Source organism: Hemiscyllium ocellatum, chromosome 1 (assembly GCF_020745735.1).
Source record: "Hemiscyllium ocellatum isolate sHemOce1 chromosome 1, sHemOce1.pat.X.cur, whole genome shotgun sequence".
NCBI lineage: Eukaryota > Metazoa > Chordata > Chondrichthyes > Orectolobiformes > Hemiscylliidae > Hemiscyllium > Hemiscyllium ocellatum.
In genome coordinates this window covers 146,214,938-146,503,295 of record NC_083401.1, presented here as the reverse complement: position 1 = coordinate 146,503,295, position 288,358 = coordinate 146,214,938, and the positions used below count along the sequence as shown (strand labels likewise).

General features: G+C 41.6%; 3 protein-coding genes across 4 annotated transcripts; 1 reads left to right on the top strand and 2 right to left on the bottom strand.

Moving 5' to 3' along the window:
* Positions 1-15,056: 15,056 nt before the first annotated feature.
* LOC132820469 (lecithin retinol acyltransferase-like) lies at positions 15,057-44,677 on the bottom strand. The gene is made up of 2 exons (XM_060832646.1): positions 44,166-44,677; positions 15,057-15,399 (listed from the first exon to the last, which is right to left on the bottom strand). Exons 1-2 carry the CDS (start codon positions 44,619-44,621, stop codon positions 15,247-15,249), a joined length of 609 nt encoding a protein of 202 aa, XP_060688629.1. The 5' UTR covers positions 44,622-44,677; the 3' UTR covers positions 15,057-15,246.
* Positions 44,678-58,629: 13,952 nt separating this feature from the next.
* Positions 58,630-215,363, bottom strand: lratb.1 (lecithin retinol acyltransferase b, tandem duplicate 1). Of its 2 annotated transcripts, XM_060832632.1 has the most exons (21): positions 215,170-215,363; positions 214,617-214,676; positions 210,966-211,066; positions 209,063-209,132; positions 204,278-204,408; positions 193,553-193,641; positions 184,348-184,447; positions 166,985-167,028; positions 161,548-161,625; positions 158,600-158,796; positions 153,346-153,410; positions 151,961-152,067; positions 142,419-142,527; positions 142,103-142,202; positions 96,964-97,003; positions 92,680-92,731; positions 90,295-90,406; positions 71,618-71,701; positions 66,491-66,614; positions 62,748-62,838; positions 58,630-59,437 (listed from the first exon to the last, which is right to left on the bottom strand). In XM_060832632.1, exons 1-21 carry the CDS (start codon positions 215,225-215,227, stop codon positions 59,360-59,362), a joined length of 1,890 nt encoding a protein of 629 aa, XP_060688615.1. In that variant the 5' UTR covers positions 215,228-215,363; the 3' UTR covers positions 58,630-59,359. The 2 variants fall into 2 exon arrangements, with proteins under 2 accessions (XP_060688615.1, XP_060688605.1); XM_060832622.1 differs by having other exon boundaries at positions 214,617-215,363.
* Positions 215,364-223,359: 7,996 nt separating this feature from the next.
* On the top strand, positions 223,360-281,582 carry LOC132818141 (fibrinogen gamma chain-like). Its single transcript, XM_060828933.1, has 6 exons — positions 223,360-223,478; positions 271,148-271,317; positions 271,924-272,057; positions 272,150-272,331; positions 276,215-276,492; positions 281,395-281,582. Exons 1-6 carry the CDS (start codon positions 223,360-223,362, stop codon positions 281,580-281,582), a joined length of 1,071 nt encoding a protein of 356 aa, XP_060684916.1.
* The last annotated feature ends 6,776 nt before the right edge of the window (positions 281,583-288,358 follow it).

Sequence of the window (288,358 nt, the reverse complement as noted above, 5' to 3'; positions counted from 1 at the left end):
CTCAACTCTCTTATTTATTAGTTAAAAATTTAAAGTTTTCCTTCAAAAAAGCGGTAGCAGACCAGGAAGGCGTGCTAGGTTACCTGGGTAAGGTTTTTTTTTTCTCTCCCCTTATTTAAACGCGTAGGCGAGTCACCCGAGGCACTACACGAGTAGTGCCTCCCACCCTTCCACCTCCTCTAACCTAATAATAAGACCAATTGTGACTAGCGGGTAAGTGCTGCATTTTCCTTGTTTGTTTCTTTAGATTTAGTTGGTTTTTGTTGTTTTTTTTTTAAGGAAAGCTTACTTTTAGAGGGATGGCAGTGCAGAGAGGGCAATGTTCCTCTTGCAACATGTATGAGGTGAGGGAAGCCATTAGCGTCCCTGCTGAGTACACTTGCAAGAAGTGCACCCATCTCCAGCTCCTCCAAACCCGTGTTAGGGAACTGGAGCTGGAGTTGGATGAACTGCGGATCATTCGGGAGGCAGAGGAGGTCATAGATCGGAGCTATAGGCAAGTAGTTACTCCGAAAGTTCAAGATAGATGGGTGACAGTGAGGGGGAGTGGGAGGAGGAAGCCAGTGCAGGGACCCCCTGCAGTCATTCCCCTCAAGAACAAGTATACCGTTTTGGATACTTGTGGGGGGGATGACTTACCAGGGGCAAGCAACGAGGTTCAGGCCTCTGGCACGGAGCCTGGCCCCGTTGCTCAGAAGGGTAGGGTGGAGAAAGGTAGAGCAATAGTTCTTGGGGACTCGATAGTGAGGGGTACAGACAGACGGTTTTGTGGGGGCGACAGGGACTCACGTTTGGTATGTTGCCTCCCAGGTGCAAGGGTACGTGATGTCGCTGATCGTGTTTTCCGGGTCCTTAAGGGGGAGGGGGAGCAGCCCCAGATCGTGGTCCACGTTGGCACCAACGATATAGGTAGGAAGAAGGGTGAGGATGTCAGACAGGCTTTCAGGGAGCTAGGTTGGAAGCTCAGAGTTAGAACAAACAGAGTTGTAGTCTCTGGTTTGTTACCCGTGCCACGTGATAGAGAGTCGAGGAACAGGGAGAGAGAGCAGTTAAATGCGTGGCTACAGGGATGGTGCAGGAGGGAGGGATTCCGGTTTCTGGACAACTGGGGTCCTTTCTGGGGAAGGTGGGACCTCTATAAAAAGGATGGTCTACACTTGAACCTGAGGGGCACCAGTATCCTTGGGGGGAGGTTTGCTAGTGCTCTTTGGGAGGGTTTAAACTAACTCCGCGGGGGCATGGGAACCAGGACTGTAGCTTTAGGGTACAGGACCTTGAGTGTAGGGAGGTTAGGAATAATGCAGCGATCTCTAAGGAGGGTGCCTGTAACCAGAAAGGTGGATTGAAGTGTGTATACTTCAATGCCAGAAGTATAAGGAATAAGGTAGGTGAACTTGCAGCGTGGGTTGGTACCTGGGACTTCGATGTTGTGGCCATTACAGAGACGTGGGTAGAACAGGGACAAGAATGGCTGTTGCACGTTCCAGGGTTCAAATGTTTTAGTAGGATCAGACATGGGGGTAAAAAAGGGGGAGGCGTGGCATTACTTGTCAAAGACAGTATCACAGCAGTTGAATGGACGATGGAAGAGGACTTGCCATCTGAGGTAGTTTGGGCTGAGGTTAGAAATAGGAAAGGTGAGGTCACCCTGTTAGGTGTTTTCTACAGGCCTCCTAATAGTCCTAGAGAAGTAGAGGATAATATTGCGAGGATGATTCAGGAAAAGAGTGAAGGTAGCAGGGTGGTTGTTATGGGGGACTTTAACTTCCCAGATATTGACTGGGAGAGCTATAGCTCGAGTTCATTAGATGGGTCGGTGTTTGTACAATGTGTGCAGGATGGTTTCCTGACACAATATGTCGACAGGCCAACAAGAGGGGAGGCTATATTGGATTTGGTTCTAGGTAATGAACCAGGCCAGGTGTTAGACTTGGAGGTAGGTGAGCACTTCGGGGACAGTGACCACAACTCGGTGACTTTTACTTTAGTGATGGAGAGGGATAATCGTGCGCCGCAGGGCAAGAGCTATAGCTGGGGGCAGGGAAATTATGATGCAGTGAGGCATGACTTAGGATGTGTGGATTGGAAAAACAGGCTTCAAGAGAAGAACACTAATGAGATGTGGGGATTGTTCAAGGAGCAGCTACTGCGTGTCCTCGATAGGTATGTACCAGTCAGGCATGGTGTAAAGGGCCTTGTGAGGCAGCCGTGGTTTAGTAAGGAATTGGAGTCCCTTGTGAAAGGGAAGAAGGCGGCATATGTAAAGATGAGGCGTGAAGGTTCAGTAGGGGCGATTGAGAGTTATAAGGTAGCCAGGAAGGAGCTAAAGAGGGAGCTAAGAGAAGCGAGAAGGGGACATGAAAAGTCTTTAGCTGGTAGGATTAGGGAAAACCCAAAGGCTTTCTATAGGTATGTCAAGAATAAAAGGATGACTAGGGTAGGTATCGGTCCAGTCAAGGATAGTAGTGGGAAGTTGTGTGTGGAGGCGGAGGAGATTGGAGAGACATTAAATCAGTACTTTTCATCAGTATTCACTCAGGAACAGGACACTGTTGCTGATGTGAATATGGAATCACAAATAATTAGAATGGATGCCCTGGAAATATGCAGGGAAGAGGTTTTGGGAATATTGGAAAGGATGAATATAGATAAGTCTCCTGGGCCTGATGGCATTTACCCCAGGATCCTATGGGAAGCTAGGGAGGAGATAGCAGAGCCATTGGCCTGGATTTTTATGTCGTCGTTGTCAACGGGAATAGTACCAGAGGACTGGAGGATAGCGAATGTGGTCCCATTGTTCAAGAAAGGGAGTAGGGATAGCCCTAGTAACTATAGGCCAGTGAGTCTGACTTCAGTGGTGGGCAAAGTCTTAGAGAGAATGGTAAGGGATAAGATTTATGAACATCTGGGTAGGAATAACGTGATCAGGGATAGCCAGCATGGTTTTGTGAAGGGCAGGTCGTGCCTCACAAACCTTATTGAGTTCTTTGAGAAGGTGACCAAGGAAGTGGATGAGGGTAAAGCAGTAGATGTTGTGTATATGGATTTTAGTAAGGCGTTCGATAAGGTTCCCCATGGTAGGCTAATGCTAAAACTTCGGAGGTATGGCATTGAGGATACATTAGAGGTTTGGATTAGGAATTGGCTGGCTGGAAGGAGACAGAGGGTAGTAGTTGATGGATTATGTTCATCTTGGAGCGCAGTTACTAGCGGTGTACCACAAGGATCTGTTTTGGGACCATTGCTTTTTGTTATCTTTATAAATGATCTAGAGGAAGGACTTGAAAGCTGGGTAAGCAAGTTTGCGGATGACACAAAAGTCGGTGGAGTTGTGGATAGTGAGGAAGGAAGTGGTAGGTTACAGCGGGATATAGATAAGTTGCAGAGCTGGGCGGAAATGTGGCAAATGGAATTCAATGTAGCTAAGTGCGAAGTCGTTCACTTTGGTAGGAATAACAAGATGATGGATTACTGGGCTAATGGTAGGCTACTTGGTAGTGTGGATGAGCAGAGGGATCTTGGTGTCCATGTACACAGATCTCTGAAAGTTGCCACCCAGGTAAATAGTGCTGTGAGGAAGGCATATGGTGTACTGGGCTTTATTGGTAGAGGAATTGAGTTCCGGAGTCCTGAGGTCATGTTGCAGTTATATAAGACTCTGGTGCGGCCTCATCTGGAGTATTGTGTGCAGTTTTGGTCGCCATACTATAGGAAGGATGTGGAAGCTTTAGAACGAGTGCAGAGGAGGTTTACCAGGATGTTGCCTGGAATGGTAGGAAAATCTTATGAGGAAAGGCTGAGGCACTTGGGGCTGTTCTCATTGGAGAAGAGAAGGTTTAGGGGAGATCTGATAGAAGTGTATAAGATGATTAGGGGTTTAGATAGGGTAGATACTAAGAACCTTTTACCGCTAATGGAGTCAGGTGTTACTAGGGGACATAGCTTTAAATTAAGGGGTGGTAGGTATAGGGCAGATGTTAGGGGTAGATTCTTCACACAGCGGGTTGTGAGTTCATGGAATGCCCTGCCCGTATCAGTGGTGAACTCTCCTTCTTTATGGTCATTTAAGCGGGCATTGGATAGGCATTTGGAAGTTATTGGGCTAGTATAGGTTAGGTAGGATTCGGTCGGCGCAACATCGAGGGCCGAAGGGCCTGTACTGCGCTGTATCCTTCTATGTTCTCATGTCCTACTTTAACCGCACAACCTATGATTCCCTCACTGATTTTAAAAAAACTATCTCAGCCTTATATTTACCTAATGACCCAGCCTCTAAGGTAAAGAATTCCACGGATTCACTCTCCCTGAGAGAAGAAATTCCTCCTCATCTCTGTCTTAAACATGCAACCCCTTATTCTGAGATTACGCCCCCCCCCCCCCCCCCCCCACAGTGCTATACTATCCCACAAGGGGAAACAAGCTTTCTGTATTTCCTCCTCCACCCATACTCACTGAATTCAATCACTGTCTTTTGTCTGACTGCAAGAAACATTGTACCCCCAACGCCCCACTGATGTTTGCACAGCCCCTGACTGATGTCCCAATAGTCTCCAGATCACCTGTCTGTGAAGTACAATCCTGACCATCACCCCATCCCCAAGCTGCAAAGACATGGATTTCCTGAATCTGGTAGCAACAAACATCATAGCCAGCCCCAGACTGTAACCAAACAAGCCTCTTTACTGTGACAGTACCCTCTCACTCACAATAGTATCTCTTGTGCACCCCACTAAGAAGTGGTCCCCTTTGATTTTCATACATGTCATTTTCTTAAAGCACATGCAGTGTGTTTGTCACATAAGCTACAAATGTGACATTGACATGGTGTCATACGTTAACATGTTCGATCTTTTGATTCATGACCGTGAATAAATGCCTGCTTCTTCCCCTGTCGTTACAATGCAAAGCAAGCAAAAAGGTCGGCAGTCTCCAATTAAGTGCAAAATGAGTGAGTGTGACAAAAGCAAACTGTGAGCCATTATCTTCATCCTGTCCAGATTGTAGGCATAAGGCCCTATAAGGTGACCAAGGAGAAAAATGCACATTATAGGTCTCCCTGACCTCCAAAGTCAAGAGTTTAAGAGCTGAACTAGTGTGACAATTGGTCTAAGATTCAGCATGGTGATGTGTATGACTGGTGGTTTGCTGATGCTGACTTGTATTGACGTTTCGAGGAGTGTGGTGCCCCTGGACTGAGCATGTAGTGAACTTTAACTACCAAGTACCTGCTCTGAATTTCATGTCAGCAGTTGGCATCACCATGTTTCTCACAAAAGGAGAGGAGAATTGGAGGTGGAGTAGAAATAAGATAAGTTGGGCTAATAATGGTACCCAATGCATGAAAAATAAATTATTCCCCACTGAATATCAAGAGTCTGAAGTATTCAGAGGAAAATGCTTCAGAGGAAAAATGACAAAACTGTTGTTTGATGTGGAGATTCTGATGCTTTCAATCTCACTATATTTTCCTAACTTTCTCACCATTTCCCATGCCGCATCAACAAGGGGAGAAGTTATCACTTGCTGTCTGTCTGACTCTTTGTCTTGGCTTGTCATGTTGGTCTCTAAGATTTCTAGATCTTATAAACAGAATGGATTCTGTTGCTCTCCTATGAAGTTGTCCTACACCCCTTAGGGTTCTTCTATGGTTCGTCTGACTTTGTGTTTCAAGTAAAATATGTGTACTTTTTCTCCAAAGTCAAATGTTCTTTTGACTGTAATAAACCTAAAAAAGTGGCAGCATGGTGGCTCTGTGATTAGCATTGCTGTCTCACAGCACCAGGGAGCCAGGTCAGATTCTAGCCTTTGGCCGTATGGAGTTTGCACATTCTCCCTTTGTCTGTATAAGTTTCCTTCAGGTACTCTGGTTTCCTCCCAGGGCAAAGATGTGCAGGTGAGGTGGATTCGCCATGCTAAATTGCCCATGGTTTCCAGGTATGTGCAGGGTGGGTGGGTTAGCCATGGGAAATGTAGGGTTACAAGGTAGGGGGAATGGGTCTGGGTAGGATACTTTTTGGAGGGTCAGTGAAGACTTGATGGGCTGAATGTAGGATATCTATGACTTTATGAACGCCTCATCAATTACTCCCAACAACAATCTGTCACTTATAAATACAGAGTTAAAAGTTCCATGTCACAGTTTCTAATAATATATAGAAATCATTAACAAATTTTATCTGAAGATTTCCTTGAAAGTTTATGTTGCTTTGTTCTTTCAAGAATTCTAATTGTTTTCCAATTAGAGTAGTTGTCAAAAAATGTTTGAACTCTTTCAAATGTATTTATGCCCTCTTTTAGTCCTTGATGGGCAAGAATATCTTCAGCTGTAAACATATACTTGGCTTCTAGTTAAAGGCAGAGAATGGGGAAAAACATTTGTAGCTGAAAGATTAGATTACTTACAGTGTGGAAACAGGCCCTTCAGCCCTAACCAACCCAGACTCAATCCCCTTCACCTAATACTATGGGCAATTTAGTACGGCCAATTCACCTAACCTGCACGTTTTTGGACTGTGGGAGGAAATCAGAGCAAACACTGGTAGAATGTGCACACTCCACACAGACAGTTGCCTGAGGTGGGAATTGAACCTAGGTCTGCATTGCTGTGAGGCAGCAGTGCTAACCACAGTGCCACCCCAATCCTTTTCTTTAATGTATTTTCAGTGGTGGAGCTGATTTCCTCAAATTCTAAGAACAGTAATTACTGTTTTATAAGCGGTAGCATTATTTTGAAACTTTGGGGGAAAGAAAGGTCAAAATGACGACACTTTAAAAAGGTGGATGGTCAGTGAATCAAATGGATAAAGAAATCTACACTGCTGTGTGACTCAGCAGTAACCTGCGCAGCTGCTGCTTTTTCTATCTAGTTTCAAGCCTCTTTGAAATTCAGAGTTTGTTCTAAGAAAAATAAACAAACAGTGAAATACACAGCTGACCTTGGAGAAGCCTGTCTGTGGTACTCCACAGTATGGGGAGCCGCTAAGTAGTTTTTAAAAGTTTAACCTTACTGTTTTACTTTTGCAAATCTACAATAATAAGTAGTGTGGGTTTTTTTAAAATTATGTGTTGTTTTTCAGATATGTCCCTTGATTAAACTTTAAAAATATAAAAGCATTGGTACTAAGCTAGCTCGGAGTAGTGTATTTAGAGGAGGAAGATGGTGCTATTTTCTAAGTATCTAGATTGTTAAAGTGCAAAGGTGGCCTTCAGTGGAGTGATGTGCTCTTCCTGTTGGATATGGGTTTTAAGGGAGAGTTTTCATATTATTGAAAATTATGTCTGCAGTGTGTTTGGTTGCGAATCCTATCGGATTGTGTAGATTGGTTGAACAGCAGTTAGAGACAATAAGAAATTTACAGGAGCAATGGGGTATAATGGGTAGCAGTTGCAGGGAGGGAGATAAACCGAAGATACAGTCAGGTAGATGGGCTACCTCCAAGAAAAGTAGGAGGGTGTGGTCAGGTAGTGCAGGAGACCCCTGTGGCTAACCCCATCTCAAACATGTATGCTGTCTTAGCAAATGTAGGGGAATGTAGCACAAACAGCCAGTTTTTTGGTACTGAGCCTGGCTCTATTGTAATGAGGGATATTCCAGACTTTGTTAGGGCACTGTCTAGTCAGAGGCACAAACAAACAAATCTGCAGTCGACAGCGAGAAATCAGAATGATGGGTTGCCTGTCTGGAGCCAGGATCAAAAATATCTCTGAAAGATGAATATTCTCACAGGGGAATGGGACCAGCAGGAGGTTGTTGTACATATTGGAACTAACAATATAGGAAGGGAAAAGGATGAGATTCTGAAGAGAGAATGTAGGAAGTTAGCTAGGAATTTAAAAAGTAGATCCTTGAAGGTAGTAATATCTGGATTACTCCCAATACCATGGGCTATTGAGGATAGGAATAGGAGGATAGAGCAGATGAATGTATGACTGAGAAGCTCATGCAGGGGAAAAGGATTCACATTTCTGGACCATTGAAGTTTCTTTTGGAGTAGAAGTGACCTGTACAAGAAGGACAAATTGCACCGGAATTGGAAGGGATGAATATATTGGCAGGGAAATTTACTAGAGCTGTTGGGGAGGATTTAAACTAGTACAGTTGGGGTGGGGGAAAGGAAGGTAGAGGAGGGGTTGGAGGTGGTGCGCCTAGTGATAAAGGGGATCAGTCTGAGGCTGCTTCACTTGGGAAAAGGAGTAAGTCAAACAGACAGGGCAGGCAGGGACAAAGCAGAGAACAAGGTAAGACTGATAAATTAAACTGCATTCGTTTCAATGCAAGAGGCCTAACAGGTAAGGCAGATGAACTCAGGACATGGTTAGGAACATGGGACTGGGATATTGTAGCAATTACAAAAATATGGCTGTGGGATGGATAGGACTGCAGCTTAATGTTCCAGGGGTGGGCAAGTGAGAAGGAGGAGTGGTGACTTTTATTATAGATAATTTAATGGCTGTATTTACAGAAGACATTCATGGGAATAAGTCCAGGGAAGTTACTTGGGTGGAACTGAAAAATAAGAAAGGGATGATCACCTTATTGGAATTGTACTATGGACCTCCTGATAGTCAGTGGGAAATTGAGAAACAAATTTATGAGGAGATCTCAGTTATCTGTAAGAATAATAGGGTGGTTATGGTTGGGGATTTTAACTTTCCAAACACAAGCTGGGACTGCCATAGCATCAAGGGTTTGGATGGAGAGAAATTTGTTAAGAATGTACAAGAAAATTTTCTGATTCAGTATGTGAGTGTACCACCTTGAGAAGTTGCAAAACCTTATCTACTCTTGAGAAATAAGTCAGGGCAGGTGACTGAGGTGTCAGTGGGGGAGCACTTTGGGGCCAGCAACCATAATTCTATTAATTTTAAAGTAGTGATGGAAAGAACTGAAAGTTGTAGTTCTAAATTGGAGGGGGCCAAGTTTGATGATATTAGACAAGACCTTTCAAAAGTTGACTGGAGCGTGAATATTCACAGGTAAAGGGACGGGCTGGAAAATGGAAGCCTTCAAAAATGAGATAACAGGAGTCCAGTATATTTCTGTTAGGGTGACAGGCAAGGTTGGTAGGTGTATGGAATGCTGTGATGACTGCAGAAATTGAGGTTTTTGTCAAGAATAAGAAGGAAGCATATGTCAGGTATAGACAGCAGAAATTGAGTGAAATCTTAGAAGAGTTTAAAGGCAGGAGGAGTATATTTAAGCAGGAAATCAGACGGGCAAAAAGCGACATGAGATAGCTTTGGCAAATTGGGTTAAGGAGAATCCAAAGGGATTCTACAAACACATTAAGGACAAAAGGGTAATTAGGGAAAGAATAGGGTCCCTTAAAAATCAGCAAGGCTGCCTATGTATGGAACCTCAGGAGAAGGGGGAGATAGAATTAATATTTTGCATCAGTGTTTACTGCAGAGAAGGACAAGAGACATAAATAGTGACCTCTTGAAAAATGTCCATATCACAGATGAGGAAGTGCTGGATGTCTTAAGATGCATAAAAGTGGATAAATCCCCAGGAACTGATCAGGTGTACCCTAGAATTCAGTGGGAAGCTAAGAGAATGATTACTGGGCCCCTTGCTGAGATATTTGTATCATTGATAGTCACAGGTGAAATGCCGGAAGACAGGAGGTTGGCTAACGTGGTGCCACTGTTTAAGAAAGGTGGTAAGGACAAGCCAGGGAACTATATAGTGGTGAGCCTAACATCGATAGTGGGCAAGTTGTTGGAGGCAATCCTGAGGGACAGGATTTACATGTATTTGGAAAAGAAAAGACTGATTAGTCAACATGGCTTTGTGGGAAATCGTGTCTCACAAACTTGATTGAGTTTTGTGAAAAAGTATCAAAGAAAATTGATGAGAGCAGAGCGGTGGACATGATCTATATGGACTTCAGTAAGGCGATCGACAAAGTTCCCCATGTTGGACTCCATGTGAGATCACGTGGAATACAGGGAGAACTAGCCATTTAGACACAGAACTGGCTCGAAGGTAGAACACAGAGGGTGGTGGCGGAGGGTTGCATTTCAGACTGGAGGCCTGTGACCAATAATGTGCCACAAGGATCGGTGCTGGGCCCACTGCTTTTTGTCATTTACATAAATGATTTGAATGTAAACATAGGAGGTATGGTTAGTAAGTTTGCAAATGACACCAAAGTTGGAGGTGTAGTAGACACCCAAGATTATCTCAGAGTACAATAGGATCTTGATCAGATGGGCCAGTGGGCTGAGGAGTGGCAGATGGAGTTTAATTTAGATAAATGTGAGGTGCTAATATAGTCTTAATGGTAAGGTTCGGAGGACTGTTGCTGAACTAAGAGACCTTGGAGTGTAGGTTCATAGTTCTTTGAAAGTGGTGTGCCACCAGTGAAGAAGGCATTTGATGTGCTTGCCTTTAATTGTTAGTGCATATAGGTGTCTGGAGGTCATATTACAGCTGTACAGGACATTAGTTTGGTCATATTGCATGCAATTCTAATTTCCCTACTATAAGAAGAATGTTGTGAAACTTGAAATCGAGTTCAGAAAAGATTTACAAGGATGTTGCCAGGGTTGGAGGGTTTGAGAAATAGGGAGAGGCTGAATAAGCAGGGGCTGTTTTACTTAGAGCATTGGAGGCTGAGGGGTGACCTTACAGAAGTTTATAAAATCATGAGGGACCTGGATAGAGTAAATACCCAAGTTCTTTTCCCTGGGGTGGGGGAGTCCAAAACCAGAGGGCACAGGTTTAAAATGAGAGGGGAAAGATTTACAAGGGTGGTGCGTGTGTGGAATGAGCTGCCAGAGGAAGTGGTGGAGGCTTGTACAATTACAACATTTAAAAGGCATCTGGATGGGTATATGAATAGGAAGAATTTAGAGGGCTATGGGTCAAATGGGCCCAGATTTATAGATCTGTTCCCATGCTGTATATCTCCTTGTCTCTAAGTCCTATTGAATACAATAGTGTATTTATTTGTTGAGCTTGTGATTTAGGTTGTGATTTAGTGTCTAGTTTAGAATCAATCCTGTAACTTAATAGCTGTTTTCTCCAAGGTAACCAAATCTGTACTCTCTTTGACCCAAAAGAATCAGCCTGTTTCTGCCCCATTGAGCTCATTTCATCCTACCTTGATTCCATCCTCTCTCCACTTGTTCAGACCCTGGCTATGCACATTTGCGATTCCTCTGATGCCCTCTTCCATACTGGCAATTTCCTGTTCCCTGGCCCTCACTGCCTCCGCTTCACCGTGATGTCCAATTCTTCTATGTATCCATTTCTCACCAAGATGGTGTGAGAGCTGTTGGCTTCTTCCTCAATCAGAGGCCTGAAGAATCTCCATCCATCATCACTTCTTCTCCACTTGGCTGAACTTGTTCTCTCATGGAACAATTTCTCCTTGAATCCACCTCAGTTCTGCCAAGCCAAAGTTTGGCTGTGGGCACCCGCATAGGATCTAGCTATGCCTGTCTCTGTACTGGTTATGTAGAACAACCCTCATTCCAGTCCTCAACCGGTTCCTCCCACAACTCTATTTCTCAATACATTGATGGCTGCTTCAGTACCGCTTCATGCTCCCGCCTGAAACTTGTTCATTTTGCCTTGAGTGTCCACCCCTCTATAACTTTCACATGGTCCATCTCCGACATTTCCCTTCCTTTCCCTGACATCTCCATCTCCATTTCAGGACACAAATTTTCCACTGCCATCCACTACATATCCACTGACTCCCATTGCTAACTTCACTACAGCTGTTCACACTCCATGTCGTGCAAGGACTCCATCTCAGTCTCCCAGTTCCTTCATCTATGTCACATCTGTTTGGATGATGCCATCTTCCAACACAGTGCTGCTGACATGGCTTGCTTCTTCCATGACCGTGGTTTCCCAGCCATTGTGGGTGTCAGGGCCCTTAACCACATCTGACCTATCACCCATGCTTCCGCCCTTGCCCCTTCCCATCACTCTCACCAGCATGATCCCCTTGTCCCCACTTTTCAACCCACCAGCGTCCACATTCAAAGGGTCATTCTCTGCCATTTCAGGCAACTCCAGCAGAACGCCACCACCAAACACATCTTCCCCTCACTCCCCAGCTTTCACAGAGACCGTTCCCTCCTGGACAACCTAGTCCATCCTCAACCACCAACACCTCCCCCATTTCCATCAGCACCTTCCCATAAGCCACAGAAGGTGCAGCATCTGCCCCTTCATCCTCTCCCTGCTCACCATCCAAGGGCCTAAATAATCTTTCCAAGTGAAGAAGCATTTCACCTGTATGTGTTCCTCCTCCAACCTTGTGTATTGCATTCACTGCATCCAATGTGACTTACTCTACATTGGGGAAACCAAACGCAGCTGGGTGACTGCTTTGCAGAACATCTCTGATCTCTACTCAAGCAGGACTCCAACCTTCCTGTAGCCGGTCATTTCAACACAGCGTTTTGCTTGCATGACCACTTGTCTGTCTTCAGCATGCTGCAATGCTCCAGTGAATCAAAGCGCAAACTGGAGAAACATGTCCTCCTCAAACTAGACACTTTATAACCTTCTGCACTTAATATTGAGTTCAGCACCTTCAGATTGCGAACCCACTCCCATTCCTTCCCCTTCTTTTAGCTTTACTTGTTCTCTGTCATGATGCCCTCTCTCCTTCCGTACCCCTCTACCCTCCTTCCAGTCTGCTCTTTTCAGTCTGACAGTTAGACACACTATTATTCTTCCAATCATTTTATCTGCACTGTCAACACCTTGTCTCACCCAGCATGCCAACCCTCCCCACTACTGCATAAATGCTGTCCCCTCCACACTTCACATCAGCTCTGATGAAGAGTCATCAGGACTCAAAACATTAGCTAGCTTTCTCTCTACGGATGCTGACTGACCTGCTGTGATTTCTCACATTTTTTTTTGTTTTCAGCATAGATCACAGCATCTGCAGAATTTGCTCCTTCTATTTGGCCCAACTCTGAACTCAAGACTGCCAGAAATGATGATTTCCTCTGCCCGTTGTTTCTAATTCTATTCTTTATTCTCCATACTTGAAAATGTTAAAAATTCTGCAGAATTTCTGCTGCTTTTACTCTCTTCCCCAAATAGATTCTTACTCTTCAGCATATCATTACTGTTTTATTTTCCTGCTATTCAAGCATAAAATTCTGTAATATTGCAAGACTGTATTTCTTTACTGCTTACTGGGGAAGGGGGAGTTCTATAATTTGTAGTGAAAATGGAGGATTTGCCTCTTTCAGGTAAAAATTGAGATTTCCTGCCATTCATAAACAATGTCCACATTCCCAAATATATCTGGTACTTGTGACCTTAATAAATTCTTCATGCTTCATAATTTAAATTATGGATCGCTGACTCTTATCATGGTACATTCTTTTTCTGAGAGACTATGTCTGCTCAAGTTTTTTAGTTGCCCTATTATCATGTAAATTCTGTTTTTTTTGTAACTTGTTGTACCCTCAGTTTAATTTACATCCAAAGCCCTTGATTTCCATTCTTTGACCATGTCTTGTAGCATCCACTTGCTTTGGGTACAAAGCTCATAAGCTGCACGTACTCCTTTTTAACACCAGTCTGTTCATTTAAAGATTTTTCCTTGCCCAACAGGGATTCTTAACTTTACACTCAGAGCTCCATTGTCAGTTATCGTCCAAGCTGAATCTCTAATCAGGAGTCCTACAGATCATTGCTTCCTGATAGGAACTTGTCACACATGGCAGATTCTATCTCACATTTGCTTTTGTGCAACTCTTTACCATGTCTTGAGTGAAAGACTTTCTCATTAAATGCTGTAACTCTTTTGATCTTTTCATGTATTTGTCTGTGGGCTCTTTTATTCTTAAACTGCCAACTGTCTGTATGAGTAATTCTTATAAGTGTAAGGTCTTATCATGCTATAAAAGTCCAACACTCGTTTTCCAAGCTTTGTATCTATTGGAATTCTCACATTGTTCCCTTGTGATTTTAACCAATGGTGGCCGATGCTGCTGCCATGTTGTATGTGTGGTGCTATCAACCACAACCACCTTGTGATTGGCGTAATTTTCTTCCACCATTTTTCTTTGACTGTGTCTGAAGTCCTACTTGGTTGCAGTGGTAGAGAAAACAACTCAAGAGAAATCTTAATGAGAAAAGGCTCTTCTTGTCTTAAACAAAATGTGATTTATTGCATAGTGGCAATCAAGTACAAGTAACATTAGTTATATTAATAATATTACTATTGAAAGGCCTGTGGATATAGTCTTCACTCTAAAAGATCTTAATATGTTCAGTCTTTCCCCATCCTATTCACTAAGACATGATAAAATTCAATGGATTAGAATTGTTATATAATAAAGTTACCTGCAATAAATCAAACCAGACAAGGCATAAGATTCTAAGCTGTTTCAGTGCACCTATTCCAATTAATTTTCGGGCACACATATTAAAATTCTAATTGTTTTAGTAATTGCAGGAGCCAGAGTGTGATTTATAGATTCCCAGAAATTTACAAGTAATGTCTGGGGGTGGGGAGTTGAAAAGACAGTACACTTGCCACTTTGAGTAAAATGTTGATGAATAAGAGTCCAGTTCTAATTAGGATAATCTCTCCATCGTTGGTTATCAAGATTTCCTTTCCCAACAAAATTGTCACTCTCTTTAAAAACATGATTTTTTTAATGATGAATTGAAGCTTGCTTCAGGTGTAAATTGACTGTACAGACATTGTGGTGTTTAAAATAGGTAATGCTTGTATGTGCTGACAAAATAAAAGATAAACGGAGTAAATTTTAAAAACCATTTTGTTTTTTCAATCTGAAAATCATGTAACCTACTGTCCACAGTACTTATAGTGCCATTTTTAAAAAATAAAACTGTTAATGTTCTCTGACCAAGTATACATTCAGTCAATGGTGTATGATGTCCATGTGGTCAAAGCTGATCCATTAGTATAAGTAAGTAAAACAGAGGAATAATCAAAATATAAAATTGTTCTTTAAAAAATTCAAGATTTCAAACATAGCATATCGTTAATGTTACGAAGCAAGAAATTCACATTAAAATATTTCATTTTAGGAGTCTATTCAGTACAAAAATTTCTAATCAAGGTTAGACAGTAAGCCAAATACAATTTTATTTTCTGTAATAATGGAGCTACAGGGACAAATTAATTTTTACTGAAATGGGTGAATATTTATAAATCATATTGCTTTTCTTTGTACATAATTTGACTGCTATAACACATATTTACATTGCTTTGGAAGTCACTGCATAAATTAGCCAGCCATCCATAGAAAGAATGGTATGAGGACTGTAGGGAGAGTGGTGGAGGGCCCAAAACCCAGCCAGAAAATTCCAGCCAGTCCTAAAGCAGCGGTGACAAAAACACTCCTCTGGTCCCGAATTATAGTCTTCACTGCTTCACAAAACTGCAAAATAAAACATTGCAAGTTACTTAAAATTCAACTGTGGCAGCACAACCAGTCCAGGATTATTACTGAGCAAGTATTATTTACAATATACAGAAAATTGTAGTCAATAAATGATCCCCAAAGAAATCCTTAAAATATTGCAATACTGGATCCAAGGTTGAATGCCATGAATTTAAGATTTGTTGCAAGTTTGAACCTAGAATTATCTGGGGAATCTTAAAATACACTTAGTACAAATTAATCTACAATACACAAATCTACTGTAAATATAAGATGTAAGATGATACTGAATATCCAATAATACTACTTGTGGCCTTTATAAGAAATTAAGCAAAGCAAAATAAAAACAAAATCCAACACAATTTTCTTACATTAATTGGAATTTTTTTATGGCTGACAATTCAGACTGGAGTCCTGTGACCAGTGGTGTGCCACAAGGATCGGTGCTGGGTCCATTGCTTTTTGACACTTAGATAAATTATTTGGATGTGAAAATAGGAGGTATAGTTAGAATTTGCAGATGACACGAAAGTTGGAGTTATAGTGAACAGTGAAGAAGGTTACCTCAGAGTATAACGGAATCTTGATCAGATGGGCTAGGGGACTGAGGCCAATGGCAGATGCAGTTTAATTTAGATAATTGCGAGGTGCTGCATTTTGGAAAAACAAATCAGAGCAGGACTTGTACACTTAATGTAAGGTCCTGTGAAATGTTGATGAACAAAGATACCTTGGAATGCAGGTTCATAGTTCCTTGCATGCAGAGTCACAGATATAGAAGATAGTGAAGTCGACATTTGGAATGCTTTCCTTTCTTGGTTAGAATATTGAGTACAGGAGTTGGGAGGTCATGTTGCAGCTGTACAGGACATTGGTTAGGCCACTTTTGGAATATTGTGTGCACTTCTGAACCCCTTCCTATCGGAAGGCTGTTGCGAGACTTCAAAGTGTTTAGAAGAGATTTACAAAGATGTTGTCAGGGTTAGAGGATTTGAGCTATAGGAAGAGGCTGAATAGGCTGTTTTCCCTGGAGTGTCGGAGACTGAGAGGTCACCTTACAGAGGTTTATAAAATCGTGATGGGCATAGATAGAATAAATGGAGAAGGTCTTTTCCCTGGGGTGGGGGAGTCCAGAAGTAGAGGGCATAGGTTTAGGGTGAGAGGGGAAAGATATAAAATGGACCTAAAGGGCTAATTTTTCACACAGAGCAGTGCGTGTATGGAATGAGCTGCCAGAGGAAGTGTTGGAGGCTGGTACAATTGTAACATTTAAAAGGCATTTGGATGGGTATGTGAATAGGAAGAGTTCAGAGGGATATGGGTCAAATGCTGGCAAATGTGACTAGATTAGTTTAGGATATCTGGTCAGCCTGGACGAGTTGGACGAAAAGGTCTGTTTCTGTGCTGTGCATCTCTATGACTCTAATTGTGAGGATGTTGTCTAAACTTTTCAGACATTTATTCATTGTCTGCTGTGGATGGTGGCTGGTTGGCCTTCATTCCATTATTCAGTTGCTGTATCAAACCAGAGAAAACAAAGGAAGTTCTGACTACCATCCAAAACTAATATCTTTCATTTTAATTAAATGGCAAAGCAACATTGATTTTATATCTGTGAATAAGGTCTTAAATCACAACTGCATACAAATTCTGTCACATTTGTTGTGAAGAAAATCTCTCTATTAATCACAGCAAAACAGGCAAATAAAATTCTCAATGAAGTTCACTGATCACCACGGTCAAAGGGCAATAAAACGAAAAAGGGACTGAAATTTCTAAATTGTGCACATCGGACTCTCTCCTGAAACATTACACCCATAAAAGAGAGAGGAGCTGAATACACTTGAAATCCTCAGGAATACGGACCAGTTCTAAAGTTGAAACAGAATAGGGGAAAATTGATATCTAAAAGAGTTTGGAATAGTGTTGTTTTAGAAAGCTGAGGAGTGAGTAGGTATTAAATAAAATTAACATGCAACCTTGCAGATAAGCAATGTAATGTTTCTAAAGAGATTTAAAATAAGGAAAAGAAAAACAAATTATATATACAAATATCATTCAGTTTCTTCTTATTTTGTGATTTTAAAACTTTTGGAAGAAATTTAACATCAGTTGAAATTTGAAATATAAAACTTTCCATTCGAGGTGATTGGATGGAATATTATGTAGTTAATAGTGCCTGTACAAAAAATTAAATTCGATTAGATTTCCTAGTGTGGAAAAAGGCCCTTCGGCCCAACAAGTCCATACCAACCCTCCAAAGAGTAACCCACCCAGACTAATTTCCTCACATTTACCCCTAACTAATGCACCTAACACTCCGGGCAATTTAGTATGGCCAACTCACCTGACCTGCACATCTTTGGAGTGTGGGAGGAAACCGGAACACCCGGAGGAAACCCACGCACAGGGAGAATGTACAAACTGCACACAGATAGTCGCCTGAAGCTGGAATCGAATCTGGGTTCCTGGTACTGTGGGGCAGCAGGTGCTAACCACTGAGTCACCATGCCATCCTCATAATCATAATCAAAATTAGATACTATCCTTACCTTTCAATGAAGATGCTTTATTTATGCATTATAACATAAGCCCCAGAACAAAAAATACTTGTTCACATTACCCACTCATTCCAACAATCCTACCCCTACCTCCCCCACACATCACTCCAAAATACCTGTCTTCCCCAGCTCCAAAGGCCTGAACAAGTTTAAGTGTGACCTTGGGATGTCACTCATGCAATCTCTCAATTTAGCCCAGTGTAGAAGCATAAAAGTTAGTACATTATCCAAGCATGCAACTATTAAATATTTATCAGCCACTTCTTTGAATGACCACGCTCCCTATTTGCAACTGTCACATCTTACAAGTTCTAGAGACAGTGGTCAAATGATATTTGAAATTATGCTGATTTTTTTTAGACTTCTAGTTAATATTTTCCATATGTAGATTCTTAAATTAATTGATCAAGTTGCAGCTTTATATTAATAGAACTCATCCATCTTAATTTAGGTTCTGAAATGGTTAAAAACTTGTTTGAAGACAATTTTTAGGTCTGTTTCTAAGTCCACACACGAAGACTTAGCCTCAAACTACAAAGCTGAAAGCAATCCTAAATGAACTCACTTAAATAAACAAAAACTGAAAGCTTGAAACAACTTCATTTGGGAAATAACTTTCAATATTCCAGACACAGTACTGAATAGTGGTTTCAGTAATGGATGGAAATAGAACAAAGAGTGGAGCACAGGAAGAGTTCATTTCATTTAACAGCAAAACAATTGGATAAATGCAAGTAGCTGCTATGGAAGCTATGGAACAGTACGGAAGAGTCCATTCACAGAAATCCAGTGGACTCCCTGGCACCCATTGCTCGCATTTATCTGCTCATGTTTCCTGGGCAACAGAATGCCAAATCCATGGACAAAGCTACCTCTGTCCATTGGATGAGATCAATCAATTGTACCCACATTGCAAAACTAGGATTAGCTGGTCTTGAATTCATTCTTTGTTAGGTTGTTTTTTATAATGGCTGGTGATAGATTGGGAAAGGGGGAGGCGTAATGAGTCTTGTGCGTCTTTCTACACCAGCCGCTGGAACTAAGCTTGCAGGTGCAGCAGATGGTGAAAACGTAATGGTATGTTCACATTCGTAGAGTCATAGAGTCCTATAGCACAGAGACAGGCCCTTTGGCCCAAACTTGTCCATGTTAACCCCATTTGGCCCATATCCTTCTCAACCTTTCCTATCCATGTATTTGCCCAAATGCCTTTTAAATATTGTTAATGTACCCACCTCAACCATTTCCGCTGGCAGCTCTTTCCATATGCATACCACCCTTGTGTAAACAAGTTGCCCCTCAAGTTCCCCTTTATGCTTTCCCCTCTAATCTTAAACTGATGTGTTCTAGTCCTCAATTCTCCCCAAACCCTGAGAAAAAGTGCATTCACCTTATCTATGCCTCTCATGATCTTATACACTTCTATAAGATACCCCTCAGTCCCCTACGCTGTAAAGAAAAATATCCTAGCTTTTCCAACCTCTTCCTATAACTCAGACCTTTAAGTCCTGGCAACATCCTTGTAAATTTCTTCTGCACTCTATCCAGTTTAATCACATCCTTCCTATAGCAAGGTGACCAAAGCTAAACACAATAAATATGGCCTCACCAACTTCCTGTACAACAGCAAAACAACTTCCCAACTTCCAGCGTGCCAAAAGCTTTCTTCACTGTCCTGTCTACCTGTGACTCCACTTTCAGAGAACTGTGTACCTGAACTCCAAGGTTCCTCTGTAGTACCACACTACCTAAGGCCCTGCCATTCACCATGAAACTCCTACCTTGATTTGACTTTCCAAAATGCAACACATCACACTTATTTATATTAAACTCCATTTACCATTTCTCGGCCCACTTCCCCAGCTGATCAAGGTCCTGCTGCAATTTCTGATAACCTTCTTCATGGTCCACAATACGCCTATTTTAGTGTCATCTGCAAACTTAATAATCATGCCTTTTACATTCTCATTCAAATCATTGATATAGATAACAAACAGTAATGGGCCAGCACCAACCCCTGAGGCACTCCACTCATCATAAGCCTCCAGTCCAACAAGCATCCTTCCACTATTACCCTCTGTTTCCTACCTTCTAGCAATTTGCCTAGTTCCCCTGGATTCCATGTGATGTAACCTTCCAGAGCAGCCTACCATGTGGTACCATATCAAAGGCCTTATAGAAATCCATGTAGATGACGTCTACTGCCCTGCCCTCATTAACCTTCCTGGTCACTTCATCAAAGAACGCTGAGAGATTTGTGAGGTATGATTTCACATGCACAAAACATGCTGACTACTTCTAATCAAACCTTGTCTTTCCAAATGTATGTGTATTTTATCCCTCAGAATCTTCTCAAGTAACTTACCCACCACAGATGTTAGGCTTACTGGTTTATAGTTTCCAGGTTTTTCTTTGCAGCTCTTCTTGAATAATGGCACAGCATTCGCTACACTTCAGTCTTCTGGGATATCACCTGTGGTAACTGATGATGCAAATACATCAGCCAGGGCCCCCGCAATTGCTTCGCCCGCCTCTTGCAGGGTTCTTGGATATATCTGGTCAGGACCAGAAGAATTATCTACCTTCATACATTTTATCACACCCAATACCAGCTCTACTGTGATATGGATTATCTCTAAAATATGACCACGAACTTGCCCAAGTTCCCAAGGCTTCATGTCTTTCTCCATGGTAAACACAGAGGAGAAATATTCGTTGAGGACCTCACCCATCTCCTGTGGTCCTACACATAAATGTGCACTTTGGCCCTTGAGGGGTCCTATTCTCTCTCTCTAGTCATTCTTTTCCCTTTTAATATACTTAAAAAACCTCTTTAGATTCACCCTAATCTTCTCAGCCAAGGCTATCTCGTACCCCCTTGTTGCCCTCCTGATTTCCGTCTTCAGTAAACACCTGTATCCCCTATATACATCCAGGGATCCACTTGACAGCAGTTGCCTGTACCTGAGCCATGCCTCCTTTTTTCTGGTCAAAGCTTCAATATTTCTTGTCATCCAAAGTTCCCTATTTCTGTCAACCTTGCCTTTCACCCTCATAGGAACATACATTGAACTCTAGTTATCTCACTTTTAGAGGCCTCCCACTTGCTGCAAGTCCCTTTGCCTGTAAACAAACTAATCAAATCAACCGCAGCAAGCTCCTGTCAAATTCCATGAAAATTCGCCTTGCTCCAGTTTAGAACGTGAACCTGTGGACAAGTTTTGTCTTTCTCCATAATTCTCCAGTTTAAAATTAATAGAACGATGATCACTGGTCCCCCACTGTCACCTCAATCACCTATCCTGCCCTATTTCCCAAGAGTAGGTTCAGTTTTGTGCCTTCCGAAGTAAGACCGTCCATATACTGCTTGAGGAAACTTTCCTGAACGCACTTAACAAATTCCACCCCATCTAAGTCCTTAACTCAATGGCAGTCTCAGTCAATTAAAATCCTCTACTATAATCAACTCTATTGCTCCTGCGAGTCTCCCCATTCTCCCTGCATATTTGTCCCTCTAATTCCCGTTGACTAGTTCAATCCCAATAGTGTCACCATCTCCTTCTTATTTCTTTGCTCCACCCACAAAGCCTCACTGGATTATCCTTCAGTTATTTCATCTGATTACTGCTGTGATACTCCCCTTAAATCAAAAATACAACTCACCCTCCCCTCTTTCCACCACCTCTGTCCCGCCTAAAGCACCTGCACCCTGGTACATTAAGCTGCCAGTCCTGTCCTTCCTTTAGCCATGTTTCTGTAATGGCTATAATATCCCAGTCCCACGTACCTATCCACTCCCTGAGTTCATCAGCCTTACTGATCAGCCCTCTTGCAATGAAATTGATACAATTTAATTCGCCAGACATTCCTTGCTCCCTGTCATACTCCAACTTGATCTGTGTCTTTACTGGTTCAAATTACTGTATTTACATCCAGCCTTGCACTTGCCTCCCTGCTGTTAGGAATCCCATCACCTAGCCAATCTCGTTTAAACCTTCCCTTGTAGCACTAGCAAACCTGGCCACTAAGATACTAGTCCCCTTCCAGTTCAGATGCAATCCGCCCCTCTTGAACAAACTAAAGAACTGGTGCAAGGGGAAGGGGTTCAGATTTTTAGATCATTGGGATTTTTTTCTGGGGCAGAGGATTCAATGCCTTTCTGCAATTGCGCAGTGCCTTGGTGAAACCACATGTGGGGGAAAATGAGCACTGGAGATGCTGGAGATCAGAGTCGAGAGTGTGGTGTTGGAAAAGCACAGCAGGTCAGGCAGCATCCGAGGAGCAGGAGAATCAACGTTTCAGGCATAAGCCCTTCATCAGGAATGCACCAAGCAGTTTATCCCATTGAGAGAATGAACATACAAGCCAAATCATCAGAAAACCTCAAACTTGTACATTTAGAGATGTACAGAAGAATAATTCTGTTGAAAAGGATTCAAAAAACTTAAAACTGCTGAATACACTTCATCTCATTTTAAAGATGATATCAATTTTAAATTCAGTCTAGTTTTGAATAGTTAAACCTAGCAAGGTAGCCTTTGTGTGGAACCACAGGAGATGGGGGAGATACTAAACAAGAATTTTGCATCAGTGTTTACTGTGGAGAAGGACATGGAAGAAATAAGATGTAGGTAAATAGATGGTGACATCTTGAAAAAATGTCCACATGACAGAGGAGGAAGTACTGGAAGTCTTGAAACGGATAAAAATGGATAAATCACTAGGACCTGATCAGGTGTACTCGAGAACTCTGTGGGAAGCTAGAGAAGTGATTGCTGAGCCTCTTGCTGAGATAGTTGTATTATCAATAGTCACAAGGTGAGGTGCCAGAAGACTAGAGGTTGGCAAACGTGGTGCCACTGTTTAAGAAGGACAGTAAGGACAGGCCAGTGAACTATAGACCAGTGAGCCTAACCTCGATGGTGGGCAAGTTGTTGGAGGGAATCCTGAGAGTCAGGATTTACATGTATTTGAAAAGGCAAGGACTGATTAAGGATAGTCAACATGGCTTTGTATGAGGGAAATCATGTCTCACAAACACGACTGAGTTTTTTGAAAAAGTAACAAAGAGGATAATGAGGGCAGAGCAGTAGATATGCACTTCATTAAGGCGTTTGACAAGGTTCCCCATGGGAGATTGGTTAGCAAGGTTAGATCGCATGGAGTATACGGCTAATAGAGTCATAGAGATGTACAGCATGGAAACAGACCCATCGGTCCAACCCATCCATGCCGACCAGATATCCCAACCCAATCTAGTCCCGCCAGCACCCGGCCTATATCCCTCCAAACCCTTCCTATTCATATATCCATCCAAATGCCTCTTAAATGTTGCAATTGTACCAGCATCCACCACTTCCTCCGGCAGCTCATTCCATACACGTACCACCCTCTGCGTGAAAAAGTTGCACCTTAGGTCTCTTTATGTCTTTCCCCTATCACCCTAAACCTATGCCCTCTCGTTCTGGACTCCCCAACCCCAGGGAAAAGACTTTGTCTATTGATCCTATCCATGCCCTTCATAATTTTGTAAACCTTTATAAGGTCACCCCTCAGCCTCCGACACTCCAGGGAAAACAACCCCAGCCTATTCAGCCTCTACCTATAGCTAAAATCCTCCAACCCTGGCAACATCCTTGTAAATCTTTTCTTAACCCTTTCAAGTTTCACAACATCATTCCGATAGGAAGGAGACCAGAATTGCTCACAATATTCCAACAGTGGCCGAACCAATCTCCTGTACAGCTGCAACATTACCTCTCGACTTCTGTACTCAAGACTCTGACCAATAATGGAAAGCATACCAAATGCCTTCTTCACTATCCTATCTAGCTGCGACTCCACTTTCAAGGAGCTATGAACCTGCACTCCAAGGTCTCTTTGTTCAGCAACACTCCCTCGGACCTGACCATTAAGTGTATAAGTCCTGCTACGATATGCTTTCCCAAAATGCAGCACCTCACATTTATCTGAATTAAACTCCATCTGCCACTTCTCAGCCCATTGGCCTGTTGTAATCTGAGGTAGCCCTCTTCACTGTCCACTACACCTCCAATTTTGGTGTCATCTGCAAACTTACTAACTGTACCTCTTATGTCTCATCCAAATCATTTAAAATGACAAAAAGTAGAGGGCCCAGCACCGATTCTTGTGGCACTCCACTGGTCACAGGCCTCCAGTCTGAAAAACAACCCTCCACCACCACCCTCTGTCTTCTACCTTTGAGCCAGTTCTGTATCCAAATGGCTATTTCTCCCTGTATTCCATGACATCTAACCTTGCTAATCAGTCTCCCGTGGGGAACCTTGTCGAACGCCTTATTGAAGTCCATATAGATCATATCTACTGCTCTGCCCTCATCAATCCTCTTTGTTACTTCTTCAAAAAACTCAATCAAGTTTATGAGACATGATTTCCCATGCACAAAGCCATGTTGACTATCCCGAATCAGTCCTTGCCTTTCCAAATACATGTACATCCTGTCCCTCAGGATTCCCTCCAACAACTTGCTCACCACCGAGGTCAGGCTCACCGGTCTATAGTTCCCTGGCTTGTCCTTACCACCCTTCTTAAACAGTGGCACCACGTTTGCCAACCTCCAGTCTTCTGACAACTCACCTGTGACTATCGATGATACAAATATCTCAGCAAGAGGCCCAGCAATCACTTCTCTGGCTTCCCACAGAGTTCTCGGGTACATCTGATCAGGTCCTGGAGATTTATCCATCTTTACCCGTTTCAAGACATCCAGCACTTCCTCCTCTGTAATCTGGACATTTTGCAAGATTTCACCATCTATTTCCCTGCAGTCTATATCTTCCATATCCTTTTCCACAGTAAATACTGATGCAAAATATTCATTTAATATCTCCCCTGTTTTCTGTGGCTCCACACAAAGGCTGCCTTGCTGATCTTTGAGGGCCCTATTCTTTCCCTAGTTACCCTTTTGATCTTAATATATTTGTAAAAACCCTTTGGATTCTCCTTAATTCTATTTGCCAAAGCTATCTCATGTCCTCTTTTTACCCTCTGGATTTCTCTCTTCAGTATATTCCTAATTCCTTTATACTCTTCTAAAGATTCACTTGATCTATCCTGTCTATACGACGGGCGGCACGGTGGAACAGTGGTTAGCACTGCTGCCTCACAGCGCCAGGGACCTGGGTTCATTTCCCGCCTCAGGCGACTGACTGTGTGGAGTTTGCACGTTCTCCCCATGTCTGCGTGGGTTTCTTCCGGGTGTTCCGGTTTCCTCCCACAGTCCAAAGATGTGCGGGTCAGGTGAATTGGCCATGCTAAATTGCCCGTAGTGTTAGGTAAGGGGTATATGTAGGGGTATGGGTGGGTTGCGCTTTGGCGGGTCGGTGTGGACTTGTTGGGCCGAAGGGCCTGTTTCCACACTGTAAGTAATCTAATCTAATCTATACCTGACATATATTTCCTTCGTTTTCTTAACCAAACCCTCAATTTCTTTAGTCATCCAGCATTCCCAATACATACCAGTCTTTCCTTTTACTCTGACAGGAATATACTTTCTCTGGATTCTCGTTATCTCATTTCTGAAGGCTTCCCATTTTCTAGCCATCCCGTTACCTGCGAACATCTGTCTCCAATCAGCTTTCAAAGGTTCTTGCCTGATACCGTCAAAATTGGCCTTTCTCCAATTTAGAACTTCAACTTTTAGATCTGGCCTATCCTTTTCCATCATTATTTTAAAACTAAGAATTATGGTCGCTGGCCCCAAATTGCTTCTGCACTGACACCGGAGTCACCTGCCCTGCCTTATTTCCCAAGAGTAGGTCAAGTTTTGCATCTTCTCTACTAGATACATCCACATACTGAATCAAAAAATTGTCTTGTACGCACTTAAGAAATTCCTCTCCATCTAAACCTTTAACACTATGGCAGTCCCAGTCTATGTTTGGAAAGTTAAAATCTCCTACCCTATTATTCTTACAGATAGCTGAGATCTTCTTACAAGTTTATTTCTCAATTTCCCTCTGACTATTAGGGGGTCTATAATATAACCCCAACAAGGTGATCATCCCTTTCTTATTTCTCCATTCCACCCAAATACCTTTCCTGGATGTATTTCCGGGAATATCCTCCCTCAGCACAGCTGTAATGCTATCCCTTACCAAAAATGCCACACCCCCTCCTCTCTTGCCTACCTTTCTATCCTTCCTGTAGCATTTGTATCCTGGAACATTCAGCTGCCAGTCCTGCCCATTCCTAAGCCATGTTTCTGTAGTTGCTATGATATCCCAGTCCCATGTTCCTAACCATGCCCTGAGTTCATCTGCCTTCCCTGTTAGGCCCCTTGCATTGAAATAAATGCAGTTTAATTTATTAGTCCTACCTTGTCCCTGTCTGCCCTGACTGTTTGACTCACTTCTGTTCTCAACTGTACCAGTGTCAGATTGATCTCTTTCCTCAATATCTTTCTGGGTTCCCCCCCCCCCCCACCACCTTACTAGTTTAAATCCTCTCAAGCAGTTCTAGCAAATTTCCCTACCAGTATATTAGCCCCCTTCCAATTTAGGTGCAATCCGTCCTTCTACAGGTCACTTCTACCCCAAAAGAGATTCCAATGATCCAAAAATGTGAATCCATCTCCCATACACCAGCTTCTCAGCCACACTAGCTCGTAGCACTGGGAGTAATCCAGATATTACTCCCCTTGAGGACCTCCTTTTTAAATTTATACCTAACTCTCTGTAATCTCCCTTCAGAATCTCAACCTTTTCCCTTCCTATATCGTTGGTTCCAATGTGGACAATGACTTCTTGCTCGCCCCTCTCCCCATGAGAACATTCTGCACCCTCTCTGAGGCATCCTTGATCCTGGCACCAGGGAAACAACACACCATTCTGCTTTTCCTCTTCTGGCCACAGAAACATCTGTCTGTTCCTTGGACTACAGAATCCCCTAACACAATTGATTTCTTGGAAGCCAACGTACCCCTCGTTGCATCAGAGCCAGTCTCAATACCAGAAACTTGGCTGTTCGTGCCATGTTCCCCTGAGAATCCATCACCCCCTACATTTTCCAAAACAGCATACCTGTTTGAAATGCGTATATCCACAAAAGACTCCTGCACTAGCTGCCTACCTCTCTTACCCTTCCTGGAGTTAACCCATCTATGCGACTGTATATGAGACTTTCCCCCCTTCCTATAACTGCCATCCATCACATACTGTTGCTGTTGCAAATTCCTCATTGCTTCTAGATGCCTCTCCAACCGATCCATTAGATCTGATAAGATTCGCATCCAACAGAATTTATGGCAGATATAATCCGCAGTAACCCTTAAACTCTCTTTAAACTCCCACATCTGACAAGTACATCTTACTACAATGGGCATTTTTGCTCCTTCACAATCTACAGACCCAGAAAATAACACCATCTTATTCCTCTACAAAACACTGCCCCAGGTTAAATTAATAGTTATGGAATATATTTTATGTTTAATCAAAAAATATGTCCAAAAACTTATAATCAAGAAATAACCCACTGTACTCACTACTGCAGCCTTTCTCTTGGACAGACTTAAAACAACAATTAACTTATCTGATTCTGTGCTGTGAACTTCGCCCAAACCGGTTCCTCCAATATTAGTTGTGAAATTCACTGTTTGTTAATTTTCCCAGATGCACTCCGATGTCCAGTGATACATGAATTCAAAAACAGCAAAGGCAGTAACTGAGCAGGTTCTCTCTCTCTTTTGCATTATCCTCACCATGTGCTTCCTCTGTCTGTTCTTCTTCCTTTTAAAACTGCTGTTGTTTAGACTTTTATTTCCCCAAAGTCCCAAAACAATGCAAAAGCATATAAAAGAGTAATTGCTGCTCCTGGAAATCGAGGAAATTACCTCAGCACCTAAAATACCTCAATAAAAGGAGCAGCTCTTACAGACAGAAATTTCTCTCGTCCTCCATCTTGGATTTCAGAATGAACCATTTGGATACAGAACTGGCTCAAAGGTAGACGACAGAGGGTGGTGGTGGAGGGTTGCTTTTCAGACTGGAGCCTGTGACCAGTGGAGTGCCACAAGGATTGGAGCTGGGTCCACTACTTTTCATCATTTGTATAATTAATTTGGATGTGAGCATAAGAGGTATAGCTAGTAGGTTTGCTGATGACACCAAAATTGGAGGACATTGTGGACAGTGAAGAAGGTTACCTCAGATTACAACGGGATCTTGTTCAGATAGGCCAATGGGCTGAGAAGTGGCAAATGGAGCTTAACTTAGATAATTGCAAGATGCTGCATTTTGGGAAAGCAAATCTTAGCAGAACGTGTACACTTAATGGTAAAAGTCCTAGGGAGTGTTGCTGAATAAAGAGACTTTGGAGTGCAGGTTCATAGCTCCTCGAAATTAGAGTCGTAGGTATATAAGATAGTGAAGAAAGCATTCGGTATGCTTTCCTTTATTGGTCAGAGTATTGAGTACAGGAGTTGGGAGGTCATGTTGCAGCTGTACAGGACATTGGTTAGTCCACTTTTGAATTATTGCGTGCAATTCTGGTCTCCTTCCATTCGGCAGGATATTGTGAAATTTGAAAGGGTTCAGAAAAGATTTACAAGGATGTTGCCAGGGTTGGAGGATTTGAGCTATAGGTAGAGGCTGAACAGGCTGGAGCTGTGTTACTTGGAGTGTTGGAGGCTGAGGTGCGACCTTATAGAGATTTATAAAATCACAAGTGGCATGGATAGGATAAATAGACAAGGTATTTTCCCTGGGGTGGGGGAGTCCTAAACTAGAGGGTATAGGTTCAGGGTGAGAGGGGAAAGATACGAAAGAGACTTTTTCACACAGAGGGTGGTATATGTATATATGGAAATGAGCTGCCAGAGGATTGTACAATTGCAATGTTTAAAAGACATCTAGATGGGTACATGAATAGGAAGGGTTTGGAGGGATATGGGCCGGGTGCTGGCATGTGAATTAGAGTGGGTTGAGATATCTGGTCGGCATGGATGAGTTGGACCAAAGGGTCTGTTTCCATGCTGTACATCTCTATGACTCTATGATTCTAAGTGGTAGATAATGATGAAGTTATTTATAAACTTCACGAGGACACACATGATGGGCACAGCATGGCAGATAGAGTTCTGTGCATAGAACTGTTGAATGATACACTTTTGGAGGATTAATAATAGGAGGCACTATACAATTAATTACAAGAGTTTGAAGAGTGTAGCTGAGAAAAGAAGTGAAGATGAGAACATGTGACTCCCCGTATGCAAATCAATTGTGATGAAACATGTGCTGAATACATTACAATGTTTGGAATTTGGGTTGTTTCAAATATGACAGACGTACAGACGTGGGTAGGTGCTGACTGGAACAGTGACCTAGATGTGCAATTTCAAGAAAACATGTGATTGCAACCAAGGGTTTGAGAGAAATCCTGCAATGTCAACGGAATAAGATATTTATACTTTTCAGTTTAAGACAGGCGAAATAAACACATTAAACCATTAGTTTTGTTTTGAGCGAAGAGCGTTACCTCAGATAACTACAGGATCTGGACCAGATGGGCCAATGGGCTGAGAAGTGGCAGATGGAGTTTAATTCAGATAAATGCGAGGTGCTGCATTTTGGGAGAGCAAATCTTAGCAGGACTTATACACTTAATGGTCAGGTCCTAGGGAGTGTTGCTGAACAAAGAGACCTCGGAGTGCAGGTTCATAGCTCCTTGAAAGTGGAGTCGCAGGTAGATAGGATAGTGAAGGCGGCGTTTGGTATGCTTTCCTTTATTGATCAGAGTATTGAGTACAGGAGTCAGGAGGTCATGTTGCGGCTGTACAGGACATTGGTTAGGCCACTGTTGGAATATTGCGTGCAATTCTGGTCTCCTTCCTATCGGAAAGATGTTGCGAAACTTGAAAGGGTTCAGAAAAGATTTACAAGGATGATGCCAGGGTTGGAGGATCTGAGCTACAGGGAGAGGCTGAACAGGCTGGGGCTGTTATCCCTGGAGCATCAGAGGCTAAGGAGTGACCTTATAGAGGTTTACAAAATTATGAGGGGCATGGATACGATAAATAGGCAAAGTCTTTTCCCTGGGATCAGGGAGTCCAGAACTAGAGGGCATAGGTTTAGGGTGAGAGGGGAAAGATATAAAAGAGACCTAAGGGGCAACTTTTTCACGCAGAGGGTGGTATGTGTATAGAATGAGCTGCCAGAGGATGTGGTGAAGGCTGGTACAATTGCAACATTTAAGAGGCATTTGTATGGGTATATGAATATAGGTTTGGAGGGATATGGGCCGGGTGCTAGCAGGTGGGACTAGATTTAGTTGGGATATCTGGTCGGCATGGACGGGTTGGACCGAAGGGTCTGTTTCCATGCTGTACATCTCTATGACTCTATGACTGTATAGCATAGAATTCAGACTTCAGTTACATAGAATCAGGAGTTGACCTCCACAGCAAGCTTTAGTTTCTGTCCTCGAAGAGTTAGCTAACATTCAAACCAGGCAAATTTTAAAACAGAAAAGGTTTGAGAAGTTTAAGTTATCAGAACTGTGAGGGTCCACAATATCAGAAAGGAATTGTAATACTGATTCTACAGTTTAAGAAAGAGATACTGAAAAGAGTCAGTTAAAGAAGAAACTTAAGATTGAGATTTGAGTAATCATTTCTGCATTTTCTGTAACTATTACTATGTTAGGAAACAGGTTTGAACTTTGTTTTAATATTTATGTTAAGATCTTTGTAACTGCAATGTATATATACAGCTAGGCTTGTTTTTCTTTCTAATGTGTATGTGTGAATATATTTCAGTGACTATGTTAGCTAAAATAAATGACCTATCAAGCCAAGCTTTTTCAGACTCTGACTTGTCTAGCATCACCATCAACTGGGATAACAACATCTTAAAAAGATGGCATACCGTGTTGACAAGGTGGGTAAAAAATTTAAGTTACTAAATTTCTAAGTACGGGAATGAAAGGAAGGAGATCATGCTACAACTTTTAAATGTCTGACTAAGTCTCAAATGGATAATTAAGAACAATTCCAGGTAACACAGAAGAAAAAAATCATCAATGTTTAGATAGGAACAGAAGAAGTTTATGAGAATGTTGTTATCAAAGATCAAGAGCTTCAGCTTGTAATGGGGAAAAGTTGGAAAAGTTAACTAAATGAAAATTCTAGGTAACGAGAGATTTTAAGTGAACAATTCTGGAGAAAATATTCCCTCTGAAATGTGGATTAATATCTAGAGATCATGGATTCAAAGTAGTTATGAAGGATACTGAGAGGAGAGATGGTTAGTCAATTGCTAGGATTTGGAATGCTCTTCCCAAAAGAATGATGAAACCTGTTCTCTTCGGGGTATGGCACTGCTGCCTCATAGCACCAAGGTCCCAGGTTCAATTCTAACCTTGGGCGACTGTCTGTGTAGAGTTTGCATATTTTCCCTGTGTCTGCGTGGATTTCCTCTGGGTGCTCTGGTTTTCTCCCACAGTCCAAAGATGTGCAGGTCAGGTGAATTGGCCACACTAAATTGCCCATGGTGTTAGGTGCATTAGTCAGAGATGGGTGGGTTGCTTTTCGGAGGGTCGGTGTGGACTTGTTGGGCTAAAGGACCTGTTTCCGCACTATAGGGAATCTAATCTAATGGGAATTGGGAGGAGTCTAATGAATATGCATGCTTCATACTTCAAAACAAACAGATTTCAAAGAGTCAAACTCCATACAAGTTTTTTGCAAGGTTTGTGAAGGTTTGTAGCTCAGGTTGAGGCAGACCAAACACAGCCAGAAACCCTAACCACCTTTCCATACATCAAAGAAGTTTCAGAAATGACAGCCAGACTCCTAAGACCCCTCGGAATCCCAGCAGCACATAAACCCACCAACACTCTCAAATGAAAACTAACAAACTTAAAAGACCCAGTACATCCCATGGACAAAACCAACGTCATCTACAAAATTCCATGCAAGGACAAACATATAAATAGAAAACAGGAGACAACAGCTTCGCTTCACCCTTGGAGGTCACCATTGACGATGTTACCTAGCCAGGTAATGAAACATCTGGATATCAAACCTACAGCTCAGCGAGCAAACCTACACCCTAAACCCATGCAAGTGATGGGTTGTATTGTAAGAATCTATGATAAAATATTTGTCATTTCACTCAATGGACAAAATCTTCCATTGGAGCTTAATTGATCTTTCTGACCCAGATCAGATAAATGTTGCACGGTTACATCTGCGATATTTTGGAGTCAGAATTCTAATAGAGTCATAGAGATGTTCAGCATGGAAACAGACCTTCGGTCCAACCCTTCCATGCCGACTAGATATCCCAACCCAATCTAGTCCCACCTGCCAGCACCTGGCCCATATCCCTCCAAACCCTTCCTATTCATATACCCATACTCTTAAATGTTGCAGTTGTACCAGCCTCCACCATATCCTCTGGCAGTTCATTCCATACACGTACCACCCTCTGCGTGAAAAAGTTGCCCCTTAGGTTTCTTTTATAGCTTTCCCCTCTCACCCTAAACCTATGCCCTCTAGTTCTGGACTCACCGATCCCAGGGAAAAGACTTTGTCTATTTATCCTATCCATGCCCCTCATAATTTTGTAAACCACTATAAGGTCACCCCTAGCCTCCGACGCTCCAGGGAAAACAGCCCCAGCCTGTTCAGACTCTCCCTGTAGCTCAGATCCTCCAACCCTGGCAACATTCTTGTAAATCTTTTTTGAACTCTTTCAAGTTTCACAACATCTTTCCGATAGGAAGGAGACCAGAATTGCTCAACAGTGGCCTGACCAATGTCCTGTACAGCTGCAACATGACATCCCAACTCAGGTACTCAATACTCTGACCAATAAAGGAAAGCATACTAAACGCCTTCTTCACTATCCTATTTACCTGTGACTCCACTTTCAAGGAGCTATGAACCTGCACTCCGAGGTCTCTTTGTTCAGCAACACTCCCTTGGATCGTACCATTAAGTGTATAAGTTCTGCTAAGATTTGCTTTCCCAAAATACATCACCTCGCATTTATCTGAATTAAACTCCATCTGCCACTTCTCAGCCCATTGGCCCATCTGGTCAAGATCCTGTTGTAATCTGAGGTAACCCTCTTCGCTGTCCACTACAACTCCAATTGTGGTGTCATCTGCTAACTTACTAACTGTACCTCTTATGCTTGCATCCAAATCATTTATGTAAATGACAAAAAGTAGAGGGCCCAGCACTGATCCTTGTGGCACTCCACTGGTCACAGGCCTCCAGTCTGAAAAACACCCCTCCACCACCACCCTCTGTCTTCTACCTTTGAGCCAATTCTGTATCCAAATGGCTATTTCTCCCTGTATTCCACAAGATCTAACCTTGCTAATCAGTCTCCCATGGGGAACCTTGCTGAACGCCTTACTGAAGTCTATATCGATCACATCTACTGCTCTGCCCTCAATCTTCTTCGCTACTTCTTCAAAAAACTCAATCAAGTTTGTGAGACATGATTTCCCATGCACAAAGCCATGTTCACTATCCCGAATCAGTCCTTGCCTTTCCAAATACATGTACATCCTGTCCCTCAGGATTCCAACAACTTGCCCACCACTGCTCACTGGTCTATAGTTCCCAGGTTTGTCGTTACCACCCTTCTTAAACAGTGGCACCACATTTGCCACCCTCCAGTCTTCCAGCACCTCACCTGTGACCATCGATGATACAAATATCTCAGCAAGAGGCCCAGCAATCACTTCTCTAGCTTCCCACAGAGTTCTCGGGTACACCTGATCAGGTCCTGGGGATTTATCCATCTTAACTGTTTCAAGACATCCAGCGCTTCCTCATCGTAATCTGAACATTTTGCAAGATGTTACCATCTATTTCCTTACAGTCTATATCTTCCATATCCTTTTCCACAGTAAATACTGATGCAAAATATTCATTTAGGTATCTCCCCTATTTTCTGTGGCTCCACATAAAGGCCGCCTTGCTGATCTTTGAGGGCCCTATTCTCTCCCTAGTTACCCTTTTGTCCTTAATATATTTGTAAAACCCCATTGGATTCTCTTTATTTCTATTTGCCAAAGCTATCTCATGTCTCCGTTTTGCCCTCCTGATTTCCCTCTTAAGTATACTCCTACTTTCTTTATACTCTTGTAAGGATTCACTCGATCTATCCTGCCTATACCTGACATATGCTTCCTTCTTTTTCTTAACCAATCCCTCAATTTCTTTAGTCATCCAGCATTCCTTATACCTACCAGCCTTCCCTTTCACCCTGACAGGAATATATTTTCTCTGGATTCTTGTTATCTCATTTCTGAAGGCTTCCCATTTTCTGGCTGTCCCTTTACCTGCGAACATCTGTCCCCAATCAGCTTTTGAAAGTTCTTGCCTAATACTGTCAAAATTGGCCTTTCTCCAATTTAGAACATCAACTTTTAGATGTGGTTAATCCTTTTCCATCACTGTTTTAAAACTAATAGAACTATGGTTGCTGGCCCCAAAGTACTCCCCCACTGACACCTCAGTCACCTGCCCTGCCTTATTTCCCAAGAGGAGGTCAAGTTTTACACCTTCTCTAGTAGGTACATCCACATACTGAATCAGAAAATTGTCTTGTACACACTTAAGAAATTCCTCTCCATCTAAACCTTTAACACTATGGCAGTCCCAGTCGATGTTTGGAAAGTTAAAATCCCTTACCATAACCACCATATTATTCTTACAGATAGCTGAGATCTCCTTACAAGTTTGTTTCTCAATTTCCCTCTGACTATTGGGGGGTCTATAATTCAATCCCAATAAGGTGATCATCCCTTTCTTAATTCACAGTTCCACCCAAATAACTTCCCTTGATGTATTTCCAGGAATATCCTCTCTTAGCACAGCTGTAATGCTATCTCTTATCAAAAATGCCACTCCCCTCCTCTTTTGCCTCCCTTTCTATCCTTCCTGTAGCATTTGTATCCTGGAACATTAAGCTGCCAGTCCTGCCCATCCCTGAGCTATGTTTCCATAATTGCTATGATATCCCAGTCCCATGTTCCTAACCATACCCCAAGTTCATCTGCCTTTCCTGTTAGGCCCCTTGCATTGAAATAAATGCAGTTTAATTTATTAGTCCTACCTTGTCCCTGCCTGCCGTGACTGTTTGACTCACGTCTGTTCTCAACTGTACGAGTCTCAAATCGATCTCTTTCCTCACTATCTCCCTGGGTCCCACCCCCCCCCCATCTTTCTAGTTTAAATCCTCCCAAGCAGTTCTAGCAAATTTCCCTGCCAGTATATTAGTCCCCTTCCAATTTTGGTACAATCCGTCCTTCTTGTACAGGTCACTTCTACCCCAAAAGAGATTCCAATGATCCAAAAACGTGAATCCTTCTCCCATACACCAGCTCCTCAGCCATGCATTCATCTGCTCTATCCTCCTATTCCTGCCCTCACTGGCTCGTAGCATTGGGAGTAATCCAGATATTACTCCCCTTGAGGACCTCCTTTTTAAAGTTCTACCTAACTCTCTGTAATCTCTCTTCAGAGTCTCAACCTTTTCCCTTCCAATGTCATTGGTTCCAATGTGGACAATGACCTCCTGCTGGCCCCTCTCCCCCATGTGAACATTTTGCACCCTCTCTATGACATCCTTGATCCTGGCACCAGGGAAACAACACACAATTCTGCTTTTTCTCTGCTGGCCACAGAAACATATGTCTGTGGTGGAATTTATCCAATGGAATTTATCAAAGACAGGAATCCTTGGAGGAAAGGGCACAGGAAATTTTGATGGAAGCCACAGCCTCTTCTTCCAACAGTCGCTGCCATATTCTAGTATCTAAAAAGTTGAAAGGTCCACAGCTTCTTTGAAAAGCTGTAAGAGAAAGCAAGCTTGTAATGTATGTTGGTAAGCAGGTGAGTGAGGGGATAAGTCAATTGTAGAGTTACCGAAGAAAAGGTTTTAATAGCTCTAAACTTTTCTTGATAACTATCCAGGTAAGTGTGACACAACCCTCTGACTTCCACATCTCTAAGTCGCAATCTTGGGGGATTCAGGAAAACTTGGGAAATTGTCATGAAGTTAATGTATCAGGACTTTCAAGGCATCCCAGCATGCATCTTGAAGACTTGGATTTCCTGAATTTTGACATTACAAAAACAATGTTCTAAAGACTTCATTCAAACAAAAGAAAAACTAATGTAGATTTGTTCCCAGAGGCATGTGTGCATAAACCAAATCCACTAAAAGGATTTTTTTTGAACTGAAGACAAAAATGCAAACAAGGTTATAAACACGTCAAATTAGAAACAAATATTGCAGACTGAAAGCTTCAATAAATGTAAAAGCATAGAAGATAGGAACAGGAGTAAGCCATTCGGGCCTTTGAACCTGCTCCACCATTTAATACAATCAAGACTGATCATTCAACTCTGTTGTTTTAGCCTCAACTGATTTCTGTGGCTGAGAATTCCATAGGCTCACCACTCCCAGGTGAAGAAATGTCTTCTTACTTCAGTCCTAAGTGGCCCATCTCACATCCTTAGCCTGTAACACTGGGCTCTGGATTCCCTGGTCATCAGGAACGATAACCATGTCTAGTCCTGTTAAGAATTTATAGGTTTCTATGAAATTCCCTCCTCGCTCTTCTAAACTCCAGTGAATAAAACCCTAATTGATCCAATCTCTCTCTTTATGCATCAGTCCTGCCATTCCAGGAATCATCTTGTTAGCATGAGATATGATACTTGTGTGAGTCAGTAAACACAAGCAAAACCCCATGTACTCACATCTGCATAATGTCAGCGCGCACTCATTCTCAGACTAGCTGTGAAGCACACAAAGCCCACAAATTGAATGCCACATATTGAAACATTTAGTACATGAAATTGACCCAGTTAAAAGATTGGGTTCAGCTTTACTGCTGCCCTATATACAAAAGAACAGTCTACTGTTCTCTGAATCCAACCCATTTGTGAAAAAAAAAGTCCTTTAGCGACTGCTTCAACTAAACCACAGTTGAGATTTTTAATTAAACTGATGCCAAGGAGTTAATGTACCTCCTGCAGGACATGGTTAAGATTTCTAGAGTGGCTGTGCCTGCTCATTTGTCTCTGCCACTTCCACTGTTTACTGCCTGAAATGACAAAAGGCTCATACAGTATCCTGTCTTAAAGGACATAAAGAACACTCAGTCATGAGGCAGAATGTTAAAATTTAAGCTTCACATCTCAGAAAGGAAAGAAAAATAAAATGATCATAATGTTGGAGTTGTGGTAAATATCAATAATTTTAATCGTACTTTAAATGGGAGATCTGGGGAAGGAGCAGAGGAATTTGCATGGTAAGGGTTTACAGAATCTTAAAAGCGGCATCAAAATTGCATGCAAGCTTTCCAAAGCTCATAGAGTTAAGCGTTTTAAAAGGTGTGAAATTAGAAAATTGAGAAAAATTACTATAATTTTTCAAGAACTCCATAGCAAAATCAAAGTGCTGCTTGTATTTACAATCTATGGATCTAATGTGGAAGCTAAAATAATGGATGCAGCATTGATTCACCAATGTGCTACCTGGTGCAGAAACTCAGCTATAAAATGAGAGGACAGTTGAGACAATGTAGTGTTTAAAATTGTGGACTGAGAGTACAATCAGTTTTCAGTGATTAAGAAGTCAGGAATATAGACGTGGCTTTGGAGAAAAGGTTTCCTGACTTGGATCACAAATGAATGCAACCATTGTGACTTGGACACAAAAGACTCCCTATTCTCCTTCATCTAGGAGGCCTTGTGGCAATGTCCCTCCAACCTGCATGGGGGTGAGTACAGTCGTGTGGCAATCTGGAATGTACTGTTGACAAAACAGTAGGCATTCCCTATAAAGTGCAGCATGCAGGGCAACAAATAGACAATGAAGAAGGGCTCATGCCCGAATCTTCAACTCTCCTGCTCCTTGGATGCTGCCTGACCTGCTGCGCTTTTCCAGCAACACATTTTCAACAAACAGACAATGCAGTGAAGAAAATGGGTGGCAGTTTTGTGCATGCCTTCTCCTGAAAAATCCCTGGGGCCACTTAAGCACAATGAGTGGTCAAAGGGTTAACCAGTTTAATTACAATTAGACTCCCCAATCCATGTCACTGGACAGAACAGATTTGAAAACTGTCTCACACCCTGTCTCCCACCTCCCCCGCCATCCCCCACCCACCCCCCACCCCCACCCCCACCCACCCATCTTAGCATTTAAGAATGAGTACTGTGTGTCTGTAGAGTAAAGGGAGGCAAAAGACATCTCTAGGGTCTGGAGTCTGGGATTGCTGCAGGCAATAGTGCTCAGGAGCCTGGTGTCAAGTCAGGTAAGGAGCACAGAACTATCATTTCACAAAACTAACAGAATTTGGTGGGGGGGTTCTAATCAGAGACCAGAGAGAAGTTAGTTAATATGCAGGAAGTGGTACAGTCTGCATACTACACTCTGCTATTGGTTCATTCCCCTGCATTAAGTTTATGCTGTAAAACTAGGTATCATTCCAAGATTCCCACTTTGTGCTGGCTCGACAGACAGAAATTGAATAGTTGATTTGCTGTATCTTGCTTGATCTATTTATGGGAGCATGACTAAGCTGACCATCAATGTTTTGAAATTTTTGGGAATTCTTACTCTTCCATTACTGCTCAGTTTGAGACTGAAATACAAGTCGTGCAGATCTCGCTGTCTGGTAGTCCCTCCCTAAACTCTTTCCGTATCCTATTGCTCTTTCTTCCTTCAAACCATCTTTGAAACTTACCTCCCTAACTAAACTTCCTGATTAAGTTACTCCACCTAACTGCTTCTTTTCCTTTTATCTATGGTATCTGAACACACTAAAAATTGTTTTTAATACCCCAAGCAAAGGCTTTAATTCTCCAATAACATTGTGCCATGTCTGCTGAAGTGTGATGGCACAACTGCATCAAACGTTTTACCACCTCGGTGGTTGAGAGATTTTCAGTCTGTCACTATATCAACCACAATGTCGGAGCAAATTACTGCAGGTGCTGGAATATATACTGAAAACAAAAGATACTGGAGATCACAGCAGTCAGGCAGCATCCGTGGAGAGAGTGCAAGCAAACGTTTCGAGACTGGATGACTCTTCGTCAGAGCTTAGCTGGTTTTCTCTCCATGGATGCTGCCAGGCCTGCTGTAATCTCCATCTCTGTTTTCGCTAGATCACATCACAGTCACTCAGGAGAAATTCTGAAAAGTTTCCAGTGACTGTGAAGCTGAACCTGCACAACAGAAGGAGTTAGAGAAAACGTTACTTCAGTTGTTAACATTTGAATAGTCAAGTTGTCAGAGTATTTCATTAGAAGATACTATACAACAAAAAGTGGGCCTCTTAGTCTGAATTCTTCTGTGGTCTGGTTATTTGCACTGCTAGAAGTACTGCATACTACTGTAATACAAACCAGCTCCTTTGATGTTAACAGCATTCAAAAATGCAGTCATAAATATTTTAAATCTGGAGGAGCCCTCATAATGCATCTAGCCACGAGGTGACTGGTCAAAGTTTAACAATGCACAATGACAATAGAGAATTGTCAGCATTGCAACAACTAATCCCTCTTGCCCAGTCAATATCTCCAATCTCCAGAACATCTCAGAAACCCTGGACCAGGACTGATCCCAGACCAGGACTGATCCCAAGAATCCTATCCCCTAATTTTGAAACTATGCAATTCTTTTCTGTGAATCTTGTTAAAATTAAATTATTGCATGCAGTACTGCAAAAAAGATTTGAGAACACATACATGTATTTCATAAAGAATTTCAAAATTAATTAATTGATTCTTTTTCTTAAAAGAAGTGCCCATTTTGAATTCAACCTTTTGAGTTTTGTAGAAATTAATCTAAAAAATGCTTTTACATTAGTTTAGAACAGAAAAGGGAATGATGAACAAAGTTTCCATTATTTTGATGAAAATTAGTTAAGACCTAACTAAAAAAATCAGGTGTAGCTGCTGCTGATTAGGTCCTGACCTCATGTTACATAGCGTTTAATTTAAATAATGTTCATTAACCTTTTCACATGTTGTTAAAATGCATGCTTCCTTTAAAGTAGCGACTGAAAACATGTCTTTCAGCGTTATAGTAGAAGCAAAATTAATTGGTAAACAAGTAATTTGTTCAAGTAACTAAACATACAAACAAATAACAATTTCTATTTATGTCTTGCCCTTAACATTGTAAAATGTCCCAGCCCACTTCACAGGAACAGTTGTGAACTTTGATGAAAAGCCATATATGGAGACTTTAGCCAGATGAATTCAGGTTTGGTCAAAGAGATACATTTCCAGAAACTTTTAAAAGGAAGAATGTGAAGTCAAGAGCCAAAGAAATGTAGAGAGGAACTCCAAAGATTAAGGCTTATACACCCTCATTTCCCCTCCCCCCCCACCTTGTCTCAAGCAAATCCCTCAAACTCAGCACTGCATTCCTAACCTGCAATCTTCTTCCTGACCTCTCTGCCCCCACCCCCACTCTGGCCTATCACCCTCACCTTAACTTCCTTCCACCTATCGCATTTCCAACTCCCCTCCCCCAAGTCCCTCCTCCCTACCTTTTATCTTAGCCTGCTGGACACACTTTCCTCATTCCTGAAAAAGGGCTCATGCCCGAAACGTCGACTCTCCTGCTCCTTGGATGCTGCCTGGCCTGCTGCGCTTTTCCAGCAACACATTTTCAGCCAATATAACATAGTCATCAAGAATTGCAGTCACCCAAAGAGTGATGAGAATGTGGATCTCACTATCACAGAGAGCGTTTGAAGTGAATAGTACTGCGCACTTCAGAAAGGTGTTTGATAATTTTCCATGCAGTTAGCTATTGCACAAAATAAGGGATATTGGGATTGAAGGTGATTTAGCAGTTTAGATCAGAAATTAGCTAGCTGAAAGAAGACAGAGGGTGGCAGTTGATGGGAAATATTCATCCTGGAGCTCAGTTACCAGTGTGTGTTGCAAGGCTCTGTTTTGGGGCCACTGCTGTTTGTCATGTATATAAATGATCTGGACGTGGGCATAGAAAGATGGGTTAGTAAATTTGCAGATGACACTAAGGTAGGCAGAGTTGTAGACAGTGCCAAAGGGTATTGTGGGTTACAGAGGGACGTAGATAAGATGCAGAGCTGGGCTGAGAAGTGGCAAATGGAGTTTAATGCAGAAACGTGTGAGGTTTCGGAAGAAGTAACAGGAATGCAGAATACTCGGCTAATGGTAAAATTATTGACAGTGTGGATGAACAGAGATATCTCAGTGTCCAGGTGCATAAATCCCTGAAAGCTGCCACCCAGGTTGATAGGATTGTTAAGAAGACATATGGTGTGTTGGTGTTTATTGGGAGGGGGGTTGAGATTCGGAGCCACGAGATCATGCTTCAGCTGGACAAGACATTGGTAAGGCCACACCTGGAGTATTGTGTGCAGTTCTGATCACCGCATTATAGGAGGATGTGGAAGTTTTGGAAAATGTTCAGAGGAGATTTACTAGGATGTTGCCTATGGAAGGAAGGTCTTATGAGGAAAGGTTGAGGCTGTTTTCGTTGGAGAGAAGAAGGTTGAGAAGTGACTTAATCGAGATGTACAAGATAATCAGAGGGTTATATAGGGTGGACAGTGAGAGCCTTTTTCCCTCGGATGGTGAAGGGACATAGTTTTAAATTGAGGGGTGATAGATTTAGGATAGATATCAGGGGTAGTTTCTTTACTCAGAGAGTATGTTGGTGTGGAGCGGCCTGCCTGCAACTATAGTAGACTTGCTGACGTTAAGGGCATTTAAATGGGCATTGGAAATACATATGAATAATAATAGAATGGTGTAGGTTAGTTGGGTATCAGATTAATTTTGCAGGCTGGTGCAACATCGAGGGCCAAAGGGCCTGTACTGCACTGTATCGTTCTATGTTCTATGTAAGGAGACTTTAGACAAGCACATTGAAGCTACAATAAAGCTTGGGGCAGCTGCTGCAATTGGGAAGAATCACCATCTATAGTCTTTCTGCCAAAATACAACAAGGGTCTGTTAAGCTCTGAGACCCCCTTGTTACCTTAATGGGAATGTAAATAGCTTCCTTGCATAACTAGAAAATGCCTTTGTTTGCAACAGGATGAGGAATGTCAAATTCTACAGTACATTTTTCTGCAAAGTTTCTGCTTTGAACCTTTGGACGTACTTACTGATAATTTAAGAATGAAGTATATTTTTGCAATAAAAGAGTTGAAGTTGCAATAATTGATTTAGATGAAGAACAATAGAGAAGGCTGAAACAGAGCATAAATACCTCCATAGAGTGAGTGGTTGGACCAGGTGCTTGTATTGTATGCTGCATATATGTATCTCCTAGGTAATAGTTGTTGAATTCAGAGCCTGTGATTGTGCTGCTTCAGCATAATGCTTGGTTTCAATAAAGTGAGCTCCAGATTATTACTAGATCAGAGGGTGGCTGGAGGCATTGCATTGATATCAATATCCTGTTCTGGTGATGGTCACATTACAAAACTGTACTTTATTCAAACTGGATAAATGCATGGTATTGCATGTTGGTTAAAAAAAGGCAGGATTTATACAATTAAGGTCAGCCTTTGGGCAGTGTTGTAGAACAGAGGAACCTAAGGGTTCAGGTACATAATTCTTTGTAGTTTGTGTCACATACAGACAAAGTGGTTAAAAAGATGGTTCGCACACTTACCTTCATTGCTCAGTCCTTTGAATATAGGAATTGGAAACTTATGTTGAGATTTTACAGGAACCTCTTGTGAAGTATTGTGTACAGTTCTAGTCGCCCAGTTATAGGAAGGATATTATCAATCTGGAGAAGGGTCAGAAGAGATTTACCAGGATGTTGCTGGGTATGGAAGGATTGAGTTATAAAGAAAGGCTGGATAGGCTGGAAGATATTTCACTGGCGCATAGGAGATTGACAGGTGACCTTAAAGAGGTTTATAAAAACGAGGGTATAGATAATATTAGTGGTAGGTATCTTTTCCCTAGGATTTCAAGACGAAGGGCACATTAGGGTAAGGAAGAGAGATTTTAAAAAAGGCATGAGGGACTTTTTGTTTTACAGAAGGTGTTTGCAATGAACTTCCTCAGGAAGTGGTGGATGTGTATAAATAAGTTCACAAATAGGAAAAGTTTGGAGGGATATGGGTCAGGAGCAGACAGGTGGGACTAGTTTAGTTTGGGATTGTGGTTGGCATGGACTGGTTGGACCGAAGGGTCTGTTTCCGTGCCGTGTGACTCTTTATTCCTCTGAGGTTATGAGAAAATGGAGCAGACCCATTCCACAGACGCTTTTATTCAACAGAAGAGCAGAGTTAAAACTTGACGGAGGGGTCAGGTAACACAAAAACGTGGAAAACGAGGGCAGGAGAATCGCGTTCATTGTGGTTTCAGCTCAATACCGCTTTCTCCCAATATCCTTTAATCGGATACAATCTCCACCAGAATCCCACGGCATGCTGTGTAGTTAAAGGTCGAATAGATTATTTTTATTTCTTTCTATTTCCCTACCATGACCGATTACGAATAATTCAAGTCTTGTTTCTGAAGGATCAACAGCGATCACCAACACTGGCGCTTAACGCAGCTAATCGCTGGAAGTTATTTTGCTGGGCTCAATTGTCTGCTCTGGCTGCTGACAAGTTGTGGAGGGGAACCCTACGCCCTGCTTTGCTGGAAAACAACGTGTACTCACGTGAGAGGACTGCAGACCCGCCGCTGATGTTGTTACTCGCCTTCTGCAATGCCTTTGCTAGTTCCTGTTGCAGGGTCTAGTGTCCAAAGCCAGCCCGAGACCATGTGCTTGCACTGGCCTGAGTTCCTGCTGCTGGTCTTTCAGGGAAAAGATAGAAGACCGGGCAATTCTGGTCTGTTACTAATCAGGAGAGCATCCCAGGGTACTTTCAGAAGCCATATATTTTAAGAGTTTGGATTTAGATCCAAAGCATTTGCAAATCATTAATCCGGAGTTAACTGCAGAGAGAATACGCCTCCCATTGAATCCCTAAACCACAAACTCTGAATAGGCGAACCATCTGAATTGATGTTAAAAACAAAACGACAGATGCAGATGAAAATAAAGTAGAGTGAAGGGGTTAGTAAGATTGCAGAAAATGAAAATGCATTTTATATTAAAAAGAGGCTCCGTAAAGGCTGACGCCTCAGGCAGGGTGTGCTGGAAACTGTACCTTGTCGGTCTGGATGCTGACTGCAGTGCCGTATCTACAGTGAGTGACAAAATGTTCACAGTTGTTCCACAGCAGGCTGTACTCTGTGCTTCCCACCAGTTTCTCTGCTCTCCTCGCCACCTCTTCCCCGGGAAGCACGGGCTTCTTGCACACTGAGTCCATATGGTTCACTAGGACACAGGCTCCATAAGCAAAATCCTCCACCGAGTCCACCCGGATACTCGCCATCCTGCAGATAACGCCCAGGACCAGGCGCTGGTTGGTCACCACCTCCCGGATCAGCTTCTGGTCATCGGTTAACAAGGGCAGGATGTCGGGCATCAGGTGAGCCACCTTCTCTCCTCCCAGATAAATCCCATAGTGCGTGAAGAGAGTGCGGGATACCTCCAGCAAGTCACCCCGCTTCAGGGAGGAGGGCTCGCACCAGTTAGCGTAACTGTCCCGGTCAGAGGCCATTCCCCTCTCTCTCTCTGTCCCCTCAGTCTCTGGTCTGAGTGCTCACACGCTGGGTACTCACCCAGCCCCCCACCCACCCAGTCCCTGACCGCGCAAACACAACTCCCTAACAGTCTCTGCTCTCGCTCTCTCAGTTCCATCCTCCCGTATCATTTATACCCATCGCCTCTGACATGGTACTCACCAAACCACAGAAGCTGATTGGTTAAGGCCGGGATATTAGTCCTCCTCACAGAGAAGGAGAACGACAGGAAGAAACGATTTGGAGATGCCGGTGTTGGATTGGGATGTACAAAGTTAAAAATCACACAACACCAGGTTATAGTCCAACAGCACACTAGCTCTTGGAGCCACGCTCCTTCATCAGGTGATAGTGGAGGGCTCGATCGTAACACAGAAAGAAAATCCATCTCCAAACACACACACTTTCTCCCTTTCACACACACAAAGACACACACACAATCCATACACACGCGCGCTCTCACACACAAAACACGCACATACATTCATACACACACTCACTCACTCTTCGTCTCTCTCTCACACACACAGGATCCATACACACACTCTCTCACACAACACATACTCTCACACACAAACACAATCCACACACGTACAGAATCCATAAACACACACACTCCCTCACACATACACACACTCTCTCTCACACATAATCTACACAGTCTCTCATACACGCACAGAATCCACGCATGCACAGGATCCACACACACAATCAACACATGATCCACAGACATATACACTCAACACATAATCCACACACACGTATACACACATCACATAATCCACAAGCACTAAATACAATCCACACACACAGGGACAGTAAATCGAGAGAGGTGTCAGACAATGTATCCACAGAAAGGAAGGAGAGAAAGAGAATCCACATTGAGAGAGTTGCCCCATACAGAGAGAGAATGTGAGAGGGAATCCAACCAGAGAGCAACAGAGGATCAGTTTATTCACAGGCACAGTGTGAAAGTGAAAGATGGAGAGTATCCACTGAGAGAGTGTGGAGAGAGGGAGAGAGAGAAATCCACCTACAGTGGGAGAAAGACAGAGAAATTCCACTACAGAGATAGTGAGAGAAACAAAAAGAGATGCCACCCATGTAGAGGAGGTGATGGCCTAGTGGTATTGTCACTGGACTCATAATCCAGGGAAAGGTCTGGCACACCTGGGTTTGGACTCCAGCAGAGCAGGTGGTGGAATTTTAATTCAACTAATACATCTGGAAATAAAAGTCCAGTGATCATGAAACCATTATTGATTGTTTGAAAACCACATCCCTTTAGGGAAGGAAATCTGCCATTCTTCTTGATCTGGCCCATGTGTAAATCCTGACCCACAACAATATGGTTGACTCTTAACTGCCTTTGAAGTAACCCAGCAGGCAGCACAGTGGAAACAATCACTGGGAAGTCTCAAAAAAGGAATGACACCACGCAAGCCACTTGACACTGACCTAGGCACCAGAAAGGCCAAAGACAGAAATAGCCCCTTTGACCAGGGGCACAGTGGTTAGCACTACTACCTCACAGCAACAGGGTTCAATTCCAGCCTAGAAGAATCAAATCCAATATGAGAGGTCTGTTCATACATCTGATAACAGCAGGGAAGAAGCTGTGCTTGAATCTGTTGGCACATGTTTTCAAACTTCTGTATCTTCTGCCCGATGGAAGAGAGGTCAGTTCAGCTATAAAGCGTGTTCCTTCAATGCAAATTGGATTTAACACAATTGCAGGATGTAGACCATTATTTACAGAATACGAACTTTCTTTACCTGTATTGGTTATAACACCATTCCAGCTCCATTATTTAAACTGTACAGTTATTACGTAATTTTCTTATAAGACAAGATTGCACAAGCACAGAACTATTGCATTATATCAGAATTGACTGTATAACCGGGGTGGGAGGTGTCTTTGATTATGTTGGCTGTTTTCCTGAGGCAGTGAGTCATGTAGACAAAGTCAATGGATACAAGGCTGGTTTGTGATTCTCTGTAATTTCTTGCAGTCTAGGTCAGAGCAGCTGCCATACAAATCTGCGTGGGTTTCCTTCAGGCACTCCAGTTTCTTCCCACAGTCCAAACATGTGCAACTTAGGTGGGTTAGCCTATCAGTACTCCTCTATGTTGAACAACAGTTGGAGGAAGCACTGAGGGTGGCAAGGGTGAAGAAAGTACTTTGATTGGGTGAATTCAATGTCTACCACCAACAGTGTCTCAGCAGCAGTGCTACTGATCAAGCTAGTCCAAAAAAACATAGCTGCTAGACTGGATCTGCAGCAGGTAGTGACGGAACCAATAAGAGAGAAAAACAAAGTTGACCACATCCTCACCAATCTGCCTACCACACACGTATAGGCATAATAGTATTGGTAAAAGCGTGTATGTGGAATGGGCTGTCAGAGGAAGCGGTGGAGGCTGGTACAATTATAACATTTAAAATGCATCTGGATGGATATATGAATAGGAAGGGTTTGTAGGGATAAGGACCAGGTGCTGGCAGGTGGGACTAGGTTGGGTTGGGATATCTGGTCAGCATGGATGAGTTGGACCAAAGGGTTTGTTTCCATGCTGTACATCTCTATGACTCTAGGTGACCACTGCACAGTCGTTGCCGAGATGAAGTCCTGCCTTCACTATAAGAATATCTTACATCGTATTGTGTGGCACTATTACTGTGCTAAAAGGAATAGACGTCAAATAGACCTAGCAACTCAGGATTGGACATCCAGGAGACTCTGTGGATCAACAACAGCAGCAGAATTCTATTCCGACACAATTTGAAACCTCACAGCACAGTTTATCCCCCACACAACCAGTACCATCAAGCCAGGAGATCAACCCTGGTTCAATGGAGAGTGCAAGAGGGCATAACAGCAGCAGCATCAGGCATACCTGAAAATAACATGTCAATCTGATGAATCAACAAAACAGGACTACTTGTGTGTCAAACAACATCAAGTGATAAGTGATTCCACAACCAATGGATCAGATCTAAGCTTTGCGGTCCTGCAACCTGAATGATGGTGACAATTAAACAACTCACTGGAAGAGAAGGAGGCTCCACAAATATCCCCATCCTCAATAAGTGGGAAGAGTAGTACTTTAGTGCAAATGATAAGGTTGAAGCATTTGAACTTGCTGCTTCCTATCAAAGCTATTTCAGTATATGTACAACATTAGCTGACAATGTGGAAAATTGATGAGGTATGTCTGGTACACAAAAATGGTGGACAAATCCAACCTGGCCAATTCCAGTTCTGTCAGCCTACTCTCAAATTATCAGTGAAATGATGGAAGATGTCACCAATAATGCTGTTAAACAGCTCCTGTTCAGCAATAGCCTGCTCAGTGGTGCCCAGGTTGGGTTCCACCAGGGCCACTCAGCTCCTGACCTCATTACAGCCTTGGACAAAAAAGCTGAATTCCAGAGGTGAGGTGAGAGTGACTGCCCTTGACATCAAGGACACATTTGACTGAGTCTGACATTGAAGAGCCCTAACAAAACTGGAATCAATTACAATCAGGGTGGAGTCTTGCTGGTGGTTGGAGTCATATCTGTCACACATGAAGATGGTTGTGGTTGTTGGAGGTCAGTCATCTCAGCTCCAGAACATCTGCAGAAATTCCTCAGGGCAATGTCCTAGATTCAACTACCTTCAGTAGCCTCATTTGGTCAGAAGAGGGAATGTTCATAGATGACTGCACAATGATAAGCATCATTTCAACCCATGGTCACTTTATCCAGGGCAGCAAATATATGGGAATACCTCTGCCTGCAAGTTCCCATCCAGATGACTCCTCACCCTGACTTAGAAATATATCGCCATTCCTTCAATGGCTCTGGTCAAAATGCTATAGCTCCCTCCCTAATGATATTGCGGGTCTACTTACTGCACGTGGACTGTAGAGGTTCAAGAAGGCAGCCCACCATAACCTTCTCAAGGGCAACTAAGGACAGTCAATAAATGCTGGTCTATCCAGTGACACGCATATCCCATACATGAATTAAAAGAAGTAAAAGGATAGATGTGAAGGCAATGCTGTTGTAATATTATTGCTGGATTAGAAATTCAGAGACCCAAGTAATGTTCTGGGTTCACTTCCTACCATGGCAGATGGTGTAATTTTAATTCAGTCATAATCTGAAATTAAAAGTGTAATGAGGTGCAAATTGAATTTGGTTCACTGAAGTTCTTTAGGAAATGATATCTGCCATTTTTCCTGTCTCATCTATGTGAGACTCACAGCAAAGGCTCATAGCCGTCCTCTGAAATATTTGAGCAAGCTGCTCAGTTGTAGCAATTGTTGGGTGGTCTTAAAATGAACATGAAGCCATGCAGACTGCCTGGCATCGACGAGGCACTGGAAAGGACAATGACAAAAACAGCCCTTTTGACTCTGTAAAATCTTCCGTACTAATTGCTGGGGGCTAGTGCTGAACTTGGGAGAGTGGTCTCATGGACTAGTTAAGCAACAGCCTAGACATAGTAATATTCACAGAATCACAGATCACATCCCTCAATATGTCCTGTCCCACTTGCAGGACAGAGTCAGCAGAGTTGGTGACATGATGGTATACACTTGAGAGGGAATTGCCCTGGACATCCTCAACATTGACTCTGATCCATGAAATCTCATATCATTAGGCCAAATATGGGCAAGGAAACCTCATGATGATTATTACATACACCCCATACCAGCTCAGCTGATGTATCAGTGTTGTTTCATGTTGAACAACACTTGGAGGATGCACTGAGGGTAGGAAGGGTGCAGGGTATGCCCCAATTGGGTGACTTCAGTCCCTTGGGGCAACAAATGCCACCTTCATATTGTAGAAACCTTCCATCATGTTGTAAGATACTATCATTGTGCTAAGTGGGATTAGACCCGTCTGCTTTTCTTCCACATTTCGATCAGCTCTAAACGAGTGCCTTTGATTGGAATAAAGTACAAACGAGATATTTCTAAGCAATCTGTCCAGACATGTAGGGCAAGTAGGGCTTGAGTCAGGGGCTTCTGGTGCAGAGGTGGGTATATTCCCATTGCATCACAAGGCCCTCGAATATAAACTGGACCGATCTGCCAAACTGCTAACATTTACATGTTTTAATTTTGCAGTGTTAAGTTGCTCCTTTTTTTAAACACACACGATTTTGAAGTCCAATGTTTACTCGGGGGTGAAGTATTTTAGTGACGCGGGTGTCCCGATAATGTCTTATTGTTCCACCGTGGAAACGATCTGTTTCGTTTAACTTGAGAAATGTGTGCTTTTTGAGGATTTCGTGGATAAGAACGAGAGTAAATCGCAGTTAATAACAAACCCGGCTTTGTGTTGCCCACTGCGCGGTCAATAGGGAATATTTTGCATATTTTCCGAGTATTGCACATTACACTTTTCAAATCAATCCGGCAAAGAATAAATTATTTCCACAGAGAGCTCGCGGATGTTTATTTCACTTTAAACTCAGACTCGACTGAGATTCGTTTCCTCCACAGTCCCAGGTGGAATCAGTAAGACCTGGTATGTATCTGTTTCATCTCTCTCGCTATGATTATTCCTTCAAACAAAGAGGTCATTTTCGAAATACACTTCACAACGTTTCGTTTTTGACACTACTAATTTAAAAGTGAGTTAAAATAATACTTCAAGACATTTGGATAAGTACATGAATAGAAAAGGGATATGGAGGGATATGGGCCAGGAGTAGGCAGATGGGACTAGTTTAGTTTGGCATGGACTGGCTGGACCGAAGGATCTGTTTCAGTGCTGTATTACTCTAATTAACTAAAAGTATTTAATCTTTCAGTTTAAAATACATAGGGAGAAATGTGTTTTTTTTTAAATGTGACCAGTGAGGCCTTCAACACAAGAGATCGGTTTAAGGACCCAGTGTATTAACTGTAAAGGTTAAGTTCATCACAACTTTTCCAGCACTTCTTAACATAAGATGTTTTAATGCATCAAAAAAAGAGCAGGCGCTGAAGGTCTGAAACAAAATCAGAAAGCGTGGAGAAGCTCAGCAAGTCTGATAACATCTGTGGAGAGAAATCAGAGTTAACGTTGCCAAGAATCACTGGAACCCAAAGATTCACTCTGTCTCTCTCCACAGATGCTGCCAGATCTGCCGAATTTCTCCAGCCCTTTCTGCAAAGATGTTTTAATAGTATAAATTAGTTGCAAGTACAACTGTCCGTAAAATTAACATTTTTTTAATAACAGTCACTGTATGGACTACTCTCAAAACGTTATTTAGCTGTGAAAGTGTACACTTTGTCGGGAGCAAATTAATGCATAGCCAGATTTATTCACGCCATGAGACTTTGCTATTCAGAAGTATGGGAACATTTGTTTGATTCAAGTGATTAATCTCGTTCCTATATTTAACTCGCTGTTGTTCGTCCAGCTTCTGTTAAATTCAGAGTCCGGTCGTGCCTTTGTGCTGTAACAAACCACACTATGCAGCTCATCCGCTGATAGAAGCTGCTCCTTACGTTGGGCAGCTACAAGCAGATTTACCACGAGGAAAGACTTTCTATTTTGGTGTTGTGTCCTGCGCTAATCCATCATGCGAAAGGGGAAATTTGGAAGAATGTTCTCAAAGGGAAAGGGCACATTTAATTCGACAATGACTCTCAGCTTGTAACCAAACATCTTTCAGTAATGCGGCTAATTGACTTGTGACCCACTGCGGCCCTGGATCTCCTGCTTCCACTGTTTAGTCTAATGATGGATGGCACGGCATTAATCTTACGTCAAGAAAAATGATGGAGCCGTGCTTTTCTCATCGCTTCCAGCCTTTGCCGGAGCTGTGCAGAATAAAAGCCGTTGCCAGGAATTTGTACTATTCACTATTGTCCCACTCGTTCCCACCGCTGTGCTCCTTCAGAGGCTTTGGAACAAACGTCAGTGAGGTGCCTGGGGTTCGGAAATCGGGCTAGTGGGACTGGGGGGTGGGTAGAATACAAGCAATTTATTTACAGTTTGGGGAAACCTCAGGGAGCAATTTCACAAGAAGGATCGGGGAAAGTTCATTTGAATTTGCAGTGCAGTGCAGTGTGAATATGGCCTTGGTCACACCTCCCTTGTAAACCCAAAGGTAATCTTGCTTCTAATGTTATTTGCGAGCAATAAACATCGATCCCTGGCATCGCCTTATCCGTTGATAACAAAACGTCCCGATCAGCTTGATGGCATAGTCTGACCCACTGAAGAACTGGGAGTTAGAGTGTAATCCAACAAGAGGTCTGAAGTCCCTTTGGAATTATAACTTTCATGCTGTAACTTTGTTACACTTCCGGTAAACAATGTAGATGTTGCAAACAAGTTTTGCAAAGATTGTATGAAATCCAGGAGTTTTTCTACGTCGAAACCTCACGTAACTGACAAAAGTAATCTTTGATACCGACCACATTCCAGTGAAATAAAAGGATTGTGTTACCAGAATTGGAAAATTATTACCAGCTTTACAAATGAGCGAACAGGCAGGACTCTACATTTCACTTAAACAAAAAAATGTTAGCAAATTTATATAAAAACTTGAGAGAGGGCGGAAACAAATGTAATTGACCAAGAGGGAATTTTTTTTAATCCAATGAAGTCTCTCAAAGTATTTCACTGTCAGAACAATCGAATACAGTAAATGATGAGAAATCGGGTTTGAGCCAAACACGGTCACTGAACCGGTGATTGTGATCGGTTTCATGACGAATATACCGAGACCGAATTTTCCGTCACTGTAAACGATCACTTTTGAACTCAGATGCACCCGCATTAAGAATTTATGTCAATGGTACACGGCTTATGTCTGATCTATGGTGTACTATGTTCAATTTCGCCCGGAGAGTTGCCTATGCGTGTTTTTTTGGAGGTTGGGAGAAGAGACAGGAAATGGGAATTGATGGGTGCAGATGGAAACACACCGGAATAATCCCTACCCCCACGTCCTTTTCACATGGTGGATTCATTCGAAGGATCCAGACTGGTTAATTGGTACGTTACTGGGAAGGAATTTGAGTGCACCTTTGAAAATAAAAAAGGTCCAAATGTAAGCATCTGCATGACCAAAATCCTGTCAAGCAGCTGACCTGGTTTAGCTGAGAATTAGTTTGTCGCAGTTGGTCAGAGAAAATCTCGGAAGAAAAGCGCCTTTTCTGAATTAAGACGAGAAATCTGATTATCTCAGTCACGCCGTCTTACAATAAGCAGTGAGGGGCACTTATTGAGCAGTGATAGTGACACTACCTCCCGGCCAGAAGGTTTACCATCCAGGTGTTGCACGTGCTGCCGCTTTGAAACACTTTGCTTTATTTTTTAAAAACTTTTTTTTAGTTGAGGAAACGAATTCACTACTATTTCCCCTATCAATTACTCCAACCAGTCTCTGTAATGTCATGGGTGGTGGAGGGCTCAAGAGTGAAAGACCAATGCACATTGCAAGCTCTGTCTCTGAGGCTTGATATTAGAAACATAGAAACTATCAGAAGTAAGCCATTCAGTTCAAGTGCTCCAACATTCAATATGATCATGGTTGATCATCCAACTTAGTACCTTGCTCCCACTTCCTTCCCATTTTCTTTGATACCTTAAGCCCTAATAACTATATCTAACTTCTTGAAAACGTATGTTTTTAGCTTCAACTGCTTTCTGGGTGAAGAAATTTCTCCTCAGCTCGGTCTTAAATAGCCTACCCCGTATCCTCAGACTGTGGCCCGTGGTTCTGAATTCCCTAGGTATCGGGAACACTCTTGCTGTATTTACACAATCTAGTCCTGTTAGAATTTAATAGGTTTCTGTGAAATTCCCTCTCATCCTTGTAAACTCCAGTGAATATAGTCCTAACCTATTCAATCTTACCTTATCCTACTATCCAGTTCTGCCACCCCAGGAATCAGTCTGGTAAATCTTTGTTACACTCCTTCTACAGCCAGAATATACTTTGTCAGAGAAGGAGGTCAAAACTGCACATGTTAGGTGATAGAAAGATGAAATTTGTTCGAACATTTTTCACGTTTGGCTCATAATCAATTGTTATGTTTCAATTCCTTGACCATGAATATTAAATTATATCTTTAGCATAGATCATAATGTCACTCAGCAGAGATATTTTTAATATTTACATCAAATTTGTAATTCAAAGTAGCATTACTGCACGCTAATGGATCCTCAAACATATAGCTACAACATACTGCTTTCTAAAAATGCCTACACACATTAACTATTTGTTACTTTTTTGCCATTATACATTTCTATATCTGCATTTGTAACACAGACCTTTATAAGAAAGGGAATTCATTCATTGCAGTTAGTAAGGAACATAGACTAAGATGGAGTGAGTTTCTTATGTTGTTGGAAATCGAGGTCATAGTGGAAACAGTTTTCATGAAGGGTCACGGGACTCGAAATGTTAACACCGCAATCTCTCCATTGATGCTGCCATACCTGCTGAGCGTATCCAGTACTTTCCGTTTTTGTCCTAGAACAATATGTTATGGATCCAACCAGGAATCAGGCTGGGAGCAAATTACTGCAGATGCTGGTATTTGTACTGCAGATGCTGGTCATTCAAGTAAATAGCACTTGTTTCCATCCACACACATTCACTTCCCACCTCCCTTCTCCTCAGGCCATTTGGATCTGATGTGTAATGAGGTAGATTTAATAAACAATGTCAGAATAAAAGATTCCCTCAGAAATAATGACCAAAACGTGGCAAAATTAAACATTCAGTTTAAGAGCAGAGAACTTGGGTTAGAAACAACTGTGCTAAACTCAAACGACCGCAATTACAAAGGAATAAGGGCTGATCTGATGCTGAAGTGAACTTGAAAAGGAGTTAAGCAGCAAAGATGGTTGAGCAACTACAAAGATATACTCGAGTGAGGATGAAGGATTCTGGGAAGGGGGTAAGCCAACCATGGTTAAGCTGGGAAGTTAAAGATAGCATTGAATTGAAAGAAAAATATATGTAGTGTATAAAGTTTAGTTGTAAACCAGAGAATTGGATAAGTTTTAAAAATCAAAAGTAAATAACCAAGTAAGAAAGAGGGTGGAAATAAACTTTGAGGGTGCACTTGCAAGCAGTACCAAGAAGGACAGCAAGAGCTTCTTTCAATCTATGAAAAGGAAGTGAGGATCCAAAGTGGAGAATGTGTCTGGAGAAATAATAATGACAGCCAGGAAATCGAGGAGGAGTTGAATAAATACTTTGCCTAAGTCTTCATTGTAGAAGATAGTTGATGAATAGCATTTCAAAATGACTAAACAATCAAGGGATAAAAAGAGACAAGGGAACAATATAATAACTATCACCAGAGAAAATGTTAGGAAAACTAAAGGAGCTAAAGACTAATAAGTCCTTAAGACCTGATTGGTTGCATGATAGAGTATTAAAGGACAAAGCTACAGAGAGCATTGGCAGTAATCTTCAAAGAACCCCTAGATTCTTGGAATAGTCCAATAGGATTGGTAAGATCTTCAGTTTAAAAGAGGAGGCAATAAATATGTAATTATAGGTCACTTACTTCAACTGTTATTGGAAAATGTTAAGAGTCAATTATAAAGGATGAAATAGCACAGCATTTAGAAATAAGACATAGGAGTGGAAGTAAGGCCATTCGGCCCATCGAGTCCACTCCGCTGCTCAATCATGGCTGATGGGCATTTTCACTCCACTTACCTGCACTCTCCCTGTAGCCCTTAATTCTTTGCGAGATCAAGAATTTATCAATTTCTGCCTTGAAGACATTTAATGTCCCAGCCTCCATTGCGCTCCGTGCAATGAACTGCATAATAAGATCAAGCAGAGTCAGCATGGCTTCATGAGGCAAAACTCATGCCTGACAAATTCACTAGGATCTTTTGAGACGGTAACAAGCAGGATAGATAAAGAAGATGCAGTGGATGCAAATCCAAATAGTTGGATTTTTCAGAAGATCTTTCATAAGGTATCACACATTAGCATACTTAATAAGAACTAGTATATTAGCAGAGAGAGAGGATTGACTAACTAATTGAAGATGGGGAGTTGGGTCAGGGAGGTGGGGTGTATTTTCAAGATGGCAACCCATAACCAGTGGAGTATCAAAGGGATCAGTGATTGGGCCACAATTAGTTCCAATATATGTTAATAAATTGGATGATAAAAGTGAATGTAATATAGCCAACATTGATGACATGAAGATTCTGCAGAAGGTTATAGGCAGATTAAGGGAGTGGGCTAACAATTGGGTGACTGATTATAAAGTAGGAAAATATGAGGTTATGCACTGTGTCAGGAAGAATGGAGGAGCTGGATATTATTAAAGTGGAGATGGAATGCAGAAAGCTAAGAAGAGGGTTTAGAAAGAATGAATGATGGAAAGCTAACATCCAAGTTCAGTAGGTAATTGAAAAGGCAAATGGAATGCCTTTATTTCAAAGGGAATGGAGTATAAATATAGGGAGGTTTCACGAAAACTATATTAGGCTCCAGTCAGACCACAGCTGAATATTGTGAACCATTTTGGTTCTCTTTTCTCAGGAAAGATATACTGGCATTGGTGGAGGTGCAGAGAAGGCTCAGTGGGCTGATACCAGATATGGAGGGACTGAATGTTATGAGTGTTTGGACAGGTTGGGCCTGTACTCATTGGAATTTATTTGATTTTTGCTTTGATTTATTTATCATTACATGTATTTTGTTACAAAATAGTGAAATGTATTGTATCGTGTCTTCACTCTCTGGTGCCATCTTAATACACAGAAAAATAAACCAAAATATAGAATATAAAGGCAGAAGAATAAAGAAAGAAAGAAATACTGATTAACTTTACAGTCCTTCTTACAGTTCTCCTCAATGGGCCATGGATCTGGTAGCCATGCACGAAATCCCTTTGCCGCACTACCGGAACAAAATTCACCAGTCTTTGGCACCATCTCACCCCACCGATGACTTATGTGGCAAGGGCATCGCTGGACCTCACCAATACAGATGCTGCTGATGCCACGTACCACAGCAGCCCAATCTCACCTCCGCCACCATCTCCACGAATCTGTGCTGGATGCAAACACTATCGGCAACCCAAACTCACCACAGTAGCCATGAATCGACATTAGGACCATCGCGTCAAATCACCCAAACTCTCTCTGACGTCACCATTACCACCACTTGTCCGCTCTGGGCCTACTTTTCATCACAAGCTCCCAAGCTCTTCAACAAAGAGGTAAACAAAATAGAAGAGAGTAAAAAACAACAAAAAAAAGTAAAAACAGAAGAAACAAAAAGAAAAGTGGATGGAGTGGCTGAGCCCTAGGCTCAGAGGCCCTACTCCCCGGTCATCTTATTGGAAAATACTTAGAAGAGCAAGAGGTGACCTTATTTAAACACACAAGTCTGAGCGGATTTGACAGGATAGATGCAGAAAGATTGTTTCCCCTGTGGGAGAGTCGAGAACAAGAGGTTATATTCTCAGAATAAGGGGTTGCACATTTAAGATGTAAATGAGGAAGAATTGCTTCTCTCAAAAGGTAGTAATTCTGCAGAATTCTTAACTGCAGAGGGGTGTTGAGGCTTATTATAAATCTTCAAGGCTGAGATAGACATATTTATAATCAGTAGGGAAATTAATGTTAGAGGGAAAAGGTAGGAAAGTGGAGTTGAAGATGATCAAATCAGCCAAGATCTCATTGAATGGTACAGCAGACTCAATGGGCTGAAAGGCCTATTGCTGCTCCTACACCTTGTGTTCTTACAGAGGAAATGATCCACATAAATTCGGTATGCTTTGGGCAGGAAGCACAGTACTATTTCTTGACCACACAGCAATCAAAAAAAGCATGGCTTGGGCTTGATGGCACAGAGACCTGAACTCCTGTGGAATTTCAATCTTTAACATGCAAAAGATTCATCATCCCCCAGAATTTATCAGTGCTGCTAATGAAATAGGAACACAGGAAGAGGAGATCATTTAATCCCTAAATCTTGTTCTGCCATTCACTGGGATTATGCCTGATCTGTGGCCTAATCCTATCAGATTGCTGCTGCCCATATCCCTTAATAACTCAGACCAACAGACATGATCAATCATTCTTTGATTTATAATTGACTTGGCACCATCTAATGTTTGTGGAAGACTGTTTATATCTCTACCGTTCATTCTGTGAAGAAATGTTTTCTACCTTCACTTTTGGAAAGCTTAGATGTACACAATGGAATAATGAAGTAAACTAATGATCTTGGCTGTTTTTCTGAGTTAGAGTGGATGTAATATTTTAATTTCTGACCCGTGAGACTGTTTTCTAATTACTAACACACAAAAATATTACAGACTGCCAGTCAACTAGACTGGGTGGTTTGCTTTATTTGCTGTAAATGGACTGGTAATATGATAGTTAATCTGAACACCCCAGTGAAAGAAGCATCCTCTGGCCAACGAGACCCTGGGAAAGTATGTGTCACGACACCAGAATCTCTGTACTCCTGATTACTAACAGACCTCAACATTGCAAAAGAGCTGCTGGAAAGTGGATCAGTGAATATGAAGCTGATGGGTTCCTAACTCTGGCAAAATTCAACTCAAAATATTCACTGGGTTGTCATTTGGAGGATTACATGGGTTTGAAGAGGTAAATGTAAATTTTATTAAATTGGTAAGTCAACACTGAAAGTAGCCAAACCATAGCCCATTCATGTAGACCAGGCTTATAGCCTGAAAACATGAACTGGATTCAGTTCAATTAAACAGAAGCAGTTGTTGTTTATCTGTGTGTATGAACTTGGGTTAAATTGATTTCTGTTACCATTTTTCTGACCAATGCTTTCACTGAAGATTACAAAGTGTAATTGCTACCAGTTACAGACGATGGGCATCCCTCTCGAATATTTATCTTGAACGGAAGATTGTATTTTCAACACTGTCTTTTACCTCAACCTCCCATTCCTTTGTCCTAAATGCAGCCACACAGATTCTGTAAACATTAAAATAGTTAATGACTTCATCTGGTGCAATTAAAATCACTTTTATTGAATAAACCTATTTACAGTGCAATGAATCTAAATTCAAATGTGACATTATTAAGATAGAAATGGTCTTATGTGCGTGCAGTCCCAAAGCAAAGTGATGCACTGTGAACATGTGCCGTCTGGGCCATTTGGAATGGTACTACATTGCTGGTACCTGAGCAATTTGCCTGATTAAAAAAATTATCAAATTGATTCCGTGTTCTATGGAACCCGTCTTTTCAACTGACCAATTACAATTACATAGCTACCAACAGCATCTTGTCCATAACAGGCTTTTGTACTTTACTTTAGGCATTTTGCAGCTTTCGATCTGTTTTTTAAATTCATTAATTTGCAAATGTTAAGGTCGATTACAGAAAATAAAAAGGCATGCTTGCCTTGTTCAATCGGCTCAACAGTGGCATTGCTAACGTTCTGATCTGCAAACTTGATTTAATTAAATACAGGATGCAAATCCCATATAAAGAAATTGATTCGTTATTTAATTAGTAATTATTAATATACAAAGATTTAATTAATGTTGGGTAAAGTGTCAAATAGTGAAAGAAAGTTTAAAAGTGACAAAATTGATACTTAAAAAAAATCTCGTTATTCTCTCTATATGCAGAGAAAATAAAAGTGAGGCACAGTTTCTGTATCTTTGTACGGGTGCACCATCAAGTAGGACTGAGGCAAGAAGTCCTGCAATCTCTCGATATCCTAGATCTTGACTATTCGTCTATTAGAGTCTTCAGATCAGGAACGTGTTTCAATTGAAAGTCCAGTAGCATCTGTCCATATGCTTTGCCCTGGAAACATCAAATATGTGTCATGAACATACAAGAACATAAGGAATAGGAACAGGAGTAGGCCATTTGGAGCCAAATGGATAATTTGTGGACTCAGCTCCACTTACCCACCCATTCACTATAACACCTAATTCCTTTACTGGTCAAAAATCTCTTTGCCTTAAAATCATTCAATGAGGTAGCCTCAACTGTTTCATCAGGGAGGGAATTCCAGTTTCTTAATGCTTTGGGTGAAGAAGTTCTTCAACTCAGTCCTAAATCTGCTCTCCCTTATTTTGAGGCTCTGTCCCCCCAGTTCAAACTATACACACCAGTGAAAACAATAGAGCAGACATTACGCCACTTGGCCCGTCGATCATGGCTGATGGGTTTCTCAACCCCATTTTCTTGCTTTCTCCCCATTAATTTTGATTCCCTTATCTATCTCTGCTTTAAATATACTCAACGACCTGGCCTCCACAGCCTTCTGTGGCAATGAATTCTACAGATTCATCAGTCTCTGGCTAAAGGTGTTTCTCCTTATCTCCATTCCAAAGGATCTTCTCTTTACTCTAAGGCTGTGCCCTCAGGTGTTTCCATTGTCAGGTCTCTCCTGCCAAGGGAAACACTTTCCCAATGTCCACTCTGTACAGGCTGCACAGTATTTTGTAAGTTTCAATCAGATCCCCCCTCATTCTTCTAAACCCCATTGATTATAGTCCCAGAGTGCTCAAACGTTCCTCATATGTTAAGTCTCTCATTCCTGGATCATTCTCATGAACCTCCTCTGGACCTGCTCCAGAGCCAATACATCTTTGTTTACGATACTCTAAATGTGGCCTGATAAAAGCTTTATTATGCATCAGAACTGCATCCCTACTTTTATATTCTAGTCCTCTCGAGACAAATGAAAACATTGTATTTACCTTTGTAACTACCAATTCAACTTGCAACTTTACCTTAAGAGAAACCTGGACTAGGATTCTTAAGCCCTTTGCATTTCAGATGTATGAATTTTCTCCCCATTTAGAAAATAGACCATGCCTCTACTTTTCCTACCAATGTGCATTACCTCACACTTTCTCACATTGTATTTCATCTGCTACTTCTTTGCCCACTTTCGTAACCTGTCTAAATCTTTTTGCAGCTTGCCGCCTCCTCAATACCATGTGCCCCTCCACCTATCTTTGTATCATCTGCAAACTTATCCAGAATGCCCTCAATTGCTTCATCCAGATCATTAATGTATAAAGTGGAAGATGTGGTCCCAACACTGATCCTTCTGAAACATCACTGCCATCCTGTCAATGGCTGCCACTCTGAGAAAGACCCTTTTATCCCCACTCTCTGCCTTATGTCATTCAGCCAATCTTCTATCAATGATAGTACTTTGCTTCTAACACCATAACCCTTATCTTACTCAGCAGCCTCCTGTGCGACACCTTATTATGGGCCTTCTGGAATTCCAGGTAGATAACATCCATTGGCTCTCCATGGTCTAACCTGCTCATTACCTCTTCAAAGAATTCTAGCAGATTTGTCAGACATGACCTGCCTTGATGAAACCATGCTGACTTAGCCCTATTTCACCATTCACTTCCAAGTATTCAGAAATCTCATCCTTCACAATGGACTCCAAAATCTTACCAATGACTGAGGTCAATATAGGCTAATTGTCCTATATTTCCTGTCTTTTGCCTTACTCCTTCTGAAACAGAGGGCTTACATTAGCAATTTTCCAGCCCTCTGGGACTCTCTCTGACTCCAGTGATTTCTGAAAGATGACTACTAAAGCCTCCACCATCTCTTCACCTATCTCCTTCAGAACTCTATGCTGTAGTCCATCTGGTCCAGATGATTTATCCACTTTCAGATCTTTCAGTTTTTCCAGCACCCTCTCCTTACTCATTTCTGTCCCTCCAACTCTGTTGAATTTTTGGAATATTATTCATGTCTACCACCAAGAAGACTGATGTGAAGTACTTAATCAGTTCCTCAGCCATTTCTTTGTTCCCCATTACTACTTCTCCAGCATCATTTCCCAGCAGCCCAATGTCTACTTCTTGCCTCTCCTTTGCCCTTTATATATCTAAAGAAACTCTTGTACTATTTCCTAATATTACCGACAGCTGACACTCATATTTAATCTTCTCCTTCCTTACTTCTTTCTTCGTTGTCCTCCGTTGGTCTTTGTAGTCTTCCCAATCCTCTGGTTTCCCACTGCCTTTCGCCACATTATATGTTTTGTCTTTTGCTTTAACGCTGTCGCTAACTTCCCTAGTCAGCCACGGTTGCCTCATCCTCCCTGTATCATGCTTCTTTTTCCCCGGGATGAATCTTTGCTGTATCCCTTGGACTATTCCCAGAAACTCCTGCCATTGCTGTTCCACTGTCTTTCCTGTTAGGCTCCTCATCCAGTCAATTCTGGTCAACACCTCACTCGTGCCTCTGTAGTTGCCTTTATTCAACTGCAATACTGTTACATCTGATGCCATCTTTCCTCTCTCAAATTGCAGAGTAAATTCACTCATATTATGGTTACTGCCTCCTAAGGGTTCCTTAATCTTAAGCCCCCTTATCAAGTTTGCCTCCCTGCTTCTACCTTATCTATTCCCTTCATAATTTTATACATTTATTGAAGATCTCCATTCATTCTTCTAAATTAAAGTCTGCTTCAGAATAGTGTTCAATTAAAATTGTTTAAGAAGGAATATTTTGGGTGTCAGGGCTCCAGGATGAGACTATACTGCAGAGAGGACAGTAATACTCACAGAGCTTGTACAGATCATGGGAGGGATGGCTGACATTGCATCATTAGGAAGGGTATATGTTTACCACATCAGGTGTTGTCCTTTTAAAAAGGTCATGGCTCTTGTATTCCTAACTCTGTCACTACCAACATGTGGGAAGTTCATACCTTTTATACTTTCTAGCAAGTAATTTTGCCAAAATAATTGAAATTGAAACAGGGAATAAAAAGTATTTTAACATCTCGGGTAGGAAAGAAATTGCTTTACAAATTCTGGACAGCAGTTGGAAATGTGTAAATACCAAGAGTTACTGTGCAAAATCACATTACAGACGTACCTAGCTCTTAGCAAATCCTACAAACATAGTTTTAGGAAAACCTGTTCAATGTTTAGCTGGTTTTTGGGCAGCTTTCCACATGCCTTCTCTGCAGTTAGTAATTCATTTAAAAGATCATCTAGCAACACGGTAATGAAAAAGAAGTTTAGTTGTGTGCAAGAGCACTTCTGGACATAATAAAAATCATCGAGGGACACATTGTGAAAGCAGGAGAGACAGCCTGATGTGTAATCCGGTTACATACCTGTGGGTCACTCCTTAAAGATGCTATGCCCCCTCCACCTAAAGAATTTCTCAGCACGAAATTTAATCCCTGGATTCCCGGAAGGTCAAATCTGAGAACGAAACAAAACAAAACTCAAAACATATTGAAATCCACCAGTGCTCATGTTCAAAATATTTCCTGTAAGGCTATTGCACCAGAGCTTATCACCAAACTGGAAGCTCAACTCTACTCATTCAAAGTCATAGAGTGTAGAGAGTATTGTGAACGCATTAGCGTCTGACTCAGCTGTAGCTGGCAGATTTCAAGTCTAACAATATAATTCAGATCTCTATCTTCACCAATATCCTCTTCCCCCCCCTCTGATAAATGAGTGTGATTTTATTTTCAGCAGTTTGTGTCTAAGGCACCGAATCTGAACTGACTTTGCAACTAATAGTCTAAGAGGACTGGGAGAACTACAATGTACAGCCAGCAGTATTCCTACACAGCTAACAACAGATCACTGTGCTCAGCTCAAATTGCAATGGATGATTTTAAATTATGCAATCACACACATTCATGAAGACACAGTGAAAATGATAATGAGCTAAACTTTCTTCATTTCTCAAAAAAAGGGAGGTTGTATGTATACTTTGCATACAGAATGTGCTGGAGAAACTCAAAAGGTCTGGCAACATCTGTGCAAACAGAAACAGAACTTGCGTCCAGTATGACTTTTCTTCAAACTGAGAACTTTCTGTCTTTACATTTGCTGCCAGACCTGCTAGGTTTGTCCAGCATTTTGTTTTTACTTATCTGGTATCTTCCAAAATCTCAGAACACCACAGAGCTCTTTACATGCAATGAAGTACTGTGATGTAGTTGCTATTGTAACACAGGCGTTTACAACAACAATTAATTTTCTTATTGCAAAGCGATTGATAAATCGGCCTCGTCGTGATATTTGACAGGGAACATTTTCCTTGACTTCTTGCTGCAGGGTATGAATGCAGTAAATGGAAAGACAGGGGAGAAAGCTGACTGTGGATTCAGAAGGAGAATTTGGAAGGATAATCAAACAGCCTACAGATGTGGAGAAACATCATGTTTATATTCTGTGAAAACAAGTTTGTAATGACTGAATTTCAAGATGATTAACAAAGCACCCACAACCACTTGAAAAAAATAATCTGGTTCCAACGGGAAGTGAAGGATCGTCACACCACCGTAAAGGTAAACATTGAGTAATGTTCTAAAGAAAGTTCCGAATAAGGGAAACTGCACCCAAAATGGTAATGCTACTTTCTCTCCACAGGCGCTACCAGAGCTGCTGAGTTTTCCCAGCAATTTGGAAACACTAGCTTTCGGAGCACTGCTCCTTCATCAGTTGGATGTGGAGATTTTAATGAAAGAGCAAGATATTGCAATTAATTTCTGAATGGAGGAAAAAAAAATGAATTAGTGAACATTACCACGACAATAGAACACCCAGCATAGTTCTTTGTTGTCTAAAGCAGGTTTCTGTTCAGGGAGAAAATTATTCAAAATGCTTTTCATCTTGCTGAAGCTTGATAAAACTAAGTTGTTCTTTCGCCAAACATTTCAGACAGTGATAATAATCTAACTATAATTTGAGTGTAGTCTAATACATGCTTGAATTTCAGGCAAAAATCTGCAGGTTAATTGTTTATGATGAGTTGGAAAATATTTTTTACATTACCAAAAACATTGACAAAAATGTTTGTGGCCGATTGTTCGTTGTGTCAGAGTCTTGTGTATGCTGACTTAAGTTATAAAATGAAGAGGAGCTCTAATCCAAAAAAATCCACAAAATCTTCACTCTTAAGCTTGAATACAGCAGGTAAAGAATGTGATTCTTTTACCAGCTGTATTATTTCAAATCATTTCTATGGAATAGTATTCTGCATTTTCTTGATGTGATGAGGAAGTTTTCAGCGTGACAAATGCATGCAATTTGTTAAACTACTTTTCCAATAAATCCATGTAGGTCTTATAAAATATTGTTGAAGGTTTTAATAAAGTAGGTTGTTACGCACAAATCTTCGAGGAGAAAGTGAGGTCTGCAGATGCTGGAGATCAGAGCTGAAAATGTGTTGCTGGAATATTGTACTTAGTACAAATGTAACATTTGGCTTAAAAGCCAAGAAATTACATTTTCTGCTGGACTTATTGTTCAAAATCAGTTTGAGGGTGGAAGATGGCTGCAGTAGAAAGCCTTTCACCAAGGACATCAAGATTAGTCTGCACATTGTTACCTGGCATTTAGAACCATTCAGAATAGTTGATGTTAGGATGTCTGAGGTTCAGATCTGGAATCTTCAGTAGGAATCCAGCTTTAATTCAAGCTTGTTAAGCTATAGTTTTCCTTGTGAGGATAACAAATTTTGTGTCCATCACTTCTATGCCTTTTTCTCACCCACATAAATCTCTCTCTGCCAATCTTCTACAATGCTGGGAAAACAAAACTGTATTTATGATTATTTAAATATGAAAGGTATCAAAACTGAATCCATCCATTGCAAGACTTTCTTGTGCAATGTCTTTGTGCCTTTTGCAGCAGGTATGACACATAGCAACCCACGATCTAGGTTCACCCCGCCCACCCTCTCCTGAATTCTGAAGGTAGTTGTAATGCAGAAGTTTTTCTTTAGATCTAATATGATTGCTGCTCTGGCTGCGATCAGCACCAATCAAGAACTGAATTTATGTGACTGTAAACTTTTGTGAAGCTGATTGCTGCTAATTGTATCAAGTCTCAACTCCAATGATTTTTTTTTCCTTCTGCCATCAATATACAGATTATATCCCTGTCTGAAAGGCCAATATCAAGTTAAGAAGGTGGACTAGAGATTTGCAGAAGAAGAGTTTTAAAAAAATCTGTGCTGGGTGTTGCGTGTTGAGGAATGTGTTAGGGCTTCGCAGAGATCAAGTGTTAGAAGTTGCCTATTCAGAAACTTGTTTTCACCAATTTTGCCAAAGTTCACTGGATCAGGAAATCTGTCTAATTGCAATACTGCTACTCGGTGCCCAAGCTATGATGTGCTTAGGATGTTTGTTGTCCCAGTCAAACTGGTGTCCTTCTTTGTCTGTATGTAGGAACTAGTGACAGTGGGTCATCTCTTTTGGTGGCCAGTTGGTGTTCATGTATCCTGGTGGCAAGTTTCCTACAATGGACAAAGTAGCAGGAAACCAAAGTAGTAGGACACTACAGGACAGGCAAAACAAAGACACGCACAAGAATTCTTAGAGGAATGGCATTCTAACCAGAACTCCATCAGTAAACGCATCGATTTAGACCCTATCTACCTTCCCTTGAAAAAAAGAACTGGTGGCAACATTACCCACCTTAAGAAACTAAGACCTATAAATAGTGAGGCGGGATATACCACCAGCACTTCACCGGAGACTCTCACTGATGATGTTACCGAGTATGGTGACGAAACGTCTGAAAGCAAACCTTCAAGGTTAGCGAGGTAACTTACATGCTTACACCTACTATTGCTTCGTGTTACAATCTGAATCTGCTTTACAAATGGATCCCTGGCTACTTGGCAGCTGTGATACTGGGGGTATGCAGGAGCTATGGTATTCAGAGTCCATCTTATGAGGTCCTTTTATGATTACACTCAGTTTGACTGTTTCTCCAGGTTCCTTAATTGGTAAATTGAAGACTTTTCCAATAAACATTTTATTTTGCCTTCCATTAGATAATTTTCCATTACTAATTAGAGAAAGGACAATTGTAAAAACAAAGCATATACCTCGTTACCATCTTCCTGTCAGAATCTTCGCTCTGTATTAGGTGTTGGAAATAGTTTTCAACAGCCTTGGCAGTCACAGCTTTCCGCAGGTAAGGGTAATAGAGAGGGTGCCGAGCTATGACTCCTATTGTATGGTGAAGACAATGAAAGTCAATAAAAGGTAAACTTGCAGTTGATTATGGGTGGCAAGAAACAAATGCTTTCGGGTTACAGATCCACAAAACTGTCTTTTCAGAATACACATTCTGTCTAGCTGTTATTTTTGTCAATATTCAAAACTGCTTTATTTTCTCTTACATTTGTCTACAATAATTTTCCAAGAATTTCTACTTATGGATATTGTAAAGGGTCAGGAAAAGATAAATCACAAATTCAAAAGCACATTCACATGCTGGTGGACCATTGCTGGCTTTGGTTTCCAGTCCAACTCCTGATTTAGAACAGACACACAGACTGAGAACTCTAGCAAAAGTAAATGTAACCATTTTATGTATTTGAGAAGTCAGATAATTGATGAAGCTGGAAATTGTCTGTCATCTGATTGCAGGCATGAGCAAGATACATGTCTGTTGCCCAAAGTGTACAGTGTTCCAGAAAGAAATGAGAATCAGCAGTCTTATTGACGATGTTTAAAAAAAACAACAGTTTTTTTAATACTTATTAGGATGATATCTTAATCATAGGTAATGAAACAATATACTCTCTTAAATTCAAATTACTATGGTTATATGTAACTTGGTTAAAAATAAAGCATGGCTGAAAATGTGTTGCTGGTTAAAGCACAGCAGGTTAGGCAGCATCCAAGGAACAGGAAATTCGACGTTTCGGGCCAGAGCCCTTCATCAGGAAAATAAAGCATGATTCATCTTACTTTCCCTCACTGTATCTCCTTGCCTCAGCTCTAGTATCAAGGAATAGGACATGCTGCGTCATGTTACATTTTACAAATTCTCAGCTGAGCCATTTCATGGTTTGAAACTGATTTAAGGGGTGAACAGTATTAACAGTATTGAGCAAATGGAAAAGAGCCAATTGCCTAAGTAATAGAAAGTGCATAGGTGCTGAATTGATGAAAAATATAACATACTGATATTTTACACAAATGTACATTCTTGGGATAGCAGTGACACGAGCAAAATGTTAAAGGAGTGATGTATGAATCACCATAACAACATATGAAATAGAAATAGGAGTAGATGTTAGAGCCCCATAAACCTGTCCTGCAATTCAATAAAGTCAGGGTGTTCTTCGTTTGACAAATGTATTTGTTTTTTGAAGATGTAATTGTAAGGTTTTTAGATTAGACTCCCTACAGTGTGGAAACAGGTCCTTCGGCCCAACAAGTCCACACTGACCCTCTGTAGAGTAACTCAACCAGACCTACTTCCCTCTGACTAATGCACCTAACACTATGGGCAATTTAGAATGGCCAATTCACCTGACCTGCACATTTTTGGACTGTGGGAGGAAACCGGAGCACCCGGAGGAAACCTACACAGACACAGGGAGAATGTGCAAACTCCACACAGTCACCCAAGGCTGGAATCCAACCTGGGTCCCTGGTGATGTGAGGCAGCAGTGCTAACCACTGAGCCATCATGCTGCCCTATTGATAAGGAGAAGCCAGTAGATGTGATATCCTTGGGATTTCCAAAAGGTATTTTATAAAGTGCTATACAAAGATTATTATGCAAGATATAGGCCCATGGAATTGGGAGTAATATTAACATGGATGGTGTATTTGTTATCAGAGAGGAAGCAAAAAATAGGGCTAAACGGAACATTAACAAATTGGGAGGATGTTTTAATTGGAGTGCTGCAAGGATCAATGCTGGGGCACCTGCTATTTGCAATCTATGTCAATGTCTTAGAGCACAGACCCAGAGTAATGTACCGAGGCTTGTTGGTAATGCAAAGCTTAATGTGAATGCAATCTGTGAGGAGGCCATGATGAGGCAGATTAAGTGACTGTGCAAAAGATGACAGTACATTATGATAAAGTGTGAGGTGATTCACTTTGGTAACAAGAAAAGCAGAATATTTCTAAAAGGCGTGAAGGTTTGAAGTGTTACTGTTTAGATGGACTTGGGTGTACTCATACAAGTCAGTGTGCAGTTGGAAAAAATAATTGTGAAGACAAGTCGCATGTTCGCCTTGAATGAAATAGGATTGGAGAATGAGAATAAGAAAGTCTTGCTCAATTATGTAGAGCTTTACTGAGACCACTCTGGACTACTCTGCAGAGTTTTAGTCCCTATATTTGTCTTAGATACGGCAAACTGAAGATTCACAAGAATAGATCTTGGGATAAGAGACTGAATAATTTAGACTTAGACAAATGAGAGATGGTCTCATTGAACCATATATAGTTCTGAAGGAGCTTGACAGGGTAGATTCAGGAGGTTGTTTCCTTGGTTAGGGTTTCTAGTACATGAGGACACAGCCTCAGGGCAAAGGGACAATCATTTAAAATTTCTTTATTCATTATTCAATGCCACAATGTTGAGGATATTTAATTGTTGACCATATCTGAAACTAATTAAATGGAGTCATAATGTCTAATATTTAATGACAGAGCAGATTTGAACAATCATATGATGTATGCCTAATTATTTCACCCTCCCACCCTATGCTCCCCCCTCTAAAATCTATGAATCTTAATCATGAATTCTGTACGATTCGCCATCTTTTCAGTGAAGAAATCTTTCCTCACCTCATCCCAAATGCCAGCCTAAATTCTGAGATTATATCCACTAGAGTTAGGTTCTCCAACTAGGGAAAATAGCCTGTTAGGGTCTACCCTGTTAATTCTGTAAGAACTTTATTTAAATAATGAATTAAAAGTTCTGTTCCAAATACAAATTAGTAATTCTGTGCCTTGTCAATTTGAATTCCTTACACTGAACCACAAGTACATTCATGAAGAGAGATTCAGCATTACAAATTCATTCAGATTGCTGAGATGAAAGCCTGGTAAACTGCAAATTGAATTAATGATTGATGTGGAGTAATCAAGTTCAAAGTTATAAGGAATCAATTCAGACAACTGGAACCTCATGCTCTTGGGACAAAATGGCAGTCAAGCATTTTCTTTTCCTACATTCAAGAACCTTCACTGAACTTAGGGATACAATTGAAAGCAGTTGCTCGCTAGATTAATCTCAGTATGAATTGCTTTTGACTAAATTGTGAAAATAATCCTTCCTCCCAAAGAGACAGGAAATGTCACCTTTATTAAGAGTATGCCAGCAAAGTTAATGGGCAATGCTTCCCTCAGAGCGCAATCTGAGAACACACAGGCTGAAAAAATAGTCACGTCTCCTTTGTTCTTTTCGAACAGACGTTACTATTGAAAAACTAGATGTTTTGAAAATGCTGGAAATGCTCAGCAGATTGGGAAACAGCTTTGGAGGGAGAAACAAAGTTAACATTTAGTCAAAATGAGAGAAAGAAACAAAGCAGATTTTAAGCAAATGGGGGAAAGGAGAGGAATAGAAGACAAAAAGTGAAGGTTGGAGAAATTAAATAACAAAAGGGAGCTGATGGAAGGCAAGAGGTGGGGCGAGGTGGGATGAGGTAAAGCAAGTAAAGAAACAAAAGATAGGTCTGAAAAGTGGGAATGAGAATAACAGAATCTCACTGTCTTAAAAATGGTGACAGTGACTATGACCTGAAGTTGCTGAATGTATAGGGTGTCTGGACTCTGGACAACTGTTTAGAGCCTAAACAAAACACAAGGAATGTTTGCCAAGCTTTAATCAAATCAATGTAGGAGTTCAGAGTGGGAAAGGGGTGGAAAATTTAAGTGATGGGAATTAGAAGCTTGGGGTTAACCTTGTAGACTAAATGGAGGAATTCTACAAACGATCAACTAATCTGCATTGATTTCCGAGACTGCATTGTTTGCTCAATTGAATGAATTATTAGCAAATCAGCTGGAAAGAATGTTTGGGCTCTGAAGATTGGGAAGAGTGGCTGTAGAAAGATTAGTGATGCATTTCCTACTCTGTGCTGTGGAAAGGAGGGAGACTATTACAGTTGGGTGAAGACAGTAGCAGATCCTTGCAAAATGCTGAAAAGGGTCTTAAAATCTGCTCATTTGATTCATTTTTGTTTAGCTGGTATTTAATAGTTGGATTTAAACAGATGGAAAGGTTATATTTGAATTGCACTTCGGCACAGTGTCTCAGTGATTAGTACTGCTGCATCAACAATAGATTTGGGTTCAATTCCAGCCTCAAGTGACTGTCTGTGTGGAGTTTGCACATTCTTGCTGTGTCTGCGTGGGTTTCCTTCCACAGTCAAAAGTGGTGCAGGTTAGGTGGATAAGACACAGGAAATACAGGATGACAGTGATAGGGTATGGATGTGGGTGTGGGTGTGAGTGGATTGCTCTTTGGAGAGTCAGTGTGGACTTGATGGGTTGAATTGCCTGCTTTCAGATTGTAGGATTCTATAATTCTACAGTATTATACTACAAGAACATAATTGATTGTGAAACACTTTGGGACATCTAGAATGATTAACTGAACATAAACAACAGCATCATGATGGTGGCTGATGAATGTTTGCTACCAATAGTAGAACAAAGAAGTTGGTCTACTGTACTGTGATAAAGGTGGGGCGAGAGGAGGTGGGAGTGAGAACTGTCAAAGCTTGGGAACTTGTGCAGAACCCATGCATCAAAGAACGGAAGCCAGCATGTTGGAACTGAAACATAGATACACATGAAGTGAGGTTCAAGGAGGAGACATCCACTGCAAGTCTGCTGCACTCTACTTGTCAAATTAGAGATGCTACACGATATTTAACAAAATAAAGAAATCTAATAATTAGCCCGAGTCTACAAATTTACAGTTAGGTGGGGAGTGCACTTGGTAATTTAGACATAACTATCCATGAGCATTACCTCACTTGTCATGCTTACAGTTTGGTCTCAATAGTACAGGCATGGTTATCAGCAAAACATGATCACCAAGCCACAGTACTGATAATAAATTATATTTTATTTTTAAAGTGAAACTTACCAAATATAACTTCGAAAAGTGATTACTGAAGAATCTTTCTTACAATTATTCAGATAAAAACATAAGAACAGCTGGATTCAGTCATATAAACATTAGTTACCGATATTGACAGTGTTGCCTTTGTCACCACTTCTTGTGTAGGCTAGTTCTTCTAATCGATAACTGCAAGGGCCGGATGGTAAATCTAAAAGTTACAACAATTTAAAGCAAGTATCAAGAGTCAATGTGTAATGGAAAATTTTAATATTTAAAAAAAAATCCTATCCGATTTTTAAAATCTCAGCATGTTGTATAATGTACTCAAAATACCATACAAAAAGTATTAGGTTAACAGTAAGCAGACTTAAATTGTAGTCATGATCTTAGAGATTAACAGCTTTAAAGTTACTCAACATGAATCCAAAAGTTTCTTTCAGAAAAACAACAGGTCCCAAGATTACTTTAAAAGGAACTTGTTAGATTGCTAATCACTTTAAACTTGATGGATGAAGTTAATACACATAATTAAGAACATTAATTTGAAAGAAAGTCTGTTATTGAATAGGCTGGGGTTTGGTAGATTCGGACAGGAGAAGTGTCTACAATATTCACTTATATTTATCATGTACATATTACAAGGTAGTAATCCATGTTGGATTGGCTGAGGTCAATAAATATGAACTGCCTGCTACAGTGATGGTGAAGACATCGTCTGAAAATTTAGGTGCCCACAAGATGTCTGTACATGTTCAAAAACCTTATGATATGTTTTTGACATTAACTTAATGGACCATGATTGAGTAAAGGGAAAATGTGCAAGTGTGTAAAATATAAAGGTGGCTTTGTGCAAATTTGTGTGCATGTGAGATTCTTGTACAAGTAATTTTTAAAAGGCATTTTCTTCATTTTGGAGCAACCTCATTCTCTGAAGCTACAAAGAAAATCATACTTCAACATTAAAAAAAACTTAAAGTGAAAGAAAGAACCAAAGTTTGAGAAGTGCCAAGCATTATCCTCAGGAGACCTCGATGGGCGTTGTGACCATAGTCACTGTTATATCATCAAAAGCAGTAGCCAATTTGCACCATGCAGGGACCTATAAATAACCTTGGGATGGATGATCAAATTGTCATTTTTTTTGTCTTTAATGCTTGGCAGAAATACCAGAGAGCTGCTTACTCTTTTCTGAACCATGGCCTTGGGATCTTTTACATCCACCAGAATAAGAAATAAAGTTTTACCTAAAAAGTGATTAGATTAAATTAGATTAGATTAATCTTACAGTGTGGAAACAGGCCCTTCGGCCCAACAAGTCCACACCGACCCGCCGAAGCGCAACACTACAGGCAATTTAGCATGGCCAATTCACCTGGCCCGCACATCTTTGGACTGTGGGAGGAAACCGGAGCACCCGGAGGAAACCCACGCAGACACGGGGAGAATGTGCAAACTCCACACAGTCGGGAATTGAACTCGGGTCTCTGGCGCTGTGAGGCAGCAGTGCTAACCACTGTGCCACCGTGCCTCCCTCCAGTGTTGTACTTCAATGTTCATTACAGGTTAAAAGGTAAGTGCTGGGCTGCTGCTTGAACAATCAAGGCTGAATCCTTTCATATTCCAATATTTCATTATGGGAATATCCAATAATGTAGGAACGTCAAGGACCTGGTAAGTGCCAACAGCTTCTGCCTGCTGTCTCACATCGGTGGTATTTTACCAAGATCAGAGTCAGAGGTATCTGTTGGTGAGCACTTCACTGCTGCACCCTGACAGCTGGCCAAGTAGGAACCATCCCACTTCATAGATCAGGCTCAGCCTGAGGCAGGAGATGAGCCCATGGCGTCAGCAAACGGGACTTCACTAACACTCAGAAACAGACACAGGAACATCGGACAGTTTTGGCAGGGGCACTGGCTAATCTAACAAAGATTGCAGGGCTGCAACAATGTGGTTAGAACCTTCCTTCCTCAAGCATTCATAAGGTAACTCTCACCATGGGCAGGCTGATGGCTGGTATGCAGGTCGAGCAGCCTCAGTCTGCTGGATACATGCACAGAACTGTTTCTCATCGCTCTAGCTCACCATCAATGGCAAGGTCATAGGATGACAAGGAATCTTGCCCCACTCTATGTCCCCTTTCCTCATATGGTGAAAGGATGGTGCCAGTAGGGTAGGAACCATACATGTCCCCCAGAAGATTTCTCTTGGGATCATCCAGAGATGGCCAGGTCATACATCTTCACCATGCCTGCCATTTCTAAGCTCTGGGCAGGTCACACTCAGCACGTCAGGGCCTTCTAGAACAAAAAAACACCCCAGGGTGCAAGACCAAACTTCAAGGACATCTGGCTCCCTACATCCTAGTTGCTGAACTTGGCACTGTAGATGTAGTGGAAAGGAATAAAAAGATGATTTTTTTTTCTCTGTCAACACAAGTGACCTGTCAATGTTTTCACATCTGTAAACAGAACTACATTTTTCACCATCAGTGTAAGTAATAGTCTCTGACTAGCTGCAACTGCAGCATTGAAGGTACATAGTTCATCTATCCTTAGAGCTACACAATGTTCCATGATCCAAGGTGTGAAATGAGCAGCTCCTGTCTCCTGTGCAGGCAATGTGTACTGCATAGGTGACTGCTACTTTCCAGGTGGACAAATATTTCCATTGCATCACAGTATTACTGGGATTCATTCATGATCCTGTTTGATATGGTCAGGAGTACTTGATGCAAGCATTCAGACTGGTAGTAGTTTAATACCCAAGGTTCACAATGTATGTATGACACGCAGATGTACTTCAGCTTTAGCATACAGGTGTCTCCGTAATGGTGTACCTTTTGTAACATCTCACATTGCTTGAACTTGAAGCTCCTTCCCTCACAGAAAGAAACACGTACCCTGCCCACTATAGCTGTGTTCACAGACATTTCATTTTAATTTCCAATAGGATCAGTACACTGAGTTTGTAAACTCCCAAATATAAACATTCGCTTCTTAGTAGCCCTCCCCTTCAACTCCACAGACTTTGCATTTGCCCAGGTCCTGTACTAATCCATCTATGTCTTCAACTGCCTACTTTACCATTGCCTCACATTCCCTTGGCCCAAGCTGTATCAGGAACTATGCAAACTCTGCTAGTGCGAACTATCCTGTTGTCTGGATTGTGAGTCCATTGTCATATCCTCTGTGGTACTATATCTGATCTAAACAGAAGATGGAACACAATTTAATTTTATGTAGACTGCTGATAACATTTATGTTCTCTCTCCTTCAGTGAAGCAGACTTTCATTCTTTCTGTAATGCTTACAAGAAAAATATGACTCACTGGCAATCAGATGTTATGCACAAGTAGAAAAAAGATTATAAGACACAATGTACTGAGTTACAATACACTTTGTTATTGCTCCATTTGGAAATAATTTCAAAGTTCAGTCCATTAGTACATGATGACTTGTCTGCAAAAACTTTCAAATTAAGAGTGCTTTCTTGGAGCATATCTAAATATACCATTGAGTTGTGCAACATATATGCCCCTGCCCTAAGGTGAAGATTCCAGTATTACTAGTAACCTTTTCCAGAATGAAGCAATCTGGTTTGGGACAGATGGCAAAGGTTACTGAGCTAACCTTAATTTATCTTCTAAAGATAAAACTAAGTCTGTTGTTAATTATTACTGCATGTTTATAAGTTCACTTCCTAACTCTTTTTGAACTTGTTTGCTAATGTACTACTCATCTTACAATTAAGGAAAAAATTGTCATTCCAAAAAATGTCATTTTTATAGGGTCCTGAAAATTTTGAATTTTTAACAATTTTGCAACTGGTTAGTTGTGAAATCTTAGTGCTGAAAAGAACAGAACTCATCTCCTTAACAGCATTTATCAAGTAAATCTGCACACTTGGGAAATGGCCTATTCTAACTTTGATAATTTGAAATACTGGATTTGATCTCCAAATGATTCAGGGCAGCACAGCGGCTCACTGGTCAGCACGGCTGCCTCACAGTGCCCAGGGACCCACGTTTGATTACAGCCTTGGGTGACTATCTATGTGGAGTTTGCACATTCTCCCTGCGTTTCCTCTAGGTGCTCCAGTTTCCTTCCGCAGTTCAAAGGTGTGTGGGATTGGTGGATTGGCAATTTGGTGATTGGTAAATTTCCCATAGTGTCCAGGGATGTACAGGCTAGGTCGGTTAGCCATGAGAAATATGGGGTTAACGGGTGGAGTGGGATGGTAGGTATGGGCGGGATGCGCTTCAGCGGGTTGGTATGGACTCAATGGGTCAAATAGCCTATTTCTACACTGAAGGGATTCTATTTTATTCTATTAAAATTGTAAATATTCACCTGACAGATTAACCAGTACAGTACATGTTTTCCATTTTGATACTAACCAGGTTACCATCCAAGTGTAGAAAGTTTAATTTAACTTCCTGTACTTAGAATCATTGAAATCCTACAGTGTGGAAAGAAGCCATTCAGGCCATCAAGATGGGCGGCACGGTGGCACAGCAGTTAGCACTGCTGCCTCACAGCGCCAGAAACCCGGGTTCAATTCCTGTCCCAGGCGACTGACTGTGTGGAGTTTGCACATTCTCCCCATGTCTCCCCATGAATTAGCCATGCTAAATTGCCCGTAGTGTTAGGTGAAGGGGTAAATGTAGGGGAATGGGTCAGGTTGGGTTGCACCAACCAACCAAGAGCATCCCACTTACACTCAGCCCACACCACATCCCATAACCGGCACATCCTTGGATACTACGGGCAATTTAGCTTGGAAAATCCACCTAACCTGCATATCTTTGGACAGTGGGAGGAAACCCACGCAGACACAGGGTGAGCGTGCAAACTCCACACAAACAGTCGCCCAAGGGTGGAACTGGACCTGTGAGGCAGCAGTGCTAACCACTGAGCCAGTCCTTAACTCTTGAAAATTTGTGATCATTCTGGAAAAGCTCCAATGCACCTCCATCATGGTCAACATATATCTTTCCTGAGGTGTTAGTCCAAAGCTGAACACAGTACACCAATTGTGATCAAGGCCTCTATGTAATTGAAATATACTTTTTTAAGACCAAGTCCTATGACACCTCGAGTATTACATCTCAGCTTTCTTTCAAAGAAGGTCAATATGACATCAGCATTTTGAATGCTCTTTCTATCACCTGTCAGTGTTAAATGATCTGTGTACTTGAATGCTTAATTTCTTTGTTCCTTTATGTTTCCAAATTTGTTTAAAAAAAGTTTTCTTCAAGGTCCATACCCCAACACTTGAGCATGTTAAATCTCTTTTGCTATTATTTTGTCCATTTTCTTATTTAGTTTCCTTTCCTGTTCCAATTACCACAATTTATTCAAATTGAATAAACAGTGGCATAATCCTTCATTCTATACAAAAACATATCTGGGGACTTTCATCAGTCACATCCCTCCATCTACAGGAACTGTTTCTTTCCTGCTTCTCCCCAATAATCCGGCACCTACCTCCCAACTAATTATCCAGTCATGTCACACGGTGATCAATTTCATGAGGTATTGATTTTGTCAACGTCTTGTGCACTCACTTGTTAAATCCTCCTGAATGCCCATTTTGATGCCAGACAAAAAGTACACTGTTGATCTACCATGTTAGCCTCCTCAAAACAAAAGTTAATCAGACATGAACCCAAGGTCCCGGATGAGGCCCTCCCTATGGGTACCGAACTTAGCTATCAGTCTCTGCTCAGCCACTTTTTGCTGCTGCCTGTCCCAAAGTCCGCCTTGGAGGATGGTCACCCGAAGGTCTGAGGTCAAATGTCCTGGACCACTGAAGTGTTCCCCAACTGGGAGGGAACACTCCAATCTGTTGATTGTTGTGCGGTGGCACGTCTTGCAGCGCCTACCATGACAGGATTGTACGGAGTTGTCCTGAGAGCTGGGCAGCTTGCTACAAACAATGATTTGTTTGAAGTTTGGCGGTTGTTTAAAGGCAAGAAGTGGAGATGTCAGAAAGGTCTTGGCGAGGTGCTCATCCTCGTCGATAACATGTTGCAGGTCACAAAGAACATGGCATAATTTTTCAGCTCCTGGGAAGTACTGAACGACAAAGTGTACCCTGTCGGTTGCAGCACGTGTCTGTCTGTCTCCTGAGGAGGTCATTACGGTTCCTTGCTGTGGCACGTCGGAACTGTCCTCCACTAACATCTGATGAAGGAGCGGCGCTCCGAAAGCTAGTGTGCTTCCAATTAAACCTGTTGGACTGTAACCTGGTGTTGTGTGATTTTTAACTTTGTACACCCCAGTCCGACACCGGCATCTCCAAATCAATTTAAGATAGTCAGTAGAGCTTATAACATGGTTTATTTAAACTTACACACGTATATTTTAGGCAGACTCTGACTCTCTGAAAACAAAGGAATATGTTTAAGCCTTGCACCATTTCTGAAATGCACTGAAGCTTTAGAAGCCTACAGTTTTCCTTTGCTTTCTCAATGGCAACCCCTCAGCAATCAAGAGATGAAATTCCAACCAATCAGTACCCGTTCCTCCTGTAGTAAAATCTGTTGCAGTTGTTTGAAATTTGGCTGTTTTTATCCTGATGAGCACAAAATGCAAGTTTGGCAACCTGTTCCTTTTCACCAATACATCTCTTTTCAGCAATATTCATGTTCTGTACTACCAAGGGACCGATACCTTATAGTTAGGCTCACCTCCAATAGAAAACATGATCTTTGTTCAAAGCCTTCATAATTTTTAAAACCTTCATTAAACCTTCTCTCAGCCTTCTTTTTTCAAATGACCGATAACCCTTTCCTGATGTGCATACTCATGAATTTATACTATCATCATTGTAAACGTTCTTTGTACTTTCTCCCACACCTTGATATTTTATAATATAATGACTAGAACCGCAAGTAGTACTGAATGTGCAATTGTCCCAGGATTTGATATAGGTTTAGCATAACATCACTTGTGTTCAATTCTACCCCTCTAGAAATATAAACTAGTGTTTGGTTCCCTTTTATGACCATGCCAATCACTGTCACAATCTTTCATTACTGTGTATTTGTGCTCTGAGACCCCCTTATTCCTCTACATGCATCCTCCATGTGACCTCCCTATTCGTCCTACCAAAATGTACACGTTTATCTGCTTTGAATTTCATTTGGCAATTATTTGCTGACAATTCCACCCTCAGGCAATTGTCCGTGTGGAGTTTGCATGTTCTCCCTGTGTCTACATGGGTTTCCTTCGGGTGCTGTGGTTTCCTCTCACATTTCACAGATGTGCAGGTTAGTTGGATTGGCAATGCTAAATTGCCCAGATTGTCCAGGGATGTGTAGGTTAGGTGAATTAGCCATGGGAATTGCTGGGTTATGGGGACAGAGACGGGTGGGATTCTTTTTGGAGGATTGGTGTGGATTCGATCAGCCGAATGGCCAGCTGCTACACTGTAGAGGGTTCTATGATTCTATGACACAGTAAGTTTATCACTGTCCTCCTGTTAAGGGGTTGCAGACCTTCTCAGAATTGGCAATCCTCCCATCTTGATATCATTTATGAATTTAGAAATTGCACTTTAGATTCCAAAGTCTAAATTGTTAATGCAAATTGTGAATAGCAGTGATCCTTGCAGGAAACAACTTTCTTCCTTTTATCACTCTGTTTTCTATATGTACAATTACCAAATTGAAGTAACTCTGCAAATTACTCATTTAACTCTCAGCACAAAGGGTACATTGTAGTTTTGAAACCCTAAAACAGGAAGAATACAGTTGGCAAGGTGTATTTTTTTTAAAGTCTTATGTGCAAGAGGTTATTAGTGCTGGTGAACTGAACCCACTCTCCTTTCAAATTAGGTAAAGAATCATGGAGTCACTGTACAGAAATCAGCTACTCAGGCGACCAAGTCCATGCCAGAATACTTTTTATACCGAGAGCGCTAAGGAGAAACCAGTAGGTTCTATCCATTTGTAGAATGCATTTGAAAAAGTGCCCCACAAGAAGCTAATACACAAAATTAGGGCCCATGGATTGGAGGTAATGTGCCAGCATGAACTGAGATTGATTCATGGTCAGAGCATAAACAGTTGGAATAAACAGGATACTGTTAGTTTTACAAGCTATATTTAGGAGGACTCAGTGATTTAAAATTGATATTAATAACTTAAATGATCAAACTGAGTATTATCTAAATTTATCCAAGTTTGCAGATGAGACAAAGTTTTATGGGAAAGTAAGAGAAGGATGGAAAGAGGCCGCAGAGGGATAGAAATAGGTTGGGTATGTTGGCAAGAATGTTGCACTCATTGAGACAGTGTGATGTTATCCACATTGGTTTAAAAAAAAGAAATATTGAAGGACTTCAAAATGTGTGCCCTTGCACATGAATCACAGACAATTAACATTCAAGATCAGCCAGCAATTAGTTTTTCTTGCAAAAGGATTACACTAAATAAATCTTACTACAATCATAGAGGCCACTAGTGAGGTAACAGCTGGAGTACTGTGGGCAATTTGAGTCCCGGGAGAGAGTGCAATCAAAGTTCACTAGACTGGTTCCTGGGACGAGGGGAATTACCAGTATAGAGCGGTTGAGTGGACCAAGCACATACTTCCGAGAATTTAGAAGAATGAGAGCCAATGAAACATGAAAAGTTGTTAAGAGGTTCGATGGGGTATAGCAAGCACTGAGAGAATACTCGCTGATCTAAATCACGATCAGTGAATATGGAGTTGGCCACTTAGGAATTCTTTGAACTTGCAATTCCACAGATTGTGATACTCAGCTGTTGACTAAATTCAAGGCAGCGGTCAATAGATTTATGGATATTTAGGGCAATAGGGTTGTGGGATTGTGCAGAAAGATGGCGTTGAGGTAGGAGAACAGCCATGGTCTTACTCAATAATAGTGCAGGTTCAGCGAACGTAATGACCAGTTCCTATATCTAATGTTCACACGCATTATCTTGCTTGTTACCTCCCTCCTACTGCTGTCCATATCTGGTAACATTACTTCTTCAAAAAAAAAAGCCATCACATACATTTTTTTAAACAAATTTGTAAACTCTTCTTTAAATTATGGTTTGTGACCACTAAATCCACATTATAATTATCCTTTGTGTAAGGGGGTGGGGGGGCCTTACCTTGAACTTGCACACTCTTTCTCCTCTCTTGTTATTTACTACCCTGAGGAACCCCTGCTGAGATCTCCTGGCACTGAGGTGACTAACTTTCAACAACCCCAACCATTGAGGTATGATTCCAATCAGTGGAGAGTTTTCCCCCTCATTCCATTGGCTAGTTTTACGAGGGCTCCCTCATTCTACACTTGGCCAAATGTGACCTTGAGGTCTAATTAAAGTTCCAATACTAGCTTGCTATGACAGTTGCTTGCAATCAACTATCGTTATATTTAGATTAAGTGGGCCTGAAAATAACAAACTAGTGCTTCAAGAGGACTGAGAGCAAGAGTTAAAGGGGACCAGTGCATATATTTAAAATAGAAACTATGGGCACTATGGATTATGAAGTCCATAAATGACCATTATAGAAATCAATAAACAAAAGATCTGCAGTCAAAAAAAAGACACGAGGAGGAAGGCATAATTAAAAAAAAAACAGATCTGCAAGGAATTACTATTAAAACAGTATTACTTAGGGAAGAGATTATATGAGGAGCAATATAAAAATGTAAACAGTAGAAGTTATAGTCATAAAATAAAGATATAAACAGATTATTTAAAAAAAACGATAAACCTTGGGACTAAAAGTAAACAGTAAGAGTTGAACTCAAACAATTGGAGAATCCATGCAGTTGCTATTCTTTCTTAATGTTTCACTCTGGTCATCTTCTGGAATTACCCAATTTCACTATGTGGTTGTCTGTTCCATTGTCCTGTTTTTGAGTGGTACATGTAACTCCCCAGCAAATTATTTGCTCTTCCAATGTCAACTATAGTTACCTTTGTCCTCTCTCCCTGCATTCAGTTAATGCTCAGCTGTGGCTATGACACTCACCACTGTTATGCAGCACAACCCTCCCCTCCACGCCCAAATATCACAGCGTCACCCTCAATCCCCTCTGGTTCTAGCTGGCAGGGGGTTCCAGGTGGTAGTCAGTAGACTTATTTTGACGTTTTGGTTATGTAAATAGGTGGGTGGGGATCGACTTGTTTCTTTTGTGCTTGTTGGCAGTAGCCCTGCTGCATTTTCAAGAAGTATAGGATTGCTTTGATTTTCATAGAATTAACTTCACTGCCCTTAATGGAAAGGAAATCAGGTGAACAGCTAATCCAACATAGCTAATTTTCTGCCTTCAGTGCAAAGTTACTCCCCACCTCCCCTGGCTTATCTTAACACTGGTTCTGGAAGAGCAACCTCAACCCCATAGGCTTTGACATACCAGTGTTTCAGGGAGGCAATTTGTTTAGTGTCAAACATTCAGGTAGTTTTGTGTCAAGTTCTTAAGCTCACTAAACTCTTTTCCAAATTTCAGCCAAGGTTCCCTTGATTACACCATAAGATTATTCAGTGAGTAGTTGAGCTTTCTAGATCAAAGTGGGTCAATTTATATCAAAAACAAGCACCTAACTAGTTACTATTCCGGCTGCATTTTGGCAAGTGCCCAGAGACTCCGCAACCTGTGGTATTGTATTTTCAGCGCAGGACTCCTGACAGGTATGGCACATTGTTAACTCAACTCTAGATGGCTCTCTGATGGAGGTAAGCACATTAAATCAATTACCCTTATTATACTTGAACAGAAGGTCCTGGAGGGACTGGAAATAAGGGGGGAAAAAACAACTGGTAACACTCTGGAGAGGAGAAAATTAAGAAAAAGAATGATCCCAATTATTGTCCTTTAAGAGAACTGGACAAAATTTAGCTCAGCTTCTACAATTGTGGCATTCACATGGTACAATAATTGATGAGTAGCCAATTTCTACCAATTTATTTATAACAGAATGAGAAATTAAATGAGGAATACTTCAATGGCAAAGACAACTTTGGGAACTATAGATACCAGTCAGCTAGTTCCTCCCAAGAATTTACCATGGACTAAATCTCAAATAGCTCAAATCTTAGATCCCAAGATTTTATTTTCTGAAAGGAATTGATCTAACTTGTAAATGAATGAATTGATATGATATACTTTCACTGTCCCCCTCGGAAATCTATTGCTGGAAGGATCGGAGCATTTTGAAGCCCAACAATGGCGAATTGAAGAGAAATTTAAAGGAGTTTATAAAACATGCCACAATCTAAAATAATACTATACCACTAGACATTCCACATGACAACAAATACCCCAAATACATAAAGTCTGTAGATCCTGACAGGCTTCATTAGTCATCTTTGGATGGAATACAATCATCATTGCACGTGAGGGATAGCCAACAGGGAGTTCACAGCACAGATTGATTACTCACTCAGAAATACTGGGCAGAATTTTATAGGGATCTGAGAGATGTGACTATACAAAATGTGGGGCAGAACTTCCGCAAGGACCACTCCCTTCGTGACTCCCTTGTCAGATCCACACCCCCCACCAACCCAACCTCCACCCCCGGCACCTTCCCCTGCAACCGCAGGAAATGTAAAACTTGCGCCCACACCTCCACACTCACTTCCCTCCAAGGCCCCAAGGGATCCTTCCATATCCGCCACAAGTTCACCTGTACCTCCACACACATCATCTATTGCATCCGCTGCACCCGATGTGGCCTCCTCTATATTGGTGAGACAGGCCGCTTACTTGCGGAACGCTTCAGAGAACACCTCTGGGCCGCCCGAACCAACCAACCCAATCACCCCGTGGCTCAACACTTTAACTCCCCCTCCCACTCCACCGAGGACATGCAGGTCCTTGGACTCCTCCACCGGCAGAACACAACTACACGACGGCTGGAGGAGGAGCGCCTCATCTTCCGCCTGGGAACCCTCCAACCACAAGGTATGAATTCAGATTTCTCCAGCTTCCTCATTTCCCCTCCCCCCACCTTGTCTCAGTCGGTTCCCTCAACTCAGCACCGCCCTCCTAACCTGCAATCCTCTTCCTGACCTCTCCGCCCCCACCCCACTCCGGCCTATCACCCTCACCTTCACCTCCTTCCACCTATCCCACCTCCATCGCCCCTCCCGCTAGTCCCTCCTCCCTACCTTTTATCTCAGCCTGCTTGGCTCTCTCTCTTATTCCTGATGAAGGGCTTATGCTCGAAACGTCGAATTCTCTATTCCTGAGATGCTGCCTAACCTGCTGTGCTTTGACCAGCAACACATTTGCAACGGATGTGGCAATACCTATTGAGATGACGATCATTTCACTCTTTCTCAGTGCTTTTCACAAGCAGCATGGAGAATACCAATTGACAGTGATTAACACTTAGAATCACAGAAGCCCTACAAAGTGGAAGCAAGTCATTCAGCCCATCGAGTTCACACTGATCTTCTGAAGAGCATCCCATGCAAACCTATCCCTTATGCTCGAAACGTCGAATTCTCTATTCCTGAGATGCTGCCTGGCCTGCTGTGCTTTGACCAGCAACACATTTGCAGCTGTGATCTCCAGCATCTGCAGACCTCATTTTTTACTATCCCTTATCCTATCCTAATAACCTTCCATTTCCCATGGCTAATCCATCTAGCCTGCACATCCCTCCTGAACACTATGAGTAATTTAGAATGGCCAATTCACCGAACCCTGCACATCTTTGGATTGTGGGAGTAAACCAAAACACCCAGAGGAAACCCATGCAGATACAGGGAGAATTTTCAATCGCCACACAGACAGCCACCCAAGGATGGAATTGAACCGGGTCCCTGGCACTGTGAGATAGCAGCGCTAACCACTGAGCCACCGTGCCACCCTAAACACAGGACCTCTCGCATGTCTATAACATACAAATCCCTAAACGAGAATCATACCCCTAGATACCTTAACCCACTTGTTAAAAACCTTCCCAAAAGCAAAGAGGGGTAGGCAATAAATATTTGCTTGCCAGTGATGCTCATTTCCTATGAATGAATAAAAAAAGACTCCCACCTTACCAAACAAGCTAGCATTAGGAAAATGTGACAATGAAACTAAAGCACACGATGGATTCAGCTTGCTGTTGGCTCTGAATGACCAATATCTCTCAGCATGTGTCATGGGCATCATGCATCTTATGTCCATAAATATTGGCATCTGGCATTCCACACTGTAAGAACCCTCATGGGCCATTTCTCATTCACTTAGAGTACACTTCTGCACTTCAATGCTACAACTTGGATTGCACTGGCAACTTTCATTGTAATGCTGCTGCAAGGACACTGTGCATTCAGGGACATTCATCCAGTTCACAGACTGGACCAGGTCGCATCTTCAGTCTTTTCACTCAATCACTTGCTCTGACCCTACCTGGACGTGTACAGCATCCTGCCTTGTCTTATGTGCTTTACTCCTCAGCCTGAGATGCAGGCTCACATTCCTGCTGTGCCATTTAATGCAGAATTAAAGCCTGGCATAAAGTAAAGATCCTTGCCACAGTTATCACAATGTCTCTATAAAGATGAGAGTAAACCTTTGCTTAGGGGCTGAAAATGTGTTGCTGGTTAAAGCACAGCAGGTTAAGCAGCATCTCAGGAATAGGGAATTCGACGTTTCAAGCATAAGCCCTTCATCAGGAATGAGAGAGAGTAGCCAAGCAGGCTAAGATAAAAGGTAGGGAGGAGAGACTTGGGGGAGGGGCGATGGAGGTGGGATAGGTGGAAGGAGGTCAAGGTGAGGGTGATAGGCCGGAGTGGGGTGGGGGCGGAGAGGTCAGTAAGGAGATTGCAGGTTAGGAGGGCGGTGCTGAGTTGAGGGAACCGACTGAGACAAGGTGGGGGGAGGGGAAATGAGGAAACTGGAGAAATCTGAATTCATATCTTGTGGTTGGAGGGTTCCCAGGCGGAAGATGAGGCGCTCCTCCTCCAGCCGTCGTGTTGTTATGTTCTGCCGGTGGAGGAGTCCAAGGACCTGCATGTCCTCGGTGGAGTGGGAGGGAGAGTTAAAGTGTTGAGCCACGGGGTGGTTGGGTTGGTTGGTCCGGGCGGCCCAGAGGTGTTCTCTGAAGCGTTCCGCAAGTAAGCGGCCTGTCTCCCCAATATAGAGGAGGCCACATCGGGTGCAGCGGATGCAATAGATGATGTGTGTGGAGGTACAGGTGAACTTGTGGCGGATATGGAAGGATCCCTTGGGGCCTTGGAGGGAAGTGAGTGTGGAGGTGTGGGCGCAAGTTTTACATTTCCTGCGGTTGCAGGGGAAGGTGCCGGGGGTGGAGGTTGGGTTGGTGGGGGGTGTGGATCTGACGAGGGAGTCATGAAGGGAGTGGTCCTTGCGGAACGCTGATAGGGGAGGGGAGGGAAATATATCCTTGGTGGTGGGGTCCGTTTGGAGGTGGCGGAAATGGCGGCGGATGATACGTTGTATGCGGAGGTTGGTGGGGTGGTAGGTGAGAACCAGTGGGGTTCTGTCTTGGTGGCGGGCCCAACAACTGCCCCGGTGACCACCGCACAAACAACCGCTTCCACGATCGCCGACGGACCCGCGACCCACGCGGCTACCGGGAATGACCACCATTCCTCCGTCGCCGCAACCATTTCCGCCCCTCCGGTTGCCGTCGGCGCAGCCACTTCCGCCCCCACTGACATCACCAACCTGCAGGAGCACAAATCCTCAGGTTTCCCCGCCCCCACGCCGTCTTTCGTCACTATACGTAACCCCGCCCCCACGCAAACCTTCGTCACCACGCATAACCCCGCCCCCACGCCGTCTTTCGTCACTTCACGTAACCCCGCCCCCACGCAAACCTTCATCACCACACATAACCCCGCCCCCACACCGACTTTCGCCACCACACGTAACCCCGCCCCCACGCTTATTTCCGTCACGACGCATGACCCTGCCCCCACGCTTGACTCCGCCCACATCGAGCAACGTCACCACGTCTAACTCCGCCCCTACTTGGATCTCTGTCCCCGCCCCTAACCCCGCCCCCACCCCCAGCTCCAGTCCAACACCAGGTCCTAGCTCCCAGCCTTGCCGGATTTTCACCATCCCTCCAGATCTCCCCCTCTCTGAGGATGAAAGATCAGTCCTCAGCAGGGGCCTCACCTTCATTCCCCTACACCCTCGGATTAATGAGTTCAACACGCGCCGAGATATTGAACAATTCTTCCGCCGCCTTCGCCTCCGTGCCTACTTTCACAACCAAGACTCCCGCCCACCCTCTGACGACCCCTTCTCCCGCCTCCAACACACCCCATCCACCTGGACACCCCGTGCTGGCCTCCTATCCGCCCTCGACCTCTTTATAGCCAACTGCCGCCGTGACATTAACCGACTCAACCTGTCCACCCCTCTCACCCACTCCAACCTCTCACCCTCAGAACGTGCAGCCCTCCACTCCCTCCGCTCCAATCCCAACCTCACCATCAAATCCGCAGACAAGGGAGGCGCGGTGGTAGTTTGGCGCACTGACCTTTATACCGCTGAGGCCCAACGGCAGCTCGCAGATGCCTCCTCTTATCGCCCCCTTGACCACGACCCCACCTCCCACCACCAAACCATCATCTCCCAGACCATCCATGACCTCATCACCTCAGGGGATCTCCCATCCACCGTCTCCAACCTCATAGTCCCACAACCCCGCACCGCCCGTTTCAACCTCCTGCCCAAAATCCACAAACCTGCCTGCTCCGACCGACCCATTGTCTCAGCCTGCTCCTGCCCCACCGAACTCATCTCCCAATACCTCGACACGGTCCTGTCCCCTTTAGTCCAAGAACTCCCCACCTACATTCGGGACACCACCCACGCCCTCCACCTCCTCCAGGATTTTCGCTTCCCCGGTCTCCAACGCCTTATTTTCACTATGGACATCCAGTCCCTGTACACCTCCATCCCCCATCACGAAGGACTCAAAGCCCTCCGCTTCTTCCTTTCCCGCCGCACCAACCAGTACCCTTCCACTGACGCCCTCCTTCGACTGACTGAACTGGTCCTCACCCTGAATAACTTCTCTTTTCAATCCTCCCACTTCCTCCAAACTAAAGGAGTAGCCATGGGCACCCGCATGGGCCCCAGCTATGCCTGCCTCTTCGTAGGATATGTGGAACAGTCCATCTTCCGCAACTACACTGGCACCACCCCCCACCTTTTCCTCCGCTACATCGATGACTGTATCGGCGCTGCCTCGTGCTCCCACGAGGAGGTTGAACAGTTCATCAACTTTACTAACACCTTCCATCCCGACCTGAAATTCACGTGGACTGTCTCAGACTCCTCCCTCCCCTTCCTAGACCTTTCCATCTCTATCTCGGGCGACCGACTCAACACAGACATCTACTATAAACCGACTGACTCCCACAGCTACCTGGACTACACCTCCTCCCACCCTGCCCCCTGCAAAAACTCCATCCCATATTCCCAATTCCTTCGTCTCCGCCGCATCTGCTCCCAGGAGGACCTGTTCCAACACCGCACAGCCCAGATGGCCTCCTTCTTCAAGGACCGCAGATTCCCCCCAGACGTGATCGACGATGCCCTCCACCGCATCTCCTCCACTTCCCGCTCCTCCGCCCTTGAGCCCCGCTCCTCCAGCCGCCACCAAGACAGAACCCCACTGGTTCTCACCTACCACCCCACCAACCTCCGCATACAACGTATCATCCGCCGTCATTTCCGCCACCTCCAAATGGACCCCACCACCAAGGATATATTTCCCTCCCCTCCCCTATCAGCGTTCCGCAAGGACCACCCCCTTCAGATCCACACCCCCCACCAACCCAACCTCCACCCCCGGCACCTTCCCCTGCAACCGCAGGAAATGTAAAACTTGCGCCCACACCTCCACACTCACTTCCCTCCAAGGCCCCAAGGGATCCTTCCATATCCGCCACAAGTTCACCTGTACCTTCACACACATCATCTATTGCATCCGCTGCACCCGATGTGGCCTCCTCTATATTGGGGAGACAGGCCGCTTACTTGTGGAACGCTTCAGAGAACACCTCTGGGCCGCCCGGACCAACCAACCCAACCACCCCGTGGCTCAACACTTTAACTCTCCCTCCCACTCCACCGAGGACATGCAGGTCCTTGGACTCCTCCACCGGCAGAACATAACAACACGACGGCTGGAGGAGGAGCGCCTCATCTTCCGCCTGGGAACCCTCCAACCACAAGATATGAATTCAGATTTCTCCAGTTTCCTCATTTCCCCTCCCCCCACCTTGTCTCAGTCGGTTCCCTCAACTCAGCACCGCCCTCCTAACCTGCAATCTCCTTACTGACCTCTCCGCCCCCACCCCACTCCGGCCTATCACCCTCACCTTGACCTCCTTCCACCTATCCCACCTCCATCGCCCCTCCCCCAAGTCCCTCCTCCCTACCTTTTATCTTAGCCTGCTTGGCTACTCTCTCTCATTCCTGATGAAGGGCTTATGCTCGAAACGTCGAATTCCCTATTCCTGAGATGCTGTGCTGTGCTTTAACCAGCAACACATTTTCAGCTGTGATCTCCAGCATCTGCAGACCTCATTTTTTACTTTGCTTAGGGGCATCAGCATAGTAAATCAAAGGCAGCAATGTCAGTCCAGATCCTGCTTATGTTGGCCAGAGTTAAGATCCTGGCTTTATAAAGGGTGACGAGCTGAATGAGAAGCAGAGCACCATCCTCTCTGCCCTACAGTGGGCTGTTTTGCTCTGGAATGAGAGAGAAGCAGGTTTTATGGAAAATGAAAGTGGGTGGCACAGCCACTCTTGTTGGCGGAGTTGGGGAGGTTTCCGAGCGAATGAGTAAGCAACACAGAGGGCGTGCAGGGTTAGTCATGTTGGGGGTTGGGTGGGTATCAGCAAGCGAGAGATGATGCTACAGGCATTAATGAAAATGTTAGAGCATAAGTCTTGGCAAATGAGTTCAGTTGCAGTGTTAGAGTGAGAGGTATCCAAAGGAAGAGAATGGCATTAACATTTCTGATGGAAGAGGACACTGATTTTCTTCCCAAAGCACTGGCCATTCCTCTGGACTGTAACTGGTTTAACCCGTGTGGTAACGTAGACCAGGCTGCATCGTTTTGTGTCGTACTGTCCACTGCTGGACCTGGGAAAGAGCAAGTCCCATGCCATCCAGCGATGCCTCCAGGACTCTGACCACAAAGTGGGGAGCTGATGCTATGTCTGGGACATACGTCAGGAACTGTGCAGAGCACCTGCTAACTGACCATGCTTGTCTGAGTGCATAACAGCCGTCAAAAGTTGTTATAGGTTAAAGAGAGTTCTTATAGCAATTGTGCTAAGAGGGGGCAGAAATTGAACACAAGATACAACATAGGGATGGGCATGTGGTAATTAAAGAGGCAAGTCTGGTAAGCTATGGCAAAAAAATTGTGCTAGGCTTCATAGTGTGGACCCCACCAAAAAGACTTGATGCAACTCAAACTTAGTCAAAACAAAAGTAGGATTCAACCTATTGCTTCAACGTAGACTGATTTTAAATTTAACATCTTCTTGAAGCATCTCATCTGGTTCTACTACTCTGGACAAGGTGACTTCAAGTGTCATGTGATAGAGTGAAAAAAACTTGAATTCTCAAAATGATATGAGCTTATACTGCTTCCTTAAAGAGTAACTGCGTTTTGTATTGCGTTCTGTATTTTAAAATGGTGTCCCATAGATTTAAACCATAATATTAGGTGGAGTATAAAATGAGTGTAGAGTTTAGAGAAAAAGAATACCGACAATGTACAAAAATGAATCAATTCAGCTAAAAATGAAACACAAATCACACACCTTTTAGGTCATCCTCATTCTGTTCTATATTTTCCTTTAGAGCAGGTAACGGTGGATAGTTCAAATCCTCTTTAAACATTTCTAAGTGCTTTCCATTCAGAAATATATCAATCTGCAAAAAGACAACATGTAAGTCATAAAAAGTCTAAATTTTCACAGGCTGAAGATACTTCAAGGTTGATTAGGTGGGTGCTACTCTCAAACAGGAGCACTACCTATAAGAAATGCAGTTGGCAACCACCATTTTATATTTTTTGTAGTGCTTTTTTAACTGCACACTAAATGTGTAGCTATAACATGGAAGCTCGCTATGATGTGAACATGCTTATGCTTTATCTAGACTAAAGGAAAAGGTCAAATTGAGAGACTCGAAAATGCTACAATCCTTTCAAAATAATATTAATTTATTTTGCCAAGAAAATGAAGTGATATATTTGGTTGGGAGCATATATGTTGAATGGTGGCATTTTAAAGGCTGTGCAAGAATTCAGTCCTGTGAATACTTGTGCAAAAACCTTAGAAAATGTTGAGGACATTTTAACAAAACAATTACTGAAGCAAGTGGAATCCTGACTTTAATAAGTGGAGGCATACATTGCAAAACTAAGGAAGTATTGCAAAACCTTTAGAAACTACCAGTTTGGTTCTAAAGGGAGTGCTGTGTCCAATTCTAGGCATCACACTTTTAGGAAGAGGAAATACTTCAGAGTGGGTACAGAGGAAACTTACTAGAAAGGCTACAGGCATGAGGGATTAGAGTTATCTGGATAGACTGAAGAAGCTGGGTTTGTTCTCCAGCATGGAAGGTTACCAGGAACTTTGATAGAGATGTTGAAAATTATAAAAGGTTTATTTAGAGTAAATACAGATAAAACTATTCCCAGTGGCTGATAGGTCAATAGCTATAGGAAAGATTTGAAGTATTGGCAAATAAAATCAGAGGAGAAGCTGTCTCAGCCAATGAGTGGTTAGGATTTGGAATACCCTGCCTGATAAGGTCATAGATTTAACAGCAATTTTGAAAGGGGAATTGGATAAATAATTGAATGAGGAAAAAAACTGCACTGATATGAGGAAAGAGTGAATGAGTATCACTGGAAAGACAAGATAGAAAATAATGCTATCTAAGTTGACATTGATGACAATAAATGAAACAAAAAAAAACCTTAATAGATAGCATAGTTAAACTTCCAAAAATAGCAAAATTCAAAAATAACATGCAACATCCTAGAATAAATTGATCAATTCTATTTTTAGGTAGAAGGCACAGAATCCAGTGATGAGAACAAATTACGTGTGAAACAGAAGTATGGGGGTCAAATATGGGGCAAGAGGAGGAGCACTAGTTAGCATAAAAAGGCTTATATTAGAGGAAAGCTCCTTATATATCCTTAATGAACAATTTGAATACTCACTGGTAAATATAAAAGAGGCAGTTATTGTTTTGGATGCCAGTTGACTAACAGCTGTAAATTCATCCCATACATGTTGCTGCTCTGCCAAATATTTTTGATTTCAAGTTTCCTCCTCAAAAATATTGGCATATTGCCAAATGTAAAATCTGTCATAAACCAGAACAACTGATTCTATTTTAGAATCAAATTCTTTAAAAAAACAAACCAGTTGACATATCTAATCGTAGTACAACTTGATTAATACAGTCAAAGCTATAAGAAAATTACAGAAAAATAAGCTGTGCCAATGCATCCCTGCAGCTGACTCAATTTTAAACAACTTCTAACAAATATACAAAACTGCAAACATACAAATATGCAATTGTCCAGTTATATTGGACAATTGCAGTTAGTTTTAGTAAATCAAAAATTATGTATTCAAAAGCTTTTATGATGTTCCTGTTAGTGCTCATATGCTCTCCCTGCTCACCACTCCCCCCCCCCCCCCAAAAAAAAGCTTAATTTATAAACCCCATTCACAGGCTCACAAATGTGTTTAATTAACAGAAGTTAGCAATGGCAATTAATACCTTCTGGAGCTGTGTGGGTGAGACCTGTTTCTATCACAATTTTTTTAAACTAGGACAAGAAATCCTGGACATAAAAGTAAAGTTAAATGCAAATTGTATCTAAAATCTCTGAGGTTTTGCACCAGTTATGCTAATGTTGGGCAAATTATGCCGAATTATCAAATGCGGTCAAGGGGAAACCCAAGGCCACAAAGCTTTAACTCATTATATTTTGACTTGGAGCTGAACATGCTGAATGCTCAAATAATCTAAAATTGCATCTCAAGTCAGAATTTATATGAAAAAAAAGCCTCAAATTGTACACAATTCACATAACGCCAATTTGCAAGGTAGATTTAATTTGGCTGTGCAGAGTAAAACTGTTTCTCTATGCATTTGAGAATGTAACACATTTACTATACCGCAACATTCTGTTTTGGATGTAAAAAGAAGAACGGCTTCAGAACAGGAGACCTATGAATAAATAAAAAGAACATTTAGAGTTGGTTTATAACAACTTATGAAAGTATAATTTGTACAAGGGCTTAATTACAAGAAAACATGCAGGAACCCCTTCCTTAGTCCTAATCTTCTTCAGCACCTACAATGGAAAATACCAAAGTGAATCCATTTACAACTACACTTTCAAAATCCCAACTTTCTAGCCTTTGGTCTTCCAATCATTACAACATCTATCAATTTGCTCACCTTTAAGGCTTTAGTCCCCAATAAAACAACTTCTCTCTCTCATCCTGGTCATTCATCTTGGTACAATTCTCATCTCTTGTCTCCTCAGGCCAATGGATGCAGATTTGAATGGATATGGCAGACAACTGATTCAGCCACTCACAGCCAGATCTGTCAGGAGAAACTGCTCACACTTCTATGATGGTCCTGTGATGCATTCCTTTCTCCACTGTATATGGTTTTCTTAAACCTCCCATCCCAACTCTCTCCCACACACCTCTAAGAGTAAGTGCGAAGAGCCCAAAAACTTACTTGACTCTAAGACTGAACCCATCTGATTAGATATCTCTACTATATCTTTGCTTCTCTTCCCTTAGACAGCTAAGCCAAACTTCCTTTAAAACAAAACCCACCCTTACCCCAAAATCATACTGACCACTAGTTTCTCTGCTACATCCTCCTTTACCCTCTCTGAGCTTATCTTATCTGTGAGTCCTGATCCTTCAATATTATCCTCACTAAACCACTGACCACATAATTTCCCTACCTGAATCCTATTTAACTGCTACTGTTATTCGTTCTCTCACCTCAGACATTGTTGCTTTCTCCTTCAAATCTGTCATAATCTTTCATCTCTCCCCAAGAAAACACCCCCTATACAATCTTCTTTCCCTCTTCAAAGTATTTGAATGCCTGTCACCTTCTGGATTACCTCCCCAAGACGATATGCTTGAACTTTTCCAACCAGGGTTTGACCCTGCCATTGTTGTGAATGGCTCACAATTACATCTTGTGTTACTGTGACAAAGGTTAACTTTTCACCTTCATCATTCTATCTCTGCCTTTGACACTATCCTCTAGTATCTAGCTGGGTGAGACTGCACTTACCTGGTTGCATACTTAACCATGTAATTATAGCCAAGGAATTTCCTGCATTGGCTTCTCTTCTACTCCTGCAACGTTACCATTGATACCCTCTCTTATTCTCATGTACATTCTACTTCTTGGCAATATTTTCAGAAAGCACAACATCAGCTTTCAGTTTTACACTGGCAATCATTCAGCTCTACTTTTCTTAGTTCTTTTACTGTCTCCAGTCAGGCTGCTTGCCTGATGTAAAATAAAACCAAGAACTGCAGATGCTGTAGACCTGAAAGAAAAACAGAAACGCTGGCAAAACTCAGCAGGTCTAGCAGTATCTGTAGGAAGAAAGCAGAGTTAACATTTTGAGTCCAGTGACACTTTACCAGATGCTGCCAGGTCTGCAGGGTTTCACCAACAGTCTCGGTTTTTGTTGCTTACTTTCATTTTGAGGGCCAAACAAGTGGAATTAAATATTGGGAATGGCAAAGCCATTACTTTTACACCCTGCTGTATACTTTATTCCTTATCACCTATCAGCATCCCTCTTTGTAGTAGCTGTCTGAGGTTGAACCACACTGTTCACAGTCTTGGTGCCATAGTAATGCTTCCAAACACATATCTGCCATCTCAACAATCACTTCCAAAATTAATCATCTGACTCTGCATCCACTTTAGCTCTCTGTTGCTGAAACCTTTATCCAAGACTTTGATACCTCTAGCCTTAAATATTCCAGTGCACTCTTGGCCAGCCTCTCATTTTCTAAACTTTGTAAACTTCAGGTAATCCAGAACCACTCTATCAGCTTTACATCTGCTAAGTCCTGTTCACCCATTATCCAATATGCACACTGGTTCAGCAATGCTTCAATTATGAACTTCTCTTCATTGTTTTCTACAGTTTCACTCCTTTTTATCCCTTGCAATCTGCTTCAATTCCACAATGCTCTGACATATCTGTCCTCCTTCAATTCTGGCCTGAGCATCCCTGATTTTAACCACACCACTCAAGGTTCGTGTGCCTTTAGCTGCCAAGGTACTATACTCTCTTCAATTCCTGATGCATCTATAGTTCTTTCCTCCTTTAAGCTGCTTCTCAGAACCAACGTGTTGACTAAGGTTTGCCCTTCTTTACTAATATCTCTCAACTGGTCAATATGAACGTTTGCTTTATAATTCCTTGTGAAGCACCTTGACATGTTTTATTATGTTAAAGGCACAATGTCAATATTTGGACTGGTTTCCCAATGATAGAACTAATTAAGGCAGCAGAAGATCCATATTGACCAGAAGATCTCAATTCAAAGTTCACTTTACTAGTCAGCTCATCTGACAGGATACTGTGCACTATTTTTAAAGTGAGATCAAAATTTAGTATGTTCTTCTATGCGATGGTTGAGTTCCTGTGCAACTCTGCATTATAGAAAAATTGCACTTTAGAAATAGCGCCAGAAGAGTTGTCGATATAACCATGTCACAACCAACACATGTTTTAAAAGTTAGTGCTTTAGAAACAGTGCCCCAATTTGTCAATCGCATTATAGTGAACTCACGTTAACAAAATGCATGTTACAGCAGAATGACCTGTAAAGATGCCACAATGACCTTCTTTCATTTTAAACTCAACTTGATTGTCACCAGTTAAGAAATACTCTTAAAATTCTGCACAAGTAACAATAATTCCATATGTGTCAAAATACATTCAGCAAGTTATTTCAAGCCCCCACTTAATGTCACATGAAACTGATTACCAAAACATGAGCATGTTGGGCCAGCAGCAATCCCACCAGCAGCCACTACGCCTGTGACCCTGTTGGAAACGAACAGTAGCCAACCCTGTGAATGGTCAACTAGTTGAGGACACATCTCATCCCTTACAAAGGTGTAGAATCTCTGACTGTAGAGCAAGAATGGTAAAATCTGGTTGAGCTTCTATGGCTAGCTTAAGGGTTTTGCTGCCAACTTTCTGGCCTGGAGACTGGGCCACTGCTAGCCTATAAAATCCTTGCCATCATACAGACAGACTAACTATTAGGCTTTGCTTTAAATTATTTCATTCACTAAAATTATGAAAGCACAATTAGTGAACCCAAACAAATTCTGCATCAGTCAATAAGTTATTTTCTGCTCACAGTATTTATGAATTCTAATCAACCTCTTCAGTGATGTTATGACGCACATCAACAGCAGGTGGGACTTGAACTCAGGTCTCTAGGTTCAGAGGTAGTGGCAATACCACAAGAACTTCATAGAATGAATTATAAAATTTGAATCGAGCCACACATTAGCTACATTGCATTCTATGGCATGCTTTGTTAATATGCTAAATATTAATATGTTTTGTAATATGATACTTAATTCAATATTTCCAAGAGGGGTCGATTAGTTCGATTGGCTGGTTTGCAGTACTGAATGATTTCAAAAGTATGGGCTCAATTCCTGCACTAACCTGAGCACTGTAGTGACCCTTCGGTTAAACCACTATCAGTCATCTATCTCTAATAAGAGAGCCGCCCTATGGTCCAGTAAGACCATAGTGACTTCACTTTTATTTCCATGGTGTTTTAGAAAGGACCGATATTCAGGGTACTTGCACTAATAGTATACTAGATGTGGTCAATATCCTGTAGGTAGCATATATTCATTAAAACAAAGCAAATTCCACATCTTTGATGGTGCACAAGACTTACCACTTTGTGGATTTTGAGAGCAGAGATTTAGATGACATAAGTCTTTTCCTATTTGTTCTCAAGAAACAACCATCAGTTTGCATGCAACAAAAATATAAAAGGATAAAGTGAAAGTTGAAGGACTCCACTTCAGAGATACACTCAAGAGTGCCTGGCACTATTTCTAGAAGTGCACTTACTTTCATAGTTAATGAAAGGCATCCACTAGGCATACAACCAGTTACCTATTCTGAAATGCAATTTTCAGACAACTTAACATTTCAGAAGTGCACTCTTGCACAAAGCTTCAGACTTAAAAACAACTACATGCAGCATTCACAGACAATTCTGATGTGATGCAATTGTTTACTGGTGTACAGTTTGTTCTAAGGTCCCAATAAGTACTAACATACAAATTGCATATATTTGCTAATTAATTTGATCTTTAAACTAAACGCACACATATATTGGTCAAGCTTGCATACTTACACCTTGGGTCTTCCTCCAACAATTCCAGTTAGACCTGGCGCTATAGAAAACAAAATAAAATATTTAATTGGTAATGTCAAAAGCTTTCAGATTTACTTTTGACAGACCTATAGTAGGGTTTCAACTGTCTGAGAAAGAAGGAGGAGGATAAGGTGCAGAGTGGGTTGATGAGGCAAAAGGCAGAGAACACCCAGTCAGCTCTGCTTGAAAATGTCCATTTGAAATTGTCTTGGCTCATGTGATAAAACTACCACTTAAGAAAAAACACAGCTATCTTATGATCATAAAGAGGAATAAACATTAACCAAGTGAGAACACCAAATCATCTAAAGCCTGCACACTTTTAAATAAAATCCAATGATATGGAATGATCCCTCACTTTGAATGATCAGGATAAGATACCACACATATAAGTATCTCTTAATTTTCCCAACTTGGTTCATTCCAAATTGATATCCAGGACAGGGAGGATTCTTGATCAACAGAATGTGCATGATCCAATTTGAATAATTCTCCAGTGAGACTATCTCTCTGGGACAACACTCCAACCCCACCCCAAAAACCATCCACAGTGATTTCTGGTTTCTTTTACTTTCATGAATGATACCATGGTGACCCATATAAAGACCTGTCCAATTGTACAAACTATTCAGCACATGTTACACCACCAAAGGCAGAAAATATACAACAACTTGAAATTGTGAGCTGTTTCATAAAGAAGTGCTGAATATGTCAAAGAGGTTTGAAGAGCTGGACCTTGAAGACAGTAATCTGAAGATTATTGCCAGTGTCATATGGAGCAGGTTAGGGAGAAACTGACTGAAAAATTAGCATATACCTATCCAGAGAGAATGGATGGGTGGATCCAGATTTCTGGACCATCTGAAAGAGTTCTGTCCAGGGGAAAGTTCTAAATTCAGAATAAGGCTTTACTTCAACTGATCCAGGAACACTGTCCTCATAGAAAGGATAAATGAGAAGCTGGGGAAAAGGCTATCTTAGGCACAAGTTGGAGTGCTTGGACCAAATATAACAAAGGTGAAAAGCAGTCCAGTAAGAATGGATTAACATGACAATGTAGACACCATGTCTTTGCTATAATGTCAGTCCAGCCATCCTATATAGCATTGCCTCAAACTTAACAATTTTGTTCAATATAATTCATCCAATTAAAAGTAAGTTTATAATCTTACTCTCCTCAATAGGTTGCTTTCGATTTCAACTTTACTACATTTTCTCTTTTCATTTTCTGGCAGCTTTTTTTCCTCTCTAAACTATTGTCCTGTTTCTTCCATCCCTCACGCCACATCAGTTTAAATACTCCTTGAGATTTCTCGGGTGGGGGGGGCACTTTTCACATCTCAGTGGAGCTGGTTGCCATATGTGTGGCTCTTCTACTCACAACTGATCTCATTGTGATCTGTTATCTGCTGGAATATGAACCCTTACCTTCCAGGTCATTTCTCCATCCAGACATTTACATCTTCCATCTTACCATTTCTATCCTGATTACCATTACCTTTAATGTTTTAATTTTAGTTCTGAATTTTTGAGGGTTGGGTTGCAGAATCATCATTTCATTTATTCCCATGTTTTTGGTTATAATTAGTGTTCTTTTCAAATTGTTTTTTGTTCTATAACACCCTTCATTGTTACTAACATTGTTTATAATTTTGGAAAGCAATAGTTCTCTGATTATTCCTTTTCACTTATCCTGTTTTGGGAAATGCTTTCTCCACAGTTCCATGGGTTGCCTACGGTAACCCACTGAATTGTTGTCATTGTCCCAGATACTGACAACGGTGCCAAGCATCAAATGTCTCCACTTCTCCACAGTAAATAAGGTTATCTTCTCTTAGTTATTAAGTGAAACATAGTTAAAAAAAACACAACTTTTCAAATGCACATGAAGCTGAACTCAATACCGCATTGAAATAGTTGCGCTGCCATTCTACAGGATTTGATTATAACTTTTACCTGCCTACCTAATAACGTTTTGACCTCTTGTTTAACAAGCATCTTTCACTGACTTAAAAAAAATCAAGGATTCCGCTCTTTCATTAAGAGTGTTTCAAAGACTTGTAACACTTAGAGAAAAAAAGTCTTTTGTTTTAAATGGACAACCGTTGTATTTTACAAAGTGATCTCTGGATTCTGCCATGCAGGAAACATCCTCTTCACATCTACCCTACCCTCAGAATTTTACATGTTTCAATTACTCTCCTAAACTCAAATGGATACAAGCTTAGTCTATCCAAACTTTCCTGATAAGAGAATTTGCCCATTCCAAGTATTAGTCTAACAACTTTCTGGACTAATTTCTCCTACTTTGTTTGTTTTTCTTAAATATTCTGTCCAATCTTTTGACTTCCCATTTGTCTTACACAATGGTCTGCTTTTTCTTTTAGTTTAATACTATCTTTAACATGTCTAGTTATCAATGAATGGTGGGTCTGTTCTTGGAATTTTCTTATTCGTTGGAATGTATTTATTCTAAGTATTCTGAAATATCCCTTTAAATATCTGCTATTGCGTCTGCACTGAACTAATATTTAAGCTAATTTGCTAATTCTACTTTCATGCCCTCAAATGGCATTTACTTAAAGTGAAAACATTAGTTTCAGATCTGCTCCTTTCTACCTCAAATGGAATGTAACCTCAAACATATTATGGTTTCCGCTATCAACAGCACCTGCGACGTGATTAATTAATCCCATCTCATTACATAATAAGAGGTCTATAGCTATAGCTTGTTTCCTGATTAACTCCAAAACATACTAAGAAACTATCCCCAAAACATTCTATGAACTCGTCATAGAGATGTACAGCGGGCCAAATGGCCTACTTCTGCTTCTAACCCTATGAAACTATACTGCACAGAAACAGACTCTTTCGGTCCGATTTGACCATGCCAACCAGATATCCTAATCTAATCTAGCCCCATTTGCCAGCACTGGGTCCATATCCCTCAAAACCCTTCCTAATCATATGCCCAGCCAGATGCTTTTTAAATGTTCCAATTGTACCAGCCTCCAACACTTCCTCTGGCAGCTCATTCCATACCCGTACCACCATCTGAGTGAAAAGCTTGCCCCTTAGGTCTCAGTTATATCGTTACCCTCTCACCATAAACCTATACCCTCTAATTCTGGATTCCCCCAACCCAGGGAAAAGACTTTGGCTATTTATCCTATCCATGCCCCACATGATTTTATAAACCACTATAAGGCAGCCCTCAGCCTCCGATGCTCCAGGGAAAACAGCCACAGCCTATTCAACCTCTCTTTATAGCTTAAACCTCTAACCCTGGCAATATCCTTGTAAATCTTTTCTGAACCCTTTCAAGTTTCACAACATCCTTCTGATAGGAAGGAGACTAGAATACTCCAAAAGTGGCCCAAACAACATCCTGTAGAGCCGCAACATGACCTCCTGACTCCTATACTCAGTACTCTGACCAATAAAGGAAAGCATACCAAATGCCTTCTTCATGATCCTATCTACCTGCGACCCTACTTTCAAGGAAGTATGAACCTGCACTCCAAGGTCTCTTTGTTCAGCAATACTCCCTAGGACCTTACCATTAAGTGTATAAGTCCTGCTAAGATTTGCTTTTCCAAAATGCAGCACCTCGCATTTATCTAAATTAAACTCCATCTGCCACTTCTCAGCCCATTGGCCCATCTAATCAAGATTCCGTTGTACTGAGGTAACCTTTTTTTCTGTCCACTACATCTCCAAATTTGGTAATTATATCTCCTTTGTTCACATCCAAATGATGAAAAGTAGTGGACCCAGCAGCGATCCTTGTGGCACTCCACTGGTCACAAGCTTCCACTCTGAAAAGCAACCCGCCATCACCAACCACTGCCTTCTACTTTTGAGCCAGTTCTATGCCCAAATGGTTGGTTTTCACTGTATTCCACGTGATCTATCCTTGATAACCACAGTCCCTTCTGGACCCTTGTCGAATGCCTTACTGAAGTCCATATAGATCACGTCCACCGCTCTGCCCTCATCAATCTTTTTTGTCACTTCCTCAAAAAACTCAATCAAGTTCATGAGACAATATTTCCCACGCACAAAGCCATGCTGACTATCTCTAATTAGTCCTTACTTTTGGGATTCTCTCCAAAATTGTGCCCACCACTGACATCAGGCTCACCGGTCTATGGTTCCCTGGCTTTTCCTTACTAGCTTTCTTAAATAGTGGCACCACTTTAGCCAACCTCCAGTCTTCCGGCATCTCAACTGTGATTATCAATGATACAAATATCTCAGCAAAGGGCCCAGCAATCACTTCCCTAGCTTCCCCCAGAGCTCTAGGGTACACCTGATCAGGTTCTGGGGATTTATCCAATTTTATGCATTTAAATACATCCAGCACCTTCTCCTTTGTAATATGGTCACATTTCAAGATGGCACCATCTATGTCCTTACATTCTATATCTTCCGTGTCCTTCTCCGCAGTAAACGTTGATGCAAAATACCCATTTAGTTTCTCTCCGTCTCCTATGGCTCTACACATGGGCTGCCTTGCTGATCTCCCTAGTTACCCTTTAGTCCTTAATGAAACCCTTTGGACTCTCATTAACCCTATTTGTCAAAACTATCTTATGTCCCCTTTTTGCCCTCCTGATTTCTCTCTTAACTATACTTCTACTGCCTTTATACTCTTCTAAGGATTCACTTGATCTCTCCTGTCTATCCCTGACATATGCTTCTTTCCTTTTCTTAAACAAAACCTTAATTTCTCTAGTCATCCAGTATTCCTCTCACCCACCAGCGTTTCCTTTCACCCTAACAGGAATATATTGTCTCTGGATATTCGTTATCTCATTTCTGAAGGATTCCCATTTTCTAGCCATCCCTTTACCTGCAAACATCTGTCTCCAATCAGCTTTTAAAAGTTCCTGCCTGATACTGTCAAAATTAGCCTTCCTTCAATTTAGAACTTCAAATTTGAGATCTAGTCTAGCCTTTTCCATCACTATTTTAAAACTAATAGAATTATGGTCGCTGGCTTCAAAATGCTCCCCCACTGACACCTCAGTCACCTGCCCTGCCTTATTTCCCAAGAGTAGGTACATCCACATACTGAATCAGAAAATTTTCTTGTACACACTTAACAAATTCCTCTCCATCTAAACCCTTAACACTATAGCAGTCCCAGTCTATGTGTGGAAAATTAAAATCCCCTACCATAACCACCCTATTATTCTTACAGGTCAGTGAAATCTTCTTACAAATTTGTTTCTTAATTTCCCGCTGACTATTCGGTGCTCTATAGTACAATCCCAATAAGGTGATCATCCCTTTCTTACTTCTCAGTTCCACCCAAATAACTTCCTTGGATGTATTCTCAGGAATATCCTCTCGAAATGCAGCTAATATGCTATCCCTTACCAAAAACACCACTCCACTGCCAACCTCCCAACTCCCTTGCTCCCCTTTCTATCCTTCCTATAGCATTTGTATCCTGGAACATTAAGCTGTCAGTCGGTCCATCCCTGAGCCATTTTGTAAAATTGCTATGATATTCCAGTCCTATGTTCTTTACCATGCCCTGAGTTCATCTGCCTTCCCTGTTCGACCTCTTGCATTGAAGTAAATGCATTTTAATTTATTTATCCTACCTGGTTCTCTGCTTTGTTTCTGCCTGCCCTGACTGTTTGACTCACTTCTTTTGCCAACTGTACCAGTCTCAGATTGACCTCTTTGCTCACTATCTCCTTGATTCCCACTCCCCATCTTCGTAGTTTAAATCCTCCCGAGCAGCTCTAACAAATCTCTCTGCCAGCATATTAGTCCCCTTCCAATTCAGGTCCAATCCATTTTTCTTGTACAGGCCACTTCTACCCCAGAAGACATTCCAATGATCCAAAAATGTGAACCCTTATCCCATGCACCAGCTCCTTAGCCATTCATCAGCTCTACCCTCCTATTTCTACCCTCACTAGCTCGAAGCACCGGAGTAATTCAGATATTACTATCCTTGAGGACCTCCTTTTTAAATTTCTGCCTAACGTTTTATATTCTCCCTTCAGAATCTCATCCTGAGATATTTTTATATATTTTATGAACCTTACCATCGGCTGCTACACCATTTTGAACCATCAAGTAGTATAAACATTCATCAGTTACCAAATACTTACCAATTTACCAGCTTCTTCTCCTGTAGCAATGTAAGAATCAATTCCTGAGGCTGAAAGAGTTTAGACAAAAGCAAAAGAACAACTCTTTCCTTCCACTGCTTCATTCCCAGAATCACTTAATTCTGCAACTCTATTCCAAGCCACATCAAGTAGTCAGGACATGCTAAATTGGCCTATTTTATCTGCTCTGAAAACAAAGTCTATCTGGCTCATTTGATGAGGATCCAGTTTTAGCTGGCTCTAATTTAAACTGCTGCTTCACCAAAACGCTCAAAACAACCTTTGTTTAAGGCTGGCAACTACAGAATTTAGACTGTAGATTTCAGTTTAATGCCAACTACAACCCAAATTAAATATGTAAAAAATAAAAAGTTAGACATCTTTATCCTACAACGGCACACATTCAGCTATTACTATATAGACCAGCATTTACAGTATTGGCTAGCTCTAACTAACCTCAGGAAAATGGTGGCGATTGCAATCAATTTAGTGTAGATACATCCAGAGTACTATTAGAGAACAAATTTCAAGATTTTGACACAGTAGCCCTGTTGACAATATGTGCCCTAATTTTGCTGATGACTGAGGGTGGATTGATTAGACATTAACTGGCTGGACTGAATCTGTCATGCTTTTTTATGGCGAGACATACCTGGACAATTTTCCTCTTTGCCAAGTAGGTTGTGATATTACTAGAATAGTTTGCTGAGGTATATGGCTCATTCTGAAGTTCAAGCCTTCACTGCAACAACTGGACTGTTGTCACGGACAAAGCTTTCCTGTAGCCAATGCACTCAGCTGTTCTTGAAATCACTTGTAGTGAATTGAATTCTATCAGTTTAATGGTGTGGACCTCTGGAAAAGGCTGAGATGGATCATCCACTTAGCACTTCTACCTTGAGATAGTTGTTAATGTTTTTGTCTTGTTTTTTGCTTTGAGGTGCTGGTATCCATCATCAGTATGTTATATTCATGGAGTTCCCCTCTCCCATTATTTGTTCTATTATCATCTATCATTTAGTTGGGCTTAAGAGGACTTCAGAACTTTGACCTGATTTGTTGGTTGTGGGATTTGTATTGTAGACTTCTGGTCCAGTATGGCAGCTATGATTCAGGGCTCGGTACTGGCGATGGGCACTGAATTAGTCCATTCTATGTCCTTTTGTCTTCAATCTTTTCTCCAAATTATGTCAGACATGGAAAACATTAATCCAACAGTTGACGGGAGGCAGCAGATGATAATTAAGCAGGTTTCTTGCTCATGTTTGGCCTGATACCATGACAAACAAAGGGGTGCAGAGTCAATGTTGAGGGCTTCCAGGGCCACAGCTTCCTCAGTAGGTCAGAGAATATTTGGGCATGGTGATGCTGGAGTCTGGTACATTGGTTGAAAGATCCAACTGGGTGAGTGATTACATCAGGCTGTTGCTTGATTAGTTTGTGGGACAGCTGTCACAATTTTGGCTCAAGTCCACGGATGGTAGTGAGGTTGGGTGTACCTTTGTCATGAATGGTTCTAAAGTTAATGCTGGGTATCACAAACAAATCAACTTAAAATAGTGATTTGATACATCTGAGTGGCTCTCTCAAGGAGCATTTAAGAGTCAACTACAATGTTGTGGACCTATATTAAAATGTGATCCAGGTCAGGTAAGGACAGCATATTTCCTTTTCTGAAGGACATTAATGAACCCAATTGATTTTTATGACCATCTGGCATTACATGGTTAGCATTATTGAAACTAGCTTGTTAGTCTGGAATTAATTAATTAGTTGAATTTAAATACCCCAGCTCTTTGACACAGTGTAGTGTTCCTATCTCTGAGCCAGGAAACCTGGTTCAAGTCCCATCTTCTCCAGAGGTGTATAGGTAATAACATCTCTGAACAGTTTGATTAAAAAATATCTAGCCAGTATGTATGATGGAATTTGAATGAATATCTATATAGCATTCCTAGCACCCTGAATAGAACCACTATTTCTCTTTTCAGCAACTCACTAAATCTTCTTTGGCAGCACACCACAAACAATGAGCTTCACCTCTTAACAAGATAGTATAGCACCTAGATTGGAACATCAATAATCTCCAAGTTTCCCTCCATATTATGTGCCATCCCAACTTGGCCATAGAATAAAGTTATGGAAGTCACTCACACACAGCACTTTCCTTATACAAATTGCTCAAGGTGGTGGTTCACCACCTCCTTCTGAAGGATAACTAGGGACTAGAAATAAGTGGCAGCCTTGGCAGTGATGCCAATATCCAATGAATGAATCAATTTGGATTTTCAAACTACAAATGATAATTAAGGGAAAGATCTGCTGTTTCTGCACCATCAACCCATTAGCTAGCTGTGGAAAGTTTGCCTAATGGAGATCCATTGTCTTAGCAATAATCATTTCAAGAAAACTTTAAAACATTGCAGAGAAGTCAAGACAAGTTCAGTTATATTCTACATCTTCTACCTTTCCCAAAAGCCTACTTCAAATTATCTTTGCCATGCATTTCACTATTAATCCTGTTTGGTTTGTGGATGCAAGAGCCATCTAATGAGCACATTAGATAGCAAGAGAGCAGGGCAAACAATGTACAGGTTCAAGGATAAAATGAAACCATTTACACAAAATATCGACAGCAGCTGTGAGACCAGGCAACTGAAGCCTATTGTGTCACAACTTTGGTTTTGGTGCAATTAAATGGAAGTGCACTACAAACAAATCGGGAGGCAAAATATGGCTATTTCAGTAGCAGGCTGAATACTCTCTCATCAGAGATGCTACCAACTCAAAGGAGACTGGAAAATCAGGGCTGACTGTTTCCACTGAATAGATTCATTCTGAGCTATATTTTTGACACAATGAAATGGTCCAATAAGTTGCAAATTTCCAAATGCTCTGCATGACCCTTTTCAAACTTGGGCTTGTAAATAAAACAAACAAAATCAGTGGTCTAAATTCTTCTATTGGTCAGATCCAGTTTTTTCTCAACACTGATCTGTCAACCAAAGAATGAAAAAATCCTAATTCTTTTCCCCTCATCATTTACATGTCTCCAAGTACTTTACATTGAAAGTATTCCAGTATAACTGCCTCTTTGTTTATTTGTGTACTGCATGAGCCAGGTCTTCTTTTCAGAATGCTTCCTCTCCAAAATATTGAACACGAGACATCTGTGATTTGTTTTTGTGGATATTTTTGTCTGACGATTGAAGAAATACTTGCTGCATGTTCTATGTTTACAACTGACAATCTGGTTTCAATGTATGGACAAGTTGGTCACTAACAAAAAAAGGTCACTTATAGTGTCAACCAACAGTCACTGTAATCTGGCAGTCATTCTAGAGTCACATGACATGTGTGAGACATTTTAAGGAGATACAAGCTCCTAAAAAACATTTCCGGGATACAGTAAAGTCATCTAAGTACAGAACAGTGAAGGTGGACCAGCAACTAAGCAACTCCACAGTGCAATCTTGAGTGGAATTAAGAATCAGGTACTTTAAAACCACTTATTTTGCTTATGTTATCAGGAAATAATTATACTGCTCCATGATTTAATTCACCTGATACAGGCCCTGTTCACAGAACTGGTCCTAGCCTCAGGGCAAAACACAAATTCAAGCTGTTGCACTGATTTTGGCAAGCTTTTCAAATTATATTCATTCTCTTGGGTGCATAGCTGGGCACAGTTAAAATATAAAACATCTTCAATTTGCTAAGAAACTGGTGTACATCAACTAAGCTATTAATGGTTCAGTGTCTTTTAAATCGAGTTACTCATAGACTGTGGACTTTTAAAGAGTTTTACATAGAACATAGAAAAATACAGCGCAGTACTGGCCCTTTGGCCCTCGATGTTGCACCGATCCAAGCCCACCTAACCTACACTAGTCCACTATCCTCCATATACCTATCCAATGCCCGTTTAAATGCCCATAAAGAGGGAGAGTCCACCACTGCTACTGGCAGGGCATTCCATGAACTCACGACTCGCTGAGTAAAGAATCTACCCCTAACATCTGTCCTATACATACCACCCCTTAATTTAAAGCTATGCCCCCTCATAGTAGCTGACTCCATACGTGGAAAAAGGTTCTCATGGTCAACCCTATCTAAACCCCTAATCATCTTGTACACCTCTATCAAGTCACCCCTAAACCTTCTTTTCTCCAATGAAAACAGCCCCAAGTGCCTCAGCCTTTCCTCATACGATCTTCCTACCATACCAGGCAACATCCTGGTAAACCTCCCCTGCACCTGTTCCAGAGCCTCCACATCCTTCCTATAGTATGGCGACCAGAACTGCACACAATACTCCAGACGCGGCCGCAACAGAGTCTTATACAACTGCAACATGACCTCAGGACTCCGGAACTCAATTCCTCCACCAGTAAAAGCCAATACGCCATATGCCTTCTTCACAGCACTATTTACCTGGGTGGCAACTACAGAGATCTGTGTACATGGACACCAAGATCCCTCTGCTCAGCCACACTACCAAGTATCCGACCATTAGCCCAGTACCCCATCTTCTTGTTACTCTTACCAAAGTGAATCACTTCACACTTAACTACATTGAACTCCATTTGCCACCTTTCACAAAACTGCACCAGGCTGTCTTTCTTAAAAATATCAAGTTTTTAAAAATAAAGATAAAACAATTGTATTCTATTATTGTGTTACTTTATGAAACGTTTAAAATTCGTGAATATATAAATGGATTTTAGCAGTATTTAAAAATAAACAACTCAATTTCAGGTACGTATTGAGCAGAATTTCTATTTTGCCCAAAATTGAAACCTTAAGACAAAGGGGATTATTCTTTCAAGTGGAATATTCTAAATTTCCACCTTTGCTCTGTCTCTCTCTCTCCTGGAGCAATAACTTATCCAGGATACAGTTGACAATGGAATTCATGCTATTCAATATCTTGCTACCTGGCCATTTTGTGACTTCAGAAAACAAACATATAAACCATGACAATGGAGAGATGAGGAAGTTCACAATGCAGTAACACATTCTTAAATAAGATCCATACACGTGCATTTTCAAACAAGAACCACTGGACCTTAATTCGCTTTTTCTTGTAATCTGGAGACACCAAGACCAATTAATTGTCACAAATGAGTCCACTCCTGGGGCCTCTGGTGTTCCAGTGTCAATAGTCTCACAAGAAACATGATAGAAGACAATATAGATTGCATTCCTATCACTTTCTGAACAAAGTGGTGCATATTGCCTAAGGTTTCATGCGTACCTGTCTGGTTATTCAGCATGTTCAGCAACTGTTTGCACGTACTATCTGATCTATCTAGAGTTAACACAGGTAAACCAGATCTGGCTTCATTTACAGAATATTTCAAACACTTGTAAACTGTAAAGAATTATAAACAAGTACAAATTCATTTTAATTTTTCATCAGTGCAGAAGCACAATATTCTATAGAGATGCCAATGTTCAAGATCACAGATAAAAACAGGTTTTCACTTAGGAACAAAGAACCAGAGTAGGCCACTTAGCTCTTCAAGCCTGATCTACAACTCAATAAAATCATTGCTGATCTGATTTAAAAGTCAATTCTACATTCCTGTATATCTCAATAAACTTTCACACCCTTGATAGCCAAGAATCCATCTACCTCAGCCTTAAAAATATTTAAAGATTCGGCAATCACTGGTTTTTGAGGAAGAGAATTCACATCGCTCCAAGATAAAAAAAAATGTTTCTTCACCCCTGTCTTAAATAGGTGACTCCTTATCTTTATGAATGTTTATCAATAATAAGCACAATTTAATTGCACCTTCCCTCTCGACTGAAGAGACTATTGCTTACTCAGGTACAGTTTCATAAGAATCACTTGATCTCTGCAACCTCGCCCAATGGCTTCTACTCATATTTCAGTTTTCAACACACAGTAACCATGAACAGACTACTCAACTTGAAACCCATCACAGTAAAGACTTGTCTTATCCTTACCAGTGTTAACCCACGATGACCTTAAACATTATTTGTGGAACTGCACTAAGAATCTTGGCTGATTTCCTCTCTGGAACCTAGGACACTGGAGCTAAGTATTATGCACTTAGCAGCAGTCAGTTTCAAGTCTGCAATGCTCCTTCAATACCAGCAATTGTTCCGAGAAGTACAAACAAAAAGTCTCTAGACAAATCTTTCCCGTAAATATTTGCAATCATTAAATAGCGAGCAGGGGTTTAAGCCAATTAATTTATATTCCGATAAACTCAGTGGAGGACGAGTGTCTTTTGTTAGCACTTCTATCACTTATGTGTGTGTGTGTGTGTGTGTGTGTGTGGGTGGGGGGGGGGGGGGGGGGGGGGGGAGTTAAAGCCTGCAACTGTTGAATCACTGTGACCAGGCCTACTCAATTTTTTTCACGAAATTAAACCAGATTATTTTTGTCTTTTTCAAGAAATGAATGCTGACAAAGATTTTTTTAAAAAGTCTATGTTGGAATTAGGATACAATTAAAATAAAAAGCATTGCTCAAGGGACAATGGATGTTTTATTTTCTCTCAAAACTGCAAAAACTATGCTCATGCATTACCTACGGACATATATTACATTTCAGAGGGATCTCAAGGAAACGTCTTAGGATGACTATATGTAGGTAACCCAAACTTTTCAAACCATGCTGCTGAGAAAGACAGCTGCTGTTTATCTGACATGGAGGGCATACTGCATTCACCTACTTAAAGGGAACAGCATGCTTCAGGATCACCAAGCACGCATAGGAATACAACTGAAATTTAACCAACTACACAGCCTATCAGCATGGACCATTTATAAACTCTGGTTAGGGCAAAGACTTACAAACAATTAAGAAGAATCACAGTTCCAAGAGCAGTCCTGCAACTTCAAGAAGCTTTACTGAGTCAGGCCAATGGGTCAATCAACACAGAGTCCTGGAGTACTACAAACCTGATGGACACTGTGAGCGTACCGTGAAAGATTGACTTGATTCCAATTCTTATTCACTTGGCATGTCTACTTGGAACAATCTCAGGCTCAGAGCTCCCATTTATTTGTCCTCAAAGATCGACCATGAAGTAGTTGATGAAATGTTGTGGTCGCTGCATTGCTACGAGGATATCTAAGTCTTGGAGGCAGTGCAGAAAGAGCAACCAACTGACTGAGAAGTAGCTTAAGATATTCAAGGGATGAATAAGTGAAGAGCTTGGAATAACTTACTCAGACGAGAAGGTACAGTGGAGATACCAACTAAATACAGTCATAAATTTACACGGTACAGAAACAGGCTGTTTGGTCCAACACATCCACACTGACCAGATATCCCAATCTGACCGAGCTCCATTTGCCAGCATCTGGCCCATATTCTTCTAAACTCTTCCTCTTCATATACCCTTTCAGATGCCTTTTAAATGCTGTAATTCTATCCACCTCCACCCCCTCCTCCAGCAACTTGTTCTCTACAAGGACTGCCCTCTGCGTGAAAAGGTTGCCCCTCAGGCCCTTTTTAAATCTTTCTGTTCTCACCTTAAACCTATGCCTTCTAGGTTTGTACTCCCCCATCCAAGGGAAAAGATCTTGGCTATCCATCCTAACCACGCCTCTCATGATTTTATAAACCTCTATAAGATCACCCTTCAGCCTCTGACACTTCAGGGAAAAAAGCAGCTCCTTATAGCTCAAACCCTACAATCCCAGTAACATCCTTGTAAATCTTCTCTGTACCCTCTCAAGTTTAACAACATCCTTTCTAAAGGAGGGCAACCAGAACTGTATGCAGTATACTAAAAATATACTTATAGCCTATACATCTCCTGTACAGCTGGAACACCACATCCCAACTTCTATATTCAATGCACTGACCAAAGAAGGCAAGCATGCCAAACTCCTCCTTCACCACCCAGTCTCCTGCAATTCCACTTTCAAGGAATTATACACCAACACTCCTAGGTCTCTTTGTTTGACAAATCTTCCCAGGATCCTACCATTTAGTGTAACAGTCCTGCCTTGGTTTGCCTTACCAAAATGCAACATCTCACATTTATCTAAATTAAATTCCTTCTGCCACTCCTTGGCCCATTGGCCCACCTGATAAAGGTCCTATGTACACTGAGACAATCTTTTTCATTATCCACTACACTACCTATTTTGGTGTTATCTACAAACTTACTAACCACATCTCCTGTATTCACATCCAAAGCATTTATGTAAATAATGAAAAACAGTGGACCTAGCAGCGATCCTGTGGTATACCACTGGTCACAGGTACCTTCAGTCTTAAAAACATGCACCACTACCATCGTCTTCTACCTTCGAGCCAATTTTGTACCAATTAACTAGCTCTCCCTGGATCTCATATGATCCAACTTTGCTAACCAGTCTATCAATCGGAATCTTGTCGAAAACCTTGCTGAAATCCATATAGACAACATCTACCACCCTCCTTTATCAATTTTGTCATCTCTTCAAAAAATTAAATCTTGTTAGTGAGACATGTTTTCCCACACAGAAAGTCATGTTGACTATCCCTAATCAGTCGTTATCTTTTCAAATGCATGTAAACTCTGTCCCTCAGTCTCCTCTCCAACAACTTACCCATCAAAAACATCAGACTTACTAGTCTATTTTACTTACGGCTTTTACTTACAGCTTTTCTGAAATAATGGCACCACGAATGACAACTCCAGTCTTCCGCCACCTCACCTGTGGCTGTTGATGATACAACTATCTCAGCAAGAGGCCCAGCAATCTCTTCCCTAGCTTCCCACAATGTTCTGGGAAACACCTGATCAGGTCCTGGGGATTTATCTACTTTTATGCATTTTAAGACCTCCAGTACCTCCTCATTTGTAATATGGGCTGTATTCAAGACATCACTATTTATTTCCCCAAGCAGCAAACACAAGTGTGAAATATTTGTTAAGTATCTCACCCATCTCCTGTGGCTTCCACACATTGATGGCTTTGTGGAGCATTAAGGGGGCCTTTTGCCTTGAACGTTTTTGTAGAATCTCTTTGGATTTTCAGTAACTAATAGCCAAAGCTATCTCATGTCTCCTTTTTGCCCTCCTGATTTCCCTTTTAAGTATCTTCCTATTGTTCTTATACTGCTCTCAAGATTCAAAATTTAAAATAATTAGTAAGTTAACTTTCCATAATATTCAGAATTACCACAAATTCCAGAATGAGGGGACATGAATGTCATCTTAGAAAAGGCAAGATGCAAAATTGGTGAGAGTTGTAAATATAGGGCATGCATGTCCAAGCTGAATAGATTTTGAGATGTGCATAGATATACGCTATGCATTTGAAATCGGATCTGCACAGCTGAAAGAGTATTTACTGGTCTTGTATTTTTTACATTCCCATGCTGGAATAATGTAATTCCAACTAATTAAAGTACAAAATAAAAACCTAGTAGTTTAATCAGCTCTCTATCCTTAATTTAAATACAGCATGTAATGGATTATTCATTAATCTGTTTTATACTTACTTTTGCTGATGCCTTGCATTTACCCAAAAGGGCTATGAAACAGATTTTGCTACAATAAATCTCCTTGTGAATTCATTACTGAGAACAGTGACAAATCTAGAAACTTGAAGTTATGAAACTAAACTTCCAAAATATACTCATTGAGGCACCAGAAGCACTTTGAAATGCACAGAATTATACAATAATTACAATTCAAGCTGCTTGGTCCAACCAGTCTATGTTGTGTTCATCTTGAACATGAACTGTGATCATAATGTCCAGTCTGTTCCTTTATTCCCCTTTCCTTCTACTAACCTATATTTTAAGAAGGGCGAAAGGTTAAAAAAAAAGGGAATTACAAACCAGTTCGCCTCACATCTGTGATGGGGATATTGTTGGATGTCTATAATGAAGGATGGGGCAACTGAGCACCTTGAACATTTTCAGTCAATCAGGGAGAGCCAGCATGGATTCATGATCAGTAGGCCATGCCTGACAAACCTCAATGAACGTTTTGAAGAGGCGATGAAGATAATGGACAGAGGAATGACTATGAATGTTGTTTATATGGACTGCCAGAAGGCATGTAACAAAGTCCCACACAAGACACTGTTGACTAAGGTAAAAGGCCTGGAATTGAGGTCAAATTATTGACATGGTTGGGAAATTGGTTAGGTGGCAGAGAAGACGACAGAAAGTACAGATAATAGGTAGGTACTCAAATTGGCAGGATGTGACTAGTGGTGTCTCACAAACATCTGTGTTAGGTCCTTAATTATTCACATTATGGATTAATTACTTGGATTATAGCATAGAAAGTTATATATCCAAATTTACTGATGACACAAAATTAGGTGACATTGTAGACGGTGAAGGCGGCAACATAAAATTACAGAGATATTGGTGGACTAAGTGAATGGACAAAACTGTGGTAGATAGAGTTGAACATAAACATGAGTAAGGTTATCCACTTTGGACTGTAAAAGGATAGATATGGATACTTTTTAGATGATATGAAGCTAAATACAGCAGATATCCAAAGACACCTGGGGGTGCAGATGCATAGATGTTTAAAATATCACAATCAGGTGCAATCAAGAAAGGTAATGGAATGCTGCCTTCACATTGAGAGGGTTGGAGTACAAGGGTGCAGAAGTTGTGCTGCAGGTTATACAAAACCCATTTGGAATATTGTGAGCACCACAACTGAGGAAGGATATATTGGCCTTGGAGGGAATACAATATAGGTTTACAAGAATGATATTTGGACTTCAGGGGTTAGGTTGAGGAAAGACTGTACAAATTGGGCCTCGTTTCCCTGGAATTTCAGAAGATTTAGGGGTGATCTAATTGAATCCTCCCACCCCCGTATTGCTCTCCTATAACCTCTTCTGTCAGGTAGAAGATACAGAAGCTGGAACACATGCACCAATAGATTCAAAAACAGCTTCTTCTCTGCCATTATTAGACTGATGAATGAACTCTTTAACTTGACATAAAGTGGATCTTGTTAATGTTGTTCTTGCTTTGCATATGTGCTGTGCAGTGCAACTTGTATGTCTCAGTCTGTCCAAGCATCCTATGACCTGTATGTCCTTGCTTACTATGATGTGCCTGTACTGTTTGCAAACAAAAATTATACTTAGGTACACGTGATTTCAAGAAAGTAAGGTTGCAGGTAGATAGGATTGTGAAGAAAGCGTTTGGTATACTTTCCTTTATTGGTCAGAGCATTGAGTATAGGAGTTGGGAGGTGTCATTGCAGCAGTAGGTTAGGCCACTTTTGGAATATTGCCTGCAATTCTGGTCTCATTCCTATTGGAAGGATGTTGTGAAACTTGAAAGGATTCAGAAAATATTTACAAGCATGTTGCCAGGATCAGAGGATTTGAGGTATACCGTGAGGCTGAATAGGCTAGGACTGTTTTCCCTGGAGTGAAGGCTGAAGAGTGACCTTACAGGAATTTATAAGATCATTAGGGGCATAAATAGAGTAAATAGACAAAGTATTTTCCCCTGGCTGGGGGCGTCCAGAACTAGAGGGCATAGGTTTAAGGTGAGAGGGGGAAGATATAAAAGAGACCTAAGGAGCAATTTTTTCCCACAGAGGGTAGTGTGTGTATGGAATGACCTGCTAGAGGAAGTGGTGGAGGGTGGTACAATTGCAACATTTCAAAGGATGGGAAAGATTTAGAGGGATATGGACCAAGTGCTGGCAAATGGGACTAGACTACGTAAGGATATTTGGTCGGCATGGACAAATTGGACCGAAGGGTCTGTTTTCGTGCTATACGTTTCTATGACTCTAAATCAACTCTTCAAGATATTAACAGGAGAAGCTTTGCTTTAAATAAAGATAATTTATTTCATCTGGTTAGGGATTCTTAAACTAGGGGCCTAGTCTGAGAATTAGGGTCAGACTGTTCAAGAGATATGTTACACCCTACACACAAAGGGTAGGAGATTCTTGGAACTCTCACAAACTTCAGCAGATGCTGGATCAGTTGTTAATTTTAAGTTTGAGATAGATCATTTTTTTAATTAAAGCAAAGGTATTAAGGGAAATGGGTGAAGGGTAGGTATATGGAGTTAAGCCATAGATCAGCCATGATCTCACTAAATGGTAGAATAGGCTTGAGGGGCTGAATGGACTTTTCCAGGTCCTACATTCTTAAATGTTGACATGGTTTCAACTTCAATTATTAGCTCTATTGGTCTGGTCCACAATTTCACAAAAAAGTAGCATCCCCTGCTGTTTATCCTAAATATTTTGCATTTAATCTTATAGTTATATCCTCTTACTTTACTCACTATTGACGGTCTGCTTGTATATGCGCTGTCTCATCCACAATAATTAAACAACTCCACTAAATTATAATTTTATTTGTACTAACAAAGAGATCAAGAGCTCCTTGTGAATTTAAATAGGGATATTTTACGCAAATTTTCTGGATTTAAACATGCACACAAAACTTTAAGAAAACAGTATTAATTAATAGGGCTTATGCCCGAAACGTCGAATTTCCTGTTCCTTGGATGCTGCCTAACCTGCTGCGCTTTTCCAGCAACACATTTTCAGCAGTATTAATTAATAGTCAAGATGCATATGTAAATGAGAATGCAAATGTAGTAAAGCGAGAGCATTAAGACACCAATACAATTGTCTGACCTTCTGTTTCTCTGATTATAAAATAGTGCATTTCTACTTAAAGTTGTTAGGGCCTTTAAGAAAATTTGAAATAAAACCAAATTTTTCATGTTGCTGAAAATTTGATTATCTACTTCAGTCAAAGATGTTAAAGTATGAAGACTTATGTGGCCATACTGCAGTTATCCAAGTCAATCTGATAGTCGTCTTAAATGCCAATTACAAGTATATTAAAGTTAGATGAATTACTTTAGGGACAGGGTCAATAGGACAATTACATCGAAGTAACTAATATATAATATCTAAGGAATTAAGGTTTTCCACATATGTTGAAATTTTAATGAATTAGCATAAGTTAAATGCAAATTTCATGCATTCTTTCTTTCAAACTAGTTTATCATATTTAGTTTGCCTGAAAGAGGAAATAAAAGGTAAAAGAGAAAATATTTCACTGCAGCTGTAATTGCTACCATGTGTGTCAACACCTCTAACAGCTTTTTCTAATTAAGGATGGAGTGAATATTTCATAAGTGGTAATAAAAAGATTGACATTTCACAGTGAATTTAAATATCTTTCACAAATTGCGAATTGACTTTTACACTCAACCCACATCTATATTTTACTGTGATCTTCTGATGCACAATTTCAAAATTGAATGCATTGCTCCTCCTTCTTTCTCACCAAAACTTCAATTATTTGTTTGTGCAATGTATATGGCTTAAGATATACAAGAAATTATTAGGTCTAATGAAATGACGCATGACAGAGTTACTGGTGTCTTCACAGTTAAGTAAAAAGGTGAAGGTAAAGTCACCATAGTCCCAGAGGACCGCTAGACTGCTTTCTCATTTGAGAGAAATGCTTGATGGTGAGTTTAACCTGGGGGTCACCAGGCCTCAGGCGAAGAGAGAGGCTGAAAAAGCAGGACTTTGATGGTGCATCAGCCAGTGTGGGTTAGCTCAGTTGTCTGGATAACTGGTTTGTGGTGAAGAATGATGGCAACAGTATGGGATCAATTAAGTATAATAAGATAGGATGCAATTTAGGGTCTCAGGCTGAATATCCAGCCAAGGCAGTGACAGCGTGCCTGATTAGCAGTAAGTTGGAATTCAAGGAGAGATATGAGTTTGTGCTCAGTTTAAATAGCAAAGGACAGGCCCAGTGAGCAGATCAGGAAGGTATCAGACCAACCAGTTGTTGGGATTACATTACAACTGAGACCAAATAACATACTAAAAATGTTCAGCAGCATCGCAGTGTATTTCTAACAGAAAAGACATGACATTATCAAATTTTCTGCCTCTTATGGCTCCTTAGTTTTGTAGAAAATTTTCTTAAATGAGAGTATGCCGGAGCACCTAGCATTGTGGAATCTACTCCATGGAACAGAATTTGCAACATTGGCTTTGTATTTGCAGAAGCAAATGGCAGCTGTCAACACATTTTTTGGGAAGTGGCAATGTCAGAAAATACTTGAGAAACATTTAGTGTGTATGTTCTTGAATTTTTCACACCCAGAATTACCACTATATATAATGTAACACTACTATTGAAATTGGGTCTATGATCCGTGAACTGCCATAACATAAAATGGATATGAATCAATCCATAAGTTTAGGCTGTTAGTTTGACAAAATGGTAGCATCAAGCACAAGAAACAATCAAGAAATGGATACTGAAGGTTCCAAAAATGAACTATCACATTTTCCATTAAATATTGTGGGATCTTCAGATACTGAAGACAGTAAATGTGGAGTTGGAAAAGCTGGAAAATTACTACTTAAAGTTCAACCTTTTTATCATTCATTCATGGGGTGTGGGTGCCACAGACTAAACCATAATTTATTGTACATCACTAATTGCCCAGAGGGCAGTAAATAGTCAATCACATTGCTGTGTGCCTGGGCTCTCATCTAGGCCAACATGACCGGTATAGAAGTATGAAAAGCCTTTCTCTGAAGAGTCAGCTGAGGTTTCTTACTGTCTTTTATGCGAGACACTTGGTGAAAATGAAAACTTCTGCTCATTAATTTTGTTCCAGTGGCTTCCCATTTTACTGCTGGAACTTACCTTGCAGAATGAAAACAAGATCAATTCATATTACCTACTTCTAGACCAGCCATGATTTCTAAGCAGTACATTTTCTTTGCATTTTGCTCTGTACATATATGATGTGTGGTTTAAGTCATACAAAGTGTACAACATTCATGATCGATGACTGAATGCACATCTGACACACATTACTTCAACTGACTAAAGATTGTGGGATTCCAACACCCATAAACAATTATTTCCAAACGCAGGTTCCCATTAGGAGCAAATTGTTAGGCCCTAAATCAAACCTTTTAACACAAGTTCCATAAGGGCAGAGAATTGAGTTCACCTGGAATGGTAAACATTTACATGAAAACCTTAAAATTTATTACGCACTTGTGCAACCATTTTAATAAGCTGTCGAAATGTTAGGATGTTGGGAGTCTTACCAAAGATAATTAACCTATTGCAGTATTTCTTAATTATTATATTTAAAGGCTATTTGCTAATGAGGAAGAAATACTCTGCAGCCAGTAAAATTTACAAGAAGAACAAAAGGTTTCCTTCTTTGGTTTAGCACCTTCCCGTTTTCCCCCTATACTTATTAGTAAACAAGTTAAAGATGCTTAAAATTAAGCCAGTTCAGTTCTTAGGAGCAATTAGGAAGAACAATAAATACTAGCCTTACTGAAGAGATTCACACGTTGTGTCATGGCTCATGGTCAGTATACACTTAAGAGACATATTCATGACATCATCACTAATACAGCATGTGACCCTGGATAAAATGGAGGACACACTACAAGATGCATGCTACTCTCGTGACTTATTAGCTTAAATCAAGTCCAAACATTATGTGCCTGAGCAATGTAATGCTTGTATATAACAATTAGCTGTAATAAATGTCTTTTAGACCCTTCAATATCATGCTACTTACTCCTAATTTCTTAAGTTATGAGATACAGCATAAGCATTTACACATTAGATAAAATATCCTGTGAGAGGCAAAATCATATCTCAAGAACAAATGGTAAAATAGCAGATGTTTAAAAGTAGATGCAAAATATTTGTGATGTGAACCAAGACACGGATGGAAAATTATTAAGGCTATGGAGGAATGTTGATGAAGGGTTTCTTGAAACAATATGTTGATAGTTGAACTAGAGTAAGGGGCTGTACTAGACCCTGGATTCTAGTCAGGCTATCAAAGTTTCATTGGGAGAGCATTTTGGGAGCGCTGATCATAATTCCTTAAGTTTTTAAGATAGTTATGAATAAGAATAAGGCTGATCCCCAGATGAAAGTGCTAAATTGTAAATGGAAACCGTGGGCGGCACGGTGGCACAGTGGTTAGCACTGTTGCCTCACAGCGCCTGAGATCCGGGTTCATTTCCCGACTCAGGCGACTGACTGTGTGGAGTTTGCACATTCTCCCCGTGTCTGCATGGGTTTCCTCCAGGTGCTCCGGTTTCCTCCCACAGTCCAAAGATGTGCGGGTCAGGTGAATTGGCCATGCTAAATTGCCCGTAGTGTTAGGTAAGGGGTAAATGTAGGGGTATGGGTGGGTTGCGCTTCGGCGGGTCGGTGTGGACTTGTTGGGCCGAAGGGCCTGTTTCCACACTGTAAGTAATCTAATCTAATCTAATCTAAATTGGAGATGGCTAATTACAATAGTTTTAGGAAGAAACTGGAGACATTAAATTGAGGGCAAATTCATATCTGACATGTGGGAATCTTTTAAAGTCCAGTTGATCTGAGCTCAGTACCAGCATGTTCCTGTGAGGATAAAAGTTGAAAATGACAACATTGAGGGACCTTGGATGACCAAGATAGTGAAAGTTTAATCTAAAAGAAAAGCAAGCATATATAAGTATTAAGAACTGAAATGAAACAAGGCGCTTGGGGAATATAAAGGGTGCATAATATATTTTGGAGAAGGAGTTAGGAGGGGTAAAAGGAGCCATGAAATATTCTTGTCAAGTATGATTAAAGAGAATTTCAAGACATTTTATACATATATTAGGAGCAAGAGGGTAGCGAGAGAAAGGATAGGTCCACTCAAGGTCAAAGGGGGGAGTTTATGCATGAAGCCAGAGGAAGTGGATGAGGTCCTTAATAACTACTTCACATCAGTATTCACCAAGAAGAACATGGATGTTGGTAAGATTAGGGAGAGGTATGTTCACATTCTAGGGCATGTGAATAGAAAGGTGGTGGTGGTGTTGGGTGCCTTGAAAAGCATTTAGGTAGATAAGTCCTCAGGGCCTATAGGATCTATCGCAGGATACTGAACAGGCAGGGGAGGAGATTACTAAGCTCTTGACAGAAATCTCTGTATCTTCTTTTACCACTGGTGAGATCCCAGAAGACTGCAGAATAGTCAGAGAATAGTTCCTTTGTTTAAGAAGGGCAACAGGGATAATCTAGGCAATTATAGGCCAGTGAGTTTTACATCAGTGGTAGGGAAATTATTGGAGAAGGTTCTTAGAACCAGGATTTACCCACATTTGAAAAAGAGTAGACTTATTTGGAATAGTCAGCATGGCTTTATGAAAGGCAACAGTGAGGACTGCAGATGCTGGAAACCCGAGTTTAGATCAGAGTGGTGCAGGAAAAGCACAGCAGATCAGGCAGCATCCAAGGAGCAGGAAAATTGATGTTTCGGACAAAAGCCCTTCATCAGGAATTGAAACAGGGAGCCTCCAGGGTGGAGAGATAAATGGGGGTTGGGGCTGGGGCGAAGGTAGCAAAGAGTACAATAGGTGAATGGGGGTGGGGATGGAGGTTCCAAACTTCCAGTTCAGCACTGTCCTCATGACCTGTCCCACCTGCCAAACTCCCTTCCCATCTATCTGCTCCACCATCTCCTCTGACCTATCACCTCCATCCCCACCCCCATTCACCTATTGCAATCTTTGCTACCATCTCCCCAGTACCGCGCCCCCCCCCCCCCCTCCTATTTATTTCTCCACCCTGGAGGCTCCCTGCTTCCATTCCTGATGAAGGGCTTTTGCCCGAAATGTCGATTTTCCTGCTCCATGGCTTTATGCAAGGCAGGTTTGGTGTCACAAATTTGTGTTTTTGAGGAAGTGACAAAGAAGATTGAGGAGGTTAGGGCAGTGAATGCTGTCTATGTGGACTTTACCAAAGCATCTGACAAGTTCCCTTATCATAGGCTGATCCAGATGATTAAATCACATGGTATCCACAGTGGTTTGGTAAATTGGATCCAAACTGGCTTGGTCACAGAAGACAGAAGGTAGTTGTGGATGGATATTCTTCTGACTGGAGGTCTATGACCAGTGGTATCCTGCAAGGATCAGTGCTGGAACCTCTGTTGTTTAAAATACATGTAAATGATTTGGATGAAAATGTTAGTGGCCTGATTAGTAACTTTATAGATGACCTGAAAACTGGAAGGCTGTCAAAGAATACAGCACAATATAATGCTGTTGGAAAATTGGGTTGGAAAATAGCGGACTTTAATCCAGATAAATGTGAGGTGATGCATTTTGGAAGTTCAAATGCAAGGGGAAAGTGTATAGTAAATAGCAACCCTAAGGAGCATTGATATAGAGTCAGAGAGTCATAGAGATGTACAGCATGCATACAGACTCTTCGGTCCAACCCGTCCATGCCGACCAGATATCCCAACCCAATCTAGTCCTACCTGCCAGCATCCAGCCCATATCCCTCCAAACCGTTCCTATTCATATACCCATCCAAATGCCTCTTAAATGCTACAATTTTACCAGCCTCCACCACATCCTCTAGCAGCTCATTCCAAACACGTACCACCCTCTGCGTGAAAACGTTGCCCCTTAGGTCTTTTTTATATCTTTCCCCTCTCACCCTAAACCTATGCCCTCTAGTTCTGGACTCCCCGACCCCAGGGAAAATACTTTGTCTATTTATCCTATCCATGCCCCTCATAATTTTGTAAACCTCTGTAAGGTCACCCCTCAGCCTCCGATGCCCCAGGGAAAACAACCCCAGGCTGTTCAACCCCTCCCTATACCTCAAATCCTCCAACCCTGGCAATATCCTTGTAAATCTTTTCTGAACCCTTTCAAGTTTCACAACATCTTTCCGATAGGAAGGAGACCAGAATTGCATGCAATACTCCAACAGTGGCTTAAACAATGTCCTGTACAGCTGCAACATGACCTCCCAACTCCTGTACACAACACTCTGACCAATTAAGGAAAGCATATCAAACGCCTTCTTCACTATCCTATCTACCTGCGACTCCACTTTCAAGGAGCTATGAACCTGCACTCCGAGGTCTCTTTGTTCAGCAATACTCCCTCGGACCTTACCATTAATTCCTGCTAAGATTTGCTTTCCCAAAATGCAGCAACTCGCATTTATCTGAATTAAACTCCATCATCTACTTCTCAGCCCATTGGCCCATCTGGTCCAGATCCCATTGTAATCTGAAGTAACCCTCTTCGCTGTCCACTACACCTCCAATTTTGGTGTCATCTGCAAACTTACTAACTATACCTTTTATGCTCGCATCCAAATCATTTATGTAAATGACAAAAAGTAGAGGACCCAGCACCGATCCTTGTGGCACTCCACTGGTCACAGGCCTCCAATCTGAAAAACAACCCTCCATCACCACCCTCTGTCTTCTACCTTTGAGCCAGTTCTGTATCCAAATGGCTCGTTCTCCCTGTATTCCATAAGATCTAACCTTGTTAATCAGTCTCCCATGGGAAATCTTGTCGAACGCCTTACTGAAGTCCATATAGATCACATCCACCGCTCTGCCCTCATCAATCTTCTTTGATACTTCTTCAAAAACCTCAATCAAGTTTGCGGAGGCATCTTGCGGTGCAAGTCCGTAACTCCCTGAAAGCGGTAACACAAGCTCATAAGATGGTAAAGAAGGTGAATGGCATGCTTGCCTGCATCAGTTGGGAAGTCATGTTGCAGCTGTATAAGTCTTTAGTCAGGCTACATTTGGAGTATTATGTGCAATTCTTGTCGCTACATCATAAGAAGTATGTAGAGGCTTTGGATACTGTGCAAAAGAGGTTTACCAGGATGTTGTCCATCTTCGAATATATTAGCTATAAGAAAAGGTGATGACTTAGTGGTATTTTCACTCGACTATTAATCCAGAGACCATGACAGTATTCTGGAAACTCAGGTTCGAAATCTACCATGGCAGATGGTCAATTTTGAATTCAATCAATATTTGGAATCAGGAGTCTAATGATGACCATGAATCAATTGTCAGAAAAACTCTATCTGGTTCACTAATGTCCATTAGGGAAGGAAACTGCCATGCTTACCTGGTCTATCTTACATGTGACTCCAGACCCACAGCAATGTGGTTGACACTTATCCGCCCTCTGGAACAGATAGGGATGGGGAATAGAGGATGGCTTGGCCAGTGACGCCCACATTCCATGAATAAATTTTTAAAAACTTGGATTGTTTTCACTAGATTATTTGAGGAGTCCTGATTGAAGTAGGTAAAATTATGAGAGACATGGATAGGGTGGATAGCCAGAATCTTTTTTCCAGGGTCAAAATGTCAAATATTAGAGGGCATAGTTAAAGGAAAGAAGGGAAATGTTTCAAGATGTGCAAAGAAAGTTATTTACACAGGTGGGTGGTAGGTGCCTGGACCATATTTTCTGATTAAGTGCTTTTGCCAGAAACGTTGATTTTCCTGCTCTTCGGATGCTACCTGACATGACTCTCATCTTGACTCTAACCTTTAGCATCTGCAGTACCCACTTCTGCCTGGTCTATACTGGCAGGGTAGGTGATAGAAGCAGAAATGATAACAACATTTAAGAGCCATTTCGACAGACACATGATCAGGAAGGGAATACAGTATACAGACCATGTGCAGGCAGATGGGATTAGTTAAATGGCATCATGATCAGCACAGGCATGGTGAGCCAAAGGGCCTGTTCCTGTGCTGTACTGTTTTATGCTCCAAAAATAGAGGTAAAAAAGGAAATAATATTTATTTTCTGAAAAGAAACAAGAATTCTGATGTTCTTAGCTAGTCTGGCCTGTATTTGACTTCAAACCCACAACAATGGGTTGACTCTTAATTGGGCAAGTAGAGAAGAACAATAAATGCCAGCTTAGTCTGTGATGCCTTGGTCTCATGAATGAATAAAAGCAACATATTCTGCAGTAAGAAAGAAAACAATGGTTAATTTCAGTTTAGGGCTGTGAAAAGTGAAATCGTATGCTTTGTGAGGAAGAATAATAAAGGAATATGATCCTAAGTTAAGATTAGATTAGATTCCCCAGTGTGAAATCAGCCCTTCAGCCCAACAAGTCCACACCGACTCTCCGAAGAGCAACCCACCCAGACCCATTTTCCTCTGACTAATGCATCTAACACTATGGGCAATTTAACATGGCCAATTCACCTGATCTGCACATCTTTGGACTGTGGGAGGAAACAGGAGCACCCGGAGGAAATCTACACAGTCACGGGAAGAATATGCAAACTCCACAAAAACAGTCGCCCGAGGCTGGAATCGAACCTGGGACCCTGGTGCTGTGAGGCAGCAGTGCTAACCACTGAGCCACCATGCCACTGTTTAGATTTGTGACAATCTAGATTAAAGAAAAATGTTGGTGTGCAGATAATTGGAGCTTTAGAAGTGAAAGTGCAGGTTGAAAGATAAATATGATTCTGGGCATTGAATGTAAAAATTTGGAAGTAATGGTAAATTACTCTAAGGCATGCAGTTCTGGATTCCCTTCTCAGCAAAGAATTGCTGAAGACTTTGAAATGTGGGACTGCTCCTTTGGAGCAAAGTAAAGTAATAGCAGTGGGGATCTCAGATATTTTCAAAATTATGAAAAATTTTGACAGAATAAGATAGTGAAAGATTATTTTTCATCAGATTTTTAAAAGAAATATTCATAGGATACAATTGTCAATAGGATGCCAACATATGTTGACTTACTTTGCAATGGATTTCAACCTATGACAAGAGGTCCAATTGTCATGACTAGCAGGTTTGTTTCCATAATCTGGTCAGTGAACTGAATTAACTTGTTCAGCCACCTCCTTAATTTGTAATGGTTCAAGTTAAAGCAGACCAAAAGTCAAGCTTTTGCTAAATGAGCTTAAATGTTAGTTTATTCCAAGTTATTACTGAAGATGAATGCTGCATTTTTTTTATAGATTGGCTCCCAGAGCAGCAGATTTTGTGCTAGACAAAGGTTCTGGCTCTACAGGCATAGCATATTTAGCTGCATAGTTATTTTACAGCAGATAACTAGTTGCCTCATTCTCTCTCTTCCTTGCACACACCTTCGTGCTCTCTGGCTGCAAAGGTGCTCTCTTACAGACAGAATAGGGCAAAAGCAGCAACTTGACTTTTTGAATCATTCATAACCATCAAACTAAAATGGCTGCAGGTATTGGGTGATCAATTGAAAAATTACATATTCCATATCTGATATGCATATTATCAGTAGCAATGCCACAGAAGAGGATTTCTTGGAGAGTATATGGGTCAGTTTTATGAATCAATACGTTGACAAACCAACCAGAGAAAAAGCCACTCTTGACAGAGTATTGTGTAAAAAGAAGAGAGTAATGGACAATCTAGTTGTGTGTGAACGCTTAGGGAAGAGTGAACGCAATCAGATAAAAGTATTCATTAAGGTGGAGAGTGACATGGCTATTTTTGAGACTAGTGTTCTGAATTTAAGTGTAATTTAAAGGTAATTATGATAAATTGGGGATCAATATTTCAAGGGATGATAACAGTTTCACAGTGGCAAACATTTAAAGAACATTTATGGGCAAACTGCAAGACTTGTTTATCCCAGCCTAGCATAAAAATAAAGCAGGAAACATGATCAGACAATGGCTAACAAGGGAAATTGGGGATAGCATTAAATCTATAGAAGAGGCAAACAAATTGGCCAATAAAAGCAACAGACCTGAGGATTGGGAACAGTTTAGATCCAGCCTAGGAAAGCAAATAACTGATTAAGAGGGGGAATATAGGGTATGGCAGTAAGTGTCCTGGGAACATACAAAATAATAGGTATGTGAAGAAGAAAAAGATTACGGAAGGCAAATATAAGTCCCCTACAGTCAGAAACAGAGAAATCTACAATGGAAAAAAAAGAGTTGGCAGATCAAATAATTGCATATTTTAGTTCTGTCTTCACAAAAGAAGGCACAATTAACATTGCAAAAATATGGAGGGTGAGGATGGTGAGCAGGGCTAATAATAATATTCGGAGCATAGTGGTGTTGTGGGAACTAAAAGGATTAAAGGCAGATAAATCCCCGGGACTTGATAACCTTGATCCCAGAGTACTTAAGGAAGTGACCCTAGAAATAGCAGATATCTTCCAAAATTCTATACACCCTGGATTCCCAGGGATGAGAGGATAGCTAATGTATCCCCACTTTTTAAGGAGGGAGGCAGAAAGAAACCAGTGAACTATAGATTTTGAGAGTAAGAAATATTCTGAAAAATGTAATAGCAGACCACTCAGAAGATAGTAATAAGATAAGACATGGTTTTAAGAAGGGAAAGTGGGGATTTCAATAAGGTCCTAAGAAAGAGATTATCAAGCAAAACTAAAGCACGGAGGATTAAGGGTGGTGTAATGACATGGATAGAGAACTGGTTGGCAGAAAAGAAACCAGGAATATAAATAAATGGATGTTTTTCCAAGTGGCAGGCAGTGACTACTGAGGTACCACAGGCATCTGTGGTTGAGCTCCAACTATAATTCATGATTAATCTCCAAATCATATCTCCAGGTTCACCGATAACACAAAGCTGGGTGGGAGGATGAAGTGTAATAAGGACACAGCTATGCTGCATTGTGATTTTGACAAGTTGAATGTGTAGACCAATGCGTGGCAGATAATGTGCAATGCGGATAAATGTGAGGTTCTCCACTTTGGTAGCAAAATCAAGCGGGCTGATTATTATTTGAATGGCAATAGCTTAGGAAAGGAGGGAGGTGTAATGTGACCTAGATGTCCACATACATCAGTCACGGAAAGTGAGCATGCAGGTAAAGCAGGCAATGAAGAAGGCAAATGGCGTGCTGGCCTTCTTAGTGCAGGAACAGTGATGTCTTGCTACAGGTTAGTAAGTTTGCACATGACACCAAAATTGGAGGTGTAGTGGATAGTGAAGAAGGTTACCTTAGATTCCAAGGAATGTTAATCAGATGAGCTGGTGGGCCAAGGAGTGGCAGATGCAGTTTAGATTAGATTACATTCCCTACAGTATGGAAACAGGCCCTTTGGCCCAACAAGTCCACACCAACACTCTGAAGAGTAACCCACCCAGCCCCAGTCCCCTACTCTATATTTACCCCTGACTAACGCACCAAACACTATGGTCAATTTAGCATAGCCAATTCACCTAACCTACACATTTTTGAATTGTGAGAGAAAACCGAAGCACCCGGAGGAAACCCATGCAGATATGGGGAGAATGCGCAAACTCCACAGTCGCCTGAGGTGGGATGCGAACCCGGGTCCCTGGCGTTGTGAGGCAGCATTGCTAGCCATTGAGCCACCATGCCGCCCCAATTAATTTAGATAAATGTGAAGTGCTACATTTTAGAAAGGCAAATCAAGGCAGGACTTATACACTTAATGGTTAGGTCCTGGCGAGTGTTGCTGAACAAAGAGATCTTGGAATGCAAGTTCATAATTCCTTGAAAGTAGTCGCAGGTGAAGGCAGCATTTGGTATCCTCGCCTTTATCGGTTAGTGCATTGAGTACAGGAATTGGGAGGTCATGTTGCAGCTTTACAGGACATTGGTTAGGCCACTTTTGAAATACTGCGTGCAATTCTGGTCTCCCTGCTGTAGGAAGGATGTTGTGAAATGTGAAAGGTTTCAGAAAAGATTTACAAAGATGTTGCCAGGATTAGAGGGTTTGAGTGATAGGGAGAGGCTGAATAGACTGGGGCTGTTCTCCTTGGAGCGTCGGAAGCTGAGGGGTGACCTTATAGAGGTTTATAAAATCATGAGGGGCATGAATAGGCTACCTAGACAAGGTCTTTTCCCCAGGATTGGAGAATCTAAAACTAGAGGGCATAGGTGTAAGGTGAGAGTGGAAAGGTTTAAAAGGGACCTAATGGGCAACTTTTTCATACAGAGGGTAGTGCATGTATGGAATGAGCTGCCAGAGAAAGTGGAGGAGGCTGGTACAATTACCATGCTTAAAAGGCAAGTGGACGAGAATGGAATAGGAATGGTTTAGCAGCATATGGGCCAAATACTGGCAAAATGGGACTAGATTAGATTAGGAAATCTGGTCAGCATGACAAGCTAGTTGAAAGGTCTGTTTCTGTGCTGTGCATCTGTATGACTATAGCCTGCTGGACACACTTTCCTCATTCCTGATGAAGGGCTTGTGCCCGAAACGTCGAATTTCCTGTTCCTTGGATGCTGCCTGACCTGCTACGCTTTAACCAGCAACACATTTTCAGCTCTGATCTCCAGCATCTGCAGACCTCACTTTTTACTCTATGACTCTATCTGTACAGGACATCGGAATGGCCACACTTGGAGTATTGTGTTTTGGTTTGCTTATGAGGGAGGATGTCTAGTTATTGAGGGATTGCAAAGAAGGTTTACAAGACCGATTCCTGATATAGCAGGACTAACATATGTGGAGAGAGTTGATCGGTTCGGACTATATTCAATTGAGTTTAGAAGAATGAAGAGGATCTTATAGAAACCTCACTGGTCTAGTCAGGGTGAATGCAGGAAGGATATTCTCAGTGATTGGGTAATCTAGAATGATCAGTCACAATCAAAGGGGCAAACCTTTAGAACAGAGGGAAGAGATTTCTTCACCCAGTGGTGAGGGTCTGTGGAATTCTCTGCCCTAGAAATTGGTTGAGGCTAAAATATTGAATAGTTCCGAGGAGTTAGGTACAGTTCTTAGGGATTAAGGGATCAAAGAATATGGGAAGAGAGCAAAAACTGGGTTTTGAGTTGAATGATCAGTCAAGATCACATTCAATGAAGCAGGTTTGAGGGGTTGAATGGCCTACTCCTGCTTCTATGCTTTATGGTTCAATTAAGCATTGACATTCTGGAGGGAGATTTCCTCCAACCTATGGTTCTTAGCTTTTGTTCCATGCAATACTCAATTTACATTCTAGCAATGAGTCATCAAGAACTTTGTCGTCTGCTGGATGTAATTCATTACAATCCTGAGCACCTCTCTCTTCAATCCACTAAATTGTATCATCAAGTAGTAGCCATGTTTTTAAGAGTCTTTTGTCCAGTTATAATCTGATAACTTTCATTTTTTTTTTACAAAAATATAAGCCTTTTGCAGCTTTTCCCCAAAATATTACTGGACCATAACTACAGTTGAGATATATTTGATCAAGAAAGATTTTAGATTACATCTTCAAAATTTAGATAGCAAGAGTATCATAATCTGGTAACTTAGATTCAATTCATAAAAATATCAACTACATCATAAACAATGTTTAGCAGTTTTGTTAAATAAATAAATTTAGATTAGATTAGATTACTTACAGTGTGGAAACAGGCCCTTCGGCCCAACAAGTCCACACCGACCCGCCGAAGCACAACCCATCCATACCCCTACATATACCCCTTACCTAACACTACGGGCAATTTAGCATGGCCAATTCACCTGACCCGCACATCTTTGGACTGTGGGAGGAAACCGGAGCACCCGGAGGAAACCCACGCTGACACGGGGAGAACGTGCAAACTCCACACAGTCAGTCGCCTGAGGCGGGAATCGAACCCAGGTCCCTGGCGCTGTGAGGCAGCAGTGCTAACCACTGTGCCACCGTGCCGCCCTATTTACTTAAAGTTAAAATCATATTCACTAATATTTGGTTATTTTAATAATCCCAAATTCAAGTCCTTGGAGGTTTACGATTAAGGTTTTGTTTCACATATGTTGTCAATAGCGTTCTTCTAACAAAGCTCCTATTTTCTACTGAACACAATTTAAATATCATCTATTTCCACTTGAAGTTGTTCTGTGAAATAGTAAAGCTGTTTGACAGAAAAAAAACCATGATCTCACTTATAAATCATATTCGATACTATATTTGTATTTTCAGTACTAAGCACTGCAATGAAACAGTGCCCATCTTTGACATTATGAATGCTCATCACAGACACAGTGACATCAATGAATGGTCATTTTACTCAATACTAGTTCAAATTATGGTATATCATGTATGAAACATCACAATTGAATCATGTCTCAAAAGTAGCTATCCCATAACATCTGTGGCTTATGAGACTAGTCAAGCCTTTTGGTGAACTGAAGTCTTCTAATCCACTCTAAGTTGTGGGAATTACGTGGCTAGATGTGGTTAGACTGAGAATGATAACTAGCTAAATTCATATTTTGCAGCAAAAGGCTGAAAACATAGTAGTTACTTGCGAAAGGGTTATGGCTTCAGCATCAGGCAGCCCTATCTGTCACAATAATGGAGAGCTTACAGCTGGCAACCACTTAGTATCAGAATTGTTTTATGCATAAACTCAGTTTTTAAAAGTATAGTTAAAGGGAAAGTTAGAGTTTACTATTTATTGTAATCAAGTGTTCTATGCATTAGAAATTACCTGTTGGAGTTAGATAAAATAAATTATTAGAACCATGAGCCAAATTTCCTGACAGTAGTGGTATGAGAATGTATCTGTTAAATATCAAAAAATATGAGTTGATGTACTTTGGAAGAAGGAGACAGAGAGAGACAATATGTACTTAATGGGTGGAACTTAGTCATGGTGCCACATGGCAGATTGAGAAAGCAGCACAGAACAACCACTACAATCATACATTTGTAAAAGGTTATGCAGGATATATTGAGAGACTGAACTGAGATGTTGCAGAGTGAGCAAAGTTTTAGTAATGTTCCTTTGATGTACATTCTCCAGACACTTGTTTTAATGAAGGGATGCGCAGAATATTGAATGTGAGAAACGAGGATGTCTGTTATCAATTCCCCCAGTCCCTGCAGCTCCAATGGGGCGAATGAAGTATGGTCAATGATCATAAGTACATGAAGAAGGGCCCTTCCTGAAGAAGGGTTCATGCCCGAAACGTCGATTCTCCTGCTCTTTGGATGATGCCTGACCTGCTGCGCTTTTCCAGCAACACATTTGCACCTATGAAAATAAGCCCAGTTTGCATAATCTGTCCTTAAAAATCAACACGCTTCTTCGACTATTAATCGAGGCAAACATTCTCTAAATTGCTTCTAACAATTCCTTCAATAAGGAGATCAAAACTGCATATAATCTTCAAGATGTGCTCTCACCAATGTCCTGTATAACTGAAGCATTACATCATTACTTCATGTTCAATTTCTCTCTGAATAAAGGACAGCACCCCATTGATCTTTTTGATTATGTGCTGTACCTGCATACTCATGCTTTGTGATCCAGAATAGTTAGTCCCTCTGCACCGCAGAATTCTGCAGGTGTCTTCTGCTTAATATTCTGCTTTTTTTAAAAAATCAACTTCATACTTGCCACATTATACTCTGCCTACCAGATGTTTGCACAAACACTCCATCTATCCTCATCCCTCCTACTGTATGTCTTTTTCACAACATAATTTTCTGTCTAGCTTGGTGTCATCTGTGGGTTTAGATACCAAGCCTTTGCTTCCCTCCCCTGTAATAATAACCTTCTCTGTAGTAATACTGTCAATAGTAATAAGTCAGGACTCACTTGTCACAACTTGCCAACCCAATCAAGAGTCTTTTATGTTCTGTTTTCTGCCAGCCATCAATTTTCTGTCCAAGTTGATATATCACCTCCTTCACCACAAGCTTTTATCTTACACAATTGCATCTGATGTGGCATTTTTCAAATGCTTGCTGAAAATCTAAGCAAAATACTTCTACAGGCTCCCCATTATCCATGGCATATGTTACTAATTCAAAAATCTCTGATAAATAGCTACATATGATTTATTTTACATGCAACCATGCTGACTCTTCCCAATTACCCAGGTAAAATCCTAAAGGAGCTGTGAGCAATGTGAGCTTTGGTGAAATATATGTCGGAATCAATCCGGCAAGGTCCATTCCGACGCTGAGATCATCTCGCTACATCTTTAACACAAGCTGTATCGGTCAGATGGCAATTGATGCCATATCTTACCTCCTTAATATTCAGCCTCTATCTTACCAAGCAAGCTATATACCAGGAAAACTTAACAAGCAAACCAGGGCAGGTACATGGTAGACTCAGCTTGCGGCTAGCTCTGAACAACCTCTATGTTGCCTTCAATCAGACCGCAGCCCAAGGCACAATCAACAAGTCCCAAACACATGCATTCCACCTCTGTGGATATTGGCAACTGCCAACCCATCACGACTGTCATGGAGATTTTCTATTCACTGGAAGTGTGCTCTGGAAGGATAGAATTGCACCTCAGGACTCGCCAGCAGCTAGCAATGAAGGGATGCAGCAAGGACACTTTGTGCATAGAGATAGGCACTCAGCTCATAGACTGGACTAGACTATAAATGCGGGATGCACTTAGCAGTTTCAGCGCTTGCTGACTTCGTGCCCATCTGCAGGCTCACAGCAGACCCACCTTGACATTCAGACATGACAATTAGCACAGTCACAAAACAGGCAGCTTACCTTGCTGCTAAGCAGTTCTTCGTCTAGAGGACACATATTGTACCCGTGCTGGCTTCAGTTTCTTCTGAGTGCTCTGGTTTCCTCCCACAGTACAAAGACACGCAGGTTAGATAGATTGGCCATGCTAAATTATCTCTTATGTCCAAGGATGTGTAGTATAGATAACCATGGGAAATGCAGGGTTATGGAGTTATGTGGATCTGTGTCTGAGTAGGATGCTCTTTGGAAGGTCATTGCTGACTCAATGGGTCAAATAACCTCTTTCTGCGCGCTAGCGAGCTTGGTGAGATGAACAGGCAACAGTCAGTGGTCTGGGCCGGTCTTGCTCATATCTGTCCAGTCATTTCAGTTGAGGAGGTGGACCAAAGTCAGTCCATCCGGTCCATTCACAGAAATTAAGGAATGAGGGAGGGCTAAGTATGATCTTTGCCATGGCACTGGGTCTCAGTACATTAGATTTCAGGACAAGGACTGCAGGCTCTGATTGTGAAGTGGTGTTGGTAGTTTTTTTTATTAGGGTGGCCTACACAACGAAACATCATATAAAAAGAGTTTTGGACACTGGAAACTGCAAGGTATATTATTTTGCACCAACGTATTGAAATATAACAACTCTCATACACAGCAACTTTAAATTAAAATTAGAATTTGAAAGTAATGTTGAAAACACTTCTGATTATGTAACAAACAGGCTTAAAATTAGAAATGAATCTAGGAGAACATCCTTAAAGACTGAAACCAAACTAACCTAGTACATAGCAATTTCTCATACAATCAGAAGATAACCATTGCGGTTCCTGACAATCAAAATTAGATGATATTAATGAAGTGAGATGGACGTTCCTTCACAAGTGCTTCCACATCAAAATGATGAATTCATTTGTAAGAACCAAACAATATTATATGCCACCCAGCTATCTTGAATAGAAAGGAAAAAAAATCGAGGACTGAATTTGGGTTTCCAGCCAATGTGTATCTTGTTTAAGCGTCCAAGATTAATTTCACACCTAGTGTTTATATTTTCAGTTTACTGCCCAGTATTATGTTATTACCTCTTTTACACAGCAGAAATACTTCCCCTCCTTAAAAAGGTTTATATTCTGTAAGCTCCTGGGAAAATATTGCATTTCAAGTTTTGTAAAGATAATAAGACTGTTGTGGATTTTGATTCAAAGCCTTTGGCAATAAGTACATTGTATCATTGTCCGCTGCACTCATTACCAACAAACACCAACTCAAGTAATTGGCCTATTTACTTGAGCAACTTTGGATTTATGCCTCAGTTCATTAATGGTGTATAGTTCATTCTAATGAATGCTTTCGTGTTAGCACACAAAATGTGACTCAATGCTGAGTGATGTTCCAAGATTTTAATAACTGTATGGAAACAATTGTTACCCTTTCCCTTTCATTCTTTTAAGTTAATCCTAAATTTATGCCGTCCTGACTAATTGAAGAACCAGTGCAAGCAATCTTACTTTTGCAAAACAAAATTTACATAATCCTTTTCATGTGCTTGAACTCGTGCAGCACGTAATCAATTCATTCATATCTACGCTTATGTTGAAGGGGAGAAGAAAAATCATTTACAATATAAACTGTAAAGTTGAATGAAATACTCTTGAATTCAAATGTAAGTCTTGTGACTGGTCAATGATCTACCTCATGCAAATATTTTTTATTAAAGCTATTTTTAAGAAGAAAGGAAAAGGAAAAACAAGTAGTTGCAAGGGCTTCAAAGAAAAAAAAACTCAACATTGTGGTTGGACTGTCAATAGACAAAGATTTGAACTGGCAGAAATATTAAAAGTTAGAACTATTTCCATACTGGGATTTTTAATTCAAACTGTTAAATACACAAATATTATTTAAGTCAAGGAATCATTTACATTCCCTTTCCAAATGTTTTTCCAAACTTGTCATTTCTAATCTCTACAGACATGAAGAAAAGTTTTGAAATTCACCCTTATCTTGGAGAGCAATGAAACAGGTGGAGAAAGTAATTATTAGGGATACTGGGTTAAGGTACAAAACACTTGACAGATTTAAAGATCTCCACAAAAATCTCAAAGGCCTTTGTGCAGCTGCTGCTCATGGAGTAGGGTGATAGTTTGATCAAAGCCATATTGTTACACATGTTGAAAAGGGAGCATGAAGAGCCAAATAAACTACTGCAGAGAATGACAGTGTTGTGCCTGTGAACTTCAACTGGCGCCGTCTATTCCAAACCCAGTTCCTGCTCTTACCCATAAGCTTCAGATTCTTCATTGCCATGTATTTATCAAAGTCTCTCTGAATTATGATTAAAGTCGACCTCAATAGTCACATGTGGGTAAAACTGACACATTTTAACAGCTGTCGCTGAATAATACTTGCACTTCTCTCATTCTTCATGTGAAAATCCTAAATTTACACCTTATTATTAGTTCAATAAGCACAAACAATCAAGTATTTCCGTCTCAAAACTTTTATAGCTTTGAAATGATTAGATTTCTTCCATGGAACTTCTCTCTCAGTTTCAGAGCATTTTATCTGCAAGCTGATAATTTGCCATTTTAGGTTTTATTTGGTGAACTTCCGTGGGACTAGATTTATTACATGTACATTAGGGTAATAGAAAAGCTAGGCAAGGATGGAATAGGTTTGTCTGGCAAGCAATCGAAAAAAATTCGAGAATATGCCTCTCTGTTTACCTGGCCACTGGAAAGTATTGCTGGCAAAGACTGGAGAGATTAACTTAACTGCACTCCTTCTTGGGCAAGCAACAGATGCATTAGGACATGAAGTCTAATGTTTGAAAAGACTGTAGAACTAACAAGGAGCAGAAAAGATAAGATCACAAGAAGGAAACAATTTGGCTCATTGAACTGCTCTGACCATAGCTAATCCTGGCTTTCAATTCACACTCCTGAGCTTCAAATACCTATTGATTCCTCAGACACCAAAAATACCTCTATCTCAGCTTTAAATACAGCTGATGATGGCACATTTACAACGAACTAAACTAGAGAGTTCAAAAGATTTACAACCTTTCTCATCTCAATCCTAAACTCACAGCATCAGAGACCTGGGTTTGACTTAACCCGTGTGCAACTGCCTGTGTGGAGTTTGCATGCTCTCCTTGTGTCTGTGTGAGTTTCCTCGGGATGCTGTGGTTTCCTTCCACGATCCAAAGATGTGCAGGTTTGGTGGACTGGCCATCCTAAAATTATCCATAGTATTCAGGAATGTATAGGTTAGGTGGACTAGCCATGCGAAATGAGGAGTTACAGGATGTGTTGGTGGGCTGGGTCTGGGTAGGATGCTCTTCTGAGGGTCACTGTGGACCCAATATACTGAATGACCTCCTTCTGCTTCTTGAGTTCTATGATTCTCTAAAGGATTGACTCCTTTCCAGATTTCCCAACCAAGGGCAGCATCATCTGTGTTAACCTCATCAAGTCCTTTCAGAATTTAATTGTTTTAACAAGATCACCTCTCCTTCTTCTCACCTCTAGAGGATAAAGGCCCAGTTTATTCAGCTCATAGCCCTCCTAACTCAAGGGAGCAACTTTCACAGTACCAGCCCCAAACCATGTTCCTGAAATATGGAGACAAAAATTCCAGAATTGTTGGTGTACGTGCATGCTAACCCTGATCATTAACATATGAACTTTATTTTAAAAATCTGTTTTCCTGTTATATTTAGCACATTTTTATGGTCCTTGTAGAAATCAATAATTTTAAGAGAAAATTTGAGATTCTTGAGATCAATTTAAAAGAATTACACAACAAAATTTCAAAGTTGAAAACTTTATTGTAACAGACAAACTAAAAGCAAATCGACTAAACACTAGTTTAGTCAGTAATTTATTCTGGAAGAATTAGCTGAGAATCAAGTCCCACTCCACAATGCACCCTTTTAGCATAAATGTTGAAATTCAATCAAAATGGTCAATTGCTTTCCCTTTAGCACTGTTATTCAGAATAAAAAGATTTTCACAGGTTTCTTCAATAAACTCAAAATAATCTATTTTTTAAAATACAAAATTTATTCTTCAAATACAAGGCAATACTGATTAATATCCAAGCTTTAATTCAGAATTGGAATCATATTCTCTTTAAATTTCAAACAAACTCATGGAACAACAATGGTTCTGCAGCGATTGCACATTTTTTAAGAAAAGGTGAAAACTACCCCATCAGAGATGGAAAGTATCTTCATTATAGTAGGGAGACCAAGGGTTATAGGGAGAAGGCAAGGGAATGAGTTTGAGAAACATATCTGTTATAATTGAATGGCGGAGCAGACTTGATGTGCCAAGCAGCCTAATTCTGCTCCTATGTCTAATGGTGTTATTAATCAACAGTCTATAAAACAAAGATACAGGTTTCTGAATTGCCAGTTCAATGACCAATGGAAAAACCTTTTAAACAAAGTTCCAACCTGATTAGATATCAAGCTGGATTCAAATCATTGGACAGCATTTTAAGATTTGCAAAGTAGCTAAAATACTAAGATGTTAGCTTTGTCAGATTCTCAAATTTTAAGCAGGAGGAAAAAAAAAGAGACATTGCTGCCTCACTGCTGCTTGCCTTTTTTTTCTTTCCAATTCCTGTTTGAAGCAGAAACCAAAGCCAGACCATTGCTAAGCAACCATCAACGAAGAGGACTCAGTCTCTTCCAAAGACAGGTCCTCCAGCAAATAAGCATAATAAACCTTTTAATTACAGAAAGTGGCCAAACAGTTCAATATCTTACAAGTGCAGAATTTTCCTACTTCCCCATAAAAATATACACATATTCATAACAATCCCCTCAACTACAAAAAAAATACCTCATTTAGCATCAAAAACAACTGAACATCTCCCTCCCCAGTCATATTTTATCTGGGTCAGATATGCCCATTTTCTATGTAGAACAATTAATCTTCCGTAATTACACCGGCACCACTCCCCACCTCTTCCTCCGCTACACTGATGACTGCATTGGGGCCACCTCGTGCTCCCACGAGGAGGTTGAGCAATTCATCAACTCCACCAACACATTCCACCCTGACCTTAAATTTACCTGGGCCATCTCTGACACCTCCCTCCCCTTCCTGGACCTCTCCAGCTCCATTAATGACGATCGACTTGACACCGACATATTTTACAAACCCACCGACTCCCACAGCTACCTGGATTCCACCTCTTCCCACCCTACCTCCTGCTAAAATGCCATCCCGTATTCCCAATTCCTCCGCCGTATCTGCTCCCTGGAGGACCAGTTCCACCACAGAACACACCAGATGGTCTCCTTCTTCAGAGACCGCAATTTCCCTTCCCACGTGGTTAAATTTGCCATCCAACGCATCTCGTTCACACCCCTCACCTCTGCCCTCAGACTCCACCCCTCCAACCGTAACAAGGACAGAATGCTCCTGGTGCTCACCTCCCACCCTACCAACCTTCGCATAAACCAAGTCATCCACTGACATTTCTGCCACCTCCAAAAAGACCAGGGATATATTTCCATTCCCACCTCTTTCCGCCTTCCGCAAAGACCGTTCCCTCCGTGACTACCTGGTCAGGTCCACACCCCCCTATAACCCACCCTGCCATCCTGGCACCTTCCCCTGCCACTGCAGGAACTGTAAAACCTGTCCACACACCTCCTCCCTCACCTCCATCCAAGGCCCTAAAGGAGCCTTCCACATCCATCAAAGTTTTACCTGCACATCCACCAATATCATTTATTGTACCCGTTGCTCCTGATACAGTCTCCTCTACATTGGGGAGACTGGACGCCTCCTAGCAGAGCGCTTTAGAGAACATCTCCGGGACACCCGCACCAATCAACCATACTGCCATGTGGCCCAACATTTCAACTCCCCCTCCCACTCTGCTGAGGACATGGAGGTCCTGAGCCTCCTTCACCGCCGCTCCCTCACCACGAGACGCCTGGAGGAAGAATGCCTTATCTTCCGCCCCGGAACACTTCAACCTCAGGGCATCCAACAGTTTCCTCAAATGAGGACTCCAACAGTTTCCTCATTTCCCCTTCCCCCACCTCACTCCAGGTCCAAACATCCAGCTCAGCACTGTCCCCATGACTTGTCCTACCTGCCTATCTTCTTTTCCACCTATCCACTCCATCCTCCCCCCTGACCTATCACCTTCATCCCCTCCCCCACTCACCTATTGTACTCTGTGCTACTTTCTCCCCACCCCCACCCTCCTCTCACTTATCTCTCCACCCTTCAGGCTCTCTGCCTGTATTCCTGATGAAGGGATTTTGCCCAAAATGTCGATTTTACTGCTCCTCGGATGTTGCCTGAACTGCTGTGCTCTTCCAGCACCACTAATCCAGAATGCCCATTTTCAGTTAGCATGTCTTCACATGTGAGATTCATGGTGCTTGAGTAACTTTTTTTCAGGTTATCTCTTGTTCTTCAGTTCACTAATGATCCAGCTGGGCTCTACCATCGAATCATGTAGAAGAAGTGGTCGTGCTTGACAGACCTTCCAATGTTCATGCTACTATCGTCATATGTAAAGCCTAGCTGTACACCATTTCAGGTGGTGGAAGCCAGGAACTGGTCCTCACACTGTGATGCTCGAATATATCACTGTTGAAACTGCCTTACTTGTAATCCTTGGCCTAGTTGCTCTTGACATGAACATGTCAAATTGGACTGTGGTTGGAGTGAACATGCCAAATTCTCAGACCAGAAGTACTCTAGTAGGAGTTTGACTGACCACAGCCAATCACCCTGAAGACTAGAATCAGATAAGCCCTTGACTGAGTGTGCTTCTGGCAGCAGTACCCCTTGACCTCTCTATAGACTAAGTGCATAGACGTAAGGTGGTTGCTACTCAATTGCGAGTTTCTGAAGTTAACATTTATAGGGGAAAAAAACCCCAAAACCTTTTGTGGATATCAAGATTCTGATGTTTTCACTCCTATTACATTTCCTTCACCTTTCGTCATTACCCATACCACATTAGAGAGGGATAAGTTCCACTCCACCTCTTAGCTAGACACTTTATTCACCTACAACCAGTCCAAAGTAACTGTGGGTTTTGATTCCCTTCTTTTCCTTTCCCAGCTAGATAACTTCTAATCCCAATTTGTATTTTACATTTAGGATCAAGCTTGAAATACCTCCCTCTCATCAATTTCTCTCAATCATGAGGTCTTAAAGCAGTGATATCCTTCTCTCCCTCACTCTGTCTCATTTTAGTCTCATTTTAGAGAGACTTACTACCTTTATCGCATGGCACTCTCTTTTGCTTGGATTCCAGTAGACTAACACACTCTGTGAAGTTCACAAGTACTTTAAAACACCCTGCAACACAACCAATCCTATTGGGCTTATTGGGACTCCCTCCCTCTGAATATCCATTTCCAGAGCATTGTGAACAACATGGGCCTTGCATTCAGGTATGAATGCTGACAAGGTATCCTTTTGGAGTTTTGTCCCTTTACTGGGACTTCAGAGATTAGGCACACATTTTCACTCTTGGGTTAGAAGCGCAGGTTAAGGACAATTCCAGTCTCTACAAATCTGATCCAGGAAAAACTGTCCTGGATTTAGGTTTCAGTGGATAGTATAAACATTGTGGAGTAGTGGCACATAGCACAGAAGAAGTTTGGACACTTTCTTACTGCCTTGTGTGGAGGCAAACTGCGCAGAAGCCCTGCACCAATATAGAGTCAAAGCAATGAAAACTCACCCTCAACTGTCTCCATGTCACATTCTTGTTAACATATGATACCTCATGATCCAAGATCCATTTCCCATGGTCCCATAGTTCCCTAGTTCCATGTCATCCTATACTCCTCTACTCACTCCATGCTCCCTTACACAATTCTTGCTAATCTAAGCCCCCTTTCCATAACCCTTCATAGCCCTGATATGGCTTATGAAACAGAGACTAATGTTGTGCTGATAGATATCAAATCATGCCTTCTATATCCCATCTCCCAAATTTGTCCCCTCACACGCCATACAAATTCAACCGGTATCCACCAAGGACAGGCCTCAGGGCCAAGCTGGGTTAAAAAAAAGCGGAGTTGGAGCTCAGAAATCAACACATGAACTGGCAGGCCCTGATAGTGCGACTCTCTACATTGCCATTTTGCTCGAAGTTAATGGCATGGTCCTAAAACATTACAAACTTACAAACCTTCACATTTCTAACAATAAAGCTACTGGCAAAGAGACCATAGAGAAAACAGACTCTTTGGTCCAACTTGTTCATACTGATCACATATCCTAAATTAATCTAGTCCCATTTGCCCACATTTGTCCCAAATATCCCTCTAAAACCTTCCGATTTACATACCCATCCAGATGCTTTTTAAATGCTGTAGTTGTACCAGTTTCTACCACTTCCTCTAGCAGCTCATTCCATATATGCACCAGCCTCTGCATTCTCCTTTGGTCCTTTTTTAAATCATTCCTCTCTCACCTTAAACCTACATCCTCTAGGTTTGGATAGCCCCGTCGAGAAAAAGACTTCGGCTATTCACACTATCCATGTCCCTCGTGATTTTATAAATTTCAAAAGGCCACTCACCAACTTCAAACACTCCAGGGAAAACAGCCCCAGCCTATTCAACCTCTCTCTGTAGTTCAAACCCTCCAACCAGGCAACAGCCTTGTAAATCTTTTTGGAACCCTTTCAAGTTTAACAACATTTTTTCTATAGGAGGGACACCAGAACTTCCGAAACCAATGTCCTGTACAGCCACAACATGACATGCCAATTTGTATACTCAATGCACTGACTAATAAAGGCAAGCACATCAGTCACGAAGATGATACAAGCTATTGTGTAAAATGATGATTGTATCACTGCAGACAGTGTCAGCACAACCCAGGGAGATATGCATTTCTAAACAAAACTGTTCTTATCTCAGAAAACTGAAGAAATATTCATACATCCACCAAGCCCTTTTCCTCTTGCCAACTTTTTCCATTTTCCCATTCTACCCAAAGCAGCAAAACCTTGGTGGGATGCAGTTCCGTAAATACTAGTTATCTTCGAGTATAGCAGCCAAGTGGCCATAGTCTAACAGTGATTGCTATGTTGACAGTTACATGTAGACGAATGGAAACATTTAAAATATTACAATGCTGTAACCGGACACTTCTCATTACAAACTTGCACATTAAGTACATCTGTGAGGCATACCATTCAGAGCACTGGGAAAACATGAAGCATTGTGGATTCCCTTGCTAGTTTCCTCCCTCAAGCCCACAACAAATACTTTTTCACAAATGGAGGGAATTAAAATGACAACCCACTCCAGCCGTACAGAGGGAAAAAAAACACAATGGCAAACTGTGCTTTGAGAGCATAGGAAAGACCTCCTGCCTACATGTTTAGTTGTGCCATGTTAATCAATATTGGCCTCATTCCTGATACAGGGTTCATTCTACGATGAGCACATGAAATTATATTGCCATATCTAATCCTGTGGATGCAATTTCAAAAATGAATGCCAGTACCATAATTGCACAAAACAAGTTTTTCTTGTTTGTCTGTCTGAAAACTTAACATGAATGAAAATTTCTCAAAACATTTAGTGAAATTCCCACATCAATTCATAATCTGTTTGAATTGTTTAAATTTCTAAAATAGCATTTATGGGCAGTTCAAAATAAATCTATATTGGTTAATTTTTTTGCAAGCAAATATACAAAGAAGCAATGCCCACTTACCCATTCCAGTACCAGCTGGTGCAACTTCACGGGAAAAGACTTCTAGGGCTTTCTTCTGCATGTGATGAACAGCCAGCCATATAACAGTTTCACGAGGACTCTGTAGAACCAAACCACAGCATTTCCACATTAACCAGTAAACATCCACAATAAACAGAGAGAAACTTAAGGAATTGTCACTTTCCATTGCATGAACGTTTGCATATCTAATCACTTTGAAACTCAAATTGCGAAGATGATGCAGCCGAGTAACTGAAAAAAGTTTGAAACATTGATCACTACACTTATTTATTATTTATAAAATAACTTCACATACATCTGTCTTCTTTACAGCATGCTTGCCATAGATTTCTTCAGATCCCAAAATCTGAACATTAACTGATTTGAAGTCATCCAGACCCATCTGTTTGAACATGCGTCGTACCCTGCAAGAGTCAACAAATAAAGAGAAAGACTGCTTTAGAATCACAAACAATTTACCAAATTTTACAACATATACGTATCACTATGAGTTAGCAGAATTTCATTTTCCAATGGAGTAACTTCTGTCTCTCAGAAAATGGGAATGGGAAAAGCTGGTGATGAGGAAAGCACAGTGCATTGTGATAGAAGTAAATGAATCCTCTGATGCAATAAGGCTGATCTGATTTCGAGTTCAATTTTTTTTGTGTTTTTTAATTCTATCTCGGGACCTCTCCAGGAGAATTTGTTTTCCATGCTAAATTACCATTGAATTGAGTGTCTTATTAGGACATTTTTTTTAGGATTCCCTACAGTGTGGAAACAAGTTAGCCCAACAAGTCCACACCAACCCTCCAAAGAGTAACTCACCCAGACCCATTTTCCTCTGACTAATGCACCTAACACTATTGGCAATTTAGAATGGCCAACTCACCTGAACTGCGCATCTTTGGACTGTGGGAGGAAACCGGAGCACCCGGAGGAAACCCACACAGACACGGGGAGAATGTGCAAACTCCACACAGACAGTTGCCTGAGGTAGGAATTAAACCCGGGTCTCTGGCTCTGTGAGGCAGCAGTGCTAACCAATGTGCCACCGTGCCGCCCAGAGAGTAATTCTGAGGGAAATTAAGAGTTAAGCACATGTGACTCCTGACCCATGGCAGATGATACCAAATAAGGAGAGCAGAATTCCTATCCTAAAGGTCATTAGTAAACCAGATGGAGTTTTATAACAATCAACGATAATTTTACTGTCACTATTAGTCCTCAAAGCATTTGCTTTGGCCTCTGGATTGCGAGTCCAGTGACATCACCATTATGCCATTATCTCCTTTGATATGTTTATGGGTTTCATCCCTTACATCTCAATCTCTTCCCAACAGTATTTATTTTTGGCACCACTTAGTTTATTTGCTTTAGATTTTTAAACTGCACTTCCCTCAAAAACTACCCACGCAGTGATTATCTTATTGTCTAGTAACTCAGAGGTATGGACCAGCTCTCTGGAGACCCAAATTTAAGTTCCATCAAGCGTCGGAGAATTTAAATGCAATTCATTAAACTAATTCATTTCCTCCACCACTGACCCAAAAAGCATGAAGTGTATACACCATCAATAAGGTGCAGTCAATCAAGACACTACCTTTTCTTTGACAGCACCCGTCAAACACCTAACCTCAATGGACTAGAAGGCCAGGACACCAAGCACATTGAAACAGAACAAACTCCCCCCACAATCTCACAGATTTCTGACTTGGAACTGGATTGTTGTTATTCAAAGAACAAAGAATAGTATAGCACAGGAATAGGCCCTTTGGCCAACTAAATCTGTTTCAACACTGATGCCTTTCTAAACTACAAACCTTTTGGCTCTACATGGTTCATACCCTCCAATCCCTGCCTATTCATGTATCTGTCAATACAACTCTTAAACATTGCTACTGTATCTAGTTCCATCACAAACAATTGCTGGAAAACTGCTAGATCTGGTTCTAAGACCTCCTCTGACTGCACACTTCGCACCCACTGTGTGAAAAACTTACCTCTCACACCTCCTTTAAACTTTCCACCTTATATATCAAATAGTTGAGTAGTTGACAGTTTTACCATGAGATAAAGAATCCAACTATCCAGGCTACTCATAATTTTCTAAACTTTCTATGAGTTTGCCCCTCAGCCTCAAAACATTCAAATGAAAACAAACCAACACTCTTCATAGCAAATACCCTCCAAACCAGTCAACATCATGGTAAACCTTTTCTGTACCATCTCCAAAGTCTCTACATCCTTCTGGCCGGATGGTGACCAGAACAATACAAATGAGCCCCGAAGAAGGGCTCATGCCTGAATCGTCGATTCTCCTGCTCCTTGGATGCTGCCTGACCTGCTGCACTTTTCCAGCAACACATTTTCAGCCCCAACTGAGGAAGGCAAGCATGCCATATGCTTTTTTGACCAGCTTATCCATTTATATTGCCATTTTCAGGGAACTGTGGACTTGTACACCCAATCCCTCTGTATATTAATACTTCTGCCACTTACTGTATACTTCCCTCCTGCATGAAATCCTCCAAAGACATCACCTCACATTTGTCAGGATTAAATTTGATTTATCTTTTCTCTGGACACACCTAACAAATTCCTCCCCACTCAAGCTCCTGACACTAAGGGAGTCCCAGCCAATACAGGGGAAGTTAAAATCACCCACCATAACGACCTTATTATTTTTACATTTTTCCATCATCTGTCCGTCTATCTGTTCTTCTACCTCCTGTTGGCTGTTGGGAGGCCTGTGGTACAATCCCATCAGAGTGACTATACCCATACAGCCTCATTGAATGAGCCCTCCAAGATGACCTCCCTCAGAGAAGCTGTGATATTCGTTCTTATCACTAACACAACATCCCTCCCACCCCCCACCAACCTCTTTGACACGTGAACACATTTAAATCCCAGAACATTAAGCTGTTAGTGTTGGCCCTTTCTCCACTAAGTCTCTGCATAGCTACAACTTGACAGTTATATAGAGTCATAATCATAGAGATGTACAGCACAGAAACAGATCCTTTGGTCCAACCTGTCCACGTTGATCAGATATTCTAACCTAATCTATTCCCATTTGCCAGCACTTGGTCCATATCCCTCTAAACCCTTCCTATTCATAAACCCATCCAAATGTTTTTTAAATGTTGTAATTGTATCAGCCTCCACCACTTCCTCTGGCAGCTCATTCCACACACATACCATTCTTTGCATGAAAAAGTTGTCCCTTAGGTCTCTAGTAAATTTTTCTCCCCTCACTCTCAACCTAATTCTGGCCCTCCCTACTCCAGGGAAATGACCTTGTGTATTTACCTATCCACACCCCTAATGATTTTTTGAACCTATATCAGGGCACCCCTCAGCATCTAATGTTCCAGGGAAAACAGCTCCAACATTTTCAGGCTCTCCCTATAGCTCAAATGCTCCAACACTGGCAACATCTTTGTAAATCTTTTTGGCACCCTTTCAAGTTTAACAACATCCTTCCGATAGGAGGCAGACCAGAATTGTACCCAATATTCCAGAAGTGGCCTAACCAACGTCTTGTACAGCTGCAACATTATCTCTCAACTCCTATATTCCATGCAATGACCAATAAAGTAAAGCATACTACATGCCTTCTTCACTATCCTATCCAAGGAACTATGAACCTGCACTCCAAGGTTTCTTTGTTCAGCATCACTTCCAAGGACCTTACAATTAAGTGTGTAAGTCCTGCACTGATTTGCCTTTCCAAAATACAGATGTCTAAACTAAACTCCATCTGCCACTCCTTGGCTCATTGGGCCATCTGATCAAGATCCCACTATACTCTGAGGTAATCTTCTTCACTGTCTAAGGCACCTATTAGTAATTCAAATTTGAGGCTCATCTGCCTGACTGGTCACACTGCCTGCATTCAAATGAATGCATGTCAGACTGCCAGTGCCACCACGTTCAGTCACCTCTCCCTGCCTGGTCTTCCTGTTAGCCTTACGGCCTTAGCCTATAACTCCTCCTGAGTCATTTCGCTTGCTAACCTACTGTTCTGGTTCCCAAGCCATTCTTTTTTGTTGATTCAAAATTCTGGAACTCTTTTCATAACAGAACTGTGGGCGTACCTACATCACATGGATGGCAACAGTTCATTCATAATCACATAACCACAATCACCACTGCAATCTCAATGACTTTTAGGGACGAACAATAAACACTGGCCTTGCCAGTGACAGTCACAGGTCACAAATACTTTTTAAAAGTCCTCCCTTCACAGGAAAGAGAAACCATGGATCATTCCACTAAAGCCAGCAATGATCAGATGCAAAAGAAGAAACTGCAGTCTGCCAACAATGTTATTTGCTGTAAAGCTAAGGTAAAGACTATAGGCTGCTCTCTCGTTAGAGAGAGATGGCTGTTGGTGAATTTAACCTGAGGGTCACCACACATTAGGCCAGCGGCGAGGTTGAGAAGGTGGGACTTTCGTGGTGATCTCACCAGTACAGGAAATGAAGCAGCGCTGTTGGTGTCACCCAACATCACAAATCAACTGACTCCTGTCATTCCCTGCAGCCAGATGCACAACAGTATGTTGAATGTGACTGTCTTTCCTCCTGATTCACACTTTGTGATGATCTGCTCATGAAATATTGTGTTTCAGAAAAGCTGTCCCATCACCCCTGTCCATTCAGAACGGAAATATCGATTAAATACTTACAATCTATCTGTGCACAGATCAATCTTACTTCAACATGCTGCTCTGTCACAGTACTTAGAAACACTATTGTAGTTTAATGGAGGAAATATTCAGACTAAAATAAAAGAATGTCAATAACAAAGCTCATTTGAAGAAACTGGACGTACCAATTTAATTTGTTGTCCTAAGATTTTTATTTATTTCTGGCTGAACTAGAATTTATCAGCCTTCCCTAATTACTCTTGAAAAGATGGTGATGAAGTGCATTCTTGGACCCCTGCGTTCCGAAAGCTTGCGATTTCAAATAAATCTTTTGGACTATAACCTGGTGACATGTGACTTCTGACTTTGTCCATCCCAATCCAAAACTGACACCTCTTCATCATTTAGTCTAGGTATAACCACAATGCCGTTAGGGACAGAGTTCCAGGAGTTTGACCAAGCGATTTTGACCAAGTGAAAGAACAGTGATATACATTAGGATAACGAGGGGCTTGGAGGGAAATTTGCAGGTGGTGGCGTTCCTATGCATTTGCTGCACTTGTCCTTTTAAATGGAAATCGTCATGGATTTGGAAGGTGCTGTCTAGCGAGTCTTCATGAATTTCTGTAGTGCATCTTGTAGATGATATACAATGCTATGACTCAGCATTGGTAGTGGAGGGAGTGAATGTTTGTAGATATGGTGTCAATCAAGTGAGCTACTTTGCTCAGGGTGGTTTCAAGCTTCTTGGATACTGTTAGCATTGTATTCATCCAGGCAAGTGGGGAGTGTTCTATCACATTTCCAACTTCTGTTGTGGATGCTGGACAAGCTTTGGGGAGTCAGGTAATCAATTACTCACTTGCAGGCACATCGTTTATATGACTAGTCCAGTTCAGTTTCTCGTCGATAATAACCTCAGATTATTGTTAGTCATGTATTCAGTGATTGCAAGTCCATGAAAGTCCTTCTCTCTTGCAAAATGAAGTAACTGCCTTGCACATTTGTGGCACGGGTGTTATTTGCCATTTATCAGCCCAAACCTACATACTGTCCAGGTCTTGATGCATCTGGAAATGGACTGCTTTATTTTGTTAAGAGCAAAAATACTGAATAACCCTACTTCTGATGTTGCTATGGAGGGTTGCTTATTGGTATAGCAACTGAGGATGGTGGGGCTCAGAACACGATCCTGAGGAATGCAGTAGGGGTGTCTTGGAGCCGAGATGACATTCCTCCAACAACAAAAACCATCTTCCTCTGTGACTGTTTTGATTCTAACTAGTGGAGAGTTTCACCCAGATTTACATTGATTCCAATTTTTCTAGGGGTCCTTGATGCCACAATCGGTCAAACGCAGCCTTAATTTCAAGGGCTATTACTCTCACCTCACCTTTGGAATTTAGCTCTTCTGTTAATGTTACAGTGCAAAGACCAATACCAGTGTAGATTACAAAACATGTTTGGAGCACAATAGCTAATTTCTGCAGTGAAGATGATAAGAAAAAAGTTTTAAAAAGTATCTACAGTGTAGAAAATTTATTTTTCCAAAAGAACACATTTCCATTCTTTAGAAAGGGAGTAACTTTCAAAATATCATCTTCACTCTAGCACACACACAAGAGGCTAAGTAGCTTTTTCTCTGCACTGAATATTGCATGTTTGTATGTGTTAAATAATTTCCTACAGCATAGTGGCTCACTGTTTGGCCCTGCTACCTCACAGCGCCAGGGACCTGGGTTTGATTCCAGCCTTGGGTCGCGGAGAGACTGGAGGGAGACTATCTATGTGGAGTTTGTATGTTCTGCCTGTGTCTGTGTTGGTTTCCTCTGGGTGATCTGGTTTCCTCCCACAGTCCAAAAATGTTTAGATTAGGTGAATTGGCCATGCTAAACTGCACATAGTGCCCAGGGATGTGTAAGTTAGATGGATTAGCCATGGGAAATGCAGGGTTACAGGGAAATGGTAGAGGGAAAGGGTTTGGATGGGATGTTCCTCAGATGGGCAAGAAGAAAGAACCTTACAGCACAGGAATAAGCCCTTCAACCCTCGAAGCTTGAGTCGATCCAGATCCTCGATCTAAACCTGTATCCTATTTTCTAAGGATCTGTATCCCTCTGCTCCCTGCCCATTCATGTGTCTGTCTAGATATATCTTAAATGATGCTATCCTTCCTGCCCCCATCACCTCCACTGGTAACACATTTCAGGTACCCACAACCCCCTGCGTGAAGAACTTTCCACGTATCTCCCCTAAACTTTTCCCCTCTCACTTTGAACTTGTGACCCCCAGTAATTCAGTCCTCCACTCTGGGAAAAGGTTTCTTGCTATCCACCCTGTCTACACCTCATGATTTTGTAGGCCTCAATCAGGTCCCCCCCAAACCTCCATCTTCCCAATGAAAATAATTCTAATCTACTTAATATCTCCTCATAACTAGCACCCTCTATACTAGGCAACAGCCTGATGAACCTCCTCTGCATCCTTTCCAAGCATCCACATCCTTTTGGTAATATGGCAACCAGAACTGTACGCAGTATTCCAAATGTGGCCGAACTAAAGTTTTATACAACTGTAACATGACTTGTCAACTCTTGCACTTAATACTCTGTCCAATGAAGGAAAGCATTCTGTATGCCTTGACCACTCTACTGACCTGCATTGCCACCTTCAGGGAACAACGGACCTGAATACCCAGATCTCTCTGTACATCAATTTTCACCAAGACTTTTCCATTTATTGTATATTTTGCTCTTGAATTGCATCTTCCAAAATGCATTACCTCGCATTTGTCCGGATTGAACTCCATCTGCCATTTCTCTGCTTAACTCTCCAATCTATCTTTCTTCTGCTGTATTCTCTGACAGTCCCCTTCACTATCTGCTATTACCACAATCTTAGTGTCATCTGCAATGAGGCAACCTACACCTTCCTCCAAATCATTTAAGTATATTACAAACAAAATGGTCCCAACACTGATCCCTGTGGGTCACCACTGTTCACAGGTCTCCATTTTGAGAAGCTCCCTTCCACTACTACTCTGTCTCCTGTTGCCCAGTCAGTTCTCTATCCATCTAATGAGAACACCCTGGATCCCATGCGACTTACCTTCCTCGTCAGCCTACCATGGGGAACCTTATCAAACACCTTACTAAAGTCCATGTATATGACATCTACATCTCTTCCCCCATCAATCAACTTTGTCACATCTTCAAAGAAGCCTAGGTTTGTAAGACATGACTCTTCCTGCACAAAAACATGCTGCCTATTACTGATAAGCTCATTTTCTTCCATATGGTATATATCCTATCCCTTAGGATCTCCTCCAGTAGCTTACCTACCACTGACATCAGGCTCACAGGTCTGTAATTACCTGGATTAAAAGAGGGGACATTAGCAATTCTCCAGTCGTCTGGGACCTCCTCCGTGTTCAAGGATGCAGCAAAGATGTCCGTTAAAGCCCCAGCTATTTCCTCTCTCGCATCCTTCAATAACCTGGGATAGATCCCATCCAGACCTGGGTCTTGTCCACCTTAATGCCTTTTACAATACACAACACTTCTTCCCTCCTTATGCCGACTTGACCTAGAGTAGATTAGATTAGATTCCCTAGAGTACCTCCGGCCCAACAAGTCCACACCGAACCGCCGAAGAGTAACCCACCCAGACCCATTCCCGTACATGTATCCCTGACTAATGTACCTAACACTATGGGCAATTTAGCATGGCCTGTGGGAAGAAATTGGAGCACCTGGAGAAACCCACACTGACACAGGGAGAATGAACAAACTTCACACAGACAGTCGCTCAAGGTGGGAATCGCACCCGGATCTCCGACGCTGTGAGGCAGCAGTGCTAATCACTGAGCCATTGGGCCGTAATTAAAGATCTATCCCTAAACTCAACATGCACCAAGTCTCTCTCCTCGATGAATACCAATATAAAGTTCTCATTAAAGTCTCACCCATTTTTTCTGACTCCACGCATACCTTTCCTCCTTTGTCCTTGAGTAGGCCAACCCTTTCTCTAGTTACACTCTTGCTCCTTATATACGAATAAAAGGCTTTGGGATTTTTCTTAACCCTGCTTGCTAAGAATAACTTATGACCCTTTTTAGCCCTCATATTTCCTCATTTCAGATTGGTCCTACATTCCTGATATTCTTCCAAAGCTTTGTCTGTCTTCAGTCGTCTAGACCTTATGTACGCATCCTTTTTCCTCTTAGCTAGTCTCACAATTTCACCTGTCATTCATGGTTCCCTAATCTCGCCATTTTTATTCCTCATTTTTACAGGAACGTGCCTTTCCTGAACTCTATTTAAAAGCCTCCCATATATCAAGTGTGGATTTCCCTTCAAACAGCTGCTCCCAATCTATATTGCCCAGCTTCTGCTAATTTTTGGTATCGTTGGCCTTCCCCCAATTTAACACACTGTCTTTAGGACCACACTCGTCTTTGTCCATGAGTATTCTAAAAGTTATGGAACCTGTGATCACTATTCCCAAAGTAATCCCTTACTGAAAGCTCAATAACCTGGTTGGGTTCATTGCCCAACACTAAATCCAGTATGGCCCTTTCCCAATTTGCACTACTTACATATTGCTCTAGAAAATCCTTCTGGATGCACTTCACAAATTCTGCTCCATGCTGACATCTAACACTAGGTGAATCCTAGTTAATGTTAGAAAAATTAAAATCTCTTATCACCACCACCCTGTTGCTCCTACATCTTTCGCTGATCTCTCCACGTATTTATACCTCTATCTCATGCTTGCTATTGGGAGGCCTGTACTGCAGTCTCAACATTGTTATCATATCTTTTCTATTTCTGAGCTCTGCCCATATTGCCTCACTGCTCATATCTTCCACAGTGCCCTTCTTCAGTACACGTATGATATCTTCTCTGACCAGTAATGCAACTTGTCCACCCCTTTTACCTCCCTTTCTATCCCGCCTGAAGCATCAATATCCTGGGATATTTAGTTGCCAATTACGCCCATCACTCAACTAAGTCTCAGTAATAGCAATAACATCATACTCCTAGGTACTAATCCAAGCCCTAAGTTTGTCTGCCTTACCTACTGTACTTCTTGCATTAAAACAAATGTACCTCAGGCAGTGTGGGCTCATTGGGCCAAACTGCCTGCTTCCAAGCTGTAGGGATTGTATGATTTCTCTGATTTTTTTTTTAACGTACCTCTTCAAAATACTTTCTGCTGTTCTTCTTCCTTTTTCTACAGCTCGAGATCCTCCAACTGGGCAGACAGCTGTGGCTCGGTACCCATCTAAATATGTAGCACAAACCTAAATACCAAGTAATTGGAAAAAAATGATATAAAGAACAAATTCTGAAGTCAGTTATTAATAAAAAAAAACAACGTCACTGCAGCATGCTGTAATCATTTAAATTCAAACTATCGTAGAGTGAGGAATGATCAAGAGGAAGGAAAGCAATGGAACATAATACAAGATGCAAGTGCACAGAAATTGGCATGACCTGGCTGTGGATAAATGTGGAAGAAACTCATTAAGATAACACCAGGGATAGGAGGCATTTTCATGAAAAGAGAGAAAGGAAAATCAGACTCTTTACAAGAGACCAAAGATGATCAAAATGTAAGCGAATTATTACAAGTTACACAAGGTTTTCAGAAAGCAAAACCAGAAAAAATAACATCTACTCGCATTTGAGTCTGTTAAAAGGAAGTGCAAAAATATAGGGCCATCTCTGAAAATAAAAGTTCAATCAGAAAAATTATATTTTATATTTTTTTTAAACACAATTCAGTATACAGGTGAACATTTACTACTTGAAGAACATAGCTTTATCATTGTGGGCTGACCAATATCCCTTACTCAATCAGCACCACATAAAATAGATAAATTGGATATTAGTCTTAATGCCATTGGTGGGGGCTTGCTGTGTACAAACTGGTTGTCACATTTATCCAAAATCGTAAGTCATTGCTTAGTGCAGTTTGTTCTGAGCACAGCACTATACATGTAACCATCCTTTATATACTGCCTGATTGCCTTCTACATGTTTCATCATTCTGCAAACATTATCATTTTCTACAAAATGCATCATCATTATTTTTCACAAAAAACATAGATCATTCTCACACAGGTCATAATCAATCCTGATATAATGATTTTTTTAATTCCCTAATTTATTCTTTTTTAAAATCATTCACAGGATGTGGGCATCGCTGGTTAAGCCAGTACTTTTTGGCCATCCTGAAATTATCAAACGATAGTCAAGATGCTGTGGGTCTGCAGTCAACGTAGGCCAGATCATGTAAGTAAAACCCCTTTCTTTCCACTAAGGGCATTAGTGAACCAGATGCTCTTTTCTGACAATCTACAATGGCTTCATTGGACCCTTAATTACAAATTTTTCATTTATTCAAATCCCACTATCTGCCATGGTGGGATGGAATTCTTGCCCCCAGAACATTGCCCAAGTCTCTGTATCAACAGTCTAGCTCCAATACCAGTTGGCCATTACCTCCCTATACTTGTATTATAGACTTATATCATGCTTGTAACTGTCATACATTTTGCTAAATACTTGCACAGCACCTTGTAATTGTCAGATGGAGGCAATCCCTTTGCTCCCTGAACCCGTACTGCTCCACCTTCTACATCTGCAAATAACAGTAAAAGCAGTTTGTTTTAGTTTGGTACACCATCACAGGAAAACAATGTGAAATGGCTTTGTCATATAAATAAAAATATGTTTTATCAGACGTTTACACATCTGAAGAAGTACTATAGAACTTAGCAAAGTTTTACAAGATACCCATAAATGAAAAAAAATTATAAATTTCCTCACATGATCAGTATGAAAGTTTTTAATAAATGCCAAATTTCTTTAAATCATGAGGCCAAGTAATAAATCTACATTAGCAGAAAAAAAACAATTTAATTTTGAAACTAAGAAACATTGATGAACCTAATGTTATGATCATATTGTCCTTCTTGGTCTGAAATCAGTAACCGGAGAGACAGCTTAAATATTTTGTTTATATTGCTTGGGAACAAGCACAATATGCAGAAATCTGTTTCGCATTTGTATATTTTAAGTGTGTTCAGAATACAACTGTAAGGCTTACTTCTGTTATGAAAGTGTAAGGGGTACTGTACCTTTAAGAGAGTTGAAAAGTTAGCAAGGACTTAGAGAAGCACACAGAGTACTGGAAAATTTAAAATAGAAAATTTGATCGAACAGCTAGCCATACCTGTGTTGTTATGAGACAAAAACAAATTCCAATTCGGTCAATTGGTTTAAATTATGCCCCAAGATACCAAACTACAATCAAGTTGAATTTAGTATTTTGACAATATTAAAATCAGTGCAAGGATCGGATGTTTTGGGGTATAAATAACAGACATTTTGAACATATACCCAGAGCGGCAAAACAAACTGCCAAAAGACCAACAGATGTAGGCTGCTAGTAAGAACTCTCTCAGAGATACCTGTGTGGGGAAGGAGTTTGCAAAATAAAATCAACACCGACCTGGAGAGAAACTATACAGAGGAAGACACAAAGAGAAGATTCGAAAGCTGGCTGATTTTGAAATTTGAATTTTTTGTAAATCTTAATCGAGGGTTTTTATCAGACCAGTATTGTAGAAGGGAAGGTAAAAGATAAGTTCAGAGAAAGGAGTTGTCAATTGAGTTAATATTCTCTGTTAGACTTAAAGAATAAAGTTCTTAAATTTTTTTTGTCCTGTAAATAGCGACTTTGAGACAGTTTTTTGCCTCTCAAACTTTCACAGATTACAGCATGGGGTGAATCTCTTCTATGTTGCTGGTTTAAATTACCCTGTGATGTAACATTACATCAATAAGACTTTCTCAGCTCCATTGGGTTGGGTGCATGTTGAAGAGTCTAGCTTGAGAGGGCATTGTTTAAAAAGTCAAACCTTTCAAGAAGGAAATTAAGGAACAGTTTTAAACATGAGATGGGGTACAAGTTCGGAACTTACTTCCTCAAAAAGCAATTCACATTAGATCAATTAACTTTTGTTATTTCAAGATATTAAGGGAAATTAGCTAAGGTTGGCTTATGGAGTTAGATCACAGATCAGTGACTTTTGTCTCACATGGTGGAACAGAACAGAACAACTGAATGCCTTGTTCTTGCTCCTCTAGCTCTGGGTAGCTTTATCATGTACCAACCGACCCAAAAGGCCATAAGTACTTTTAAGCATAGTTTGAATCACCACTGAAGACATATTCAAATAATGTCAGGTCAATCTGGGCAAAAATTTCCACTGGTAGGATTTCACAATGTTTACTTTTACAATTCTCTTGAATGAGACAAGGGCCAAACTTTGGAGTCATATTGGCACCTGAAATTACATTTTCATTATATGAAAGTTATACAGAATTATTTTCCCTTCTTAGATTTTACCATGGAGATGCAAAGACAAGTGATCTATCACTGTCTTAAAGTATCAGAATTTTGCTAGGTCCACTATTTTTCATCACTTATACAAATGATTTGGATGAGAGCATAAGAGGTATAGTTAGTAAGTTTGCAGATGACACCAAAATTGGAGGTGTAGTGGACAGCAAAGGAGGTTATCTCCGATTACAATGGGATTTTGATCAGATGGGCAAATGATCTGAGGAGTGGCAGATGGAGTTTAAGTTTGATAAATGTGAGATGCTGCATTTTGGGAAAGCAAATCTTAGCAGGACTTAGGGAGTAACTCTTAGGGAGGGTTGCTGAACAAAGAGACCTTGGAGTGCAGGTTCATAGCTCCTAAAAAGTAGAGTCACAGGTAGTTAGGACAGTTGGAAAGCATACATTTTGTATGCTTTCTGTTATTGGTCAGAGTATTGAGTATAGGAGTCGGGAGGTCATGTTACGGCTGTACAGGATATTGGTTGGGCCACTTTTGGAATATTGCATGCAATTCTGGTCTCATTTCTATCAGAAGGACCTGATGAAGGAGCGTCGCTCTGAAAGCTAGTGTGCTTCCAATTAAAGCTGTTGGACTATAACCTGGTATTGTGTGATTTTTAACTATCAGAAGGATGTTGTGAAACTTGAAAGGGTTCAGAAAAGACTTACAAGGACGTTGCCAGGGTTGGAGAGAGAAGGTGAAAACAGGCTGGGGCTGTTTTCTTTGGAACGTCAGAGGCTGAGGGGTGACCTTATAGAGGTTTATAAAATCATGAGGGGCATGGATTGAATAACTAGACAAAGTCTTTTCCCTGGGGTGGCGGAGTCTAGAATTAGAGGGCACAGGTTTAGGGTGAGACAGGAAAGATATAAAAGAGACCTAAAGGGGCAAGACCTAAGAGGGTAGTGAGTGTATGGAATGAGCTGCCGGACGAAGTGATAGAGGCTAGTACAATTGCAACATTTAAAAGGCACCAGGATGGATATATGAACAGGAAGGGTTTAGAGGGATATGGGCCAAGTGCTGGCAAGTGGGACTACCTTGGGTAGGGATATCTGGCCGGCATGGACGAGTTGGACCGAAGGGTCGATTTCCATGCTGTACATCTCTATGGTTCTAAGTGGATATTTACAGTTAGAAAAATATCAAGTTTTGCACTGATTTCAGAGAACAGAATCGTGTTAAATCCATATTAACTGCTTACAGTACTGCTTAAACAAACGTTTACATTGGTGATAGCTCACAGTAAACAGCAATCGTTTCCCAAATAAGAGCACATTCTGTTTCACTATCTGAGTACCAATTTTTAAAACAAAACTTCAGCATTTTTCCCACTTTGTTATTTTGACAGCATGCAAATAAAAAAAGTTCGTGTACAAGTTCAGCGAGAGTTTAAATGCTATGAACTCATTCATTAAGAAGCGGAGGGTTCAGTTGTAGTTCAGATCCCAAAATAAACTTCACCTGGTCGGGTGAAAAGTAGAACGTGCAGCTCTTATCGTACCGTTTGTTAGTTTAATTATCCTCAACAGCTGGTTGCATCTAAAATAATTACAGGCCACTTATAGTTAAGGGCTTGTTAACCACAGGAAATGGGATGATGATTCAATTCACTTACTATCAATGTTAATATTTTTGTTGATCGTAGAGCTCTCAGGACATTGCTCACGGAGATGGCATATGGATAGGAGAGCTGGGAAGGATCATGAAAAGTGCTGAAGTTGGGATTGGGGTTTGAGTAGGGGTCGACAGTTGGGTGGGGTTGAGAGATCCAGAGTGTGGCAGCAGAAAGATACCTCATTAAGTTATGATACTACTGGAGGAACAGTTAGCAACTGGGCTATCAGTGAAGGAACAAGGGCTAAAAGTGAAGAGGTCAAAAAAGTTGAGAGCTGAGAGAATCTCCTGCTGGGAGCCCTGTATCTACACATTGACAGAGAAGTGTTTACATTGGAAATTCTCATTATGTTTACATAACTCCAATTATAAATTAAACGTTGATATATAAAACACTATGAAAATTGTCACAACAAGAAGTTGGGCTGTTCAGTGCTCACATTCAGAAGATTCTTAATAACATATAGGTAATATTTCAAATTTGCTCAAATTAAGCTTCCACTGAGAAGGAATCAACCACTCCCAAATAAACAAAGAAAATTAGGTAAATGGGAAAATAACTTTGAGCTAGAATTTCCATCCATTCATGGGCACTTGGAGCACAAATCTAGACCAAAAGCCATGTTGTACATTTTCAAAAGTTCTGGCAAGCAAAACCCTTTTTCTAGAGCCTGATAAATAGATCGAGTGGCGCTCCTTTTCCAAAGGGACTACTTTTCAGTGGTGGCAACCTATCAACCTCACTGTACCTTCTGGACAATGGTACTGTACTGTACTTTGGCACTTTTTCTTTAAAAAAACTTAACAGAGGAAAGTTTTCTAAACTGTTTGGCAGAATTATTCCAACAAATGTCGTGACATATAAAGTAAAATCTCTCAAAAAAGCACTCAAATACAAACAATTGAATTTAACTTTAAATTTGTTTTCCATTTGTAACCTCACTAAATCACACTGGCATAAGTTGGTTGGGCTGAATGGTCTGTTTCTGTACCATTCATCCTATGTACATAATATCATCAATCATCATGATTAGTAGTCAAACTGTTCCTGCAATTACATTCACAGATGCAAAGCCAGCTGCTAAAAAGTGGCTTCTATCCTGTAAGAGAAGTGACAAGAGAAGTGGACATTTCATGGCCCAGTTCTTCCTGTCAAAACAATGATAAGGTTAAAGAGTTCCCTGTTATTTATGTGTATGCCATAACACAGTTCCAGGTAAGGGTAAGTGCAAAACTCTACATTCTTTAGTCCAAAGTACATAGTTTTGTTGTTAATTTGGTGAAATGGTATGTTGTCTGTGGGTGGCATGGTGGCATAGTGATTAGCCCTGCTGCCTCACAGCACCAGAGACTTGGGTTCAATTCCTGCCTCAGGGAACTGTGTGGAGTTTGCACATTCTCCTCGTGTCTGCATCCAAAAAATGTGTTGAATATCACATGGTTGATATTAATTAAACCATTCACAGAAGGTTAAGGCAATATATTTTGGTCCAAAAATGCTTTTTTAATTATGATGATTAAAAAAAATTAAAATTAACTTTATCATATCTTTCGACTCAATCGCTACAGGAGCTTTTGTGCTGTGGAGTTTTGCCCAAAGGAAATAAATTTGCGAATGCCAAAACTCATCTCAACATATGTATGTTAAAATTTGAAATTCACACTTGTTGCACGTTTTCGTGATACGGAGGTCTTTTATGCACAAGTTACAATTTTAAATGAATATTCGTAGATTGCAATAATATCAATTTAAAGTATAGTTTGCTCTATGTACATGGAAGTGATGATAGAAATTGCACACCTGGCACTTCAGACAGGGTGACCTGGGAGAAATCACAGGTGACATCAGGTAATTGGTAACGTCGGGGATCACCTATTTCATAGACGAGCTGTTCAGCAACAGTACCAAATGAAACCAATCCTCCCGTTTTAGGTGGTTTAGAAAGGACAAAACTTCCATCAGAGGAACACTCAACCACTGGAAAACCAATGTTATCCCTAGACAATGGATGAGATGTAGAGTTAAACAGAGTGGCAGTTTTTATTCAAGTTAAGAAAGCAATATAAGCTCATTAAAAAAACTAAAATGTAAAAAAATTAACATATTCAAAGGCTGAACAAATTGTACAATTCAAAGAGGAACTCCATACACTGCTTACCAGGATATTAGATTAATACAGATTTTTTAAAAATTACCAGATCATGATGAGCATGATGGTTTCAATGCTGTTCCCTCATATTCTGAACATTTATGCTTCGTTACTGTTGGCTTTCCTTTCAAACAGAAGCTCCAGAAGCAGTGCAACTTTTTGGTGCCTCAGAAATGGTCATCCTTCAAGTTTGAACTCAGTCATTAAGTCTTCGATATCTGGCATCAAAAACTGCCCTGTTCATGCTCTCAAGTGATAGCCATGCAGGTGTATTTTTGTAGCAATGTGAGCAATTAAACAACTTCCTTGCCTCTTCCTTTCCTGAAAGCAGCTTAATTCTATTAATCTCCTGCTCCAACTTCAGCAGCAGATTGTCAGACCACCCATGAAAAGGCAACTTTTAATTGCCTATGCCTGTTCTCAAGGAGGTATACCGATCTCTCAATAGAACAATGCGTTTGGGATTTCCAGGCACTGGAATCCAGGGTGGGATTGTCTTGATCTATGTAGTTCAACATAGCATCTGATATTTAACATATGTCGATCCTCTATTCCTCAAAATTTCTGTTTCAAGTACCTAGAATTTCCAGAGCCTAGAATATTACTGGGTTTTCACAATTTGAAATGTTTTTTGAGACTACCAGAGACAATAAACTCTTGCGTTGTTTTGGATGGATCAGAAAAGGATAAGCATTGACATTACCAACACAACTATTCTCACAAATGGTTAGATTTCTCTTATAATTTCTAGTTCATTATATAATGTAGGATAGATCAAACATTAAAAATCAAGAAAGCAAAAGATATGGAAGGTGGTCAGAAATAATCACAACTAAAAAGATAGTCATAAAAATGACATTCTTACATGTATAATAGCAAAGTCTTATTTAAAACCAAATTAGAGAATCTCACGTTTGTTAAGTAAATCTGAGAAGATTTACAAGTTTTAAAAAGAGTTTTGAATTCCAGTGACTTACAGAAAAGATCTCATAAGATTTCAAACTTTGAGACTTATAATCAAACTAAAAGCAACATTGACAAAATGCTATTTTTATAGGCAATTTATACTTTAAACTTTAGGAAGGTTTCCCCGTTCTACTTTTAAAATGACCAGACTTCCTTCACCATGGTTAAATTTCATCCCTTAAGCAGACACATAATTTTCCCAGAATCAGTTCAAAGCTATTTTCCATTTCCGATAGCCTTCTTCCCTTTCCTATGACTGACTTTCATGGGGTGAGTTACTCTGAGTCTTCCTCCTTTAACGCAAGCTAGACAAATCTTCCAAAATCATTTAAATCCTCACAAATCTGGTCTCTTCAGTCACAATGTGGGTTAATTTATACAATAAATAACAAAGACAGCATTTTGAGGCATGGGACTTGTTTTTTCTCTTTAATTCTTTCCTTCCTTTTCTCTATTGCAGAGCACAGCTATCCTACAGGCTAATTGTTGTCCAGCTGTCAGCCAAAAAACATAATAGGTCTTTAAAGGATCTGGAGATTGACACTGTATTGGGAGCAATGAATAGAGCTTCAAAAAAAACTAATGGCTTTAACTTGGTGCAGACTTTGGATTTTTTAACAAAAGCTTTATTTTACACCTCACTTGGTCACTATAGGGTTCATACTTCTATACAGTGGATAGTGGGTGAATTGACATGCAGGTGTCTTACATGGTGTGGTGGTGAAGGGACGTAAGGGGCCATGTGGAGTGGGAGGAAGGACATACTGTGGCATGGGAAAAAAGTCATGCATTGCTGTTTGGAGGAGTATACCTTAGCAAGGTCAAGAAGGGTCAAGAGTATTGTTTGATGATCATAGCCTGTCATAGGCAGGCTAGAAGGACCATGGGAAATGCTTGAGGGAATTTCTTTTAACACATGAGCAGGGTACTATGCATCATCAGGGTATGCATAATCAACGATGATCATGTTGAATGGTGCAGCAGGCTCAAGGACTGAATGGCCTACTCCTGCTCCAGTTTTCTACGTATCCATGAAGGACGAGTGGAATGGGAAGTATTTGTGGAGAGCATACGTTAGCCAAGGTGAGCATGAGGAACCATGTGGGTTATGTTTTGGGGAGTATATTTTGGCACTGTGGATGTGTGGCATCTCTATACATGTTTTGAGGGGGCATGTGTGTCTGTAGGTTTGAATCTCTTATATTTCTTTCCCCCCAGTAAAACAAGTTGGGCCCCCTTAAAAACCAAGCTTGTTGCTGGAAAGAAGACAGAAAACATCATATGACCCCTCATTCCTCCATTTTACCCTGAATTAAAGAAACAGTCCCAAAACATAATAACCATATAAAACTTCATATTTGTAATATATTTATATCATAATTTCCTTTTCAAGTTATTAAATAAGTCAAAAATATTCCAGTATACAATTACATATAAAAAGTAATTTCTATGAAGTTTACATTGGTTCATTTATACAACCTAAAAACAACAAGGTAACAGTCTAAAAGCTATATGTTGCTATGTTTTTAATCTAGGATTGGATGATGGTTATAAAGACATTAAGAATATATTTAAATCAAGAAAAGAGGGTCTGATTTTTTTTGGGAGGAAAACGTAAAGATCAGTTGAATACCAGTCAGGAACTCGGTGCCAATCAGTAAATATTCCACCTGTAGACTGGGCTCCACACTCTATCAAGTGACCTGCAAGACTAAACACAAAATTAAAAAGTATTATGTACTGTAAAGCTTAGAAACACACAGATTTGTGAGGTAAACAAAATGAAAATCCAATGTTCACAGTTAAAACCCAGTTCAAAAATCCCTCTGTCATCTCTGCAAACGTGTTAAATCAAATCCTGAAGCAAAATTTGGAAGCCTTCTCCCCCTGCTGACCGCAAGATGTATTACAAAATTTATTTCAGCAATCTTAATGATCTCTAAAAATCAATACAAAGTTAGTGTTGAATTACCACAATCTGACAGTCTATTCAAAGATGTCATTAAAGCAGGGCTGGTGTGGGCAATGGTAAAAATGGCATATAAGTTGAATGCTCCTCTGAGCATTCAATTCATTATATAATCTAGATAATATTAATCTGGATTTAGACTGCACCTTTCATAAGATGTAATGCTAACATTACGGCATCTTTATTTAAGGGGAGGCAAGGAGTGAGTGATGTTGGGCACAGATGCATCGTTATCTTCCATTTCCAATTTAGAAGGCTGTGAGGTTATTGTCCTGGCCTGCTGTCAGTCAGGAAGGTAAAGAACAAGGAGCTGCACCTCAGCCCCTTTCAAAACCTCAGAGAACCTGTTCAATAACCAAAGTCCCAATTCCATTATGGAAGTCCACTGGCACAAACCTTGGCTAGATGGCTGATAAGGAAAAATAAAGCTCTGAATGACAATATCTCTGGGTCAGTCAGTAGTTCAATTTGTAGACCGGTTGGGAAAGGTTAACAAAGCACAGAAATTCATAATAAATGGCAGGATACAGAGATGTGTGCAGAAAAGACAGACCTTGGCATACACATCATAAATTCCTGAAAGACAGATAAGGCAGATAGACTGTGGCTGTTTTCCCTGGAGTGCTGGAGGCTGAGGGGTAACCTCACAGAGGGGCATGGATAGGGTAAATAACAAGGTTTTTCCCCTGGAGTGGGGGAGTCCACGAACTAGAGGGCATAAGTTGAGAGTGAGGGGAAAGAATTAGAAGGGACCTCGGGGGAACGTTTTCACACAGAGGGTGGTGCATGTATGGAATGAGCTGCCAAAGGAAGTGGTGGAGGCTGGTACAATTACAAAATTTAAAAGGCATCTGCATGGGTGTATGAGTAGGAAGGTTAACAGGTATATGGGCCAAGTGCTGGCAAATTATGTGAGATATATTTAGGATATCTGATCGACATGAACAAGTTAGACCAAAGGGTCTGTTCCCATGCTGTATATCTCTATGATTCTAATAATATTAAAAAATGCTATGCAGACTGGCAAGTTGTGGTTGGCTGTGCTACATGCTCAGATAATTGGTGTGCGTCTGTAACATGAACAGGTTCTAGCTCCACATGCTCAGTGTCAGGAGATTATACACAAATATTGTCTCAGATCTTAGAGTATAATGTTTCCTTTCTCTGGTCTCAAAGTGTTTGAGAGTACAAAGACAGGTATAAAACTCATTTTCATCATGCGTGTCTTCTAAAGGAATCCTAAGTTTGATCAGAGAAAGGCCCATCAGATGCAAGCAATCCAAGTGGAGTTGATGTGCACCTCCTAAAGATTTGAGATTGTAAGTCATGATGACATGCTCCATATTACAACAAAGTGATTCTACTAGAGCACTGACAAGAACATTTCATACAATGTTGAAATTATTTTAGATCATGTGAGTTTTAGCCAGTCTGATTGACTCATGACTCCAGTCCAAAATTGTGTGGTTGACACCCAAGTTGCAATGAAGTGGTCCAGCAAACCATTCAAATGGGACTAATACTTGAAGAACAGGGATCATCTGGGATCAGTGTCCTGATGAACCCTACAGTTAGGGCTGGAGATAGGGCTTTAAACAAAATGGGTAGAGAAAGTGTTCATATGAAGGGAGATTTAGAAAACTAAAGAGAAATATCAAGTTAATAGTAACATTAGTAACATGGAAGAACTCCTCACAAATGTAACATCTCTCTCACTCTCTTTGGAAATGGTATGTCTCGTTCTGAAAATGTGATCAGCCCTGAGAGAAAACTGACTGCGAATTGTGATCATTTAAAATATAGCAATCTGTTTTGTATCTCTACATCCAGGAGAACAACTGAAACAGCCCAGTCGCAAACCTTACCAGAGCACTAACATCAACAGTGCAATGTATAATTCCCTGATCTAGTACACATACTTTGCTTTTCAATTCCATCTCCCCTCAGCCTATACCCTGTGCGGTTTGCTTGCATGCGAATGATTATATGTGTTGGAATTCAGAATGGGTTTTCATCTTTTGAACAAATTTTATACTTTGTTTCAGTGAGTTTCCAATAACTCCTTAGTCTGGCTTGCTTCTTCATAACTTTAATCCATATTCAATCATATATTAAGGGGAAAATGATCACATTTGTTTAACAGAAGGAAATTAAGGTAGAGAGTTGGAAAGGTATAGGGAAGGAATTCCAGAGTTTAGGACCTAGGTAACTGAAAGCATAGTCACAATGGTAGAACAACTAAAATTGTACCAAAGCAATTAAAATGATACCAAACCTGGGTTTGAAGAAAAGGAAACTTATTTACTGCTCCAGACTTGATCATGACAGGTCTTACAATGCAAACTAAATATTGTTTAATAGTTACATTAACTTTCAAATTATTCATTTGTAAGAAAAACAAATATTGCTGAAAAGAGAGTTGTCAAAGCTTGTCTTGCACTCATCAGGACAAATGCAAGAATGCCAAATTTCAAAAGATCACATCAATTTTCAGTCCAAAAGAAAAGAGTGATGATTAGTTGATACTTTTATCCTAATTAACTAAGAATTTGCAATAGAGAAAGCAGTAGGGAACTAAAAGTAATCCAAACTTCCAAGTATTTCAAAAAAGGTGCAAGGCTTGATTAATTCCTTGTTTACAGAAAATGGTTCCAGCACATGAATGTATCCTATCCTGCTGCCTATTAATAAGCAACATTCCATATTTGACTGACTATCTGAATTAGTTGTTGGTTAGTTTGCTTGCTTATTGCATTAAAAGTCTTATACAATCTTTATTAGGACTCTAATGTAACTTAAAACCCTCAACTAGCTTCCTAAATATATGTCACACAGTGTCTTTCTTGGCTTCTATTTTTGCTTCTATTGATGCTCTATAATGGACAAACAACTTATGGGAGATTTTTTGTAGCTTTTATATGATGATATTATATTCAAAGAAACGTTGGGTGAATGTACAATAAGCAGCCAATCTAATATTTCCTGCTTTCAGTTATTGCTGAAAGTTGAAAATTATACCCATTTGTTCTTGAAATAAAGGGTTATGCTCATAATATCTGCTAGTCTACGGGGTCAATCTCCACCAGGTCATCAAGATTCTGATCAAAGGGCAGGCAGTACCACACAAGGAACACAGGAAACCTTTTGTTGGGTTGTTCCCATTTGCAGTTTAAAGGTTATTTTCAACAAGTTATAAGGAACATTCAACAGAGACATTCATCTACATTACTGGCAAGGAAATATGCGCATTCAGAATAAGAAATCTCACCCTAAATTAGAGTAATAATGGGAGGGAAAAACCAAGGTATGCGGTGAAAAAATGAGCAAATCACACTCAGAAAGACAGGTGACTACAATAATTTAATTCTTGACAAATGTTCTGTTTCATTTTTTAAAAAACCTTCAAAGCATATTTAACAGCATCCTTTCTTGAAAAGGTACTAAGGGAGAAAACCTTTAACCAAGTGTATTTCATTCAGGTCTCTGATGACAATACTATAGAATGGATTAATCACAAAACAGGAAGTGTAATATACTTTCAGCACCAAATTCATTCAGTATTGCAAAGACTTTGATCAAGTTGCACCACCACTCAGACTACCTATTTCAACCTCTGCAACACTGCCCAGCATTGCCTGTCTCAGCTCATCAATTGCTGAAACCTCACTGTTTATTATGTCACCTCTAAACATGGACTATCCCAACATATTTCTGGCTGATCCCTTACATTCTACCCTCCATAAACTTGAAGTCATCCAAAACTCTGATGCCCATGATTTAACTTATAGCAAGTGCTATTCCCCTATCATTTCATTACTTGCAGACTTACAATGGCTCTCAGTAAAGCTTAACAGATTAATTTTAAAATAGTTATGCTTAAAATCCTTCCAAGGCTGGACCTCACCACACCTAACCCCTCACTTATTTCTGTAATCCTCTACAACTCTGCAATTTTTAGAGATATCTGCATGCCTCTAATTCTTGTGCATCCGCAATTTTATCCATTGGCTCCACCATTGGCAGTTATGCCTTCAGTTGCCTAGGCTCTAAATTCTGGATTTCCCTCCTTATGACTTTCTGTCTCTTTACCTTACTTAGCTCCTTTACAAATTCTCTCTTTGACCAATCAACTGCTGCAATATTTCCTTAAGCAGCTCAGTGTCATATTTTGTTCTATAATGTTTCTGTGAAGTACCTTGGCACTCTTCATTATATTAATAGCTCCATAAGATTATATATTAAAATTGTTCATGTTCTAGTTGTTAACTGCAATAATTTTAGTCCATGGAAAATGAGCACTAGCTACAGGATCAAAATATACCTATTGCTACTTCCATCAACACTAAGCTACAAATCAAGTGTGTAAGTTTTAATGAGCGATTTTAATGCCATTATCCAACCTAGCTAGGCAATTTAAAGTTACAAATATAAGTATGTTCAATTCCCACCTGCTCCAGAGGTTATAATAAGATCTCTGAACAAGGTGATTCAAAAAATATATTAATTTAAAGAATTTTAGAAATATAATGATTTATTATCCAATTGTATGGAACTACGGAGATTAGACATTAAATTATATAACTAAGTGACACCAGATTAGTATCAAGGTAAGTCCTTTCATGAAACGAGGCAGTATATTATTCAAAGAAGATTCCTCCTTGTTGTATCAAATGTGTGTTTTATACAGGCTGGTAAACTTTATGGCATCTGCAAATCAATGACAATACCACTGAAGTTTGGAGATGCATTGTACCATGACAATACTGCTGGGGTATGTGCAGGCTGATTAAACAGTAATTAAAGAATAAAAGACTAGTGATAAATCAATTGTTCTCTTCAAATATGCATAATATTTGAAACTGCATCTGAGAGAGATCAATAGTTTCTTACTATATCATGTGATCAATTTCAAATATTTTAACATGCAAGTTATTTTCAAATAAAATGAACAAAATGAAAACATTTTTAACAGGAGTAATTTCCCAAGTGAGCACCTTTCAAACAACATGATGGCGGTAATAATGTCTCTAAGAAAAGATAATTTTTAAAATGAAAACATATAATCCCAAAACAGAAAGACAAAACACAGAAAAAGTTTTACCTTCCAGCAGCCAACAGATCAAACTCATCTTGCTTCCAGCCAAACTGCAATAAAACATAAACTCAGGATATGACCAAAATTCCAGAAACAAAATTAAAAGTGAAAATACAATACACAGTAATGAAGGAAAACTTGTTAATCCAGTAATACAAACATGTTGCAAAAACAAAATACTGTACAATTAGGGATATATTGTCTCAAGGTAACAACTTACAACTGTTTTGAGAATGGATAATGGATGGGTACAAACATGTAAATCTACAGCTAAACATGCTCTGATCAGCAACTGGCTCCAACTCTTGATAAGATAACAAAACTTTTGTAACTGTAATCATGTATTCCACTTCTGAGCAACCAAACAAGATATTACCGAGATGAGTAATGTTATATGATGTGAAGGTACTGGTGTTGGACTGGGGTGGACAAAGTCAGAAGTCATACAACATCAGGCTATGGTCCAACGGGTTTATTTGAAATCACAAGTTTTCGGACAGCTGCACCTTCATCAGGTGAAGGGGCCAGGTGAACTTCACTAGGCGAAGGGGCAGCACTCTGAAAGCTTGTGATTTCAAATTAGCCTGTTGGACTATAACCTGGTATCAGGTAACAAATAACTTTAAAAAAACTGTTGAAATTTATTTTAATTTATTTGACACAAAACTTAAGTCCATAAAATCTGAAATTTAAAAACATGAAGATAAAGGGCTGATTTGTCATTGTCTCCATGGGAAGCTTTTTGTTGTGACTTGAACTGAAGCTGGCACCCTTTCTATATTAGGCAGAAACGCACCAAGTGATGCTTTTACCACTGAGTCACTGAGGAGCTAGAAAGGCAAGCCTAATATTAATTATAGAAAAATATAACAGGACTTCATTTGGAAATGTCTCAATAAAGTACATTATGTCTCAGAAATGAAGAGTAAATTAGAACAATAAACTTAAATGGATGTATAGTTTCTCCAAGAAACGTGGAAGGCAAAAGACAGGGCACTTAAGTCTCCTGAGTAAAAATTTCCATTCTAGAACTACAGCTGAGAAAATTTAAACCCAACTGATCTCAAAAATGCAATTTGAATTTCTGCTCATATTTAGAATTCAATGCATTTGGCAAAAAAAATCATCCAATATGCAAGGAAGGACCAAGGGATCAAATTCAGTTCAGGACTACAGCAATAAAAACCAATCTGTTGAACTCGTCATTTCAATGCTTAAGAACACAATAAAATCTGATGAGCATTGTGATCAACGGGATCTAGTTGGTTATATTGAACAGAAGTTGTTTATAGCTGAATGTCAGAACACTTTTGATTCTGCATCATCTTTATTGCCCCAACAAAGGCTTTCTATGATCCACGCCGTGTCACATAACAAACTTGTGAGGAAAATTATACATCATGGGATAAATGGAATAGCAGCAAAGTGTACTTAAATTTGTTAAGGCATAGGAAACAGAGTAATGATTATTGGGTGTTGTTTGGGCCAAAGAAGTTTTGTAGTAGTCGTCCCCAAGGGGATAGTATTGGAACTCTTGTTCCTCCTGGTTGATAATGCACATATGATTGAAACCTTAGTGTGCAGGGAACAATTTCAAAACTTGGGACATTTGTAAACTGGAGGAAGACAATGCAGAATTCAGAAGTTTATTGACACATCCGTGAAATTGGCAGATAGGTGGTAGTTGAAGATCAGCAGAAAAAAGTGAGATGATGCACTTCTGTATAAAGAACATACAGAGACAATTTAAAATAAAAACCATATTCCAAAGGGTGTGCAGGAGCAGAGAAACCTCAGTCAGGTTCAGCTGTGAGTAAAGCATAGGGGATTCCAGGCTAATTAATACGGTCATAAAGTACAAAAGCAGGGAGTTAATGGTGAACTTACATTAAGACATTGGTTACCTGGGGCATTGTGCACAGTTCTGGGAGCCACACTACAGAATGGATGTGAATGCATTGGAGAATGTACAGGAGGTACACAAGAATGGTTCTAGTGATGAGACATTTCACTTATGAGGAACAATTGGTGAAATTGGGACTATGGCTAATCCACGTAACCTGCACATCTTTGGGCTGTGAGCAGAAACCAGAGCACCCAGAGGAAACCCACACAGAACAGGGAGAACATGAAAACTCCAACTTAGCTGACTGACTAAGGCTGGTCCCTGGCACTGTGAGGCAGCAGTGCTAACCACTGAACCACCATGCTGCCCCAGCTTTAATATATTAGTGCTATTTAGTTTCCAGCTTTGAATTCTTTGGAATCATATCTCCACAATGGCTCTAAGAGCATATTCACGAACCTCATTTGTGCCATTAATTCATTTATTTTGTTTAGAATACTGTGGACTTTTAAGTGAAAAGTCATTAATTTTGACTTTTATTATTTTCATCTCTTTGACCCTATTTGCTATGTTTTTTGTACGCTCAGTGCCTTCCTGTCTCACTCTGGATATCATTATCAGAACAGTTGCCCTGTAATGCTGCCATATCCTTTTGCTTTGTAAGCCACTGGGTTCCCCCTCCTGGCCTGTCCCCCATTTTAATTAGCTTAAAGGTTCTCTACAGCCTAGTTATTGGATTCGCCAGGGAACTAGTCCCAGCATAGTTCAAGTGAAGCTCATCATTTGGAACTATTTCCTTCGATCCTACTACGAGTGTTTTTGCTGCATGAACTGTGCTCATTCCTACTACACCAAATTTTAAGCAACATGTTGTGGTTCTGTTCGCCGAGCTGGAAGTTTTTGCTGCAAACGTTTCGTTCCCTGGCTAGGGAACATCATCAGTGCTATTGGAGCCTCCTGTGAAGCGCTGCTTTGATGTTTCTTCGGGTATTTATAGTGGTTTGTTCTTGCCGCTTCTGGGTGTCAGTTTCAGCTATAGTAGTTTGTATATGGGGTCCAGGTCCATGTGTCTGTTAATTGAGTTTGTGGATGAATGCCATGCCTCTAGGAATTCCCTGGCTGTTCTCTGTCTGGCTTGTCCTACGATGGTAGTGTTTTCCCAGTCAAATTCATGTTCCTGGTTGTCTGAGTGTATGGCTACTAGGGATAGCTGGTCGTGTCGTTTTGTGGCTAGCTGATAGCCAGCACGAGCCAAACTAACGTAGTTTACAAAATACCATGCAAGGACTGCACAAAACACTATATAGGACAAACAGGAAGACAGCTAACAATCCGCATCCATGAACATCAGCTAGCCACAAAACGACACGACCAGCTATCCCTAGTAGCCATACACTCAGACAACCAGGAACATGAATTTGACTGGGAAAACACTACCATCATAGGACAAGCCAGACAGAGAACAGCCAGGGAATTCCTAGAGGCATGGCATTCATCCACAAACTCCATTAACAAACACATCGACCTGGACCCCACATACAAACTACTACAGCTGAAACTGACACCCGGAAGCGGCAAGAACAAACCACTATAAATACCGGAAGAAACATCAAAGCAGCGCTTCACAGGAGGCTCCAATAGCACTGATGATGTTCCCTAGCCAGGGAACGAAACGTTTGCAGCAAAAACTTCCAGCTCGGCGAACAGAACCACAACAACGGACACCCGAGCTACAAATCTTCAACCAGACTTTAAGCAACATATTTAACTCCTAGACTTCATTTACTCTGTACCAGTATGTTTGTGGATTAGATCGAAATTCTGAGATCATTATGTTGGAGGTTCTCCTTTGAGTTTAGATCCTAACTGTTCAAAATCTTTCAGTAGGAACTTCTTGTCAGTCTTATCAAAGTTGTTACTACCAATAAGAATGACAACAACTGGATCCCTTCTCTCCCATTCCAAGTTTCCCCGAGAAAATGTCCTTAACCCTGCCACAAGGAAGGCAACACAACCTTCAGAACACAACTTCCTGTCTACCCAGAGCTGTATCTACTCCCACTTTATACGTTTCCCTTACTACCACTGCTACGACATTCTAATTTTTTCCTGCATTTAAATGGTTCTCTGTGCTCCAGCACACCGAGGAGAGGAAAACCCTGCCCCTATATACATAAAGACAAGATCAATGAACCCCAAATATGTGGAAAAATGTAGGGACATTGCCATCTACAAAGCTTTTAAAACAGAGGCAATTGATGGAAAGATGTCTGGTCAACGTGTGTGTAGAACAACCTTACAGCAAACCATAACGTAAAAATGTAGAGCTTACATTTCAAACTCAATTCAATACATAAAATGGTCAAAGGTAGGAACTAAAAGCAAACAAGGTGTCTGTTTTCGAAAAATGCAACTTAATGTTAAAAAAAACTTTTTCTGTAACATGAAACTACGGTGTTCCAGCAGCAGGTACAGAATTGTATGCAGGGGATTTCTACATTTAGGTGTCCAATTCTATAAGTATTTTGTCGAACAGGCTAAACAACAATAAAATCACTCTTTTGGTTCTCTATTGGGAAGATCTTCAAATTTCCTCCACAAAAGATTCAAAATAGGTTTCTTTACTTTGTAACCTTGAAAGATCAACCTTCAGAAATCAGAGCAATGTTTAAATTTCATTGTCTCTTCTCTACTATTAAATTAAACATAAAATATTGAAAGAAACCAGTACTGGGGTTCTAAAAGATTAAAGGCATCAGGTTACGCCCGAGAGGTCTTCCGTTCTCAACCGCCCTAAAGAATCAGAGCATGTCAAAGTGAGATTCTGCAGAATATTCCTCTCAGTTAGTTGTCCAGAAATGTGAAAAATGCCAGGAAGTTGGTATTACAGATTTGATGCAAATAGACAATCAATGAAGAACATTAGTTGAGACTTCTTAGTATTATGTTTACAACTTTCTGGAAAGTTTCCCCATGTCTTGTGAATGCTGATCAATTTTAAGCACAAAGTTAAAGCATTGGATGCACACCACAAAAAACTGGTCCTTCATTAAAATTCTCACGTGTCTGATGGCTCTTAGAATCAGAATATGAAAAATGCTTCAGACAGTAAATCTAAACAAGTGCTGGCATAATTTATTTCCAGAAATCTCAACTACAGAAGATGGCAATTAGTAACCAACGATCAGAAAAAGGACAGAACAGTAATTAAGTATACTATTAGAAAAGCCACATATTCTTGTTCATTTCTTGGCACAAGTCAAATAGATTGTCAGCAGGAAGCAATATTGATGTTTATAGCTGATGCCCCAAAGCTCCAGCTTCCTTGAAGTCTCCTATTCCTTTGATCTGTTGCTCTATCCCGAATACCAAAGCTTCCTGTATGGGCTGAGTGAAGCATAGATTTAACTTCTTTCTTTCCTAAAATCTCTGTTTGTGATTGCATTTCACTGGAAAGATTTCTATGCTGTCAACAATCTCTACTGGTCCAAAACACATGTGGGAAGTTCCCTATAAATTAAGGGAAATGTTCCCTGGATTTATGCAGGTTACACTAACGAGAGCCAGACTAGGAATTGAGACTGCTTCAGACTGGAAGTTGTTATAAAAGGTTAAAAAGGAAAGTTTGTGGAGGAAAGGAGCAAATCCAGAACAAGATGAACACAGAAACATATTGATCTTTGTGCAAGTAAATGTCAGCCCACTAATCAAAACCAACACTCAAAGAAAAAAACTTATATTTATATCATGCATTTCATAGTTCAAGATGTCTCAAAGCATTTTACAACCAATTAAATATGTTTTGAACTGCAATCACTGTTGTAATGTTGGAGACACAGCAATCAATTTTGCACAGCAAGGTCCGAGAACACCAATTTGATAATGACTTGATATCCTTTTTAATAAACTTTTACCTAAGGTTAGAGGATAAATATTGGCCAAGACCAACCTGCCAAGTAATGGCAGGGAGGTTATGCTGGAACTCAATAAAACACTAGTTATTCTCAGCTACAGAATTGTGTGAAGTTCTGTTTATCACATTATTTATAGAAAGAATGTAATGACACTGGCAAAAATACAGAAGATATTTATAAGAATAATGTAAAGATTGGAAAATTTTAAGCCATGAAATAAGATTGGACACTTTGTTGTTTACCATGGAATAGAGGAAGCAGAGGTAAGATTTAATTGAGCTGTAGAAAAGTATGAGAAGCCTAAGCAGACAGGATAGCAAGGGCCTACTTCTCTCAGTAAAAAAGTTAATAACTAGGGCGCAAACATTTTAATGTAATCATTTTGAGGAGTTTTTTTTATCAGGTTGGTGCAGGCCTGGAAATCACTACCTGAGAGGGAAGTAGAGGCAGAACTATCCATTGCATTTTGTAGTAACAGCATCAAATTGAAAGAATAAGCATATACTTTTGCAAAGTACTAGGTCAGATGATTGGGCAGCAACAAAAAAATGCCTAAACAAAAGGGAGTATGAGAGAAAGCTAGCTGAAACTATAAAAACAGACAGAATGAGCTTCCACTGGCATTTAAAGAGGAAAAAAATAAATAAACTTTGGTCCTCTAGAGACTAAGAATATGGAACTAATCATAGCATATAAAAAAAGGGCAGATGATTTAAACAGATATTTTTGTGTCATTGATGTAGAGGATACAGATAGCATCCCAGAAATAAATAATTCCAAATCAAGAGGTGAAAGGGAGGGACAAACTTTAAACAAATATAATCCCAGGAAAAGGTAATTGAGAAAATTATTATACTCAAAAACTAACAAGTCCCAGGCCCAGGTGGATTTCAACGTAAGTTCTTAAGAGAACTGCTGCTAAGATAGTAGATGCATTGGTTTTAATTTTATAAAATTCCCTGGGAAGTTTCCATCCAACTGGGAAATAGTAAATGTGATTCCTCTATTCATGAAAGGAAAGAGCAAGAAAAAAAGGAAACTACAAGTCTGGCAGCCTAATGGTTAACAGAGGCAATTAACGAGTGCATTGATTAAAAGCATTCAAAGCAATGAAAACAACTGGTAGGCCAAAGGATTGGAACTTATTTTAGGAGGCAGCAGATGACTAAAAAGCTAAGAAAAAAATAGAGAAAATTGATAATGAAAGTAATTTGGCAAGAAATATAAAATAAAGCAGCAAGAGCTTTGATGGGTACATAAAAAGAAAGCAGCTAAAGAATTATGGGAATCTTGGAGGATGCAGCTGAGAGGGGTCAAAGTATTTGACAAATTAATGGTACGAAAAGCTGACAAGTCATGAAGACCCAATGATCCGCATCCAAGAGTTTTAAAGAATATAACCACAGAGTCAGTGAAGGAATGGGTCAAAATATTTTTAAAAGTTGCAGGATTCTAGGAGTGTTTGGATTGGGAGGATTGGGAAATTGCTAAAATGAAAACCCCATTCAAGAAGGGAGGACAACAGAATGTAGTAAACTATTTTCAATAAGGAATCACATAAAAGATTATCAAACAAGATAAAAGCTCATAGTATTAGGATAAGGTAAGAGTACAGACTGAGATTGGTTAACACAAAGAAATTAATTAGTATTTCTCAGGTTAGAAAGATATAAGTGGAGAGTCAGAAGGAATAATTCTTCAGCAACAAATACTTAAAAGTTCTATTAATGAATGGAGGAGGGGGGCAAAATGTATTGTATCTAAATTTACTGATGATACAAAAATAGGTTGGAGAACATGTGAAGAGGCATAAGGATTCATCAAGGGGATATGGATAGGTTGAGTGAGTGGGCAAAATTTTGGCAGATGGAGTTTAATGTCAGAAAGTGAAAGGACATGCACTTTCGTCGGGAGAACCAAAGGCAGCCTATTATTTAAGTGAAAAGAGACTAAAATGAGTGCAGTATAGAGGGATCATGGTGTTCTTGTGCTTGAAACACAACATCGTAGCATGAAAGTGGAGCAAGCAATTGCAAAGGGAAATGCAACTTTTGCCTTTATTGCAAGAAGGTTGGAGTTAAAAAATAGGGAAGTCTGGGCACAGGGTGTTTGGAGTACTGTTTTGCTCCCTGTATTTAAAGAAAGATTCCTGAAGGAGGGCTCATGCCTGAAACATCGATTTTCCTGCTCCTTGGATGCTGCCTGACCTGCTGCGCTTTTCCAGCAACACATTTTCAGCCTCTTTAAAGAAAGATAAACTGGCATTATAAACAGTTCAAAAAGACTCACAATGCTGATTCTCAGGATAAAGAAATTGACTTATCAACAACAGCTAAACAGGTTAGGGCCTCTATTTGTCAAAGTTTAAAGGAATGAAGAGTCACCTTATTGAAACACCCAAGATTCTAAGTGGGCTTAGGAGGATAGATGTTGAGAAGATTATTTAAAACTGAGATGCAAAGAAATTTCTTCTTCCAGAGGCTAGTGAATGGCTGGTATTGCCCAGCCTGCAGAATTACTGGAAATATTTAGAGAAGCTAGATAGATTTTTGAAATAACAGGGAGTTGAGGGCTGAGGAGTTGGCACAGAACAGGAATTGAGGCCAGGGGTAGATCAGTTACAATCTTATTGAAGATCAGGCCTACATAGACATGTAGAAACTAGGAGCAGGAGGAGGTCATTCAGTCCTTCAAGCCTGTTCTGCTATTCACTATGATCAGAAACCCTTGAATGTTAGTGGATAATTATTTATACTTGCAGGCTTACAACAGGTAGAATAAACATTGAAAGCCATTAATTTGTTTTCAGTTTAAATATCAAGAATTGATTTGCATTTGTAAACTTAGAGACTGACAATTTTTCAAGTAGTTTGTAAGAGAATTGACTGGAGTTAGAAACATCTATATTCTGTCTCCTAGACAGGAGGCTATTTTTTTCAAAGTAGATGAGGGAATAAGTTACTTCAAGAGAAAAGTTTAGTTTAGGCAAAATCCGGGTATTAGTCTTTGGTGAGAATTCTGCAGATGATTCATAGCTAAGAAAGTCTAAGCTCTGATTTTTGTACAAGTGGTCATGTAAGGTGGTTACACATAATACAAAATTGCAGAGAATCAGTTATGTCAAACTTTAAGATTTGATAATAATTACATGAGTAATTTCTCTGTATTTGGATTACTGTAAAGTGATGGTGTTGGGCAATAGATTGAATCTTTATTTTGTAGAAATCCAGAAAAATAGCAGCAATAGGCCACTCAGCTGTGTGAGCCTGCTCTATCTTTCAATATCATCATGTCTGATCATTCAACTCAATACCCAGTTCCAGCTTTTTCCTCACAACTTTTGATCTCTTTAGCAATAAGTACAATATCCAACACCTTCTTGGAAACATTTAGTATTTTGACTGCAACTGCTTCCTGTTGCAGAGAATTCCATAGGCTTACCAGTTTCTGGGTAAAGAAATGTCTCCTCATCTCAATCCTTGAAATATCAGGACAAAGAGGTGGATAAAGTGGTTAAGGTGGCATATGTTACACACTTGCATTTGCATAAAGATTTGGATCTCGGGGCTGGTTGCCGTGGTTGTGAATATGTTTGCCAAAGTGGGAAGTTGATTTAAGATGTTTCGTCCCCTGTCTAGGAGACATCTTCAGTGCTTTGGAGCCTCCTGTGAAGGGCTGCAGTACTGCGTTTTCGGGAATTTATTTGGTTCCATTTCTGCTGCTTCCAGTTGCTGGTTCTGATTGTTCATTGTAGTGGCCGGTACATTGGGTCTAGGTCAAAGTGCTTGTTGATGGAGTCCGTGGATAAGTGCCTCGCCTGTTGACATTCTCTGGCTGTTCTCTGTTTAGTTCGTCCAATGATCGTTGTATTGTCCCACATTTGTAATTATACGCATTGAGTTTAAGAGCAGTGATGTTATGCTGGGACTGTTGCTGTTTAAGCCACAATGAGAGTATTGGAATTGCAGTTCTGGAATCCAGATTAAAGGCGGAATGCACAGGAGAGGATGCTGAGGAAATTTACCAGGTTATCTTCTGGACAGTTTCAGTTATGAAGAGAAATTAACAATCTTGGGGTTATTTTACTTTGAGTAAGTAATTGAGAGAGGACATGATTGAGATATACAAAATTATGAGGGCAAAGACAGGGCAGAGGGTAAGAAACGTTTCTTCTTGATGGAGGGATCAATGATTGGGGGTGGCATAGATTTAAGGTAAGGGGCTGGAATTTTAGGGAATATATGAGGAAATCCTATTTTCACCCAAAGAGTCATGGGAATCTGAAATACGGACTGCCTGTAAGGGAGGTAGAGGTAAAATCCTTATAACATTTCAAAAGCATTTCAATATGCACTTGCAATACCAAGGCATGCAAGGCAATGAACCACATGCTGGAAAATGGGCTTAGAATAGTTTGATGATTGTTTTTCACCAGCATTGATGCAATGGCCAAAGGACCTTAACCTATGGTGTAGATCTCTATAATTCAACATATGGCCTCTCTTGTATTCTTAGACTATAAACCCTGGTCTGGACTCCTTGATCAACAAGAACATCCTTTCTGCATTTACCCTGCCTAACCTAGTTAGAATTTTATAAGTTTCTATGTGACCCCACCCCACTCTTTTAAACTCCAGTCAATATATTCCTTACTGATCTAGTCTCTCCTCATAAGTTGTCCAGCCATCCCAGAAATTAGCTTGATAAACCTTTGTTAAACTCCCTCCATAACCAGATCATCCTTCTTTAAATAGTGAGACCAAAACTGCACACACTACTCCAGGTGTGGGTTCATCAAAACCCTATATAACTGCAACGAGACACCGCAGCTCCTGCACTTGAATTCCTTTACTATGAAATCCAACATATCATTTGCCTTCTTCGCTGCCAACTGTACCTGCATGTTTACTTTCAGTGACTAGTGCACAAGGACACTCAGGTCACGATGTAACTCCCCTTGATCCAATCTATCATCATTCTGATAATAATTTGCTTTCCCGTTTTTGCTACCAAAGTGGATAACTTCATAGTTATCCATGTTACACTTCATCTGCCATCCATTTACCCACTCACTCAGCCTCTCCAAATCCCACAGCAACATCTCCATTGCCTCCACACAGTTCACTCTTACACCCACCTTTGTGTCTTTTGCAAAATTGGAGATATTTAGTTCGCTCATTCAAATCAATGTATACTGTAGCAGCTGTGGTCCAAGGACCGATCTCTGACGTACCCCACTAGTCACTGTTCCATTCAGCAAAGTACTCATGAATTCTTATTCTTCATTTCCTGTTTGTCAACCAGTTCTCAATCCATGCCCGTATATTACCCCAATCCCATGCACTTTAATTTTACATGTTAATCCCTTATGTCGGATATTATTGAAAGCTTTCTGAAAGTCCAAGTGAACTACAGCCACACCCCTTCTCAACCGTGCTAGTTTTGCACTTAAAGAGATTCCGCAATTTCATGTGGCAATGTTTCAGTGAATGACTACGATGTTAGTTGAATAAAATTAACTATCAGACCAGGAATCATTTGAGATCTGGCTTGGTGGTCAGTACCGCAGCCTTACTGCACCAAGAACCCGAGTTTAATTCCAACCTGGGTGACTGCCTATTTGGAATTTGCACAGTCGCACAATGTGTCTGTGTTGCTTTCCTCTGGGTGATCCAGTTTCCTCCCACAGTCCAAAGATGTGCAGGTTAGGTGGATTGACCATGCTAAATTCCCCATAGAATCCAGAGATCTGCAAGCTAAGTGAATTAGCCACAGGGAATGCAGAGTTACAGGGACAGGGTAGGAGGTGGGTCTAGGTGGGATGCTTAAGGTCGATGTGGACTCAATGGACTGAATGGCCTGCTTCCACACTTTAGGTATGCTATGATTCTACTTGTCCAGTAGTACCATCGCAGCTGGGATCATAACAAATGGAGAAATTGAGGAATGCAGATGTTGGAGACCAGAGTTGAAAAATGTGGTGCTGGAAAAACACAGCAGGCCAGAAGCATCTGAGGAGCAGGAGAATCGACGTTTCAGGCGTAAGCCCTTCTTCAGGCTTATGCCCAAAACGTCGATTCTCCTGCTCCTCGGATGCTGCCTGGCCTGCTGTGTTTTTCCAACGCCTCATAACAAATGGAGGCTGTTGACTGAGATTTGAAAGTTTTGAATAAAGATCAACTGTGCCTCTTTTAAACATGAAGGTGTTGAACATTGTGGTAAAACGCAGGATTTGCTTCTCAAGACAGTTCTGAATGTTGCTAAGAGTTCTGGAGGTAGATGACGTAGCAGTAGATTATTTGAAATCTTTGAATTAGGCTAAGCTGAGAAAGTCAGCAGATAAACTGAAGATAGAAATAAAAGCACAATGTTGTAAGGAGGAGATACTGAAAACAATTTTGAATTCGAAGAGAAAATGGAAATTGAGATGTCATAGCTAGAATATACTAAGATACAATTAGAAATGAAAAAGAAAATTACTTAGAAAGAAAAATGAAAATACTTTGGCTAGATGAAAAAAATGAAGAAGAGAAAATGTAAAGATTTGAATTGAAGAAAAATAAGAAAAAAAATTGAAAAAGTAAGGAAAAGAAACAGCAATGAAAACAAGAGAAAGGAAAACAACTGAAAATAAAAAGGGAAGAAAATTAAAGCAGGACAGTGGGATTTAACTTGTCCGCTAGTACTGTTCACTAACATTATACAGCATTTGATACCACATTAGAACATAGAAAAATACAGAGCAGTACAGGCCCTTCGGCCCTTGATGTTGCGCCGATCCAAGCCCACCTAACCTACACTAGACCACTTTCCTCCATATGCCTATGCAATGCCCGTTTAAATGCCCATAAAGAGGGAGAGTCCACCACTGTTACTGGCAGGGCATTCCATGAACTCACGACTCGCTGAGTAAAGAATCTACCCCTAACATCAGTCCTATACCTACCACCCCTTAATTTAAAACTATGCCCCCTCGTAATATCTGACTCCATACGTGGAAAAAGGTTCTCATGGTCAACCCTATCTAAACCCCTAATCATCTTGTACACCTCTATCAAGTCACCCCTAAACCTTCTTTTCTCCAATGAAAACAGCCCCAAGTGCCTCAGCCTTTCCTCATACGATCTTCCTACCATACCAGGCAACATCCTGGTAAACCTCCTTTGCAACCGTTCCAGTGCCTCCACATCCTTCCTGTAGTATGGCGACCAAAACTGCTCACAATACTCCAGATGCGGCCGCACCAGAGTCTTATACAACTGCAACATGACCTCAGGACTCTGGAACTCAATTCCTCTACCAATAAAAGCTAGTACGCCATACGTCTTCTTCACAGCACTATTTACCTGGGTGGCAACTTTCAGAGATCTGTGTACATGGACACCAAGGTCCCTCTGCTCATCCACACTACCAAGTATCCGACCATTAGCCCAGTACTCCATCTTCTTGTTACTCTTATCAAAGTGAATCACTTCACAGCTACATTGAACTCCATTTGCCACCTTTCTGCCCAGCTCTGCAGCTTGTCTATATCCCGCTGTAACCTGCCACATCCTTCCTCACTGTCAACAACTCCACCGACTTTCATATCATCCGCAAACTTGCTCACCCAACCTTCTAGCCCCTCCTCCAGGTCATTTATAAAAATGACAAACAGCAATGGTCCCAAAACAGATCCTTGCGGAATACCGCTAGTAACTGCACTCCAAGATGAACCTTTACCATCAACTACTACCCTCTGTCTTCTTCCAGCCAGCCAATTCCTAATCCAAACCTCCAACTCACCCTCAATGCCATACCTCCGTATTTTTTGCAGTAGCCTAACATGGGGAACCTTATCAAACGCCTTACTAAAATCCATATAACCACATCTACCGCTTTACCCTCGTCCACCTCATTAGTCACCTTCTCAAAGAATTCAATAAGGTTTGTGAGGCAGGACCTGCCCTTCACAAAACCATGATCACATCACTATCCTTGATCACATTATTCCTATCCAGATGTTCATAAATCCTATCCCTTACAATTCTCTCTAAAACTTTGCCCACAACAAAGGTAAGACTCACCGGCCGATAGTTACTAGGGTTATCCCTACTCCCCTTCTTGAACAAGGGAACCACATTTGCTATCCTCCAGTCTTCTGGCACTATTCCTGTAGACAACGAGGACATAAAAATCATGGCCAATGGCTCTGCAATCTCCTCCCTTGCTTCCAAGAGAATCCTAGGATAAATGCCATCAGGCCCAGGGGACTTATCGATATTCACCCTTTCCAGAATTTCCAAAACCTCTTCCCTACATATGTCAAAGCCATCCATTCTAATTAATTGTGACTCAATATTCACATCGGCAACAATGTCTTGTTCGTGAGTGCATACTGACGAAAAGTATTCATTCAGTGTCTCCCCAATTTCTTCAGTCTCCACACGCAACTTCCCACTACTATCCTTGACTGGACCTATTCCTACCCTAGTCATCCTTTTATTCCTAACATACCTGTGGAAAGCCTTTGGGTTTTCCCTAATCCTACCAACCAAGGACTTTTCATGTCCCCTCCTTGCTGCTCTTAGCTCTCCCTTTAGATCCTTCCTGGCTACCTTATAGCTCACAATTGCCCCAACTGAACCTTCATGCCTCATCTTTACATAGGCCGCCCTCTTCCCTTTAACAAGGGATTCCAATTCCTTATTAAACCACGGTTCCCTCACACGAGCCTTTCCTCTCTGCCTAACAGGTACATACTTATCAAGGACACTCAATAGTTGCTCCTTGAACAAGCTCCACATATCGATTACACCCTTCCCTTGAAGCCTACTTTTCCAAGCCACGCATCCTATGTCATGCCTCACCGCATCATAATTTCCCTGTCCCCAGCTATAACTCTTGCCCTGTAGTGCACACTTATCCCTCTCCATCACTAGAGTAAAAGTCACCGAATTGTGGTCACTGTTCCCAAAGTGCTCACCTACCTCCAATTCTAACACCTGGCCTGGTTCGTTACCCAGAACCAAATCCAGTATGGCCTCACCTCTTGTTGGCCTGTCTACATATTGTGTCAGGAAACCCCCCTGCACACATCGGACAAACACCGACCCATCTAACGTACTTGAGCTATAGCTTTCCCAGACAATATCTGGAAAGTTAAAGTCCCCCATAACAACCACCCTATTACTTTCACTCTTCTCCTGAATCATCCTCGCAATCTTTTCTTCTACGTCTCTAGGACTATTAGGAGGCCTGTAGAAAACTCCTAACAGGGTGACCTCACCTTTCCTATTTCTAAGCTCAGCCCAAACTACCTCAGATGGCGAGTCTTCATCCATCGTCCTTTCCACTGCTGTAATACTACCTTTGACAAGCAATGCCACACCTCCCCCTCTTTTACCCCCACCTCTGACCCTACTAAAACATTTAAACCCTGGAACCTGCAACAACCAATCTTGTCCCTGTTCTACCCATGTCTCCGTAATAGCCACAACATCGAACTCCCAGGTACCAACCCACGCTGCAAGTTCACCTACCTTATTTCATATACTTCTTGCATTGAAGTACACACACTTCAAGCCACCTTCCTGTTTACAGGCACCCTCCTTCGAGATTGATGCCATGTTCCTAACCTCCCTACACTCCAGGTCCTGCACCCTAAAGCTACAGTCTAGGTTCCCATGCCCCTGCAGAGTTAGTTTAAACCCCCAAAAGAGCACTAGCAAACCTCCCACCAAGGATACTGGTGCCCCTCAGGTTCAGGTGTAGACCATCTTGTTTACAGAGGTCCCACCTTCCCCAGAAAGAACTCCAGTTATCCAGAAACTGGAATCCCTCCCTCCTGCACCATCCCTGTAGCCACGCATTTAACTGCTCTCTCTCCCTATTCCTCGACTCTCTATCACGTGGCATGGGTAACAAACCAGAGACAACAACTCTGTTAATGGTAACTATCTAAAATAACAGATCTTTGTGTAGGGGATAACATATTGGGCTGAATAGAGGTTCGGTTAGCTCACAGAAAATGAGAGTTGGTGATAGATGGGCCATTTTTTTGATTAACAAGATGTGCCAAGCACACAGCTAGGTTATTTGCTGGGTCTGACAAGGATGCCTGAAACCAAATGCAACTCGAGAGTAAGATGGTTGTATGCTAATTACAGTATAATTGGATAAGAATTTGGTTATTATGCATGTGAGGAACAAGTAATTAAGAGTGTTGGAGATTTATGTTGTTTAAATTTGAATAAATTGGGTCAAAAAGTATATGCCTGTACTCTGTATAGTCAACATTTAACCTGTTATTTTATGTGCCACAAGGAACAATGCTGAGGCTGCAATTGTTTATAATTTATCTCAAGGACTTGGACAAAGTGACATAAAGTACAGTGACTAAATTCAGTGATGACACAAAGAAGGTAGAAGGTAAGTTGTGAAGATGACACGTAGAGAAGGTGAATGGCAGGGGTCTTTTTCCTAGGATGGGTTAAACTAAGTTTAACTGTGATAACCTAACCTGAAGTAGCAAACCCAATAATGTGTACATTATTGCAAGAATGAAACAAGAAAAACATTGTATGTATCAATCATCTTTCTCAATCTGAGGATGTTCTGAAAGTATTTTATAGCTTATACAGAATCATCAAAATATAGTAAAAGCAAATTACTGTGGATGCTGGAATCTGAAACCAAAAGAGAAAATGCTGGAAAATCTCAGCAGGTCTGGCAGCATCTGTGTGCACGTGGATTTCTTCTGGGTGCTCTGAAAAGAGCTGACGTTTCGAGTCTAACTGACCCTTTGTCAAAGCTTTATCAAAATACTGTCACTGCTGTAATGTAGAAAACTTGGCAGGTAAATTTGCATATAGTAATGTCTTACAAAGAACAAGGTGAAGATCAAAATCCTATTTTGTTTGTAATGTCAATTAATGGATTAAAGAAATTGCCAATATACTGGGGACAACTCCTCTGCTGTTTTCAAACAATGTCATGAGATGTTCTAGAGAGAGAAACTGCTTTGCTTTAATGTCTAGCTCAAAAGTTAACAACCCCGACAGCTTATCACTTCCTCAACACTGCACAGAAGCGACAACATGTGCTTATGCCATTATTGTGGGGTTTGAACCTTTTTAAATCAGAGGTGATGTGGTATGTAAGTACATCATGAAACTGACCTAAAACAATCGACAGAAAGCATGGCTGAAGCTGGATGTTTATTTATGTAGGAAATTTATTGGTTAAATTAATAATTTACCAGTTAATGATTAAATATTTAGTTATTAATTATTTGAATGAGCAGGCATGATGGGCCAAAGTGTCTTTGCTGCATTGTATGACTCTATAAGAAAATTAAAATATCATTACTTTTCCTATGTTAGTGTGATTTTCTTATATCATAGTATGCTTCCCCTTCTCATTATATCAGTAAGGTTGAATGTTTAATTAACTAATGGTTAATTTTAAAATGGTACAAAATGCCCTCTCAAAATGCTACCCAATTTTTTTAAATGTCCTGTCAATTCATCTCTATTACAATTGAGAAATCCATGATCTCGCATGTTAATACATGATATTACATGATCAGTGAAAAGCTAGGAACCATAATAATGTAAAGAGTGCCTTACAGAATGAATAAGAGGTCCCAGAGCAATGCCACTGTCGACGCATCTGCCAGTTATGACTATGTCAGCTCCAAGGTCCAGAGCTCTGCTGATTGGTTTGGCACTGTTCAAATATAAATTCAACAAAGTTACAATGGCATATTAGACAAGATTAGATTCCCTTATTAGATTTCCCTGTATGGAAACAGGGCGTTTGGCCCAACAAGACCCTCCAAAGAGTAACCACCCACACCCATTCCCCGACCTTATATTTACCCCTGACTAATGTACCTACACTATGGGCAATTTAGCATGGCCAATTGACCTGACCTGCACGTTTGAACCGTAGGAGGAAACCAGAGCACCCAGAGGAAATCCACGTGCACATAGGGAGAATGTCTGTGTAGAGCTTGCACAGTCACCTGGGGCAAGAATAGAAGCTGGGTCCCTGTCACTGTGAGGCAGCAGTGCTGACTGCTGAGCCACCATGCCGTCCCCATTTATTATTTACTCTGATGAGCCAACTTCACTCAAAGCTGAAAACAATGCATTTTATTGATTGGAGATGCCCATTTTGGACTGGGGTGTACAAAGTTAAATATCACATCACACCAGTTTATAGTCCAACAGGTTTAATTGGAAGCACTAGCTTTCAGAGTGCTGCTCCACCTGATGAAGGAGAGGCACTCCAAAACTAGCTTCCAATTAAACCTGGTGTTTTGTAATTTTTTAACATTTTATTGAAGCTTTTTATCTTGTATTCATTGAGATTCAATAATGTAATTCTTTGTACTCAAGCTTATTTAGCAATGTCGACCAATCAGTCACGTTGAATGTTGGACACAGGCTGTTTGAAATGAATCATTACCCCACCTACAGCGAATAGCCACGGAGACATACTGTTTGACACTATCTGCTGATCTTTGTAATGTTCGGTCTACATACCTAGCATTACACTAACAACCAATTTAAGGTCATCAGTTAGGCTTGCAGTGTGGTACACAACTGTGTACTAGGAACTATGGTAAATCTCATACCTTTCAATGAGAGTCCAAGTTACAATAGTAAGCTTAGAACAAAAAAAATCATAAAGGCACAAAAAGAAACAGAACAGAACCAGGTCAGACCAAAGAACTGAAAAAAAAATCAGAACAGAATCAAATACCAGATAATCAAATACAGAAAATCAAACATAGAATAGTAGTAATAATCCACAGGTCTGAAAAGTTAGAATGCAGACGTACACCATACACCACACCACACACAGCAATCGCAACACCTCCCCCCCCACCCCCCCCCCCCCCCCCCCCCCCCCACCGGCCTCCAGTGCCCTTTCACTATTGGTCAGCACAGCCAAGCTGTCACTGTGTGATTGGCTGAAGAATGTTATGAAAGGGTTCAGAAAAGATTTACAAGAATGTTACCAGCGTTTGAGGGTTTAAGCTAAATAGGGAGAGGCTAAATAGGCTGGGTTTGTTTTCCCGGGAGTGTCAGAGGCTGAGGGGTGACCTTAGGGGTTTATGAAATCACGAGGGGCATGGATAAGTCTTTTCACTGGGCTGGAAAGGTCCAGAACTAGAGGGCATAGGTTTAGGGTGAGAGGGGAAAGATACAAAAGGGACCTAAGGGGCAACTTTTTTACAGTGAGGATACGGGCAAAATGCTGGCAAATGGGATTAAATTAGATTAGGATATCTGATCTATATGGAGGAGTTGGACTGAAGAGTCTGTTTCCGTGCACTACATCTCCATGACTCTCATAGATGAACAGGCTCATGGCTCAATCACAGTTAAACATTTATATTTTTGAAACTTTTCAGAATGTTTTCTGTCTGAATAATTTTGCCAGGACTAATAGTTAATTAGAAATTTCTCATTACAGGTAAAACAAGAGTATTGACTTTTGATCAGTTCTTACACACAGATGTGGCTTAGCACATTGCAAATAAAATTCCAATATCTAAAGCGAGCGAGAGAGAGAGAGAGAGAGAGAGACAGAGAGAGAGAAACATTTGTGGTTGTCATTAACCATTTGTGATCTGATTTGAATCTCTTTATGAACTTATTTGGTTCTATAATTATTGATTAAACAATTAATAATGTGATCTCTAGAATCATTTTATCTATGGTTTACAGAGTAGTATCAAATGTAAAATATTGTTAATTAAAACCTCAAACGTTGCCATTGTTTTATATATGGCTTACAGAATGTTCTCAAATGTATGCACCAACTACAACTGTTCTATTGTTCATGTGTTGTTATCTTCAAATGTTAGTTTCATTACTTATGGCTTTAGTTGACCTAGGAAAATGTTGTTGTCAGCAATAGTCTTTTACGACTCAGTGACCAGCAGCCATCGGCCATCTTGTGCTTCTCAGTGAAAGCTGGCCTTATCACATATTAATACACAGGGCCCTGTTCTTTGCAGACAGAAAGAGGATGTTCACATGTTACAAGCTCCCCTCCAAGTCACACACCACCCTGACTTGGAAATAGTAACCATTCTCTCAATGTTGTTGATTCAAAATCATGGAACTCCCACTTTAACAGCACTAAGGATGTATTTACAGACAGCTCACTACCCTGTACAAAGGCCACAAACTAGAAAACTGGATTTCACCATTAGCATACTTATCAAAATTTGATGCGCTTACTTCATATTCTTTATAATAACTTAGGATAAGCAGTTGCTCCACTGCTGGATGTGATCGTGTTCAAGTGGTGTGTCTGGGCAGGGTGTTTGTGCGTGTGTATGTGGTTGTGGGGTGTGGGCTTTTGCCTGTATGTGGGGGGGTGGGATGGAAGAGAGCTGGGAGGCTTTTTTGTGTGTGTAGGGGGGGTTGCATATGTATGTGATTGGGGGAGATGTGTGTGTGTGTGCATATGTGTGGGAGCAGTTGGGAGGTGGGCTTGTGTGTGTGTGTGTGCGTATATATGTGTGTGTGTGTATATATATATATATATATATATATACATACACACACACACACATATATGTGTATGTGGTTTTGGTGAGCAGGTTTGCATGTGTGTGTGCATGAGTCTGAATTTGTCAGTCGTTGAGACACAGATGACACTTCCATCACAGGAAACTGCATGTGGAGTATTATAGATGGGAAATTATTGCACTGCGACCCACAGACAGCTCTTTGTGAACAGGAAAATCTCTTATTCTGGAATCTGGAATTGTGAAATGTCCAAAGGCCTAAATGCAAAGAATGAACATGTCCAAAGATGTTAATGCTGGGGATCACATAGCATTGTTGGTGAAGATATTGTAAGGATGTTTCAACGTCTCAAGAGAAGTTAAAAACTGTTAATGCACTTTGTTGTGAGTTTAAGAAAAAGCGAGCTAAAGGATTTTTTAAAGTTTATTTCACTTAATAGTTAAAGCATTCATGTGCTTAAAGCATAGTAAATAAGAATTAACAGGAATTTCTATTTGACAATGTTACTGAGGCATTCCGTAGGTAGACAATATCATCTCATATCTTCAGGTGTGTTGGAGAGAAGAAAAAGGACCTTTGAAAACAAATTGAAATGTTAAATGCATGATTAGAACATAATGTGATAATAGATGAACATTTATATAGACAGCAGGTAAGCTTTTGGGATTTCACATGATTACATAGTAACATAGAATTGAAGGGGTACATCACCGGAGGAGGAGGGCAGACACAGAATGAGAGAATAATTCAGGAATTTGACAAGCTGTTAGACTACCAATGCAGTGAGAAAGGTGAAAGCGCATCAGAAGGGAACCAACACCATTCAATTAGGTAATCGATGGACAGATGACATAACGATAAAAGCAGTCTGGTAGAAGCAGCAGCAATTGGTCTGGAGGAAATACACATGGTCCATTCACAGAGGGATATGGAAGAGGATGTGAAATGCGATGGGAAGTACAAGGATTTGTAAAAAGTGCTGATGACACCTGGGAACGAGAGAAAAGGATGGTAGCACCACACTGTACTCAGCATCATCTCACAATCTATACCACAGAAATGCACACAAGAGGAGGGGAGCCATCCCAGAGAGGATGGACAGATGCAGACTCACAGCAAAATACTTTCAGCAATACATGGGAATCTGCCCAATGTAACCCAGGAAGACCAGTCAATATTTGCAGGTTACATCAGCTCAATCCAAACAGGCAATGGGGACAGTTAGAAATTGTTTTCAAAGGAGTCTTCCTACCAAGTCAGGAGCAAACAGCTCAGTGGTTAGCACGGCTGCCTCACGGCATCAGGGACCCGGGTTTGATTCCACCCTCAGGTATCTGTATGTGTGGAGTTTGCACATTCTCCCCGTGTCTGCATGGGTTTCCTCCGGGTGCTCTGGTTTCCTCCCACAATCCAAAGATGTGCTGGTTAGGTGAATTGGCCATGCTAAATTGCCAATAGTGTCATGGAGGCGTAGGTTAAGTGCATTATTCAGGGATAAACATACGGTAAGGGAAGGGGTCTGTGTGGGTTACTCTCTAGAGGGTCAGTGTGGACTTGTTGGGCCGAAGGGCCTGTTCTCACACCGCAGGGATTCTATATTGTCTAGTTATTATCGACAAATTTACTGGGAGAAAGGAAGCCTATCTCTAACAAGTGTGTTTAGGAACAAATATTGCTTTAATAACAGTAGAGAAGTAATCCCAAAATGGGGAATATCATTACAGATGGATTCAGATCAGAGAACACATTTTACAGAATGATGGATTAAGGATTGATGAATTTACAGCAAGTAATTAAGAAGGTGCATGGAATGTTGGCCTTTACTACTAAGGAGTTTAAAAATAGAGAAGTCTTGTTACAACAGTACAGTGTGTTGGTGAGGTTGCACCTGGAGTATTGCGTACAGTTTTAGACCTGTTATTTTTAAAGACTGGACATACTGGCATCAGAGGCAGTTGGAAAGAGACTCAATAATCTAATTCCCGACATGAAGAGGTTGACTTGAGCATAGTTAAATAGGTTAAACTTTTATTCGTGAGAGTTTAGAAGAATGAGGTGTGATCTGTTGAAATATACAAGATTCTTGCCAGAGTAGATGGGGAAATCTTGAATGAGGGGGCGTTGTTACAGAATAAAGGGACATTAATTTAAAACTGAGACATGAGGGAATTTCTTCTCTAAGACAGTAGTAGATATCAGGAATTCTTTATCCCAGAGAGTTGTACACCCAAAATAACCAAAATTAATAAATGGTAGAAAGATCTGAAATATCAAGAATTTGATCCCTATGACAAGTTTGAGACATAGACAGGAAGCTGGAAGAACACAGCAAGCCAGGCAGCTTCAGGAGGTAGAGAAGTTAACGTTCCGGGTGTAACCAATTCTTCAGGGCTGGGGATGGGTGTGGGGGCAGTTGCAGGTAAAGGGGTAGGCGGGGGCAGGGTGGTGAAGTGGGGATGTGAAAATAGGTAGAAGGTGCAACCTGGTTGGTCAATGGGAGGAATGAATCTGGTTGGGAGCAGTAGCAGGGAGGGGAGGGCTGGGAAGGGAGGTTATTTGAAACTGGAGAACTCAATGTTGAGTCCTCCAGGCTGTAGGGTGCCCAGGCAGAAGATAAGGTGTTGTTCTTCTAATAGGAACTGTGATTTGTTTTGGCAATGGGAGGGGGCCAAGAATGATCATGTCAGAAAGGGAGTGGTTAGGGGAATGGGCAGCGACTGGGAGACCTGGTCGGCCCATGTAGAGAAGACCACATCAGGAGCACCTGATGCAATAAACTAGGTTGGAAAAGAGTCCTTCCAGCACTGAGCCTCTCCAGCCCAAAGTGAATAATGATGACACAAGCTTGAGAGAAGCAGAATGGCCTACTCCTGCTTTTATTTCTTAAGTCCTTATGAAGTTTGCAAGTTCCTGCGAGTCAAACAAAATTTCACGCCCTCATTACCCTAAGATCTTAAGTGTTGTAGACAATCAATGACTACGAGAGAGAGAGAGAAAGAAGAAAGGTCATGTAAGGGAATGGGAATGAGAGAGAGAACGTGTCAGGGAAAGGGAGCCAGAGGGACAATGTGTGGGTGAATATGAAAAGAGAATGTGGGAGTGAATTTGACAGAGCAAGAATTAACGAGGGAATGTGAAAGAGAAAGAATGGGTGAGGGAATGTGAGAAACAGAGAACGTGCGAGGGAATGAAAGTGTGTGCAATTTCTCATCCAGAATGTGCAGGGGACAGGAGGGAGAGTCAGAAAGACAGTGGGGGTGGGGGGAAGAGAGATAGGGAAGAAGGGGGAAGAGATGGAGAGAGTGAAAAAATGTGAGAGAGAATCCAGTTTAATTCTCAATCTCTGGATTTCTGTGCACACTTTTCCTATGATGAAAGGGAGCAAAGAGTTACAACTGTGAATAGTAGAATATGTGTTGAGGTTGGAATGGGGCAGTTTTGAGGAGGTCTCTGTGAAGGATAACTGTATGCAATTGAATGAAGGTCAATGTGGAGTGTCTGCTGAAATGAGGGCTGGAGGGGGCTGCTGGAGAAAAAGGAATGTGTCCCCTATAAGATATGTCAGTCAGAGAAGTGCTATTCAAGAGAAGACTAGGATGATGAGACAGTGGTGATTATTAGTTGTGAGTGATAAGACACTTGCCTTTACACACCTTGTGAAGTGATTAAACTTCTGGCAGCAATTATCCAGATCTTCAGCATCACAGTCCTGCTACTTATAGCCTCTCCCATATTTAGCTACATCGGTTTCAAGACTGACTGGTCTTCTCAATAATAGAGCTTGTGTGTGATTGGAGAGGGAACCCAGATGAGGGTTTGTAATATGGCTGGTTAACAGCAAAGCCCACTCCTTGAACAATTGCGTTTGCAATCTACTACACTTGTCCCTCACTTGTTCAAGAGCTATAATTTGAAAATTCTTTCCTACATGTCAACAGCCACTCCTCACTGAAAAAGATGCTAACAACATTCTATTTTGTTTGTTTTTTCTGATTTGTCATTCTGTGGCAAGCTATGAGAATTTAATCTGCCAAAACCCTGAAAACTTTGAATATTCTCCACAGGATCCTCCTTATTCTTCCCAAGATTCAGTGAAACAAGCTCTATATTGTTCAAGCTTTACTTGGTAAGTATAATGTCCAATTCCTGACGTAAGTCCCAGGAACTTTGCCATAGCATTTCTGCGTTTCTATTCACTTTATTATAAGATCATAATAAGATGCAGGAGCAGAAAAAGACCATTCAACCCATCAGGTCTGCTCCGCCATTCAGTCATGGCTGATATGTTTCTCAATCCCATTCTCCTGCCTTCTTCCCCAACCTATTACTAGTCAATAATCCATTTCTGTGATAAATATACTCAAATGCCTTGGCCTCCAAAGTCATCTGCAGCAATGAGTTCTACAGATTTACCACTCTCTGGGTGAAGAAATTCTTCTTTGTCTCAGTTCTAAAGGGTCACCCTTTCACTCTGAGTCCTAGTCTCTCCTGCTACTGGAAACATCTTCTCCGCATTCACTCTGTCCAAGCCTTTCAGTATTTTGCAAGTTTCAATTAGATTTCTCCTCCCCCCACCCCCATTCTTCTAAGATCCATCAAGTTCAGACCCAGAGTCCTCAACTGCTCTTCGTTGAACAAGCTCTTCATTCGTGTAAACCTCCTCTGGACCCCCTTCAACACTAGCACATCCTTCCTTAGATACAGGACTTAAAACTACATACAATATTCCAAATGCAGTCTGACCAGAGCCTTACACAGCCTAAGCAGTACATCTGTTCTTGTATTCAAGCTCTCTTGAAATGAATGTTAACATTACATTTGCCTTCCCAACTGTTGACTGAATCTGCATGTTAACTTTAAAAGAATCCTAAACTAGGACTCCCAAGTTCGTTTGTGCTTCAGATTTCTGATGCCTTCCTCATTTTAAAAAAAAGTCTTCACCTCTATCAAAGGGCTTAATCTCACATTTTCCCACATTGTATTCCATCTGCCACTCCTTTTCTCACTCTCCTAACCAATCAAAGTCCATTTGCAACCTCCCTGCCTCCCCAATACTCTCCACCCATTTTGTGTGATGTGCAAACGTAGCAACAGTACCCTCCAGCTCCTTCGTCCAGATCTGGTGATAATATTATGTCCCAAACAATGTTAGCAGCAGCATTTTTGACTTCAGTAAGAAAGTTAGGGTTCATATTCCACTCCAGGACCTGAATATATGATCTGTGCTAATACTTCAGAATAGTACTTTGGGGAATACATTACTGTCAGCGATGCTATCCTTCATACCAGATAACTGCTTGCTGGTACTGAACGTAAACAGACACTAAGCTGAGGCTTTCCATCTTACATGGAACTTAAAACTAAAACACAACCAATGTTCATTTGAAATGTTAATCCAGGGCTTCCCATGTGAAAAACTCCAAGAACAATTCAAAGAAAGAGTTGGAAATACTCTCAGTGTCCTGTAATATATGTTCTTTAAACAATATGATGATAAATGCGTTAATAGATTAATGATCTTATTTTCTGTTTCTGGAGTTCACTGTATGCAAACAGAATGCTCTGCTTGCCCACATAACCATAACAAGTACACTTCAAATATAAATAATCAGCAGCGAAAGATTTGGGTTTGTTCTGTATGCATGTAGCCACTGTATAAATGCCAGAGCTCTCTTTTGTTTTCAAATTCAATATCATTCCCACTACTTAACATATACACAACTAAAAATCACATTTACCCAGTCTGAGCATAATTAATAGATATTGATTCACTTATTCTGGAAGTTCATTTCTTTGAATTATACAACATTCATCATATATCTGTCCATTCCAAGAATCACTGGCCTACTTCAATATCATGGACTCATGCTCTGCTTTGCATGTACTGAAAACTGGTATAATTGCAAACATCAATACCAATCCACTTGGACCTGTGTCTACTACTACACAAGTCCCTGCACAGTTGCCAGAGCTCAGGGCTACTCACATGCCATCAGTCCATACAGTATAAATACTGACGCCTTTTTTACTTTAAAAAACATCTGCCACGAATATCGCTCTCAAGATCCAAATTCACTTCAGTCAGTATACTGTCCATCAATGAGATATATTCCTAAAATGATATTGCACAGACTTCTCAGAACTCAGGCAGAGATTCACCTTGTGTTGAAAATGTGTGAGCTCTTGCCAAACAGCAAATGTAAAAGTGAACTTGTTAAAAAAAAATACTCAATAAAATACATATTTAATCCTGGGCATCAGAGCAAAAGTAAGTACTCACCCTAAATATGCATTCAAACTTTGAACATTTGCAGGGAAAGGACTTCCATTATCCATGTCAGTAATGCCTGCTTCTTTCAGCAAATCTTTCTGGCAAAAAAGATAAAAAGGTGTGTGCAATACATAACTGTTAGCTCTAAGAAAACCTTTTCTTTTTATTATTAAAATCTTTCTTTACTTCAGTTAGAGACTGAATTACACCTGTGTACCTGGATTCAATTATCCCTGAACCACTATGCCGATCACTTAAAGATTGAGTTTGGTCTCAAGTTTTAACCCTGAGATTGATCCTAATAGTTGCAAGTGGTACAAAAAAGTGCCATGATTTTCCATCTGTGGTCATAGGAGGCAACAGATCTCTTGACATTAATGCACTCTACAGCAAAATGTGACAGTTAATTCTGCAATTTTAAATTCACTCTGGTCAATTTAAACTAGTTCTCTGTCTTTAGAAGAGAGGTTAATTCTACATGACGACAGGATTATGTTAAAAGTAATTGACTGACTACAAAGTACTTTGGGACACTTCATATTTGTGAAACATGCTTCTTTAATTGTATTGAAAATAATTTCAATACATAATTATATTAAAACATGTAATAAAAAGGTTTTGTAGCAACTATATAAAATCTTGTGTAATTTGTAATTCCCAAGAAGGTCCATTTTTCAACTATTGATTCAATTGACGGAATTCTGGAGCGCTTTGCGTAGGTCACTGTAATCTGTATAAGTTACTCCTGCTATTTTGAAGTTATGATATGAATTAAGAATTGACAGGTACCTTTGCATTCCTCGGTGTATTTTAAGAGTCACTGATAAGTGGCAAAGACATGGAGAAACAAATCTTCTGGGAAAGTCAAGAGGTGGAAAAACTATAGAGTAGTTATGATGGAGGTCTTTTGTTCTGATATAGACTGGGCAGCATGGTGGCTCAGTGGTTAGCACTGCTGCCTCACAGTGCCAGGGACCCAGGTTTGATTCCAGCCTCGGGCTACTATCTGTACACATTCTACCTGCGTCTGCATGTGTTTCCTCCAGGTGCTCTGGTTTCCTCCTGCAGGCCAGGTGAACTGGCCATTCTAAACTGCATTAGTTGGAGGGAAATGGGTCTGGGTGGGTTACTCTTCGGAGGGTCAGTGGGGACTTGTTGGGCTGAAGGGCCTGTTTCCACACTGTAGAGAATTTAATCTAGTAACTGTGTAAAAGACAGAACAGGCAAACCATGTGTTTTTTTTTAACATCAGTCTGATTCCAGTTAAAGCGCTGAGAAGGCATTGCTTTTTTTAAATGTCATTCATGGATGTGGGTGTTACTGGCTTGGTCAGCATTTACTGTCCATCCTTAAATTCTCTGGCTCTGGAAATGAAGTCAAGTGGATCCAGTGCCAATGAGGTAACATTAGGAGATAGTGACCATACGGTAGTAAGATTAGATTACCTATGGAAAAGGACAGGAACAATCCAAATTTAAAAAGTAAAAATTAATTACAGAGACTAACTTCAGTGAGCAGATAATGCTTCTAGCCAAAGTAAGATGGAATCAAAGATTGGCAGGCAGAACTACAAAGGGAGAATAGCTTGCATTTAAAGAAGTTTATTGCGTGTAGTTGAGATACATTCCGACAAGGGGGAAAGGTAGGACCAACACATTTATGAATGATAAAACATTTGGAAAAAAGCTGAAGCAGAAAAATCATGCATATGACAGATGTAAAGTTGATAAAATAATGGAGAACCAGCCTGATTACAGAAAGTTGAGAGGAGAAAATAAAATGAGAGAAGCAAAAAGAGAATATGAGACTGTCAGCAAATGAAAAAGAGAATCTGAAAGCTTTCCAGAATAATATAAAAAATAAGAGGTTGGTAAATGGATCAATGAGGCCAACAATTTTATACTTGGAAGTCGACGCCATGGCTGACACGATTAAAAAATTAGTTAGCGTGTCGTTCATCAAAGTTATAGTGGAGAAGGTGCTTCTTGTATGGGCTTAAAATAACTTAACAAACCTCAATCTTAGAAAGATTGAATACGCTTAAACTTGCTCAGTCAGCAGGACCAGATGGACATTTGTGAGAATGCCGAGGGATTTAAAGTTGGAAGCTATGAAGACACTGGTCATTAATCCTTTAATCATCCCCAGATACTGAAGCGATATCAAAGACTGCAGAATTACAAATGTTACACATTGTTTAAAAAAGGATGCAAGGATAAGCACAGAAACTACATACCAGTTATCTTAATCTTGGTTGTGGGAAAAGGTAATCAGGCAAAAAGGTAAAATTAATAGTCTCTTAAACAAATAATTAAATATATAACTGAGCTTTTTCATGTGATAGTGGAGGGGGTTAATGAGGATAAGGCAGTTAATATGGTGTATCTGTACTAAAAAGGGCGTTTGTTGAAATACTACATAACATGCTATTAGTAAAGTTAAAGTCCATGGAGTTAATGGGACAGTCACAGCATGGATACAAAGCTGCAAGTGACACTAATCAGAGAGTAGTGATAAAGTATTGTTTTTCCAAATGAGGAAGGTATATAGTGAGATTTCAAAAGGATGGATATTCTGATCACTACCTTTCATGATCTTGATTATTAAAACCTAAAACTGGATATCCAAGGCATAATTTCAACATCTGTGAATGGCAGAGAAATTGGAAGCACTGCAAGCTATGAGAGGTGGCAGTTACAGATTTCAAGAGGATATGGACAGGGTGGCAGAATGGACAGAAACATGACAGATGAAACTTAACATGAAGAAGTATGGAGCGATACATTTTGGGAGGAAGCCTATCTTTCCCCAGTGGGAAAATGGCTAATAAGGCATCTGGGTCCTCAGTTTTACCTTTTTAGGAAACTAGAGTACAACATCATAAAATATTGGTTTGGCTTTAACTGGATGATTGTGTCCAGTTCACAGCATATTTTAGGAAGGAAGTGAATATATTAGAAATGGGGAAGAAAAGATTCATGAGAACTGCTTCAGGGATAACTGTTTCAGTTACAACGATGGATTGACAATCGATGTCAGTTCTCCTTGGAGAGTGTTCAGAAGACCTGGAGAAGAGATACACGAATAAACAAGGAATCTGGAGAGAAAGGTAGAAATAAACTTCCTATTACCAGAAGAATTATGAACCTGAGGACACCAATTTAAGGTGAATGGCAAAGAACCAAAGACACATTTACTTAGACATTTGTTAGGATTTAAAATGAACTGCCTACAGCATGATCAAGACAGATTTAATTATGGCTTTCAAAGAATTTTGACTAATTATCTGATGAGAAAAAAAATTGCAGGACATTTTTCTGTGCATCCAAGACCAGCTTATTTGACTGACACCCCATATGACACCTTCAACAATCATTTCCATCACCAGAAATGCACAGTTGCAAGTGTCCACCATTTACAAGGCACGCTGCAGCAACTCAATGAGCCTCTTCCAAATGTGTAGACCTTACCATCTCAGAATTACTAGTGGAGCAACTGCATGGGAATACCACTATCAAAATATCCCAGCCAAGTTGCACACCATCCTAACTTTGAACAATACTGCTGTTCCTTCACTGTACCCAGGATAAATTCCTGGAATTCCCTCCCTTAACAGCACTGTGGGTGCCCCTATGGATTACAATGGCTCAAAAACACAGCTCACCACCACATTCTTCAGGGCATTCAGCGTTCGCCAAGCCAATGATGCATTCATCCTCTGAATAAGTCAAAACAAGGTTCTTTAATATTCTTGAGACCCTAGTTAACAATGGTCCTATGAAACGTTTCTGAGATAAGAACAACAATCTCTCTAATTTTCCTTCAATGCATGGACTTCTGATGTGCACAGAATCTTGGAGATATCTCAGAACAGGTGTATTTTAGAGGGAACAGTGGATAGGATGTAGGATATAGGATATAACTAAACTTGCTCTCTATGTTTTTTATATCAAAAGAGAGTAAATTTAAATTCTTGGTTCTTAGTCAGAATTAATGGGTTATAATCAACCAATATTCATCTGAACATCTTGACTAAGATCAGTTTGTGCATCTACATTACCCACGTCCTTACTGTGGGTACTAATCAATCATCATCTCTGGTCCCAAATGTCCCTCTGGTCACAGGAACAAAGGTGTCAACTAGTCCTTAAAACAAGTCAAAGGAATTGACAGGTGGATATGTTACATTTACAGTGATAGACTGATAAAATGAGACACAAACTAGAAAGTACATATTTTAGAAATAAGCCTGTGAAGGTGTGCTGTTATGTGCTTTATTTTCTTAGCAATAAACACATGCCTCATTTATGATACAATTAATAACACAGCCAGAAAGCAAAACTGAAAGACACTGCTCCGAGTAGAATAGCACTGGGTGCTGAATTAGTGAATACTTTCACATGCTCTTCTTTAAGAGTGATTTTCTTCAGTTTAATGATATGAGAAGAAGGCCACCTTCTTTTGCTTGAAAGTAATGTCAAAATCACAGTGTACAATTGTGAATAAAAGGAGGAGTAAGGACACTTAAAACCACAGTTCTGAAGAGGAGCTGTGTTGAACTTGAAACATTAACTCTGTTTATCTCTCCACAGAGATCTGCTGAGTTTTCTGCATTTGTTAATTTCTGCGAGTGTCTTAAAGGTGCACCAATTTCCTGTGTTGCTAGAAACACAGCATCTGTGCAATAGTGTTTGTCTGAACAGACAGATCAATCAGTGTTTTAAAATTTAAAAGCAAGAAATTAAAGATGTGGTAGTGAAATACTTATCCTATATGCAACAAACTTTCATAATGTTCCAGATATGAAGAAATGTTGCCTTCAAACAAGATGAACTTGGTAAACTCATTCAATATTTTTTCAAGCAATATGATTTATGACAATGTAAAGTTTGAAATCTTATATAATTTTAAATAATGTTGTTAATTTTATATAATTTTAAATAACGTTGTTAAAAATGCAGGACCAATGTCCACTGAACAGTAAGGTTGCAAAATTTGGTTCTTTCAATCCATTGTTTTGGTTCATTGGTTGCACATTACAAATGTTAAGAGGTCCCGATGATGTTATTGTGAGTGTTAACATGGGTGGTGGCTGCATGCACCCTAAACATAAAAAGTATGTAGGCTGTGATTTTCATCAACATGCAGCACTGATTTGATACTCATATGGACATTTACAATCTAATTAAGGTTCTTTATTAAACGTAAATAGTGAAACATGTATTCAACAGCAGAAAGGACACCTATCAGCACAGAAGAATATCAACCATTTTCAGATTAGTTGCTGTCCAACTTCTACTTTCTCTGCCTGAGTTTGCAGAAATGTTGTGCACTGCTATTTAAATTAAGTCACTATGGAATGAGTGATACTGCACATGGTGAAATTCTTGGTTTGGATTTTAAAGGTTTTGCTAAGCCATTTGCCCTTGGAGTATTCAGTAAGAACATGGTTGTTTCATGTTCTCATTTAATCCCAAAAGTCTTTTTTTCCCTTCTCTAATAAAGGATAGAACAGTCAGACCATTTGCTCCCAGTCATGGTTACCATCCTCCTTGGCCTAAAGCACAATACAGACATTGTGAAAAGGTCAAGTTACTTGCAAAGGGAGAATAAAGAGGTTGGGGAAGTGCCCTCAATAACATCTTATCCACTTAAGGTTTGGGAAAGCAATTCTCTTACCCCAGTCCAAGTGAAGAGCAGTATGTCCATCATTTTCATTTGATGAATTATGTCCTCTGATACCTGTCACTGCTTACAGACAGATCTTCACCTTCAGAGAAGCCAGAGGTAGTACTGATACCTGTTGCAAAGGTGACTGTGGCCATGAATTTCTTCATTCAATACTTCAGCCGCAGATACCTCAAACATCTCTTGGTTTAGCATTCACTGTTATATTAGGGAGATGACTAGCACCACAGTTATTGGTTTCCCTTTATTTAGATTAGATTACTTACAGTGTGGAAACAGGCCCTTCGGCCCAACAAGTCCACACCGACCCGCCGAAGCAAAACCCACCCATACCCCTACATTTACCCCTTACCTAACACTACGGGCAATTTAGCATGGCCAATTCACCTGACCTGCACATCTTTGGACAGTGGGAGGAAACCGGAGCACCCGGAGGAAACCCATGCAGACACGGGGAGAACGTGCAAACTCCACACAGTCAGTCGCCTGAGTCGGGAATTGAACCCGGGTCTCAGGCGCTGTGAGACAGCAGTGCTAACCACTGTGCCACCGTGCCACCGTGCCGCCCATTATATGCCTTACTAACTCGATCCTCAAAACCTCTTGCAAAGCACAACTGTTCCCTTCTGAGGAAAGCTGGATCGACTGAACTTGTTCCACTGGAATTCTGAAAAGTGAGATGGGGACTCATTTATAAGATCCTGAATATGGTGCATGGTGAACATGGAAATGATGCTTACGCTTGGGGGTGGATGTAGAACAGGGAGCATTGGGTCACCCTTTTAGGGCAGAGATGATGAGAATTATTTTTCTCTCGGAGGGAACTCATTGCTTCAGAGGCCTGTGGAGATTTGGTCATTGAATATGTTCAAGGTAGAGGTAAATAGATTTGTGCTGAAAACGTGTTGCTGGAAAAGCGCAGCAGGTCAGGCAGCATCCAAGGAACAGGAGATTCGACATTTTAGGCATAAGCCCTTCTTCAGGAATGAGGAAAGTGTGTCCAGCAGGCTAAGATAAAAGGTAGGGAGGAGGGACTTGGGGAAGGGGCGTTGGAGATGCGATAGGTGGAAGGAAGTCAAGGTGAGGGTGATAGGTCGGAGTGGGGTGGGGGCGGAGAGGTCAGGAAGAAGATTGCAGGTTAGGAAGGCGGTGCTGAGTTTGAGGGATTTGACTGAGACAAGGTGGGGGGAGGGGAAATGAGGAAACTGGAGAAATCTGAGTTCATCCCTTGTGGTTGGAGGGTTCCTAAGCGGAAGATGAGGCGCTCTTCCTTCAACCGTCGTGTTGTTATGGTCTGGCGATGGAGGAGTCCAAGGACCTGCATGTCCTTGGTGGAGTGGGAGGGGGAGCCACGGGGTGGTTGGGTTGGTTGGTCCGGGTGTCCCAGAGGTGTTCTCTGAGATGTTCCACAAGTAGGCGGCCTGTCTCCCCAATATAGAGGAGGCCACATCAGGTGCAGCGGATGCAATAGATGATGTGTGTGGAGGTGCAGGTGAATTTGTGGCGGATATGGAAGGATCCCTTGGGGCCTTGGAGAGAAGACTGAAAAAGACTCCTCCAACGCCAGAACATAACAACACGATGGTTGGAGAAAGAGCGCCTCATCTTCCGCCTGGGAACCCTCCAACCACAAAGGATGAACTCAGATTTCTCCAGTTTCCTCATTTCCCCTCCCCCCACCTTGTCTCAGTCGATTCCCTTGAACTCAGCACCACCCTCCTAACCTGCAATCTTCTTCCTGACCTCTCCGCCCCCACCCCACTCCGGCCTATCACCCTCACCTTGACCTCCTTCCACCTATCACATCTCCATCGCCCCTCCCCCAAGTCCCTCCTCCCTACCTTTTATCTTAGCCTGCCTGGCACCCTCTCCTCATTCCTGATGAAGGGCTCTGGCCCGAAACTTCGAATTTCCTGTTCCTTGGATGCTGCCTGACCTGCTGTGCTTTAACCAGCAACACATTTTCAGCCTTGGAGAGAAGTAAGGGAGGAGGTGTGGGCGCAAGTTTTGCATTTCTTGCGGTTGCAGGGGAAGGTGCTGGGAGTGGAGGTTGGGTTGGTGAGGGGGGGAATCCTTCCATATCCGCCACAAATTCACCTGCACCTCCACACACATCATCTATTGCATCCGCTGCACCCGATGTGGCCTCCTCTATATTGGGGAGACAGGCCGCCTACTTGCGGAACATCTCAGAGAACACCTCTGGGACACCCGGACCAACCAACCCAATCACCCCGTGGCTCAACACTTTAACTCTCCTCCCACTCCACCAAGGACATGCAGGTCCTTGGACTCCTCCATCGCCAGACCATAACAACACGACGGTTGAAGGAAGAGCGCCTCATCTTCCGCCTAGGAACCCTCCAACCACAAGGGATGAACTCAGATTTCTCCAGTTTCCTCATTTCCCCTCCCCCCACCTTGTCTCAGTAAAATCCCTAAAACTCAGCACCGCCTTCCTAACCTGCAATCTTCTTCCTGACCTCTCCGCCCCCACCCCACTCTGGCCTATCACCCTCACCTTGACCTCCTTCCACCTATCGCATCTCCAACGCCCCTCCCCCAAGTCCCTCCTCCCTACCTTTTATCTTAGTCTGCTGGACACACTTTCCTCATTCCTGAAGAAGGGCTTATGCCCAAAACATCGAATTTCCTGTTCCTTGGATGCTGCCTGACCTGCTGCGCTTTTCCAGCAACACATTTTCAGCTCTGATCTCCAGCATCTGCAGTCCTCACTTTCTCCTCGTAAATAAATTCGTGTTAGGCTAAGGGAATCAAAGTTACTGGGAATAAATGGCAATATGAAATTTCAAAAACAAATCAGCCATGGTCTTATTGGATGACCATCTTTGGCTTCCTCCATTGCCAAAACAAACCACAGTGTCTACTGGAGGAACAACAACTTATCTTCCAATTGGGCACCCTACAGCACACAGGACTCAACACTGAGTTCAAAAATGTGTTGCTGGAAAAGCGCAGCAGGTCAGGTAGCATCAAAGGAATAGGAGAATCAACGTTTCGGGCATAAGCCCTTCTTCAGGAATGAGGAGGGTATGCCAAGCAGGCTAAGGTAAAAGGTAGGGAGGAGGGACTTGGTGGAGGCGTGTTGGAAATACGATAGGTAGAAGGAGGTTAAGGTGAGGGTGATAGGCCGGAGAGGAGGTGGGGGCGGAGAGGTCGGGAAGAAGATTGCAGGTCAAGAAGACGGTGCTGAGTCTGAGGGTTGTGACTGAGAAAAGGTGGGGGGAGGGGAAATGAGAAAACTGGAGAAATCTGCATTCATCCTTGTGGTTGAAGGGTTCCTAGGCGGAAGATGAGGTGCTCTTCCTCCAGGCGTCGTGTTGCCATGGTCTAGCGATGGAGGAGGCCAAGGACCTGCATCTCCTTGGCGGAGTGGGAGGGGGAAGTTAAAGCGTTCTGCCACGGGGCAGTTGGGTTGGCTGGTGCGGGTGTCCCAGAGGTGTTCTCTGAAACATTCCACAAGTAGGCGGCCTGTCTCCCCAATGTATAGGAGGCCACGTCGGGTGCAACAGATGCAGTAAATGATGTGTGTGGAGGTGCAGGTGAATTTCTGACTGATATCAAAGGATCTCTTGGAGCCTTGGAGGGAAGTGAGGGGGGAGGTGTGGGCGCAAGTTTTGCATTTCTTGCTGTTGCAGAGGAAGGTGCCAGGAGTGGAGGTTGGGTTGGTGGGGGGTGTGGATCTGACGAGGGAGTCGTGGAGGGAGTGGTCTTTCCGGAATGCTGATAGGAGTGGGGAGGGAAATATATCCTTGGTGGTGGGGTCTGTTTGGTGGTGGCGGAAATGACGAAGGATGATATGATGTATCTGGAGGTTGGTGGGGTGGTAGGTGAGGACCAGTGGGGTTCTGTCCTGGTGGCGATTGGAGGGGCGGGATTCAAGGGCGGAGGAGATGCAGTGCAGAGCATCGTCAACCACGTCTAAGGGGAAATTGCGTTCTTTGAACAAGGAGGCCATCTGGGTTGTTCGATATTGGAATTGGTCCTCCTGGGAACAGATGCGGCGAAGGCCAAGGAATTGGAATATGGGATGGCGTTTTTACAAGGGGCAGGGTGGGAGGAGATGTAATCTAGGTAGCTGTGGGAGTCAGTCGGTTCATAGCAAACGTCCGTGTTGAGTCGGTCGTCCGAGCTAGAAATGGAGAGGTCTAGGAAGGGGAGGGAGGAGTCTGAGCCGGTCAAGGTAAATTTGACATCGGGGTGGAAGGTGTTAGTAAAGTGGATGAACTCACGAGGTAGCGCAGATACAATCATCGATATTGAGTTCTCCAATTTCAAATAACCTCCCTCCCCATCCCCTGACTCCTTTCCCAGCCCCTCCCTGTCACTGCCAGTGCTCCCTGCCACTAACCAGATCCATTCCAGTATCAACCAGGTTGTACCCTCTACCTGAGTTAACCTATTCATACTTCACAACCCTGCCCCCACCTCCCCCTTTATATGCAGCTCACCTGAACACCCACCACTAGTCCTAAAGAAGGGTTATACCTGAAATGTCGACTTCTATACTTCCTGATGCTGCCTGGCTTGCTGTATTCTTCCAGCCTCCTGCCTGTCTACTTTGGATTCCAGCATCTGCTATCTTTTTTTGACCTTATCCATGGTCTTATTATTGAATGGCAGAGCAGGCCTAAGGTGCCAAATGGCCTATTTTTGCTCCTCATTGAAATGTTCATAATTGTCATAGAATCATAGAGTCTCCACAGTGCGGAAACAGGCCCTTCGGTCCAACAAGTCTACACCGACCCACCCAGACCCATTCCCCCTACTCTATATCTACCCTAGCCTACACATGGCTAATTCACTTAACCTGCACATCTTTCAACTGTGGGAGGAAACCGGAGCACCCAGAGGAAACCCACGCAGACACGGGGAGAATGTGCAAACTCCACACAGACAATTGCATGAGGCTGGAATCAAAGCAGGTCCCTGGCAGCAGTGCTAACCACTGCACCACCATGCCGCCCCAGAGAAAGCATTTTGACATTTTTCTTCTTTGTTTATATCCTATAATTTTCTACATACCATCAACATTAAATCATCGCCCGTCACGACTCCAATCTTCAAGTCCAGATCTGCTTTCTTCACAACTTGTTGTAGAGCAGTAGCACAAGCGTGAGGATTCACACCTCCAGCATTGCAGACGACACGAATACCTGAAGCAAAAACTAAATACTTTTAGGGCATTGGTTTTTCACTATGTTTGAAATTAAAATGTAAGTTTTTACTGATTATCGTTTTGATTTATTTCCTCTTCTTTCCTCTTTCAAAATGTGTATTTTTTTTGTTTCACAATTTCCTCTGATTCTTTGACTTTTTGGGACTTTTGCAGTTGTGAAAGAACAGGTGGTTGTGATGAAGGAGCAGCGGTCCGAAAGCCAGTGCTTCCAATTAAACCTGTTGGACTACAATCTGGTGTTGTGTGATTTTTAATTCTGTACACACCAGTCCAACACCTGCACCTCCAATCAAGATAGTAAGAATCAGCTAAGTATCTTACCGTGGAGTCATCATGGTTGAGCCTGATTTGGTTCTTGTTCAATATACACGTGCTTTCTAGCAACAGTCACAGAATACAGATCCAAAAAGAAAGAACAACCTTGCAATTTTCAGTTCCTCAGGATACACTCAGAACACCACAAAGTGCCATACAGCAAACTGTTTTACGTACAGTTACTTCTATTTTGTAGGCAAATGCAGTGCCAATCTATACTCAGCAAAATTTCACAATCAGCAAAGTAATCTGCTTTTGGTTGTGCAACTTGAAGAGAAAATGCTGTTCAGAGCAGTAGGAGAATTTCCTGCGTTCTTTGAATAATACCACCTGGTACTTTATACCTATTATAGCTTGCAGCATCTCCAGCAATCATAGCAGGGTCAAATACAAATCCATAAAGAGGCTTGAACTTAAAATCTTCTGAACTGATGCTGACAGAGCTACTGATTTATGCAAACTGGGAAGGAAATGTTGATTCTTGTTGATTTCCTTTCAAAGCGCAGAGTGATTATACCAAGCTGAGTTGCTTGTACTGTCGCAGTTGGCAACAGCAAGCTCAGTGCCAGCCCATATTCAAACTGACAATTTCTTGCTAAGCTTCAAATTAGGCAGTACATTTTCCAAATATATTAGTGGAGGAACTGGTAATTTTCCATTTCTTGGAGAAGGATAATAAATCTGAAATTATTGTCGAAATTGATTGAAATTCACATCATAATGAATGCCCAACTTAAGTGTCACTTAAGTAAAAATACTGAAAATAAAGTCAATGCAAAGTTGTCATAGTCTCAGGGAACCATATGGTGGCCCTCTCAAGAGAGAGAGAGAGAGACAACTATAAGACCATAAGGCATAGGAGTGGAAGTAAGCCCATTCGGCCCATCGAGTCCACTTCGCCATTTAATCATGGCTGATGGGCATTTCAACTCCACTTACCCGCATTCTCTCCGTAGCCCTTAATTCCTTATGACATCAAGAATTTATTAATCTCTGCCTTGAAGACATTTAGCGTCCCGTCCTCCACTGCACTTCGTGGCAATGAATTCCACAGGCCCACCACTCTCTGGCTGAAGAAATGTCTCCGCATTTCTGTTCTGAATTGACCCCCTCTAATTTTAAGGCTGAACCTCAGGGGTACCATGCCTCAGGCAATGTCAAGAAGGTGGGATCTTCATGTTACTTTGGCCGGTACAGAAAGTGAACACATGCAGTTGGTGTCACTCTGCATTACAAACCAGCCATCCGGTCAACTCCACGTGAGCTAACAGACCACCTATACTGTAAACATGTTATTTGTTACTGTAAGAAACTTCTTCTGTGTTTCATGTTAATTGCTTGACTTTGTTTAGAGATGAATATAATAATGTTCAATAATAGTATAAGAATACTCAAAATGCAAATGTGAAGTGGAAAAGTCAGGCGTTGAAGCACACAATAATCCTTAGTGATCGGGGAGGAGGCATTCATGAATATTTCTGCTCAAATATATATCTGGGACCATGATTTATGATATCATCTCATATGATCTGCAGGAATGCCTGAGGCCTAACAGAATGACAGAACAGCTGATAGATTATTAATTCAGTTTAAATTTGTGTAAATTAGTTAAATTAATAAATATGGGCAGCTAGTAATCAGCAGGGGGCGAATTTTATGGAGTTCAGTTAACTGAACAAAAGCTGTCACCAGAAGCGTGGATTCAGATGTTTCACAATAAAAAACTGATTCAAAGTTTGCCGGCTATCTGTGAATAGGTTAGGACAATCAGGAAATATATTTATTTGATCATTGATAAAGAGTTTTAAAACGAGTCTAATGCAAGTCAAATGCAATCGAGCAATCTGACTTTAGGCTATGGAATATTTTTTACTTTCTTTCTATTCTGTCTCAAACTTGTGCTTCAGCTTCAGAGGAGCACTCCATCCTGTTCCAGCATAAACCTTTCTCTTCTCTCATACCAGTTATCGTGATAACCCTTCCACACGATTTTTCCAATTCAGTGCTAATCTGTGCTAAATTCTGGGTGGTGTGAGAGTGAGATCTAAAGGAAACAAATTTATAGGTTTTGCAATTTTACGAAAAAAAACAGAAGGCTACTGGTCGAATTCAAAGATGCCTATCACTCCATTCCCTGCTTTTATTTTGGTAAATCAGACCAGAAGGCCATGCTCTTTCACCCGGCTTTCAAGCAGAAACGGAAGCATGGGGATCTGGTACAGAAAGCGGTACATGCTGGTCCAAGGTAACAGATGCTTGGAGTCAGTGGACAGGTCAAGAACTTAATGGCAACTTTGCAGACTTCATCAGTAAGTATGTAGAGAAGTATGTGCCAAAGTTGTTAATTCAAGTTCCCAAACTGAAAACCATGGATGCACCAGGAGATTCACTCTTGACTGAGGCGTTCAAGTCAGGTGACCCTGACCTATATAGGAAATCTAAGTAGAATCTTCCCAAAGTCATCATGGATGCTAAGACACAATACCAGACTAAACTAGAGTCCCCGACTAACCATATGAACACATGTCGACTGTGGCAAGGCCTATGTAATGTAACAGGCTACAAGGTGAAGTCAGGTAAAATCACTGATGACAATGCATCCCTTCCCACTGAGTTCAATACATTCTATGCTCATTTTGAACAAAAGGCCAGTGAAATGATGTCACTTGCCTTGACACCTTGGGTGCATCTGTACCCACAGTTACTGCAGTAGAGGTCCGATTGGTCTTCTTGAGAGTGACCCCATGCAAAACAACTGGCCAAAACAAAGACAGCTGCCGTACATTCAGATCCTGCATAGACCAGCTGGTAGAAGGATTTGTAAACATCTTTAATCTCTCCTTACTCTAACCATGGTCCCCACCTGCTTCAAAAAGACTACTATCCTCCCAACGTCAAAGAAAAATCAGGTAACGTGCCTTAATACCTACCACTCGGTGGCTCTGACATCCATTCTTATGAAATGCTTCGAGTGGTTAGTAATAGCACACATCAACCCCAGCCTGCCAGATTGCCTTGAACCTCTACAATTCACCTACCTTCACAATAGGTCTATGGCAGATGCCATATCCGTGGCCTTACACACATCTCTGGAACATCTGGATAATAAGGATACCTACATAAAACTCTTAACTTTGGCTCTGCCTTCAACAGCATCATTTCAGCAAAACTCAGCTCCAAACTCCAAGACCTAGGACTCTGCTCCATCCTCTGCAACTAGATTCCTGATCCACAGACTGCAATCAGCAAGGATAAGTGACAACACTTCCTCCACAATAATCCTCAATACTGAGGCCCCGCAAGACTGTGCGCGCTCGATTGCGTGGCCAAATTCAGCTCTAACTCCATTTGCAAATTTGCTGATGACACCACTATAGTGGGTCAGATCACAAACAACAACGAGACAGAGAACAAGAAAGAGACAGACAGCTTAGTGGCATGATGTAAAGACAACAATCTCTCCTTCAATGTCAGCAAAACGAAGGACCTGGTCATCGACTTCAGGAAGCAAAATCAATGGTGCTGTGGTGGAGATGGTCAAGAGCTTCAAGTTCCTAGGAGTAAATATCACCAATGGTCTACCCCGGTCCATTCCACGTTCATGCTATAATCAAGAAAGCACACCAATAACTTCTACTTCCTCAGAAGGCTAAGGAAATTTGGTATGTCCACAATGGCTCTTAGGAATTTTTATAGATGCCCCATAAAAAGCATCTTATCTGGATGCATCACAGCTTGGAATGGCAACTGCTCTACCCACGACTGTAAGAAATTACAAAGAGTTATGAACACAGCCCAGTCCATCACAAAAATCAGCCTTCCATAAATTGACTCTGTCTGTTCTTTACACTGCTTCCAGAAAGCAGCCAACTTAATCAAAGGCATTTCCCATCCTGGTTATACTCTCTTCCACCCTCTTCCGTCGGGCCAAAGGCACAAACGTTTGAAAACACGTACCAACAGATTCAAGAACGGTTTCTTCCCCGCTGTTATCAGACTTATGAACAGACCTCTCATATATTAGAGTTGATCTTTCTGTGCACCTTCTCTGTAGCTGTAACACTATATTTTACATTCTGTTCTATTTCCCTGATGCACTTACGTAAGAAATGATTTTTCTGGATAGCACAACAATATTTTTCACTGTATCTTGCTATATGTGACAATAATAAATGAAATCAAACAGAGGATATACTTAATTTTGCAGTTTTTCACCTTAGTTATTAAATGACAACAATGAGTTTAACTAAAACAAATTGTTTTTAACTAACTGATAAAAGCAGAAAGAAAGCAAACCATGACTGTCAATATATTACCTCTTTTATGAATATCCTTAATAAATGGGACCATAGCAACCTCCACAAAATCTGGCACATATCCATGGTTCTGGAAAAAAGAAACAGGTCATATTATTTCTGTACACATGGGAATACATCATAAATCAAAATGCAGAGACGTTAAAATCTATATCAAGTACAGGACATCGATACAGTACACTGGGGTACACATGTACAAAAGATCAAAAAAGTATTTGATCAAAAATCATCAACCTGAAATGCTAACTGTTTCTTTCTCTAAAGATGCTACCAGACATGTTGAGTACTTAGAGTATTTTTTTGTTTTTAGTGGAGAAATGCAGCTGGGCTTTCTCACCTGTGATCAGTTGCCCAGTGAAGGTGAGGTGCCCACCCCAATCTCATTATGGGAGAATGAGAATGAAAGAAGAACTGATGCAGATATGTAATTCTGGAAAAATATGGAAATGAGTCACCTACCAGTAGCCAAGGAGATGTATGATCAACAACATCAGGAACATAATGTGGACCTGAATATTAGGTCTTCAAAAGGTGGGGAACCAAGTGCCCTTGACTAAAGAGACAGAATTTTAGGGGACAAATCTTTTAGATAGCATATATCTCATGTAGAGTTAATTTACTGTTAAGATAACAGGTCAGCAAGTCTATTGCCTAACATTTTGCAGAAAACCTTGCTGAAATCTGCATAAGACCATAAATTCCAGGAGCAGAATTTCGCCATTTGGCCAACTGAATCTTCTTCACCATTTGATCATAAATGATATGTTTCTCAATAATCTCCTGCCTTCTCCCCAGAGCTCTTGATCCCCTTACCAATCAAGGACTTATCTAACTCTGTCTTAAATCCATTCAATTTCTTGGCCATCACAGCCCTCTGCAGCAATGAGTTCCACAGATGAACCACTCTGTGGCTGAATAAATCTCATCTTAGTGCTAAAGGGACACCCATACACTCAGAGCCCTAGTCTCTCCTACTTCTCCACACCCGCTTGATCCAGGCCTCTCAGTGTTCAGCAAGTTTCGATCAGACGCTTCCTTATCCTTCTCCTGAGCATCGACCCAGAGTTCTCAACAACTCCTTATATGACAACCTCTTAATCCCCAGGATTATTCTTGGAAACCTCATTTGGACCCCGTCTAATGTCTTCTTTAGGTATGGGGCACTAAACTGCTCACAATATTCCAAATATGATCTGACTAGAGTGGCTTCAGCACTTGCACTTGTAATCCAGCCCTCTTGTAATCAATGCTAACACTGTTTAGGAAATAGCCTGCACCTCTATTTTTTTCTACCAGAGTGCAGAACCTCATGCTTATCCACATTTGTACTCCATCTGCCACTTCTTTGCCCACTTTCCTATCTTGTCGAAGAACTTCTGCAGCCTCCTCACTTCGTCATCGCTGCATGTCCCTCCAGCTCTCTTTGTGTTATGAGAACAACCTTGAGACAGTAACAGTTTCAGGACATTCATTCAGCAGCTAGGGTAGAGGTGGCCTCTAAATTGGCTTTGCTCTTGTTACTTGGCTAGATTCTTTGTGTTGGATACTTTCACAGGGCTTGAGTGGAAATATCTAGTCTGTAATTATACTGGCAGTAACAATGCTGAGCATGTCCCTTTCAAAGATAAACTAGATGGAATTTATCACCATCCAAGTTGAGAATATCTGTGCAAGGTGAAGAAAACATAAAACTCATGTTACCGCAAGTGAACCAACACCTGTCATGAAACACTGAGCGAAAAATAAACTTCTTTGACACCAGCTGTGATGCATGCCCTAGAATTAATTCACCTGCTTCCCTAATGTACACTGTACACTGATGTCTCCTCAAATACCCCCAAATAGTATTTGGATACACAATGTACTACACTCCAATTATTTAATAATAGAAACACATTCTCACAGAAGATTTGGCTTTAGCAGCAGCGAGCAGCGACATGGTGATCTCAGCGAGGTAATCAAACACCAGAAAATCCAGGTTTCCACCAAACACCAGTTGTGGAACTAAAAAAAAAGATAAAAATTCTCTTTGAATATGGACTTAAATTACACAGACATATTTCATGTGAAATCCTCATTCAGTGCCTCCCCTCACCATACAGTATGCTCAATGGATACTGGAAGGCTATAAAAAGATTATGAGATATTTCAAATTAGACTACAAATGAAAATACTCCTTGTCGAAAAAAGATATTATAAAGAGAGTCTAAGATATTTGTGATCCTTAATTTCTCTGGTCTCTATTTATCTGATCTCATCGGTTGTGCTTCCACACACCTCTCTCCCAGTGATGTCAGCCCTCATTTCCAGCATTGCTGGATTTTGGACTTATTTTTCATGAACATTCAAGTAAATATTCTTGGATGACAAGTTAAATGAACTATGTCATGTAATGGTTATGCTTAAACATGATTTAGAGTCATAGAGATGTGCAGCACAGAAACAGACCCTTCGGTCCAACCCGTCCACACTGACCAGATATCCTCACCTCATGTGGTCCTCATTTGCCAGTACTTGGCCCATATCCCTCTAAACTCTTCCTATTCATATACCCATCCAAATGCCCTTTAAATGCTGCTATTGTACCATCCTCTACCACTTCCTCTGGCAGCTCATTCCATACACGCACAACCTTCTGTGTGAAAAATTCCATTTTATATCCTTCCCCTCTCACCCTATACTTGTGCCATCTAGTTCTGGTCGCCCCCATCCCACGGAAAAGACGTTGTCTATTTATCCGATCCATACCCCTCATGATTTTATAAACCTATATAAGGTCACCCTAAGCCTCCGATGTTCGAGGGAAAACAGCCGCAGCCTCTTCAGCCTCTTTCTGTAGCTCAAATCCTCCAAACCTGGCAACATCCTTCTGAATCTTTTCTGACCCTCTCAAGTTTCACAACAAACTTCTGAAAGGAAGGAGACCAGAATTGCACGCAATATTCCAAAAGTTGCTGAACGGTCATATTTTCTCAAAGTGAACAAAAACATAAAAGCTCCAACAGTTTCACATGAACTAACACTTCAGGCCAGGGTCATAGGAACTATAACATCAAATGTAGCTTTGGCTGGACTATTTACAAAAAGTTGTAATTTTAATGGAGACAGAAAGTGGCTGAATTTCATTCTGAAGTCTTACAACTACTAGAAAAACTCTTTGCTTCGTCTCAACAGAAACATAATAATCAGTTTAATACTACTGTTATTAATGAGCACATGATGTACGGAGGAAGAGATACCCCTTGAATTGCAAATGCCTAATGGATTACTTGATGGTTTACATCACTCAACCATTAGCTACTCGAGACAGCAATTTACCCTGAATCTCCATATGAGTTGCTCTGTTTCATATTAATTAGCCATGAAACCCAGAAAAGTTAGGGTTGCCAACTTAACATTGAGTGTCATTACCTTTTTAACAATACTTACCAACCTCTCCAGGAATGAAAGGGAATAAATTTAAATCATGAAGACTCATTCCTAGAAATAGTAAATCGTTGCTAGGGATTTTAAAGGTGTAAATGACTTATCTATATTTCCTTTCAGCTTTTTTTCTTTGGCATAACCTGAGCTTTCTCTTCCTCACCTTCGTTCTTCTTATATTCCTGATTTGATTCTAATTGAGCATCATTCTCTGACATTCCTTCATTTCTGTTTCAAATACTCAAATCTTATTGAAGGAAACAGTGTATTGGTCAGTCATTCACTACTGCTCTCCAAGGCCAGTCACCCTTCCTACATAGGTATTAGCCCACACTGCCAGTAATCCATAAACCAAAATATTTGAGCTGATGAACACAAGTAAAATTGCACAGCCATGAGATATCCCTCTTCAGCAAACTCTAGGTCTGTACTTCCTTCAAGCGATGTTGTTTTCTTCATTCTCAGCCAATGCTTTAAGTTTTGCTTTTTTAAAAGCTGACTTAAGGAACTTACAACAAAAGTTTATAGATATATTGAAATAATCATGGTCTTCATCATTTTAAAACATCGCAAATTGTCATTTCAATGTATAATTGATGTAACACATTTTAAAAATGCCTCTTGGTTGAAACATCACACATCAGAAGAATTTAAGACAATAAAGACAAGGACAGGATTTCTGCTGGTCCTCAGGCATTTCAACACACATTCACAAAGATGCACAATGAAATGTGAGTGGAACCGCAATCTCGTAACACATTGAAGGAAGTGGATGACCTGTTGTGAAACACTGAACATAACAATCAGCTGGATAGTGAAATTAGTTTGCATTAATGCCTGTGACCAGTGGCTCATATATCTCAATGGTAGAAAATTCACTTTCAATATCAATCACCAAGCACCTATACACTAGCCACATTCCAGTGTGGCCTCTAACCTCTATACATCTACAGATGGTGTTCAAAATGGTCAAACTGTCTTCATTGGTACAATTTTGAGGCTGAGTAATTTGTAACTGGGTCACTGACATGCTTAGTCAGAATCCTTTTGCAGACAGCTTTATGGAACAAATTGTAATATTGAAAACGATGTGGGTATTGCAATTTCACACAGCCACAAACATTATTACAAGAGAAGAAATCAAGGTTGACAGTGTTACACCGCAAGTAACCACGTAAAAAATGATAACCAGTTTGTTTTGATGGTCCTGAGCTTGTGAGTATGCAATGAACTTGCATTGTTTGACGACAACTGTATCACGTGCAAAACTTTAGTGGCTATTCCAAAAGCATTACATCAACGTGTAATGTATCTTATCCACGAAGAACATCTAGATGTAAAGGTGAAACAATGACCCCATCAAGCAGACTGGTGATTATGATTATGTCACTGTGTAGAAAAGAAACTGTGTAAGTTGTACATTCTGTAAATAGGTTAACAGCATCCACCACCTACGCCAACAGTGTCAAATTGATATTTTTAGAGAAATAAACGCAATCCATAACAAACAACTTTTGCTTGTTGCTCACAAACTCCACAGCAAATTACCGAAAATCGCTACAACAAATTCCATAACCATTACATTGGACATTGACATTTTAGATAATTTATTTACAAAATGGGGTTTGCTACAGAATATTGCTATGGACAATGGACTTCAGTTTGTTTCCAGTTACCATGGAGATCCTAGCAAGTTATAGGAAGCTACAGAATTTGTCCCCATCTGACATCGCAACATAACCTACAATCAAATGGTGTCATTGTCCTTGAACACACTGTAGAATTATGCAATCTGACAACTAGAATTATCCACCTCAAATTGTTATGTAGCTGCACTGGCTTACATCTGAGGCTGGAAAACGGAGCTGTGGCAGAAGGTCTGCCAAGAGTGGTACAGCAGGTTCTAGATTACCATATGGTCCTATTTTCTGCTCATTTTTGTGATGTTTTTAGGACAGTCAAATCAGTATATTACCAGCATCATCCCAGCCTTGTGCCTGTGATGTGGTACATTACGAACTGATCATTTGATTTGGTTTTCAAGGAGTGTGGTGTTCAGTAAAATGAAATGAAAAGGTCAGTAACATTCACACTGCAAACAGTGATAACAGATTAAGTGTAGTCTCCTCACCAGAAGTCGCAGTGTCCCCCCAAAAGCCGGATGCACAGCCAATCCGCACAGTTTTCTGCCCTGTTGTCAGAGACCGAGTATTTACAATATGGAATCGGCGATTTGGATTCCAATGAGAATGGGATTGAGAAATTGGATTCTGATAACAGTAAGAACCCAGTGGACTAGAATGAGAATGGGATTGGGAATAAAAATTGGATTGGGAATAACAATGGGAATTAGATTGGGTATGGGGTCGGGTTTGGGATTGGGAATGACAATGGGATTGAGATTGGGAATAGTAATCAGGATGGGTTTGGGATTGGGAATGACAATGGGATCGGGATTGGGAATAGAAATGGGAATGAGGTTGGGATTGGGAATGACAATGGGAATGGGATTGGGAATGGGATTGGGAATAGGTTTGGGATTGGGAATGACAATGGGATTGGAAATGAGAATGGGGTTGGGATTGGGAATGACAATGGGAATGGGATTGGGAATGGGTTTGGGAATGACAATGGGGTTGGGAATGGGAGTTACAGCGGGAAGGGTCCAGCACTGAGACACTGACCGGGCTCAGGCTTCCCATGGCCCGGGGCAGCCACAAGTAGGACTTCAGTCGGTGACATGTTACCCAATGTCTCAACATCCCCGGGCCCTCGGTAAAATGACTAAAGCGGAAAATCGATCAACTTTCGCCAACTTTTCTGTTCGCTGAACTGATCCCGAGCCTGAGCTGGGCTGTAGCGGTGCAGCAGCACAGACCCACCCCCGGCAAAAACATTCCGGCTCCTTGGTTCCGCTGCAATGTGACTGTACCAGCAGTAGGTGGCGCACAAACACCATCTCACTCCCAGCCTCTTGGAGCTAACAGTGTAATTATTGCCATCATTCACAATCTGATATTTAAAAGTTACCAAGATCTGGATATGTCAGTTGCAGAAGAGACTGTTCTTCAGGCAGAGTGTGTTGGTTTTGTTTGATTTGATTTGATTATTGTTGAAAAATGTGGTGCTGGAAAAACACAGCAGGCCAGGCAGCATCCGAGGAGCAGGAGAATCGACGTTTCGGGCATAAGCCCTTCTTCAGGAATGAGGCTGGTGTGCAAGTGGGCTGAGACAAAAGGTGGGGAGAGGGAATTTGGGGGAGAGGCGCTGGGAATACGATAGGTGGAAGGAGGTGAGGGTGAGGGTGATAGGTCAGAGAGGGGGTGGGGGGCGGAGAGGTCGGGAAGAAGATTGCAGGTCAAGAGGGCGGTGCTGAATCAGGGGGTTGGGACTGAGATAAGGTGGGGGGAGGGGAAATGAGGAAGCTGGAGAAATCTACATTCATCCCATGTGGTTGGAGGCTGCCTAGGTGGAAGATGAGGCACTGTTCCTCCAGGCATCGTGTGGCCAGGGTCTGGCAATGGAGGAGGCCAAGGACCTGCATGTCATTGGCGGAGTGGGAGGGGGGCGTTAAAGTGTTCAGCCACGGGGCGGTTGGGTTGGTTGGTGCGGGTGTCCCAAAGGTGTTCCCTGAAACATTCCGCAAGTAGGCGGCCTGTCTCCCAAATGTAGCGGAGACCACATCGGATGCAGCAGATACAGTAAATGATGTGTGTGGAGGTGCAGGTGAATTTGCGACAGATATAGAAGGATCCATTGGGGCCTTGGAGGGAGGTGAGGGGGGAGGTGTGGGCACAAGTTTTGCACTTCTTGTGGTTGCAGGGGAAGGTGCCAGGAGAGGAGGTTGGGTTGGTGGGTGGTGTGGACCTGATGAGGGAGTCATGGAGGGAGTGGTCGCTCCTGAATGATGATAGGGGTGGAGAGGGAAATATATCCCTGGTGGTGGGGTCTGTCTGGAGGTGGTGGAAATGACGGAGGATGATATGTATTCGGAGGTTGGTGGGGTGAAAGGTGAGGACCAGTGGGGTTCTGTCCTGGTGGCGGTTGGAGGGGCGGGGTTCAAGGGCAGAGGTATGGGAAGTGGAGGAGATGTGGTGGAGAGCGTCGTCGACCAGGTCGGAGGGGAAATTGTGGTCTTTGAAGAAGGAGGCCATTTGAGTCGTTCGGTATTGGAATTGGTCCTCCTGGGAGCAGATACGGCGGAGGCGGAGGAATTGGGAATATGGGATGGCGTTTTTACAGGGGCAAGGTGGGAGGAGGTGTAATCTAGGTAGCTGTGGGATTTGGTCGGTTTGTAGTAAATGTCTCTGTTGAGTCGGTCATCGATGTAGCGGAGGAAAAGGTGGGGGGGTGGTGCCAGTGTAGATGCGGAAGATGGACTGTTCCATATATCCGACGAAGAGGCAGGCATAGCTGGGGCCCATGTGGATGCCCATGGCTACTCCTTTGGTTTGGAGGAAGTGGGAGGATTGGAAGGAGAAGTTGTTAAGAGTGAGGACCAGTTTAGTCAGTCGAAGGAGGGTGTCAGTGGAAGGATACTGGTTGGGTCGGCAGGAGAGGAAGAAGCAGAGGGCTTTGAGTCCTTCCTATGGGGGATGGAAGTGTACAGGGACTGGATGTTCATTGTGAAGATAAGGCGTTGGGGGCCGGGGAAGCGAAAATCATCGAGGAGGTAGAAGGCGTGGGTGGTGTCCCGAACGTAGGTGGGGAATTCTTGGACTAAGGAAGACAGGACAGTGTCGAGGTATGCAGAGATGGGTTTGGTGGGGCAGGAGCAGGCTGAGACAATGGGTCGGCCAGGGCAGTCGGGTTTGTGGATTTTGGGTAGGAGGTAGAAATGGGCGGTGCGGGGTTGTTGGACAATGAGGTTGGAGGCAATGGATGGGAGATCCCCTGAGGTGATGAGGTTATGGGTGGTCTGGAAGATGATAGTTTGGTGGTGTGAGGTGGGGTCATGGTCAAGGGGGCAGTAGGAGGAGGTGTTCGTGAGTTGGCGTCTAGCTACTGTCAATTGATTATTGTCAAGTGTGCTGAGATGCAGTGAAAAATACTATTTTGTGTGCTATCCAGATACCTTATATAAGTACATCAGGGTCACAGTAAGGAATGTATATTGTTGCAGCTGCAGAGAAGGTGCAGAGAGAAATCAACTTTAATATGTGAGAAGTCTGTTCGAAAGTCTCATAACAGCAGGGAAGAAGCTGTCCTTGAGTATGTTGCTAGCGTTGACTCACTAGCCCCATATTGTCTCTTTACTTCAACTGAACCATAATTGGATGAAGGCAACATTCTGCACCCTGATTAACCTGTAATCCTCCCTGACACTAAATCTGTACTCCTCAGGAGGATCAAAGACTGTTAATAGAAGAGACCAATGCCAGAAAAAAACCATCTGACATCATCCTCACAAATCCATCTGGAAGTGACATGGCTGCCCATGGCAGTGGAATCTCTCAAGATCACATTTCATCCTCACTCCCAGGAATCTCTCCAACATGTCCTATCCCAGAGTTGGGGGAGTGGTGTGGGGGCGAATGCGGTTTGGGGGGGTCCAAAACTGGAGGTCATAGACTTTCGGGTGGGAGAGGAAAAATTTAAAAAGGACTACCTTTTCATGCAGAGCTGGAATGAGCTACCAGAGAAAGTGGTGGAGGATGGTTCAATTACAACATTTAAAAGGCATCTGAATGGGTATATGAATTGGAAGGGTTTAGGGGATATGGCCCAAATGCTGGCAGGTGAGACTATCTGGTTGGCATGGGCAAGTTGAACCAATGGGTCTGTTTCCATGCTGTACATCTATATGACTCTATGTGTGGGCTGGCTGACTGTGCTCCCTCTCCACACATAGTGCCACTGGCAGATCAACAAGAAGGAATGGAACAAGCACATCAACACAACATCAAAATAAATTAGGGGACTTTCTGAAAGATGAGCAGCTGCAGAACCAGGTGGCCATTAGTATTCTATCTGAAACAATATTGTCCTTAGCAATGAAAATTTTCTGTTAAATAAAGGAAAATTGAAGTCACTGCAAGAAGGCCAAACACTGTTTGACTCCTCAAGTTCAACTCCATATTCCTGCTCACTTCCTATATCTGTTGATGCCATGACATACCAAAAGTCTTGATCTCAGCCTCGAAGTATGCACAATGCTGAAATGTTCACAACCATCTAGGGTAGACTATTCTGAAGATTCACAGCTCCCTGAGCGAAGAAATCTCTACTCAGCTCCATATTCCTGGAATTGTAGCCCCACACCCATGTGTTCTGGATTCACCAGCCCTGGGATACAACCACGTAATATCTACCCTGTAAAGCCCCTTCAGCATTTTCTACGTTTCAGTGAGATCCCCTCTCAATCCAATGCAAATTTATTTTGGGAAACTTGGTTGGCATGAACGGGTTGAATTGAAGGGTCTGTTTCCATGCTGTATGACTCAATGACTCTATGATGTGTATTTGGTGAGTTGGTGCAGACACGATGGGCCAAATGACCTCCATCTGCAAGTAACTCTTCTGTGATTCTCTGCTAAGGAAACCAAAACCTCACACATAGTCTCAACAAACATCTTGACAACTATAAAAAAATTATTTACGTTTGTATTTCAATCCCCCTACAAACAGGTCAATATGCCATTTGGATTCCTAATTGCTTGCTGTACCTGCATGCCACCTTTTTGTATTCAAGTAGACCCACCCATCTCTCAACATCAATTTTTTCAAGTTTCATGCAGTTTATAAATTTTTTTATTTGTTCTACAACATAAATACCCTAACCATTTCCTACATTATGCACCTACTGTCATAGAGTCATACAGCATGAAAACAGACCCTTCGGCCCAATTTGTCCACGCCAGCTGGGGTTCCTAAACTGAACTAATCCCATTTGCCTGTATTTAGTCGATATCCCTCTAAAGCTGTCCTGTCCATGTATCTGTTTTAAAACATGTTTTAAATGTAATTGTATCCACCTCTACTACTACCTCTTGCAGCTCTGTGTGAAAAGCTAGCCTGTCAGGTCCCTTTTAAATCTTTTCCTTCTCACCTTAAACCTATGCTCTCTAGTTTTGGACTTCTCTACCCTGGGGAATAGACCTTGATTGTTCACCCTATCCATCTCCCTTATAGTTTTATAAAAGTCTGCAGGGTCACCTCGCAGCCTCTGGTACTCCAGGAGGAAAAAGCCCTATCCTATTCAATCTTTCCCTGTAGCTCAAACTGTCCAATCCCAAAAACATCCTTGTAAATCTTTGCTGAATCTTTTCAAGATTCACAACATCTTTCCTATGGCACAAGACCAGAATTGAATGCAGTACTCCAAATGTGGCCTAATCAATGTCTCGTACAGCTGCTTAACATTTCTGACCTCCTCACATATTACATTCCCACCTACCTCTGGGTCATCAGCAATCCTGGACACGTAGGGCTTGCTGTCTTTGCCTAAGTCATTAATATATATTGTTGAAAAATATTGATCCTTGTAACACTCCACAAGTTACAAACTGCCAACTTCAAATTGCCCCATTTATCCTCACTTTCTGCTTCTTGTCTTGATATATCCTCAATGTTTTATTCTCAATTTTATGCCATTGGTTAGGACACTTTTGGAATACTGTGTTAATTCTCTTTGCCTTGCTATAGGAAGGATTTTGTTAAACTGGAAAGAGTTCAGAAAAGATTTGCAAGGAGTTTGCTGAGTCTGGAAGGTTTGAGTGATGAGGGGAAGCTAGATAGGCTGGGGATTTTTTCCCTGGAGCATTGGAGGCTGAGGAGTAAACTTATAGAGGAGTATAGATAAGGTGAATAGCCAAGGTTTTTGTTTCCCCAGGGTAGAGGAGTCCAAAACTGGAGGGCATATGTCTAAGATGAGAGGGAAACAATTTAAAAGAGACCTGAGGAGTAACTTTTTTATAGAGAGGATGGTGCATGTATAGCATGAGCTGCCAGAGGAAGTAGTAGAGGCTGGTACAATTACAATGTTTAACACACATTTGGACACGTACATGAATAAGAAGGGTTTAGATGGATACGGGCCAAATGCAGGCAAATGGGACTAGTTCAGTTAAGGAAACCTGGTCAGCATGGATGAGTGGACAGAAGAGTCTCTTTCAGTGCTTGTATGATTCTATGACTCTAATATGATTTTCTAAGTGAACTGTCAAGATTTCCGTCATGCTAGATTCAAATTATTAATTGAAAATGATTAGGAATAATCATACCCCGCTCAATACTAGACATGCATATGGCATTATGGGGATTAGAATAGCAACCGAACTTTGTACTTGACAGACTGAAACTTCACATCTTCCACTTCTCCCACAATCTAGTTAAACAATCATGGCTCAATGAGGAAAATAGAGCATGTATACAGATATGACAATTTGGAGAAGCTATCATACTGGGCTACATGCTAAGTAGATAGCAGTTTCATTGCAACAAACATTGACCTGTGAAGTTTATAGCCAGTGTATAGTAGTAGTGGTAATGAAGGGTATGATATAAATAAGGAAATTAAACTCATAATGGAGATTTATAAGGGATTACATGATGTGGACTGTGGTGAAATTTCTCCTTCTAGCAGTGATCTGCAGCTTGCTCCAGAAGCATTAACCTTAAATCCTCAGCTTTATCAGAGATTGCTTTTGGCAGGGAGACTAACCATAGGTTTTTCCAAACTGTGGCCTCCAGAAGCTGGTCTTCCTGCCCGGCAGTTAGCCAGAATATCTCCGCTATGAAGCGTGAAGCAACAACTAATGGTGTGAAGGTATTGTGGTTAAATTCAGCAGGATGTCAATGTTTCCAATTCCATCAGGCTTCCCCAGTGCTCTCACTCTCTCTCTGTGTTTTTCCATATACAATAGGGGGGTCAATATGTTCTCCATGGTTGAGGTGTCAAGAATAAAAAGCATAAATACAAGATGAAACAGAAGAGATTTTGGACAGAAAACAGGAGATATATATTTACATTGAGTCATGTTGTAATATCATGGAGTATGACCTTGCTGTAGTCAGTGAAGTACAGGCAACACCAACTGAATTGAATATATGATCAATTTTTAGTCAGTTTTCATTAAAACTGTTCAGTTCTTTTTAAACACTTTGCTATATAATTATCTCAGTTTTGGAAATGAATTGACAGCGTTGGCTCCTGACACTGGAGAAATCTGTCCCGAACAATCTGGACAGTGACATGGCTTCAGCTTCATTTGTCCTGTCTTTCACTTTAATGTGATAGCAGTTATAAACACCTCTTGCAACCAGTGATGTCATCAGACTGATTACACAAGCAATGACACTGAAGAATTCCCACAGACAGAGAACTCAAAAATAACAAGTAGGTTTTATATTCACTTTTTAAAATTTGTAATTAAGCAATATTAGAAGTGAGACATGCACTCATAATTAAGGTAGAAGCTGGAGCAGTATAAACAAACTATTTTCAAGAGGAATCCCAGGGAGTGTTGCTGAACAAAGAGACCTTGGAGTGCAGGTTCATAGCTCCTTGAAAGTGGAGTCGCAGGTAGATAGGATAATGAAGAAGGCGTTTGGTATGCTTTCCTTTATTGGTCGAGTATTGAGTACAGGAGTTGGGAGGTCATGTTGCGGTTGTACAGGACATTGGTTAGGCCACTGTTGGAATATTGCGTGTAATTCTGCTCTCCTTCCTTTTGGAAAGATATTGTGAAACTTGAAAGGGTTCAGAAAAGATTTACAAGGATGTTGCCAGAGTTGGAGGATTTGAGCTAAAGGCAGAGGCTGAATAAGCTGGGGCTGTTTTCCCTGGAGCGTCAACAGCTTTATAAAATTATGAGGGGCATGGATAAGATAAAGAGACAAAATCTTTTCCCTGGGGTGGGGGAGTCCAGAACTAGAGGGCATAGATTTAGGGTGAGAGGGGAAAGATATAAAAAAGACCTACAGGCCAACTTTTTCACACAAAGGGTGGTATATGGAATGAGCTGCCAGAGGAAGTGGTGGAGGCTAGTACAATTGCAACATTTAAAAGGCATTTGGATGAGCATGTGAATAGGAAAAGTTTGGAGGGATATGGGCCAGGTGCTGGCAGATGGGACTAGATTGGATTGGGATATCTGGTCAGCATGGATAAGTTGGACCGAAGGGTTTGTTTCCATGCTGTACATCTCTTTGACTCTATGATCTATGAGTCTATAAGAATATAATTTTTATCATGGAATGGAGAAATTTAAAAATCTATAAAGATAACATTCTTTCTTCAGTGCCAGAGAGTTTGCTTTTAAAAATAGTGATAGTCCCTGTCACTGATAATGAACCAACAGAGTGATTAGTGACCACCGTGACTTGGTAACATGTGCAATACTCCAAGCAGCGATCCATTATGATACTTGGAACTTCATGTGTCAGCTGTAGCAGAACATACCTCTCAAAATAGTCCACTTCAGTCATCAACCAAGATGCTCCAAGTGAGTGGGAGCAATACGGAAAACTGATGACAATGGGAACATTGAAGTTCTGCTGAATGTAAACACAATATCTCAATATCACCCCATAGGAACATATTGTTTTCTGTGGATCTATCACAGTTTTTGAAGATGGCAGGATCCAGTGGAATATATTAACTCCCTGCCAATTGTATTTTCTTAAAAAATGCAAGAGTCAGAACGTTACACATTATGGAAAGAGACCCTTCAGCCCATCATGTCTGCAACAGCCATCAAGAACTCTAATCCCATTTTTCAGCATTTGGCCCATAGCCTTTTATGCCACAGTATATGAAATGTTCATTGAAATACATTGTAAATGTGATTCTAGTGATTGTAATGACACAGACCCATGTGGGTCTGCTCTTGGGCCTGGCCACACTGGCTGTTAACAGGTCCAGACAGCGGGTCATGGACGGGGTCATTATGGCTGATTGCCTGCCCCTCTTCCGCAGTTACGTCCGTGCCAGTGTGTCCCTGGAGAAGGAGCACGCCATGTCTACCAACACCCTCGAGGTTTTCAAGGAGAGGTGGGGTGTGGGAGTGCTTTGTTTCCCCCTCTAATTGTATTTTGATTTAACCCCAGCCCTACCTTTCATATTTTCTTTCACATAGGCTTTGCGCTTAAGGAATATCAGCGCCTTCATATCTTGAATATCTTTAACGAACCAGTCTTAACAACCATCTCTGGTAAAAAGAAACTCCATAGATTCATTACCCTGTCTTATTCTGAGATTATGCCCTGTAGTTCTTCCACAAGGGGAAACAACTTCTCAGCAACTACTCTGGCGAGTCCCCTAAGAAGCTTCTATGACTCAATAAGGTCTCTTCTCATTCAATAGGTACAGGCCCAGCCTACTCAACCTCTCCTCATAAAAACATCCCTCCATTGCCTAGACCAAACTGGATCTTTACTGGACTGCTTCCAATGTCTGTGTATCTTTGCTTAGAAAAGGGAACCAAACTGTTCATGGTATACTAAGGATGCTGTAATTAATGTCTTCTCTAGATTTTGAAAGATCTTATTATTTTTATACTGCATCTGCTTTGAAATATTGTATGCACTTCTGGTCTCCCGCCTATCGGAAGAATGTTCTGAAACTTGAAAGGGTTCAGAAAAGATTTACAAGGATGTTGCCGGGGTTGGAGACTTTGAGCTATAGGAAGAGCTGAATAGACTGGGGTTGTTTTCCCTGGAGCGTTGGAGGCTGAGGAGTGACTTTACAGAGGTTTATAAAATCATGAGAGGCATGGATAGGGTAAATACAAATGGTTTTTTCCCTGAGGTGGGGGAGTCTTGATGTAGAGGACATAGGTTGAGGGTGAGAGAGGAAAGATCTAAGTGGCAACATTTTCACGCAGAGAGTGATGCATGTATGGAATGAGCTGCTGGTGGAAGTGGTGGAGGCTTCTGGATGGGATGAATAGGAGAGGTTTCGAGGGATATAGATTAGTTTAGGATATCTGGTTGGCGTGGATGAGTTGGACCGAAAGGTCTGTTTCCATGGTGTACATCTCAATGACTCTACAACTCAAAATAAAGGGCAATATTCAATCTGCCTTTCCTATTACCTGCTGAACATGGATGCTAGGTTTTTGTGATTTATGCATAAGGATCCACAAATATTTCTGTTTTACTACTTTCTGTAGTCTTTCACTGATTAAATAACAAACAATTTTTCTATTTTTCCTAATGAAGCGCATAACTTGACTTTTTTGAAATTACATTTGATCTACTAAGTTTTTGTCTACTCACCGAGCCTGTCTATACCTGTATGCAGGGAGAAGGTAAGGACTGTAGATGCTGGAGAGACAGAGTTGAAAAATGTGGCACAGGAAAAGCACAGCAGGTCAGGCAGCATCTGTGAAACAGGGGAATCGACGTTTTGGACATAAATCCTTCATCGGGAATGGGCGAAGGGGGGGAGGTGCGGGAGAAGGTAGGTGGTAAGGCAATAGTTGGATGCAGGTGAGAGGTGATTGTGATTGGTTGGAGGGCATGGCGGTACTGATGGTTGGGAAGATGGACAGGTAGGACAATTCAAGATGGCAGTGCTGAATTGGAGGGTTGGATCTGGGATGAAATTGGGGGAGGGGAGATGAGGAAACTAGTGAAGTCAATGTTGACCCCATGTGGTTGAAGGCTCCCAAGGCGGAAGGTGAGGCTAAGATTTGGTGGTGGAGGAGACCCACAAATTGATTTTCCTTGGTGGAGTGGGAGGGAGTGTTGAAGTGTTTGGCCACAGGGCGGTGGAGTTGGGTGGTGCGTGTGTCACAAATATGTTCTCTGAAACGCCCTGTGAGTTGGCGTCCTGTCTCTCCAAAGTAGAGGAGACCACATCGAGAGCAATGGACACAGTAGATGAAGTGGGTGGATGTGAAGGAAACTCTCTGCTGGATGTGGAAGGAACCTTTGGGGCCTTGGACGAAAGTGAGAGGGTAGGTGTGGGTGCAGGTTTTATACCTCTTAGGGTGGCAAGGTAAGGTGCCAGGAGTAGAGAGTGGGTTGGTGGGATGTGTGGATCTAACATACGAGTCATGAAGGGAATGGTCTCTGTGGACTGCAGATAGGGGTAGGGAGTGAAATATATCTCTGGTGGTGGGGTCTGACTGCAGTGGTGTAAATGGCTGAAGATAATGCACTGTATCCAGCGATTAGTCAGGTGGAAGGTGAGGACTTGGGGGAGGGGGATTCTATCCTTGTTGTGGTGGAGGGTTGGGGTTCAAGGGTGAAGATGCAGGAAGTGGCGGAGATGCGTTGGAGGTCATCATTGACTACATGGGAGGGAAACTTGCACTCCTTGAAGTAGGAGTCCATCTGGGAAGTTCTGGAATGGAATTGTTCCTTCTGGGAGCAGATGTGGCAGAGGTGGAGGAACTGGGAGTAAGGGATAGCATTTTTACTGGAGGTAGGATGGGAGGAGGTGTAGTTCAGGTAGCTGTGGGAGTCGCTGGGTTTGAATTAGGTGTCTGTGTAGAGTCAGGCGGAAATGAAGATGGAGAGGTTCAATAAGGGTAGGGAGGTGTCCAAGGTCATCCAGGTGAACTTGAGATCAGGGTGGAAGGTGTTCATGAAATTGATAAGCTGTTCAACCTCCTTGTGGGTGCACAAAGTGGTGCCGATACAGACATTAATGTAGCAGAGTAAGAGGTGGGGAATGGTGCCAAAGTAACTGTGGAAGATGGAATAGTTCACGTATCCAATGAAGAGGCAGGAATAGCTGGGGCCCAACTGGGTGCCCATGGCTACCCCTTTGGTCTGAAGATAGTGGGAGGATTCAAAGGAGAAGTTGTTGAGGGTGAGGACCAGTTCCACCAATTGAATGAGTGTGTCAGTGGAAGGGTACTGGTTGGGTCGGTGGGAGATAAAGAAACAGAGGGCTTGGAGACCCGCATCATGGTGGATGGATGGGTACAGGGTCTAGATGTGCAAGGTGAAGATGAGGCATGGGGTCTGGGGAAATGAAAGTCATGGAGGAGGTGGAGGATGTGGGTGGTGTCCCGAATGTATTTGGGGAGTTTCTGGACCAAGGGGTACAGGATGGTGTCGAGATATGAGGAGATAAGTTCAGTGGGGCAGGAGCAGGTGGAGATGATGGGCTGACTGGGGCAGTCAGGTTTGTGGATTTTGGGTAAGATGTGGGGTTCCGGGACTATGAGGTTGGAGCTGTGGATGGGAGATCCCCTGAGGTGATGAGATTGTGAATGGTCTGGGAGATGATAGTTTGGTGATGGGAGGTGATGTCATGGTTGAGGGTGCGGTAGGAGGAGGTGTACATGAGTAGGCACCTGGCTTCAGTGGTATAGAGGTCAGTGTGCCAAACTATCACTGCAACCTCCTTCTCCGCAGCTTTAATGGTGATATTGGGGTTGGAGAGGAGAAAGTGGAAGGAGTGGGTGAGTGGGGTAGACAGGTTGAGGCAGTCAATGTCACAGTGGTAGTCGGAGATGAAGAGATCGAGGGTGGTTAAGAGCCCAGGACGGGGTGTTCAATGGATCAAACATGCTGAAGGTGGGCAAGGAGGTCCTCGAAGTGTTGTTGGGAGTCATGATTACTAAGAAAGCACAGAGGCGGAGGTGGCGGAAGAAAAATTCAAGGTCGCAATGTGTATGGAATTTATTGACCTGGGAGCATAGTGGGATGAAGGTGAGACCTTTACTGAGCACTGATCGTTCATCCTCAGTGAGGGGGTGGGCTGGGGGAATGGTAAAAACCTGGCACGGCTATGGGCTAGGACTTGGAGTAGAGCTGGAGTTGGGAGTGGGGGCAGTGAATGTCTCTAGAGTGGGAGCGGTCATGTGATCGTTGGTGATGTCAAGGGTTATGTCACCAGAGGAAGTGACATAAATGGCCGCGGTTGGGGGACATAAGCAGTGTATTCGGTGGCACCCTTGGGGATGGTAGTGACCTTCTGGGTGGTGTTGACTGAAGCGATGTCTTCAGCGGCTGAATGGAGGCCACCTGGTCAGCAGAGCTTTAGTGACTGATGTCAGTGGCAGCAGAAGTGGCATGTTCAGCAGCAACCGTAGGAGCGTGAGTGGTGTCTGTAGCGGGGTAAGCGTAAGCAATGCTTTTGGTGGTATGCACGGAGTTGGCATGTTCGGCAGCAGTGTTCCAGTGAGTGACATTAGTGGGGGCATAAATGGCATAGGCAGCAGCAATCACGGGGGGGGGGGGGGTTGAAGTGATGTAGTGGGCACCACTCGTGAAGCTTTCGGTGGCAATCACAGAGGTGGTGGTCCTGGCGGCGATCGTGGAGGCAGTATCTTTGGCGGTGGCCATGGTCACTTTGGTGGCGGGGAGGAAGTGGCATCATAATTTGCAGTGGTGGTGTGACTGTAGCTGCTGCATGGATAATGGCGTCCAACCTGTTCCAGAGGCTGGGAAAAGGGTCTGGAGTGGTCAAGGAATCTCTGGTTTATAGTTAAGTACATGAGAGTTTGGTGTACTTAGATTCCTTGAAATCCGATAAGCTGGAGAAACAGTGTTTGTTCAGTGTGTGAATCCTTCTCAGGATGAAGAACAGCAGAGGTCCTTTGCAGGTCTGGGAGAGTGTGGCCCTGAACTGGGGCAGAGCTCACTGCAGGGACAGTAGGTGGCAGTGCATAGCTGCAAGGGTGCAGTGGAGAATCCGGAGAGAGAACCGTTTCTGGAAGTTTTGGATTTGCTGTCCATGGTGGTTGTCATGGTCGGATCCAAATTATGATGATCTGAATGTACTCTGGAGTCCATGGAGGATAAATCGGTTATGTAGACAGGCAGTCCAACTCACAGTGTTTCAGGGAACATCTCTGGGACACATGCATCCAACAACCCCACTGCTCTTTAGCTGACCACTTCAACTCCCCCTTCCACTCCAACAAGGTTATGCAAGTCCTGCGCCTCCTCCACACCATCAAATCCAAGTCACCCAATGACTGGAGGAAAACGCTTCATCTTCCGCTTTGGAACCCTTCAAACACATGGGATCAACATTGATTTCATTAGTTTCCTCATCTCCCCTCCCTGCACCTCCTCCCAGATCCAACCCTCCAACTTGGCACCGCCCTCTTGACCTGACCTACTTGTCAATCTTCCTTCCTGCCTATCTGCTCCACCCTCGCCACCGACCTATCACAATCACCCCACAACCTCCATCAACCTATTGCCTTCCCAGCTAGCTTCCCACCAGCCCTACCTCCATCCTTCTTTTTATCTCTCAGCCCCTTTCCCCCCTCCACATTCCTGATGAAGGGCTGATGCCCAAAACATCGACTCTCCTGCTTCTCTATATCTGTTTGCAGACTCTTTGTGACTTGCTCACCACTAGACTTCCCGCTTATTTTTGCGTCATCTAGAAACTTGTCTATTGTAAATATATTTTCCTTATCTAAGTCATTAACATATATATTGTAAATAATTGGGGCCTCAAGACTGATCCTTGTAGAATCTCATTAATTGCAGGTTGCCATCCTGAAAATATCCCCACTTATCACAACTGTGTATTCTGTTAGTTAGCTAATTGTCTATCCATAAATATGCACCACACCAACACCATTGGTCCATGTCTTATTTAGTAGCCTCTTGCATGACACCTTGGCTGCTGTAAATCCAAATATATTACCTTGACTGCTTCGCCTTTATCCATCCTGCTTGTTACCTCCTCGAAGAATTCTAATAAATGTGTCAGGCATGATTATCTATCTGTCCTGTTGACTTCAAGGTTGTATGTCAAACCAAGGTCAAACATGCAAACCAAGGTCTCTTAAGATTCTTTGTACTTCCTAAGGTTTTACTATTTACGATGTATTCCATTGTCTTGTTAGCCCTCCCAAAACATATCATCACACAATTTCCAGTAGTAAATTTGCCACTGTACACACATAAGAAAAGCCCATCTAGATTGGGTTACTTACAATAGTGGAAACTGGCCCTTCGGCCCAACAAGTCCAACCCACCCATACCCCTAACACAGTGGGCAGTTTAGCATGGCCAATTCACCTGACCTGCACATCTTTGGACTGTGGGAGGAAACCCACACAGACACAGGGAGAATGTGCACACTCCACACAGTCAGTTGCCTGAGGTGGGAATTGAACCCAGGTCTTCTGGCAGTGTGAGGCAGCAGTGCTAACCACTGTGCCACCCACTATGTCATTCTGTAGTTTTATCTGAGTTATTCCTGATGCTACCAATACCATCCGTGAGTTTAATGATGATGCATACTACATTGTTATTACTGAATCATGACTTTCTCCACAAACACCAAGGAACTCATTACCGAGCCCTATGCTATGCCACTGGACGTAGGCTTCCAGGCAAAGAACAACCTTTGATCATTACCCCCTGGATCCCGCACATCCCTAGATCTCCACCATTCTCATTTGCACACCTGGTAACCTCTCTGAAAAATTCTATCAAATTTATTAGACATGATCCACCCCCAACAAAGCCATATTGACTTTCCTTGATTAATCCTTGTCTCTCCAAGTAGAGATTAATTATGTCCCTCAGAACTTTTACCAATAATTTTTAGACTGATATTAGATTCATTGCCCTGTAGTTTCTTGGTTTCCAATCTTCCCTCTTGAATAATGGAACTACATGAGCTGTACAGGGCTTCCATTGTTTGAGGCCATTGTGACTGCCATAAGGTCCCTTTTTATTCCTCATCCAATCCTTAACAACCCATGACATCCAGGATTCTCTGGATTTGTTGGCCCTGCATTCTTAATATTACCTTTTTGAGTGGCATCCACTCCACTGACGTGTGGAGTCAGTGTAGTTTCTGTAGTTTCCTACAAGTAGCTGCTCCCAGTTCACTTACATCAAATCCTGTCTCATTATATTAAAGTCACCCTACACTGAATTCAGAATCTTTATTTCAGGTCCATCTTTGTACTTTTCCAAAATGACGTTAAATCTGACCGTGTCGGGGTCAAGATCACCAAAATGTTCCTTCACTGACATTTAAATCACTTACTTGACTTTATTTACCAAAACTAGGTTCAGCACCACCCTTTCTTAATTCATTCATGGAATGAGTACAATGCAGACTAGGCCAGCATTTATTGTCAACTCTATTATTGTTGGTCTGGGGTTACATGTAGGCCATACAAGGTAAGGATTGCAGTTCCTCTTCTTCCCAAATATTGGTGAATGAGATAGGCTTTTCTGACAACAGATTCATGTTCAATATTAGTCTCTTAATACCAGAATTTATTTTTGGGCGGCACGGTGGCACAGTGGTTAGCACTGCTGCCTCACAGCGCCAGAGACCTGGGTTCAATTCCTGACTCAGGTGACCGACTGTGTGGAGTTTGCACATTCTCCCCGTGTCTGCGTGGGTTTCCTCCGGGTGCTCCGGTTTCCTCCCACAGTCCAAAGATGTTCAGGTTAGGTGTATTGGCCAGGATAAATTGCCCGTAGTGTTAGGTAAAGGGGTAAATGTAGGGGTGTGGGTGGTTGCGCTTCGGCGGGTCAGTGTGGACTTGTTGGGCCGAAGGGCCTGTTTCCACACTGTAAGTAATCTAATCTAATCAAATTGAACCATCTGCCATACTGGGATTTGAACATTACCACATCTCTGAATGAACAGTCCAGTAATCATGTCCAGTAATAATACCATGAGGCTATGACGTCCCTCTTGTAGGACTGCCGATGAGTTGGCTGAAAAAAAATGTTTTCCTTGATGCACATTAAGAATTTCCCCTCCAACCCTTTTTCACTTTGTCTATCCCAGTTAATGTTGGGGAATTTGAATCCTCCTCCTATTATTACCCTACTGTTTTTATACATCTGATATTTGCCTACTACTTGTCCTTCTATCCCCTTTTGGCTGTTAGGAGGTGTAAAGTACTCTCCCAAAAATGTAATTGCCATATGGTCTCCTTTGAGGAGCTTCCTAAGAAAGCAATCTTCCTTACTACTGCAACACCAACCCCTCTTTACATATCACATTGTCCCCACTCCCCTGTCTTCCCTGAATATTCTACATCCCAGAATATCAAGCTGCCAGTCCTGCCCCTCCCTCACCCAAGCCTCCATGATAGCAATGGTATCATCTTGCAATGCGTTAATCAATACGCTCAACTCATCTGCCTTATTTGCAAGATCTTGCACGAAAATAAACACCACCTGCCTCAGAATGCTGTCTTGTGCTTTAATTTTTCACATCAGTTGTGCCTTCCAGACTGACTTGGTTAAACTTGAATGATTTGATTTGCTGTACAATTGATGGAAAAAAATGTCAATACCATAATTTTTTTGTACCTCCCAACTCCAAGGATGTTTGCAAAGGTACTTTTATGTAGATGTGTGAACTCATAATGGATACCGTTTCTGTGCAGCATGCCTAATGTCTGCAGTTTATCACATGTATTGAACCACAGAACAAGTATATTGTGATGAAGTAGTGTAAAATGGATCTATCTATCTTCGGAGAATAGATGTACAATTGCTAATTTACAGCGATGCTTCTTATACAATATTTCTGGGCTGTGATTTCTGCCAATATCAGACATGTAGATATATATTCAGCCAGCTGCTCTTGAAATTCCTATCTCTTTCTGGAAGTCCCTCAAGAAAAGGAGGAAGATTGGGAACTTTCCCTAGTTGATGGGATTAAAGTTGAAAAGGAGTGGGGATTGTAATTTAAAGTGTATTATTTAAATATATTTCAATAAAATTTAAGTTTGGATTTTTGAACTCTGAATAGTGTACTGTATTAGGCTTTCAGCTGGAAGGTTCTGGAATTATTTTGGTGCTGGGAGGGGAAAACATTAATCGCTTGAAAAAAATGCCTTTGATTATCAGTTGGACAGTTTGGTCAGTTCTTGGTTGAAGCTTGTGCTCAAAGTGGTTGCTCCTGAGAAAGGGTTTTCGGATTGTTCAGAAAGCTGTTACCTTAATGTAAGGAGTTGAGTTTAAAACCAGAAGTTCTAATAAGGAAGGAGAGGATCAAGTATGAAGGTAGGCTAGCCAGTAATATTAGAAATGATAGTAAAAGTTTCTTTCAATACATAAGAAACAAATGACAGGCAAAAGTAGACATTGGGCCACTTCAAACTGATGCTGGAAGCCTAGTGATGGGAGATAAGGAAATAGCAGAACTTAACAAGTACTTTGCGTCAGTCTTCACAGTGGAAGACATAAGTAATATCCCAACAATTAAAGGGAGTCAGAGGGCTGAGTTGTATATGGTTGCCATTATAAAAGCTAAAAGGTCTTAAAATTGATAAATCTCCTGGCCCTGATGGGATACACCCTAGAGTTCTGAGAGAGATAGCTGAGGAAATAGCGAAGGCATTGCTTGAGATCTTTCAAAAGTCATTGGAGTTCGGAAAGTCCCGGATGATTGGAAGATCGCTGTTGTAACCCCCTTGTTCAAGAAAGGATCAAGACAAAAGATGGAAAATTATAGGCCAATTAGCCTAACCTCAGTTGTTGGTAAAATTCTAGAATCCATCATTAAGGATGAGGTTTCTAAATTCTTGGAAGAGCAGAGTCTGATTAGAACAAGTCAACATGGATCTAGTAAGGGGAGGTCGTGTTTGACAAACCTGTTGGAATTCTTTGAAGAGGTGACAAGTAGGTTAGACCAGGGAAACCCAGTGGATGTGGTCTAACTAGGCTCCCAAAAGGCCTTTGATAAGGTGCCACACGGGAGGCTGCTGAGGAAGGTGAAGGCCCATGGTGTTCGAGGTGAGCTACTGGTATGGATTGAGGATTGGCTGTCTGACAAAAGGCAGAGAGTTGGGATAAAAGGTTCTTTTTCGGAATGGCAGCCGGTGACAAGCGGTGTCCCGCAGGGTTCAGTGTTGGGGCCGCAGCTGTTCACATTATATATTAATGATCTGGATGAAGGGACTAGGGGCATTCTAGCGAAGTTTGCCAATGATACGAAGTTAGGTGGACAGGCAGGTAGTACTGAGGAAGTGGGGAGGCTGCAGAAGGATCTAGACAGTTTAGGAGAGTGGTCCAGGAAATGGCTGATGGAATTCAACGTGAGCAAATGCAAGGTCTTGCACTTTGGCAAAAAGAATAAAAGCCTGGACTACTTTCTAAACGGTGAGAAAATTTGTAAAGCCAAAGTACAAAGGGATCTGGGAGTGCTCGTCAAGGATTCTCTAAAGGTAAACATGCAGGTTGAATCCGTGATTAAGAAAGCGAATGCAATGCTGTCATTTATCTCAAGAGGGTTGGAATATAAAAGCACCATTGTGCTACTGAGACTTTATAAAGCTCTGGTTAGGCCCCATTTGGAGTACTGTGTCCAGTTTTGGTCCCCACACCTCAGGAAGGACATATTGGCACTGGAATGTGTCCAGCGGAGATTCACATTTTCATTTTTCTGTGCACTAAACATTTTTTGTTGTTAAAACCAGATCTGTAGCATTGTGTGTTTGTGTTTCACTACAAGACCATTCTGTTAAAAGGGTCGGGGGGGGGGGGGGGGGGGGGGGGGGAAAGAAAAAAGCAAATCTAACGAGTCAGATTTCTGATTGCCCAGTAATCATATCAAATGGTAACACAATGTGACTCTTAAAAAATGCAGAATTAGGAGATTGAGTCAGTGATTCAATAGAATAATTAAAATTTTAATCCCTTCTCTGTCTCCACAGCAATATTGACTCAGTACAGCATGGTCTTCCTAATATTCTTGCTATGTTGCAAAACCTGGGAGAGTGCTCACATGTTGCATCCCTTTATTTACTTTCATGCATGTTATTTATAAAATTGCTTTTAAAATGTGTATCAAACTGCGAGAACATACTTGAGGCTGGCATGATGAACTATTTAATGTTTTAATCATTTTTTAAAGAGCACTTAGGTCCTCAAGTCTTTTTTGGAGGAATATAGCAAAACATTTCTAAGAGAAAAAGCAATGAGTGTTTCGATATACATAGTTCTCTCAAACATGGGTTTCATGATTAGAAACTAACCAAGGTTTGAACCTTTGTGCAAATATGTTGACTTTTGTTGAACAAAATGAAGGATGTCCAAGGCTCTATTTATTATTGCATAATTTCTAGAGGAATTATTGACATGTTCTTGTATACAAAAACTGAGCAACTGAAGGTAAATTTGTTTTTCTGGGCCAATATGAACCAGACCACTTTATCAATACTGTAAGTGTTTTCACAAACTTATTTTCTTACTCAGATGTCTGTTTTCTCTGATTAATAAAATATTTACTTAACAAACAGAACAAAAGGTCAATGCTACAAAAAGCAACTTAAACTGCATTTCTGTATGTAGTTTTAAAGAAAACCTGATGTGTACTCTTTGTCCTTGTTCTTTTCATCAATAATTCACTTGATATCTTTTGACTGAAACCCACGATAAATAAAAGGATTGCATAAATATGTTTTTTTTACTTCATTTGTGGGGAATGGACACCATTGCCTGGGCCAACATTGATTGTCTGTCCCTTGTAGCCCTTGAGAAGGGGATATGAGCTGCTTTCTTGAACCACCGCAGTCCACATGATATGGGTCCACCCACAACGCCATTAAACAGGGAATTTGATAACTATTTTAAACTTCCTCAGTAACAAATCCTGTCTTCTGCATGATTATTAATTGCTTACATTTTGTCAGATTTATTTGCTGCCTTCTAAAGTTATCTTTCCAACCAACTGCTCCCAGAAAAATGTTCAGTAGTTGGTTGCAGTGATGCTGACTAAAGAAATTGAGGGTTTCGTTAAGGAAAAGAAGGAAGCATATGTCAGGTACAGACAGGATAGATCGAGTGAATCCTTAGAAGAGTATATATGAAGTAGGAGTATACTTAAGAGGGAAATCAGGAGGGCAAAAAGGGGACATGAGATAGTGTTGGCAAATAGAATTAAGGAGAATACAAATATATTAAGGACAAAAGGGTAGCTAGGGAGAGATAGGACCTCACAAAGATCAATAAGGCAGCCTTTGTGTGGAGCCACAGAAAATGGAGAGATACTAAATGAATATTTTGCATTAGTATTTACTGTGGAAAAGGATATGGAAGATATAGACTGTAGGGAAATAGATGGTGACATCTTGCAAAATGTCCAGATTACAGAGGAGGAAGTGCTGGATGCCTTGAAACGGTTAAAGGTGGATAAATCCCCAGGACCTGATCAGGTGTACCCGAGAACTCTGTGGGAAGCTAGAGAAGTGATTGCTGGGCCTCCTGCTGAGATATTTGTATCATTGATAGTCACAAGTGAGGTGCCGGAAGACTAGAGGTTGGCAAACGTGGTGCCACTGTTTAAAAAGGGCGGTAAGACAAGCCAGGGAACTGTAGATCGGTGAGCCTGACCTCAGTGGTGGGCAAGTTGTTGGAGGGAATCCTGAGGGACAGGATGTACATGTATTTGGAAAGGCAAGGACTGATTAGAGATAGCTAACATGCCTTTGTGTGTGGGAAATCATATCTCACAAACTTGATTGAGTTTTTTGAAGAAGTAACAAAGAAGATTGATGAGGGCAGAGCAGTAGATGTGATCTATATGGACTTCAGTAAGGCGTTCGACAAGGTTCCCCATGGGAGACTGATTAGCAAGGTTAGATCTCATGGAATAAAGGGAGAACTAGCCATTTGGATACAGAACTGGCTCAAAGGTAGAAGACAGAGCATGGTGGCGGAGGGTTGTTTTTCAGATGTAGGCCTGTGACCAGTGGAGTGCCACAAGGATCGGTGCTGGGCCCTTTACATCTTGTCATTTACATAAGTGATTTGGATGCGAGCATAAGAGTTACAGTTAGTAAGTTTGCAGATGACACGAAATTGGAGGTGTAGTGAACAGCGAAGAGGGTTACCTCAGATTACAACAGGATCTTGCCCAGATGGGCCAATGGGCTAAGAAGTGGCAGATGGAGATTAATTCAGGTAAATGCAATGTGCTGCATTTTTGAGAAAGCAAATCTTAGCAGGACTTGTACACTTAATGGTATGGTCCGAGGGAGTGTCACTGAACAAAGAGATCTCAGAGTGCAGGTTCATGGCTCCTTGAAAGTGGAGTAGATAGGATAATGAAGAAGGTGTTTGGTATGCTTTCCTTTATTGGTCAGAGTATTGAGTACAGAAGTTGGAAGGTCATGTTGCGGCTATACAGGATATTGGTTAGCCATTGTTGGAATACTGCGTGCACTTCAGGCCTCCTTCCTATGGGAAAGATGTTGTGAAACTTGAAAGGGTTCAGAAAAGATTTACAAGGATGTTGCCAGGGTTGGAGGATTTGAGCTATTGGGAGAGGCTGAACAGGCTGGGGCTGTTTTCCCTCAAGTGTCGGAGGCTGAGGGGTGACCTTATAGAGGTTTACAAAATTATGAGGGGCATGGATAAGATAAACAAAGTAGTTTCCCTGGGGTCGGGGAGTCCAGAACGAGAGGCCAGAGATTTAGGGTCAGAGGGGTAAGATATAAAAGAGACATAAGGGGCAACTTTTTCACACAGAGGGTGGTACTTGTATGGAATGAGCTGCCAGAGGAAGTGGTGGAGGCTGGTACAATTGCAACATTTAAGAAGCATTTGGATGGGTATATGAATAGGAAGGGTTTGGAGGGATGTGGACCAGGTGCTGGCAGGTGGGGCTGGATTGGGTTGGGATATCTGGTTGGCATGGACAGGTTGGACCGAAGGGTCTGTTTCCATGCTTTACACCTCTATGACTTTATCACTCTAAATGATGGCTTAGTCTGGCCCAGTCTGGCATTCCCTCTCCCTTCATGTGAATAAATGAGTGGTTACTGTGCTCAGTCTGTGTCTGCGCGGGTTTCCTTTGGATGCTCTGGTTTCCTCTCACAGTCCAGAGATGTCCATGTTAGGTGAATTGGCCATACTAAATTGCCCATAGTGTTCAGGGATGTGTAGACTAGGTACATTAGTCAGGGGAAGTGTAGAGCAATAGGGTAGGGGAATGGGTTAGGTGGAATATTCATCAGAGGCCCAGTGTGGACTTGTTGGTCAAAATGGCCTGTTTCCACACCGTAGGGATTCTATGTTTCCAACTCTATTTGAGATTAGGAAGTTACTATGTGGGAATGAATGTTCAGATTGGGTTAGAAATTTATCGTATGTCACTTTATTATTAGATAGCATCACATTGAGTGTCAGCTATATTCTATAGATACTCAGTTCTATTGTCTTTATGAGGTGCTGGAGGACAGCAGGGTGGCTAAAGTTGAGCCTTTATTAAGCAAGACTGTATCGAGAAGCCTGGGAACTGTCGACCTGTGAGTTTGAAATCAATGGTGGGAAGTTTGTTGGAAGGAATTTTGAGAAATAGGATTTACATGAGGGTGGTGGTGGAGGGTTTCTTTTCGGACTGAAGGCCTGTGCTCCACATCTGTGTTGGGTCCACTCTTGTTCGTTATTTTTATAAATGATTTGGATGGCAATTTAGGAGGCATGGTTAATAGGTTTGTGGATGACACCAAAATTGGTGGTTATAATAATGGTGAAGAAGTTTATCAAAGACAGCAAAGATATCTTGATCAAATGAGGCCATGGGCTAAGGAGTTGCAAATGGAGTTTAATTTGGCTAAATGCAAGGTATTGGTAATGCATTTTGGTAAAACAAACAAGGGCAGGACTTATACACTTAATGGTAGGCTCCTGGGCAGTGTTGTCAAAGAGAGAGACTTAGGAGTTCAGGTACCTAGTTCCTTGAAAGGTGCACCGTAGGTAGACAGGGTGGTTAAAAAGACATTTTGCACACTTGCATTTATTGCTTAGACCATTTAATATAGGAGTTGGGACATTGTGTTGAGGTGGTACAGGATGCTGGTGAGGCCACTTTTGGAGCACTGTATACACTCTGGTCATCCTGCTTTAGGAAGAATATTATTACATTGGAAAAGGTTCAGAAAAGGTTTATAAGGATGCTACCATGACTGGAGGGTTCTAGTTATGAGGATTGGTTGGATAAGCTGGGGCTTATTGCACTGGAGCGTAGAAATTTGAGAGGTGACTTTATCGAGGTTTATAAAATCATGAGGGGCATGGATAAGGTGAATGGCAAAGTTCTTTTCCCTAAGGTGGGGGATTTCAAAACTAGAGAGTATATTTTTAGGGTGAGAAGGGGAAGATTTAAAAAGGACTTGGGGGGCAACGTTTTTCACACAAAGGGTGGATCTTGTGTGGAATGAATTTCCAAAGGAAGTGGTAGGTGCAGGTATAGTTATAATATTTTGTAAGACATTTGGACAGGTACATGAATAGGAAAGGTTTGGAGGAAAATGGGGCAAATGCAGGAAAATGAGACTTGTTTAGCTTGGGAAACTTACTCATCTTGGATGAGGTGGACCAAAAGGTTTGATTCCATGTTGCACGACTCTATGATTCTCCAACTAAATAGAAGGCTGCACATACAATAGCTGACTGACATGATAGTTCCTGTACAGAAATACTCTCCAAGGTGTACCTCTACTCAATATCAAAATATTAGATCCCTGACTTTACTTAGCAATTTAATCACTAGCACTTTTGATATCTAAACCCTACTTAGCTTTTCAGCATCAGTATTGACTTTCAAAAGATCAGTGACATTTCTAGACACAGTACAAAAGTTATATTTTATTAAATATGTATAAGATAATCAGAGGGTCAGATGGGGTGGACAGTGAGAACCTTTTTCTTCAAATGGTGAAGGCTAGTACGAGGGGACATTAGTTTTAAGTTGAGGGGTGATAGATATAGCACAGATATCAGGGATAGTTTCTTGACTCAGAGAGTAGTAGGGGTGTGGAATGGCCTGCCTGCAACAGTAGTAGACTCACTGACGTTAAAAGCATTTAAACGGGCATTGGACATACATTTGGATAATAATGGAATGGTATAGGTTAGATGGGTATCGGATTAATTTCACAGGTTGGCACAACATTGAGGGCTGAAAGGCCTGTATTGCGCTGTAACATTCTATGTTCTATGTTTGAAATAGAATGAATCCTATATATGATTGTGTTGAGATTAAATAACAGGCATTTCTATGTCTCAGTAATGAGGAGGGAAGAAGTTAAAGAGTTCAGTCAAACCCTACCTCAATTAGAAGATGTACAGAAAGTCAAAGGATTGCTATTCAGAGTGTTCCTAATATCAGGAGGTTGGTTATGGGAATTAGCTACACCAAACAGAATGGTTGCACGGTATTTAGACTTGCCAAATATCAAAACTAATCAATGAATTTTACTGAGCCAGTTCTAATTGAGATGTCTTAGCAGATTGTAGAATATTTGTGGTTTAGTTCACATCTTTTGCACTACAGTATATCAGTGCATTTATCATCCTGGAAAGACAGTTAATGTCTGGTATTTTCTTTCTCATATGGAGATTGTTTGGAAGATGGTGAGCATAACCTTTGAAAATCTGTGATTAAAACCTCTTAACCTTTTCAGTCATATACACTATCTTAAGGAGTTATCGTCATGTTATGAATGATGTTTGAAGGTTGGGTTTTAAAGATTTTTCTCAATACTGTATGCTTTTTAATTGATGAGGCATAGGGAATAGTACCAGTCTGATTCCAGGTTGAGATACAGACAGAGTCTAACCTCACATTTAATGCATTGTCTGAGCTGAGATGTCACCTTTTTTATATATGCTGATAAAACCATATGTTTTCTTGGAGCTGTGATTTGAAATAAATTCTGGGATTTACATATTAATCAATCAATAACTGCATCTTCGTTTTCAGTGATTAAACATGTAACAGCAATATAGGTTTGTTCAATACATCACATAAGTTGTATGACACTTTGGTGTTTACTATAAATTCTGTGTCCTATGATCCTGCTCCAATGGCTACCTGTTGAAGGGGCAATACTCCAAAAGCTTGTACTTTCTAATAAATCTGACGTGATTTTTAACTTAGTTGTGGATAGTGAGGAGGGCTGTTGTCAGCTGCAAAGGGACTTAGATGTGATGCAGAGCTGGGCTGAGGAGTGGCAGATGGAATTCAACTCTGTCAAGTGTGAGGTTGTCTATTTTGGAAGGACAAATACGAATGTGGAATACAGGGTTAACGGTAGGGTTCTTAGTAAGGTGGAAGAGCAGAGGGATCTTGGGGTCTATGTTCATAGCTCTTTAAAAGTTGCCACTCAGGTGGATAGAGCTTGTAAGAAGGCCTATGGTGTATTAACGTTCATTAGCTGAGGGATTGAATTCAAGAGTCGTGAGGTGATATTGCAGCTCTACAGGACCTTGGTAAGGCCACACTTGGAGTACTGTGTGCAGTTCTGGTCGCCTCACTTTAGGAAAGATGTGGAAGCTTTGGAGAGGGTGCAGAGGAGATTTAGCAGGCTGTTGCCTGGAATGGAGAATACGTCATACGAGGATAGGTTGAGAGTGCTAGGCCTTTTCTCATTGGAACGGCGAAGGATGAGGGGTGACTTGATAGAGGTTTATAAGATGATCAGGGGAATAGATAGAGTAGACAGTCAGAGACTTTTTCCCCAGGTACAACAGAGTGTTACAAGGGGGCATAAATTTAAGGTGAAGGGTGGAAGGTATAGGGGGGATGTCAGGGGTAGGTTCTTTACCCAGAGAGTGGTGGGGGCACGAAATGCGCTGCCTGTGGGAGTGGCAGAGTCAGAATCATTGGTGACCTTTTAGTGGCAATTGGATAGGTACATGGATAGGTGCTTAAGCTAGGACAAATGTTCGGCACAACATCGTGAGCCGAAGAGCCTGTTCTGTGCTGTATTGTTCTATGTTCTATGTTCAGGACTGTAAAGTTTATGAAATGTAAAGACACATTTACCACTGCAGGAAGTGGTAAAGGAACCAATAAAAGGTGTATGTATGTGGATGCTATAATGTGAGCATGAGAGAGAATTAAATGATTGTGTTCATTGTTACTTTTGAGTAGCAATCCATTAGACCAAATGTCCTCTTTGTGGTATAATTAAGACAGACTGAACTAAGCTGAAAAAGGGTGGCACGTGAAAAGCACAGCAGGTTAGGCAGCATCTGACGAACAGGAGAGAGTCAACATTTCGAGTACAAGGCCTTGCTCAGGAAAGGCTAATACCCAAATTGTCAACTCTCCTGCTCCTCAGATGCTGCCTAACCTACTGTGCTTTTCCAGCACCACATTTTTCGACTCTGACTCACCAGTATCTACAGTCCTCACTTTCTCCACGTCGTCCCATAATCAACATGGGCAACAAAATGTCCTATTCATTATCACCATCCAGTCTCTGCCAGTTGTTGAATCAGGGCTCCCCCATGTTAAAGATGATTTAGCAGAAGCACCTACAGTTGCAAAGATACAGAATATACTTTAGGTGGGGAACTTTTCATTTCCATCACCATGTGTGGCTCAGTATTATCACTGCTGACTGAATCCTTGAGGACTTATCTGCCAGCCTAGGCCTGCAGGAAGTGGTAAAGGAACCAATAAAAGGGAGAAACATAGGTTGTGTGCTCAACCATCCATCTGTCACAGATACAATTGTCATAATATCATTGGTAGGAGTAACCACCGCACATTCCTTGCTAAGATGAAATCCTGTTCTTTTAGTTAACATTCTCTCTTTTATGTTGGCTACCATTACCATCATATTAAAGGGTTCAGCTTCAGATTAGATCCAACAGTTCAGTTCAGCAGAATTACATTTAACCACAATCTTTAACTTCCTGGCCCGACATATCCCTCATTCTACCATTTCTTTGAGCAATCATCAGTGAGTATTTCTAAGATTTCAAGACTGGATCAATAAAGTGTGTGGGAAGAATGTCGATTTACTTATTTATTATTTCATGAAATGTGGGTGTTCTTGGCAAGGTCATCATTTATTACCCAATCTAAACTCAATGACTTGCCAGGCCCATGTCACATGGGCATTTCAGAGCCACATTTCTGTAGGTCTGGAGTCACATAGGCAAGGATAACAAATTTCTTATGCTGAGGAATTCCAATGAACCAGATGGGCTTTTGCAGCAATTGATGACAGTTTTTAACTATGAGACTAGCTTTTAACTCACTTTATTAACTACAGTGGTGGTATGCCACAAGTATACTGGCATACTTACAAATGAGGGTGTCAGTCTTGGAAAGCTAACCTGCATGGACAGATTGGGCTAATCGGCCTCTTTCAGTGTTATAAAAACTTCATGACTCCAACCTGCTTGTTAAACAGCATGTGATAGGCACAGCTAAGTGATCCTACACTCAAAGGATCAGATCAATGCACAGCAAGTCTTGCCACATCCAGTCATTATCGACGGTGGACAGTTAAAAAAGTGAAATGGAGGTGGAGGAGGCTTCACAAATTTCCCCATCCTCAATGATGAGGAAGCCCAACACATCGGGGCAAAAGATAAATCTGAAGTACTTGCACCCATCTTTAGCCAGAAAGCTGACTGAATAATCCTTCTTGACCTTTCCGGAAGCTTCCAGAATCATAGATATAAAGTTTCAGGTCATTTGACTTGCTTCATATGACATCAAGAAACAGGTGAAGTCCCTAAATACCATGAAAACTGTGGGTCTTGACAATGTATACTACTGAGGACAGTACTCCAGAACCAACAACTCCCTAGCCTGGCTACAATACAGCTACAGTACGGCGACAATATTGGCATCTACCCAACCCCAAAGTGTGGAAAAGAGTCAATGTATGTCTTGTCTACAAACAAACAAGACAAATCTAACCCAAACAATTTGTACACCATAGGTCTATTCCCGATCATTAGAAACTAATGTAAAGTGTTGTCAACAGTGCTCCCATTCAGTATTTACTCAACATAAACAGATGTAGAGGAGCTAGTTTTGGACTGCGGTGGACAATTAAAAAAAAGTCACAACATACCAGGTTATAGTCCAACAGGTTTACTTGGAAGCACTAGCTTTTGGAGTGCTGCTTCTTCATCAGGTAACTGTGGAGCTACCTGATGAAGGAGCAGCGCTCCAAAATCTAGTTGCTTCCAAATAAACCTATTGGACTATAAGCTGGTGTTGTGTGATTTTTAACAATAACTTGGTCACTGATGCACAGTTTGGGTTCTGACAGAATGCTTAGCTCCTGACCTTATTACAGCTTTGGCCCAAACAAAAGACAAAAGAGCCAAATACTAGAGGTGGGGTGAGAATGAGTGCTCTGGGCATCAAGGTGACCAAAGCTGGTATTAAGAAGCCCCCACAAAATTAAGTTCATGGGTATTGGAGGAAAACTCTCCACTGGTCCAAGCCATACTTTACACAAAGAAATATAGCTGTCAGTCATCTCACCAAGTGAACATCATGGTTACAGTTCCACAGGTTGGTCAAAAGTGGAAATGTTCACAAAGGATTGCACAATGTTTAGCCCAAACACATGGAAAATGGGAACATGAGTAGGCCATTCAGGCCTTCAAAAAATCATGGCTGATCATACAACTCACCACCCCATTCCTGCTTTCTCCCCATAACCTTAGAACTATATCTTACTCCTTTTTGAAAACATTCAATTTTTGGCCTCAACCACGTTTTGTGGCAGGGAATTCCACAGGTTCACCAGTCTCTGGGTGAAGAAATATCTCCTCATCTCAGTTCTAAATGACCTACCCTGTATCTTTGAACTGTGACTCCTGGCTCTGGATTCCCAAGTCCTCAGGAACCTCCTTCCTGTGTTCACCCTGCGTGGAACATGCAAGAGGGCCCTACAGAGGGACAGTGTGGAAATCACTGTGAAATGGGCTGGGGGTGTCAAGGCTCAGGAGGGAGAAGCAGAGGCATTTTTAGAGGGTGGAAACAAGGAGGATGGAGGAGGAATCTCAAGATCCATGAAGAGTATGTGGAGCAGCATCCACATGGATAGAAGGCCATGGGGGCTGAGGGGTATTATTGGCAGTGACCACCAATATATCTTCCATAGAGGGAGTATAGAGGACCAGGACGGGCATCATTAGCATTCAAAGTTAGGCTCAGGGGGCAGAGAGAACTGTTGGAAGTGAAGTTCAATGTGGTGTATCTCCACTTTTGGGGTAGAATGGAAATGGGCTGTCAGGGTAATGTGAAGTAAAAGGGGATGTGGAGTCTCAGCATGGGTGAGAGTGATGGTGTTACCTGTTGATCAGGCAGATCCCAGTGTTGATAGGGCTTTATTCTCTGCCATCATTTGCCCTTCTCTCATTGTGAAGTGCATCCGGAAAATGGCTGGGGCAATACGCGCAGTGGGCAGAGTCAAGTGCCATTTTGATGGATGAAAGTTTGCGATCGACATTTGCTGAATGCTAGGATATCAAAGACACAAGTACATTAAGCAGGCATTTGTGAACCCTAGCTACATTTAACATACAATTATTTCAATGACTATTTGCAATGAATGCAGAGTGAAGTTGCTTCGGGCTCAAATGCTGGTCAAAGGTGATTTGCACCATCCCATTGGTCCTTGCAAAGTGAACATTGGGATCTCAGCGATGGTGAAGTTTGCAGCAATGACTTAAGTACAGGTTGATTGTTGATCAAAAATGACCTATCACTTCTGCAACATCCAAACAATGCATCGCTTTAAGTAATCTCAATGATGATCTGTAATGAATGCAATAAAGAATCAATTAATGGATAAAGGTCTGGGATGGAATGGGATGGAGTGCAGCAGACACTCCAGCTGAGGCTGAAGTTGAGTGAATGATAGAGAGATGGCTCTCATTGTCTGGGTGCAACCTGTCTCATTGTGTACAGGAATGTGAGAATCCAGGTAATTTGAAGGATTGCACGATCACAACTAATTGATGGTAAGATGAGTAAACGTGGCTTTAAGACAGATCTGCCAAGTGGATGTTGCAACTGAAAGTGCAATGTTTATACAAATTCAAATATTCAACTCATGTCAGCTGTCTAAACAAAGTTAACATTGGCCCTCTACAAATATACAGTCCCATCTTTAAATTCAATAGTTCATCAAATAAATTGTCAAAAGGAAATGAGTCAGAAATGTGATTGCCAATGTAGTACAATACGTAGCAGCTTGCATTGCTATTATATCTTTCCCATGACAATGTAAAGTATTTGAGCAATAATTGTGAAGAAATAAGACAATATTCACATATTAAATCATATATCCAGAAGAATCTGAATGTTTCATTGTGGTTTTTATTAGTTCTGAACTGAGTCTGTTTTTGTTTACACCATGCATAGAAATTTCAATAACTCATTACCTACTTCTCAAGTGGGCAAATAATTTCTGGTAGGGAATCTAGTTTTGTATTCCTGAAATGGATTTGATTTTTAGGCACATTGTTAACAGGCACTTAAAACAGATTGCTAGCTATTTAAATATACAAATTAAGATCCTACAACCAGTGGGGGATTTCAGTTTTCAATGGGAAATGGGGCTTGTGGAAATATTTGCTTATTCCACTTTTTCCAAATAAGCAACGATTATAGGAACCCGTAATAAAACTCAGGGACTATTCAGAATTTTAAAACAAACCAGGTGTGTGGGGCTGGCAGAGTAATCTTCCTCCTTCTTACTATGTCCCCAACAAGTATGAACTATGAGCAGCCTCCTGCACAAACTCATCCATTCTTTATGACATCAAATTAACAAATTGCATTAGAACCTGGTTTGATGCTCATGAGTATAAATGAAATGGAGTTTGGACCTGAGAATTGTTTGGCCTTTCTGACTGCAGCATAGGATAAGCAATGCTGTGTCAATGCCAATGTTGTGGGTAAATTACCATAACATACCTTTAAATTAGCTACATATTAAGAAATCTCACAGAGAATCACAAACTGAAACAATGATTTAAATTATATTGCATGTAGCAATCAAAATAATCCCTCTAGCAAGCAAGTTAAACCTCACAGCCCAACTTGGCTATTACCCAATTAATGGTTGAATTTAGCTCTGATTTCAACCAACAATGTCTGCCTCTGATCTCCAGGATTTGATCCTTATGCAGTGTTGTTCTTTGAATTTCTGCTGCTGAATTGTTCTGGTGTTGAATTCTTATTTATCCTTCGGGTCTATAATGTGACATTATTGATGATTCTTTAGATTCTTTCATCCAAATTATTGACTGGTCCTCAAAATCATTAAGTCTGCAGCTTACCTTCTTACCAGAAGTAGCTTCCCAGTTCCTTGTTATATTTAGCATTGACTGTCTGTTTGAAGACACAGATTTTCTGGAATTAATTCCTTGAAATCTTCTCCGGGGCATGTACCATTGATGCCCTCTGGACCATAACCTGAAATGTTGCTTGGTGCTGAGAAACATGGAGGCAGGTTGGAGCTAGTGATTAACTTCTCAAAATTTCTCAATATCTTACTTTTTGTCATGTTTGATGGATGAGGTAGAAGCTGAATGTTAATGAAGTGAGTTGTTTTCTTAATGAAGTGTTTAAGAAAATACTTTCAAATCCTGCCATGGCAGTTGATGAAATTTGAATAAAATAAAAAATAAATTTAGAATTAAGAATCTAATGATCGTCCTGACATGATTGTTGAAAAAGCCAGTCTAGATCATTAATGTCCTTTAGGGAAGGAAATCTGACATCCTCACTTGGTCTGGCCTACACTCTTGATGTTAAGTAATGACTGCCAGCAAGCTACAGCAGATGCAGTAGTCACATGACTACGTCATGTACAAATATGCTTCTCCAAACAGGAACAGTTTCTTGTTATCAACTATGACCAGATCCTTTATGACTTCTTTTTTAACACTTTGATCAAATATCCAGTGAATCTTCACTTCTCCAAGGGAGACAGCCTCTACTTTTCTATTCTGTCTAGAAGAAATCTATCATTACTATTTGAAGCAGCAACCTGCTCCAGGTCAGTACTTTCAGAGACACAGTCAGTGACACCATTTCGGATTAAATCCTCACCATGTAAAGTGTTGATGAAATCTTAGCAGATTTTCAGTCTGCATTGTTGTCATTCAACAACTATTATGGACCCAAGAAGCAGCTCATTATTGAATATACCTGGTCCAACCACAGTCGTAGAAGCCAGGAGAAGTGGCAATCTTCTTCATTTTGATTTAAGTAGATTGGCCAGTTCATATGGTTACACCATTTTGAAAGTAGGATCCTCAGTGAAGAAACTCTCTCATTTTTCACAATCTAGAGAAAACTTAACATTAGCGCAGGCAGTCCTGAATATGAGGTAGTCTGAGTGAAGACGAGTGTGAAATTGAGATAACATTCAGGACTTCTCTAAGGCTGTAGCCTGAGCCTGTCAGTTGGCTAGGCCCAACCAATAAAACAAGGAGTCTGTCAACATTTGGAAAAGGCAGAAAGCACCATTTTGAAGGGCTGGCATCTTGGTGCACCATGGCTATGCAGATGTTAAGAATGCCCATCTGGCGGCATACAGTGGTTTCACTGTGACAGAATTGGTCATTTTCAACCATTTCATAATTCACAATCACCTCGTAAAGGCAAATAGGTTCGTGGACTTTACAGCACAGAAGGAGGCCATTGATCCATCATGTATGTCCAGTCAATGATCAGACTACACTAATCCCATTTCTAGCTTTTGCCACAATTCCCTGGAGCCTAGGCAATATAAGTGAACATCTAAATATTTCTTAGATGTTACAAGCTCAACCACCCTTTCAGACATGGAGTTCTAATCTCCCATCACTCTCTGAGTGAAAAATATTATCCTTATCTGCCCTTTTAACATTCTTTTACCTTAAATCTATGCCCCTGGTTATTGACCCATATATCAATGGAAAAAGTCTCTTCTTATCCCTCTCTGTCCCTTAAAATCTGTCAGATCTCCTCTTAGGCTTCACTCCTCCAAGAAATATAACCCCAGCCTATCCAATCTTCTCTCTTAGCTCAGGCTTCAAGCAGCATCCCAGTAACTCTCTTTTACACCCTTTCTAGTTTATTCACATCCTTCCTGCAATGTGGTGACCAGGATGCGCACAATATTCCAATTGTGACCTGACCAGCAATTTACATTGTTCAGTATAACCTTTTCTCTCCTATACCTTGTCTATAAAAGGAAAGTGTCCCAAATGCATTATTAACCTGTGATACTACCTTCAGGAATTTGTGAATATGTGCATTAAGGTCCCTCTATTCTTGAGTACAGGGTTTGCGAGTCACATTTATATGCTCTGATCACAAAAGGTCTAGCTGTCCTACTTACAGAGGAACTGACGTGGACTACTTTTTTGATTAATTAAGCTCTAACTGGTTGTCCAATGGAGGCATTGTTAAAATCTTGCTTAAGGCTGGGAATTTTGGAATTTAAACTGTAACTTTCAGTTACGAGCGCTAATCTACTGGCAGAGGGTCAGTATTGAAGGCGTGGTTGTGTTTGGTAAGATTAGCAGCACTGCATAGGAATGTGAGTGAGAGAATAGAATGGGGCATTTGGGGTTGGTGCTTAGATGGAAGCATTGATGTAGCCAGATCCATAGTGATACTCTGCTGTTGTGACACAACAAGTTCACATAGCCTCAACAGGTGTGTTTCTGGGATCTCATCCTCTTTTTCGCAATCACCCTCCTCTTCTGATAACCATTATGGCTGTGGTGAATCCGCATGGAAGTGAGAGCACAAATAATATAAAAAATAAAAATAATATAGTATAAAAATAAATTGTTAAAAATATCCTGAAGGACCAAGCTCTTAAAGACTTACCTCATGAATCAGCGGTCTCCATTTACATCAGTGCGAGTGGTGAGAGCATGAACCAGGAAGCTGCAGGTAAGGTAAATTTCCTTCATAAAGACTTACCTCATGAATAGGCGAAGCTAAGGCTCAACAGGAGTGGATGTGGACACAGGGATTGCTGGGCTTATAGCTAAACCTGAGACACTCCACATGTAGTGTTTCCCACCCGTCCTCCTCCTCTAACCAAATAAAAAGACCGTGTGTGAAAGGTTGGTAAAGTAAGGTTTTTTTTCTCATTTATTCAACCTCTCTTAGCAATTCAGAGCAGAGGGGATGGTGACTAGGGCAGTTGCATATTCCTCTTGCAGGATGTGGGATGTAAGGGTCCCTGCTGACTTCACCTGCAAGAAGTGCACCCAACTCCAGCTCCTCACAGACTGCATTAGGGAAGTGGAGCTGGAGCTGGATGAACTAAGGATCATTCAGGAGGCTGAAGGGGTGAGAGAGAGGAGTTATAGGGAGGTAGTCACACCTAAGCTATGGGATAAAGGTAGCTGGATGACCATTGGGAGAGAGAAAGAGAAAAAGCAGACAGTGTAGGGACCCCATGTGGCTATTCCCCTCAATAATAAGTATACCATTTTGGATAATGTTGGTGTGGTCGACCTACCAGGGGAAAGCCACAGTGGCCAGGTTTCTGGCACTGACCCTAGCTCTGTGGCACCGAAGGGAAGGGAGGAGATTTAATAGTGAGAGGAAAAGGCCAGAGATTCTGTGGTCCCTAGATGGTGTGTCCTGCCCCAGATGCCAGAGTCAGAGATGTCTCGGATTTAGTCTGCAGGATTCATAAGGGGGAGGGAGAGCAGCCAGAGGTCATGGCACACATTGGTACCGATAGCATAGGTAGGGAAAGGGAGGAGGCCTGAAAAGACAATATAGGGAGTTAGAGCTGAAAATGTGTTGCTGGTTAAAGCAGAGCAGGTCAGGCAACATCCAAGGAACAGGAAATTCGACGTTTCGGGCCAGAGCCCTTCATCAGGAATGAGTAAAGTGTGTCCAGCAGGCTAAGATAAAAGGTAGGGAGGAGGGACTTGGGGGAGGAGCGATGGAGATGTGATAGGTGGAAGGAGGTCAAGGTGAGGGTGATAGGCCGGAGTGGGGTGGGGGCGGAGAGGTCAGGAAGAAAATTGCAGGTTAGGAGGGAGGTGCTGAGTTCGAGGGAATCGACTGAGACAAGGTGGGGGGAGGGGAAATGAGGAAACTGGAGAAATCTGAGTTCATCCCTTGTGGTTGGAGGGTTCCCAGGCGGAAGATGAGGCGCTCCTCCTCCAGCCGTCGTGTTGTTATGTTCTGGCGATGGAGGAGTCCAAGGACCTGCATGTCCTCGGTGGAGTGGGAGGGAGAGTTAAAGTGTTGAGCCATGGGGTGGTTGGGTTGGTTGGTCCGGGCGTCCCAGAGGTGTTCCCTGAAGCGTTCCGCAAGTAGGCGGCCCGTCTCCCCAATATAGAGGAGGCCACATCTGGTGCTGCAGATGCAATAGATGATGTGTGTGGAGTTGCAGGTGAATTTGTGGCGGATATTGAAGGATCCCTTGGTGTCTTGGAGAGAAGTAAGGGAGGAGTTGTGGGCGCAAGTTTTGCATTTCCTGCTGTTTCAGGGGAAGGTGCCGGGAGTGGAGGTTGGGTTGGTGGGGGGTGTGGACCTGACGAGGGAGTCACGAAGGGAGTGGTCTTTGCGGAACGCTGATAGAGGAGGGGAGGAGTATATATCCCTAGTGGTGGGGTCCGTTTGGAGGTGGCGGAAATGACGGCGGATGATACACTGTATACGGAGGTTGGTGGGGTGGTAGGTGAGAACCAGTGGGGTTCTGTCTTGGTGGCGGTTGGACGGGCGGGGCTCAAGGGCAGATGAGCGGGAAGTGGAGGAGATGCGGTGGAGGGCATCGTCGATCACGTCTGGGGGGAATCTGCGGTCCTTGAAGAAGGAGGCCATCTGGGCTGTACAGTATTGGAACTGGTCCTCCTGGGAGCAGATGCGGCGGAGACGAAGGAATTGGGAATATGGGATGGCGTTTTTACAGGGGGTAGGGTGGGAGGCGGTGTAGTCCAGGTAGCTGTGGGAGTCAGTCGGTTTATAGTAGATGTCTGTGTTGATTCGATCGCCCGAGATAGAAATGGAAAGGTCTAGGAAGGGGAGGGAGGAGTCTGAGACAGTCCAGGTGAATTTGAGGTCGGGATGGAAGGTGTTGGTAAAGTTGATGAACTGTTCAACCTCCTCGTGGGAGCACGAGGCAGCGCCGATACAGTCATCGATGTAGCGGAGGAAAAGGTGGGGGGTGGTGCCAGTGTAGTTGCGGAAGATGGACTGTTCCACATATCCTACGAAGAGACAGGCATAGCTGGGGTCCATGCGGGTGCCCATGGCTACTCCTTTAGTTTGGAGGAAGTGGGAGGATTGGAAAGAGAAGTTATTCAGGGTGAGGACCAGTTCAGTCAGTCGAAGGAGGGTGTCAGTGGAAGGGTACTGGTTGGTGCGACGGAAAAGGAAGAAGCGGAGGGCTTTGAGTCCTTCGTGATGGGGGATGGAGGTGTACAGGGACTGGATGTCCATCGTGAAGATAAGGCATTGGGGACCGGGGAAGCGAAAATCATGGAGGAGGTGGAGGGCGTGGGTGGTGTCCCGAACGTAGGTGGGGAGTTCTTGGACTAAAGGGGACAGAACCGTGTCGAGGTACGCGGAGATGAGTTCGATGGGGCAGGAGCAGGCTGAGACAATGGGTCAGCCGGGGCAGTCAGGTTTGTGGATTTTGGGCAGGAGGTAGAAACGGGCGGTGCGGGGTTGTGGGACTATGAGGTTGGAGGCAGTGGATGGGAGATCCAAATATAGGGAGTTAAGCTGGAAGCCAGAAGGCAGGATGAGCAGAATAGTAATCTCAAGATTGCCACCAGTTCTACGTGCTAGTGAGGCTAGGAACAGTGAGTGAGTGCAGATGAACATGTGGCTGCAGGGCTGGTGTAGGAGGAGGGTGTCAGATTTGTAGGTTGCTACAAGATTTGTAGGAGCTACAGATCAGATGATGGAGTAGGTAGTGAACAGCTAGATATAGTGTGCAGAGAGTCTGTGAGGAGGGATAGGCACTTGATAGGGCAAAGGTACAGTCAGTGTGATGGGTTGAAGTGTGTCTATTTTAACACAGGAAGTATCAGGAATAATGGTGATGAACGCAGAGCATGGATCAGTACTTGGAAATATGATGTTGTGGCCATTATGGAGACTTGGATACCATAGAGGCAGGAACGGTTGTTGAATGTTCCAGGGTTTAGATGTTTCAAAGGGGAGAAAAAATGAAGTGGGAGAATGGCATAGCTAATCAGGGATAGTATCACAGCTACAGAACGGGAAGATATTCAGGAGGGTTTCTGTACAGAGTCAGTATGGATGGAAGTCAGAAACAGAAAAGGAGCAGCCACTTTATTGGGAGTTTTCTACAGACCCCCCCCCCGCAATAACAACAGGGATACAGAGGAGCAGATTGGGAGGCAAATTTTGGAAAGGTGCAGAAGTAATAGGGTTGTTGTCATGGGTGATTTTAATTTTCCTAATATTGATTGGAACCTCCTTCGTTCAAACATTTTGGATGGAGCAGTTTTTGTCAGGTGTATCCAGGAAGTATTCCTGACTCAATGTGCAGATAGGCCAACTAGAGGGGAGGCCATATTGGATTAGGTGCTTGGTAACGAGCGAGGTCAGGTGTCATACCTCTTGGTGGGAGAGCATTTCAGTGATAGTAATCAAAACTCCCTGACTTTTACTTAACTCATGGAGAGGGATAGGAACAGACGGTATGGGGAAGTATTTAATTGGGGGAGGGGGAATTAAAATGCTTTTAGATAGGAAATGGGGCACCCAAATTGGGAACAGATGTTCTCAGGGAAATGCATGACAGAAATGTGGAGGTTTAAGAAGCACTTGCTGATATTGCTGGACAGCTTTGTCCCACTGAGGCAAGGAAGGGATGGTAGGTTTAAAGAACCACGGGTGACAAGGGATGTGGAACATCTAGTCAAGAGGAAGAAGGAAGCTTATGTAAGGTTGAGGAGTCAAGGATCAGACAGGGCTCTAGATGGTTCAAAGGTAGCCAGGAAGGAACTGAAGAATGGACTTAGATGAGCTAAAGGAGAAATGAGCAATCTTTAGTGGGTAGGATTAAGGAAACTCCTAGGCATTCTACACTTACGTGAGGGATAAGAAGATGGCCAGAGTGAGGGTGGGTTCGATTAGGGAATGTGGAGGGAACTTGTGTCTGGAGTTGGAGGAGTTAGAGGAGATCCTTAATGAATACTTTATAGAACATAGAACATAGAAAAATACAGCGCAGTACAGGCCCTTCGGCCCTCGATGTTGCGCCGACCAAAGTCTACCTAACCTACACTAGCCCAATAACCTCCATATGCATATCCAATGCCCGCTTAAATGACCATAAAGAGGGAGAGTTCACCACTGCTACTGGCAGGGCATTCCATGAACTCACAACCCGCTGAGTAAAGAATCTACCCCTAACATCTGTCCTATACCTACCACCCCTTAATTTAAAGCTGTGTCCCCTAGTAACAGCTGACTCCATTAACAGAAAAAGGTTCTCAGTGTCTACCCTATCTAAACCCCTAATCATCTTGTACACCCCTATCAAATCTCCCCTAAACCTTCTTTTCTCCAATGAGAACAGCCCCAAGTGCCTCAGCCTTTCCTCATACGATCTTCCTACCATGCCAGGCAACATCCTGGTAAACCTCCTCTGCACTCGTTCCAATGCCTCCACATCTTTCCTATAGTATGGCGACCAAAACTGCACACAATACTCCAGATGAGGCTACACCAGAGTCTTATACAACTGGAACATGACCTCAGGACTCTGGAACTCAATTCCTCTACCAATAAAGCCCAGTACATCATATGCCTTCTTCACAGCTCTATTTACCTGGGTGGCAACTTTCAGAGATCTGTGTACATGGACACCAAGCTCCCTCTCCATCTTCTTGTTACTCCTACCAAAGTGAATGACTTCACACTTAGCTACATTGAACTCCATTTGCCACCTTTCTGCCCAGCTCTGCAAATTATCTATATCCCGCTGTAACCTGCCACATCCTTCTTCGCTGTCCACAACTCCGTAGTTTTTGCATTAGCCTACCATGGGGAACCTTATCGAATTCTTACTAAAATCCATATACACCACATCTACTGCTTTACCCTCGTCCACCTCCTTAGTCACCTTCTCAAAGAACTCAATAAGGTTTGTGAGGCACGACCTGCCCTTCACAAAACCATGCTGACTATCCTTGATCACACTATTCCTATCCAGATGTTCATAAATCCTATCCCTTTCAATTCTCTCTAAGACTTTGCCCACAACAGAAGTGAGACTCACTGGCCTATAGTTACTCGGGCTATCCCTACTCCCCTTCTTGATCAAGGGGACCACATTCGCTATCCTCCAGTCTTCTGGCACTATTCCCGTAGACAATGACGACATAAAAATCAAAGCCAATGGCTCTGCTATCTCGTCCCTAGCTTCCCAGAGGATCCTAGGATAAATGCCATCAGGCCCAGGAGACTTATCTATTTTCATCCTTTCCAGTATTCCCCAGACCTCTTCCCTACATACTTCAAGGCCATCCATTCTAATCACTTGTGACTCAATATCCACATCAGTATTTTTGCTTCAGTATTCACTACTGAGAGAGACCTTGTCGTTTGTGAGGGCCACGTGGAACAGATTGATATGCTCAAACAGATTGATGTTAAGAAGGAGGATGTGCAATGTGGAATGAGCAGTAAATGTGGCAAATATTATTCCCTTGTTCAGGAAAGGGAATAGGGATAATCCTCAGAATTACAGACCAGTCAGTTTTATGTTTGTGGTGGGCAAATTATTGGAGAGAATTTTGAGAGACATGATTCATGATTACATGGAAAACCATAGCTTGATAAGAAATAGCTGGCATGGCTTTGTGAGGGGCAGGTCATGCCTCACAAACCTTATTAAATCTTTGAGGATATGGCAAAACACATTGATGAAGGTAAAGCAGTGCATGTAGTGTACATTGATTTTAGTAAGGCGTTCGATAAGGTTCCCCATGGTAGGCTCATTCAGAAAGTAAGGAGGCATGGTATGCAGGGAAATTTGGCTGTGTGATACGAAATTGGCTGACCGATAGAAGACAGAAGGTGATAGTACATGAAATATATTCAGCCTGGAGCTTGGTAACCAGTGGTGTTCTGCAGGCATCAATTCTGGGACCTCATTGTGATTTATATAAAAGATTTGGAAGAGGAAGTGGAAGGGTGAGTTAGAATGTTTGCTGATGACATGAAGGTTGGTGGAGTTGTGGATCATGTGGAGGGCTGTTGTAGGTTGCAATGGGACATTAAACATGATGCAGAACTGGGCTGATAAGTGGCAGATGGAGTTCAACCTGGAAACGTGTGAAGTGATTCATTTTGGAAGGTTGAATTTGAATGCAGAATACAGGATTAAAGGCAGGATTCTTGGCAGTGTGGAGGAACAGTGGGATCTTGAAGTCCATGTCCGTAGATCCCTCAAAGTTGCCACATAAGCTGATAGGGTTGTTAAGAAAGCATATGGTGCGTTGACTTTCATTAGCAGGATATTGAGTTTAAGAGCCACAAGGTTATTCTGCAGCTCCACAAAGCCCCAGATAGACCACATGTGGAATATCGTAATATTGCATTCACTTCTGGTTGCCTCATTGTAGGAAGGATGTGGAGGCTTCAGAGAGAGGAGATTTACCAGGATGCTGCCTGGACTGGAGGGCATGTCTTATGAAAAAAGGTTGAGGGAGCTTGGACTTTTCTCATTGGAATGAAGAAGGATGAGAGGTGACTTGATAGAAGTGTACAAGATGATGAGAGACATAAATAGAGTGGATAGCCAGAGACTTTTTTCCCATGGCAGAAATGGCTATCACGAGGGGGCATAATTTTAAGGTGATGGGAGGAAGTTTTTGGGGAGATGTGGTGGTGTGGAATGCACTGCCAGCGGGTGTAACATTTAATAGACTCTTGGTAGGCACATGGAAGATAGTAAAATGAAAGGTATGTAGGTTAGTCTGATCTTAGAGTAGTATAAAAGGTCGGTACGAGATTTTAATACTGTGTTGTACTGTTCTATGTTCTATGTTCTGTGATATTATTAAGCTGGAGGGGGTTCAGAAGAGATTTAACAGGATGTTTCAGGGAATGGAGGGTAAGAGAATTTTTTTCACCAGAGCGTAGGTTGTTGAGAGGTTATAGAGATTTATAAAATCATGAGGGGACTAGATAAAGTGAATGGCAGGTGTCTTTTCCACAGAGCAAGGAATTTCAAGGACATATCTTTGTACCATCTTCGGCACAAAGGTACCTAGGTATAAAAACGTAAGTACAAAGTAGAAAAATAAGGAAATAGAGTTTCCTATTTGCAACATTCACATCCTTATTAGTGTAAAGTAAAATAAGAAATAAAGTTAAAAGTTCACCATGACAGTCTCTTCATACTGAGCTCACAGTCTTTACAAGGGCTCGATCTCCACACTCAAAGCTGCTATACATGCTGGAGACCTTGAGCTCACACTCCCCCATTGTCTCTCCCTGTCCACTGCGCTGGTCTTGCTCTTCCACGTGATCTTTCACTCTTCTCCAGCGCTGGGCTCGATCTCTAGTGCACTGTACCAAAGTCAATGCCCTCAACCACCACTCCCTGGAAGAAACCTGAGGTGCACTGGACACTTTCAAATCATGCTCTTTCCATAGAAGGTAAGTAGATTAAAGTAAAGAAAAAAGCTGTGAAAGAAGTGAAAGCATACAGAGCAGATGAGCTCTGGGCAGAAGGCTACACGCTGTGCTGCTACTGTACTGTCATCTTGAAATGAAGGATGGATGAGGATTCTCCCATTGAGACTAAAGCGATAGAGTGCAGTCAAGTTTCATTGAATTCATGAGCTCAGCAGCTTGCACATTTGAGTTCAGTTTCAAATGCTCAAATACACAACGTTGCCATGGGATTCCCTCTCAGGCCAACTCTTGCTGACATCATCATGGAAGCACATCTTCAATGGAATGACCATTAAATTCCAGTTCCTTGTGCAGACGACATGTTTATTATATTTGAATCTACATCTGCGTCACAGAAATTCTTAACACACGTTGATATGCTCTATCCTGTGCTCAGGTTTTAGATTGAAGTTGACTGATCAGATGAAGGCATAAGACCATAAGACGTAGGAGCAGAAATTGGGCCATTCATTCAGGCCACCGACTCTTCTCTGCTATTCAATCATGGCTGCTAAGTTTCTTAACCCCGCTTTCTCCCCATAACCCTTGTTCCCCTTGACAATCAATAACCTACTTATCTCCTTCTTAAACATACCCAATGACCTGGCTTCCACAGCCTTTTGTGGCAATGAATTCCATTGATTCACCACTCACTGGCTGAAGAAGTTTGTCCTTATCTCCGTTTTAAAAAGTCTTCTCTCTACTCTCAGGCTGTACCTTCAGGTCCTTGTCTCTCCTACCAGTGGAAACATCTTCCTAATATTTACTCTGTCTAGCCTTTTCAGTACTCGATACATTTCAATTAGATCCCCCCCTCATCCTTCTAAACTTCATCAAGTAAAGACCCAGAGTCATCAAACGTTCCTCATATGTTAAGCTTTTCATTCCTGGAACCATTCTCATGAAGCTCCTCTGTATCTGCTCCCAGGCCAGTGCATCCTTCCTTAGATATAGTCCAAAACTAAGCACAATACTCCAAATATGGTCTGACCAGAGGTTTATAGAGCCTCAGAAGAACATCCTTACTTTAATAGTCAAGTCCTCTCAAAATAAATGCCATCATTGCATTTGCCTTCCTAACTGCTGACTCAACCTACAAGCTTACCTTGAGAGAATCCTGGACTAGAACTCTCAAGTCTCTTTGCACTTCAGACTTCTGAATTTTCTCCCCATTTAGACAATGCTCCATGCCTCTATTCTTCCTACCTAAGTGCATGACTTCACACCTTCCCACATTGTATTCCATCTGCCACTTCTTTGCCCACTCTCCTAATCTGTTCAAATCCTTCGGCAGACTCCTACCTTCTCAGTGCTACCTGTCCCTCTACCTATCTTTGTATCGTCTGCAAACTTAGCCAGAATGCCCTCAGTTCCTTCATCTAGATCGTTAATATATGAAGTGAAAAATCGTGAGCCTTGCGGAACACCACACCATTGGTTGACATGTTAGTTGTGAAATCTGCCAGCATGTTCTCTATTACCGTCTCCTGCTAGCCCACATTCACTTGTCAACACACGTGCTTTGATTCCTGCAGTTCCAGACACTGCAATATCTACTGTTTTTGGTAATTTTGTGAACAGGGTCCTCGCCAACTCTTCCTTCTACAAACTCGATGTTGAGGTAAGGGCTATCCCATATGATAATGGTGACCATGATCAAATCTTTATTCACTGTATATTGCACAGACTCAAAAAGTGTCTGATGGCCATTGATTTTGGCCCAGAAAAGTGCTCTGCTTACTTCAGATTATCCCGAGAAGAGAAGGTATCTCAGAAATTTGAGTAACAAGCAAAACATGTTGCCTCATGCTATTGCATTGCAGGAAATCTAAAGCAATATTCTCCAGTATCAGGAAACCAAAAGATGATCTGCCCGAATGACAAGTTAATAATGTGGCATTTGGGCTTCAGTGGTGATGCATTGCCAGATAAGTAGGCTGTACATCTGAGTGACTAGCAGACTGAATCAAACAATATGTTCCTTGGGCTTGCACAGGAGGTAGTGTGCCGATTATGCTCAACCAGTTACTAACATTAGATGTGGTTGTGTAATTAAACAGAATTTACTGAAAAAAACCTCTGACAGTGCTAATAATTACACTGGAAAGAAATTTAAATTAATCAGTCTGGTGTGTTTCATTTGTTGTGCTAAAAGCAGTATATATTTACACATGGGACCCTATTATGTACAAGAGAAGAAGTGTGTCAATGTGTATCTACCAGCTTGGACTGAGGTTCAACAGCTCACTGAGATTGGCAGTGAACAGTTCTTGATGTATCTTCACGGTCCAATCAGTCATAATTGAAAAGCTTTGAATTTATGTCACTTTGTAATGTTTACCTAGACTACCAAGCAATTAATGGCCAGTCTCCATCACAACTGCTTGCCCCCACTACTACCCCTTGTCACCATCACTTCCCACACCATCTCTCTTCATCCCTACCATTTCCCATCCCTACATTCATTATCCCTGCTACACTGCTTCACCCCCTCACCCCATCGCTTCTTCTCACGGCCCCCACTCCCCATCACCCCGACTCCCTGTCCACCTATCTCTCCCACTCTCCATTCCATCCATACCCCTACCCACCCATCACCCCTTCCTCATCACCCTATTTCTTTTCACACCCTCTCTCCACCACCCCAACTCCCCATCACCTCTGCTCCCTGTCACCCACATTCCCATCACTCCGTCTTCTATCCTCCCACTTCCCATTACCCCCTCACCCCAAAACCCCAACCCCCAACCACCCCAATCCCCATTACCCCCCTTCCAACCCCCCTCTTCCCGTCATTTCCCAGTCTGGTCACTCTCTATCATCTCTCACCTTCATCGTTGCCATTTCCTGGTTCTCAGCACTCCCCAGTTCCATTGTTCCCCTTTGCTGCTACTGTACCATCAGTCCAGGCACCATCATTTTTGATCCTACTTCAGACTCAGTTTGTTCAACCTGTTCACCTATTCCCACTTTTTGGTCCAGTGTGCTTCCAACATTGGGAACTGCCTTTGAACATCACTTGACATTAAATTTCTTTTGGCGGTAACATTATGGATTTTTGTTCTAAAATTGTGAATCATCCTAATTTAGCTGGCAATTTGAATATGTTATTACATTTCAAGTCTATATATAGCAAAACAGAAAATCAAAATTTAGCCAGTGATCCACTTTATTACACACTTCAGAATGTGTGAGTCAGAGGTTGTGACCTGATTGACTGTGTGTTCTGGGTCTCTATCTCTTTAGCAATCATTGTGAACTCTTACCTCAGCTCAGGGAGTCAATAAGATAAAGCTACTCTCCAGTAGTCAGTTCATTCATTGTGCACAGTGAATTGGAACCTCTATTTTCTATCATACCATGTCAAGGGCAAAGGGAAAATTCTTACCTTTCCTGCAGGTTTTGCTACTTGCATTTTCATCTGCTAAAGCTGTAAGTAAATTTACGGGAAGTCATTAATGAATGTTTCGTTTTATTATTGTGAACATATGATAAAGTTCTGTTTTTCCTTTTTTACAGTTTACTTCAGATGCACCGTGCTGCATCTTAGATCCCAATTTTGTAAGTAAAAATTTGTCATACTGAGTGCCTTGCAATCACTAGAAATGTGGCTTTCTAGCTGGAAGTATAACATTACCCCAATTTCTCTTGACTATGGCAATTTAGGGAGAATTCTGCCCCACAACATGTGGAGTTGATGATTATTTTCAAAAGTATCAAACAACGGTTGGTGACAAACTTTGGAAAATTGAAAAGGAGTTGAATGAAATTCAACACAAAAGTACTCTGACAAAAAATAAGATGAAGACCATTGAAGAGTTCAATCATGTTGTTTGGATTAACCTTTCAGGTAATATTTCCATGGTAATTTAATTGTAATGGCAAGCTACATATTTAAAAACAATCTGACTGACTCACCTGCTAAATTGACTTTTACCTGTATTCTTATGTTTTGAAGATACATTCAATAAAACATTTCAAAACATAGAAGCAGCAATTGCTGAGTTCGAACGTTTCATGAACAACAGAAATCTGGAACTAAGGTAAGGATAAAATTACAAAATTCTTAAAATGAAGTGTTCTGAAAATCAGATTTTGTTTGTGTGTTTGATAAACATCTTAAAGAAGACTCTATGTTGTAAGTAGACATGTCCTCATTGATAACAATAGTAAACTACAAAAGCTGTAGGTCTGAAATGATACAGAATATAATGAAATACAATATTTTTAAAAAGAGAAGCAGAGTTATTTTCTTGGATTTGATTTATGCCTCTAAAGAGGGTAATTTATTTCAGACCAGATTTTGCAATATGATGCGGACTTGTTAAGCCGAAGGGTCTGTTTCCAGATTGTAGGGATTCTAATTCTAATTCTAAATATGAAAGCATCGCATCTGGCCTACCATTCAAAAATATTGAATAGCATGAAAAGGCCGAAATCCTGAGTTACATGAACTAAGATCACCACATAAAGTTGGGGATTGACCATTCCAGTCACAATAAGACATTGCAATTATTGCTTAACAACCCGTCTGTGCTGAAAACTAATTTTTATTAATGTAAAACCTAATTTCTTAATATTGTAGTTAAAGCTGGAGAAATGAAAAAAAGCTTTGTCTTTCTGCTGCCTTTGTAGGCTAATTGTTCTTTTCCTGATTATAGTTTATGTGCTGTATTTGATTTGGTGTTGAATTAAATATTCTAATTGCCACTTCTTAGTTTAGACGCAGCACTGTTGATGAATAATTCTTCAACCGAATTAAGTCAGGAGCTGTATTGTTGGAGATTTTATTTAAACAAGTTTCAGTTTAAATAAAAGCTGTTGCAATTTGGTAAGACGAACAAGGGCAGGACTTACACAGTTAATGGTAGGGATATGGAAAGTGTTGTTGAACAGCGAGACCTAGGGATACAATTATATAGCCTCTTGAAAGTGGTGTCACAGGTAAACAGGATAGTGAAGAAGGCACTTGGCACACACTTGCCTTCATTAGCCAGACCATTGACTATCGGGGTTGGAACATCATGTTCTGGTTGTACAGAACATTAGTGAGTACTGTATACAATTCTGGTCACTGTGCTATTGGAAGTCTGTTATTAAGTTGGAAAATGTGAAGAAAAGATTTACAAGGATGTTTCCGGGACTAGAGGGTTTCAGTTATAAGGAGAGGCTGGATATGCTGAAACTTTTCTCCCTCGAGTATAGGAGGATGGGGGGTGAGAAGGGTAGAGGAGTTTAAAACTAGAGAGCACAGGTTCAAGGTGAGAGAGGAAAGGTTTAACAGAGACCTGAAGGACAAATGTTTCACAGAAGGTGGTTCATGTGTGGAATGAACTGCCAGATGTGAGTGATGCAATTACAGTAACAAATTTTGAAAGATATTTGGACTGATACCTAAATAAGAAAGGTTTAGAGGGATATAGACCAAGCGCAGACAAATAAGGTGAGTTTAGTTTGAGAAACCTAGTCAGCATGGGCAAGTTGGAAAATAGGATATGTTTCCATGCAGTATGACCATAGGTGGTCAGTAGAGGGCACTGTGATCATGAAATATTGGACTGACAACAATGTTCAATACAAAGGTCAATGGGGAGTGTAGAAAGATGTGTTCATTGCCAACCACCAAATCTGGTGTGTAATTGGATCATTGTAGGATAACCTTATCTAGACCCCTTCAAATAAATTCAAAAAATAGGAAACAAAGCAACATTGGTTAATACATTTTAATTATTTTGCCACAACCAAGTACAGGCAGTGATGGGGGAGATGGCTGGTATCGGACAGATTCTGAGCAAGTTGTGAACGTATAAGGCATGGTTAGTAAGTTTGCAGATAACATGAAAATAGGCGATATCGTGGATAGTGAGAAAGATTATCAGGAATTGCAGCAGGACCTTAATCAACTGGGGAAAGGGGCTGAGAAATGGTAAATGTAGTTTAATATACATCAGTGTGAGATGTTGCATTTTGGAAAGTCAAATCAAGGGAGGAGTTTACAATGAATGATAGGGCCTTAAGGAATGTAGTGGAACAGAGGGACCTTGGAGTTTGATGCACACTTCTCTCAAAGTGGAGTCACAGATAGACAGGACAGTGAAGAAAGCTTTTGGCACACTGGTCTTCATCAGTCAGGGCATTGAGTATAGAAGTTGGGAAGTTATGTTGCAGTTGTACAGGATGTGGATAAGGCCGCAAGTAGAATTTTGTGTTCAGTTTTGGTCACCTTGCTGTAGAAAGAATGTTATTAAACTGGATAGAGTGCAGAAGAAATTTACAAGGATGTTACCAGGACTCAAAGGTCTCAGTAATAGGGAGAGGTTGGATAAACTGAGACTTTGTTCTTCAGAACATGGGAGATTGAAAGGGGATCTTACTGAAATGTATAAGATCATGAGAGGTATGAAAATGGCGAATACACTCTGTTTTTCCCAGGGTTGGGAAAATCAAGGACTAGAGGGCATCAGTTCAAGTTTAGAGGGGAAAGAATAAAAGGGAATTTGAGGGGCAACATTTTTCCGCAAAAGGTGGGATGCATTTGGAATGAGCTGCCAGCAGAAGTGTTTGAGGTGGGTACATTAATATCATTTAAAAGGCACTTGGACAAATACATGGATGGGAAAGGACATGGGCCAAGTGCAGGGAAATGGGGTTCGTGTAGATGGACATTTGGTCGGCATGGAGCAGTTTGGGCAAAAGGACCTATCTCCTTGCAGTGGACTCTATGATTCTATGACTGGGCAACGGCAAATTGACAATTGATAGGGATTAGCACTCATTAAATATCCTGTTAACGCTACTACTCATCTCATTACTTTCCATGGTCCCGTTTTTCAAATTGGCTAAATAGACTCAACATTAGGAAACCTCAACATGGAAACCAGAGCAAGCATTTGTTGGATTCAGCTCTGCACTTGCTCCCAGTGAATTCACATTGGACACTAGGAAACATCACCTTAAGGCACATTCCATGGGCACTGGCCAAATGTACACCATATCCAGAGACATTGGCATCTGATATGTGCCAGCCTCTAAGAATTGTCAAGATATATTTTCAATCCATTTGTGGGACACTTATATCCTTCAATGCTGTACCCCGGGCAGCACTGGTAATGATCATTGTAATGTTGGCATAGAGATGTATGTGCTCACAAACTGGATTAGGCTGCAGGCTCCAGATTCTTCCCTAGCGGTCACAGTGCTCATTTACTCAAGGGGGTAGTGATTGAAGGCTTGGAAGGTGCTGTCTCAGGACTTTGATGAATTTCTGCAGTGCATCTTGTAAATAGTACTTACTGCTGCTACTGGGCATCAGTGGTGAAGGGAATGGGTGTTTATAGATGTGGTGCCAATCAACCAGACTGCTTCATCCTGGATGATGTCAACCCTCTTGAGTATTATTAGAGCTGCACCCGCCCAGGCAAGAAGTGAGTATTCCATTATATTCCTGATTTATAGATGGTGGACAGGCTTTCTGGTATCAGAAAGTGAGTTAATTTAGGAAAGGATTATTTACCTTTGACCTGTGCTTAGGTATAGGTTTGGTATTTATATGGCTAGTCCAGTTAATGTCTGTTCAATGGTAAACCGTGGATGTTGTTATTGATCATTCACTTTAGTAATACCATTGAATGCAAAGGTCAGTGATTAGATTGTCTCTTATTGGAGATGGCCATTGTCTAACATATGAGTTGTGTATTACTTGCCACTTGTCAGCCCAAGCCTAGATATTGTCCAGGTCTTGCTACATATGGGCACAAACTGTTTCCATATCTGAGGAGTCGTGAATAATGCTAAATATGTGCAATCATTAGTGAGCATCCCCACTTCTGATCCTATATTGGAAGGAAAGTCATTGATGAAGCAGCTGAAGAAGGTTGGGCCTAGGATACTACCCTAAGGAACTCCTGCAGAGGTGGCCTGCAACTGAGATGACTGACCTCCAACAATCACAACCACCTTCCTATATGCCAGCAGAAGGGTTTATCCCCGATTCCTAGGGACTCAGTTTTGCTTGGGCTTCTTGACACCATTCTTGTCAGTTGTCACCTTGAAATCAAGGGCTGTCACTCTCACCACACCTCAGGAATTCAGCTCTTCTGTCCATGTTTGAACCAAGGCTATAATGAGGTCAGGAGCTGAGTGGCCCTAGCAGAACCCAAACTGGGCAGCACTGAGCAGGATATTGCTGAGCAAGTGTGATTTAATTGTCCTATTGATGGCACCTTAGGATAGGACTGTGGCAAACTCTGGAGCACAGGTCTTCAGTACTATTGCCCGAATGTTGTCAGTGCCCATAGTCTTTGCAGTATCCAATGTCTTCAACCATTTCTTGATATCATGTGGAGTAAATAGAATTGGCTGAAGACTGATATCTGTAATACTAGGCATCACTGGAGGAGGCTGAGATGAATCATCCACTGGACGCTTCTGGCTGAAGATTGTTGCAAATGCTTCAGCCTTACTTTTTGCACTGATGTGCAAGTCTCTTCCGTCATTGAGGATGGGGATATTTGTGTAGCTTCCCCCTCCAGTGAGTTTTTTAATCAGCCACCACCATTCATGATTAGATGTAGCAGGACTGGAGAGCTGAAATCTGATCTGTTGCTTGTGGGATGCTTATTTCTGTATATCACTTCCTGTTTGGCACGCAAGTAATCAGAGAGTCATAGAGTCATAGAGATGCACAGCTTGGAAACAGACTCTTCGGTCCAACTCATCCATGCAACCAGACATCCTAACCTAATTTAGTCCCATTTGCCAGCACTTGGCTCATATCGCTCTAAATCATTTTGATTCACATACCCATCCAGATGTCTTTTAAATGTTGTAATTGTACCAACGTCCACCACTTCCACCAGCAGCTCATTCCACACACGCACTGCCCTCTGTACGAAGAAGTTGGCCCTGAGGTGCCCTTTAAATCTTTCCCCTCTCACCAAAACCTATGCCCTCTAGTTTTGGATGACCTCTCTTCAGGAAAAAGACCTTGTCTCTTTCCCATATCCGTGCCCCTCATGATTTTATAAGGTCACCCTTCAGCCTCTGATGCTTCAGGGAAAATAGCCCTAACCTATTCAGCCTCTCCCTATAGCTCAAACCCTTCAACTCTGGTCACATCCTTGTAAATCTTCTCTGAACCCTTTCAAGTTTCACAACATCCTTCCTACAGGAGGGAGATCAGATTTGCACACAGTATTCTAATGGTGACTTAACCAATATCTTGTACAATTACAACATAACCTTTCAATTCCTATACTAAATGCACCAAAATGCTAATAGGCAAGCATATTCATCACTATCCTATCGACCTGTGACTCCACTTTCAAGAAACTATGAACCTGTACTCCAAGGTCTCTTTGTTCAGCAACACTCCCCAGGACCTTACCATTAAGTGTCTAAGTCCTGCACTGATTCGACTTTCCAAAATACAGCATCTCACATTTACCTAAATTAAATTCCATCTGCCACTCATCAGCCCACTGGCCCATCAAGATTCTGTTGTACTCTGAGATAATTTTCTTCGTTGTCCACTGCACCTACAATTTTGGTATCATCTGTAAACTTACTAATCATACTTCCTACATTAACACCCAAATCATTTATATAAATAATGACAAGTAGTGGACCCAGCGCCAATCCTTGTGGCACACCACTGGTCACAGGCCTCCAGTCTGAAAGATAACCCTCCACCACCACGCTCTGTCTCCTACTGTCAAGCCAGGTCTGTGTCCAAGTAGCTAGTCTTTCTTTTATTCCATGTGATCTAACTTGGCGAACCAAGAGAAAGTGAGGACTGCAGATGCTGGAGATCAGAGCTGAAAAATGTGTTGCTGGAAAAGTGCAGCAGGTCAGGTAGCATCCAAGGAACAGGAGAATCGACTTTTTGGGCATAAGCCCTCCTTCAGGAATTGCGAAACCTGTCTACCATACGGAACCTTGTCAAACGCCTCACTGAAGTTCATATAGATTATGTCCACTGCTTTGCCCTCATCAATCCTCTTTGTTACTGTTTCAAAAAATTCAATCAAGTTAGTGAGACACAATTTCCCAAGCACAAAGCTCTGTTGACTATCCTTAATCAGTCTTTGCCTTTCCAAATACTTGTAAATCCTGTCCCTCAGAATTCCCTCCTCCAATGTGCCCGCCACTGATGTCAGGCCCACAGGTCTATAGTTCCCTAGCCTTACCACCTTTCCTAAACATTGGCACCAGGTTAGCCAACCTCCAGTCTTCTGGCACCTCACCTGTGACTATCGACAATATAAATATCTCAGCATGAGGCCCAGCAATCACTTCCTTAGCTTCCCACTGAGTTTTAAGATAGAACAGATCAGGTCTCAGGGATTTATAAACCTTAATGCATTTTAAGACATTCAACACCTCCTCCTCTGTAATATGGGCATTTTTCAAGACGTCGTTATCTATTTCCCCATGTTCTCGATGTCCCATATCCTTCTCGACAGTAAACACTGATGCAAAATACTTGTTAAGTATCCACCCCATCTCCTGTGGTTCCATACATAGGTGGCCTTGATGATCTTTGAGGGGCCTATTCTCTCCATTGTTACCTTTTGTCCCAAATGTACTTGTAGAACTCCTTTGGGTTCTCCTTAACCCTACTTGCCAAAACTATCTCATGAACCCTTTGGCCTCCTGATTTCCCTTTTAAGTGTACTTCTATTGCCCTTATACTCTTGTGAGGTTTCACTCAATCTCTGCTGTCTTTACCTGACATATTTCCTTCTTTTTCTGAACCAAAACCTCAATTTCTTCAGTCATTTAGCATTCCCCACAGATACCAGCCTTGCCTTTCACCCAAACAGAAACATATTGTCTCTAGACTCTCATTATCTCATTTTTGGAGGTGTCCCTTTTTCCAGCCATCCCTTTATTTGCAAACATCTGCCCCCATTCAGCTTTTGAAAGTTCTTGCCTAACACTGTCAAAATTGGCCTTCCTCCAAATTAGAACATTGACTTTCAGATCCAGTCTATCCTTTTCCATCACTATTTTCAAGCTAATAGAATTATGGTCACTGGCCTCAAAGAGCTCCCTCAATGACACTCAGTCACCTGCCCTGCCTTATTTCCCAAGAGTAGGTCAAGTTTTGTATCTTCCCTCACAGGTACATCCACATACTGAATCAGAACATTTTCTTGTACACACTTAACAAATCCCTCTCAATCCAATTCGTTAACACTGTGGCAATCCCTGTCGACATTTAATTGGATTACTTACAGTGTGGAAACAGGCCCTTCGGCCCAACAAGTCCACACCAACCCTCCGAAGAGCAACCCATTCAGACCTATTTGCCTACGGGCAATTTAGCATGGCCAATTCACCTAACCTGCACATATTTGGACTGTGGGAGGAAACCGGAGCAAACCCACGCAGACACGGGGAGAATGTGCAAACTCCACACAGTCTGTCGCCTGAGTCGGGAATTGAACCCAGATCTCTGGCGCTATGAGGCAGCAGTACTAACCACTGTGCCACCGTGCGGCCCATTTGGGAGGTTAAAATCCGCAACCACCCTATTATTCTTACAGATAATTGAGATCTTACAAATCTGTTTTGGAATTTTCTACTAACTATTGAGGGGGTCTATAGTATGATTCAAATGAACTGACCATCCTTCTCTTATTTTTCAGTTCCACCCAAATAACTTCCCCGGTTATATTCCCAGGAATATCCTCCCTAAGTATAGATGTTATCCCTAATCACAAATTCCAGTCCTCCTCCTCTCTTGCCACCCCCCTTCTATCCTTTCTATAGTATTTGTATCTCGGACATTATGCTGCCAGTCCTGTCCTTCCCTGAGCCATGTTTCTGTAATTGTAACTGAGTTCATCTGCATTGCCTGTTGGCCTCTTACATTGAAATAAATACAGTTTAATTTATCAGTCCTACCTTGTTCTCTGCTTTGTTCCCATCCACACTGTAGGAGATCTAATCTAATACGCCAGGCATGGCCTCACTGATACCTTGTACAATTGCAGCAGAGTCTCCCTGCTCTTAAATTCAATCCTTCTAGCAATGAAAGCCAATATTCCTTTTGCCTTGCTGACTACCCATTGCACCAGCAAATCAACTTTCAGCCAGTCATGTACAAGCACTCCAAAATCCCTCTGCACAACAGCATGCTACAGTCTTTCACCATTTAAATAATACTCTGACCTAGTGTTTTTACTTCCAAAGTGGATAACCTCACATTACCAACATTGTCCTCCATCTGTCAGATGCATGCTGACTCACCTAACCTATCTAAATCTCTCTGCATATCCTCCGCATCCTCTGCACAGTTTGCTTTGCCACTCAATTTAAAGTTGTCAACAAACTTGGATACATTACACTCGGTCTCTTCTTTCAGATCATTTATGTATATCATGAACAATTGCGGACCCAACACTGACTCCTGTGGCACTCCGTTCACACTGATCCCCAACCAGAGAAACACCCATTTATCCAAACTCTCTGCTTTCTATTGGTCAACCAGTCCTCCATCCATGCTGGTACATTCTCTGCTACTCCAGTGGGCGGCACAGTGCCAGAGACCCCTGGGTTCAATTCCCGCCTCAGGCAACTGAACGTGTGGAGTTTGTACATTCTCCCTGTGTCTGCGTGGGTTTCCTCTGGGTGCTCTGGTTTCCTCCCACAGTCCAGAGATGTGCGGGTCAGGTGAAGTGGCCATGCTAAATTGCCCGTAGTGTTAGGTAAGGGGTAAATGTAGGGGTATGGCTGGGTTGCTCTTCAGCGGTTCGGTGTGGACTTGTTGGGCCAAAGGGCCTGTTTCCACACTGTAAGTAATCTAATCCATGAGTCTTTTATTCAGGACCTTATCGAATGCCTTCTGGAAATCCAAGTATACAACATCCACCTGTTCCCCTCCATCCATGGTGCTTGTTACATCCTCAAAAAACTCCAATAGGTTTGTCAAACATGACCTTCCCTTCCTGAATCAAAGCTACATCTGCCTGATCAAATCATTTCCATCCAGATGACTCACTATTTCTTCTTTAACGAAAGCCTCCATTATTTACCTTACTACAGCTGTTAAGTTATCTGACCTATAGTTACTTGCATTTTGCCTACACTTTTTTAAAAGAGTGGTGTGACATTTACTGTCTTCCATTCCACCTGGATATGCCTGGAGTCCAGTGAATTTTGGTAAATTACCACTAATACAGCTACTATAACTTCTACCTTTCCTTTCAGCACCCTGGGATGCATTCCATCAGGACCAGGGGATTTATCTATCTTTAGACCCTTGAATTCTCTCAACACTACCCCTTTAGTGATAACAAACAAACTGAGGTCCTCACCTCCCATTGTATCCTGAACATTCTTTGGCATGTTAGACACATCTTCCACTGTGAAGACTGAAACAAAACACTTATTCAAGGCCTCGGCTATTTCACCAGTACCCAATATTCATTCCCCTTTCTCAACCTGCAAGGGAGCTACGTCCATTTTAGCCACCCTTTTCCATTTTTTATGTTTATAAAAACATTTCCTAGCTGTTTTTATATTCTGTGCTGGTTTGCTTTCATAATCTATCGTTCCCTTCTTTATTGCTTGCTTAGAGGTTCTTTGTTGCTGTTTAAAGTTTTCTCAATGTTTCTGGTTCCCGCTACTCTTAGCTACTTTGTTAGCCTGAGCTTTTAATTGGATGCTGTCCTTTAGTTTCTTAATTATCCAAGGCTGGCTCTTTCTACTCTTGCTATCCTTGTTTTTGACAAGAACATACTTGCCTTGAACATTGTGAAAAATCTCTTTGAAGTCCTCCAATGTTCCACAAATGTTCCACTACATAACATCTATTCCCAATCTAATTTAGCCAACTCCTTCCTCACCCATTATAGTCTCCCTTGTTTAAGCATATCACCCTGGTTTTAGATGATACTATTTTACTCTCCATTTGTATCAAAATTTGATCATACTGTGATCACTCTTTCTGAGAGGATCCTTAACTATGAGAACATTAATTTTACTTGCCTCGTTACACAGGACCAGATCTAAGATCCTTGAGAAAATCATCAGCCATGATTGAATGGCAGAAAAGGACTCGATGGGCTGAATGATATTATTTCTGATCCTATGCCTTATGGTCTTTTGACCTTATGGTCTGATGCTTACGATGGATGACAAATCTAGAAGCCAAGCAAGAATTTCCCAGCCAGTGATCCCTGCAAGCTCTCAGAGAATCAACTCCTTTCCCAGGATCCAGAAAAGCATGAAGGAGTTCAACCAAAAATCTGTCTTTTCTTTTTATCTGATTTCAATCATTTGTTTTGATTTGTTGAGATCTTGTTACTCTTGTTAATATTATTGCCTTTCTCTAGAGATGATGCAAGCAGTGCTCTTTTATTTTTCTACAGGAGATTGGAAAATGATTTCAAATTGAACAATGAAATGATCACTGATTTAAAGAGAATTACCTCACAACTTCAGGATAAGTGCACCAAGCCATGTGTTGACACTGTTCAAATAAATGAAAACCCCACAGGGCAAGGTTAGCATCACCTGTTCAATAGTCACTCTCTTCAGTTGTGTAGTTTAATGTTTTGTCATGGAACTTTCAACAAACCCCTTTCAGTCATCATCCATTGACACATCAACAGACCTTCATTGTAGGTCCAGCATATGGCTAAATTTAAAATTTGCATCTTTGTGTTCAAGACAAACCATGGTCTCACCATCCCTTATCTTGTCCAGTCTTATAATACTCTGAGAAATCTGCATTCCTCCATTTCTGGACTCTTTTTCATTCCCAGTCTCCTGTGCCACACTATTGTTCACTGTGTCTTCAGTGGTCTTGGCCCTAAGCCCTAAAATTCCTTCACTGTCTTACCTTTTTGTTTCCTTTTTAAACATATTCTTTAAACTACCTCTTTGACCTAAAATTTGCACACGTGGCTTAGGGGGTTAAACATTTTCTGATAATGGTTCTTTGAAGCCCCTTAGTTATACCTTGTTAATAATAAGTTGATGTTGTGTATTATCGTTTTGTTAACAATATTAAGTTTGGAGTGTTTCAACAATGAAAAATTTAGCTGTTTGACAAATCATTACATTAAATGTGGTTGAATTACAAGCACTGTAATCTGATCCTATTCAGACTGTCAAGATATTGCTGAGAAAGGTGCTACAACAAGTGGCCTGTACTACATCAAACCACTGAATGCTCGGCAGCAGTTCCTAGTTTATTGCGAGATCGATGATATGGGAAGAGGTTGGACAGTGTTCCAAAGGGTATGTCACACCATGTTTATGTTATTGACAAACAGACCTTTCTCAGTTTGGTACAAGGTATGATCAAGCAATGCTTCTCTAATTTCTTTCAGCGACTTGATGGCAGTGTGAACTTTCACAGAAGGTGGATTCCATATAGGGAGGGGTTTGGATACTTGTCCCCTGGTGGGAACACAGAATTCTGGATTGGGAATGAGAAAATACATTTACTTACACAGAACCCTAAACAATATCTACTCCAAATAGACCTGATGGATTGGGCAGGTCAACGGAGGTAAGCAATGATTTATCTTTGCAAGAAATAAGTATACCTGGTGCCAATCATAAGGATTTAAAAAAAAACTGACTGAACAATAGTGGTTCAACAAAATTATTCTTTTCTGATGTGTGAAATATTTTTTGTGGATTTTTTAACGTTATCAAAACTGCTATACAATTTCATTTCACTAGCTTGAGTTGAGTTTACTGTCAGTCCTAACTCCTCCTGCTTTGGCCCATCCCCATGTTATCATTCTTTAATTAAAGTGGCTCTCCTGGGCTTTTTCCAAAACTACCCTGCTGTGCACACTGATAGCTCATTGCAAGTGTGGCTGAGATCTCTGCTACTTTTGCTTTGATTAGACTTACAGTGTGGAAACAGGCCCTCCGGCCCAACAAGTCCACACCGACCCGCCGAAGCGCAACCCACCCATACCCCTACATTTACCCCTTACCTAACACTACGGGCAATTTAGCATGGCCAATTCACCTGAGCCGCACATCTTTGGACTGTGGGAGGAAACCGGAGCACCGGAGGAAACCCGCGCAGACACGGGGAGAACGTGCAAACTCCACACAGTCAGTCGCCTGAGTCAGGAATTGAACCCGGGTCTGCAGGCGCTGTGAGGCAGCAGTGCTAACCACTGTGCCACCGTGCCGCCCACCAATTCAGCCATCTGCCATCATCCACTCAAATACACCAACAATCCACAGCATCATTACGATAGTCTGAATGAAAGTCCTATGATGTATAAAAAAATCTTTCATGGGCCACAGTGTTATCCTCAGTGAGAATGTGCTGCCCTTGAGAGTTCACTGGTCAGTTACTGCTAGAACTGCCATTGTCTTTGTACACCCATAGCTGGAAATGTGTTGTTGGAAAAGTGCAGCAGGTCAGGCAGCATCCAAAGGGCAGGAGAATCGACGTTTCGGGCATGAGCCCTTCTTCAGAAACCCTGATTCGTGAAGAAGGGGTCATGCCCAAAACGTCAATTCTCCTGCCCTTTGGATGCTGCCTGACCTGCTGCACTTTTCCAGCAACACATTTTCAGCTCTGATCTCCAGCATCTGCAGTCCTCACTTTCTCCTTTGTACACCCATAGTCCTGTTGGGAAGACAGCTTCAAAAGTTTGACCCGGCTTGGCAAAAACAGCATATTTCTAAGTCAGGATAGTGAGTGGTTTAGTGAGGAATTTGCAGATACAAATATTTCCATGTACCAACTGCCCCTCTCCTGGTAGAAGTCACATGTTTGGAAAGTGTTGTCAAAGGACCCATGGCAAGTTGCTGCAAAGCATCTCATGGATGGTACACGCTAATGACAATACTCATTGGCGTTGGGGGCAGTGGATGTTGGTGGTTGTGGAGCTAATCAAGTCGGCTGCTTATATTGGGTTCATGCTGAGCTTCAAGAGTGTTGCTGAAGCTGAACTCATCCAGGCAAGTGGAGAGTATTCCATCACTCTCCTACACCTCTCTTGTAGATGGTGGCAGATGTTGACAAATCAGGAAGTAATTTGTTCATAGTAGAAACATCGTCTTTCATGCTCTATATGCCTAGTCAATGGTAATATCCAGGGTGTTGATAATGGAGGATTCAGTAATGCTAATGCCATTGACGACCCCTTCCTCTCAGGGAAGGTGATGGCCGAGTGGTATTATTGCAGGGCTGTTAATCCAGACAGCCAGGAAATGTTCTGGGGGCCCTAGTTCAAATCCTGCTGCAACAGATGATGGAATTTTAATTCAGTTTAAAAAATATGGAATTATTAGTCTAATGACGCATATTAAACTGTAGTTGATTGTCAGGAAAAAACTCATCTGGCTTATTAATATACTTTTGTACAATTCTTACCTGATCTGGCCTACACAAACTCCAGACCCACAGCATGTGAACTGCTCTCTGGGCAATTAGGGATGGGTAAAAAATGCTTACCTAGCCAGTGATGCCCACTGGCATCATATGGCCAATTCACCTGACCCGCACATCTTTGGACTGTGGGAGGAAACCGGAGCACCTGGAGGAAACCCACGCAGACACGGGGAGAATGTGCAAACTCCACACAGTCAGTCGCCTGAGGCGGGAATTGAACCCAGGTCCATATGAATGAACAAAAGAAAAGGCATTTGAATGTAATGTCCCTCAGTTTTGACTTACTGTCCTCACTTTGCTGCAGTGCAATAATGAGCAGAGCAGTTACCAATTTGATAGCATCAAAGACCTGAACCTGGGTGGCACGGTGGCACAGTGGTTAGCACTGCTGCCTCACAGCGCCAGAGACCCCTGGGTTCAATTCCCGACTCAGGTGACTGACTGTGTAGAGTTTGCACTTTCTCTCTGGGTGCTCTGGTTTCCTCCCACACTCTAAAGATGTGTGGGTCAGGTGAATTGGCCATGCTAAATTGCATGTAGTGTTAGGTAAGGGGTAAGTGTAGGGGTAGGGGTATGGGTGGTTTATGCTTCGGCGGGTCGGTGTGGACTTGTTGGGCCGAAGGACCTGTTTCCACAGTGTAAGTAATCTAATCTAATCTAATGAGCTGACCCACACGAAGCTGATAGTTGCTCTTGCGTGTCAACCCATATTGCCCTCTCCGTGTGTGCCTCCTGGGTGATTAATTATCGTCCCAGCAATTTGTTAGTGACTGGCAGACCTTCTCTGATTACAAGATCCCACAGATGGAAATCCCACCCACTGACAGCGAATCAAAGGTCAGAGGTTATTGCAGATGCCTGAGCCTCAGGCCCAAGGAGCAACCGAGGCCAGAGAGAAATTACATTGGGGGAGGGAGGAGCAGTGTGGCTAATAGTGGGACAGTTTAGCTCTCCACAGCTCTTCTCCCTTCTGGAGGATGCTGAGTACCAAGTGTCTTTGGACAAAGAGCCCACACCTGCATCTGTCATCACATCTGGAATACCACCACTGGATTATCACCTTTGGAATATTACACCTCTGGTTTTCTTGTCATTTTCCCAGGGAGTTAAAAGTCTCACCTGCCTTTTGGCTCAAAGGTCATACAAGGGTCTCAAATGTCAATGGCTGTTCTGGAAATCTGACCATAGACTGAAGGTGGGGAACAGGCTCACACATTGTCCAATTAAATACCCTTCCCATCTCCATGCACAATACAAGAGAGGGTATCACAATACCATAAACTTTGAACAATGAGTTCCCATTTTCATAGAATCATAGAATCCCTGGAGTGCAGAAAGAGGCCATTCAGCCCATCAAGATCCTCCAAACCCAGGCCCAGATCCCGACCCCAATCTATCTTCACATTTAACATTGGCCAGTTCACTTACCAATTACTTTTAGGGCAGCACAGTGGCACAGTGGTTAGCACTGCTGCCTCACAGCGCCAGGGACCTGGGTTCAATTCCCGCCTCAGGCGACTGACTGTGTGGAGTTTGCACATTCTCCCCGTGTCTGCGTGGGTTTCCTCCGGGTGCTCCGGTTTCCTCCCACAGTCCAAAGATGTGCGGGTCAGGTGAATTGGCCATGCTAAATTCCCCGTAGTGTTAGGTAAGGGGTATGGGTGGGTTGCGCTTTGGCGGGTCGGTGTGGACTTGTTGGGCCGAAGGGCCTGTTTCCACACGGTAAGTCTAATCTTACCTGCACATTTTTGGTCTGGAACGTCTTTTCCTTGGAAATCCAATATTTTTTAATGCAAAAGTCAACTAACTGAGTGCCATATTGGCTCCAGGCCTTTTACTTTTGTATTAAAACATGTGATTATATTTGCAAACTGCACATATCCTTTCAGCTCCTCACTGTCCAAAGTATTTAATAGACATTTAGTGACTGGGGTGTGAAGCTTGATTCTACCATGTTTATCCTGTAAAATTGCAAAGGGTCATATCTGCATTGGATCAGCAGGGACTAATTTCTTTTTCCCTCTAGACATGCTAAATATTCGGGTTTTCAAGTGGCATCTGAGGAAGACAAATATCGACTGCGTTATGGAATGTTCTTGGAAGGAGATGCTGGAGATGCCTTTGCTGGTTATGATTTTGGAGATCATGTCAGTGATAAAATGTATACTTCACACAACTATATACAGTTTAGCACAGAGGACTTTGATAATGATAATTATGGTGGAAACTGTGCTAAACAAGATGAAGCTGGCTGGTGGATGAACAGATGTCATGCAGGAAATCTTAATGGCAAATATCATAAAGGTAAAACTTCTCATCCACAGTGCTGTCTTGTGAATGATGTTGAAAGACAATTCCCATCAAATTGGTCAACAGCAATTCATTTCAGAGTCTAAAGAAATAAAATGCCAAGCAGAATGCCACAGGTGATGAAAATGTGAGATAGGAACAGAAAGTGCTGGGAATATTCAGGCAGTTTTCCTTTTCCTTAACTTTTCCTTAAAATGTTGAAATGTTGGGCCATTGCCACTGTTTCATTTGGGAAATGCAGAGGCCTTATTAAAATATTGCACTCATAACCTGGCATTCGTGCAACACAGCAGCTAGGTGCCCCATTTGAAGAACTTGATTGAAATCCGAGTTAAAGTTAATCTTGAGTTGCACTGAATGCTTGAGCACATACTTGGTTCACAGGCAGAGCCTTAAATGAAAAACCTTATAGTATTCCTACATGAGTTTGAAGGAACAAAATTAACTGGAAGACCTATTGTAATAGGTGATTTGTAAAATCAATAGCAAAGGAATGATAATAGCAATTGTCATAGAGATGTGCAGCATGGAAACAGACCCTTCGGACCAACTCATCCATGCTGACCAGCTATCCTAAATATATCCAGTCCCAACTGCCTTCATTTGGCCCATATCCCTCTAACCCTTCCTATTCATATACCAATCCAGATACCTTTTAAATGTTGTAATTGTACCAGCCTTCACCACTTCCTCTGGCAGTTCATTCCATACATGCATCACTCTCTGTGTGAAAAAGTCTCTTTTAAATCTTTCCCCTCTAACCTTAAACCTATGCCTTCTAGTTTTGGACTTCTCTTCCCTCATAAAAAGACCTTGACTATTCACTTTATCCAGGCCCCTTGTGATTTTATAAATAAGTTCACCCTCAGCCCCTGACGCTCCAGGTAAAATAGCCGCTGCCTATTCAGCCTCTCCCTATAGACGAAGTCCTCCAACCCTGGCAACATCCTTGTAAGTCTTTTCTAAACCCTTTCAAATTTCACCACATCCTTCCTATAGCAAGAAGACAAGAATTGTACACAGTATTCCAATAGTGGCCTAACCAATGTCCTGTACAGCTGCAACATGACCTCCCAACCCCTGTGGAGATGGTAGTGTACTCAAGCAGGCACTTATCTTCTGCTCAGCGGTTGTGGTTGGAATGGGAATGAGAAGTATTTATGTGTTTGTCATTCTTGGGAGGAGAAGTGATCCAAGGATGTAAGGTGGGATAATTTTTTTTAAAATGGTGCCCACAACAGACACTCTCCCAGAAATCACTTGAATAGTTTCCTCCGCTGTTTATTGACCAGCCTTCAATGATGGGAAGGCAACCAAACATGTAGCACAAATGGCCAGAGTGTACATAGAACAAATAATGTCTATTTATAACACTAAAATTGTAATCTGGGACTTTATTAGCAATTTGCTGAATTAGATGGTGTCCTAGTGGCAGGAGGTAAACAACATCACAGAGACTTGGTTACAGGGGGATTAGGACTGGTAGTTAACCTCCATGGTTTTTCAACTTATCGAAAAGACAGGGAGGTGGGCAGAGGGGGTGGGGTTGCCTTGTTAGTTAAGAACAAAATTAAATCTATGGCATTGAATGACATAGCGTCGGATGATGTGGAGTCTGTGTGGATGGAATTGAGGAACCACAAAGGCAAAAGAACCATAATTGGAGTTGTGTATCGACCTCCTAACAGTGGTCAGGACCAGGGACGCAACATGTACCAGGAAATAGAGAAGGCATGCCAGAAAGGCAAGGTCACATTGATCATGGGAGACTTCAATATGCAGGTGGACTGGGTAAATAATGTTGCTAGTGGATCCAAAGAAAGGGAATTCATGGAATGCTTACAGGATGGCTTTTTGGAACAACTTGTCACGGAGCCCAGAAGGGAGCAGGCTATTCTGGACCTAGTGCTTTGCAATGAACCAGAATCTATAAAAGATCTTAAAGTAAGGGAACCCTTAGGAAGTAGCGATCATAATATGGTAGAGTTCAGTCTGGAGTTTGAAAGAGAGAAGGCAAAATCGGATGTAATGGTGTTACAGTTAAATAAAGGTAATTATGAGGGCATGAGAGAGGAGCTGACAAAAATAGACTGGAAGCAGAGGCTAACCGGGAAGACAGTAGAGCAAAAATGGCAGGAGTTTGTGGGTATAATTGAGGACACTGTACAGGGGTTCATCCCCAAGAAAAGAAAGATTATCCGGGGAGGGATTAGACAACCATGGCTGACAAAGGAAGTCAGGAAATGCATTAAAGAAAAAGAGAGATCCTATAAAGTGGCTAAGAACAGTGGGAAATCAGAAGATTGGGAAGGATACAAAAACAAACAGAGGATAACAAAGAGTGTAATAAGAAATGAGAGGATCAAATATGAAGGTAGGCTAGCCAGTAATATTAGGAATGATAGTAAAAGTTTCTTTCAGTACATAAGAAACAAACGACAGGCAAAAGTAGACATTGGGCCACTTCAAACTGATGCAGGAAGCCTAGTGATGGGAGATAAGGAAATAGCAGGAGAACTTAACAAGTACTTTACATCAGTTTTCACAGTGGAAGACATGAGTAACATCCCAACAAATAAAGGGGGTCACGGGGCTGAGTTGAGTATGGTTGCCGTTACGAAAGAGATAGTGCTAGAAAAGTTAAAAAGTCTTAAAATTGATAAATCTCCTGGCCCTGATGGGATACACCCTAGAGTTCTGAGAGAGGTGGCTGAGGAAATAGCGGAGGCATTGGTTGAGATCTTTCAAGAGTCACTGGAGTCAGGAAAGGTCCCGGATGATTGGAAGATGGCTATTGTAACCCCCTTGTTCAAGAAAGGATCAAGACAAAAGATGGAAAATTATAGGCCAATTAGCTTAACCTCAGTTGTTGGTAAAATTCTAGAATCCATCATTAAGGATGATGTTTCTAAATTCTTGGAAGAGCAGAGTCTGATGAGAACAAGTCAACATGGATTTAGTAAGGCGAGGTCATGCCTGACAAACCTGTTGGAATTCTTTGAAGAGGTGACAAGTAGGTTAGACCAGGGAAACCCAGTGGATGTGGTCTATCTAGACTTTCAAAAGGCCTTTGATAAGATGCTACACGGGAGGCTGCTGAGGAAGCTGAGGGCCCATGGTGTTTGAGGTGAGCTGCTGGGATGGATTGAGGATTGGCTGTCTAACAGAAGGTAGAGAGTTGGGATAAAAGGTTCTTTTTCAGAATGGCAGCCGGTGACGAGCGGTGTCCCGCAGGGATCAGTGTTGGGGCCACAGCATTATATATTAATGATTTGGATGAGGGGACTGGGGGCATTCTCGCGAAGTTTGCAGATGATACGAAGTTAGGTGGACAGGCAGGTAGTACTGAGGAAGTGGGGAGGCTACAGAAGGATCTAAACAGTTTGGAAGAGTAGTCCAGGAAATGGCTGATGGAATTTAACGTGAGCAAGTGTAAGGTCTTGCACTTTGGCAAAAAGAATAAAAGCATAGACTACTTTCTAAATGGTGAGAAAATTAGTAAAGCCAAAGTACAAAGGAATCTGGGAGTGCTAGTCGAGGATTCTCTAAAGGTAAACATGCAGGTTGAGTCCGTAATTAAGAAAGCAAATGCAATGTTGTCTCTTATCTCAAGAGGGTTGGAATATAAAAGCAGAGATGTGCTACTGAGGCTTTATAAAGCTCTGGTTAGGCCCCATTTAGAGTACTGTGTCCAGTTTAGGTCCCCACACCTCAGGAAGGACATACTGGCACTGGAACATGTCCAGCAGAGATTCACACGGATGATCCCTAGAATGGTAGGTCTAACATATGAGGAACGGCTGAGGATCCTGGGATTGTATTCATTGGAGTTTAGAAGATTAAGGGGAGACTTAATAGAGACGTACAAGATAATACATGGCTTGGAAAGGGTGGATGCTAGGAAATTGTTTTTATTAGGCGAGGAGACTAGGACCCATGGACACAGCCTTAGAATTAGAGGGGGTCAATTCAGAACCGAAATGCGGAGACATTTCTTCAGCCAGAGAGTGGTGGGCCTGTGGAATTCATTGCCACGGAGTGCAGTGGGGGCTGGGACGCTAAATGTCTTCAAGGCAGAGATTGATAGATTCTTGTTGTCTCGAGGAATTAAGGGCTACGGGGAGAACGCTGGTAAGTGGAGTTGAAATGCCCATCAGCCATGATTGAATGGCGGAGTGGACTCGATGGGCCGAATGGCCTTACTTCCACTCCTATATCTTATGGTCTTATGGTCTAACCTGCTCAATTATTTAAAGTGGGCCTTGACACACCATGGGATCAACTAAACAGCATTGTCAAATTCTCAAGACAATCCATCTGTTTGTAATGTGAGAACAGACAGACAGCAGCTGAAAATCACTCTCAGTAATCCAGGGCACCGTCATACATCCAGATTTACTTCACCACTGAAAGTCAGGTTACTCTAAGTCATCACTTCATGAGCTGTACAACCTTTCACAACAGGAAGTTCTCCCATTCAGTTCCCCATGTGTGTCAGGGGGCTGACCTCAGCCAGGACAGCACTGAGTGTCACAACTGAAGTGAGTAGTCCTGAGGTTTGAAGGGATGAACTGGGTACCTGCGGCGAATGAAGAAGGTGGAGAGTTGGAAGGGACCAACTGTGATTCAGCCACTCTTTACTTCAGTATCAAAATCTCTCAAACATATCTATGCCTGTTTCCTTCATGTGATGGGTCAATTCTGGTCACGCTAGGTAGAGATGTTTTGCCTGAATTCTTTTTGAAATGATTTATTATTAATAATTTGTTTCTATAAATGATTCAGACTTTTACAGGAGAAAAGGGGCAAAGAAAACCTAAGCAATATTATTTGACTCACTGTGTTCACACAACATTCCCAAAGCAATGAAATGAAATTGGTTTGCCTTTGTTTCAGGTGGCCGTTACACAGCAAAGGAGTTTGGTTTTGATGATGGCATTATCTGGGTAACATGGCATGATCGCTGGTATTCCCTGAAAGAGACCACAATGAAAGTCATGCCTTTGGTGAAATATGAACAATTAAAACGGACAGGGCAGCAGGAGCAGTTTCACATACAAAGAGGCGATACTTCATTCAAATAAAATCATCACCAAAGCATTCATATAATTTGACTTCCAGATCATTATGTTGTGAAAGCTTTAAGCTGTAAATGTTCAAAGCAAAAGTAAACTTGCCATATGCTAACCCCAAACTGACTGATACCACAGTAAAGAACCCATTCCAATGTAAAACCCTATCTTTGCTCTTTTGATTACCAAAAATCTGTTGTCTAGTGTGAATGAAGGCATGTGTTACTTTTAATTGAGATTTCCTGAATTGATAATTCTGTTTCCATAGAGGAGATCCCACACATGAGAAGGACCAAATTCTGCAATCATTTGGATTTATCTTTATTCTCTGATTCACCTACACTTCCCCCATGTCTGGCAACTTTGTACTTTCTTTGAATGCCTTCATCAATAAAGTTAATTTTTTTCTCAATTTCTTAGCCATGCTTGTCATCCTTTTTAAAAGAAAACTTCCTGTTTAAACCTAGGACAGGAATGAGATGGGCAGAGATAGGATCAAGAGATCAAACTCTGCTGACCTAGTCATTCTGAGGCACCTCTACAGTGAGGCACCTCCACTGAAAGACACCTGTACTGTGAAGCAACTCCACCGTGAGGTATCTCCACCGTGAGGCACCTGCAACATATGGCACTTGTTCCTTTTACTCCTACCCAGAATCATTTTGCCAATCCTCTCCTCCACCTCACCATGAGGGACCTGCACTGTGAGGCACGTCCACTGTGAGGCACCTCCACTGTGATGCGCATCCACTATTGTGCACCTCCCGTAAGAGGCCCTCCCCTCATCCTGAGGAACTGCTGTGCTGTCACACCTCCACCTTGGGGTACTTCAAGGAACTTCTTTCATGAGACACTGCCCTTATGATGGTCTTTAACTGTGAAGTACTACAATTATGACCCATATCTATGAGGCCCTGGCAAAGCCACCTTGAGGCCTTGTACCTGAATGCACTGACACTGTTACCATAAATGCCTGACACCTGAACCAGCTGAGGCACCAATAATCTTGGGAAATCATCTTTCTCTTTAAATACCCACTGTTCTCTTAAGATGCTTCAGCAATGTTTCTACAAAAGCCAAGGGGCCAACCCTTTGAAAATCATTAGTTATTGTCACAGTATCTATTTGTAAAAAGCTTAACTATGATGATGTCTAATGGGAAAATGGGCGTGGCATGGTGGCTCAGTGGTTAGAGGGACCCGTGTTCGATTCCCGCCTTGGGCGACTGTCTGTGTGGCGTTTGCATATTCTCCCCATGTCTGCATGAGTCTCTTTCAGGTGCTTTGGTTTCCTCCCACAATCCAAAGGTGTGCAGGTTGGGTGAATTGGCCATGCTAAATTGCCCATAGTGTTAGCTACATGAGTCAGGGGTAAATGTAGGGTAGGAGAATGGGTCTCGATGGGTTACTCTTGGGAGAGTTGGTGTGGACTTATTGGGCTGAAGGGCCATACTGTAGGGTATCTCATCTAAAACTGCAGCTATTGTAAACCCATTAGTGTTCTAGATGAGATGATGCCCTGCACTATCAGACACCTATTCCAAAGTATCCCCCATGTTGTCATGGAGAAGGTGAAGAGCATGATGAATGGGGCAACTTGGTGGCTCAGTGGTTAGCACTGCTGCCTCACAGTGCCAGGGACCCAGGTTTGATTCCGGCCTCAGGTGACTGACTGTGTGGAGTTTGCACATTCTCCCCGTGTCTGCGTGGATTTCCTCCCACATTCCAAGAGATGTGCAGGTCAGGTGAGTTGGCCATGATAAAGTGCCCATAGTATTAGGTGCATTAATCAGGGTGAAATGTAGGGAAATGACTCTGGGTGGGTTGCTCTTCGGAGGGCTGGTGTGGACTTGTTGGGCCAAAGGGCCTGTTTCCATATTGTTGGGTCTCTAATCTAATTGTGTAGAGACCCATTAGAAATGTTTTTCAAGCTGTGACCTCTATATTTATTCAGAAATAGCTATAGTCATTGGGACAAGTAGAGTAGATGCAGGCTATGACAGATTGGCTGGGGAGGTGGTAGGAGGTGAGGAGCTCTTCACTATTCTCAATAATATATCCACATTCCCATGCTGGCCTTCAGCTGGGGTTTATGGCACTAGCTGCTGGTAAGCAGCAGTCATCCAGTAAATTTCTGCCAACCGTGCCATCACCCTGTGGAGGCCCACAGCTCCATTTTTATTTCTGGTTGTCAGCACTCTTACTCTCAGCAAAGTGATCCAGGATGTTGAGGGAGGATTACATCCTTTGCTGGCTAGGTGTTGTTCTTACATCCACCCTAAATGTTCTGAGTGTATTTCTCCATGGGATTGACCAGTCTCTCTTGAACAAAGACACGCTATCCATTCCTGGAGATAATGTTGAATTCATGCTAGTGGTAGACCTTGAGGAGTTCAACCAGAGGGCAGTACATTTGATCCTGATTGGACAAGTACTTTGCCACAAAATGTGACTCCCAAGGTTCCATGTTCCTGACCAATTGTGACTTGCCTCCAGTCTCTAGAGGTGGACTTTTCACAACTTCCTGTGACTCAGATACCTCCTCCATCACTCTGAGGTGATGCCACCAACTCTGAATGGATGCTACATCCCATTCATGTACTTGTGTACAGGATCAGACCCCCTCAAAATATTTTTAAAAAGGTAGCCTAGACGCTAACGTTTTCTTATTTTAAAGGTAGATGTGAAATTCATGTTCCAGTTAATGTTAAGCAAAACACAATTTATTAAACACTATAGTTAAATACAAACAAGTGAAAGGGGAATTTAGAATATTTTATGTATTGGAAGACTTAACCGCATAATAGATGTAGTATCTATCACTAATTAACTGTTCCAATATAGTAACATCCCATAAACACACTTGATGGCAAAAAAGCAAATTCAGACACAGATTCTCACATGCAGTTGTCCAATTTGGAGGAAACAAAGTCAAGAGAAAATTCAGAGAGAGTAAGAGTAGACACTCACTGAAGCTGTCAACTCTTTTGAGGCCCCAAACAGCTTCTGATGCTGCTGAAAATAAAACAAAACCCATAAATCTGGATCTGTGAGAGCTGGCCACACCCACTCAGGCTGTTAAAAAAACCTAAGGCCTCCGAAGCTGTTAGTTAAGTGATCTTCAGTTGCTAGATTTGTACCTCTGTCTTTACAAACTCTCTTCAAAAAAACCCTGGATAAAATAATATTTTAAAGTGACAGCATCGTCACAAATGGGAATTGGCAAAGAGTGGGTTAGCCAGAGGTGATGTGGCTTCCTTGGATATTCCCTCCTGCTCCTGATAACCAAGGAATGATCTGGATCAGACTAGTGAAGAGGCAGATCTGGTGTGAAAGACATAAGGGGTTGGTTTAGGTACAGTCTTCATATTGTGCGAGAATACTCGCACCATTACTTTTAACCATGCGCACACACTCCACATCATACAACCCAACCCTCCCACTCCCTATCATGTCAATGCCCCATTGTGTTCAGTAAACATTCACTATGATCTTGTTCCAAGGTTCCTTTACCACCACTTTTGTTGCAATCTGATATCACTAACAGGCAGTCAGACAGGTATCCTGGCTACCTCCACGGCTGGCTCCTCTACATTCCAAGTCAACACCACACCCACTTCACTGGGCCTGATGTTAGCCTGATATAGAACACAGAACATTGGACATATAGCGTAGTACAGGCCCTTTGTCCCTCGATGTTGAGTCGACCTGTGGAACCAATCTGAAGCCTATCTATGCTACACTATTCCATTTTTATCCATATGTTCATCCAATGACCATTTAAAAGCCCTTAAAGTTGGTAAGTCTACTACTGTTGCAGACAGGGTGTTCCATTCCCCTACAACTCTCGGTGTAAAGAAGCCACCTGTGACATCTGTATCTATATCTATCACACTTCAAGGTAAAGCAGATAGGGAGAAGGTGCTTGAATGTAAATGTACCTAACAATGCTATTCATATATGATGTGTACATCTTCAGGAGTAGCTTGAAAATATATACCTCTACAAAAACCTTAGCTGCAGCACATAAGTGTGAACTATCACTTGAATCTCTGTCAGCTTGTGTCAAACAGACCATCTTGCTGGAATCCTGATAAATTTGTGGCATGAGAGCAGGTTGATAGTCAGAAGCCCTTGGTAATGTTAAAGCATATCAGGCATCCTTGAGGCAGAAATGCCTGACTTGCCAGTGACATCCTGTGAATGAATTAAGTTGGAGCAAATTAACAGTAACATGAGTTATTATAGAATATTCTTTAACTTTCTTAGACTCATAGAGCCATAGAGATGTACAGCATGGAAACAGGCCCTTCGGTCTATTTCATCCATGCCGACCAGATATCCCAACCTAATCTAGTACCATTTGGCAGCACTTAGACTATATTCCTCTTAGCCCTTCCTATTCATAGATCTATTCGGATGCCTCTTACATGTTGTAATTGTACCAGCCTCCACCACTTCCTCTGGCAACTCATTCCATACATGCATTACCCTCTGTGAAAAAGGTTGCTCCTCAGGTCTCTTTTATATCTTTCCCCTCCCACCCTAAACCTATGCCCTCTAGTTCTGGACTCGCACACTCCAGGGAAAAGACTTTGTCTATTTATCATATCCATGTCCCTCATGATTTTATAAACCTCTGTAAGGTCATCCCTCAGCCTCCGAGGCCACAGGGAAACCAACCCCAGCCTATTCAACCTTTCCCAATACTTCAAATCCTCCAACCCTGGCAATAGCCTTGTAAATATTTTCCAAACCCTTTCAAATATCACAAGATCCTTCTGATGGAAAGGAGACCAGAATTGCACACAATATTCCAAAAGTGGCACAATCAATGTTCTGTAACAACCGCAACATGACCGCCCGACTCCTGTACTCAATGCTCTGACCAATAAAGGAAAGCATACCAAACGCCTTCTTCACTATCCTATCTACCTGCAACTCTACTTTCAAGGAGCTATGAACCTACACTCCCAGGGTTTTTTTGTTCAGCAACACTCCCTAGGACCTTGCCATTCAGTGTATACCTCCTGCTAAGAATTACTTTCCCAAAATGCAGCACTTTGCATTTATCTGAATTAAAATCCATCTGCCTCTTCTCTGTCTATTGGCCCATCTGGTCCAGATCCTATTGTAATCTCTGTGTGAAAAAGTTGCCCCTTAGGTCTCTTTTATATCTTTCCTCTCTTACCCTAAACCTGTGCCCTCTAATTCTAGACTCCGCCACCCCAGGGAAAATACTTTATCTATTTATCCTATCCATGCCCCTCATGATTTTATAAACCTCTATAAGGTCACCCCTCAACCTCTGACATTCCAGAGAAAACAGCCCCAGCCTATTCACCCTCTCTCTACAACCTGGAAACATCCTTGTAAGTCTTTTCTGAACCCTTCCAAGTTTCACAACATCCTTCTGATAGGAATGAGACCAGAATTTCACACAATATTCCAAAACCAATATTGTGTACAGCCGTAACATGACATTCGACTCCTGTACTCAATACTTTGACCAATAAAGGAAAGCATACCAAATGTATGCTTTCCAACTGTCCTATCTACCTGCGACTCTACTTTTTAGGAGCTATGAACCTGCATAGCTCCTAAAGGTTTTTTTTATAATTCATTCATGGGATGTGGGCATTGCTAGCAGAAAGAGGAGACTGCAGATGCTGGAGATCAGAGTCGCGAGTGTGGTGCTGGAAATGCACAGCAGGTCACAGAGCATCTGAAGAGCAGGAAAATCAACAGCCTAGTGGTATTATTGCTGGGTTATTAATTCAGAGGCCCAGAGAGTGTTCTGATATGCTGGGTTTGAATCCTGCAATAGTGGACAGTGAAGAGGGTTACCTCAGATTACAATGGGATCTTGACCAGATGGGCAAATGGGCTGAGGAGTGGCAGATGAAGTTTAATTCAAATAAATGTGAGGTGCTGCATTTCAGGAAAGCAAATCTTAGCAGGACTTATACACTTAATGGTAAGGTCCTAGGGAGTGTTCTGAACAAAGAGACCTTGGAGTGCAGGTTCATGACTCCTTGAAAATGGAGTCGCAAGTAGATAGGATAGTGAAGAAGGCATTTGGTATGCTTTCCTTTGTTGGTCAGAGTATTGAGGAAGGAATTGGGAGGTCATGTTGCGGCTGTACAGGACATTGGTTAGGCCACTGTTGGAATATTGCGTGCAATTCTGGTCTCCTTCCTATCGGAAAGATGTTGTGAAACTTGAAACGGTTCAGAAAAGATTTACAAGGATATTGCCAGGTTTGGAGGATTTGAGCTACGGGGAGAGGCTGAACAGGCTGAGGCTGTTTTCCCTGGAGCGTCAGAGGCTGAAGGGTGACCTTATAGAGGTTTACAAAATTATGAGGGGCATGGATAGGGTAAATAGGCAAAGTCTTTTCCCTGGGGTCGGGGAGTCCAGAACTAGAGGGCATAGGTTTAGGATGAGAGGGGAAAGATATAAAAGAGACCTACAGAGCAACTTTTTTCACACAGAGGCTGGTACGTGTGTGGAATGAGCTGCCAGAGGAAGTGATGGAGGCTGGTACAATTGCAATATTTAAGAGGCATTTGGATGGGTATATGAATGGTTTGGAGAGATATGGGCTGAGTGCTGGCAGGTGGGACTAGATTGGGTTGGGATATCTGGTCAGCATGGACGGGTTGGACCGAAGGGTATGTTTCCATGCTGTCCATCCCTATGACTCTATGACAGATATTAGAATTTGAATTCAATTAAGAATCTTGAATTAGAGTCTAACCATGATTCCATTGTTAATTGCCGGAAAAA

Coding starts and splice junctions, on each gene's coding strand:
- lratb.1 (XM_060832622.1), bottom strand. CDS start 215,247: ATGTTGAGACATTGGGTAACATGTCACCGACTGAAGTCCTACTTGTGG. Junction 184,448..193,552: donor AGTTTGAATGCATATTTAGG/GTGAGTACTTAC, acceptor ATATTTGAACAG/TGCCAAACCAATCAGCAGAG. Junction 161,626..166,984: donor GATCTGTTGGCTGCTGGAAG/GTAAAACTTTTT, acceptor TTTTGTGTTTAG/TCTTGCAGGTCACTTGATAG.
- LOC132818141 (XM_060828933.1), top strand. CDS start 223,360: ATGGACGGGGTCATTATGGCTGATTGCCTGCCCCTCTTCCGCAGTTAC. Junction 271,318..271,923: donor TGAAAACCCCACAGGGCAAG/GTTAGCATCACC, acceptor GATCCTATTCAG/ACTGTCAAGATATTGCTGAG. Junction 272,332..276,214: donor GATTGGGCAGGTCAACGGAG/GTAAGCAATGAT, acceptor TTTTCCCTCTAG/ACATGCTAAATATTCGGGTT.
- LOC132820469 (XM_060832646.1), bottom strand. CDS start 44,621: ATGGCCTCTGACCGGGACAGTTACGCTAACTGGTGCGAGCCCTCCTCC. Junction 15,400..44,165: donor TCAGCATCCAGACCGACAAG/GTACAGTTTCCA, acceptor TTTATTTTGCAG/TTTTGTGAAGCAGTGAAGAC.